This window comes from Hemiscyllium ocellatum, chromosome 10 (genome assembly GCF_020745735.1).
Source record: "Hemiscyllium ocellatum isolate sHemOce1 chromosome 10, sHemOce1.pat.X.cur, whole genome shotgun sequence".
Taxonomy (NCBI): Eukaryota; Metazoa; Chordata; class Chondrichthyes; order Orectolobiformes; family Hemiscylliidae; genus Hemiscyllium; species Hemiscyllium ocellatum.
The window spans coordinates 331,712-620,069 of NC_083410.1; the positions used below are offsets into that span (position 1 = coordinate 331,712).

A 288,358-nucleotide genomic window follows, 5' to 3' on the forward strand; every position below is an offset into this window, starting at 1 on the left:
ACAAGGGCAGTACTGAGTTGGAGGGTTGGATCTTGGATGGGGTGAGGCGAGATGAGGAAATTGGTGAAATCAATATCGATTTGGAAATGATTTATCTTTGAGCAGTTTCCTGACATTATGCATATTACATAGAGTATTGCATTGCAACTGTGTCCAGGCACCTCAGAGTGAGCCGTTTTGAAAGGAGACGTGGTGAATTTTATTGCAATTTCTAATGTTTTGTAACACTCTCTCAGTTTCCAATGAGAAACGAATTGAAAAGTGGAGGTGTGAGACTAGCATTGGGTTTGTTCATCTGCTTCTGCTCATATGTCAGGGGCAACATCGGGACTGGCAAAAACTACTTTGTGTCTTCAAAGATATTGCTTGAAGACGGAAACAGTTGTGCAATCCGAGAGATTCACAGCCTTTGCTGCTTACTCCAAGAAAAGAAAATCTGTCACTTGTGTAGTGACGTGGGGAGGCCACCAGAGGCTTTAACAGAAGAGGGAGCGAGACTCTGACTCCGGGACAAAAAAACTGCAGATGCTGGAATCCAAAGTAAACATGCAGGAGGCTGATGTTGCCTGGCTTGCTATGTTCATCACTTTTTAATTCATTCATTGAAACTTCCCTCCAGTTGAGTCCCAGAGCAGCCAGAGATAAACCCACAGATACAAACACATATAGAAAAAGGGGGTTAAACCCGTCTCAATGGATTCACCACTAATAGAACAGAGACCCCAGGAAAGACACACAAACATAGAAACACACACTAGTGCATACACTTGTAGACATTAGCACACAGACACAGCTACAAACACATAGTGATGGTTCTACAGAGATAGATACATTCACAGAAACAGAGACAGAAACACACACAAATACAGAGGAACACATATATGCAGACACACACACACAAATACAAACATATGGTCACAGAGGCACGCACTGAGACACAGACACTTGCTTACAGAGAAACATAGAAACATATAATCACAGACATACACACACATAGGGATAGACACACTGACGGAAACAAAGAGAAACACATACAGAAACAGAGACAAATACAGGAACACAGAGGCACTCACACAGAAACATACAGACACAGAGAGACATGGAGAGAGAGAGAGAAAGTTTCTGGGTCTCTCTCCCAAATGCTGCCGTCTGTGTTTACATTGATGCAATGCCACCCTCTGCTGGCCTCCACACGCCATTGCAAAGGAGCAAGTGAGGCTGAAAATCATTAACCAGAGACAGAGAGAAGCTCTGAGCAGTGTTGATGGAGACAGATACACTGTACACACACACTGCGGATGTAGAGAGGATTGCCATTATACTGAGCCTCCTCAGAGTGAAACATGTCCAAGTTCAGAAATTCATGTGTTCCCTCTACAGTGTGGAAATGATTTGTCTTTGGGTAATTTTCCTGACATTATGCACATTAAATAGTGTATTCCCATCGCAAATGTGTACAGGCACTTCTGATTATGAAAGGAGACACGATGAATTTTTTTGCACTCGCTTTTTTGTACATATTGCTCTACCAGGTCCCCCTCAACCTTTCACGGAATCTTAGAATCCCTACAGTGTGAAAACAGGCCATTCGGCCCATCGAGTCCAGACCGACTCTCCAAAGAGCATCCCACTTACAGCCACCATTCCATCCTATCCTTATAACCCGACATTTCCCATGGCTAATCCACTGAGACACTTCAGCATAACCAATCCCTGCACATCTTTGGACTGTGGGGGAAAGCCAGGGCATACACAGGAAACCCCACACAGACAGATGCCTGGGTCCCTGGCACTGAGAGGCAGTGGTGCTAACCACTAAGCCACCGTGTTCCCCCAACCTTTGTTGGGTATTTTCTTGAAAGGTCGTTTATTTAATAGTTTATTTAATAGTTAAAAATTTAAAGTTTTCTTTCAAAAAAAGCGGTAGCAGACCCAGAAGGCGCGCTAGGTTACTTGGGTAAGGTTTTTTTTTCTCCCCTTATTTAAACGTAGAAACATATAATCACAGACATACACACACATAGGGATAGACACACTGACGGAAACAAAGAGAAACACATACAGAAACAGAGACAAATACAGGAACACAGAGGCACTCACACAGAAACATACAGACACAGAGAGACATGGAGAGAGAGAGAGAAAGTTTCTGGGTCTCTCTCCCAAATGCTGCCGTCTGTGTTTACATTGATGCAATGCCACCCTCTGCTGGCCTCCACACGCCATTGCAAAGGAGCAAGTGAGGCTGAAAATCATTAACCAGAGACAGAGAGAAGCTCTGAGCAGTGTTGATGGAGACAGATACACTGTACACACACACTGCGGATGTAGAGAGGATTGCCATTATACTGAGCCTCCTCAGAGTGAAACATGTCCAAGTTCAGAAATTCATGTGTTCCCTCTACAGTGTGGAAATGATTTGTCTTTGGGTAATTTTCCTGACATTATGCACATTAAATAGTGTATTCCCATCGCAAATGTGTACAGGCACTTCTGATTATGAAAGGAGACACGATGAATTTTTTTGCACTCGCTTTTTTGTACATATTGCTCTACCAGGTCCCCCTCAACCTTTCACGGAATCTTAGAATCCCTACAGTGTGAAAACAGGCCATTCGGCCCATCGAGTCCAGACCGACTCTCCAAAGAGCATCCCACTTACAGCCACCATTCCATCCTATCCTTATAACCCGACATTTCCCATGGCTAATCCACTGAGACACTTCAGCATAACCAATCCCTGCACATCTTTGGACTGTGGGGGAAAGCCAGGGCATACACAGGAAACCCCACACAGACAGATGCCTGGGTCCCTGGCACTGAGAGGCAGTGGTGCTAACCACTAAGCCACCGTGTTCCCCCAACCTTTGTTGGGTATTTTCTTGAAAGGTCGTTTATTTAATAGTTTATTTAATAGTTAAAAATTTAAAGTTTTCTTTCAAAAAAAGCGGTAGCAGACCCAGAAGGCGCGCTAGGTTACTTGGGTAAGGTTTTTTTTTCTCCCCTTATTTAAACGTAGAAACATATAATCACAGACATACACACACATAGGGATAGACACACTGACGGAAACAAAGAGAAACACATACAGAAACAGAGACAAATACAGGAACACAGAGGCACTCACACAGAAACATACAGACACAGAGAGACATGGAGAGAGAGAGAGAAAGTTTCTGGGTCTCTCTCCCAAATGCTGCCGTCTGTGTTTACATTGATGCAATGCCACCCTCTGCTGGCCTCCACACGCCATTGCAAAGGAGCAAGTGAGGCTGAAAATCATTAACCAGAGACAGAGAGAAGCTCTGAGCAGTGTTGATGGAGACAGATACACTGTACACACACACTGCGGATGTAGAGAGGATTGCCATTATACTGAGCCTCCTCAGAGTGAAACATGTCCAAGTTCAGAAATTCATGTGTTCCCTCTACAGTGTGGAAATGATTTGTCTTTGGGTAATTTTCCTGACATTATGCACATTAAATAGTGTATTCCCATCGCAAATGTGTACAGGCACTTCTGATTATGAAAGGAGACACGATGAATTTTTTTGCACTCGCTTTTTTGTACATATTGCTCTACCAGGTCCCCCTCAACCTTTCACGGAATCTTAGAATCCCTACAGTGTGAAAACAGGCCATTCGGCCCATCGAGTCCAGACCGACTCTCCAAAGAGCATCCCACTTACAGCCACCATTCCATCCTATCCTTATAACCCGACATTTCCCATGGCTAATCCACTGAGACACTTCAGCATAACCAATCCCTGCACATCTTTGGACTGTGGGGGAAAGCCAGGGCATACACAGGAAACCCCACACAGACAGATGCCTGGGTCCCTGGCACTGAGAGGCAGTGGTGCTAACCACTAAGCCACCGTGTTCCCCCAACCTTTGTTGGGTATTTTCTTGAAAGGTCGTTTATTTAATAGTTTATTTAATAGTTAAAAATTTAAAGTTTTCTTTCAAAAAAAGCGGTAGCAGACCCAGAAGGCGCGCTAGGTTACTTGGGTAAGGTTTTTTTTTCTCCCCTTATTTAAACGTAGAAACATATAATCACAGACATACACACACATAGGGATAGACACACTGACGGAAACAAAGAGAAACACATACAGAAACAGAGACAAATACAGGAACACAGAGGCACTCACACAGAAACATACAGACACAGAGAGACATGGAGAGAGAGAGAGAAAGTTTCTGGGTCTCTCTCCCAAATGCTGCCGTCTGTGTTTACATTGATGCAATGCCACCCTCTGCTGGCCTCCACACGCCATTGCAAAGGAGCAAGTGAGGCTGAAAATCATTAACCAGAGACAGAGAGAAGCTCTGAGCAGTGTTGATGGAGACAGATACACTGTACACACACACTGCGGATGTAGAGAGGATTGCCATTATACTGAGCCTCCTCAGAGTGAAACATGTCCAAGTTCAGAAATTCATGTGTTCCCTCTACAGTGTGGAAATGATTTGTCTTTGGGTAATTTTCCTGACATTATGCACATTAAATAGTGTATTCCCATCGCAAATGTGTACAGGCACTTCTGATTATGAAAGGAGACACGATGAATTTTTTTGCACTCGCTTTTTTGTACATATTGCTCTACCAGGTCCCCCTCAACCTTTCACGGAATCTTAGAATCCCTACAGTGTGAAAACAGGCCATTCGGCCCATCGAGTCCAGACCGACTCTCCAAAGAGCATCCCACTTACAGCCACCATTCCATCCTATCCTTATAACCCGACATTTCCCATGGCTAATCCACTGAGACACTTCAGCATAACCAATCCCTGCACATCTTTGGACTGTGGGGGAAAGCCAGGGCATACACAGGAAACCCCACACAGACAGATGCCTGGGTCCCTGGCACTGAGAGGCAGTGGTGCTAACCACTAAGCCACCGTGTTCCCCCAACCTTTGTTGGGTATTTTCTTGAAAGGTCGTTTATTTAATAGTTTATTTAATAGTTAAAAATTTAAAGTTTTCTTTCAAAAAAAGCGGTAGCAGACCCAGAAGGCGCGCTAGGTTACTTGGGTAAGGTTTTTTTTTCTCCCCTTATTTAAACGTAGAAACATATAATCACAGACATACACACACATAGGGATAGACACACTGACGGAAACAAAGAGAAACACATACAGAAACAGAGACAAATACAGGAACACAGAGGCACTCACACAGAAACATACAGACACAGAGAGACATGGAGAGAGAGAGAGAAAGTTTCTGGGTCTCTCTCCCAAATGCTGCCGTCTGTGTTTACATTGATGCAATGCCACCCTCTGCTGGCCTCCACACGCCATTGCAAAGGAGCAAGTGAGGCTGAAAATCATTAACCAGAGACAGAGAGAAGCTCTGAGCAGTGTTGATGGAGACAGATACACTGTACACACACACTGCGGATGTAGAGAGGATTGCCATTATACTGAGCCTCCTCAGAGTGAAACATGTCCAAGTTCAGAAATTCATGTGTTCCCTCTACAGTGTGGAAATGATTTGTCTTTGGGTAATTTTCCTGACATTATGCACATTAAATAGTGTATTCCCATCGCAAATGTGTACAGGCACTTCTGATTATGAAAGGAGACACGATGAATTTTTTTGCACTCGCTTTTTTGTACATATTGCTCTACCAGGTCCCCCTCAACCTTTCACGGAATCTTAGAATCCCTACAGTGTGAAAACAGGCCATTCGGCCCATCGAGTCCAGACCGACTCTCCAAAGAGCATCCCACTTACAGCCACCATTCCATCCTATCCTTATAACCCGACATTTCCCATGGCTAATCCACTGAGACACTTCAGCATAACCAATCCCTGCACATCTTTGGACTGTGGGGGAAAGCCAGGGCATACACAGGAAACCCCACACAGACAGATGCCTGGGTCCCTGGCACTGAGAGGCAGTGGTGCTAACCACTAAGCCACCGTGTTCCCCCAACCTTTGTTGGGTATTTTCTTGAAAGGTCGTTTATTTAATAGTTTATTTAATAGTTAAAAATTTAAAGTTTTCTTTCAAAAAAAGCGGTAGCAGACCCAGAAGGCGCGCTAGGTTACTTGGGTAAGGTTTTTTTTTCTCCCCTTATTTAAACGTAGAAACATATAATCACAGACATACACACACATAGGGATAGACACACTGACGGAAACAAAGAGAAACACATACAGAAACAGAGACAAATACAGGAACACAGAGGCACTCACACAGAAACATACAGACACAGAGAGACATGGAGAGAGAGAGAGAAAGTTTCTGGGTCTCTCTCCCAAATGCTGCCGTCTGTGTTTACATTGATGCAATGCCACCCTCTGCTGGCCTCCACACGCCATTGCAAAGGAGCAAGTGAGGCTGAAAATCATTAACCAGAGACAGAGAGAAGCTCTGAGCAGTGTTGATGGAGACAGATACACTGTACACACACACTGCGGATGTAGAGAGGATTGCCATTATACTGAGCCTCCTCAGAGTGAAACATGTCCAAGTTCAGAAATTCATGTGTTCCCTCTACAGTGTGGAAATGATTTGTCTTTGGGTAATTTTCCTGACATTATGCACATTAAATAGTGTATTCCCATCGCAAATGTGTACAGGCACTTCTGATTATGAAAGGAGACACGATGAATTTTTTTGCACTCGCTTTTTTGTACATATTGCTCTACCAGGTCCCCCTCAACCTTTCACGGAATCTTAGAATCCCTACAGTGTGAAAACAGGCCATTCGGCCCATCGAGTCCAGACCGACTCTCCAAAGAGCATCCCACTTACAGCCACCATTCCATCCTATCCTTATAACCCGACATTTCCCATGGCTAATCCACTGAGACACTTCAGCATAACCAATCCCTGCACATCTTTGGACTGTGGGGGAAAGCCAGGGCATACACAGGAAACCCCACACAGACAGATGCCTGGGTCCCTGGCACTGAGAGGCAGTGGTGCTAACCACTAAGCCACCGTGTTCCCCCAACCTTTGTTGGGTATTTTCTTGAAAGGTCGTTTATTTAATAGTTTATTTAATAGTTAAAAATTTAAAGTTTTCTTTCAAAAAAAGCGGTAGCAGACCCAGAAGGCGCGCTAGGTTACTTGGGTAAGGTTTTTTTTTCTCCCCTTATTTAAACGTAGAAACATATAATCACAGACATACACACACATAGGGATAGACACACTGACGGAAACAAAGAGAAACACATACAGAAACAGAGACAAATACAGGAACACAGAGGCACTCACACAGAAACATACAGACACAGAGAGACATGGAGAGAGAGAGAGAAAGTTTCTGGGTCTCTCTCCCAAATGCTGCCATCTGTGTTTACATTGATGCAATGCCACCCTCTGCTGGCCTCCACACGCCATTGCAAAGGAGCAAGTGAGGCTGAAAATCATTAACCAGAGACAGAGAGAAGCTCTGAGCAGTGTTGATGGAGACAGATACACTGTACACACACACTGCGGATGTAGAGAGGATTGCCATTATACTGAGCCTCCTCAGAGTGAAACATGTCCAAGTTCAGAAATTCATGTGTTCCCTCTACAGTGTGGAAATGATTTGTCTTTGGGTAATTTTCCTGACATTATGCACATTAAATAGTGTATTCCCATCGCAAATGTGTACAGGCACTTCTGATTATGAAAGGAGACACGATGAATTTTTTTGCACTCGCTTTTTTGTACATATTGCTCTACCAGGTCCCCCTCAACCTTTCACGGAATCTTAGAATCCCTACAGTGTGAAAACAGGCCATTCGGCCCATCGAGTCCAGACCGACTCTCCAAAGAGCATCCCACTTACAGCCACCATTCCATCCTATCCTTATAACCCGACATTTCCCATGGCTAATCCACTGAGACACTTCAGCATAACCAATCCCTGCACATCTTTGGACTGTGGGGGAAAGCCAGGGCATACACAGGAAACCCCACACAGACAGATGCCTGGGTCCCTGGCACTGAGAGGCAGTGGTGCTAACCACTAAGCCACCGTGTTCCCCCAACCTTTGTTGGGTATTTTCTTGAAAGGTCGTTTATTTAATAGTTTATTTAATAGTTAAAAATTTAAAGTTTTCTTTCAAAAAAAGCGGTAGCAGACCCAGAAGGCGCGCTAGGTTACTTGGGTAAGGTTTTTTTTTCTCCCCTTATTTAAACGTAGAAACATATAATCACAGACATACACACACATAGGGATAGACACACTGACGGAAACAAAGAGAAACACATACAGAAACAGAGACAAATACAGGAACACAGAGGCACTCACACAGAAACATACAGACACAGAGAGACATGGAGAGAGAGAGAGAAAGTTTCTGGGTCTCTCTCCCAAATGCTGCCGTCTGTGTTTACATTGATGCAATGCCACCCTCTGCTGGCCTCCACACGCCATTGCAAAGGAGCAAGTGAGGCTGAAAATCATTAACCAGAGACAGAGAGAAGCTCTGAGCAGTGTTGATGGAGACAGATACACTGTACACACACACTGCGGATGTAGAGAGGATTGCCATTATACTGAGCCTCCTCAGAGTGAAACATGTCCAAGTTCAGAAATTCATGTGTTCCCTCTACAGTGTGGAAATGATTTGTCTTTGGGTAATTTTCCTGACATTATGCACATTAAATAGTGTATTCCCATCGCAAATGTGTACAGGCACTTCTGATTATGAAAGGAGACACGATGAATTTTTTTGCACTCGCTTTTTTGTACATATTGCTCTACCAGGTCCCCCTCAACCTTTCACGGAATCTTAGAATCCCTACAGTGTGAAAACAGGCCATTCGGCCCATCGAGTCCAGACCGACTCTCCAAAGAGCATCCCACTTACAGCCACCATTCCATCCTATCCTTATAACCCGACATTTCCCATGGCTAATCCACTGAGACACTTCAGCATAACCAATCCCTGCACATCTTTGGACTGTGGGGGAAAGCCAGGGCATACACAGGAAACCCCACACAGACAGATGCCTGGGTCCCTGGCACTGAGAGGCAGTGGTGCTAACCACTAAGCCACCGTGTTCCCCCAACCTTTGTTGGGTATTTTCTTGAAAGGTCGTTTATTTAATAGTTAAAAATTTAAAGTTTTCTTTCAAAAAAAGCGGTAGCAGACCCAGAAGGTGCGCTAGGTTACTTGGGTAAGGTTTTTTTTTCTCCCCTTATTTAAACGTAGAAACATATAATCACAGACATACACACACATAGGGATAGACACACTGACGGAAACAAAGAGAAACACATACAGAAACAGAGACAAATACAGGAACACAGAGGCACTCACACAGAAACATACAGACACAGAGAGACATGGAGAGAGAGAGAGAAAGTTTCTGGGTCTCTCTCCCAAATGCTGCCGTCTGTGTTTACATTGATGCAATGCCACCCTCTGCTGGCCTCCACACGCCATTGCAAAGGAGCAAGTGAGGCTGAAAATCATTAACCAGAGACAGAGAGAAGCTCTGAGCAGTGTTGATGGAGACAGATACACTGTACACACACACTGCGGATGTAGAGAGGATTGCCATTATACTGAGCCTCCTCAGAGTGAAACATGTCCAAGTTCAGAAATTCATGTGTTCCCTCTACAGTGTGGAAATGATTTGTCTTTGGGTAATTTTCCTGACATTATGCACATTAAATAGTGTATTCCCATCGCAAATGTGTACAGGCACTTCTGATTATGAAAGGAGACACGATGAATTTTTTTGCACTCGCTTTTTTGTACATATTGCTCTACCAGGTCCCCCTCAACCTTTCACGGAATCTTAGAATCCCTACAGTGTGAAAACAGGCCATTCGGCCCATCGAGTCCAGACCGACTCTCCAAAGAGCATCCCACTTACAGCCACCATTCCATCCTATCCTTATAACCCGACATTTCCCATGGCTAATCCACTGAGACACTTCAGCATAACCAATCCCTGCACATCTTTGGACTGTGGGGGAAAGCCAGGGCATACACAGGAAACCCCACACAGACAGATGCCTGGGTCCCTGGCACTGAGAGGCAGTGGTGCTAACCACTAAGCCACCGTGTTCCCCCAACCTTTGTTGGGTATTTTCTTGAAAGGTCGTTTATTTAATAGTTTATTTAATAGTTAAAAATTTAAAGTTTTCTTTCAAAAAAAGCGGTAGCAGACCCAGAAGGCGCGCTAGGTTACTTGGGTAAGGTTTTTTTTTCTCCCCTTATTTAAACGTAGAAACATATAATCACAGACATACACACACATAGGGATAGACACACTGACGGAAACAAAGAGAAACACATACAGAAACAGAGACAAATACAGGAACACAGAGGCACTCACACAGAAACATACAGACACAGAGAGACATGGAGAGAGAGAGAGAAAGTTTCTGGGTCTCTCTCCCAAATGCTGCCGTCTGTGTTTACATTGATGCAATGCCACCCTCTGCTGGCCTCCACACGCCATTGCAAAGGAGCAAGTGAGGCTGAAAATCATTAACCAGAGACAGAGAGAAGCTCTGAGCAGTGTTGATGGAGACAGATACACTGTACACACACACTGCGGATGTAGAGAGGATTGCCATTATACTGAGCCTCCTCAGAGTGAAACATGTCCAAGTTCAGAAATTCATGTGTTCCCTCTACAGTGTGGAAATGATTTGTCTTTGGGTAATTTTCCTGACATTATGCACATTAAATAGTGTATTCCCATCGCAAATGTGTACAGGCACTTCTGATTATGAAAGGAGACACGATGAATTTTTTTGCACTCGCTTTTTTGTACATATTGCTCTACCAGGTCCCCCTCAACCTTTCACGGAATCTTAGAATCCCTACAGTGTGAAAACAGGCCATTCGGCCCATCGAGTCCAGACCGACTCTCCAAAGAGCATCCCACTTACAGCCACCATTCCATCCTATCCTTATAACCCGACATTTCCCATGGCTAATCCACTGAGACACTTCAGCATAACCAATCCCTGCACATCTTTGGACTGTGGGGGAAAGCCAGGGCATACACAGGAAACCCCACACAGACAGATGCCTGGGTCCCTGGCACTGAGAGGCAGTGGTGCTAACCACTAAGCCACCGTGTTCCCCCAACCTTTGTTGGGTATTTTCTTGAAAGGTCGTTTATTTAATAGTTTATTTAATAGTTAAAAATTTAAAGTTTTCTTTCAAAAAAAGCGGTAGCAGACCCAGAAGGCGCGCTAGGTTACTTGGGTAAGGTTTTTTTTTCTCCCCTTATTTAAACGTAGAAACATATAATCACAGACATACACACACATAGGGATAGACACACTGACGGAAACAAAGAGAAACACATACAGAAACAGAGACAAATACAGGAACACAGAGGCACTCACACAGAAACATACAGACACAGAGAGACATGGAGAGAGAGAGAGAAAGTTTCTGGGTCTCTCTCCCAAATGCTGCCGTCTGTGTTTACATTGATGCAATGCCACCCTCTGCTGGCCTCCACACGCCATTGCAAAGGAGCAAGTGAGGCTGAAAATCATTAACCAGAGACAGAGAGAAGCTCTGAGCAGTGTTGATGGAGACAGATACACTGTACACACACACTGCGGATGTAGAGAGGATTGCCATTATACTGAGCCTCCTCAGAGTGAAACATGTCCAAGTTCAGAAATTCATGTGTTCCCTCTACAGTGTGGAAATGATTTGTCTTTGGGTAATTTTCCTGACATTATGCACATTAAATAGTGTATTCCCATCGCAAATGTGTACAGGCACTTCTGATTATGAAAGGAGACACGATGAATTTTTTTGCACTCGCTTTTTTGTACATATTGCTCTACCAGGTCCCCCTCAACCTTTCACGGAATCTTAGAATCCCTACAGTGTGAAAACAGGCCATTCGGCCCATCGAGTCCAGACCGACTCTCCAAAGAGCATCCCACTTACAGCCACCATTCCATCCTATCCTTATAACCCGACATTTCCCATGGCTAATCCACTGAGACACTTCAGCATAACCAATCCCTGCACATCTTTGGACTGTGGGGGAAAGCCAGGGCATACACAGGAAACCCCACACAGACAGATGCCTGGGTCCCTGGCACTGAGAGGCAGTGGTGCTAACCACTAAGCCACCGTGTTCCCCCAACCTTTGTTGGGTATTTTCTTGAAAGGTCGTTTATTTAATAGTTTATTTAATAGTTAAAAATTTAAAGTTTTCTTTCAAAAAAAGCGGTAGCAGACCCAGAAGGCGCGCTAGGTTACTTGGGTAAGGTTTTTTTTTCTCCCCTTATTTAAACGTAGAAACATATAATCACAGACATACACACACATAGGGATAGACACACTGACGGAAACAAAGAGAAACACATACAGAAACAGAGACAAATACAGGAACACAGAGGCACTCACACAGAAACATACAGACACAGAGAGACATGGAGAGAGAGAGAGAAAGTTTCTGGGTCTCTCTCCCAAATGCTGCCGTCTGTGTTTACATTGATGCAATGCCACCCTCTGCTGGCCTCCACACGCCATTGCAAAGGAGCAAGTGAGGCTGAAAATCATTAACCAGAGACAGAGAGAAGCTCTGAGCAGTGTTGATGGAGACAGATACACTGTACACACACACTGCGGATGTAGAGAGGATTGCCATTATACTGAGCCTCCTCAGAGTGAAACATGTCCAAGTTCAGAAATTCATGTGTTCCCTCTACAGTGTGGAAATGATTTGTCTTTGGGTAATTTTCCTGACATTATGCACATTAAATAGTGTATTCCCATCGCAAATGTGTACAGGCACTTCTGATTATGAAAGGAGACACGATGAATTTTTTTGCACTCGCTTTTTTGTACATATTGCTCTACCAGGTCCCCCTCAACCTTTCACGGAATCTTAGAATCCCTACAGTGTGAAAACAGGCCATTCGGCCCATCGAGTCCAGACCGACTCTCCAAAGAGCATCCCACTTACAGCCACCATTCCATCCTATCCTTATAACCCGACATTTCCCATGGCTAATCCACTGAGACACTTCAGCATAACCAATCCCTGCACATCTTTGGACTGTGGGGGAAAGCCAGGGCATACACAGGAAACCCCACACAGACAGATGCCTGGGTCCCTGGCACTGAGAGGCAGTGGTGCTAACCACTAAGCCACCGTGTTCCCCCAACCTTTGTTGGGTATTTTCTTGAAAGGTCGTTTATTTAATAGTTTATTTAATAGTTAAAAATTTAAAGTTTTCTTTCAAAAAAAGCGGTAGCAGACCCAGAAGGCGCGCTAGGTTACTTGGGTAAGGTTTTTTTTTCTCCCCTTATTTAAACGTAGAAACATATAATCACAGACATACACACACATAGGGATAGACACACTGACGGAAACAAAGAGAAACACATACAGAAACAGAGACAAATACAGGAACACAGAGGCACTCACACAGAAACATACAGACACAGAGAGACATGGAGAGAGAGAGAGAAAGTTTCTGGGTCTCTCTCCCAAATGCTGCCGTCTGTGTTTACATTGATGCAATGCCACCCTCTGCTGGCCTCCACACGCCATTGCAAAGGAGCAAGTGAGGCTGAAAATCATTAACCAGAGACAGAGAGAAGCTCTGAGCAGTGTTGATGGAGACAGATACACTGTACACACACACTGCGGATGTAGAGAGGATTGCCATTATACTGAGCCTCCTCAGAGTGAAACATGTCCAAGTTCAGAAATTCATGTGTTCCCTCTACAGTGTGGAAATGATTTGTCTTTGGGTAATTTTCCTGACATTATGCACATTAAATAGTGTATTCCCATCGCAAATGTGTACAGGCACTTCTGATTATGAAAGGAGACACGATGAATTTTTTTGCACTCGCTTTTTTGTACATATTGCTCTACCAGGTCCCCCTCAACCTTTCACGGAATCTTAGAATCCCTACAGTGTGAAAACAGGCCATTCGGCCCATCGAGTCCAGACCGACTCTCCAAAGAGCATCCCACTTACAGCCACCATTCCATCCTATCCTTATAACCCGACATTTCCCATGGCTAATCCACTGAGACACTTCAGCATAACCAATCCCTGCACATCTTTGGACTGTGGGGGAAAGCCAGGGCATACACAGGAAACCCCACACAGACAGATGCCTGGGTCCCTGGCACTGAGAGGCAGTGGTGCTAACCACTAAGCCACCGTGTTCCCCCAACCTTTGTTGGGTATTTTCTTGAAAGGTCGTTTATTTAATAGTTTATTTAATAGTTAAAAATTTAAAGTTTTCTTTCAAAAAAAGCGGTAGCAGACCCAGAAGGCGCGCTAGGTTACTTGGGTAAGGTTTTTTTTTCTCCCCTTATTTAAACGTAGAAACATATAATCACAGACATACACACACCTAGGGATAGACACACTGACGGAAACAAAGAGAAACACATACAGAAACAGAGACAAATACAGGAACACAGAGGCACTCACACAGAAACATACAGACACAGAGAGACATGGAGAGAGAGAGAGAAAGTTTCTGGGTCTCTCTCCCAAATGCTGCCGTCTGTGTTTACATTGATGCAATGCCACCCTCTGCTGGCCTCCACACGCCATTGCAAAGGAGCAAGTGAGGCTGAAAATCATTAACCAGAGACAGAGAGAAGCTCTGAGCAGTGTTGATGGAGACAGATACACTGTACACACACACTGCGGATGTAGAGAGGATTGCCATTATACTGAGCCTCCTCAGAGTGAAACATGTCCAAGTTCAGAAATTCATGTGTTCCCTCTACAGTGTGGAAATGATTTGTCTTTGGGTAATTTTCCTGACATTATGCACATTAAATAGTGTATTCCCATCGCAAATGTGTACAGGCACTTCTGATTATGAAAGGAGACACGATGAATTTTTTTGCACTCGCTTTTTTGTACATATTGCTCTACCAGGTCCCCCTCAACCTTTCACGGAATCTTAGAATCCCTACAGTGTGAAAACAGGCCATTCGGCCCATCGAGTCCAGACCGACTCTCCAAAGAGCATCCCACTTACAGCCACCATTCCATCCTATCCTTATAACCCGACATTTCCCATGGCTAATCCACTGAGACACTTCAGCATAACCAATCCCTGCACATCTTTGGACTGTGGGGGAAAGCCAGGGCATACACAGGAAACCCCACACAGACAGATGCCTGGGTCCCTGGCACTGAGAGGCAGTGGTGCTAACCACTAAGCCACCGTGTTCCCCCAACCTTTGTTGGGTATTTTCTTGAAAGGTCGTTTATTTAATAGTTTATTTAATAGTTAAAAATTTAAAGTTTTCTTTCAAAAAAAGCGGTAGCAGACCCAGAAGGCGCGCTAGGTTACTTGGGTAAGGTTTTTTTTTCTCCCCTTATTTAAACGTAGAAACATATAATCACAGACATACACACACATAGGGATAGACACACTGACGGAAACAAAGAGAAACACATACAGAAACAGAGACAAATACAGGAACACAGAGGCACTCACACAGAAACATACAGACACAGAGAGACATGGAGAGAGAGAGAGAAAGTTTCTGGGTCTCTCTCCCAAATGCTGCCGTCTGTGTTTACATTGATGCAATGCCACCCTCTGCTGGCCTCCACACGCCATTGCAAAGGAGCAAGTGAGGCTGAAAATCATTAACCAGAGACAGAGAGAAGCTCTGAGCAGTGTTGATGGAGACAGATACACTGTACACACACACTGCGGATGTAGAGAGGATTGCCATTATACTGAGCCTCCTCAGAGTGAAACATGTCCAAGTTCAGAAATTCATGTGTTCCCTCTACAGTGTGGAAATGATTTGTCTTTGGGTAATTTTCCTGACATTATGCACATTAAATAGTGTATTCCCATCGCAAATGTGTACAGGCACTTCTGATTATGAAAGGAGACACGATGAATTTTTTTGCACTCGCTTTTTTGTACATATTGCTCTACCAGGTCCCCCTCAACCTTTCACGGAATCTTAGAATCCCTACAGTGTGAAAACAGGCCATTCGGCCCATCGAGTCCAGACCGACTCTCCAAAGAGCATCCCACTTACAGCCACCATTCCATCCTATCCTTATAACCCGACATTTCCCATGGCTAATCCACTGAGACACTTCAGCATAACCAATCCCTGCACATCTTTGGACTGTGGGGGAAAGCCAGGGCATACACAGGAAACCCCACACAGACAGATGCCTGGGTCCCTGGCACTGAAAGGCAGTGGTGCTAACCACTAAGCCACCGTGTTCCCCCAACCTTTGTTGGGTATTTTCTTGAAAGGTCGTTTATTTAATAGTTTATTTAATAGTTAAAAATTTAAAGTTTTCTTTCAAAAAAAGCGGTAGCAGACCCAGAAGGCGCGCTAGGTTACTTGGGTAAGGTTTTTTTTTCTCCCCTTATTTAAACGTAGAAACATATAATCACAGACATACACACACATAGGGATAGACACACTGACGGAAACAAAGAGAAACACATACAGAAACAGAGACAAATACAGGAACACAGAGGCACTCACACAGAAACATACAGACACAGAGAGACATGGAGAGAGAGAGAGAAAGTTTCTGGGTCTCTCTCCCAAATGCTGCCGTCTGTGTTTACATTGATGCAATGCCACCCTCTGCTGGCCTCCACACGCCATTGCAAAGGAGCAAGTGAGGCTGAAAATCATTAACCAGAGACAGAGAGAAGCTCTGAGCAGTGTTGATGGAGACAGATACACTGTACACACACACTGCGGATGTAGAGAGGATTGCCATTATACTGAGCCTCCTCAGAGTGAAACATGTCCAAGTTCAGAAATTCATGTGTTCCCTCTACAGTGTGGAAATGATTTGTCTTTGGGTAATTTTCCTGACATTATGCACATTAAATAGTGTATTCCCATCGCAAATGTGTACAGGCACTTCTGATTATGAAAGGAGACACGATGAATTTTTTTGCACTCGCTTTTTTGTACATATTGCTCTACCAGGTCCCCCTCAACCTTTCACGGAATCTTAGAATCCCTACAGTGTGAAAACAGGCCATTCGGCCCATCGAGTCCAGACCGACTCTCCAAAGAGCATCCCACTTACAGCCACCATTCCATCCTATCCTTATAACCCGACATTTCCCATGGCTAATCCACTGAGACACTTCAGCATAACCAATCCCTGCACATCTTTGGACTGTGGGGGAAAGCCAGGGCATACACAGGAAACCCCACACAGACAGATGCCTGGGTCCCTGGCACTGAGAGGCAGTGGTGCTAACCACTAAGCCACCGTGTTCCCCCAACCTTTGTTGGGTATTTTCTTGAAAGGTCGTTTATTTAATAGTTAAAAATTTAAAGTTTTCTTTCAAAAAAAGCGGTAGCAGACCCAGAAGGCGCGCTAGGTTACTTGGGTAAGGTTTTTTTTTCTCCCCTTATTTAAACGCGTAGGCGAGTCACCCGAGGCACTACACGAGTAGTGCCTCCCACCCTTCCACCTCCTCTAACCTAATAATAAGACCAATTGTGACTAGCGGGTAAGTGCTGCATTTTCCTTGTTTGTTTCTTTAGATTTAGTTGGTTTTGTTGTTGTTTTTTTTTAAGGAAAGCTTACTTTTAGAGGGATGGCAGTGCAGAGAGGGCAATGTTCCTCTTGCAACATGTATGAGGTGAGGGAAGCCATTAGCGTCCCTGCTGAGTACACTTGCAAGAAGTGCACCCATCTCCAGCTCCTCCAAACCCGTGTTAGGGAACTGGAGCTGGAGTTGGATGAACTGCGGATCATTCAGGAGGCAGAGGAGGTCATAGATCGGAGCTTTAGGCAAGTAGTTACTCCGAAAGTTCAAGATAGATGGGTGACAGTGAGGGGGAGTGGGAGGAAGCAGCCAGTGCAGGGACCCCCTGCGGTCATTCCCCTCAAGAACAAGTATACCGTTTTGGATACTTGTGGGGGGGATGACTTACCAGGGGCAAGCAACGAGGTTCAGGCCTCTGGCACGGAGCCTGGCCCCGTTGCTCAGAAGGGTAGGGTGGAGAAAGATAGAGCAATAGTTCTTGGGGACTCGATAGTGAGGGGTACAGACAGACGGTTTTGTGGGGCGACAGGGACTCACGTTTGGTATGTTGCCTCCCAGGTGCAAGGGTACGTGATGTCGCTGATCGTGTTTTCCGGGTCCTTAAGGGGGAGGGGGAGCAGCCCCAGATCGTGGTCCACGTTGGCACCAACGATATAGGTAGGAAGAAGGGTGAGGATGTCAGACAGGCTTTCAGGGAGCTAGGTTGGAAGCTCAGAGTTAGAACAAACAGAGTTGTAGTCTCTGGTTTGTTACCCGTGCCACGTGATAGAGAGTCGAGGAATAGGGAGAGAGAGCAGTTAAATGCGTGGCTACAGGGATGGTGCAGGAGGGAGGGATTCCGGTTTCTGGACAACTGGGGTCCTTTTTGGGGAAGGTGGGACCTCTATAAAAAGGATGGGCTACACCTGAACCTGAGGGGCACCAGTATCCTTGGGGGGAGGTTTGCTAGTGCTCTTTGGGAGGGTTTAAACTAACTCCGCGGGGGCATGGGAACCAGGACTGTAGCTTTAGGGTACAGGACCTTGAGTGTAGGGAGGTTAGGAATAATGCAGCGATCTCTAAGGAGGGTGCCTGTAACCAGAAGAGTGGATTGAAGTGTGTATACTTCAATGCCAGAAGTATGAGGAATAAGGTAGGTGAACTTGCAGCGTGGGTTGGTACCTGGGACTTCGATGTTGTGGCCATTACAGAGACGTGGGTAGAACAGGGACAAGAATGGCTGTTGCACGTTCCAGGGTTCAAATGTTTTAGTAGGATCAGACATGGGGGTAAAAAAGGGGGAGGCGTGGCATTACTTGTCAAAGATAGTATCACAGCAGTGGAATGGACGATGGAAGTGGACTTGCCATCTGAGGTAGTTTGGGCTGAGGTTAGAAATAGGAAAGGTGAGGTCACCCTGTTAGGTGTTTTCTACAGGCCTCCTAATAGTCCTAGAGAAGTAGAGGATAATATTGCGAGGATGATTCAGGAAAAGAGTGAAGGTAGCAGGGTGGTTGTTATGGGGGACTTTAACTTCCCAGATATTGACTGGGAGAGCTATAGCTCGAGTTCATTAGATGGGTCGGTGTTTGTACAATGTGTGCAGGAGGGTTTCCTGACACAATATGTCGACAGGCCAACAAGAGGGGAGGCTATATTGGATTTGGTTCTAGGTAATGAACCAGGCCAGGTGTTCGACTTGGAGGTAGGTGAGCACTTCGGGGACAGTGACCACAACTCGGTGACTTTTACTTTAGTGATGGAGAGGGATAATCGTGCGCCGCAGGGCAAGAGCTATAGCTGGGGGCAGGGAAATTATGATGCAGTGAGGCATGACTTAGGATGTGTGGATTGGAAAAACAGGCTTCAAGAGAAGAACACTAATGAGATGTGGGGATTGTTCAAGGAGCAGCTACTGCGTGTCCTCGATAGGTATGTACCAGTCAGGCATGGTGTAAAGGGCCTTGTGAGGCAGCCGTGGTTTAGTAAGGAATTGGAGTCCCTTGTGAAAGGGAAGAAGGCGGCATATGTAAAGATGAGGCGTGAAGGTTCAGTAGGGGCGATTGAGAGTTATAAGGTAGCCAGGAAGGAGCTAAAGAGGGAGCTAAGAGAAGCGAGATGGGGACATGAAAAGTCTTTAGCTGGTAGGATTAGGGAAAACCCAAAGGCTTTCTATAGGTATGTCAAGAATAAAAGGATGACTAGGGTAGGTATCGGTCCAGTCAAGGATAGTAGTGGGAAGTTGTGTGTGGAGGCGGAGGAGATTGGAGAGACATTAAATCAGTACTTTTCATCAGTATTCACTCAGGAACAGGACACTGTTGCTGATGTGAATATGGAATCACAAATAATTAGAATGGATGCCCTGGAAATATGCAGGGAAGAGGTTTTGGGAATATTGGAAAGGATGAATATAGATAAGTCTCCTGGGCCTGATGGCATTTACCCCAGGATCCTATGGGAAGCTAGGGAGGAGATAGCAGAGCCATTGGCCTGGATTTTTATGTCGTCATTGTCAACGGGAATAGTACCAGAGGACTGGAGGATAGCGAATGTGGTCCCATTGTTCAAGAAAGGGAGTAGGGATAGCCCTAGTAACTATAGGCCAGTGAGTCTGACTTCAGTGGTGGGCAAAGTCTTAGAGAGAATGGTAAGGGATAAGATTTATGAACATCTGGGTAGGAATAACGTGATCAGGGATAGCCAGCATGGTTTTGTGAAGGGCAGGTCGTGCCTCACAAACCTTATTGAGTTCTTCGAGAAGGTGACTAAGGAAGTGGACGAGGGTAAAGCAGTAGATGTTGTGTATATGGATTTTAGTAAGGCGTTCGATAAGGTTCCCCATGGTAGGCTAATGCTAAAACTACGGAGGTATGGCATTGAGGATACATTAGAGGTTTGGATTAGGAATTGGCTGGCTGGAAGGAGACAGAGGGTAGTAGTTGATGGATTATGTTCATCTTGGAGCGCAGTTACTAGCGGTGTACCACAAGGATCTGTTTTGGGACCATTGCTTTTTGTTATCTTTATAAATGATCTAGAGGAAGGACTTGAAAGCTGGGTAAGCAAGTTTGCGGATGACACAAAAGTCGGTGGAGTTGTGGATAGTGAGGAAGGAAGTGGTAGGTTACAGCGGGATATAGATAAGTTGCAGAGCTGGGCAGAAATGTGGCAAATGGAATTCAATGTAGCTAAGTGCGAAGTCGTTCACTTTGGTAGGAATAACAAGATGATGGATTACTGGGCTAATGGTAGGCTACTTGGTAGTGTGGATGAGCAGAGGGATCTTGGTGTCCATGTACACAGATCTCTGAAAGTTGCCACCCAGGTAAATAGTGCTGTGAGGAAGGCATATGGTGTACTGGGCTTTATTGGCAGAGGAATTGAGTTCCGGAGTCCTGAGGTCATGTTGCAGTTGTATAAGACTCTGGTGAGGCCTCATCTGGAGTATTGTGTGCAGTTTTGGTCGCCATACTATAGGAAGGATGTGGAAGCTTTAGAACGAGTGCAGAGGAGGTTTACCAGGATGTTGCCTGGAATGGTAGGAAAATCTTATGAGGAAAGGCTGAGGCACTTGGGGCTGTTCTCATTGGAGAAGAGAAGGTTTAGGGGAGATCTGATAGAAGTGTATAAGATGATTAGGGGTTTAGATAGGGTAGATACTAAGAACCTTTTACCGCTAATGGAGTCAGGTGTTACTAGGGGACATAGCTTTAAATTAAGGGGTGGTAGGTATAGGACAGATGTTAGGGGTAGATTCTTCACACAGCGGGTTGTGAGTTCATGGAATGCCCTGCCCGTATCAGTGGTGAACTCTCCTTCTTTATGGTCATTTAAGCGGGCATTGGATAGGCATTTGGAAGTTATTGGGCTAGTATAGGTTAGGTAGGATTCGGTCGGCGCAACATCGAGGGCCGAAGGGCCTGTACTGCGCTGTATCCTTCTATGTTCTATGTTCTATGTTCTAAAATAAATAATGAAGATAAAACCAAGATATTAGAGATCTGAAACAAAATACAAATTGCTGGAGAAACTCAGCAAGTCTGACAGCATCTGTGACACCCCTAGAAATTTAAGGTTCTGTTAGATCCAAATAACCTAAAGATCGATGATGTCAGGAGAAGGCTGAAAGGAAATCTGATGGAGGGTTTTAAAATCCTGAGTGGGGCTGGATGGAGTAGATAGGAATAAGAACAAGATGGGTTCTGGTCTGAAGAGTCGTACAGGACTCAAAACGTTAGCTGTTTTTCTCCACAGGTGCTGTCAGACCTGCTGAGTTTTTCCAGCAATATCTGCTTCTTCTGTTTCAGATTTCCAGTATCTTTGTTTGATCAGCGTTATTTCAGATTTCCAGCATGGGTGGGGGGCATTATTTCACCCTTACAGGAGAGAGAGGGTGGTGAATAAAGGTAGTGTGTGAAAGGAGAGAGGAATAACTCTTTCACTGAACGGGCGGTTAGAGTCTGGAACCTCATTGCCTGGAAAAGGGGTAGGAGGCATTCAAGAGGGCAGTGGGTAATTATTTGGATAGAAATGGTAAGTGAGGAAAACATGGGGAAAAGGCAGGAGATTGACACAAGGTGAGAAAGGTTGTTTGAAGAACTAATTCAGGTAAAGGGGCCTCCCTCTGCACTGTAACCATTCTGTCACATTGTTTAAGACATTCCATTGTCTTTTTCACGGGGGTGTAGATGTGAGGCCCATTATGATTGCCCCAGAACAGAGGTACTTGCTGGGCTTCTTCACAGGGCAACGCAGAGTCACTGCATTGCTGGCAGTCACATGCAGGTCAGACCAGAGGTAAAATCTACCACTTTATAACTTCTCTATTTCTCACTGTTTAAAAACCAAGGCCCTAGGGAGTAAATGCTGCATTTTTGGTGGATACTAAAGACAAGTAACTGGACCCCATTGTAATCTGTGTTTATACAGCTGCAGTAGAGAGAGAGAGATAGATAGAGAGAGAGAGACACACACACGAAACCGGTTGGTGTGTGTGTGTGCAAGCATACAGTGGGATCATCCAGCACTGGCTGCTCATTGATTTGCTGATTTGTGGATTCCAGCGATCACCCGCCTGATGCCACCTCTGATTGGTTCCTGGGCAGTTGAACAGATCTCCTGGGTGGAATCTCTCTGCGGTTGAAGACCCCAGCCTGGAGACAGTCTATTCCACCATTTGTCTAACTGAAACTAAAAATATGAAAGTGTAAAGGGGCTGTGTCTTTGGCAAAGGACTGAATAATCCTGGAAGGACACAGAAGATCTTGGGATGACCAACAAATAAACCCACTTGTGAACTGGTGCTATTAAATGGTGGTTCCCCAGTCTGGTCTCTCTCCCTAAAACCAACAGCAGCTGGTGGAATTTAATCAAGCAGCAACAAAGCTAGTCTCAGTGATGATGACCATGAAACAATCATCAATTACTACACACATTCCTCAGGTTAATGTCCTAGGCCCCAACTATCTCCAGCTGCTTCATCTAGGACCTTCCTCCATCATAAGGTCAGGAGTGGGGATGTTCACTGATCATTTCACAACACTCCGCTCCATTTGCTGGTCCTGAAGCAGTCCATGTTCAAATGTGACAAGATCTCGACAATATCCAGGTGTAGGCTGACAAGGGGCAAGGAATGTTCATGCCACACAAATGTCAAGCTATGCCCATCAATAAGAGAATCTAACCATCACCCCCAATGGTGTTACTGTCACTGAATCCTACCACCACCTCTCCCATTCCCCACACCCCCACTATCAACCTCCTGAGAGTTACCACAGAGAGAGAATTGAACCATCGCCACCTTCACATTCAATGGTGTTATCATCACTGATACTCCCCTACGCACAGTCAACGTCCTGGGGTTTGATGGGGGGGTGGGGGAAGCTTGTTGGGGGTTACCATTGAGCAGAAAGTGAACTGGACTTCATATCAGTACAGCAGCTACAAGAGCAAGTAAGAGGCTTGGAACCTTGCAACAAGTAACTCCCCTCCTGACTCTCTCCCAAAGCCTGTCCACCATCTACAAGGCACAAGTCAGGAGTGTGAAGGAATATTCCCAACTTGCCTGGATGTGGGTGACTCTGCAACTCACTCCTTCCAGCACCCAGACACAGCAACAGCAGTACGTACCATCTACAAAACACACTACAGTGACTTGCCAAGGCTCCTCTGTCTGATATCACCTGACAAACCCATCACCTCTGACCCTCACCCAGTCAGTCTGTCTCTCTCTCTCTCTCTCTCCCTCTCCCCACCTCCACCTCCACCTCCATCTCCACCTCAGCCTGTGCGCCTGTTTTTGTGTCTGTCTCTCTGTCTCCCTCCCTCCGCTCCCCCTGTTCCTGATACCTGTCGGCTGGTTGCAGTATCCTCAGGTTTCTTGTCATCTCAGATATAGAGGAACTGAGGGAACTGCAGCAAGATTCCCCTCTCGTTGTCCACCTGAGAGTGAGGATCAGCAGCGAGACCATCAGCTTAGCGATGGCGGTGTGTGAGAGAGAGCACGAGACAGATAGAGAGATATTAATAGAACATAGAACACAAAAATACACCACAGATCAGGCCTTTCAGCCCACGATGTTGTGCTGAGGATTAATCCTAATCTAGAATAAGATAACCTAACCTATGCATCCCTCAACTCACTGCTATCCATGTGTATGTCCAGCAGTCACTTAATTGTCCCCAATGACTCTGCTTCCACCACCATAGCTGGTAACGCATTCCATGCATTCACAACTCTCTGTGTAAAGAACCTACCTCTGATGGCTCCTTTATACCTTCAAACTATGACCCCACGTACCAGTCAATCCTGCCCTGGGGAAAAGTCTCTGGCTATTGACTCTATCCATGCCTCTCATTATCTTAGACACCTCGATCAAGTCACCTCTCTTCCTCCTTCTCTCCAGAGAGAAAAGTCCGAGCTTAGTCAACCTCTCTTCATAAGGCAAGCCCTCCAGTGCAGGCAGCATCCTGGTAAACCTTCTTTGCACCCTCTCCAAAGCCTCTGTATCTTTCCTACAGTAGGGTGACCAGAACTGGACACAATATTCCAAGTGTGGTCTCACCAGGGACTTGTAGAGCTGCAGCAAAACCTTGTGGCTCTTAAAGTCAATCCCCTTGTTAATGAAAGCCAAAACACTACATGTTTAGTTTACAACCCTACCAATTTGGGTGGCAACTTTGAGGGATCTATGCACTTGAACACCAAGATCCCTCAGTTCCTCCACACTGCCAAGAATCCTGTCTTTAATCCTATATTCAGCATTCAGGTTCAACCTTCCAAAGTGCACCACTTCACATTTATCCAGGTTAAACTCCATCTACCATTTCTCAGCCATGAGTAACTGTGCCTTAGTGTCCAGGGATGTGCAGGTTAGGGTGGATTGACTATGCTAAATTACCCATAGTGCTTAGTAATTTTTTTTGTGTGGATTGATCATGCTAAATTGTTCCAAAGTGCCCAAGGAAGTGCAGGTTAAGGTGGATTGGTTATGCTAAAGTGTCAATTGTGTCCAGAGATGTGCAAGTTAGTGTGGATTGGCTGTGCTGAATTATCCATAGTGCCCAGGATGTTCAGTTTAGGGTGGTTTGGCCATGCTAAATTGTCCCATAGTCTTATATCAGTTATAGTGGATGGGCCATGTTAAATTGTCCCATAGTCTTATATCAGTTAGAGTGGATGGGCCATGTCAAATTGTCCCATAGTCTTATATCAGTTAGAGTGGATGGGCCATGTCAAATTGTCCCATAGTCTTATATCAGTTAGAGTGGATGGGCCATGTTAAATTACCCATTGTGCTCAGGAATGTGGAGGTTAGGGTGGATTGGCCAGGCTAAATTGCCCCGTAGCACCCAGGGATTTGCAAGTTAGGGCGGATTGGCTATATTAAATGATCCAGGTAAAACAAGGGCTGCAGAAGCTGGAAACCAGATTCTAGATTAGTGTGGTGCTGGAAAAGTACAGCAGTTCAAGCTTCCTGATGAAGGGCTTTTGCCCGAAACGTCGATTTTCCTGCTCCTCGGATGCTGCCTGAACTGCTGTGCTTTTCCAGCACCACTCTAATCTATATTGAATTATCCATAATGCCCAGGGATATGCAGGTTAGGATAGATTTGTTGTGCTAAGTTGTCCCATAGTGCCCAGGGATGAGCAGGTTAGGGTGGATTGACCATGCTAAATTACCCCATGGTGTTCAGGGATATGTAGGTTAGGGTGGATTGGCTGCACTAAATTATTCATACTACCTAAGGATATGCAGGTTTGGCTGGATTAGCCATTACAAAATATCCATCGTGTCCAGGAATGTGAGGTTTGGCTGGATTGGCAATGCAAGAATCTCAGGGAGTCCTCTCCCACTGCAACTCCCAGGTCATTTCCTCTGCCCTGAAGCTCTTCCTACCTGCCTAGCTCCTTTTCCACCTATCCACTCCACCCTCCTCCCTGACCTATCACCTTCATCCCCTCCCACTCACCCATTGTACTCTATGCTACTTTCTCCCCACCCCCACCCTCCTCTAGCTTATCTCTCCACGCTTCAGGCTCACTGCCTTTATTCCTGATGAAGGGCCTTTGCCCGAAACATCGATTTTACTGCTCCTCGGATGCTGCCTGAACTGCTGTGCTCTTCCAGCACCACTGATCCAGAATCTGGTTTCCAGCATCTGCAGTCATTGTTTTTACCATGCTAAATTAACCCCTGGTGTTCAGGGATGTGTAGGTTAGGGTAGATTAGCCATGTTAAATTATCATAGTGCCCAGGGATGTGCAGGTTAGAGTGGATTGACCATGCTAAATGACCCATAGAGTCCGTGGAAGTGCAGATTAGGGTGGATCGGTTATGCTAAATAACACATAGTGCCCAGGATTGTGCACATTTGGGTGGGTTGGCCATGCTAAATTGTCCCGTAATGTTCGGGGATATGTAGGTTAGGGTAGATTGACCATGCTAAATTACCCCATGGTGTTCAGCCATGTGTAGGTTTGGATAGCTTGGCCATGCTAAAATGTCCCGTGGTGCCCAGGGTTGAGTAGTTTAGGAAGGATTGGCCATGCTAAATTGTCCCACAGCTTTCAGAGATATGTAGGTTAGGCTGTAAACAAATTACCCAATGGTCATGCTAAACTACCCCATGGTGTTCAGGCATGTGTAGGTTAGGGTGGATCAGCTATTCTAAATTATCCATAGTGCCCAGGGATGTGCAGATTAGGGTGGATTGGCCATGCTAAATTATTCATAGTGACTAGGGATGTGTAGGTTTGGGTGGATTAGCCATGCTAAATTGTCCTGTAGTATCCAGGGATATGCAGTTTAGACTGTGTACAGTTCTGGACACCACATTACCAAAAGGATGTGGACACTTTGGAGAGGGTGCAGAGAAGGTTTACCAGGATGTTGTCTGATATGAAAGGTTCCAGCTATGAAGAGAGGTTAAGTAGGTTAGGATTGTTTTCATTAGAAAAAAGGAGATTGAGGAGGGACCTGATTGAGGTTTACAAAATTATGAAGAATATAGACAGGGTGGGTAGAGATAAGCTTTTACCCAGGGTGAAGGATTCAATAACGAGAGGTCATGCTTTCAAGGTGAGAGGTAGAAAGTTTAAGGGGGATACACACGGCAAGTACTTCACACAGAGGGTGGTGGGCGTCTGGAACGTGTTGCCAGCAGAGGTGGTAGAGGCAGGCACGGTAGATTCGTTTAAGATGTGTTTGGACAGATACATGAGTAGGTGGGGAGCAGAGGGATACAGATGCTTAGGAATTGACTGACAGGTTAGACAGTACATTTGGATCAGATCAGGCTTGGAGGGCCGAAGGGCCTATTCCTGGGCTGTAAAGTTTCTTTTTTCTTTGGATTGACCACATTAAATTAACCCATGGTGTTCAGGGATGCGCAGGTTAGGGTGGATTAGCCATGCTATATTACCCATAGTGCACAGGATTTGCAGGTTAGAGTGGATTGACCATGCTAAATTACCCATAGTACCCAGGAATGTGCAGGTTAGGGTGAATTGACCTTGCTGAATTACCCATAGAGTCCAGGGAAGTGCAGGTTAGGGTGGATTGGTATGCTGAATAATCCATAGTACCCAGGAATGTGCGAGTTCGTGTGGGTTGGCCATGCTAAATTGTTCCATTGTGTCAAGGGATATATAGGTTTAGCTGCATTGGCTATTCTAAGTTACCCATAGTGCCCGGGTATGTGAAGGCTAGGGTGGAATGTTCATGCTGAGTTGTCCCATAGTGCCCATGGATGTGCAGGTTAGGGTGGATTGACCATGCTAAATTACCGAGAGTCCAGGGAAGTGCAGATTATGGTGTTTGATTCTGCTAAATAATCCATAGTGCCCAAGATTGTGCATGTTCAGGTGGGTTAGTCATGCTAAATTGTCTTATAATGTTTGGGGATACATAGGTTAGGGTAGATTGACCATGCTAAATTCCCCCATGGTGTTCAGGCATGTGTAGGTTAGGGTGGATACTAAATTATCCATAGTGCCCAGGGATGGGCAGGTTAGGCTGGATTGGCCTTGCTATCTTACCCCATTGTGTTCAGGGATGTGTAGGTTTGGGTAGACTGGCCACGCTAAATTGTCCCGTGGTGCCAAGGGATGTGTAGCTTAGGAAGGATTGGCTGTGCTAAGTTGTCCTGTAGCTTTCAGGGATACGTAGGTTAGGATAAATTGACCATGCCAAATTACCCCATGTGTTCAGGCATGTATAGGTTGGGGTGGATTGGCAATACTAAATTACCCATAGTGCCCAGGGATGTGCAGGTTAGGCTGGATTGGCCACGATAACTTAACCCATGGTTTTCAGGGATGTGTTGGTTAGGGTGGATTAGCCATGCTAAATTAGCAATGGTACCCAGGGAAGTGCAGCTTATGGTGGGTTGGCCGTGCTCAATTGTCAAAATATATCAAGGAATTATTTTATTTAAAGACAAGAGTAAGACAGATGTAATTCAATTCGTCCGTGACTATGCTTTAAGCAGAACACACTTTATTCTTACAACACAATTAAAATACAAACGAAACAAGAATTGGCATAACTTTAACTCTCTAGAAATACTTAACAAAATAATATATAAGTTAAACTACTAATAAGCAACTGTTCCAATATATTAGCATCCCATAAACACACCTATGGCAAAGGTAAATTCAGCAAAGCAGATTTTCCTCATGTGCTGTCTCCTTCCCAATACAGGGGGAAGAAACATCAAAAGAAACAATCCAGCAGCTGAGAGAGGACACTCGAGCTTTTTGGGAGGGATCTATCAGCTTCAACAGCCAGCTCCAAACCATCACTGAAAGCAAAACAAAAACCCTGGGTCTGTGTGAGCCTGGCTCCGCCCACTCGCACTTCTTTTGTCTAATTCTAAAAACTCAGAGAGATTAAAGCTGTTTCCACACTGCCCCTGGCACCAGGATACCAACGCCTCTCTGCAACAGAAACAGCACTGAACAAATCTCTTATACACACAGTACCATCACATGATCTACTCCTCTTGACACTGTCACATCCCTACCCTGATCACATCCATGAGATATTAATTAGTTACATTGATTCATTCCTGATGAAGGGTTTTTGCCTGAAACGTCAATCTCCTACCCTCGGATACTGCCTGACCTGCTGTGCTTTTCTAGCACCACTCACCCGACTACAGAGTCAGAAACATTTGCCGTACAGAAGCCATAAGACTGTAATGGGCTCACAGTGGAGCTATCTAGTCTGTCCCTTCCCCATGTCTTTTCTTACAGCCCTGACAGTTTATTTTCAGGTCCTCATCACATAATCTTGTAAACATCTAACAAACCTCCTCTCAATCTCATTTACGCCATGGAAAATGAATCCAATTTCACCAAACCTATATCTTCAATAAAATTTCAATCCTTGAGAATCACTCTGATAAATCTCCAGTGACAGGCTCAATGAACTCACCTTTCAGAAAGTGTGTTGCATATTGCGATCCCCTAAAAACGGAAATTTCTTAGTAGTGTGCTGTGTAGTATGAGATTTCATTTAACAGCTGCTATAACAGTAATTAACTTTCCAAAACACAGAGGTCACAATGCCCACTAAACTAATGCCAACAGTTTATCGGGTGCCAAGTGCACCCTCACAGGGCATTGTTTTTGAAATGTTTTGTTCTTGGAAGGAATGAAAGCCACGCCTCAGATGGTGTTGGGCAAGGGAACAACAATCACCTAACATCATGAATGGCTGTCCCATGGCCACTGACCAAGAGGATTCAGATAATTGATGGACACAGTGGAAGTTACCTGCCCAAGAAATAAGTGCCCAGGGCAGAGGGGAGTTCTTTTCCGGGTAGCTCTCATCAAGCAGACCTTGAAAGCAGCAGTTCTCATTGGGTGGTCTCCAGGCAACAGTTTTTATTGAGCAGTCCCCACGAGGCAGATGAAAGATGGACCAGAGGGGAAGAGGAAAACCAAGGGAAGGGCTCACTGACTCCTTGGCCAGAGAGCAGGATGCTGCCCCCATCACTTGTACAAGACCAAGACATTCCATGTCGGTAGTCTGTGTATCCTCTGGTATCATTGCACCATGCCCAATCATCATAGTTGTATATTTTCTTTATCTAATTAAGTAATGGATCAAATCTAAACTGCTACTTCTTAACAAGCTCAATAAACTCTGAAAATTACTTACAGCTTACACCTATATTAGATAGCTTACATCACAGACACTCTAAAATCAACAGCTGGGCTTTTATCATTACTTCAGCCATCTTCCAAGATCAAAGCACATGCTCTCCAAGCCCCTCTTTCACAGCTCACTTGTTAGAATAATGCCATTAAATTTATATTGTCCCTCTACAGTCATTTTGCCAAAATATATCATTTTGCAGTTTCCTGTATTAAAGTCCATCTGACACCTATCAACTCATTTTATTAGTCTATGACTTGCTGCAGTTGTTTGGCACCCGAATTCTGGGTAGATTCTTTACCCAGCGAGTCGTGAGGTCATGGAATGCCCTGCCAGTAACAGTGGTGGACTCTCCCTCTTTATGGTCATTTAAACGGGCATTGGATAGGCATATGGAGGATAGTGGGCTAGTGTAGGTTAGGTGGGCTTGGATCGGCGCAACATCGAGGGCCGAAGGGCCTGTACTGCGCTGTATTGTTCTATGTTCTATGTTCTATGTCCCTCCTCCAAATTTGCAATCATTGTCAAATTTCGAAATTTCATCTGTATTCCAATATCCAAGAATAAATGCATTTGTACATTATTGTAGCACTGATTCTGGAAATATCCAGCACCACTCTAATCTAGAATCTGGTTTCCAGCATCTGCACTCCTTGTTTTTAACTCCCTGAAAAACTGCAAGTCAATGATTGCTGTCCGAAAGCCAAATTCTATTCAAGCTGGTGATGATCCTTCTAACCCATGAACCACAATCTTATGAACCAATCTTTTTGTATGTTACCTTGTCAAATGCTTCCTTAAAATCTACTTGAATCACATCGATTGCTCTCTCGTTATCAAAATCCTAGATTTCAAAAAGATTCAAAATAAGTACTCAAATGAACTTTGCCTTTTATAATCTATGCTAACTCTCTTTAATTAACTCAAACTTCTCTAAGTTGTCTTAATTCTTCATCTCGTTAATATTTCAAAAACCTAACCCACCACTGATCTTAAACCAAAATAGAAACAGAAATTGCTGAAGAAACTCAGCAGGTCTAGCAATGTCCACAGAGAAAGAAAGTTAATATTTTAAATTCAATATGCCTTCAGCAGACCACATTTTATTTCAGATTTCCAGCATCACAGTATTGTGCTTTCAACCGATATCAAACTAATTGGCCTTATGCCACCAAACTGGGCTCACACCATTTCTTGAATAAGTGTGTCATACCTGCAACTCTCCAATCCTTTGGTAACTCCACAATACTCATTACCGTTGGTAACTGTATCTCTCCAAAAGATCATGCATCCTAACAGTTGTGTTGCTGATGTGAGTCACACATGTGCTTGATCTACGTCCTTACTTTGTTAATCTATCTCCTCCTCATTCCCTAATATCCATCTTATGTAATAGATCAGCTACAAAGCAAAGTTGAACAGAATTGCTGACAACAATGTATTCCTTCCTGATGAGCTCAATGATACTCTGCTCGTTTTGAACAGAAGGTCAGTGAAATAATGCCCCTGCAGCCCCAGGTGCACGTGCACCCACAGACATCAGACCAGCCTTCTTGAGTATAAACCCATGGAAAGCATCTGTCCCAGATGGAGTTGTCAGCTGTGCCCTCAGATTTTGTGTGGATCAGCTGGTGGGAGTATTCACAGTTACCTCTCAGGAACCTCTCCTTACTACAATACAAAGTCCCTACCTGCTTCATGAAGACCACCATCATCCTGGTGCCAAAGTAAAATCAGGCAATGTGCATTAATGACTCCAGTCCAGTGGCTCTGACATACATCATTATGAAGTGCTTCAAGAGGTACATATCAAAGTCAGGCTCCCAGATTACCTTGACCCACTACAATTTTCCTACCATAACAACAGGTCCGTGGTAGACGCCACTTCCCTGGCCTACACTCATCCCTAGAACATCTGGATAACAAGGACATCTATGTCAGACTCTTACTGACTATCTCCACCTTCAACACTATAATTCCAATAAAACCTATCTCAAAACCCAAAGACCTAGGAGTCTGCTCCATCCTCTGTAACTTGATCCTTGACTTCCTGACCCACAGCCTGTAACCAATAAGGATGGCGACAATACCTCCTCTGCAATTATCCTCAATACTGGTTACCTGCAAGGCTGTGTATTCAGCTGTGTACTATACATCTTATATTATACAACGTATACTATACACCTTATATTGTACACCTTATACTGTATACCTTATGCTTATACACCTTATACTTATACACCTTACACTTTCATGACTGTGTGGTCAAATTTAGCTCAAATTCCATTTACAAATTTGCTAATGACACCTCTGTAGTGGGTCAGAACTCAAACGACGACGAGACAGAGTAGAAGAAGGGGACAGACAGCTTAGTGGCATGGCGTAAACACAACACGCTCTCCCTCAATGTCAGGAAGCAGAGAGAACACGCTCCTGCCTGTATAGACTGTGCTGAGGTGGAGTTGGTCAAAAGCTTTAAGCTCCAAGGAGTAAACATCACCAATGATCTACTTCCTCATTAGGCCAAGGGAATTTGGCATGTCCACAAGGACTCTTACTAATTTTACAGATGTACTATAGAAAGGAACCTATCCAGATGCATCACAACTTGTTATGCCAACAGCTCTGCCCAGGACCACAGGAAATTACAGAATGTTAAGATCACAACCCAGTCCATTTCAAAAACCAGGCTTCGTTCCATTGACCGCACCTACACATCCCACTGCCTCAGGAAAACAGCCAACATCATCAATCAGGCAGGGAGGAAATGGTTGAGCGCGGGAGCTATGGTCTACTAAGGAAGTTGAATCTCTTGTCAAGAGGAAGAAGAAGGCTTATTGTTAAGATGAGATGTGAAGGCTCAGTTCAGGTGCTTGACAATTACAAGTTTGCCAGGAAGGATCTAAAGAGAGAACTAAGACAAGTCGGGAGGAGACATGAGACATCGTTGGCACGTTGGATCAAGGAAACCCCTAAAGCTTTCTACAGGGTTATCAGGAATAACAGAGTGGCGAGAGAAAGATTAGGGTCAATCAAGGGGAGTGATGGGAAGTTGTGCATGGAATCTGAGGAGAAGCACGAAATGAATAGTTTTTGTCAGTGATCACACTGGAAAAAACAGTGTTATCGAGGAGAATACAGAGATACAGGCTGCTAGACTAGCTGGGATTGAGGTTCATAAGGTGGAGGGGTTAGCGATTCTCAAAGGTGTAAAATTAGAAAAGCCGTTGGGCCGGATGGGATTTATCCTGGGATTCTCTGGGAAGCCAGGAAGGAATTGCAGAGCCTTTGATCTTTATATTGTCATTGTCTATACGAATAGTACCAGAAGTCTGGAGGTTAGCAAATGTGGTTCCCCTGTTCAAGAAGGGGAGTAAAAAGTGAGGTCTGCAGATGCTGGAGATCAGAGCTGAAAATGTGTTGCTGGTTAAAGCACAGCAGGTCAGGCAGCATCCAAGGAACAGGAAATTCGACGTTTCGGGCCAGAGCCCTTCATCAGGAATGGGCTCTGGCCCGAAACGTCGAATTTCCTGTTCCTTGGATGCTGCCTAACCTGCTGTGCTTTAACCAGCAACACATTTTCAGCAAGAAGGTGAGTAGACACACCCTGGTAATTATAGACCAGTGAGCCTTACTTCAGTTGTGGGTAAAGTGTTGGAAAAGGTGATAAGTGATAGGAGTTATAATTATCTAGAGAGGAATAAGCTAATTAGGGATAGTCAACACAGTTTTGTGAAGGGTAGGTCGTGCCTCACTAACTTTATTGAGTTCTTTGAGAAGGTGACTAAACAGGTGGATGAGGGTAAAGTGGTTGATGTGGTGTACATGGATTTCAGTAAGGGGTTTGATAAGGTTCCCCACGGTAGGCTATTGTACAAAATGTGGAGGAATGGGATTGAGGGTGATTTAGTGATTTGGATCAGTAATTGGCTCGCTGAAAGAAGACAGAGGGTGGTGGTTGATGGGAAATTTCCTCCTGGAGTTCCGTACTAATGGTGTACTGCAAGGATCTGTTTTAGGTCCACTGCTGTTTGTCATTTTTATTAATGACCTGGATGAGGGCGTAGAAGGGTGGGTTAGTAAATTTGCAGAGGACACTAAAGTCAGTGGAGTTGTGTATAGTGACAAAGGATGTTGTAGGTTACAGAGAGACATAGATAAGCTGTAGAGCTGGGCTGAGAGGTGGCAAATGGAGTTTAATGTCAAAAAATGTGAGATGATTCATTTTGGAAAGAGCAACAGGAATAGAAAGTACTGGACTAATGGTAAGATTCTTGGTAGTATGGATGAGCTGGAGAGATCTCAGTGCCCAGGTACGTAGATCCCTGAAAGTTACCACCCAGATTGACAGGGTTGTTAAGAAGGCATATGGTGTGTTAGCTTTTATTGGTCAAGGGATTGAGTTTCAGAGCCACGAGGTCATGCTGCAGCTGTACAAAACTCTGGTGCGGCTGCACTTGGAGTATTGTGTACAGTTCTGGTCACCGCATTATAGGAAGGATGTGGAAGCTTTGGAAAGGGTGCAGAGGAGATTTACCAGGATATTGCCTGGTATGGAGGGAAGGTCTTACGAGGAAAGGCTGAGGGACTTGAGGCTGTTTTCATTAGAAGAAGGTTAAGAGATGACTTAATACAGACATACAAGATGATCGGAGGATTAGATAGGGTGGACAGAGAGAGCCTTTTTCCTTGGATGGCGATGACTAGCACGAGAGGCATAGCTTTAAATTGCGGGCTGATAAATATAGGACAGATGTCAGAGGTAGTTTTTTTACTCAGAGAGTAGTAGGGGTGTGGAACACACTGCTTGCAACAGCAGTAGACTCGCCAACTTTAAGGGTGTTTAAATGGTCATTGGATAGACATATGGACGAGAATGGAACAATGTAGGATGGATAGGTTTCAGGTTGGTTCCACAGGTTGGCTGAAGGGCCTGTACTGCGCTGTAATGCTCTATGTTCTATGTTCTACCTCACTCACCCTGATTATACCCTCCTCCATCAGCTTACATCGGGCAGAAGATACAAATGTTTGAAAGCACAAACCAACAGATTTAAGAACAGCTTTTTCCCTGCTGCTATCAGACTTATGAATGGACCTCTGATATATTAGAGTTGATCTTTCTCTGCACCTTCTCTGTAGCTGTAACACTGCGGGGGCCGTTCCGTTATAACAGATGCTTCATTACTGTGAATTTGTTGTAACATGATTGACAAATTGGGGATGTCTCCTTAGTTTAGATGGTGCTGCTATTACTCAATTTTCTTATAACACAGGATTGTATGAGAGCAGACCTACTGTGTTATAGCAGCACCAACTGTATTCTGAATTCTGTCCTGTTACCCTGATGTATTCATATAAGGTATGATTTATCTGGTCAGCATGCAGTACAATACTTTTCACTGTATCTCTACGTGTGACAATAATAAGTCGTCAAAATCAGCTCCCTCTTTGAAATTGCTGTTCTTCTTCCTCTCGAATGCCAGTTAAAAACTCCTCCCCTCACCCAAACTGTTTTTAGCAGCTCTTCATCGTCAATGATTTCAATTTTCATTTTGATTCCTCTCTTGCTCTCTTTGATATCTGTACACTCTTATCTTTAATCAGCATTACCTTCCACAAAATATGTCCCAACTGTGCTCTGATTTACTTAAGGACAAGATCTGGTCAGTTCCAGATTCCTGCCTTCAACAATTAGAACATAGAACATAGAACAATACAGCGCAGAACAGGCCCTTCGGCCCTCGATGATGCCCCGTCCTGTGAACTATTCTCAGCCCATCCCCCTACACTATCCCATCATCATCCATGTGCTCATCTAAGGATTGTTTAAATCTCCCTAATGTGGCTGAGTTAACTACATTATCAGGTAAAGCATTCCACGCCCTTACCACTCTCTGTATAAAGAACCTGCCTCTGACATCTGTCTTAAATCTATCACCCCTCAATTTGTAGCTATGCCCCCTTGTACAAGCTGACATCACCATCCTAAGAAAAAGACTTTCACTTTCTACCCTATCTAATCCTCTGATCATCTCGTATGTCTCTATCAAATCCCCTCTTAGCCGCTTCTTTCCAATGAGAACAGACCCAAGTCTCTCAGCCTTTCCTCATAAGACCTTCCCTCCAGACCAGGCAACAACCTGGTAAATCTCCTCTGCACCTTTTACAATGCTTCCACATCTTTCCTGAAACATGGGGGCCAGAACTGTACACAATATTCCAAGTGTGGCCACACTAGCGTTTTGTATAGTTGCAAAATGATATTGCAGCTCCGGAACTCAATCCCTCGACGAACGAAATCTATAACACCATATGCCTTCTTAACAGCACTATCCACCTGGGTGGCAACTTTCAGGGATCTATGTACATGGACTCCAAGATCCCTCTGCATATCCACACTACCAAGAATTAAGTTAATTTCTACAGACCAATTCACATTCTCCAACATTGCTTCCCTGTGTCTGACTGAAAGCATTTCATTAAAAAAAATCATAAAAATTCTCTGCCCCATGTAAAGAATTTTGAATTCCTTGGCATGACCTTTACTAATATCCATGCGGCAGGTTTTTCTTCTCTGGTCTTTCCCCATCTTGACAATTCTGCGATAATTATGGTACATTTGTTATTTCTGGGCGAAATATTTGGACAGGAACTTGCAAAACTACTTGCAAATTTCAATTTCTCAAACAGGAATATCACTAAAGATTAATCTTTTGATTGAACCAACAAATCAAATAATACAGTTGAAAAAAAGATACAGCTTTGAACAAAGTCTCTAAAACATTAAGAACATGTGCTTGTTTATAAATCATTGGTCCAAGAATAATTTCACTACTAATCACTGCATTATCCCAATAAACATTTAGAAATTCATGTTTAAGCAATCAATATTCACAACATACATTGCAGTATTAACCAGCTCTGGATCAAAACTATTGCTTTTGCGTTTTATATCAAGTTATTGAAGGTATAGTCAATTGAAAGAATTAATGATCTGATAAAAGGAATCATTAGAGTTTCTTGAAGTATTTTCTGTTTAAAGTTCTGATCTACAACATTTTTTGTACATTTTGCTCATTGGATGTGGGTGTCACTGGTTGGTGTGGATTTATTACCCATCACTGCAGAAGGTGGGTACGGAGTTAACGCAGTCCTCAGCCCTACCCCCAATCCTTGAAGAGAGTTCCAGGATTTTGATTCAGTGACAGTTTTGGAACAGCTCCAAGCTAATCAACTGTTCAAAGATACAATTGCACATCTCTGGAGCAGGTAGAATGGACTTAAATACGCTTTGTGGTTGGATGGGAATGTACAGGTGGCAGGACTCCCAGGCATCTACTGCCCATGGCCTTGTTATTAAATCATTTATGTGGTCTATAGACATCAGTAGCTTGTCCAGCATTTATTGCCTGTTCCTACTTGTTCTTGAGAAGGTGGCAAGAGCTGGCTTCTTGAGCTGCTGTAGTTCATTTGTTGTAAGTGTACCCATAATGCTGTTAGGGAGGGAGTTCCAAGATTTTGGACTCAGTGACAGTGAAGGAACAAGTCAGGATGATAACTGGCTTGGAAGAGAACTTGCACAGGGTCATGTTCCCATGTACTTTCTGCCTTTGTCCATCTCGAGGGAAGTCGTTGCGAGTTTGGAAGATACTAAAGAACCTTGGGGAATGTCTGCAATGCATCTTGTAGTTGGTGCACATGCTGTCACAGTGTGAAGTGAATGAATCTTTGTGGATGTGGTGCCAATAAAGGGTTTGTTTTGACCTGGACGGTGTCAAGTTTCCTGAGTCTTATTGGAGCTGCACCAATCCAGACAAGTGGGGAGTATTCCATCCCACTCCTGACCTGTGCCTTGTAGATGGTGGAGATGCTTTGGGGAAATCAGGAAGTGAATTACTTGCTGCAGGGCTCCTAGCCTCAGTCACTCTATTTATGTGGTGAGTCCAATTGAGATTCTGGTCACAGGATATTGATAGTGGGGGATTCTCTCTTGTTTGAGATGGTCACTGCGTGGCACTTCTGTGGAATGAACATTTCTTGTCCCTTGTCATGCCAAACCTGGACATTCTCTGGGTTTTGCTACTTTGGGAAATGGACTGTGTCTGTATGAGGAGACGTAAATGTTGCTGAATATTGTGTAGTCAGAGAATCATAGAATGCCTACAGTGTGGAAACAGGCCATTCAGCCCATTGAGTTAACGCTGTCCTTCCAAAGAGCATCCCACCCAGATCCATCCCCCCCTTCCCTATCCCGTAACCCTGCATTTCCCATAGCCAATTCACTGAACCTGCACTACTTTGGACTGTGGGAGGAAACTGGAGCACCCGAAGGAAATCCATGTAGGCACTGGGAGAATGTGCAACCTCCAGACAGACAGTGACACAAGGAATCCAATCTGGGTCCCTGGTGCCATGAGGCAGCACTGCGGACCACTGAGGCAAATCCTTATGCAGGTCCATCTATAGCATCCAGCCCGTAAAATAATCATCAGAGAACATCATTATCTCTGCTCTGATGATGAAGTAGCTAAAGATGGTTGGGCCAAGGACACTCTCCGGAGGAGTTAATGCAAAGTGCTCTGGAGTTAAGATGACAGACTTCTAACAACCACAACTATTTTCCTTTGAACCAAGTGTGACTCCAACCAATGGAGAGAGTTTTTTCCCGATTCCCATTTCACCCAGTTTTGCTGAAGGTCCTTGATGCCGCACTTGGTTAAATGGGGCCTTAATCAGGGCAATTTCTCTCCCCTCCCCTTCCCTCTGGAGTTCAGCTCCTTTTGTCCATGTTTGACCCAAGGCTGTAATGAGGTCAGGAGCTGAGTGACCCTGGGGGAACCCAAACTGGGCGTCACTGAGCAGGTTATTGCTGAGCAGGTGCTGCTTGGTAGCACTGTTACTGACACCGTCCATCACTTTACTGATGACCGAGAGTAGACTGATGGGGTGGGAATTGATTGGTTTGGATATGTTCTGTTTTTTGTGCACAGGATTTATCTGGGCAATTTTCCACATTGTCAGGTAAATGTCAGTGTTGTATCTGTACTGGAACAGCTGGACTAGGGGCAGGGCAAATTCTGTAAAAATTAATTTTGTGTAAATTAAGGAACAGAGCGTGGAGTTCAAAGGGGAAAATAATTTTCATTAATTTGTTGCATGCTGTCCGTGGACTTGCATTAGGAATCTGGTTCAGTGCCACACAACAGATTTGTTACAGGTCTTCATATCAAAGAGACAGGAGCAACAAAACTGGCTGAGTGATAGGAAACAGAGAGGAATAGTCAACGGATATTTTTCAGCTATTTAGGAAAGTTCTGCAGGGGTCAGTGTTGGGACATTTGTTTTTGCTGGATATATCAACGAGTTGGATCTTGGCGTACAGAGAACAACTGTAGAGATTGCAGATGATACAAAACGTGGAAAGATTTTGAGGAGGACAGTGCAGAACTCCAAAAGACATTGACAAACCATTGGGGTGGACATATAGATGGTGGATAAAGTTCAATACAAAGAAACTGAGTGATGTATTGTGGTGTAAAGCACAGACAGCAGCAGCAAAATCTGTACAACAAGCCCCTATCAAAGCAGCCTCAGTACCTGAGGCACTCACAGTCCTGTGTGTCCCATCGAAAGACCAATTAATGGACATATCACCTTAAACTCAGCAAATGAAATGACTGCTTGGTTTTGGAGTTATAGAAGTCTACTACAGAGGAAAAAGGCCCATCAGCCTATCAACTCTGCACCAGGAAAGAACCACTACAAAACTACATTAAAAACAGAGACTGCTGGAGTGCTGGTCACTGGAATCAAAATGTTAACTCTGTTTTCTCTTTACACATGCTGCCAGATGGCCTGAGCTTCTTCAGCAATTTCTGTTTTTGTTTGTTTCAAATCCAGTACCTGCAGTTGTTTTCTCTTATTAATTTAACTATTCGAATCCCACTTTCCATCACTTGGCCCATAGCCCTGTGTGCCCTGGCATTGCAACTGCACATCTAAATACGTTGTAAATGTCATCCTTACAGGAAGTGAGTTCCAGATTCTCAACATCCTCTGTGTTAAAAAAAACTTCACTCACATCCCCCTAAATCTCCTGTCCCCTAACTTAAATCTATGCTTCAAGTCATTTACTCCCCCCTCCCCCCACCAAGGGGAAAAGTTTCTTGTGCCTACCCTATCTGTGCCTCCCATAATGTTATGCCTTTCAGTCCTGGCCCCCAATTAGTACTATCTGCTCCAAGGAAAACAAAAGATGTGCAGGTTTGGTGGATTGGCCATGCTCAATTTCCCAAAAGTATCCAACGATGTTCAGGCTAGGTGGATTAACAATTGGAAATGCAGAGTGACAGGGATGGGGAGGGGCAGGTCTGGGTGGGATGTTCTTCAGGGAGTCTGTGCAGACTCGATGGGTCAAACAGCCTGCTTCCACATCATAGGGATTCTATGATTTCATTCACCCCAGTTTATTCGATGTCCCTTCATGATTAAAATCATTATAGCACCTTCTTCAGTGCTATCACATCCGTCTTATAATATGGAGTATAGAACCACATAAAACACTGCAGCTGTGGTCTAACCAATGTTAGTTACAGCACCATCTCCTTTCTCTTAGACTCTGTGCCTCAGCTAATTAAGGCAACTATCCCATACACCTTTTTAATCACTTTATCTACCTGTCGCAGTACCTCTTTATTGTGTGCAGTTTTGGTTGCCATACTATAGGAAGGATGTGGAAGCACTGGAACGGGTGCAGAGGAGGTTTACCAAGATGTTGCCTGGCATGGTAGGAAGATCGTATGAGGAAAGGCTGAGGTACTTGGGGCTGTTTTCATTGGAGAAAAGAAGGTTTAGGGGAGATTTGATAGAGGTGTACAAGATGATTAGGGGTTTAGATAGGGTTGACCATGAGAACCTTTTTCCATGTATGGAGTCAGCTATTACGAGGGGGCATAGCTTTAAATTAAGGGGTGGTAGGTATAGGACAGATGCTAGGGGTAGATTCTTTACTCAGCAAGTCGTGAGTTCATGGAATGCCCTGCCAGTAGCAGTGGTGAACTCTCCCTCTTTATGGGCATTTAAACGGGCATTGGATAGGTATATGGAGGATAGTGGGCTAGTGTAGGTTAGGTGGGCTTGGATCGGCACAACATCGAGGGCCAAAGGGCCTGTACTGCGCTGTATTTTTCTATGTTCTATGTTCTATGTTCTCTCAAAGGACCAGTGGTCATGCACACCAAGGTCCACCAGATTGTCAAAGCATCCCAGGGCCATACCGGTCATCATATTTTGGGGATTTGTATTTGCTAAATAAATAACAAAATGGAAAACTTGCTCTTCTGGACAGTCCCAATTCCCTGTGACAGGAACAGGAATCACTGGTGAAACTCAGCAGATTGGCAGCATCTGATACACAGTCACCAGATTTGAAACGTTAACTCTACTTTCTTCCCATTGACGCTGCCAGACCTGCTGATTTCTGTTTTATTTCAGATCTCCAACATCTGTAGTTCTTTGTTTTATTTTAGTGACCGGTTACCTGTGTGTCGTTGTCGGCTGCTCCTGGGTGTTACTTCTGTCGACACATTGACCATCAGGGAGCCCGAAGCCAACTTGAAGTTGAAAGGGAAGAGCTGACTTCTCTTGAATTTCTGAGGTGGAAAGATCATTGAAATCCTGCAAATTCTAACATATTAGAAGCATCTCATTGGCTTTTCTACGTTTCGTTTATTTAACATAAAATTCAGACATTACTTGTTAATCAAATGATCTTGGATCAAACTGGGCTTAGTGGTTCAATTTGTTGCAAACTGTTTCTCACTAAATGGTAAGATTTATTATTACTGAATGAGCTCAGTGTTTTATCATTACACTTTGTTATATGCAGTAATTTCACAGAAATGTTACATGCCAGGTCTTCTTAAACAGTACCGTTTGGCCTAATCTTAATTTTGCAAGCTGCATCAATTTCTTTTGGAGGGTTTTCTACTGTGAGCCCTAGCGAGAATTTTTGTTATCTCATACCAAACACATCTCATTATCTACTTGCCTGACCTCGTGGTGTCCCACACATTCAATGCTAGAGCTTCTTACCATGCACCATCCCCAAAACAACCTACCACTCACCAGGTATCCACCAACAGGCCAGCATCCCTGACACCCAGACAAGCATCCGCATTCCAGACCTGCCCTTCTTGTTCATGGGAGAAGAGGAAGATGGTGCCGCAATTCTCTGACAGGGACCTGGAGATCCTGGGGATGGGATGCTGCAAATGAGGGGCACCCTCTTCCCGGAGGACTGGCAGAGGAAGCCATGACACTAGATCCTGGTCTAGTCTGAGTTCACCACTCAGACCCGTGCCACCTCAATTGTGCCAAGGAATGGCCAGCAGAGGCACAAGGTCAATGAACTTTTCCGTCAGGGTAACTGCCATATTTCCACTGAGCAGATGAACTGCACCCAGAGTTCTGAAGGAGATAGCAGAGGGGGTTTACAAAGGCATTGGTGGTGGTCATTCAGGTAGGGTCAAAGAGGATTTTAGAATTACTAATGTAACACCTGGTGTTTAAGAAAGGAAGGAGGCAGAATACAGGAAATTATATGGCGGTTGGCCTGATTGCGGCCATTGTTAAGATTTTAGAGTAATTTTTTAAAGGGTAAGATTGCAGAGGACTTGGAAGTGTGATGTAAAATAGGGCTGAAACAGCACAGCTTCAATAGGAGATCATGCTTGACAAATGTGAAGAGGTAATGAGCAAGTTAGACAAAGGAGAACCAGAGGACATGATCTAATTGGATATCGAGAAGGTCTCTGAAAGGTGCCACACAGGAAGCTGCAAAATAAGGTAAGAGCACATGGTGTTAGGGGCAAGGTCCTGGTATAAATAGAGGATGGGGTGATTGGCAAAAAGCAGAGAGTGGACATCTTTTTCAAGGTGGCAACAGGTAACTAGTTGAGTTCCGCAGAAGTCAGTGTTGGGACACAACTATTCATGTTATACATTAACAATCTCGAAGAAGAAGAAATTGGGGGGCTTGTTGCTAAGATTTCAGGTGACACAGAGATTGGTAGAAGGACAGGTGGTGTTGAAGAAGGAGGGAATACTATAATGAACTTGGACAGGAAGTGACAGGAAGTGATGGAATAAAGTGTTGGAAAGTGGCCATTCGAGGTCCAGAGTACCTTATCAATTCTGCTCTATTTTTGTCAAAGCAAAATAGGTCAACAAGGAAATGGTCCCTGTACATGGGTACTGACTTAGTGGTTTCACCTAAAATGATGCTTTGTCTGACGTGGGGTGTCACTGTTATTCTGATAAAACCTGATATTATCTTGGGGCAGGGATTTATATATTAATGCACCTCCATTCTAACTGATTAAAGACTTAATAGCTATCTAGGTTCGTTGAATACATTTGCATAAGTTCTATGACGCTTTGATCTTTCACTATAACTTCTGTGTGTGATGTATTCTCTCTCAGTGGCTGCATGGGGAAGGAGAGGGAGAGGGAGAGGGAGAGGGGGCTCCCTATTGCAATCTCACCGTTCCACATTAACCTGGTGTGGCACTTGGTCCAGTCTAACACCTCCACAGCATATCCAGTAGAGGGCAGAGCTGAGGCAGAGCTTGTTGTAATCACACACCTGTCCAGGCGGGGGCAGCAGCGGGGCAACACTGTGATATGCGCCATCTTGTCGCTCGTGAGATTGTTGTTCACGCATGCGTGTGATCGGGGGAGCAGGACCGTGATGGCGCATGCCTGTGAGCAGGGGGAGAACGGTGATGGCGCATGCGTGTGAGCGGGAGGAGGACCGTGATGGCGCATGTATGTGAGCGAAGGGGAGGACCGTGATGGCGCATGCGTATGGGCGGTGGGGACCGTGATAGCGCATGCGTGTAAGCGAGGGGAGAGGACCGTGATAACGCATGCGTGTGAGCGAGGGGAGAGGACCGTGATAACGCATGCGTGTGAGCGAGGGGAGAGGACCGTGATAACGCATGCGTGTGAGCGAGGGGAGAGGACCGTGATAACGCATGCGTGTGAGCGAGGGGAGAGGACCGTGATAGCGCATGCGTGTGAGCGGGGGGGAAGAAGAGGACCGTGATAGCGCATGCGTATGAGTTGGGGGAAAGAAGAAGAGGACCGTGATAGCGCATGCGTGTGAGTTGGGGGGGGGGTGAAGGAGAGGACTGTGATGGCGGAAAGCGGGTGAGTGAGGAACGGGTTGGAGTGATTACAATCCGCCGCCATCCGCAGCTGGGACAGGCCACGTGTCCGGGCAGGTGGCGGCAACTGAAGATACAAAACCAGTTATTAGCATTAATCCGAAAATAAATAATGTTGAAGTCTCGGGCGGTTAGATTCCTGGATATTAGAGAACTGTCAGCGCTGAGGGAGCGCCGCACTGTCGGAGGGTCAGTGCTGAGGGAGTGGGCACTGTCGGAGGGTCAGTGCTGAGGGAGTGCCGCACTGTCGGAGGGTCAGTGCTGAGGGGGCGCCGCACTGTCGGAGGGTCAGCGCTGAGGGAGCGCCGCACTGTCGGAGGGTCAGCGCTGAGGGGGCGCCGCACTGTCGGAGGGTCAGCGCTGAGTGGCTGTTAGCCCGTGATCTCTGTTTGCTCTCCATTACTTTAAAGCAATTTAATGAGGCTTGACTGACAGTGAAAATCTCTGAATTCTATGTACGTGTTGATTATTCTCAAGTCTCTCTGTCTTTGCTCCTCTTTGATCTTTTTATGTCTTTCAGCTCGTTATGGCGCTGTCTTTCTGTGACTCAGACCAGACACTTTGGAAACCTGTCTCATAATATTCCACAGTTACTGTCCACCTCCTTAACCAAACTTTTCATCACACAATGTTACCTCCTTTGATTTGATTGGACTTAGTATTGTTGTGTGTACCTAAGTACAGTACAGCAGATTATAACATAGCAAAAGCATAGGGTTATTGAGCAGTCTAAAGAATACCAAGTTATATGCTGCAAAGAAAGTGTACAAAATATTAGATCAACATTAGAATTGAAATTTGAAGTCCATTCAGAAGTCTAATAAAGGGGAAGGACCTGTTGGTGTTTTGCTGGTCCTTTGGCTCAACATCGTCTATTTTCCCATTACATTACCTTTTAAGTGGCTTGCACTTCTTTAAATAATTAAACAGGCTGTTTTAGTGGAAATTATTGATAAGAGCAAGCATAGTTTTTGTTAGAGTATCAGTTCTGATGGTCACGCTGCTTTCTCTAAGAGAAAGTGAGGACTGCAGATGCAGGAATTCTTGATGAAGGGCTTATGCCCAAAAGGTCGACTCTCCTGGTCCTCGGATGCTGCCTGACCTGCTGTACTTTTCCAGCACCACACTACCAACACTGTTTTCTCTCCCATTATCTAATTGTCTATACATTCAACAACTCATCGCTTAGTGAGTTCCAGGCAGGGTGGAGGTCAAATAAAAGTTGGGAAGCTTACAATGTGTGCAGTGTTGGGGAAACTGAAACTACACAACCATTTGCAGAAAGAGAAACCGTATCCTAGATACCCTTGTGGATCCCAAAGTGTAAAGGACCAATGCAGCCCCTCAAACTTTGAGTGCATCCTTTGCGTTTTCTTTGTTTTGAATGTGCTTTAATCTGAAGTCTGCAGATTTGATAATAAACTTGCTGTGTGTAATATAAGCATGTTTATTTTGTCAGGGAGAGGAGGAAGCTTCCACTTGTTCCAGAGAACCTACTGAAGAGGAGGAAGGTTTACCAGGCGATTAAAGCCACCCAGGCCAAGCAAGCTTTGCAGCAAAAGAGAAAGGTCAGAATTGCTTTCAGGGCACAGCTCATCTTGCTTTACTTTGCCCACTCTCCCTGACTGGGTTGTTCTGTCTATCTCTCGCTCACATTCTGACACACAGAAACACACGCTTTCTCCTCTTCAAGTTGTATTTGGACACTTACACAGCTGGAAACAAGTCCTTTTGTCCCCAAGTTGTTTCTTATCTGACCCTGGAATGCTGCGCGTGATCCACCTGGACCAATCCTCCAGCCTAAGATATATGTTCCATAAATTTTATTTTCCTCTAATGTTAGATTTTCATGCAATTCTGTAATTTCAGATGAGAGGACTGTTCAGTGCATCATCTGGAATTCTCTCTTATTAAAGAAAATCTCTTCATTTTCCCATTGCTGTTCAGTTTCTGCTCTTACAGGACTCTAGATGTATTCACTCAACACACTTCATTTTCCAGAACTGAATCATGCAATGCGTCTTACCTCCTTTGACGAGAAACAGACTGATGTGAAATTGTTGTCCATCTTCCTGTCCAATACGATTTTCCCCAACAACTCTATTAAATACTTCAACATGATTTCCTTTTAACAAAACCATATTGGCTCTGCCTGATTATCTTAAACTTATCCAAGTGCCCTATTATAATGTGTTTAATCACAGCTTCTAACATTTTCCTATGACTGGATTACTGTGTGCAGTTGTGGTCATCACACTGTTGGAAGGACTGGAGTGCAGAGGAGATTAACCGTAGTGTTGCCTGGGATGGAAAGCCTCAGTTATGAGGAGAGACTGGATAGACTGAGTTGTTCTCCCTGAAGCAGAGGAGGCTGATGGGGGAGTCTGATTAAGCTATGCAAAACCATGAGAGGTATGGATAGACTAGATCGTGAGAATCTTTTCCCAATAGTATATTGTCAAAGATCACAGTAATCTGTAAACATTGGAGTGGCTAAGAACTATTTAAACTAAAAATTAACAACTTTATTTCTTAAAGTGTTACAAAGAATAATTAACTAGCCACTATTTACAATTCCTTCCTCTAACCTATCTTTTACCTTCCCTTCGATAATACTAGTCCGATTAAAACTCCCAATTAAGATTTAAAAAACAACATTTCTTATCTCAAAGCCAGACAGCTGTAGGTCCTTGTCTTTGGATCTTCCTGTGTGTTTTTTTTTCCTCGTTAGGAATTTCTGCATCAAGGGTTACTGATCGAAAAGCACTTGTAAGGGAGAGCTATTTTCAGGCAGTCTGTTTACATGTTGAGCCATGGCAGTTCTCCCCTCAATTGTTTAATTTTCCTTAGTCTTATACTTCAGAGCATCGAACTGTGTCACTGGCTTTGAAGATTGTCAATATACTTAATTCAATCTTGATGGGAGTTTGATATGTTTTGGGTATAGTTTAAACCGATTAGCCAAATTTGAATTTGTTGTCTCCAAGCAGTTTGACACAGTGTTTACATTGTTACCATTTCTGAGTACACTTGGTGCTGGTAATTCTTCTGATTTTTAACTCTTAAAGGTATACCCCTCTTAAAGGTATACCCACATCTTCATAACATAAGCCAGTACTCTGTCTTCACTTTGGAAAAGAAGGGTGTAGGTACAGAATTTGGGAAGATGTGCTGTGAGGTTCTTCTTGGTGACATTGACAGTGAGGAGATATCGGTGGTTTTGGCAGGCTTGAAAGTGGTCAGGTCCCGAGGTCGGGATCAGCTGTCAGGGGTGTAGAAGGAAATGACAGGGATTCTGATTCAAATTTTTAATTCCTCTTTGGCTACAGAGGGGGTGCCAGAAGACTCGAGGACAGCTAATGTAGTTCTACTTTTCAAGTAGGATGGTAGGGGATTACAGGTGGGGAAACGAATTCATTTTTGCAATAGTCTCTACTTGGTGAGGCAAAGCTGGACCAAAGATAGTCAGCAGTGTTTTGTCAGAGGGAGGCCATACCAAACACATTTGATTGTATTTTTTGAGGAGGGTGTTATAGTTGGTGTAGTTAATGTGGAGTTCATCCAAGCCTTTGGCCAGTCCCATTTGGGAGCCACATAAAGAAGGTAAAAGCATATGAGATCCAGGGAATGTCAAGATGAATGCATCGTTGGTTTATGGTAGGAGATGGAGTTTGGGGGTGGGGGAAAACATGAGTTTGGCCAAATGGTTAATTGAACAAAGAAGAACAAAAGAACAATACGACACAGGAACAGGCCCTTCGGCCCTTCAATTATGTGCCTACACATTCTCCCCTTCCATACCAAAACTGTCTTCACTTACAGGATCTGTCCACCTTGATTCCCTTCCTATCCATGTATTTGTTCAGGTGCTTCTTGAAGGCTGCTATTGTGTCTGGTTTTACCACCTCCTCTGGCAACATCTTCCAGAAACTTTCCCTTTGTGTGAAAAACTTGTCTCATAAATCTGTTTTAAACCTCTGCCATCCGCACCTTGAACCTGTATTCCTGAGTAATTGACCCCTCTAACTGGGAGAAAGCCTTCTACCGTTTCTTCCTCTTCCACCAATCCAACCAGTACCCTTCCACTGACACACTCATTCCATTGGCTGTTCTGCTCCTTATCCTCAACAGTTTCTCCTTTGAATCCTCCCACTTCCTGCAGACCACAGATGTGGCCGTGGGCCCCAGCTATGCCTGCTTCTTCATCAGCACCATTTCTTCCCCCCCCCCCCCCCCCCCCTTCCTCCGCTACATCAATGTCTGTGTAGGCTCCCACAAGGACGTTGAATAGTTCATCAACTTCACAAACACCTTCCACCCTGACCACAGCTTCACCTGGACTATCTCAGACACTTCCTTTCCTGGACCTCTCTATCTCTATCTCTATCTCCATCTCCATTTCTGGCGACTGATTCAACATGGACGTCTACTTCAATCCCACCGACTCCCATAGCTACCGGACTACAGCACCTCCCACCCTGCCTCCGGTAAAAAAGCTATCTCTTATTCCTAATTCCTCTGCCTCTGTCGCATCTGCTCCCAGGAGGACCATTTCCACTCGAGAACATCCCAAATGGCTTCCTACTTCAAGGACTGCAATTTCCCCTCCCATGTGGTCAACAGTGCCCTCCAGTGCATCTCCACTTCCCCCATCTCCACCATTAAGACCGTAAGACATAGGAGTGGAAGTAAGGTCATTTGGCCCATCGAGTCCACTCTGCCATTCAATCATGGCTGATGGGCATTTCAACTCCACTTACCAGCATTCTCCCCGTAGCCCTTAATTCATTGTGACATCAGTAATTTATCAATCTAGGCCTTGAAGCCATTTAGCGTCCTGGCCTCCTCTGCACCCCGCGGCAATTTAGAAACCTCATCCTTAATGATGGATTCTAGAATTTTACCAACAACCGAGGTTAGGCAAATTGGGCTATAATTTTCCATCTTTTGTCTTGATCCTTTCTTGAACAAGGGGATTACAACAGCAATCTTCCAGTCATCCAGGACTTTCCCTGACTCCAGATCTCAACCAACGCCTCTGCTATTTCCTCAGCCACCTCCCTCAGAATTCTAAGACGTAGCCCATCAAGGCCAGGAGATTTGTCAATTTTAAGACCTTTTAGCTCTTCTAGCACTATTTCTTTTGTAATGGCAACCATACTCAACTCAGCCCCCTGACTCCCTTTAATTGTTGGGATGTTACTCATGTCTTCCACTGTGAAGACCGACGCAAAGTACTTGTTAAGTTCGCCAGCCATTTCCTTATCTCACATCACTAGCCTTCCAGCATCAGTTTGAAGTTCAAAGTTTGTGAGAAGATTCGTAGCTCGGGTGCTCGTTGTTGTGGTTCTGTTCGCCGAGCTGGGAATTTGTGTTGCAGACGTTTCGTCCCCTGTCTAGGTGACATCTTCAGTGCTCGGGAGCCTCCTGTGAAGCGCTTCTGTGATCTTTCCTCCGGCATTTATAGTGATTTGTCTCTGCCGCTTCCGGTTGTCAGTTCCAGCTGTCCATTGCAGTGGTCGGTATGTTGGGTCCAGGTCGATGTGCTTATTGATTGAATCTGTGGATGAGTGCCATGCCTCTAGGAATTCCCTGGCTGTTCTGTTTGGCTTGTCCTATAATAGTAGTGTTGTCCCAGTCGAATTCATGTTGCTTGTCATCTGCGTGTGTGGCTACTAAGGATAGCTGGTCGTGTCGTTTCGTGGCTAGTTGGTGTTCATGGATGCGGGTCGTTAGCTGTCTTCCTGTTTGAAGTAGCCCAATGTCTATTTTTGCCTGTTGTTTGTTTCTTATGTATTGAAAGAAACTTTTACTATCGTTTCTAATATTACTGGCTAGCCTACCTTCATATTTGATCCTCTCCTTCCTTATTTCTCTCTTTGTTATCCTCGGTTTGTGTTTGTAGCCTTCCCAATCTTCTGATTTCCCACTGCTGTTGGCCACTTTATAGGATCTCTCTTTTTCTTTAATACATTTCCTGATTTTCTTTGTCAGTCATGGCTGTCTAATCTCCCCCCCCGCCCCGGATAATCTTTCTTTTCTTGGGGATGAACCTCTGTACAGTGTCCTCAATTATACCCACAAACTCCGGCCATTTTTGCTCTACTGTCTTCCCCGCTAGGCTCTGCTTCCAGTCTATTTTCGTCCGTTCCCCTCTCATGCCCTCATAATTACCTTTCTTTAAGTGGAACACCATTACATCCGATTTTGCCTTCTCTCTTTCAAACTGCAGACTGAACTCTACCATATTATGATCGCTACTTCCTAAGCGTTCCCTTACTTTTAGATTTTTTTATAAAGTCTGGTTCATTACATAGCACTAGGTCCAGAATAGCCTGCTCCCTTGTGGGCTCCATGACAAGCTGTTCCAAAAAGTCATCCTGTAAGCATTCCATGAATTCCTTTTCTTTGGATCCACTGGCTACTTTATTTACCCAGTCCACCTGCATATTGAAGTCCCCCATGCTCACCGTGACCTTGCCTTTCTGACATGCCTTCTCTATTTCCCGGTACATGTTGCGCCCCTGGTCCTGACCACTGTTAGGAGGTCTGTACATAACTCCCATTATGGCTTTTTTGCCTTTGTGGTTCCTCAATTCCACCCACACAGACTCCACATCATCCAACCCTATGTCATTCAGTGCCATAGATTTAATTTTGTTCTTAACTAACAAGACCACCCCACCCCCTCTGCCCACCTCCCTGTCTTTTCGATAAGTTGTAAATCCTTGGATGTTTAACTGCCAGTCCTGACCCCTCTGCAACCACGTCTCTGTGATGCCTACCACATCATCATCATTCACTATGATCTGTGCCGTTAGTTCATCTGCTTTGTTACGAATGCTACGAGCATTCAGGTAAAGAGCCTTAATTCTAACTTTCTTATCATTAGCGATATTGGAAGTCATAAGATGTCCTAAGTTAGCCTTCCTTTTTGCATTCCTAGTCTGCATCAAGCTTAAACCCACCTGCATACATGCTATCCTGCTGCTTATCTTTCCATTTAACTCCATACTCCCTGTCGTTTTCACTTTCCCTTCCTCCCAACTCAGAAGTTTAAAGTCCTACTGACCACCCTATTTATCCTCTTCGCTAGAACATTGGAACCTGATCGGCTCAGGTGGAGACCGTCCCAATGGTACAGATCCCCCCCGTTCCAAAACTGATGCCAATGCCCCGTGAAGTGGAATTCCTCTTTCTCACACTAATCCCTTAGCCACGTGTTTACTTCCCTAATTTTCTTATCCCTATGCCAATTGGCATGTGGCTCGGGCAGTAATCCGGAGATTATGACCCTTGAGGACCTGTGCTTCAATTTCCTTCCTATTGCTTGATAGTCTCCAAACAGGTCCTCCACCCTAGTCTTGCCGATGTGGTCCACGTTGGGACTAACAACAACAACTGGATCCTCCCCCTCCCGCTCCAATATCCTTTCAAGCCGGTCGGAGATGTCCCGCACCCTGGCACCGGGCAGGCAACACACCATGCGAGAGTCCCGACCCGGTTTGCGTAGGATACTATCTGTCCCCCTAATTATAGAATCCCCTGTAACAACTACTTGTCTTTTTGCTCCCCCCTCATGGCCTTCTGCACCATGGTGCCGTGGTCAGCTGGCTCATCCTGTCCAGAGCCCTTTTCCTCATCTGTACAGGGAGCAAGAATCTCATTCCTGTTGGACAAGGTCAAGGGCTGAGGCTCCTGAACTCAGGTTCCCCCTACCTGCCTCTGAGCCGGAGTTCTTCCAGCAACCAACACTTGCTGCAGATGTGGTCACTGCCGTTCACAATGGAAACAGCCATCTCCCACATCATACAGCTACAGCACATCACCTCCCCAGCTATTTCTGCTCAATTAATTACTTTATTACTTTGTATAAATTTCAGTTAAAATACTTTGATACCTCTCTGCTATAGTCTTTTTCTAAAAAAGAATTAATACATAAACCATAAAAAGTTAATTTTAACCAGTCCCTGTCACTTCCTCCGCTGCTCCCGCTCCTTCTGTGAAAGAGAAAAGCACCACTGCCCGCTACCGGTAAGTAATTTTAATAAAAACTGCCTTAACTTATCTGCGATCTTCTGAGTTTGTCCTACCTCTGCTGCTGCTCGCAATTAAAATGCTTGTCAAAGACTCCTGAGTTAAAGCCTCACTCTTCACTCCACGGGAACCTCCTTGGACCCTCTTTTTGGGAAAGTCTGTGGACTTTTAATTTAGGGTAGAGGAGGAGGGTGGGAGGGAGGCCCTACTTTGTAGGATCTGGGGTCTAGAACACACCCACTCAAATAACAATCACTTACCTTCCTGACTGGCTTTGTGCTCCAACATCGCTTCCGCCCAGCTCCCACCGCTCTCTGCTGCAAAAGGCAGAAGCCCACCCCTCCAATCACAACAAGGGCAGAACTCCCCCAGTCCTTACATTCCACCCCACCAACCTCCAGATACAATGCATCATCCTCCGCCATTTCCGACACCTACAATCAGACCCCATCACCAGAGAGATATTTCCCTCCCCACCCATATCTGCAGAGACCATTCCCTCCAAGGCTCCCTCATTATGTACACACACACACACACACACACACACACACACCCCCAATCTTATCTCAGATCCAACCCTCCAACTCAGCACTGTCCTACCTGTCCATCTTCCTTCCCACCTAGGTTGGTGTGGAGCGAATATCACCATCTCACCCCGCCTTCATCTACCCACGGCATTGCCAACTACCCCGCCCCCCCCCCCCCCCCCCCCACATTTTTCCCACATTGGTCCCAACCCCCACATTCCTGATGAAGAGCTTATGCTGGAAACATTCACTCTCCTGTTCCTCAGATGCTGGATTAGAATGGTGCTGGAAAAGCACAACAGTTCAGACCGGCTGTGCTTTTCCAGCACCACACTTTTTGACCACGCCATTCACAATCTTATAAACTTCTATCAGGTTACCCCTCAACCTCCTGTGTTCCAGTGGAAACTAACCCAATCCATCCAAACTTTCTTCATAGCTAAAATTCCCCTATTACAGGCAACAAGCTGATAAACCTTTTCTGTACCTTCTCCCAAGCATCCACATCCTTCGGCTAGTATGGTGACCAGATCTGTGTGCAATATTCCAAATGTGGCCTAACTAAAGTTCTGAAAAGCTGCAGCAGAACCAGTCTACTCTTATACTCAATGTCCCTTCTAATGAAGGCAGGTGTGCCATAGGCCTTTTTTACTGCCTTATCTACCTGTGCTGCCACCTTTAGTGATCTGTGCACCTGCATACCCAGATCCCTCTGAATATCAATACTCCTAAGTCATTCTTCTGTCATTCACTGTATAATTTCCACCTCTTCCCAAGGTTTGAGAAGATTTTTAGCTCAGGTTGAGATTCTGGATGTAAGTTTGCTCAATGAACTGGAAGGTTCATTTTCAGACATTTCATTACCATACGAGGTAACATCATCAGTGAGTTTCTGGTGAAGTGCTGGTGTTATGTCCCGCTTTCTATTTATGTATTTAGGTTTCCTTGGGCTGGTGTGTCATTTCTTGTGTTGGTAATGTCATTTCTTTTTCTCAGAAGGTGGGAGATGGGGTTCAAATCAATGTGTTTGTTGATAAGAGTTTCAGTTGGAATGCCATGCTTCTGGGAACTCTCATGCGTGTCTCTGTTTGGCTTGTCCTAGGATGGATGTGTTGTCCCAGTCGAAGTGGTGTCCTTCCTTACCTGTATGTAAGGATACTAGTGGGGGTGGGTCATGTCTTTTTGTGGCTAGTTGATGTTCATGTATCCTGGTGGTTAGTTTCCTGCCTGTTTGTCCAATGTACTGTTTGTTACAGTCCTTGCTCGGTATTTTGTAGATTACATTAGTTTTGCTTGTTGTTTGTATGGGGTCTTTTAAGTCCATTAGCTGTTGTTTAGTGTGTTGTTCGGTTTGTAGGCTACCGTGATGCCAAGAAGTCTGATTTAGTCTGGCAATCATTTCCGAAATATCTTTGATGTAGTTGCTAGGGTTCCTGGGCACATTTTGTCTCCTTGTTTGGGTTTGTTACTGAGAAATCGGCAGACTATATTCATTGGGTACCCGTTCTTTTTGAATTTGCTATATAGGTATTTCCTGTATTGTTATATTTCCTAAATTTCCACCTGTACTTGACCTTCCAAAATGCATCACCTCACTTTTTTGTCTGGATTAAATTTCAACTGCCACTTTTCTGCCTAATCTCCCACTAAGTTATATCCAACTGTATCCTCTGACAATCCTCTTCACTATCCAAAACTCTACAATACTAAGGAAGAAAGTTTTAGGTTACCAGAAAGAAATAAACTGGTTGGTTAGATGGGCAGATCAGTGGCAGATGGAATTTAACCCTGATAAATGTGAAGTAGTGCACTTTAGAAGAAGTAACAAGACAAGGAAGTACTCCATGAATAGCAAGACGCTGGGAAGCTTGGAGGAATAATGGAATCTTGGGGTACTTGTCCATATATCCCTTGTCAGCAGAACAGATCAATTATGATGATTAAGATTGCGTACAGGATGCTTGCCTTTATCAGTCCTAGCATTGATTGTAAGAGCAGGAAGGTCATATTGGAGCTGTACAGAACTTTGGTTAGGCCACAGTTGGACTAGTGAGTACATTTTTGGTTAGCCCACTATGGAAACGATGTGATTGCACTGAACAGGGTAAACTGGAGATTCACCAAGCTGTTGCCTGGGTTGAGGATTTTAGCTCTGAAAGGAAGCTGGGTGGAATTGGGTTGTTTTCATTGCAGAGAAAGCTGAGGGGGGCCAATTATGGTATATCAGATTGAGGTGCATGGATCAGACACAGCTGTTCCCTTGTTTAAAGGGTCAGTAATGAGAAGCTTAATTTTAAGATGAAGGGCAAAAGGTTTAGAGGGATTTGAGGAAAGAATATTTTCACTGACTTTGGGGATCTAGGGTGCACTGCCTGGGAGAGCAGTTGAGACAGGAAATCTCACAGCCTTTAAAATGTACAAGTGTTTGAAATGTCATAAAATTCAATTGTCAGCAAGTAGACAGAGTAAATTGAACTATGGTGGGGGCGGGGGTGGGGTTGAAGTCAGGAGTGGAGGAGGAGGAGGAGGAGGAGAAGAAGAAGAAGAGAGGCGAGCAGATAAGTAGAGCCCACTGAAAGATCTGAAAAGGATGAGTAAACAAGGAAAAAATGGATAACAGGCCAGGATAGAGGAAAAGCTGAATGAATATGACATAATAAGAGGAACAATCACCAAGAGATTGAGGAATGAATTTGTAGGCAGATTATGGAAAACAAATGGCAAGTCAAAGAGGTTGACTTGAACTTTCCCAACATTGTCTAGGACCCTCTTAGAGCAAGAGGCTGAGACAGGACAGAAATTAAGTGCATCCAAGAGGGTTTCTTGAAACAGTATGTGGACAGTCCAAGTAGAGGAAAGGCCATACTGGACTTTGTACTGGCTAATGAGCCTGGCCAGGTGACTGACCTTTTAGTGGGAGAGCATTTTGGAAAAATGATCACAACTCCTTAAGTTTTAAGATAGCTATAAATAAGAATAAGTTAGTACCTTGTGCAAGGTACTAAATTAGTGGAGGGCAGATTACACAGGAGCTAGGGAATGTTAATTGGGAGGAGCTGTTCTCAGGCAAGTCCACATTTGGCATGTGGGACCTGTTTCAAGACCTGCCCATCAGAGTCCAGGACCGACATCTTCCAGTAAGGAAGAAGGGCAAGACAAGGTAATGAACCCTTGGATAATGAGGTTATGAATTTAGTCAAAAGGAAAAAAGTGTTTGTAAAGTTAGCATGCTCCACACTAATCTCAGTATCCTCTATGTCCTTCTCCTGAGTGAGTACTAGTGCAAATACTCATTTAGGATCTCACGTCAGTGTGTATTGGTGGCCAGCCTATTCCCAGAAATGAAAACAGATGTCAAAGAGAGGAAAAGAGGAGTCCAAGATGGGGGCAGGGTGGAAATTGGAAGCGAAATAGATAAAATTTTTCCAATTTCAAACAAGAGGGAAGCAGCACTAAGCATGTATCGGAGAAAGAATTGTGGAACCAAATTAATCTGGAACAAGGAATGTTCCACGTACCCCTCAAATAGATAGGTATAACCCGGGCCGATATGGGTAGCCAGGGTCACAATTATCTCTGCTGCCTTGCTCCAGCAAGCAATTCCATATCTAATAATTTGCCAATACAATCAGCTTGACATTTGTTAGATCTTGTGAAGCTGTCAGGAGTACCTATTCCAACTGTTCAATGATTTTGTTTGATACTAATACCAGTTTATTTTAGTTTGAAAACCCGGTGTCTGTCCTGTTATTCTTTACCAATTAATCTTAGTCTGAGTACAATCTCACATCTTCATTCGAAAATCCTGCTGTAAGCCCAATACTTTGGAGGGACACAATTGAGAACCACCTGTATAATGAAGTTTAATATGCCAGAAGCCTCAAAATATGAAAATACTCATTAAACCATTGTAATAATCAATTTGTCTATCTGACTGCTATTCAGGACATCAGGTTTTGTCATTAACAGGAGAAAAACAATTTATTTTAAGCATTTTGATAAATGGCAAACAAAATAGATCACTAATTGCTGCTATGCAACTTAAACCATAACCCTTTAAAACATCAAACAGAACTTTCATCTGTGGAAAAAAAGACAAAAACAGATGGTTTAACACAAATATTATGTGTTTTTAAAAAAGACAAGGAAAAGCAATTTCTGTAGATCATGAGACCAGACGTCAACGGTGAGCTATGTCATTTCTGTCAGTTGATTTTTAAGTAATGGTGACACAGTGTTGTCTACAGAGTGATGGTCAATCTTTGATTCAGTAACTGGACTAGGGCTTGTCTGGTATTAGAATTCTTTCTTGTCAGGGTGTTCAAGTTCTGTCTTTTACACTTTGAGAAAAATGATGAGAGGTGATTCCTGATTGCAGTATATTGGATGTCTCTGGGTACATTATACTCAGGTTTGTACTGTGCTACAGCTGGATCAATCTGAAGTCTGACATTAGCTTTGGTGCCAGTCTGACTCTCTGCCTCTGAAAAACAGCTAAAGCGTACACGTCATCTCACCTGATCTTCAAGTTTCGAAAACTTTCCTTGTACTTGTAGTTATATGACCTTGTTCAATTTTCATTTTCCAACTCGAAAGAAAGCGATGTGGTACGTTACACATTGAATTTAAATTGAAGTTCAAGGTTTGATATTTAATATTTTCTTCTTAAGTCGATCACTGAATTGGCTGCTGTTTGCACATTGTGACCAACTTAAATGAGTTATACCTTTTCATTTCAGCTTCAGAAGGGGAAGCAGATTCAGTTTAAGAGAATAGAGAATTTTCTCAGAGACTCCAGGCAAAAGTACCGTGATGAAGTGCGTTTTGCTCGAATGGCAAAGAAGCCGAGTGAGGCCAAAATGCCGCCTGAACAGAAGTTGGGTTTTGCAGTGAGGCTCAGACCGTGAGTAACTTACAGGGATAAGAAATTTCTACCATTTATTTGCTAACTTTCTGACATTACTATCTTGGTAATCACTAATATGCAACGTAAATGTAAATATTATAAAACTATGTTCCAACCAACCGGATAGTTCAAGGTACCTATCAGATCAGCCACAATCTTGCTGACTGGCCTACTTTTCTCCTACGCCTTATGATCTTGTGCGTCTTGTTTTAAAGAAAAAGGCCATAACTGTGCTAGCTGTCACTAAGACTGACTTCACAGTTATAATTGTAAGAGCAGGAGGGAGGGAACCTGTGATTGTAGTTCAAGAAGCAGCTATTCTGGATGGTCAGTTAAATGCTTTAATCTAGATTTCTCTAAAAACCAGTCTCAAATCATTTTCCTGATAGATTTATTCACTTACCAATCAATCCAGTGTCTGAGCAGTTGTTTTTTAAATGATCCTGACACTAATGTCACATTGTGACACTCCTCTGTGGCAAATGGGACTGAAGTAGGGACACTACTACTGTTGCACCACAAGACTTAGCAGTCTCTTTTAAACTTTCTATTGGTGCATTGAGGAATTAACAAATGAATACTTCATTAACTTTTAAAAATTAGCCTTTAAGGAAGTACTGCAACCAAATTTAAATCTTGAAAGAAAACTTTGAAAATTAATATGTCTTTTCCAGGAGATATGATGTACTCCAGCCCCATGGTGCCCAATGCTCACAGATGGTTATCAGTGTGTCAGTGTGCGCTCTCACTGCAGAAGAGGCGCTGACTGTCAGATTGAATAATATTCTCCAATGGAACAAGGCCTAACTATATTAATGGCTTTTTAGTCAAGCCCAGGAACAAATCCTTTCTTAACAACCCCTTATACTTACCTCTTCCTTCCTTTTGCTGACCCCCTTTATTCTGCCCTCTTGCTTCACACCATCTTGCTCTGCCCACCTATTGCTCTACCCCCTCGCTTATACTGTTTGGATCTGCCTCTGACTCTTCACCTTTCTCCACTCTTCTGTCTGCTGATCACTTTGGGTGACACCATGTCTTTTTCTGACTATCTCTTCTTACTAACCCAACCTGCTACTCCTCTATAACATGTGCGTAATTCTACTTCTTAAATTTTCAGACCTCTGCATCTTACTGTTAATTTTTGGATATTTATCTTTGACTGTTTTTATCTCTGATTGCTGCCATGTGTCCATTTGACCGTTCATGTCTGTGCTGCTGTCCTCTTTTTACATAAAGGACAATTTAACTTGTGATCTCTCCCAGTCTTCTCCCCTTCTCACTTTATCCAAATCTCAATCCAATTTCCTAATCTCCTAATCGAACCCACCTCCAGCAGACATTTAATTATCACATCCTCGCCCCTAATCACAACTTCATCGCGAATACACTTTCCTACAGGATGCCATGTTTCTTTATTAATTTTTTTTCAAAAAATCTTTCCTCACTAGTTCTTGCATGTTCCGTCAATAAGGAACAATGTTTTCCCCATATATGCTAGCCAGACATCTCATGGTTTTGAGTGCTTTTATCAAATCTCCTTTCAGTGTTCTTCGAGGAAAACCATCTGAATCCCTCCAGCCTATTTACATAATGAAGTCCTTTGTCCCTGGGACCCTTTTTGTGAATCTTTTCTGCACCACGTCCAGAGTAACAATTCAGTGATTCTAAGCTTGAATATTGGATGCAAAGCTGTTAATGAAAACGATTGATCTTCAATTTAGTGAGCTAACTTTGTTTATATTCACCAGGATTAAAGGGGTCAGTCCAAAGGTAACGAAAATTATTCAAATATTGCGACTCCGCCAACTCTACAATGGCTCCTTTGTCAAACTGAACGAGAAATCATTGAGAATGCTGAAGATGGTGGAGCCTTATGTTGCCTGGGGGTAAGGATTGTCAATCAACAGATTCAAAAAAGAAATACAATTGTTTCTGATGAAAAGCAGGATAAAGGGCTGTGAAGAACATGCAGGAGAGTGGAGTTGAGACCTTAGCAAGATCACCCATGATGATGTTAAATGGTGGAGCCGGCTGAATGGACTGAATTGCCTGCTCCCACTCCTAATTCCTGTGTTCACTGTCAATCTGACCCTTTGTGTTACATGTCATAGACTCCATGACAAAGGATCTCTTAGTCAATGAATGGTATGTTTGGCTCAGTGTAAGATTGTCTGACAGATTGGAAGGCAAATTTGAGTCGGAAAATAGTTGACTGTTAGCTGTCCTCTCCATGGCCTACCAAGCCATCCAGTTGTATGGAATTGCTACAAAGTCCTATGAAGGAATGAAACCATTTGTTCCGCCTGGCATCAACTTTGATGCAAGGGCACATCAGGCCTTGTTGACTCTGCAAAGTCCTCTTCATGACTATCTGGGCACTTGTGCCAAACTTGGAAGAAATGTTCCACAGACTAGTTCAGCATCAGCTTGATATTGTCTCAAAGGCATGATTTTGTGAGTATAATTATTAGAGATCACTATCCCCCCAGAGAAAGGAGCTGCCCTGAGAGTCTTCCACATTGACTCTAGGCCCAGTGAAGTTTCATAGCATCAGTTAAATGTGAACAAGGTAACTTCTGGCTGATTACTATGCACTCGCTCCTCAGTTAATGAATCAGTGCTCCTCAACCATCCTAAATGGGATAGATTTTGAATCTCCTGGCTGAGGCTGCCATACAGGTCTGGCCTTTTCAACCTTGCCCCTGGCCTGAACATGGTGACTCTCAGGTTAAACTCACCACTAGATCTCTCTTTGAATGAGCAGCTATGGTTTGCTGGAATTAAAGCTACATTAGACTTCATCAGGTCAAAACTGTGCACCTACAAGGTGCTGTGGACTTCTTCCACAGGATGCAAGTACTGAATTGAAAGAGGTGAGCTGTGAAATTCCTGAGTTGATTGGCATAAGAAGTGAGGAGGGATTGGAGTTTTGGTGGGTTTAAAAGTAGACATACCCCTAGGTCCAGATGAATTGTTTCCCAGGTTGTTGTGAGAGACAAGGGAGGAAATAACAAGGTCCCTAATTACCAGAGCAGGTACCAGAGGAATCGAGGACAGCTGATGTGATCCTACTTTACAAAAAAGGTGGTAGAGGTAGACCAGGGAATTATGGCACTGTGAATTTCTTACCAGTGGCAGGGAAGCTATTGGAGAAAATAATTAATCCCCATTTTAGAAGGCGAGTTTGGTTGAGGGTAGACTCGTGGTTTTGTCAGAATGGAGGTCATGCCTAACGTATTTGACTGAATCTTTCAAGAAGGTGACTGTGTGTGTGTAGATGAGGGTAGGGCAGTTGATACAGTTTATATGGATTTCAGCAAAGCCTTTGACAAAGTCTCAAATGGAAAACTGATAAAGAAGGCAAAAGCACGTGGGATCCAAAGTAACTTGGCAGGGTGGATCCAAAATTAGCTTAATGGCAAGAAACAATGTGGCGGTGAAAGGTCGTTGTGTGACTGGAGGCTGGTGTCCAGTAACATTCCATGTGGATCAATGCTGGGCCTGTTATTGTTTGTGATATTCATGATTGAGAGACATGACAATGTGGCAGGGCGATGGTAAGTTTGTGGATGAAATCTACAATAGTCTGTAGAGTGGGCTTTTTTTTGGTTCTGTTTTATTGAGATCTGTCTCTTGATTAAAATTTTAAAGTATGTTGTGGTTCTGTTTGCCGAGCTGGAAGTTTTTGTTGCAAACGTTTCGTCCCCTGGCTGGGCGACATCATCAGTGCTTTGGAGCCTCCTGCGAAGCGCTTCTTTGATGTTTCTTCCGGTATTTATAGTGGTCTGTCCTTGCCGCTTCCGGGTGTCAGTTTCAGCTGTCCGCTGTAGTGGTTGGTATATTGGGTCCAGGTCGATGTGTTTGTTGATGGAGTTTGTGGATGAATGCCATGCCTCTAGGAATTCCCTGGCTGTTCTCTGTCTGGCTTGCCCTATGATAGTAGTGTTTTCCCAGTCGAATTCATGTTGCTTGTTGTCTGCGTGTGTGGCTACTAGGGATAGCTGGTCGTGTCGTTTCGGGGCTAGTTGATGTTCATGAATGCGGATTGTTAGCTGTCTTCCTGTTTGTCCTATATAGTGTTTTGTGCAGTCCTTGCATGGTATTTTGTAAACTACATTAGTTTTGCTCATGTTGGGTATCAGGTCCTTTGTTCTAGTGAGTTGTTGTCTGAGTGTGGCTGGTGGTTTGTGTGCCGTTATGAGTCCTAAGGGTCGCAGTAGTCTGACTGTCAGTTCTGAAACGCTCCTGATGTATGAGTCCTTAGGACTCATACCGGCACACAAACCAACAGCCACTTTCAGACAACAACTCACTAGAACAAAGGACCTGATACCCAACATGAGCAAAACTAATGTAGTTTACAAAATACCATGCAAGGACTGCACAAAACACTATATAGGACAAACAGGAAGACAGCTAACAATCCGCATACATGAACATCAACTAGCCCCAAAACGACACGACCAGCTATCCCTAGTAGCCACACACGCAGACAACAAGCAACATGAATTCGACTGGGAAAACACTACTATCATAGGGCAAGCCAGACAGAGAACAGCCAGGGAATTCCTAGAGGCATGGCATTCATCCACAAACTCCATCAACAAACACATCGACCTGGACCCAATATACCAACCACTACAGCGGACAGCTGAAACTGACACCCGGAAGCAGCAAGGACAGACCACTATAAATACCGGAAGAAACATCAAAGAAGCGCTTCGCAGGAGGCTCCAAAGCACTGATGATGTCGCCTAGCCAGGGACGAAACGTTTGCAACAAAAACTTCCAGCTCGGCGAACAGAACTTCCAGTTCACCGAGCTGGAAGTTTTTGTTGCAAACGAGCACCCGAGCTACAAATCTTCGCACAAACATTTAAAAATATAAAACATAGGTACTAAGTTAGTCTAGAGCAGGGTTTTTTAGAACAATAAGATTGTGCTATTTTCTGGATCTATAGATTGCCAAGGTGGAAAGATGGCCTTTGATAGAGTGATGTGCTCTTTCTGTCAGATGTAGTAGATTAGGGAGAGTTTCTAGGTGACTGATGATTATGTTTGCAAAGAGTATGTTTGTTGTAAATCCTATCAGATTGCGTGGATCAGTTGGAGCTGTAGTTAGAGGCAATGAGGAACTTGTATGAGCTCAGAGGTGTGATGGATGGCAGTTGGTGGAAGAGAGAAAACCTGCAGATACAGTCAGGTAAAAGGGTTATCTCTAGGATAGGTAGGAGAAGGAGGCAGGTAGTGAATGAGTCTCCTGCAGCTATTCCCAAGTCATCTAGGTTTGCCCGCTGAGCTGGAAGGTTCATTTCTAGATGTTTCATCACCCTACTAGGTAACATCTTCAGTGGGCCTCAGGCAAAGTACTGCTGATAAATTCCTGTTTTCTATTTATATGTTTGGGTTTCTTTGGGTTGATGATGACATTTCCTGTGGTGATGTCACTTCCTGTTCTTTTTCTCAGGGGATGGTCGATGGGGCCCAAGCTGATGTGTTTGTTGATAGAGTTCCGGTTGGAATGCCGTGCTACTAGGAATTCTCGTGTGTGTCTCTGTTTGGCTTGTCCTAGGATGGATGTGTTGTCCCAGTCGAAGTGAGGGTAGGAATGGGAGGACGGAGCAGCTGAATATGTGGCTAAGAAGCTGGTGCAAGGCAGAATTCACATTTTTGGACCTTTGGAATCTCTCCTGGGATAAAAGTGACTTGTATAAGAAGGATAAATTGTACCTGGATATACTGGCAGGGAGGTTTGCTAGAACTGCTTGGGAGGATTTAACCTAGTACAGTTGGGAGGGGTGGGATCCAAGGAGATAGTGAGGAAAAAGACTGGTACAGTTGGGAAAAGGAGCAAGTCAAACAGTCAGGGCAGGCAGTGAACGATGCAGAGAATGAGGTAAGATTGATAAATTAAATTGCACTTATTCAATGCAAGAGGCCTAACAGATGAACTCAGGGCATGGTTAGGTACATGGGACTGGGATATCACAGAAATTACTGAAACATGATTCAAGGATGGGCAGGACTGGCAGCTGAATGTTCCAGGATACAAATGAACAATAGAACAGGGTGCAAGAGAGGAGGGGAAGTGGCATTTTTGATAAGGGAAAGCATTACAGCTGTACTTTGGGAGGATATTCCTGGGAATACGTACAGGCAAGTTATTTGGGTGGAACTGACAAATAAGAAAGGGTTCGAAGTCCAGGGTGAGTTCCAGTTCTTGGTTTTTCTTATTTTGTTTTAAAAAAACTAAAAATTTAAGTTATAAGTTCCAGTACTTAACTTTTTTTTTAACTTTTTTAAACTAAAAATTTAAAAAGTTTTTTTTAAAAACACGCCGGGTAGACCCAGAGGCTTGTGTTGCTAGGTTACCTGGGTAGGGTTTTTTCTCTATTTAAACGCGCAGGCGAGTAACCCGAGGCACTTCGGCAGAAGAGCCTCCCACCCGCCCTCCTCCTCTAACCTAAATAATAAGACCCGTTGCGACAAGCAGGTAAGTGCTGCGTTTTGCTTGTTTGGTTTCTTTACATTTAGTTTTTTTTTAAAGAAAGCTAGCTTTTTAGAGGGATGGCAGTGCAGGCAGTGCAATGTTCCTCTTGCAACATGTATGAGGTGAGGGAAGCCATTAGCGTCCCTGCTGAGTACACTTGCAAGAAGTGCACCCATCTCCAGCTCCTCCAAGCCCGTGTTAGGGAACTGGAGCTGGATTTGGATGAACTGCAGATCATTCGGGAGGCAGAGAGGGTCATAGATCAGAGCTTTAGGGAAGTAGTTACTCCGAAAGTTCAAGATAGATGGGTGACAGTGAGGGAGAGTGGGAGGAGGAAGCCAGTGCAGGGACCCTCTGCGGTCATTCCCCTCAAGAACAAGTATACCGTTTTGGATACTTGTGGGGGGGATGACTTACCAGGGGCAAGCAACGAGGTTCAGGCCTCTGGCACGGAACCTGGCCCCGTTGCTCAGAAGGGAAGGGTGGAGAAAGGTAGAGCGATAGTTCTTGGGGACTCGATAGTGAGGGGTACAGACAGACGGTTTTGTGGGGGCGACAGTGACTCACGTTTGGTATGTTGCCTCCCAGGTGCAAGGGTACGTGATGTCGCTGATCGTGTTTTCCGGGTCCTTAAGGGGGAGGGGGAGCAGCCCCAGATCGTGGTCCACGTTGGCACCAACGATATAGGTAGGAAGAGTGGTGAGGATGTCAGACAGGCTTTCAGGGAGCTAGGTTGGAAGCTCAGAGTTAGAACAAACAGAGTTGTAGTCTCTGGTTTGTTACCCGTGCCACGTGATAGAGAGTCGAGGAATAGGGAGAGAGAGCAATTAAATGCGTGGCTACAGGGATGGTGCAGGAGGGAGGGATTCCGGTTTCTGGACAACTGGGGTTCTTTCTGGGGAAGGTGGGACCTCTATAACCAGGATGGTCTGCACCTGAACCTGAGGGGCACCAGTATCCTTGGGGGAGGTTTGCTAGTGCTCTTTGGGAGGGTTTAAACTAACTCCGCCGGGGCATGGGAACCTGGACTGTAGCGTTAGGGTACAGGACCTTGAGTGTAGGGAGGTTATGAATAATGCAGCGATCTCGAAGGAGGGTGCCTGTAAACAGAAGGGTGGATTGAAGTGTGTATACTTCAATGCCAGAAGTATAAGAAATAAGGTAGGTGAACTTGCAGCGTGGGTTGGTACCTGGGACTTCGATGTTGTGGCCATTACAGAGACATGGTTAGAACAGGGACAAGAATGGCTGTTGCAGGTTCCAGGGTTTAAATGTTTTAGTAGGATCAGACATGGGGGTAAAAAAGGGGGAGGTGTGGCATTACTTGTCAAAGATAGTATTACAGCAGTGGAATGGACGATGGAAGAGGACTTGCCATCTGAGGTAGTTTGGGCTGAGGTTAGAAATAGGAAAGGTGAGGTCACCCTGTTAGGTGTTTTCTACAGGCCTCCTAATAGTCCTAGAGAAGTAGAGGATAATATTGCGAGGATGATTCAGGAAAAGAGTGAAGGTAGCAGGGTGGTTGTTATGGGGGACTTTAACTTCCCAGATATTGACTGGGAGAGCTATAGCTCGAGTTCATTAGATGGGTCGGTGTTTGTCCAATGTGTGCAGGAGGGTTTCCTGACACAATATGTAGACAGGCCAACAAGAGGTGAGGCTATACTGGATTTGGTTCTAGGTAATGAACCAGGCCAGGTGTTCGACTTGGAGGTAGGTGAGCACTTCGGGGACAGTGACCACAACTCGGTGACTTTTACTTTAGTGATGGAGAGGGATAATCGTGCGCCGCAGGGCAAGAGCTATAGCTGGGGGCAGGGAAATTATGATGCAGTGAGGCATGACTTAGGATGTGTGGATTGGAAAAACAGGCTTCAAGAGAAGAACACTAATGAGATGTGGGGATTGTTCAAGGAGCAGCTACTGCGTGTCCTCGATAGGTATGTACCAGTCAGGCATGGTGTAAAGGGCCTTGTGAGGCAGCCGTGGTTTAGTAAGGAATTGGAATCCCTTGTGAAAGGGAAGAAGGCGGCATATGTAAAGATGAGGCGTGAAGGTTCAGTTGGCACGATAGAGAGTTATAAGGTAGCCAGGAAGGAGCTAAAGAGAGAGCTAAGAGAAGCGAGAAGGGGACATGAAAAGTCTTTAGCTGGTAGGATTAGGGAAAACCCAAAGGCTTTCTATAGGTATGTCTAGGGTAGGTATTGGTCCAGTCAAGGATAGTAGTGGGAAGTTGTGTGTGGAGGCGGAGGAGATTGGAGAGACACTAAATCAATACTTTTCATCAGTATTCACTCAGGAACAGGACACTGTTGCTGATGTGAATATGGAGTCACAAATGATTAGAATGGATGGCCTGGAAATATGCAGGGAAGAGGTTCTGGGAATATTGGAGAGGATGAAAATAGATAAGTCTCCTGGGCCTGATGGCATTTACCCTAGGATCTTATGGGAAGCTAGGGAGGAGATAGCAGAGCCATTGGCCTGGATTTTTATGTCGTCATTGTCAACGGGAATAGTACCAGAGGACTGGAGGATAGCGAATGTGGTCCCCTTGTTCAAGAAAGGGAGTAGGGATAGCCCTAGTAACTATAGGCCAGTGAGTCTGACTTCAGTGGTGGGCAAAGTCTTAGAGAGAATGGTAAGGGATAAGATTTATGAACATCTGGATAGGAATAACGTGATCAAGGATAGCCAGCATGGTTTTGTGAAGGGCAGGTCGTGCCTCACAAACCTTATTGAGTTCTTTGAGAAGGTGACTAAGGAAGTGGACGAGGGTAAAGCAGTAGATGTTGTGTATATGGATTTTAGTAAGGCGTTCGATAAGGTTCCCCATGGTAGGCTAATGCTAAAACTACGGAGGTATGGCATTGAGGATACATTAGAGGTTTGGATTAGGAATTGGCTAGCTGGAAGGAGACAGAGGGTAGTAGTTGATGGACTATGTTCATCTTGGAGTGCAGTTACTAGCGGTGTACCACAAGGATCTGTTTTGGGACCATTGCTTTTTGTTATCTTTATAAATGATCTAGAGGAAGGGCTTGAAAGCTGGGTAAGCAAGTTTGCGGATGACACAAAAGTCGGTGGAGTTGTGGATAGTGAGGAAGGAAGTGGTAGGTTACAGCGGGATATAGATAAGTTGCAGAGCTGGGCAGAAATGTGGCAAATGGAATTCAATGTAGCTAAGTGTGAAGTCATTCACTTTGGTAGGAGTAACAAGAAGATGGATTACTGGGCTAATGGTAGGCTACTTGGTAGTGTGGATGAGCAGAGGGATCTTGGTGTCCATGTACACAGATCTCTGAAAGTTGCCACCCAGGTAAATAGTGCTGTGAGGAAGGCATATGGTGTACTGGGCTTTATTGGTAGAGGAATTGAGTTCCGGAGTCCTGAGGTCATGTTGCAACTGTATAACACTCTGGTGCGGCCTCATCTGGAGTATTGTGTGCAGTTTTGGTCGCCATACTATAGGAAGGATGTGGAGGCATTGGAACGAGTGCAGAGGAGGTTTACCAGGATGTTGCCTGGAATGGTAGGAAAATCTTATGAGGAAAGGCTGAGGCACTTGGGGCTGTTCTCATTGGAGAAGAGAAGGTTTAGGGGAGATTTGATAGAGGTGTATAAGATGATTAGGGGTTTAGATAGGGTCGACACTGAGAACCTTTTACCGCTAATGGAGTCAGGTGTTACTAGGGGACATAGCTTTAAATTAAGGGGTGGTAGGTATAGGACAGATGTTAGGGGTAGATTCTTTACACAGCGGGTTGTGAGTTCATGGAATGCCCTGCCAGTAGCAGTGGTGAACTCTCCTTCTTTATGGTCATTTAAGCGGGCATTGGATAGGCATTTGGAAGTTATTGGGCTAGTGTAGGTTAGGTAGAATTCGGTCGGCGCAACATCGAGGGCCGAAGGGCCTGTACTGCGCTGTATCTTTCTATGATCACCTTATTGGGATTGTATTATCGACCACCTCAATAGCCAGTGAGAAATTAAGAAAGAAATTTGTAAGGAGATCTCAGTTATCAGTAAGAATAATAGGGTGATTATGGTAGGCGATTTTAACTTTCCAAACATGGATTGGGACTGCCATGGTGTTAAGAGTTTAGATTGGGAGGAATTTGTGTACAAGAGAAATGTTTGATTCAGCATGTGGATGTACCAATTAGAGAAGGTGCAAAACCTGACCTATTCTTGGGAAATAAGGCAGGGCAGTTACAGAGCCCCTTGGGCCAGTGACCATAATTCTGAGTTTTTAAATAGTGATGGAAAAGGATATACTGGATCTAACTGTTGAAGTATAAACTGGAGCAAGGCCAGTTTTGATGGTAATAGGCAAGAGCTTTCAAAATTTGATTGGAGGCAGATGTTTGCTGGTAAAGGGACGGCTGGAAAATGGGAGGTATTCAAACATTAAATAATGACAAAAATGAGATAAAGAACAGGAAATTACATCACCAACCCAAGGAAACCTAAACACATAAATAGAAAGTGTGTCACTAACACCAGTGCTTCACCAGAGTCTCAATGAAACGTCTGAAAATAAACCTTCCAGCTCAGTGAGCAAACCAACATCCAGAACCCCAACCTGAGCTACAAATCTTCTCAGAACACACTCAGGTATTTGTTTCACAGCCAAAGGTTACATACTTTCAATTTTCCAGTACATGCCGAGACTGCGGTCAGTCACATGACAGGTGCCTGCATTCACTCACCTTCAACTTCATAACAAATCACTAGAAGTTGATTACCTGCTGCACCTGCAAATCAGTATGATGGCTTTCATTGCTAGAGTGATTAAATTTAAAAGCAGGGAGGTTTTGTTGCAATTGTACAAAGTATTGAGGCCACACTTGGAGTATTGTGCTCACTCCTGGTCTCCTTGTTTGAGGAAGGATATCCTGGCTCTGGAGACGGTGCAAAGGAGGTTCCCCAGGTTGATTCCAGAGATGAGGGGGTTATCCTACGAGGACAGGTTAAGCCACCTGGAACTATAATCACTAGAATTTAGAAGAATGAGAGGGGATCTTGTAGAAACATAATTTTATGAAAGGGATAGATAAGGTAGAGGCAGGTTGTTTCTGCTGGTGGGTGAGATTCAGACTGGCCTAGGGGACATGGCCTCAAGAGTAGGGGGAGTAGATTGAGGACAGAGGTGAGGAGGAACTGCTTTTCCCAGAGTGTAGTGAATCAATGGACTTCTCTGCCCAAGGAAGCAGTAGAGGCAGCTTCATTAAGTATATTCCAGACACTGTTGAATGGATTTTTGCATGGTTGAGGAATTAAGGGTTAGAGGGATAATGCAGGTGGGAAGAGCTGAGATGAGCGATAGCTCAGTCATGATCTTAATGAATGGTGGAGCCGGCTCGATGGGCCAAATGGCTGCTCCTGCTCCTATTACTATGAAACTATAACTGTAGAGATGGGCAATACAGAAATCTACTTTAACCTGTGCCAATGCAATAATGAAGAGAAAGAGGGTCAAACTTCAAGAGGGGACATTGGGAAACAATTTCTAAATGGTAGATAAATGAACTGGTGAGAAAGTTTAGGATCTTGTATCATGCTGGTTTGAGTAGTATGGAATGGAAAATGCTTCGTACTTCAGTACAGTCACGTAATGTTACTAATATGTACGTACCATGTCTGCTGCATTTTGTTTTCTCTTTGTAGGTTTCCCAACTTGAAATCTATCCGTGAACTGATTCTGAAACGGGGCCAAGCAAAAGTCAACAAGAAGCGTGTAGCTTTAACCGACAATGCAGTCATTGAGCAGCACCTGGGTAGGTATCCATTTTGTTACCGTAATCTCATCACCAAGAAAGAATCGTGATAATGGACATCGTGCATAGATTTACAGCACAGGAGGCAGCTGTTTGGGTCACAAGGTAAAAATAGGAAGAGTGCACTAAATAGGTTGACACCATTCAAAGTTAACAATCACCTATTCCAGATGACATCCATCCCATGTTGCTGATGCAAACTAGGGTAGAGTTGGAAGAAATGCTTTTAACAATCTTTCAATCCTTAGTGATTTCAGAGAAGTGAAGGATCCCTACAGTGTGGAAACAGGCCATTCGGCCCAACAGTCCACACTGGCCCACTGGAGAGTATTCCACCCAAACCCATTCCCCATTATTCTACATTTACTCCTGACTAATGCACCTAACCTATATAGCCCTGAACACTATGGAATTTAGCATGGCCAATTCACATAACCTGCACATCTTCGGATTGTGGGAGGAAACTGGATCACCCGGAGGAAACCCACACAGACACGGAGAATGTGCAAACTCCACACAGGCAGTCACCCAAGTCTGGCATCGAGCCTAGGCCCCTGGCACAGTGAGGCAGCAGTAAGACACCATGCCGCCCTTGATTGATTATATTCCATCCCTCTTCAAAAAACAAGAGGAATAATCTTGTCAACTTCAGGTTATTCAATCTTATGAGGGAAAACGACTTGAGACCATTGTCAACAACAGGATTTGTTTTCACTTACGGAGAGGTTGTATAGGTCAATGGTGAGGCCTCTTCTGGAATACTGTGTCCACTTCTTTTGCCCAGTTATACAAATGATATTACTAAACTAGAGAGGGTTCAGAAGAGATTAACCAGGATGTTGCCAGGTATGGAAGGTTTGAATTAAAAAGAAGAGCTGGATAGACTGGCACTTATTTCACTGGAGCACAAGAGGTTGAGAGGCGACCTTATAGAAGTTTATAAAATAATGAGAGGTATGTATAGGGTTAATAGTAGTTGTATTTTCCCTAGGATGGTGGAATTTCAGGACTCGGGGGCACAGTTTTAAGGAGAGAGATTAAAGAAGTATTGAGGTGCAAGCGTTTACAGAGGGCACTTTGTGTGTGGAATGAACTTTGTGGGGAAGTGGTGGATGTGGATACAATTTGTGTTTAAAAGACATTTGTGTAGCTATATGAATGGGAACGGTTTGGAGGGATATGTGTCAGGAGCAGACAGGTGAGACTAGTTAGGTTTGGGATTATGTTCAGCATGGATTGGTTGAACCAAAGGGTCTATTTCTGTGCTGTATGACTCTATAAATTAAGAAGGGACGGCCAGCACAGAAGGCGAATGATGTCTGACTAATCTAATTAGTATTTTGTAGTAGTAGAAAGGGTTAGTGATCTTAAGTACAGTAGATACAAAGCATTTGGAAAGAAAATACAGAATTATTCAGAAAATAAGAACAACGGTAATTTCAGTGTGAAAAGATAAATTTGGTGAAAGGATATTTATTGTCCAACAGAAGTTCTTCTTGTGACCTATAAACCCTTGATGTCCAGTTGTATTACCATCACTGAATCTATCGCTTTCATCCCTGGGGGTTACTATTGACCAGAAATTGAACTTGATCAATTGTATAAGAATGTCTTGCTGCAATATACAGGTTATTGGTGAGGCCACACCATGAATATTGTGTTCAGGTTTGGTCTGCTTATCTCAGAAAGAGTGCTCTTCGTGAGTGGGAGTGCAGTGAAAGTAAGCCAAATTGATTCCTTGGATGGCAGGACTGACTTATGAGGAGCAATTGAGTTGATTAGGATTGTATTCACCTGAGTTCAGAAGAATGAAAGAGATCTCAGAAACCTATAAGGAAGGATATTCCTGATGGCGGAGGAGTGCAGAACCATGGGTCATTGCTTAAGGATAAGGATCAAATTGTTTAGTACAAAAATGTGCAATTTCTTCACCCAGAGAGTGGTGAGCCTGTGGAAATTACTACCACAGAAAGTGTTTGAGGCCAAAACATCATTTTCAAGAAGGAGGTAGGTACAGTTTGTGTGGCTAAAGGGTTCAAGAGAAATGGGGGAAGGCAGGTTTGGTGTATTGAGCTCAATGATCAGCCATGATCTTATTGAAAGGCAGAGCAGGCTTGAAAGGCCTCCTCCTCCTCTTATTTTATTTGTTGATATGTACAATTACTGTGACTGCAAAAGCAGGTCAGAGCTGGGAATATAAGAAATAGGAGCAGGAGTGGCCATTCAGCCCTCAATTCCTCTTTCATGTGGCTCCTCATAGTCCGCAACATCTCAGAATTTCAAAATGTACCATTTCCTCTTTAAATACTTTGTGATTTAGCCTCCACATCTCTCTGAAAGAGAATTGCAAGCATTCATTTGCTTCTGGACTCCCCTAAGCCTGCCCATCATCTACAAGACACAAGACAGGAATATTATGAGTGCAACCATTTTTTGGATGATTGCACCTTTAATAACACTCCAGAAACACCATTAGGACAAAGCAGCCTATTTGATTGACACCCCATTCATTGCCTTCAACGCTCACTCCCTTCAACACTGACACACAGTAGCATCAGTGTGTACCATTGTAAAATACAATGCAAAGTATCCATATTCCTTCTAAGCCCTGCCTGAAGGGGTGGTGCAAACAAATTAAACAGGAACTTCCCAATGTAACTATACGTAAGTGGCAATATCACTGGTATAGGAGTTGAGAACCACATGGTGTTGGCCTGTGGATGTAGGTTTGAATCCCACCATGGCAGATAGTGAAATCTGAATTTATTACAAATCTGGGATGCATAAATAAGCTGATGGCAACCATGTATCCGCTGTTGATTATCATAAAACCCGTATGGTTCACTAATATCCTTTCCTAAAGGAAATCTATTCCTCTTACCTGGTGTTGCCTGCATGTGACTCCAGACCCAGAGCAATGTGATTGACTCTTAATTACTGCTGGTCTAACCAGGGCCACCCACATCCCATGAATTTATGAAAAGAAAATTGGAAGGAACGAAAATTATAGGGATATGGGAACGAGAAGGAATGTGGATCAAATTAGATATTCAGTATAGAATCGGCGTAGGCATAATGGATCGAGAGTGTGGTGCTGGAAAAGCACAGCAGGTCAGGCAGCATCCAAAGAGAAGGAAAATTGATATTTTAGGCAAAAGCCCTTCATCAGAAAGCCTTCCTGATGAAGGGCTTTTGCCCAAAACATCAACTCTCCTGCTCCTCGGATGCTGCTTGACCTGCTGTACTTTTCCAGCAACACACATTCAGCTCTAATCTCCAGCATCTGCAGTCCTCACTTTCACGTAGGCATAATGGACCCAGTGGCCTCTTTCTGAGCTCTGACAATTCTGTGCACTACCTTAGATAAATAACTCTTCATGGAGAGTGAGAATGAAAATGAGAAAAATGACAATGTAAATAAGTTGAAAGAATTTGAGGGTTATAACATTATGGCAACAAGGTAATGTTGTCATTGTCCCAGAGGATCATAGGCTGTTCTCCATTGGAGCCAACTGGAACTGATTTAGTCTAAGGGTCATCATACCTCAGGTGAGGAGAAGGTAGGATCTTTATGGTAACCTCAGCTGGTGCAGGAATTGAACCTATGATGTTGGCATCGCGTTCTATTGCAAACTAGCCATCCAAACAATTGAGCTAGGGATGGGCAATAAATGCTGGTTCAGCCAGAGATACCCTCATATTGTGAAATACAGGTACTTCCATTTGCTTTATTATAGTATTATATAAGCTAGTACAGTTTATATTCACTTTATTATTTTATTTTGTCTATAGGAAAATGGGGAATGATTTGTCTCGAGGACTTGATACATGAAATCTATAGTGTGGGAAAATCATTCAAGGAGGCTGTGAACTTTCTTTGGCCCTTCAGATTGTCTGTAGCTCGACATGCAGCAAGAAACAAAGTGGGATTTCTCCATGATTTTGGAAAGACGGGGAATCGTGGAGAAGAAATCAATAAACTGATTCGGCAGCTCAATTAAAGGTAAAGGGATAGATTTGAATTGCCCTCCATGCAGATTAAAGTCAGAGGTTGAAGTGCATTGATTGCCTAGATATGAAATTGGTTAAAATGACTTGTAAAAACCTGCTATATACTTAATAAAAAAAATACTGGTTTAAACAGAGGACTCTGGAGCGTGATATTACAGATTTAGTAGAACTCATTAAGAGTTGTACTAAATGTTGCCTTATTTTCACAATGAGGGATGATGCTAGACATTTCATTGCCATGTGATTGTGTTCAGAACAGTCTTGCCCAGAAAACGATTTTTTTTTCTCCATTAGAATCAACTGTGTGCTGAGGAATGCGCAACATCATAACTTCCTGATAGAAAACAAAAACAGAAATTGTTGGAAAAACTCCGTAGCTCTGCAGCATCAATGGAAAGTGATGTTCAAAAGAAAGTTCACTGGACCTGGTTTCTGTCCACAGGTATTGCCAAACCCGCAGAGTTTTTCAACAATTTCTGTTTAGTTTTTGGTTTCCAGCATCCACAGTTCTTTTGTTGTCTTGTTTAGTGTTTAACTTCTTGTTAGGTTCTTGGGCAAGTAGCTGAAGCCTTGTTAGTAGATGTGAAGCTGGAAAAGCACAACAGGTCATACAGTATCCGAGGAGCAAGAAAGTCAACAATTCAGGCCAAAACCTGAACTAGCCTTTAGGAGGCTAAAGCCTTGTGTTTGAACAACAGAGGGGCTTGTAACCTGCAAACAGAAAGCACCAATGCTTGTAGAATCCCTACAGTGCGAAAGCAGGCCATTGGGTACACCCCTACTGTCAAAGAGCATCCCACCAGACCCACGCCCTACATTTACGATGGCTCGTCTCCACATCCACCTAAACTACACATCCTTGGACATTGGGAAGAAACCAGAGTACTCAGAGGAAACCACACAGACACGGGAGAATATGCACATTCCACACAGTCACCCGAGAGTGGAATTGAACCAGGTCCTTTTTATGAACCAACACCTTTGGGACCATGAATGTAGTGATGATCAAATATTCCTTTTGATCAAAGGATTCACATAATCAATGTAAAACACATACTAAATAATACAAATGTAAGGTGTACACATTGCTGTAATACTTACAGCAGAAATCATTTAAATTATAACAACTTAACAGCAAAGAGTTTTATCTCTTGCAATCACATCCTCCATTGTCTTTGTGACATTGTGAAGATCATGATAATATGGTGAACTTACGGTATTTCAGGTATGTAATTTTTGCTGGTTTATCAAGAGTGTCGGTTCATAAGGTGCTGGTTAAAACAAAGTTTGCTGTACCTAAATCTCGCTCTCGCTCTCCCTCCCTCTTTTCCCCCCCCCCCCCCCCAACTGTCTTTCTGCACTGCATGGAGAAGTAACAAAATCTGGTAGCTGTTCTCACTTATTAAACTTCTCTCTGTGTACATTCCCTTACTGGAAGGGAAAAGCAAAAACACATCTGCAGTTACACTGATAGGGTGAACCCTCAACAAGTTGGAATCAACATTCCCACGACTTCTGTCTTCATTAAAGAATTGAATGGAACTGAAAGAAAGCAATTGTTGAATGTTTGTAATCCAGACTGGTGCCAAATTCTGCTCCTTTGACTTTTTTTGTTTCCCTGCCCGTAGTACCTGTGTTTTGTTGTCTTATTATTCGTCTATGAATTTTAAGAAAGGGATTAGAGTTTAGATCATACAGTTTGAAGTTACCAATTCATGCATCTTTTTGCTATTAATTAAAAACAATTTGATTATAACAAATAGTTATTCTTTTGTTAATGAAAAGTCATGAATGAGACAGGTTATTTTAACAATTTGATCATTTAATCACATTTTCACGTTTGCGATGGCTCAAGGAATAGATGGGCTTGTTTGCAGCACACTATGCCAGTGAGTCATGACAGACTTAAAGCAGAGAGCTGTGATCAACGTCTGTTTATCACCCTGGTAGAGAAGGTATTATGATACTTCTCAGGAAATGTACTTGGGACTGCTCTTTATGATATTTATTAATGACCTGAGTTGGTTATTCGGTCTTTCTTTCAAGGTTTACAGATGTATAAATGTAGTAAACAGGAGGCTAGAACAAACTTGTGCTAATTTAGTTTCTTGTTGAAGTGACAGAAAAGATTGACAGAAGGATTCCAGAGGGTGGTGGGGTCTGAGATTTGCTGTCTGAGTTGGTGGTGAAGCCAGAGGCACAAATCTTCTACCAAGTATCTGGATCTGCAGCTTAAGCGTGTAAGCTGCAGGACTTTTGGCTGTGTGCAGGAAGATGGGATTAGAAAGGGCATTCCTATGTCTTTAGATCAGCATGCACAAGATAGGCTGAATGGCCTCTTCTGTGCTGTAACATTTCAATGGTTCTGTGGCTTCCAGTGGATGTTGTTCCAATGGATTTTGTGTTTATCAAAGTACGAAAAGACTCCGTGAGGGGGTCAGTGTCAGCTTGGATAGAGAAATTGGCTTAAAGATTAAAAGGAGTTCTGGTAAATTTTTATTTTTAGTCAAGATAATGGTAGACATTGTTTGACAGGGTCAACAGAAGTGGTGCTGGAAAGCACAGCAAGTCAGGCAGCATCCAAGGAGAAGGAGAGTCAACCTTTCAGGCATTTGTTTGACGAGGGCCAGTGCTCGGACCACATCTTTTTGAGAAATATAACTGAGTTCAAAGTTTGCTGTGATACCAAATAGCAATTGACTGCAACAGAACATCAATTGGACAATATCATGGGTAAACAAGTGGGAGGTAGGATTTAATAGGACGAAGAGGGAGATAATGCATTTAGGCGTTATGAGCTTACTGGCACAATTCTAAAGAATGTGCAGTGATGGAGGAGCCTGGAAACTCTCATGACTCTGAAGAGTCATCTAGACTCTTAGTTTGCTTTCTCTCTGTGGATGCTGTCTGACCCACTGTGATCTCCAGCATTTACAGTAATTTGCTCCTGACTATCCTTTATTTACCCCTGCCTTTCTACAGGACAGTTTAAGCTGTCTCAGAATTGACTCCAGTAATTTTCCCACTACAAAGGTTAGACTGCTGTGGCCCGGAATTGTTTGGTCAATTCTTAACTCTCCTTTAAAACGATGGTGCAACATTAAAAGGACAGAGCAACTAAGAGGACGCAGTTTCACCCTAATGAATCTCTCCCACTTAAGACTCAGATGAGGAGGAATTTATTTTTTGAGTGTTGATAACCAGTTTTCTTCGCCAGAGAGCGAGAGAGGCTGGATCATTAAATGTATAGAGCACTGAGTTAAACAGATTTGTGATCTAAAAGGGAGTTGCGGATTACAAAGACAGATAAAAGAGTGGAACTAGGTTGAAATCAGATCAGCCACGACCCGGCTGATTGGTGGAGCAGGCTCAAGGAGCCATTTAGGTAAAAACAATGACTGCAGATGCTGGAAACCAGATTCTGGATCAGTGGTGCTGGAAGAGCACAGCAGTCAGGCAGCATCCGAGGAGCAGCAAAATCGACGTTTTGGGCAAAAGCCCTTCATCAGCAATAAAGCTTTATTCCTGCTGAAGGGCTTTTGCCCGAAACATCGATTTTGCTGCTGCTCGGATGCTGCCTGAACTGCTGTGCTTTTCCAGCACCACTAATCCAGAATCAAGGAGCCATTTGGCATATTTCCTTTGAGCTTTGAAGTGGCAGCTCAAATATATGAAACTCTCAGAATGCATGAAGGACAGAGGATCCAGGCAAACAGCCACCCATTCAGGTCAACCCTAGGTGGCCAAGGAATGGCTCTTGGCATGATGCACATATCCGGAGGACAATTGTTTTTATACTAAGTCCTCTTTTATTTTCTAGGCTCCATTTTAACCAGTTGATGTATATTCTGGTATGCCGTGTGTGTAACCAGCCTTGCTTCTGATGTTTTTTTTGTTGTTTTTGTTTTGCAGATCCTGTGAGGATAAATATGTTGGGATCAAATTTGTTTTTCTATACTATGTATAGTAAACTCTACAGATTGATATTCGGCTTTAAAGCATTTCCCCCTCAGTACAGCGGGACCGATCATTGGACAGCATGCTACCATTCACTGACTACCTCAAGACCTTGTTCTGGGTGGATTGGGGTGGTGTCATAGAGCCATACAGCATAGAAGCTGTGGGTAGTGATTGGTGCGATCTGTATCTTGGGGAGTTTTGTCTGGCAACCAATTGGAAGTGAAAGAGTTTACAATCTGTGAAACTTGGAAGTAAATTTGGATTATCTGGAATTTTAAAGCTGTCAATAGACTTGGATGTCAGTCAAATATCAGTTTGGTGTTGCATAAAATTTCATATTCATTCTCAATTGAGTCTAGATTGGTAATTTCTCAGTTATTACGTAACTAAATTTGATTCAGGTTTGGATTCTTAACTATAATTTTGGATTCTTGGTTGACTCTAGGACATGGCTGGTCTTGCACAGATTTGAACTATAGTATAATATCCTGTCTCAGCAGAAGTAAAAATCTCACAACACCAGGTTATAGTCCAACAGGTTTATTTGGAAGCATTAGCTTTCGGAGCACTGCTCCTTCATTAGATGGTCGTGGAATACAAGATCATAAGACATAGAATTTATAGCAAAGGTTTATAGTTTGATGTAACTGAAATTATATGTTGAAAAAGACCTGAATTGTTTAAGTCTCTCATCTTTTAAAATGAACATATTGGTTTCAGTTCTATCATGTGTAAATCCCAGAACTTTTTTAAAATTACATTCTCAAGTGAACTTTAATAATAGGTGCCATGTTGGCCCAGATAATGCATTGAAGGTGTGAGGCTGTCTGTGCCCCAATGTTCAGACTAATTCTACTTCTAAAAAAGAGATTTACAGAATTTTACATGGATTCATGCAGGTTTTGAACAAAAAAAAATCACGTGTGAAATGCAGGCATTGTTGGTTGGTGAAACACCTGGTAAACCGTTTCAGTCCATGTGCTGCAGATAGATGGTGATGCCATGGAATGTCAAGGGGTGATAGTTAGTTAGATTCTCTCTTGTCAGAGATGATCATTTTCTGATATTTGTGTGGATTGAGTTTTACGTACCATTGATAACTAATTACCACTCCACAGACTGATTAGATACTTGTTAAAAAAAATTACAAAATGTGATGCACAAATGACAAAACACAAACCTGCACCATTCATCCCCCCCACCCCCCACCCCCCCCAACTTGTACAAAGCCACCATTCAATAGGATCGTGGTTGATCTGACATTCCTCGTGTCTGTTTTCCTGCCATGTTGCCCTAATGCTTGATTCCCCTGCTGACTGAGAATCTATCCATCATGGCTGTAAATATGCACAAAGACATGGCTACCACAGCTCTCGTGGCAAGGAGTTTCAAAGACACACAACCCTCTGAGAGAAGTTCCTCCTCTTCTCCTCAGTCTTAAATTGTCACCCTTTATCTGAGACTGTCCTTTGGTCCTCAACTCTCCCATGAGGGAAAACATCTGAGCATTTACCTTGTCAAGACCCATAAGAATCATATATGTTTCAGTGAAATCTCATTCTTCTTAATCCAATGAATAAAGTCCCAACCTGTTTAGCCTTTGTTCTTAAGTCAATCCCTGTATACCAGGATCGTCCTAGTGAACTTTCTCTGCTTCCAATGAAAAGATATCTTCAATAAGGGAGCCAAAACTGCTTAAAGTACTTTATAAGTGTTGTTCACTAGCACCTTGTATGGTTGCAGTAAAACCTCCCTTCTCATACTGCAACCCCCTTGAAATACGGGCCAGCATTCCAGTAGCGTTTCTGATTACCTGTTGCCCCTGTGTGCTAACTTTGTTTCATGGTCAAGTACAGCCAAGTACCTTTGTGTTGCAGCTTTCTGAAGCTTTTGGCAATTGAAGTGACACTCTTCTTTTGTTCTCCCTTCCAACTATTTTCCCACATTTATACTCCTTTGCTCACTCTAAACCTACAATTATCTCTGTAAACTATATTCTGCTCACAACGTGCCTTTCTGCAAATTTGACTGAAGCATATTTACTTTCTTCCTCAAAGTTCAGACAAGGTTTACGAGGATGTTGCCAGCATCGGATGGGCCTGAGGTTAGAGGGAGAGGCTGGCCAAGGTAGGACTTTATTCCTTGGAATGTAGAATGAGGGGTGACTTTGTTGAGGGGCATAGATAGGATGGATGCATATCGTCTTTTTCCCCAGGGATGGGGAATTGAAAACTGGAGGGCATAGGTTTAAGGTGAGAGGGAGAGATTTAAGAAGGACCTGAGGGGCAACTTCTTCATGCAGAGAGTGGTGCGGATATGGAATGGGCTGCCAGAGGAAGTTGTTGAGGCAGATACAACAGCAACAATTAAAAAAATATTTGGATAGGTACATGGATGGGGAGGGTTTAGAAGAATATCGCCAAAATGCAGACATTTGAAACTAGCTGAGTGGGCAGCATGGACCAGTTTGGGCTAAAGGGTCTGTTTCCATGCTATATTACTCTATGACTGTATTCAAAGTCATTAATATATACAGAGGAACCACGATTATCTGAAGGACATGGGTGGAGAGTATTCCGTTCAGTTAATTGAATGCCGGATAACATAGTTTAGAAGAGTATCGGGACATTTCAATCTTCCCAGATAATCCAATACTTGGATAATCAAATACCAGATCATCAAGATTCCTCTCTCTATTGTGAGCATTTGCAGTCTCAATACTGATCTTAGTGGAACCCTACTGGTCACAAGTCACCAATCTGAAAAAGAACCCTGAACCCCTCTGACTGTAATAGCTAATCAGCAGGAAACACTAGCCGCGTCAATATCGTACCTCCAATGCCTGGGCTCTAATGACTTAATGTTTTTTTTAAAGAAACCTTGTCAAATGCCTTCTATAAATCCAAATACAACCTATCAACTAGTTCACCTCCAAATTTTAGTCAGACACGATTTCCTTTTCGTGCGACTATGCTGACTCTGCCTGATTAAATTATGGTTTTCCAAACGTGCTGCCATTACTTCCTTAATAATTGTTTGCAATATTTTTCCAACAGAATATGTAGGGCTAATCAGTCTATAGTTACAAGCTTTTTGCCTCCCTTTTTTAATAGGGGTACATATTGGCAATCTTCCAGTGCTACTCCAGAATCCAAGGATGTTGAGAGTGTTACAGCCAACGCATTCACTATCTCTGTAGCTACTTCTTTTAGGATGCAAGCCCTCAGGGCCAGTGGATTTATCTGCCTTTAGTCCCATCAGTTTGTCTAACACTGCTACTTGTGTGATGGTGATAGTATTTAGAGAAGCCGAAACACACTTCCAGGTGAAGCAGTGCTTTACCTGCATTTCACATAATCTAGGTCAAGAGTGTGTTGCTGGAAAAGCACAGCAGGTCAGGAAGTATCCGAGGAGCAGGAAAATCGACATTTCAATTTGTTGATTCTCCTGCTCCTCTGATGCTGCCTGACCTACTGTGTTTTTCCAGCATCACACTCTCGATTCTGATCTTCAGCATCTGCAGTCCTCACTTTCTCCTACTTTACATAATCTAGTCTACTGCATTCACTGCTCACAATGTGGTCTCCTGTACGTTGAGGAAACTAAGCGCAGACTGGTGTTATGCAAATTGATCACCCAACATTCTGTTTGCAAAATAGATGCTGAGCTTCCAGTTGCCTACAACTTCACACCCCACCCTATTCCCTGGCCAGCATCTCTGTCTGTCAGGCTTACTGCAGTGGCAAAAGTGAGGACTGCAGATGCTGGAAACCAGAGTTTAATTCAGAGTGGTGCTGGAAAAGCACAGCAGGTCAGGGAGCATCCGAGGAGCAGGAAAATCGATGTTCCAGGCAAAAGCCCTTCATCTGGACAAGGTAGGCATTCTTGTTAAAATCAACTAGGCAAAAGTGAGGACTGCAGATGCTGGAAACCAGAGTTTAGATCAGAGTGGTACTGGAAAAGCACCTGCAGTGTTCTAATGAAGCATGAGCTGGAAGAACTGCACCTCATTTTCCACTAGGGAAGCCTGCAGGTTTCTAGGACTGTATCAAATTCAGCAACTTCAGGGCTTGAGCTTTCCCATGTCCTTACCCCAACTCCACACACTAGTCCTTACTATCACATACTCTGCTATTTCACACAACCCATTGTTAGCCACACACAAGTCCACATTAGTACCTGTTCACTCTCCTAGCCAGATCATTATCCACTCCTTTATCTGTCCAGCTGTTCTCTCTTTTTGGGCTCTATCCCCACCTATCATTGGGCAGAAACTGGGGCATCTACATTGGGAACAGATATTCTGTGGGAAATACATGACAGAACTGTGGAGGTTGTTTAAGAAACACTTGCTGATAGTGCTGGGCAGGTTTGTCCCACTGAGGCAGGGAAGGGATGGTAGATTGAAAGAACCTTGGGTGACAAAGAATGTGGAACATGTAATCAGGAGGAAGAAGCAGCTTAAAGTTGAGGAGACAAGGATCAGACAGAGCTGTAGAGGGTTACAAGATAACCTGGAAGGAACTGAAAAATGGATTTAGGAGAGTTGGAAGGGGGCATGAAAAATCTTTGTCGGATGAAGGAAAATCCAAAGGTATTCTACGTATATGTGAGGAACAAGAGGATGACCAGAGTGAGGGTCGGGCCGATTAGGGATAGTGAAGGCTTTCATTAGCAAGGGGATTGAGTTAGAGCTGCAAGGTTATGCTGCAACTCTGTTGAGCCCTGATTAAACCATACTTGAAATATTGTGTTCAGTTCTGGTCACCTCCTTATAGGAAAGATGTGCAAGTTTTAGGGTGCAGAGGAGATTTACCAGGATGCTGCCTGGACTGGAGGGCATGTCTTAGGAAGAAAGGTTGAGGGAGTGAGGATTTTTCTCATTGAAGCAAAGAACGCTGAGAGGTGGCTCGATAGAGGTATACAAGATGTTGAAAGGCATAGATAGAGTGGATAGCCAGAGACTTTTTCCCTTAATGGAAATGTCTACCATGAGACATTTTAAGGAAATTGGAGGAAGGGTTAGGGGAGATGTCTGAGGTAGGTTCTTTACACAGAGTGTGGTGGATGTGTGGAATGGACTGCCAGCAGTTGTAGTAGAGTCAGATACATTAGGGACATGTAAGTGACTCTTGGATGGGCACATGAAAGATTGTACAATGAACGGTATGTAGGTTAGTCTGATCTTAAGAGTAGGATAGAAGGCTAACAAAACATCAAGGACCGAAGGGCCTGGCCCATGCTGTTCTGTTCTATGTTCTTTTTAACTTTTACCCCTTCAACCCCCGCACTCACCCTACCTTTGCATATAAAGATACATTTTCCTAGCCACCATCAGTTCTGAGCAACTGTCACTTGACCTGAAATGTTAACTGACCTCTCTCCACAGATGTTGCCAGACTTGCTGAGATTTTCCAGCAATTTCTGTTTTGGTTAAGGGTGATGTGGAAGTGCTGGTGTTGGACTGGGGTGGGCAAAGTTTAAAAATTACATGACATCAGGTTATAGTCCAGCAGGTTTATTTGGAAGTACAAGCTTTTGGAGCACTGCTCCTTCAGCTACCTGATGAAGAAGCAGTGCTCTGAAAGATTGTACTTCCAAATAAACCTGCTGGACTATAACCCAGTGTTCTGTGATTTTTAGCTTTTATTAAGGAAACAGCCGACAGCTTCAGTTAGATACCAAACTCTCCTGGTTCTTGTTTGATTACACAACCAAATTACAGGACAGCTCGAACAGAATTCCTGTTAGGGAGAAGACTCCATCCAGGTTATACCTGGACCGGGGTGGGGAAGCAGGATGAAGCACCATCAGAACGCCACTGCCGGATACGGATACAAGACTCATAAGTGAGAGAGGCAGTTTACATCAGGGGATGAAGTTTGGTGTTGAAACCACAGGAGTGGTCCTACATGGGTAAGAGGCATGGTCGACACGAGGTGGGGTCCCGTGATGTACAAAACTTGGGTAGAAGAGGCATGTTAGTAATGTCAAAGCTGCAGACTCTCACATGGAGCAAGAGCAAAACATGCCCAGCCTTTCAGAACATCCGGCAAGGTTGTCAGAACCTGTGGCTTCGCCCCCTCCGTCTAGCGTTGAAGATATGTGAGGACAAGATGGACATGGCACATGTCACAACTTTGATTCCATGAAGAAGAACTTCGGCTGTGAATATGGTAGGTTACAGTCTGGTACACCCGCCCAGTATTCAAGGCAGAGTTGAAGGAGCCAGTGCGAAAATTTCCGAGAAGACTTTATAGGAAAAAGAATGGGCCTACATCCCAGGACTGAGAGAGGCTGTGATGTAGTGCTTGGAACGAGGTCAGCCAGGTGGATCTAGTGAGTTCCCTGTTTGGAGCTGTTAACTGGGTCCATTCGGGGATTCCTGACTCTCCGATATCACAGCATGGAAACAGACCCTTGAGTTCAACTCATCCGACCAGGAATTCTCAATTAATCTTGTCCAATTTGCCAGCATTTAGTCCATATCCCTCTAAATCCTTCCTATTAATGTACCCATCCAGATGCCTTTGAGATGTTGTAATTGTACTCCATTCCTCCACTTCCTCTGACAGCTCATTCCATTCACACACCACCCTTGGTGTGAAAATGCTGCCCCTCAGGTCCCTTTTAGGCCTTTCACTTCCAACCTTAAACCTATGCCCTCTAGCTTTGCATTCCCCAACCCTGGAGAAAAGACCTTGTCTATCCGACTTATCAATGCCCCTCATGATTTTATAAACCTTCTTGAAGGTCACCCCTCAGCCTCCAACGTTCCTGGGAAAATAGCCCCAGCCTCTCCCTATAGCTCCAACCCTGGCAACATCCTTGAAAATCTTTTCAGAACTCTTTGATTTCCTGTATTCTTTAGTATTAATGGAATGGTTGCAGTATCATCCATCCTAAAGATTAATTCAAAGTATCTGTTAACTCCTCCCCCATTTCTATCTTTTCAATAACAGTCTCCTGAGATTCGTTTTCTCAGGAGCTTAGGTTCACTTTGACCTATCTCCTCCTTTTGTATATTTTAAAAAAAGCTCATTGTCAGTTGTTACATTCCTTCATAGCTCACCTTCCCTTTATTGTCTTTATAGTTGATTTTGCTGGATTCTGAATTTGTCCTAATCTTTGGGGCTATCTCTAACTTTTGCCGGTTTATATATGCTTTTTCTTTCAACTTAACCTATTTCTCTAATCAGCTGTTCAGAGATGTTATTACATGCCTGGGTGTCCAGGTCAAGGGGTGGGCACACTATGACTGCACCACAAGAAGGCCCCGACTATGTTTAATGTGCTTAATTAGCCATGGTTAGTTTATGCATTTAGAATCTTTCCTGCTTGGGGGAGATTTTTTTTTACTGACAGTCATGAACTACTTCCTTAAATGCCTGTCACTGTTTGCTTCCTGTTTTCCTGTTAGTCTATCTGCCCAATCCACTTTTGCTAACTCCATCCTAATTTCATTGTGATTCATTTTATTTAAATTAAACAGTTGTTTCCGACCCAAGTTACTCACACCCATACCCTAATCTTCAACTTTTGCAATAATCTTTGATGTGGCATTTTATCAAATGCCTTCTGGAAATCTAAAAACTAAGACCTCCAAGAACTCGAACAGACTGACCAAACATAACTACTGCTTTCACAAGCTGTTAACTCTGCCTGATTACCTTGCACTGATCCAAGACTCTTGTTATAACTTATTAAATAGCACCTGTCTTTAATTAGCTAATTTAGCAACCATACCTTCATCTAAGTATTGAATAGAGGACAGTTGCTGCATTATATCATACCGAAAATAAGCTATTTGTGCCTTGCTTCTGGTTTGCTAAATTATCCTTGTCAAAGGATTTCTCTTTCACAAAACCATGTCCATTCTTCCTGATTGTGTGAAGATTTTCGATGTGTCCTGTTGTAACTACCCTTTTTTCACATTTTCCCTGATAACTATAGTAATTTCCTGTCTCCTCTTAGATTCTTTATTGAAGAGAGGTCTCTCACTATTTTCCAATTTGAATCCACTATCTCAGCAGACTCTGTGATGAGGTTGGTCAGCTCCTTCGTTTTAATACTTTTCTCAATGCCTTCAGCAGGCATATGCTAAATGGCAGTTACAGGATTTTACAGCCACCTGCTGTGCTTTCTCTGGATTCTCGGGGATTTTGGCTCCTGGAATCTGTGCTCAGCCTGAGAAGCAGCCTATGACTTTTGTCACCACCACCTTGACCTGGAGCAAGCTTTCTATATTGAGGTGCTGCTGATGTTTTCAACTGGACCCTCCCTCACCCCATCACATCACCCCACCATAAGATATATAAGCAGAAATACGCCATTCGGTCCATTGAGTCTGCTTTACCATTCAAAGAAATTACTGATCAGATAATCCATCTTCTTTCTTTTCCCCACAATATTTGATGTCCTTAAAAAGTGAATATACTTTACACGTGGCTGTCAAGGCTAGGTTGTTATGAAGAATTTCATAGATTCTCTCCCCTATCAGAGAAGAAATTCCTTCTATCCCATGGGTGAGGTCCCAGAAGCTTGGAGAGTAGTGCCAATCGTTGTGCCCTAAGGGCTACAAAGAAAAACCTGGATGCTATAGAGCAGTAAGCCTAACATCTGTAGTAGGTTAAATACTTGAGAAGATTCTGACTTAAGATATTCATGCATTTAGGTAGACAGGTTTGATTAGGAATATTCCCAATTACTTCGCCTCCGCAGCATCTGCTCCCAGGAGGACCAGTTCCAATACCGAACAACCCAGATGGCCTCCTTCTTCAAAGACCGCAATTTCCCCCCAGACGTGATCGATGATGCCCTCCAGCGCATCTCCTCCACTTCCTGCTCCTCCGCCCTTGAGCTCTGCCCCTCCAATCGCCACCAGGACAGAACCCCACTGGTCCTCCCCTACCACCCCATCAACCTCCATATACATCATATCATCCATCGTTATTTCCGCCACCGCCAAACGGACCCCACCACCAGGGAGATATTTCCCTCCCCTTCCCTATCAGCGTTCCGAAAAGACCACTCCATCCGTGACTCCATTGTCAGGTTCACATCCCCCACCAACCCAACCTCCACTCCTGGTACCTTCCCCTGCAACTGCAAGAAATGCAAAACTTGCGCCCACACCTCCCCCCTCACTTCCCTCCAAGGCCCCAAGGGATCCTTCCATATCCACCACAAATTCACCTGCACCTCCACACACACACCATTTACTGCATCCGCTGCACCCGATGTGGCCTCCTCTATATTGGGGAGACAGGTCGCCTACTTGCGGAACGTTTCAGAGAACACCTCTGGGACACCCGGACCAACCAACCCAACCACCCCGTGGCTCAACACTTCAACTCCCCCTCCCACTCCACCAAGGACATGCAGGTCCTTGGACTCCTCCATCGCCAGACCATAGCAGCACGACAACTGGAGGAAGAGCACCTCATCTTCCGCCTAGGAACCCTCCAACCACAAGGGATGAACTCAGATTTCTCCAGTTTCATTTCCCCTCCTCCCACCTTGTCTCCCAAACCTCGAACTCAGCACCGCCTTCCTAACCTGCAATCTTCTTCCTGAACTCTCCGCCCCCACCCCCACTCCGGCCTATCACCCTCACCTTAACCTCCTTCCACCTATTGCATTTCCAACAGCCCCCCCCCCCCAAGTCCCTCCTCCCTACCTTTTATCTTAGCCTGCTTGGCACACTGTCCTCATTCCTGAAGAAGGGCTCATGCCCGAAACGTCGATTCTCCTGCTCCTTGGATGCTGCCTGACTTGCTGTGCTTTTCCAGCAACACATTTTCAGCTTTGATTAGGATTAGCCAGCATAGCTTTGTGTGTGGGAGATTATGCCTCACAAATTTGTTAGAGTTCTTTGATGAAGTGACCAGGAAGGTTGATGAGAGCAGATTCAGTCTGTATGGGTTTCAGTAAGACCTTTGATAAAGTTCCACATGGTAGGCTACTCTGGAAGGTTAGATCACATGGAATCCAGAGGGAGCTGGCAAATTGGATAAACAATTGCCTTGATGGTAAGAAGCAGAGAGTAAGTGAAAGGATGGTTTTCAGACTAGAAGCCTGTGACTACTTTGCGATTTTTAAGATTTGTAGCTCAGGTTGAGGTTTGGCTTTTAGAGTCATAGTCATGGAGATGTACAGCATGGAAACAGACCCTCCAGTTCAACCTGTTCATGCAGACCAGATATCTCAGCCCAATCTAGTCCCACCTGGCAGCACCCGGACCATATCCCTCCAAACCCTTCCTATTCATATATCCATCCAAATGCCTCTTAAATGTTGCAATTGTACCAGCCTCCACCACCACCTCTGGCAGCTCAGTCCATACACATACCACCCTCTGCGTGAAAACGTTGCCCATGAGGTCTCTTTTATATCTTTCCCCTCTCAACCTAAAACTATGCCCTGTAGTCCTGTACTCCCCCATCCCAGGGTAAAGACTTTGTCTACTTATCCTATCCATGCCCCTCCTGATTTTATAAACCTCTATAAGGTCACCCCTCAGCCTCCGACGCTCCAGTGAAAACAGCCTTAGCCTATTCAACCTCTCCCTATTGCTCAAATCCTCCAATCCTGGTAAAGCTTTTCTGAACCCTTTCAAGTTTCACATCTTTCCGATAGGTTGTAAGTTTGCCTGCTGAGCTGGAAGGTTGTTTTCAGATGTTTCATCATCATGCTAGGTAACATCATCAGTGAGCCTCTGGTGAAGTGGTGTGTTATGTCCTGCTTTCTGTTTGTGTGTCTTGCTCTGTTAAGGTGGATGATATCTTTCTCAACTCTTTTCCTCAGAGGTTTATAAATGGGGTCCACATCAGTGTGCTTATTGATGGAGTTCCTGTTTGAATGCCAGGCCTCTAGGAATTCCCATGAACATTTCTGTTTAGCCCATCCTAGGATGGATATGTGGTCCCAGTCGAAGTGATGTCCTTCTTCGTCTGTATGTAAGGCTACTGGTGATAGTCATGGCTTTTAGTGGCGAGTTAGTGTTTGTGTATCCTGGTGGCTATTTTTCTGCCCGTCTGTCTGATGTAGTGTTTGTTTCAAACCTTGCATGGTATTTTGTAGATGCTGGTTGTTTGTATAGGGTCCTTTAGGTTCATCAGCCACTGTTTGTGTGCTACCATGATGCCAAGAGGTCGGAGTAGTCTGGTAATCATTTCAGAGATGTTTGACCTATGGTAATGTCGCTAGAATTTCGGCAGACTATGTGCATTAGGTATCCATTCTTCTTGTATACGATGTATAGGTATTTTACCTCTGCTGCTCATAGTTCCTGGGTGCTGCAGTGTGTTGTGGCCATATAAATAATGTCCTGATGCTACACCGTTTGTAGGTTGGGATGATAAGTATCTGGTGTGTGTGTGTGTGTGTTGCTTTTCTGCACATGCTGGTCTTCAGAACACAGCAAGCCAGGCAGCATCAAGTGGTGGAGAAGTCACCTATTTACACTCATCACCTCTGTGCATAGTCGAAGTTTATTTGCCTTCCCTCTTATGCATGAAACATGGTTACAATCTTTTTGTGATTCGTGAAAGGTAATTCCAAAATCGGTCTTCTGTAGCATTCTGCAGTATTTTCCCAATTAAGTAATATGCTGAACTATAGAATCTCACATTTTCCCACGAACTTCATCTGCTGAGTTCTTGCCCACACAAACCTGTCAAAATCCCTCTGCAGACTCTGGTGCTCCCACTCCTTGCCTTGCCACCTATTTTTTTTGTGATATGCATGCAGTACATTCATTTTCCTCATCCAAGTCATTGATATATCTTATAAATGTTGTGGTTCTGTTCGCCGAGCTGGGAGTTTTTGTTGCAAATCTTCTCCCAAACTTTGAATATCTTATAAATAATTGCACCCTCAGCACCATTCCCTGTGACAGTCCACTAGTTGCAGTTTGCGATCCTGAAAGTGCTTGTGTTATCCCAGCACTGCCTTCTGTTAGATGCTAATCCTCTATCATGATGAATACACACTGTGGAGGTACTGGGGTGGGCAATGTCAACAATCCCCCAACATTGGGTTAGAGTCCAACTGGGTGGATCTGGCTGGCATGTGATCTTTGACCTTACTGAATATACTTTTTCCAACACTATGACTCTAAATACATCAAATCCTTTTATTAATAACTTCTTACCCCCTCAAACAACTGGAATAAACTTGTCTGAACTAATTCCCGATATCCCCAGGAGTTGCCACAAGTTGGTGCTGACTATCTGCCCCTCACAAAGATGGCGTCGCCCCGCAGCGGAGAGCTGCTTCAGGAAGTGTCATTGACGTCACACATCGAATTAATGCCCCAAACAAACATGGTGTCCCGCTAGCCCCGCCCATCGGATGTTCACGTGACCGCTGATGTGTTAGCGATCAGCCCGGCCCCCGGCGGAGACCCGGAAGCACAGCCCGGGGTCAGGGGTCAGGGTTGCGGGTATCGGCGGAGTGCGGGGAGATGGGTCGTCGCGGGGCCCGGGAGTTGTACCGCGCCCCGTTCCCGCTCTACACCGTGAGGGCCCCGAGGGCGGACCTGGTGGTGACCGCGGGCGGAGGGGGCGCCTCCAAGACCGGCATCACCAACGGACTGGTGAGAGAGGGAGGGGACCGGGTCATACACCCCCCCACACACACACACCACCCCCCACACACACACACACCCCCCACACACACACACCCCTCCCCCCCACACCCTTCCCCCCCCACACCCTTCCCCCCACCTCCCCCCACACACACACACACACCCCACACACACACACCCCTCCCCCCCACACCCTTCCCCCCCCACACCCTTCCCCCCACCTCCCCCCACACACACACACACACCCCACACACCCCCCACACACACACCCCCCCCCACACACACACCCCACACCCCCCACACACCCCAACCCCCCCACACACACCACACACGCCCCCCACCCCCCCACACACCCCCCACCCCCCACACACCCCAACCCCCCCACACACACCCCCCACCACCCCAACCCCCCCACACACACCCTCACACACACACCCCTCCCTCCCACACATACACCCCACCCCACTCCCACACACACCCCCCCCACACACACACACACCACCCCCCACACACACCCCCACCCACATACACCCCTCCCCACACACACACACCCCTCCCCACACACACACACCCCTCCCCACACACACACACCTCTCCCCCCCCACACCCTTCCCCCCCACCTCCCCCCACACACACCCCCCACCCCCCACACACACACCACCCCCCCCACACACACACCCCACCCCCCACACACACCCCCACCCCCCACACACACACCCCCACACACGCTCCCCCCACACACTCCCCCCACCCACACACACCCCCCACACACCCCACACCCCCCACACACCCCAACCCCCCCACACACACCCCCCACACCCCACACACCCCCCACACACCCCCCACCCCCCCACACACCCCCCACCCCCCACACACCCCAACCCCCCACACACACCCCCCACCACCCCAACCCCCCCACACACACCCTCACACACACACCCCTCCCTCCCACACATACACCCCACCCCACTCCCACACACACCCCACCCCCCCACACACACACACCACCCCCCACACACACACCACAGACACACACACACATCTGTGGCTATCAATGAGACAAATGGTGTTTGAAGCAAGGTACTAGCATGGATAGACAATTGGTTGTCTGGCAGAAGGCAGAATGGGAATAAAACGGTCCTTCTCAGGATGGAAGCCACTGACTAATGATGTTCCACAAGTGTCAGTGTTGGGACCACAATTTTTCACTTTAATGATCTGGAGGAAGGAACTGTGGCAAGTAACACTTTCTGACTCCCCAAATCCTGTCTACCATCTCCAAGGCACAAGTCAGGAGAGTGATGGAATACTCCCCACTTGCCTGAATGGGTGCAGCCCCAACAACACTCAAGAAGCTTGACACCATCCAAGACAAAGCAACCCACTTAACTGGTACCACATCCGCAAGAAATTCACCAAAAATGCTCAAACGGCATTTCCAAACCCACTTGCTCCAAGAAGGACAGGGCAGTAGGTATATGGGAACGGCACCATGTTCAAGTTCCACTCCAAGGCACTCACCATCCTGACTTGGAAATATATCTCTGTCCCTTCACTGTCATTGGGTCAAAATCCTGGAATTCTCTTCCAAAAAGCATTTGGGTCAACCCACAACAGGTGGACTGCATTGGTTCAAGAAGGCAGCTCACTATCATTTTCTCAAGGGCAGCTAGGGACAAACACTGAATGTTAGCCAGCCAGCAACACCCGCATCCCCAAAAGAAAAGGGGGAAAAATCTCCAGGATGCAGTATTGCCTCCTTCCTTGCAGGATCCGGAAACACTTTTTTAACACGCAGTTCTGGAACTCTTTCCACCTATTTCTTTACATTGTTCTTGTTCCAGTCTTTGAGTGTTACAACACACAACTACCTCGCAAATGATAATTTGTAGTTTATTCGTGTTTTTACTGCCTGTCTGATTTTGTTCTTTCCTTTGCTATCAGCATTTCCTGCGTTTGGAATGTGTAACAGGAAATTTTTCAGCAACACTTGTTCATTCCCATGACACGGAAACCCGAGCCACAATGAACATGGCAGTAGCAGGAGGTATTCTAGCAGTTGGACAAGATGCGACTTGTCACATCCTGCGATTCCAGGAAGGGAAAGAGAAATCAGCAGCAAATAAACCTGGTAAAAAAGAGAACAAGAGTGAGGCTGAAATTGCTCTGCATTCTGGAAATTCTTCAGGTATAGCAGAATTAATTTGGGCAGATCTTTGAGTCTGAAAGCCAAAGTTCTTAAAAATCCATCAATGTTTTTACAACAAAGATTGTATATATAGTTCACTTTTTTTACAATGGCTAATAGCAAATCCCCACATGGGCCCCAATTGTGTCTGCCTCTTCATAGGTATCATGGAGCATTCCTTGTTTCAGTCCTCCACAGATCCCTCCCCACAACTCTTTCTCCGCTACATCAGTGATACCGTCGGTGCTGCTTCCCTTATGCTACCTTCTGCAGGGGACCTCAGTAATATCCACCTTTCTCCTCAACTGAGGATTCCCCACCACCATGGTGAACAGAGCCTTCAGCCATGTTTGATCTATTTCCCACACTTCTGCCCTCACCCTTCTCTTCCCTACCATAACATTAATCGTCACTCTTCACCCCACCAGCACCCAATCCAGTGTATCATAAGCTGGCATTTCTGCCACTTCCAGCAGGGCACCACCATTAGGTTCCATTCCCTCCCCTTCCTTGTCAGCACGCGGCAGGGACACCATGGGCCACTCCCCCTCCACTCCAACACCGTCCCATGCAATTGCAGAAGATATAACATCTACCTGTTTAATTCCTTCCCCTCACTATCCAAGAGTCCAGATGCACCTTCCAGGTGAGGCAACATGCTACCTGGAACTCAATCCAGTCTACTGCATTTGCTGCTCAAAATGTAGTCTTACCTACATTGGGAGATGAAACACACAGTTTGGGTGATGACTTTGCAGGGCACTGGAGTTCTGTCCCGAGATTCCAGTTGCCTGCCAGTTTGCACAGCATTATGTTGCCAGGCCATCGTTTCTGCCCTTGGCCTGCTGCAGTGATTCAGCAAACCTTAGTGCACACTGGAAGAATAGTATCTCATTTTCCATTTGGGAACCCCAAAGCCTTCAGGACTCAATATTGAGTTCAATAATTTTAGGGCCCGATAACCTTCCATATCCTTTGCTCACCCCCTCACCCCAGACCTTGTCATCACGTGTGCTGCTTTCAGCGCAACCAAACACTTTCACCTATTTATGGTCCCCATTAGCATCTTTTCTTTCTCCCTGGCTTACCAAATTACATCCCTTTGTCCGCCTCACTGTCTTCTCACCCCTGGACTTTGTCTCCACCTATTGCTTATTCCCTTACCTCCTTCCTCAAAACTTCACCATATGTGCCACCTTTTCCTTGCTACTGCTACTTCTGATGAAGGGTCACTGGATCTGAAACGTTGACTCTGCTTTCTCTCCGCAGATGCTGCCAGACCTGCTGAGTTTGTCAAGTTTCTGTTTTTGTTTCAGGCTCTCTCTGTCTGATCATTTGAAACTTCCAAGAGTCTAGTCATTCTACCTTTTAATGAGAGATTCTAACAATTTCCCAACTTTGAAGTAGGTCTGTAATTCCCTGACTTTTCTTTTGCCTTTTTTATGAAAAGCGTGCATAATTTCCCAATGTAAAGGAACAGTTCCTGAATCAAGTAAACCTTTGTAGGATTCTGGTTAGGGTATCTGTAACCGTAACTCTGCATCTGTACAGGGTGAGATCACATCTGGTGTAGTGAACAGTTTTGGTCCCCTTATTTCAGGAAAGATATTATTTTGTTGGAGGCAGATCAGAAAAGGTGCATAGAGTCCTACAGCACAAAGTCAGGACCTTCGGCCCAAACTGGTCCATGCTGATGAAAATGTACATCCACTCTAAACCTATTTCCCTGCACTTGGCCTTTATCCTTCTAAACCTTTCCTAGCCATGTACTTGTCAAAATGCCTGAGAGATGTTGTTAATATACCCGCCTCAACCACTTCACTGCAGCACATTCCACATGTGGATACCCTCATGTAAACAACATTGCCCCTCAGGTTCCCTTTTATTCTTTCCCATCTAACCTTAATCTGATGCCCTCTAGTCCTCAATTCCCCAACCCTGAGAAAAAAACCGAGTGCATTCACTGTTTTCATGCCTCTCACGATCTTATACACTTCTACAAGATCCCCCCTCCGTCTCCTACGTTCTAAAGAAAACAGTCCTGGCTTGGCCAACCTCTCCCTGTAACTCCGCCCTTTGGGTCCTGGCAACATTCTTGTAAAATTTGTTCTGCACTCTTGGTGGGCGGCACGGTGGCACAGTGGTTAGCACTGCTGCCTCACAGCGCCTGAGACCCGGGTTCAATTCCCGACTCAGGCGACTGACTGTGTGGAGTTTGCACGTTCTCCCCGTGTCTGCGTGGGTTTCCTCCCACAGTCCAAAGATGTGCGGGTCAGGTGAATTGGCCATGCTAAATTGCCCGTAGTGTTAGGTAAGGGGTAAATGTAGGGGTATGGGTGGGTTGCGCTTCGACGGGTCGGTGTGGACTTGTTGGGCCGAAGGGCCTGTTTCCACACTGTAAGTCTAATCTAATCTTTCCAGTTTAATAAAATCCTTCGTATAGCAAGGTGACCAAAACTGAAACAATACTCCAACTGCATCCTCACCAACGTCCTGACAACTGCAACGTAACTTCCCAACTTCTATTCTCCGTGCCCTGACTGATGATGGCCAACAGGCCGAAAACCTCCTTCACTGCCCTGGCTATCCATGACTGCGCTTTCAGAGAACCGTGCACCTGAACTCCAAGGTCGCTCTGTTCCACTACACGCCGAATGGCCCTACCATTCACCATGAAACTCCTACCTTGATTTGACTTTCCAAAATGCAAGACCTCGCACTGATCTATATTAAACTCCATTTGCCATTTTTCAGCCTATTTACCCAGATGATGAGGGCCCTGCTGCAATTTCTGATAATCTTCCTTACTGTCCACAATACTGCCTATTTTAGTGTCATCGATAAGCTTATAAATCATACCTTCGACATTCTCAACCAAATCATTGATATAGATAATAACCAACTCTGGGCCCAGCACCAACCCCTGAGGCACTCCGCTAGTTACAGGCCTCCAGTCCGACAGTCTTTCCACTATTACTCTCAACTTCTTACCACCAAGCCAATTGTGTATCCATTTGCCAGCGTACCTACAATGTGGAACTTTATCGAAGGCTTTACTGAAATTCATGTAGACTGTGTCCACCACCCTGACCTCATCAACCTTCCTGGTCACTTCATCAAAAGACTCTAACAACTTTGTGAGGCATAATCTCCCACAGACAAAGCCATGCTGACTAATCCTAATCAAACCCTATCTTTCCAAATGCATTTATATTTTATTCCTCAGAATTTTCTCAAGTAATTTACCTACACAGAAGTTTGGCTTGGTGGTCTATTTTTCCCAGGCTTTTCTTTGCAGCTCTTCTTGAATAAGGCACAACATTCACGACCCTCCAGTTTTCCAGCACTTCACCCATGGCCAACCATGATGCAAAAATACTTGGGATTATCCCCAATACAGAGGGATTGTCTTATGAGTAAAGCTGAAACAGGTTGAGACTCATAGAATTTAGAAGAATTTGAAGTGATCTCATTGAAACATATGGGATTCTTAACAGGGTAAATGCTGAGAGGATGTTTCCCCTCTTGGGAAAGTCTAGGATCCGAGGGGCATAGTCTCAGAATGAAGGCACGCCAGTTTAAAACTGAGATGAGGAGGAATTTATTTTCCAAGGGTGAGTGTCTTTGGAACTCCTTGCTCAAGAGAGGTGTGGGGGTAGAGTCCTTGTGTAAACTTAAGACTGAGATAGATTCTTGATCAGTGGGAGAATCAAACCCGAGTTACAGGGAAGGGGCAGAAAAGGAACATGAGATCATTCATGATCCTATTAACTGGCAGAGCAGCCTAACTATTCCTGTTTCTTAAGGTCTAGTTGTATTATTCACTTTTTTAAATTGGAGTGGAAATCATCTAGTTGTAAGGTGTTTGTGCTCATTGCTTTTATGTTGTTTATGTAAACCTAGGTGCATCTGTTCCTGATTGAATATTATTTTCTTTGGAATGTCTGGGATGGTGATTTCTCTCTACTCCAATACTGACAAGGCAATTGCATAGCATGTGTGCCATTTCCTTATTTTCAACAACAGGAGCACCACGCTACTCCTGGCCTCGCTCTTGTTCTTCCCTAAAATAACCAAAACAATTTCTGATGATTTTGTTATCCCTCATAAATTGATCTTAATCCTTGCATTTTTAGTTTATTCTATTTTGTCATCTTTCCTGCTTTTAGTATTTTCCCCAGTTAACGGATTAGTGCTACGATAAGCATTTATGTTTACTTTGTCATGTCGTTCCATGTTTTCTATTGAATTACCTATTACTGGCAAGTAGAATTCTTTCTCCTTTAGGGATGAACTGATTCTCTGACACGTCAAATTCCCATTTGAAGTGTCACTTTTTGTTTACTCAGTCTCTGTGCTCCTACTTGTTTCTCTCTCTCTCTGCAGTCAAGAAGACAGAAGCCAGGAAACGAAAGACTGGGAATAAGATGGCCGGTGATGCGAGTGGGTGCTTGCAAAACGAGACACCAGAAATGGTGGTAGAGTCACTTCATGTCGTTCGCACTGACTTCAGCACAGATGCACTTCAGAAAGCTGTCCGCTTCAACATGAACAACTCCTTTCTTGTCACTGGGGGCGTGGATGGCTTCATTAGGATTTGGGAGGTACAAAAAAAAAACAATCCCAGTAAAGCCTCAAATTAGATATTTCTAATCAACCTGTTCAGAGAGATTACCACAGTTGGAGCAGGTGGGACTTGAACCTGGGCCTCTGGTCCAGAGGTAGGGACACAGCCACTGCGCCACAAAATCTCTAAAGCTTCAGGGTAGTTATCCTAGGCCCAATCATCTTCAGCTGCTTCAACAATGACCTTTCCTCCGTCAAAATGTCAGAGTAATGGGAGTATTTGCTGCTGATTGCACGATTTCCAACTTCTCAGATACTGAAGCAGTGCATGTCCATACCTAGACTGTGTCCAGTCTTGGGCTAATAAGTGACAAGCAATATTTGAGCCACACACTTTACAGATAATGACCATCTTCAATAAGAGCTAACTTAACCAGCATCCTTTGACATTCAATGCTTATTATTGGTGGATCCCCTACAGTCAATTGGGGAGTTCACCAGCCATGTAAATACTGTGGCTGCAAGAGCAGTTCAGAGATAATAAGTCCTGCAATGATTAACTCAACCTCCTATCTCCCCACTACCTGCCCACTGTCTACAAGGCACATATCATCAGTGTGATTGAAATATTCCTGATGTGCTTGGATGGGTGCAGCTCGAACAACAGTCAAGAGGCTTGAAACCATCCAGGTCGAAGCAGCCTGCTTGATTGGCACCACATCCATAAACATCCACTCTTCTCATCATCAATGCGCAGTAGTGACAAGATATACTGCAGAAATCCACCAAGACTCGTGTAGAACACATTCCAAACCCAGGACCACTTCCTTCAATAAGGGCAAGGGCAGCAGATACATAGGAAGGCCACCACCTGCAAGTTCCTCACCAAGCCACTCATCATCCTGATTAGAAAATATTTAGTTGTTCTTTCACTGTCACTGGGTCAAAAGCATGTAACTTCCTTTGTGATGGTGGATCCCCTGGATTGCAGCGTTTCAAGAAGATAGCCCACCCCCAGCTTCTCACAGAAAGTAGAGATGATGAAAGCAGATCAGTCCCCTGGCCCTGATGGCTTTCATCCTCAGACCCTTAAAGAGGGACCTACAGAGATGGTGGATGCAGTGTTGTATTTTTCCAAAAATCCGTGGATTCTGGAGTAGTACAGGAAGGTTGCAGATCTGCCAATTCAAAAAGGGAGGGAGACAAAAAAGACTGGTAACTAGAGATCAATGAGACTAGCACCTATTGTTGGAAAAAGGTTGGAATCAACTATTAAGGATGTAGTAGCAGCAGATTTGGAAAATCATAATCTAATGAAGCAGAGTCAACATGGCTTCACGAAAGTGAAACTGTGTCTGACTAATTTATTAGAGCTTTTGAGGAAATTTCAACCACAATGGATTGAGGAGGAACAGTGGATGTGTTGTATCTTCCAGAAGATACTTCACAAAATATAAAGTCATACAAAGCTGCGTTTGTGGCATTAGTATGGCATGGGTACAGAATTGGCTAATGGGTTGGACACAACAAGAGAGGAATACGGGTTATTTTCCAGGTTGAGGACCTGTAGCTAGTGGGATTGAACAGGGATCAGTGTTGGGACTGCAGCTATTTACAATATATATTAATGATTTGGAGGAAGGATGCAAATGTTCAGTAGGAAGATTTGCAGATGTCACAAAATTAGGTGGAGAGGCAAGTTGTAAAAGGAATTCTAGATAATTTGCAGAGAGCTGTTGATGGATTAAGGGAATGACGAATGGAGTATAATGTGGGAAATTGTTCACTTTGGAAGGGAAAACAGAATATTATTTAAATGGAGAAAAAGTGCAGTGCAAGGAACTTCGGAGTACTGTGCACAAAACAGAAAGTTAGCACACGGGAAGATTAATGGAATGTTGTGCTAACTTAAAAGAAGGTTATTTCAAGAAGGTTGGAGTATAAAAGTAAACAAGTCTCACTACAGCTATACACTGATGTGGAGGTGCCAGTGTTGGACTGGGGTGTACAAAGTTAAAAATCACACAACATCAGTTTATAGTTCAACAGGTTTATTTGAAAGCACTAGCTTTGGGAGCGACGCTCCTTCATCAGATGGTTGTGGAGTATAAGATCATAAGACACAGAATTTATAGCAAAAGATTACAGTGTCATGCAACTGAAATGATATATTGTACAAACCTGGATTGTTACTAAGTTCATCATCTTTTAGAATGGGATGCATCTTCAGTTCATTAATATGTAAATCCCAGAACTACTTTTAAGTCACCTTCTCGAGATAATTTAAGGTTTTATAACAAAAGGTGCCATCTCAGCTCAGGCAGTGCATTAAAGGTGTGAGGTTAGTCTGTCTGTATCCCAAACTGGAGTCAGACTAGTTCTATTTACAAAGTGGAACTTACAAAGTATTATATGTATTGACTGCCTGCAGATTGTGCATTTTTGAGCAAAATAGAATGTATTTGCAAATATAATTCTGTAAATACAAATTCACCCCATAGTCTTATGTGTGCATGTGTATGAGAGAAAGTGTGTGTGTGTGTGTGAGTGTGAGCATACGTAAGTGTGTGTGTTTGTCTGTGAAAGCTTGGTAAAGTGTGTATGTGGGTGCGATAGAGTATAAGCCTGTGAGAGGGTGAGAGCACGGGGGCTGTATGTGAGAGAGCATGTGTATGAGAAAGGGTCTACATGAGTGTGTGTGAGAGAGAGAGAGAGAGAGTGTGAATAGTGTCGTGGGGTCACCTGCAGTGTGAATGTTGCTTTGTCAGTCTTAAAAGTACTTGGGGTTGAAGGACTCTAAACTACGTTTCTATTCAGGGTATTCTTTCACACTGAGGCAGCAGAACACATGCCCTTGTGATTCCGCTTCACTGAGGGGGGAGAAACATTTGATCCCTCGTGTATTGAGCGTGCAGGCTTGATCTGAGCAAAGGCTCAACAGGTTTGGACTCTGCTGAGTTGAGTAGAGAAGAATGACAGATGATCTAATTGAAACATATAGGATTCTTAAAGATAATTGCTGAGAGTATTTATATTCATAGGAGAATATAGGATGATAGTCTCAGAATAAAGAGGCATCAATTTAAGACTGAAATAAAGAGGAATTTCTTCTGAGGATTGTGGATCTTTGGAACTCCTTACCACAGAGAGCTGAGCAGGCAATCGTTGTGTATATTTAAGGCTGAGCGATTCTTGATCATGAGTGGACAAGTATTATGGGAAAACACAGGAAAGTGGATGTGAGGAATGTTGAATCAGCCATGATCGTATTAAAGAACAGAGCCGTCTTGAGGAGCCATACAGCTGACTCTTGTTCCTATATTTTTTGGTCTGTGGCCTTTTGACCAATAAATTCTGGCCTAACCAGCGATAACTTCATCCCACAAAAGTGTAAAAAGCAGTGGTTGTTACTTTTATTTTTCTTTTATAAAATGAGAGAGATCAAACTGAGACTGTTGATGCAATGTGTCATTTGGAACTTTGCCTCTGCCATCTTTCTTTCCAGCCCCTCCAATCTTTGATGAAACCCTTCACTCACCCAGTCAGTATTCTACACACAGGTTAATGGGGAACCCTGGAGACCACTGTTACCATGGAACAAAGATCAACATATTGGTGTTGATTGTACCTGGAGATGAGAGTCAAAGAGATTATACTCAAATATGAATGTAATTAATGGGGATAACATCAAATATGAATTTAAGCAATGGATATTTTTCCAACTGCAGTTCCCAAGTATGAAGAAACGTTTTGATTTCCGAGCTCATGATGGAGAAGTTGAAGATGTGGACATCAGTCCTGACAACAAGGTTTGATTTACAATAACTTCTCAGCATATATCTGTGTATTTTTGGGAGTATTGATGCTAGTGGAATGTTATTCAGTTAGTGAACGTTGATTTGTCAGTCTTAAAGGTACTAGAGTTGAAGGACTCTAAATGACATTTCTGTTCAAAGTATTCTTTCACACTGAGGCAGCAGATCACGTGCCCTTGTGATTCCCCTGCACTGAGGGAAGAGAAGCATTTGCTCCCTCACGCATTGGGTGTGCAGGCTTGATCTGTTATTATATTCATCTTCGTGAATTGACGACAGACAGTTTAATTAGTAGATGTAATCAACAAAGTGGGAATATGAAGTAAAGCCACCAAATGTTAATAAAAACAGCATTAATGGCTTTTAACTATTAACTACAAGAAAAACATTGACTAAAAGTATTGTGGGCTCTTTAAAGACAGACAGACATACACATACCATCAATGCTACTATATCAGGGAAAAAAACAGCTTAGCAGCTACTTTTCATCAAAGTACAGTTTAAGAAAACATTGTGAAAGATATGTGGGCAGCATGAAAAATTAAACTCCGAATTAGTTAATGTACGGTAATGGAGGAACTGGGAGATTTATGACAGTGAAATCCCAATAATCCATTGGTTTCCTGCACTAGGGACTGGGGAATGAAGAGGTGCTGCAGTGTGATTTGGGCAAGTTGAGTGAATGGGTAAATGCATCACAGATGGAGTGTAATGTGGATAAATAAGAGGTTTCCCCTTTGGTAGCAAAAACAGGAAGACAGGTGATCATCTGTGGAAGTGCAAGAAGGCCTGGGTGTCTTTGTATGCCAATCACTGAAAGTAAGAATGCAGTTAGTGAAGAAAGTGATATTAAGTTGGCCTTTGCTGCTAGAGGATTGAATTAAATAACAGGAGCGGGATGTCTTGCTGCAATCCTACAGTGCCTTGGTGAGGTCGCATATGGAGTAGTGTAAGGAGTTTTGGTCTCCTTAGCTGCGGAAAGATTTAGATTTAGTTTTTAGATTTAGATTTTATTGTCATGTATACTGAAGTACAAAAGTGCAGGAGTACAGTGAAATGTTTTCAATGTCATCACACGTGGTGCTATCTTAGGTAAAAGTACTTAGGTAAGACAAGGTAGAAGAAATAAGGAACAAAGTTACAAGTAAAACATTATAACCCTTCTCAGTATTAAGTGAATAAATAAATAAAACTAAAAGTTCATCATTTCAGACTTTCTTACGTGCTTAGCCATGTTAAGACCATACTTCCTACAAGGGCTTGATCTGCGCTACTTTGGCACGGTTTCCATAGGCTGACTCAACCTCCCTCGCTCTTGCTATGGCTGTAGATGTTGGAGGAACCTCCATCAATATCTTGGGCTTGCTCCTGGGATCTCAAACCAGATGTTCTGGCTATTGAGGGAGTGCAGCAAGGGTTAACAGATTAATTCTTGGGATGGCCAGATTGACCTATGAAGAGAGACTGGACTGGTTAGGATTACATTTGTTGTTTAGAATACTGGGGAGGGATATCGTAGAAAGCATTAAAATTCTAACGGCTAGATACGTTAACTGAAGAACCAATGTTTCCATTGACTAGGGAGTCCAGAACCAGGGTTCACAACCTTAAGAATGCAGGGTAGGCCATTTAAGACTGAGAGGAGTAAAAATTGCTTCACACAGAAAATGGTGTGCTGTGGAATTCATTGTCACAATGTAGCTGAGGCCAAAATATTGAATGTTTCCAAGAAGGAATTAGATATAGCTCTTGGGGTTAAAGAGATCAAAGTATAAGGGAGAAAGCAGAAACAGGGTATTAAGTTGGATGATCAGGCATGATCATATTGAATGGAAAAGCAGACTGAAGAGCCTATTCCTCCACCTCCTTTCCATGTTTCGACCCAAAGTAATTAAAACACATCTAAGGTGATTCACTTTGAAAGGGGTAATAAGAATACAGAGTACTGGGCTAATGGTAAGATTCTTGGTAGTATGGATAAGCAGAGAAATCTGTGTCCATGTACACAGATCCCTGAAAGTTACCACCCAGGTTGATAGGGTTGTTAAGAAGGTGTACGGTGTGTTAACTTTTTCATTGGTAAAGGGATTGCGTTTCGGAGCCATGAGGTCATGTTGCAATGTACAAAACTCTGGTGCGGCCGCATGTGGAAACATTGGAAAGGGTGCAGAGGAGATTTAGCAGGATGTTGCCTGGTATGGAGGGAAGGTCTTATGAGGAAAGGCTGAGAGACTTGAGGCTGTTTTCATTAGAAGAATGTTAAGAGGTGACTTAATACAGACATACAAGATGGTCAGAAGATTAGATAGGGTGGACTATGAGAGCTTTTTTCCTCAGATGGTGATGGCTAGCACGAGGGGCATAGTTTTAAATTGAGAGGTGATAGATATAGGAAGATGTCAGGGATAGATTCTTTACTTAGAGAGTAGTAAGGAGATGGAATGTCCTGCCTGCAACAGTAGTAGACTCACCAACTTAAAGGGCATTTAAATGGTCATTGGATAAATTTATGGAGGATAATGGAATAGTGTAGATTAGGTGGGCTTCAGATTGGTTTCACAGGTTGATGCAACATCAAGGACCGAAGGGCCTGTACTGTGCTGTAATGTTTTCTGTAATCACATAATTGTTACAGTGCAGATAGAAGCCATTCAGCTCATCGTTTCTCCACCAGCTCTGTTACCTAATGTCAGTCTCCTCCCTTTTTCCCTATTATTCCTGCACACTAATTCTCTCAGAATAATCATCCAGTACCTTCTTAAATGCCTCAATTGAACCTGTCTCCATCTCATTCCCAGGCAGTGATTTCCATACCCTGACTACTTGCTGTGTGGAGAATTTTTTTTTCTTCTATCACCCTTGCTTTGTTGCATGTTGCTTTAAATCTATGCCTTCTCATTGCTTTTTCTTTTGAGTAGGAGCAGCTTCTCCCTATTTACTCTTTCCAGAGAACTCATTTTGAAAATGTGTGTCAAAACTCACCTTGGCCACCTTCTTGAGGTCCAGACTTATCACAACTGAAGTTTTTCATTCCTGGCACCAATTTTATAAATCACTTTACAAATTTCAATGTACTTATACCTTTATCATGTGGTGTCCACAAATGTACACTGTACTTCAACTGAGGTCTTTTATCCAAGTTCAACAAGACCTTCCTGCTTGTGCTCTATGCCCCAATTAGTAAAGCTGAGAACACTGCTTTATTAACTGCTCTGTCTTCCTGTCCTGCCACCTTCAATGATCTAAACAAATAGGGAAGGAAAGTTTTGATATTTTAGACATGCTCTTCCGAAACACACTCTTCAGGAACATATCCTTTGAATTTAATATTTGTCAGTGTCACTAAGGGTCTGTAGTCACTTATTCATGAAATAGTGAGAATGCCTGGAATGAAGAATAGGTCGTACGAGGATAGGTTGAGAGTTCTCGACCTTTTCTCGTTGGAACGGCGAAGGATGAGGGGTGACTTGATAGAGGTTTATAAGATGATCAGAGGAATAGATAGAGTAGACAGTCAGAAACTTTTTCCCCAGGTACAACAGAGTGTTACAAGGGGACATAAATTTAAGGTGAAGGGTGGAAGGTATAAGGGAGATGTCAGGGGTGGGTTCTTTACCCAGAGAGTGGTGGGGGCATGGAATGTGCTGCCCGTGGGAGTGGTAGAGTCAGAATCATTGGCGACCTTTAAGCAGCATTTGGATAGGTACATGGATGGGTGCTTAATCTAGGATAGAAGTTCGGCACAACATCGTGGGCCGAAGGGCCTGTTCTGTGCTGTATTGTTCTATGTTCTATGTTCTAAGTGTAGCACAAACTGTATATTCATTAGTCTAATATCAGTTGTGTGAAAGTTACTAGAATCTGTGAGGGACAACATTGCTAAACATGTGGACAATGAGAAGTTTAGAGAGCACCGTTTTCTGAAGATTGAGACATATTGACCAAAACTAATTCCCCACTGAAAAATTCAAGTGTTCAAGATAAGATGCCTATACAGTTATTATAAATGAATTGTATAGAAGGCATTCAACAACAAACTCTCTCCACAAGTAAGAATGCATGCAATTAGAGACAAATAAGTTGTCTTGAAAAGGGAAAAAATTCACCGTTCTGAAGAAGGATCACTGGACTGGAAATGTTAATTTGCTTTCTGTCCACAGATGCTGCCAGACCTGCTGAGTCTTCCAAACAATTTCTGTTTTTGTGTCTTGAAAAAGGAATTTGTTATGGAATAAGAGGTAGAAAAGGAGATAATAGATATGTATACTTAGGTTTGCAAATGGTGTTCACCAGAAATGTGTTCTTGAGTGTTTACTAAAGTTCTGTTTGATGAAAGATGTTCAGGGGAGGATGGAACGAGTTCAGAGATGTGATGGCCTAGAGATATTATCGCTAGACTGTTAATCCACAGACTCAGGCTTGAATTCCACTGCAGCAGATTGTTAAATTTGAATCCAATTTTTAAAAATCTGTATAAAGAGGCCAATGATGGCTGTTGTGGATTGTTGGAAAAGCCTACCTGGGGTTCACTAAGGTCCTTTAGGGAAGGAATTCTGCCAAACTTACTTGGTCTGATTGATGTGACTACAGACCCTTTTAATTCCCTTTTTCCTTTAACTCCTCCCATTTCCTCCAAATCAAAGAGGTGGCCATGGGTATCCAGATGGGCCCCAGCTATGCATGCCTCTTTGTTGGCTATATTGAACAGTTCCTCTTCCGTACCCCAACTCTTCCACTCTTACATCGATGACTGCATTGATGCAGTGTCCTACATCCAGACTGAAGTGGAGCAGTTCATGGACTTCGCCCACAGCTTACGCTTGGTCTTTCTCAGACACCTCCCTCCCCTCTCTTGACCTCACCATTTCCATCTTCGGTGACAGTCTCCAGATGGACATTTACTCTAAACCCACAGACTCCCATTACTACCTTGACTACATCTCCATCCACCCCATGTCTTGCAAGAACTCTATCCCATTCTCCCAATTCCTCTGCCTCCACTGCATCTGCTTGGAGGAGGAGATATTCCATTCGTGAGTATCCAAATGTCCATCTATTTCAAACAATGTGCTTTTCCTCCCTCTGTCATCCAGATAGCTCTCTGCGCACCACTTCCATTCTCTGTTCTAGTGCTCTAAACCCGCCCAGGAATGCAATAAAGACAGAGTCCACTCGTTCTCACCTACCAACCCACCAATCTCCACATCCAACTCATCATCCTTAAACAATTTCACCAACTCCAACTAGACCTTACCACCAAGAACACCCCCCCCCCCCCCCCCCCCCCCCCCCCCCCCCCCCCCCCCACACCCCTCTCTGCCTCCACAAAGACCGTTCCCTTTGACAGTCCTTGGTTTGTGCACTCTATATTATGCGCAGATATTTCAAAATCCATGTACAGAAATGTCAAAAACTCATAGTCATCAATTAAAAGTAATATCAGAAAGAACAAAGAAATGGTGAGCTTTATCTTAATTAAATGGCAGAATACCAAAGAGTGAAATTGTTTAACCCAATCTAAGCTCTGGCAGGGGAAACAACCCTTTACCTCAACAAATGGCCACCCTCAGCCTTCGCAGCCCAGCTGAGAGTCTCAGCAACAATCATTTTTGGAAGGGCCGTATGGAGGCCAATGCAGCTGAGGGACATGAAGAATGGGTCGAGCACAATGACTACATAACCCAACCACTGCTTACATTTGGCAATCGGGCATCTTTCAGCAGTTCAGTGAAGACACCAATCACTGGGTATCAGACAGCGAAGCCAAAACTAAAATGGAACTTAATGGACAAGGCTTGGTAAGAACCAAGTATGAATTCAACATGTATTGGGCACAATCCCAAGATAATTTAAGGAGACTCCATCTACAAGAGCCATCCAGGACCTGTCAGCAGTTGCAAGATTCAAGAGTTTGACATTGATCATGGTGAAGCCGCCTAGAGTCATGACCAAAACCAGTTGTACGAGGATTCACTGGAATGCCTCACGAATGAGTTAAAGCCAGCTGAACAAAGTGTTTGAGATTCTGAGGACTCTCTAGCTATGTCCGACATCACAGACACCAAACGCTTGAACATCAAAATTAATGAATGTTTATTATTTTAGAAAACAAATTTATGTATCAATTGTAAGAATTATGGTCACTTAACTACAAATATCTCAGAAGAAACATTTCTAAACTTTAGTAATTAAGTAATTGAACTAAATTTAGATTGTTTTCATATTGGTTCCACATATTAGCATAATATCGAGAGCTGAATGGCCTGTACTGCACTGTAATGTTCTATGTTCTAACTGTGTTCAGGACCCTGCATTTCAGAGAAAATGCTGGAAATGCTAGCATCTGTGGAGTGAGAAACAGATTTCTGTCAGGAAGGTTAAATTGGCTATTTCATGGAAACAGTACTGATTCTTTCTCCAGAGGATCTCTTTTTTTTTATTAAAATATTAATTAACACTGATTAGATTAGATTACTTACAGTGTGGAAACAGGCCCTTCGGCCCAACAAGTCCACACCGACCCGCCACCCACCCATACCCCTACATTTACCCCTTACCTAACACTACGGGCAATTTAGCATGGCCAATTCACCTAACCTGCACATCTTTGGACTGTGGGAGGAAACCGGAGCACCCGGAGGAAACCCACGCAGACACGGGGAGAACGTGCAAACTCCACACAGTCAGTCGCCTGAGGCGGGAATTGAACCCGGGTCTCTGGCGCTGTGAGGCAGCAGTGCTAACCACTGTGCCACCGTGCTGCTTCATGGCAAAGTTTAGATCCAGAATACCATTGTGCCTGATCGAGTCCATGCACACATTCCAAGGGAACTATCATGAAAACATTCTACAAACCAAGTTTAACTTTTTTACATGGAAAAATATGGGTTGATAAGGAAGAGTCAGCATAGATTTTTAAAGGGTCAATCGTGTTTACCAAACTTGGAGGTTTATGCAATGGGTTAATGAGGGTAATGTTATTGACATGGATTTGATACAGTGCCTCACATCAGACTTGTGTAGAAAATTGGAGGTCATGGTATAAGAGGACCAGTGGCCACATGGATTCAGAATTTGCTAAGTGATAGAAAACACAGCAGCCTTGGTCAATGGATAGTTTTCAGGCCGGAGGAAGATTTTGTTTTTAGCAGTTTGTGATCACAGTTACTAATACTGGTGGCTGATGATTTGTAAGTAATTTTCTGATAATTTGAGTTTAATAATCAGTTTAGCTATGATGCAGTGTTTAATCAGATAAAATATACAACGTGACAATTGGAAATAGTTCACTAACACCAGAAAACAAAAAGGTTGTCATAGCAGAAGCTTTTGGTCTCATTAAAATGATGGGGGCAGCATTCTACTCTCTAGCCAAGGTGTTTGGGAACTCTTCTTTCAGTCTTCTTTCTCTCTTGATCTGTTTTCTATCTGTCTGATAATGACTGCTCGATGAAGCCTGGGCACTCTGCAAACAGCTGCCTCTCAGGTCTGTTTGATGCGAACTGCTCTGTGAGAAAATGCCCCTCTGCCCCAGGCGGTTATTGCTATTGTATTTCTCAGGGTAGGTAACTTAAACCGTGTCAATTAGTTATCTGAACCCTTTTGGCTAATGCTGCAAATGCAGCTGTGATCTCCAGCATCTGCAGACCTCATTTTTTACCTTTTAGGCTAATGGCCATAGAACAGCTACTTATGATGTCAGATGATCGTCATCCCATTGCCTGCCCTAATCTGACTGTGGGCTTACCGTTCTCTGAATGTAAGTTTGCTCGCTGAGCTAGAAGGTTCATTTTCAGACATTTCATCACCATGCTAGGTAATATCATCAGTGAGCCTCTGGTGAAACGCTGGTGGTATGGCCCACTTTTTATTTATATGTTTAGGTTTCTTTGGGTTGGTGATATCATTTCCTGTGGTGATGTCATTTCCTGTTCTGTTTCTCAGGGGGTGGTAAATGGGATCCAAGTCAATGTGTTTGTTGATACAGTTCCAGCTGGAATGCCATGTTTCTAGGAATTCTCGTGCGTGTCTCTGGCTTGTTCGAGGATGGATGTGTTGTCCAGTCAAAGTGGTGTCCTTCCTCATCTGTATGTAGAGATACTAACAAGAATGGGTCATGTTTTGTGGCTAATTGATGTTCATGTATCCTGGTGGCTAGTTTTCTGCCTGTTCAATGTAGTGTTTGTTACAGTTCTTGCACGGTATTTTATAAGTGACATTAGTTTTGCTTGTTGTCTGTTTAGGGTCTTTCAAGCTGCTGTTTGAGTGTGTTGGTGAGTTTGTGGCTTACCATGATGCCAAGGGGTCTGAGTAGTCTGACAGTCATTTCAGAAATGTCTTTGATGTAGGGGAGAGTGGCTCGGGTTTCTGGACGTGTTTTGTCTGCTTGTTTGGGTTTGTTGCTGAGAAATATGTGGACTGTGTTCATTGGGTACACATTTGTTTTGAATACACTATAGATGATTTTCTTCTGCTCTTCATAGTTCCTCTGTGCTGCAGTGTGTGGTGGCTCATTGAAATAATGTTCTAATGCAGCTTTGTTTGTGGGTGTTGGTTTGAAGTTCCCCATTAGCTGTTTGCTCTACTGCGACATCTAGGAATGACAGGTTGTTGTTGCTTTCCTCCTCTTTAGTGAATTTTATGCCAGTAAGGGAATTATTGATGGTCTTGAAGGGTTCCTCTCATTTGTTTCATATAGTGATGACAAAGGTATCATCCATGTAGCGGACCCAGAGTTTGGGTTGGATGGTTGGCAGAGCTGTTTGTTCGAGTCTCTGCATTACTGTCTCTGCTAAGAACCCTGATATCAGAGATCCCATGGGTGTTCCATTGGTTTGTCTGTAGGTTTTGTTGTTGAAAGTGAAGTGTGTGGTGAGGCATTGGACCACTAACTTGACGATACTGTTGATGAGGTTGGCGGTGTTTGGAGTATGTGTCTTTGGTTCTTCTAATAGTGTAGTCAGTGTTTCCTTGGCCACTTTGATGTTGATGGATGTGAACAGGGCTGCTACGTCAAAGCAGATCATTATTTCAACCTCTTCTATCTTGGTGTCTTAATTCTTCAGGAATTCTTGGGTGGAATGGCGTGAGTCTTCTACTAAGTGTTTTAGTCTTTGGTGTAACTCCTTGGCCAGTCTGTAAGTTGGTGTTCCAGGTAGTGAGACTGTGGATCTGAGTGGGGATCTTGGTTTGTGAGTTTTGGGTAATCTGTAAAAGCGTGGTGTGTTGGATCCATCTGGTGTCATTTTTTGGAAGTTGATCTTATTTATTTCTCCAGATTTCTGAAGTTTTTTGAGTATGGCTGTGGTTCAGTTCGCTAGTTGTGGGGTCGGGTCTGTCACCACCTGTTGGTAAGTGTTAGTATCTGCGAGCAGTGTGTTCACTTTCTCAATGTAGTCTCTTTGATTTAAAATGATTGTCAAGTGTCCTTTGTCTGCAGGTAGGATCACAATATTTTTTATCTTTCTTGAGTCCTTCTAGTGCTTTGCTTTCTTGTGTATTGAGTGTTTTTCCTTACTTTTTCCTGCTTAATGTTGGTGTAATTGTCTGATGGTTTGCTGTTTCTTCTGTGAGCTTGTTGTCTTTCAGTGTTATTTCTAATGCCACTAAGAAATCTTTCTTGTCTGCATCCTGGAAGTAATTTAATCCTCTTACTAAGACAGCTTTTTCAGTGTCTGTTTAAGGGTTGGTCAGATAAGTCTTTTTTAATCCATGCTTCTGTGTTGTTATTTTGTGTAAGTTTGTGTAGTTTTTTTTCTGCAGGTCTAGTTTTTTTCATTTTCTGTGTTTGTGGCAGTCTAACGTCTGTGGCTTGTTGTACTTTGTCTGTCCATTCATGATCTGTTGCGTTAGTGAGTAAAGTTTTTTGGTGCGAAAGCTAAACACAGAAATAAAAAGCGGGCTATATCACCAGTGTTTCACCAAAGGCCCACTGAAGATGTTATCTAGTATGGTGATGAAACATCTGAAAATTAACCTTCCAGCTCAGTGAGCAAACTTCGATTCAGAACCTCAACCTGAGCTACAAATCTTCTCAAAATTCACTAGTTTACCATTCTTTTTAAGAAAAGATGCTTATTATTAAAAACAACACACTGATAATAGGGTGCATTTGGCACCAGATAAATTGATGATGCAAGTTCAATGGACACATTCTTTCTTTGTTTTCATATGCTAGATTTTTGGAAAGTTAATTACTGCTCCCTTATCTGTTAAATGAAATCTAATGCTTCACAGTAAATAGTAGAAAAATTTAGTTTTTAAGGGATCCCAGTATTTAGTAGTTCATAGTGGAGTTCTCCAGGGATCAGTATTGTGACCCTTGCTTTTCCTGATGTGTTAATGATCTGGATATTGGTGTGCAGAGGATGTTTTCCAAGTTTTCTGGTGATACTAAACTGGGAAGAATTGTAAACTGAGAGCAGACAGTGCAGAACTTCAAAAATATGTGGACAAGTTAGTTGTGTGAGCAGATAGGCAGCAGATGAGGTTCAGTGCACTGAAGTGTGTGGTGATGCACTCTGAGTGGAAGAATGCTGAAAAATGGTGAAGGGGTACTTCAAAGGGGGTACAAGAACTGAGGGTCCTGGGTGTATATGTCTATCTATGTACAGATCTGACAAATATTCCAAGGAGATATTCCAGAAAACACAAAATTCTAAGGACTGACTGGCCAATAGACCAAAAGAAAATACATATAACTAATTCTGCAAAGGTAGGTCAGAAGATTGGGCATAATTTTAAAAAAACAGAAGAATTACTGAGATTAAGGAGGGGAGAAATAGAGTACAAGAGAAAGTTAGCCAACAATATAAAAATAGAAATGAAAAGTTTCATCGGACATTTAAAAAAGAGTTTGAGAAGAGTAGGTGTTTATCCTACTAAAAAACAATGGGGAATTAGTCATCGAAGATAAAGGGATAACAAATGAATTTCACTGCTATCGTAGAATCCCCACAGTGTGGAAGGAGGCTATTCAGCCCATCAAATCTACACCAACCCTCAAGAGTATCTCACCCAGACCCAGACCCAGACCCCCATTGTATCCTGTAATCCTACATTTACCATGGCTAATCCACCAAGCTACACATCCTTGAGCTCTATGGACAATTTCAGCATGGCCATTTTGCCTATCCTGCACATCTTTACACTAGGGAGGATACAATTAGTATTCTGGAAATAGCTATGAATCAAGAATTGAAAGGGAGGGAGGAATTTGAGAAAATTTCAGTTACCAAAGAAATACTACTGATGTTCTGTTCGCCGAGCTGGGAGTTTGTGTTGCAGACGTTTTGTCCCCTTTCTAGGTGACATCCTCAGTGCTTGGGAGCCTCCTGCGAAGCGCTTCTGTGATGTTTCCTCCGGCATTTATAGTGGCTTATCTCTGCCGCGTCCGGTTGTCAGTTCTTGCTGTCCGCTGCAGTGGCCGGTATATTGGGTCCAGGTCGATGTGTTTGTTGAATGAATCTGTGGATGAGTGCCATGCCTCTAGGAATTCCCTGGCTGTTCTCTGTTTGGCTTGTCCTATAATAGTAGTGTTGTCCCAGTCGAATTCATGTTGCTTGTCATCTGCGTGTGTGGCTACTAAGGATAGCTGGTCGTGTCGTTTCATGGCTAGTTGGTGTTCATGGATGCGGGTCGTTAGCTGTCTTCCTGTTTGACCTATGTAGTGTTTTGTGCAGTCCTTGCATGGGATTTTGTACACTACATTGGTTTTGCTCATGCTGGGTATCGGGTCCTTCGTTCTGGTGAGTTGTTGTCTGAGAGTGGCTGTTGGCTTGTGTGCTGTTATGAGTCCTAGTGGTCGCAGCAGTCTGGCTGTCAGTTCAGAAATGTTATTGATGTATGGTAGTGTGGCTAGTTCTTTGGGTTGTGGCATGTCCTCATTCCGTTGTCTTTCCCTTAGGCATCTGTTGATGAAATTGCGCGGGTATCCGTTTTTGGTGAATACCTTGTACAGGTGTTCTTCTTCCTCTTTTTGTAGTTCTGGTGTACTGCAGTGTGTTGTGGCCCTTTTGAATAATGTCCTGATGCAACTTTGTTTGTGTGTGTTGGGTGGTTGCTTTCATAGTTCAGGACTTGGTCTGTGTGTGTGGCTTTCCTGTGTACCTTTGTGCTGAAAACGTTTGCAACACAAACTCCCAGCTTGGTGAACAGAACCACAACAACGAGCACCCGAGCTACAAATCTTCTCCCAAACTTTGAAATGCTACTGAGTTAATAGTTGAAACTACAAATTGACAAGTCCTCACATCCTGATGAATTTCATCCTAGAGTTTTCAAACAAATAACCACTAAAATAGTTGATGCGTTGTTCCAAAACTCATTAGATTTAGGGAATGTTTCTTTTATTAGACAAAAGCTAATGTAGCTCCTTTATTCAGAAAGGGATCAAGACAGATAGTGGAAAATTACAAGCCAGTTATATTGAGATCTATCATGGGGAAGATTTTAGAAGCTATAAAGATATAAATGCATTGGAGAGATTGCAGAAGCAATTTGCGAAAATGGTTCCAGATATAAGAAACTTGTGCAGTGAGAATAGATTGAAGAAATTGGGGCTATTCCCCCGGAGAGAACAAAGATAAAAAGGAGGTCTGATTGAAGTTGATGTGGTATACATGAACTTCAGTAAAGCCTTTGAGAACGCTCCACGTGGTCAGCTTTTGGAGAAAATGAGAGGCATGGAATTGAGGGTGAGTTAGCACTTTGCATTAGAAATCTGGCTTTCTTTAAGAAAGCAGCGAGTGGTGGTTGATGGAAAATATTCAGCCTGGAGTCCGGTTGCTAGTGGTGTGCCACACGGATCTGTTTTGGGACGACTGCTGTTAGTAATTTTTATAAGTGACTTGGGCGCAGGCATAGGTGGATGGATTATTAAGATTGCAGATGACACTAAAGTTGGTGGAGTAGTGGACAGTGTGGAAGAATGTTACAGGGGGACTTGGATAAACTGCAGAAATGGGCTGAGGGGTGGCAAATGGAGTTCAATGCAGCTAAATGTGAGGTGATGCACTTTGGGAAGAATAATAGGAAAGCAAAATACTGAGTCAATGGAAATATTCTTAGTAGTGTGGATGTGCAGAGGGATCTTGGAGTCTATGTATATTGATCCCTGAAAGTTGCCATCAAGGTGGATAGTGCTGTTAAGAAGGCAGACGGTGTGTTAGGTTTCGTTCATAGAGGGATTGAGCTCCGGAGCTGTAATATCATGCTACAACTATACAAAACCCTGGTGCGGCCGCACTTGGAATATTGTGTACAGTCCTGGTCCCCATATTTCGGGAACGATATGGAAGCATTGTAAAAGGTGCAGAGGAGACTTACCAGGATGTTGCCTGGTCTGGAGGGAAGGTCTTATGAGGAAAGGCTGAGAGACTTGGGTCTGTTCTCATTGGAAAGAAGTGGCTAAGAGGGGATTTGATGGAGACATACAAGATGATCAGAGGATTAGATAGGGTGGACTGAGAGAGTCTTTTTCCTAGGATGATGACATCAGCTTGTACAAGAGGGCATAGTTACAAATTGAGGAGTGGTAGATTTAAGACAGATGTCAGAGGCAGGTTACTTAGAGAGTGGTTAAGGATGTGGAATATCCTGCCTGTCAATGTAGTTAACTCAGCCACATTAGGGGCATTTAAACAGTCTTTGGATAAGCACATGGATGATGATGGGATAGTGTAGGGGGATGGGCTTAGATTAGTTCACAGGTCGGTGCAACATCGAGGGCAGAAGGACCTGTTCCGTGCTGTATTGTTCTATGCTCTTGGTTTTCAAAATCATGAGTAGGGTGAACGCAGTAGATAGGGTGAAGCTATGTCCATTTGTAAAAATAAATAAAAATGAGAGGGCGTAGCTTTAAAGTAATGTGAAAAAAAGGCAAGTCTGAGTTGTTAGAGTATGGAATGTGGTGCCTGGAAATGTGCTGGAGGCAGGTTCATTTGAAACACTCGAGGACGTTGGGTGTTTTTTTTTCTGGATAGTAATGGTGTGCAGGGATACAGGGAAAATGTAGGAGATTGAACTAGATAATAGAGCTGGACTTTAATATTAGAAACAGTGCAGGCAGGATGGGCTGAATGGCTGCTTTATGCACCACAATAATTCTGTGATTTTATTTTGCAGCCAGTCTTTACCCATTTAATTTGTTATGTGTATGTAAAATGATTAAAGATGAATGTTATTTATTATATCCTAGTAAAGGCAATCTCAAATTATTTCCCATCTCATGCTATATTCACTATTGTTGGGCTGTTTGGTTGTTGTTTGGTGTTGTCACCTTCCCAGAAGTTTGATTGTCATGGATCCTTTCCCTGTGTCTGACCTTACACATTCCACACAGGTTAGTTTAATCCAGACCATTATTAACAAGGATTCATTTCCTTTTCTGCTTTCCTATTCTATATTTTCCATCCTTCTTCCCCTCTAATAATGGTCCCCTTTAATGATGTTACCATAGTTTTCTATCTTTCTCTTTTTATCGCTATAATTTCCTCTCCTCTTCAGCCATTCATCCTCTGGCTGTGTTGGATATGTGAAATATCCTGTATGCCCACAGCTCAGATACATTCTGCCTATCACCCTGCACCCTCACCTCCAACAATTACAATTTATCACACTGTTTGACCCAGAGTTGAGCTTCCAACTACATATTTCCTCTTCATCAAGACTTCTTTTGCATCTGCTCTAAGTGTGCCTTCCCTGTGGCATTTGTTAACATTTGGAATATTAAATGAGTTGTGCTTTATTCCTCTGAGTAACAGATAGTAACTGTGGGACGAGACTTCAAGTGCTGTGTATGGAAGAATGATCAGTTGGTGACAGATTTACGCTGGAATGAGAATATGCCTCACATTTCAGACAAGACGTACCGATACCAAGCATGCAGGTGAGTACTGCACTCTATTCATGACCCTAGTATAAAATGCTATATTAGTATGCAGGATGATTAAAGCGTATGGGATCTTTGCCTTTAAAAATGGACATATAAAGTACAAAAGAGAGAATTATACTAAAGCTGACATCGATGGTTGAAGGTGATTCTGAAAGATAGGATTTACATGCATTTGGAGAAGCAAAGAATGATTGGGGATAGTCAGCGTGGCTTTGTGCAAGGAAAATCACAAACGTGATTGAGTTTTCTGAGGGAGTAACCAAAAAGATCGATGAGGGCACAACTGTAGATGTTGTTTAAATGGACTTTAGTAAAGTCCTCGATAAGGTTCTGCCTGTAGACTAATTAGTAAAGTTCGATCACATGAGATTCAGGATGAGCTTGTTAATTGGATGCACAGTGAGTTGTATGGTAGCAGACCAAGGGTGGTGATAGAAGATTGCTTTTCAGATTGGAGATCTGTGACCAGTGACATTTGACAGGAATCAGTACTGGGTCACTTTGTAATTTTATATAAATGATTTGGATGAGCTTATAGGAGGCATGCTTAGTAAATTTGTGGATGACACCAAAGTTGGTGGTATTGTGGACAGTGAAGAAAGTTACCTAAGATCACAAAGAGATCTTGATCAATTGGGTCAGTGGGCTGAGGAGTGTGAGACGGAGTTTAATTTGGATAAATGCAAAGTGTTGCATTTCGGTAAAACAAACTCCCTGATTAGTGTTTATAACCGAGAAATCCAGGATTTCAAGTATCTAATTCTTTAAAATGCAGCGCAGATAGACAGGGTGGCTAAGAAGGCATTTAGCAGTCTTGCCTTCATTGCTCAGATCTTTAATCGGGGTGTCATGTTGTGGGCTCATCTGGCGTCCTGTGTGTAGCTCTGGTTGCCCTGCTATAGGAAGGATATTATTAAGTTGGAAAGGGTTCAGAAAAGAACCCTCTTTTCTGAAGGTTGTTGCCAGGTAGAGAGGATTTGATTTATGAGAGTGGGCTGGGACTTTTTTTTGCTGGAGCACAGGAGTTTGAGGGGTGACCTTACAGATGTTTATAAAATCAGGAGAGACGTAAATAAGATCATAGAATCCCTTAAATGTAGAAATAGGCCATGCAGCCCATTGAGTCCACAACAACTCTCCAAAGAGTATCCATCCCCTGTAACCACTTAAACCATCTAGCCTGAACATCCCTGGATAATGTGGGCAGTTTAGCATGACAAATCCACCTAACCTGCACATCTTTGGACTGTGGGAGGAAACCAGAGCATGCATAGGAACCTTACGCAGACAAGGAACGAATGTGCAAACTCCACATGGACAGTCCCCCAAGTGTGGGATGGAACCCAGGTCCCTGGCACTGTCAGGTAGTAGTGCTAATCACTGAGCCACCATGCCACTCTAGATCAATAGCAAGGGTTTTCTTCTTTGGGTGGGGAGTTCAAAACCAGGGGGCCTAGTTTTAAAGTGAGAAGAGAAAGATTTGAAGGGCAACTTTTTTATAACAGAGTGTAGTTACTGTGTGAAGTAAACTGCCAGAGGGAGTGGTGGATGCAGGTACAGTTTTTTTAAACATTTAAAAAACATTTGGATAAGTACATATGAAACAGAATTTTGGAATGATGTGGGCCAAACGCAGGCAGGTGGGACTAGTTAGTTTGGGAACACGGTTGACGTGGACTCATTGGATCAAAGTATCTGTTTTCATGCTGTATGACTGTGACTCTAAACAGCAAAGCAGAACAGAAGAGAGAAGCCAATTTTCTGAGCTGTCTTCCTAAAACACTGGAATCTGTCTGCTATAGGTAGACCCACAATGCAGAATTTTGACCAGTGACAGTGGAGGAACGGTGATGTATTTCCAAGTCAGGTTGGGCTCTGGCCCGAAATGTCGAATTTCCTGTTCCTTGGATGCTGCCTAACCTGCTGCGCTTTAACCAGCAACACATTTTCAGCTCTGATCTCCAGCATCTGCAGACCTCACTTTTTACACAAGTCAGGTTGGTGACTGCCTTGGAAGAGAACTTGGAACTGTACCTGCTAACCTTGTCCTCTGAATGGTAATGGTCGTGGGCTTGGAAGGAGCTGTCGAAGGATCAACTGTACATTATAGTTGGTCCACACTGCTGCTACTGAGCAACAGTGTGGAGTGATTGAATGTTTTTGGATAAGGTGTCAATCAAGTGGTGTGCTTTGTCCTGGATGGTTTCAAGCTTCTTCAGTGTTGCCTGGACAAGTGCAGCTCCATTATCTTTCTGACTTGTGCTTTGTACATGTTGGACAAACTTTCACAAGTCAGGAGGTGAGTTCCTGGTCTGATATTCCTAGCCTCTGACTTCCTCTTGTAGCCACTCTATTTAATGCCGAGTCCAGTTCAGTCTTTGGTCAATGGTAATCCCCAGGATGTTGATTGTAGCAGATTCAGTGACAGTAACACCACTGATTGTCTAGGAGCAGTGATTACACTGTCTCTTATAGAACATTACAGTGCAGTACAGGCCCTTCGGCCCTCGATGTTGCACAGACCTGTGGAACCAATCCGAATCCCATCTAACCTACGCTATTCCATTCTCGCCCAAATGCCTATCCAATGACCATTTAAATGCCCTTAAAGTTGGTGAATCTACTACTGTTGCATCCTATGCCCCTGCTGCTCTCTGAGTAAAGAGACTACCTCTGACATCTGACCTATATCTATCATCCCTCAATTTAAAGCTATGTCCCCTCGTGCTAGCCATCGCCATCTGAGGAAAAAGGTTCTCACTGTCCAACTGATCTAACCATCTGACGATCTTACATGTCTCAATTAGGTTGCCTCTCAACCTTCTTCTCTCTAAAGAAAACAGCCTCAAGTCCCTCAATCTTTCCTTGTAAGACCTTCCCTCCATACCAGGCAACACCCTAGTAAATCTCCTCTGCACCCTTTCCAAAACTTCCACAACTTTCCTATAATGCGGTGACCAGAATTGTACGCGGCCGCACCAGATTTTGTACAGCTGCAGCATGACCTCATGGTTCCAAAACTCAGTCACTCTCCCAATAAAGGCTAACACACCAAATGCCTTCTTAACAACCCAATCAAACCTGGGTGGCAACTTTCAAGGATCTACGTACCTGGACACTGAGATCTCTCTGTTCCTCTGCACTTCCAAGAATCTTACCATTACTCCAGTACTCTGCATTTCTGTTACTCCTTCCAAAGTGAATCACCTCGCACCTTTCCGCATTAAACTCCATTTGCCACCTCTCAGCCCAGCTCTGCAGCTTATCGATGTCCCTCTGTAACCTACAACATCCTTCATCACTATCCACAACCCCACCGACCTTATTCCGCAAATGTACTAACCCATCCTCCTGTGCCCTCATCCAGGTTAATTATATAAATGACAAGCAGTAGCCCGAAAACAGATCCTTGCGGTACCCCACTAGTAACTGAACTCCAGGATGAACATTTCCCATCAAACACCACCCTCTGTCTTCTTTCAGCTAGCCAATTTCTGATTCAAAGTGTGAAATCCCCCTCAATCCCATGCCTCTGTATTTTGTGCAATAGCCTAACATGGGGAACCTTATCAAACACCTTCCTGAAATCCATATACACCACATCAACCGCTTTAGCCTCATTTACCTGAGCTAATAAAGTTTGTGAGGCACGACCTTCCCTTCACAAAACTGCGTTGACTATTCCTAATCAACTTATTCCTTTCTTGATGATTATAAATTCTGTCTCTTCTAACCCTTTTCCAAAACTTCACCTACAACCAAAGTAAGGCTCACTGGTCTATAATTTCCAGGGTTGTGTCTACTCCCTTTCTTGAACAAGGGAACAACATTTGCTATCCTCCAGTCTTCTGACACTATTCCTGTAGGCAATGACGACATAAAGGTCAAAGCCAAAGGTTCAGCAATCTCCTCCCTGGCTTCCCAGAGAATCCCAGGGTAAATCCCATCCGGCCCAGGGGACTGAGCTATTTTTATACTTTGCAGAATTGCTAACACCACCTCCTTATGCACCTCAATCCCATCTAGTCTAGTTGCCTGTATATCAGTATTCTCCTTGACCACATTATCTCTTTCTGGTGTGAATACTGACGAAGAGTATTTATTTAGCACTTTCCCTATCATCTCTGACTCCGCGCACAGCTTCCCCCTACTATGCCTGATTGGCCCTAATCTTAGCTGAAAATGTGTTGCTGGAAATGCGCAGCAGGTCAGGCAGCATCCGAGGAACAGGAGAATCAACGTTTCGGGCATAAGCTCTTCTTCAGGAATGCCCGAAACGTCGATTCTCCTGTTCCTTGGATGCTGCTTGACCTGCTGCGCATTTCCAGCAACACATTTTCAGCTCTGATCTCCAGCATCTGCAGTCCTCACTTTCTCCTGGCCCTAATCTTACTCTAGTCCTTCTTTTATTGCTGATATAGCTATAGAAGGCCTGAGGGCTTTTCTTGATTTGATGCGCCAATGCCTTCTTATGTCCCCTCCTGGCTCTTCTTATTTCTCTCTTTAGGTCTTTCCTGGCTAAACTTGTACCTCTCAAGTGCCCGAACTGAACCATCACACCTCATCCTAACATAAGCCTCCTTCTTCCTCTTGACGAGATTCAACTAATATGTCCCCAGTGACAAATGCTCTGCTCCCTTTTCCCCTTCCCTTCTGAGCAACAGGGACAGTCCCTGTGCCAGAGACCTGTGTCCCGTCTCTTATTGGAGATGGTTATTGCTTGCCCCTTCTGTAGTGCAAATTTCACTTGCCACTTGTCAGTCCAAGCCTGGATATTGTCCTGATCTTGTTCCATTTGGGCATGGACTGCTTCAGTATCTGAGAGGTCACGAAAGGTGCTGAACACTGCAGTCATCGGTAAATATCCCCAGTTCTGATCTTGTGATGGAGGGAAGATCATAGATGAAGCAGTTCAAAATGTTTGGTCTTAAGGCATTACCCTGAGGAGTTCCTGCAGAGATACCCTGGAGCTGACATGACTGAGCTATGACCATTTTCTTATGTGCCAGGGCTGACTCCAATTGTCAGAGCGCTTTCCCCTAATTCCCACTGACTGCAGTTTTGCTCGGGTTCCTTGATGCCACATTTATATCAAAGGCTGTCAGTCTGTCCTCACCTCGGGAATTCAGCTCATTTGTCCATGTTTGACCCAAAGCTGTAATGAGGTTAGAGTTAGGATTAAAAGGTGGGCATGTGTGAGAGTTGGTGAGAGATATTTTGACCTCACCTGCTTTCTGTGATAGCATATTCTGCAACTCCCCACTCTTGGGTGAAGAAACTTCTCAGTTCCAGATCACCCTCTAATCTTAGACCTGACCTTCTAGTTGCCCTTCCTGCCTCTTTTAACGGCATAAACTCCATCATATGTCCAGCACTTGTCAGTTCAGAATAAGAGTCAAATTGGACTCAAAATATTGATACTTTCTCTCTCCATAGATTCTGCTAACTCTTTCTCCAGCACTTTCTGATTTTATTTCAGATTCCCAGCATTTTGCTTTTATGATTAGACACGAGATACTATAGTAGGGAGCACAGTTTGAATGACACCTTTCTGTATGAGACACAGGCTGGAATTTAGTCAAGTGGGAATTCTGGGACCAAAATTGCAGCGTTCAAAGTGTGGCCTCGCCAAGGCACTGTGTAGCTGTAATAAGACATCCTTACTCCAGTACTCAAATCCTCTCGCTATGAAGGCCAGCATGCCATTAGCTTTCCTCCCTGCCTGCTGCACCCTGCACGCCAACCTTCAGTAACTATTCCACCATGACACCCAGGTCTTGTTGCACCTCACATTTTCCTAAATTGCCATCATTCAGGAATAAATCTGCTTTGCCACCAAAATGGATACCCTCACCTTTGTCCACATTATATTGCATTTGCCAAGTATTTGCCCATTCAGCCAGCCTGTCCAAGCCATTCTGCAGCCTTTTAGCATCCGCCTAACAGTGGACACTGCCACCCAACTTAGTGTCGTCTGCAAATTTGGAGATATTGTTTTCAATTCCTTTGTTCAAATCATTAATGTATATTGTGAATAGCTGAGGTCCCAGCACTGAATCCTGCAATACCACACTTGTCACTGCCTACCACTCTGAAAAGGATCCATTTTATTCAGCTTTCTGCTCCCAATCTGCCAACACTTTTCCATCCACATCAATACATGGCCTCCAATACTTGAACTATACTGACTAATCTCTTGCCAAAAGCCTTTTGTAAGTCCAGATACACAACATCCACTGATTCAACCTCGTCCACTCTCCTTTTCACCTCCTGAAAGAATTCCAGAAGATTTGTAAAGCATGATTTCTCTTTAGTGAATCCGTGGTGAGTTAGACTGACACTGTCACTGCTTTCCAAATGCTCAGTTATTACATCCTTAATAATTGACTCCATTTTTAAAGTAGGGTGACATTAGCTACCCTCCAGTCCATTGGAATGCTTCCAGAGTCTATGGGAAATGGTTGCCAATGCATCCAGTATTTCTGGAGCCACTTCCTTAAATACTCTGGGATGCAGAGTATTAGGCTCTGGGGCTTATTAGCTTTTAATCCTGTCAATTTTCCCAATACTGTTTCCTGACACAGAAGGAATTCCTTCAGTTCCTCCTTCATGCTTGACCCTCTGTCCCCACGCATTTCCGGAAGGTTACGGTAAGCTGCCTTTTTGAATCGATGTAGTCTAAACGATGTCATCAGGGAGGGAATTTCAGAATTTTGATCCAGCACTGGTGAAGGAACGGCAGTATGTTTCTCAGTCAGAATGGTGAGTGGCTTAAAAGGGAGCTAGCAGGGGATGGTGTTTATACATGAACTGTTCACTTTTGCACGAAGGAAAATAAATATAGCATTACGTAAACAGAACAGTTGCAGAATTCATAGGTGTAGAGGAGTCTGGATGTTCTAGTGGTTGAGTCACAAAATAGTAATATGCAAGTCCAACAAGTAATCAAGGCGGCTAATGGAATATTATGGTAACTAGGAGGTAACTGCAGATGTTGGAGATCAGAGTTGAAAAGTGTGGCGCTGGTCAGCATCCGAGGAGCAGGGGAATTAATATTTCGGACATAAGCCCTTCATCAGGAATGTTGAGGTTGGGTGAAGGGGTGAAAGAGGGTGGGGGTAGGGCTAATGTAGCTGGGAAGGCAATAGGTAGATGTAGATAGGGGTTTAATGGTGGCAGGCTAGAGAGGAGAGTGGAGCAGAAACGTGGGAAGAAAGATGGACAGGTAGGACAGTTCAAGAGGGTGGTGCCCAACTGGAACATTGGATCTGGGACGAGGCAGGGGAGGGGAAATTAGGAAACTGGTGAGGTGAATATTGATGCTGTGTGGGTAGAGGGTCCCAAGGTGGGAGATGAGGCGTTCTTCCTCTGGGCAGCTTGGATTTGGTGGTGGATGAGGCCCAGAGCTTGCAGGTCCTTGGTGGAGTGGGAGGGGGAATGTTATCTTTATTACAAATGGAATTAGAGATGGAAATTAAAGATGTTATGCTTCAGTTTGACAGGAAACCAGTTAGACTGCATCTTAAATGGTCTCCTTATTTAAGGAAAGATGTCAATGCGCTGAAGGTTCGGAGGAATTTTAGTCAGTTGATACCTGGAATAAGCAGGTTGTCTTATGAGGTAAGATTGGAGAGACTGGGTTTGTTTCCACGGGAGTTGAGAAGAATGAGGGTGCTCTGACTGAAATCACTGAGATCCGAACCATATTAAAGTAAACATGGAAAGGATGTTCATTCTTGTTGGTAAATACAGAGTTAGGGGAAACGGTTTTAAAACAAAGGGTTGCCCTTTTAGGAAAAAGATGAGGGGGATATTTTTCTCTCTAGGTTGTTAAATTATGAAATTCTCTGCCTAGATGGAGCTAGTGAAGCCAGGGCATTACTTTTCTTTATTTGTATGCTGTTATGAAAATTCAAATCAATTAAAATTCTCATCTTTTACATATGCCCAAAATGATTGCACCATATGTGTTGGGTGGGGCATGATATATGCCATTGAATATTTTTGAAGTGGAAGTAAATCCTGTTGGGCAAGGAGATGAAAGGTTATTGGTTGATAGATTGGAATATGGAATTCGGAGAACAGAACGAGCAGCCGTGAGCTTATTGAAAGGCAGAGTAGGCTTGAGCAGCCGAAAGGCCTCTTTCTGCTTCTCCTTCATATATTTGTACATGGGCATTCCTCAGAATCGCTTCAGTGTGGAAACAGGCCATTTAGCCCACCTAGACCCATCCTGCCCCTGTAACCCTGCATTTCCCATGGTTAATCCACCTAGCCTGCACATCCCTGGACACTTTGAGCAATTTAGCATGGCCAATCCACCCTGACCTGCACATCTTTGGATCTGTGGGAGGAAACCGGAGCATCCGGAGGAAACCCACGCAGACATGGGGAGAAGGTGCAAACTCCACACGGACAGTTACCCAAGGCTAGAATCGAACCCGGGTCCCTGGCGCTGTGAAGCAGCAGTGCTAACCACTGAGCCACTGTGACGCATCGGTGAGCCTTATCTCAAATACTGGGTGTGTCATGAATAAATCAAAACATCGCTCTCTGGTCATGTTTCAGTTGTTACTCACAAATTTCCTGTTTGCAGGTTTGGCAAAGTTGAGGATGATAAGGACACTTTCCGTCTCTACACAGTGCAGATTCCACACAAACGAGAACGTAAACCTCTCCTGTGTTATATCAGCAAATGGGATGGGAAGAATTTCTTGCCACTACTCACCAGTGATTGTGGGAATGAAGTGATCTCTGCAATGTCAATCAGGTACACTATTTTTAATTATTCATTCATGAGATGGAGACCTTGCTGGCAGACACACTAAATCAAGGTTTCCCTCCGTTTTCGTAGCAGTGGACATTAGTTCAACCAAATAATAATAGATCGTGTAGATGTTATGGAAAGAAAATACTAAGCAAGCTATTGTGATTACCTGATGGCCTACATCCTCGAGTCAGAAAGGAAATGACAATAGAGATAGTGGATCAATTGGTTATAATATTCCAAAATTTGTTGGATTCTGGAGAGGTTCAGTGGATTGTAATCCCCTTATTTAGAAAGGGAAGCAAGCAGAAAATATGAAACTATAGTTAGTTTAATGTCACATTGGGAAATTGTTTAAATCCATTATTAAGGAAATAATAATAGAACATTTGGAAATCCATCAAAGTATGCATGGATTTACGAAGCACAAATCATGTTTAACTGATTTGCTAGAATTCTTTGATGAGGTAACAAGTAAAATCGATAATGGCATATCCTGCAGATGTAGTTTATCTGGACTTCAGGAATGCATTTGATAAGGAAGCACACACAATGTTAATACACAGAGTAAGATCACATGGGGTCGGGGTAATTTATTAGCTTGGATAGACAATTGGCTAACCAACAGAAAGTAGAGAATTTGGATAAATGTGCCTTTATGGCAAGCTGTAACTAGTGGAGATTGGTCCTTGGGTCCCCAACTATTTATAATCTATATTAATGACTGGAATGCAGGGATAACAATTATGATGTGACATTTGCAGATACTAAAATAGGTGGGAAAATAAGTCTTGATGAAGAAAAAAAGAAATCTACAAATGAATATGGATTGGTTCGGTGACCAGGCCAAAATTTGGTTGATGGAGTTTGATGTGGATAAGTTTGTGGCTATCCATTTTGGTTGGAATAATAGAAATTCCTGAAGAAGGGCTCATGCCCAAAACGTCGATTCACCTGCTCCTTGGCTGCTGCCTGACCTGCTGCACTTTTCCAGCAACACGTTTTCAGCTCTGATCTCCAGTGTCTGCAGTTCTCACTTTCTCCTGGAATAATAGAAAGGCAACTTGTTACCTAAATGGAGAGAAACTGCAAAGCTTCGGTGCAGACAGATGTGGGTGTGGTTATGCTTGATTCACAGAAAACTAGTACTCAGGTAGAGCAAGTAATAAGGAAGGCCAATGGAATTTTGGCATTTATTGCTAAAGGAATAGAGTATAAAGGTAAGGCAGTGTTGCTGAAACTACAAACTTCTGCTATACATATTTCCCTCCCGCTTCTTGTTCGCCTTTCACAGGGACCGTTCACTCTGGGACACCTTGGTCCATTCATCCTTCACAGTCAACATACTCCCAGTAACCCTACAGCACTTACCCCTACATCCACAAAAGCTGTAACATCTTCCCATATACTTCCTCTCTGCTCAGTATCTAAAGGCTCCGACATACCTTTCAGGTGAAGCAATGCTTTACCTGCGTTTCACTGAATCTAGACGACTACATTCACTGTTCACAATGTGGACTCCTCTACATTGGGGAAACAAAGTATAGACTGGGTGATCACTTCACTGAACACCTACGTTTTGTCGCAAAAGAAACCATGAATTTCTAGTTGCCTGCCAGTTAACACTACCTCATTCCCTGGCCAACATCTCTGACTCAGGATTGCTGCTGTGCTCAACGAAGCTCATTTTTCACTCAGAAACTCTACAGGCTTCCAAGTGATCTACAGGATCTGTTTTGGGGCCTTCAAAATACATCAATGGAGTAAGGGATTGAAGATTTGGTCAGTAAATTTACTGACGACACGGTGATAGATTGGTGAGTAAACTGACAGAACATGTAAATAATCTATAAAGGGATTTCAGTAGGTTAGCTGAAAGGGCAAAGGTTTAGCAGGTGAATTTTGAAAAATGTATGCTTGCCCACTTTGGCAGGAGGAATAGAAAATCAGAATATTATTGACATAGAACATAAAACAGTACAGACCCTTCGGCCCTTAAGGTTGTGCTGAACTTTTATCCTACATTGGGATCAGACTTACCGATCTTCCACATGCCTATCCAAGAGTCGTTTAAATATCCTGAATGTATCTGACTCTACTGCCACTGTTGGCAGTGCATTCCACAGACCCACCACTCCCTCTGACATCTCCCCTAAACCTTAAAATTATGTCCCATCGTGGTAGCCATTTCTGTCTTGGGAATCAGGGCCATCCACTCTATCTGTGCCTCATCATCTTGTACGCCTCTGTCAGTCATCCTTTTTCGCTCCAATGAAAAAAGCCCTGGCTCCCTTAACCTTTCTTCATAAGACATGCCCTCCAGTCCAGGCAGCATCCTGGTAAATCTCCTCTGCACTCTGTCTAAAGCTTTCACATCCTTTCTATAATGAGGTGACCAGAACTGAACACAATATTCCAAGTGTGGCCTAACCAGGGCTGTACAGAGCTGCAGCGTAACCTAATGAAAGGCAACACATCATTCGCCTTCTTGATAACCCTATCAACTCGTGTGGAAACTTTGAGGGATCTATGTTCATGGACCCCAAGATCCCTTTGTTCCTCTGCACTGGCAAGAATCCTGCCTTCAACTCTGTATTCTGCATTCTAACTGAAATAAGGCTGACTAGTCTATAATTACCAGGGTTGTCTCTCCTCCCTTCTTGAACAAGGGAACAACATTTGCTATTCTCCAGTCTTCTGGCACTATTCATGTAGACAATGACAACATAAAGATCAAAGCCAAAGATTTGGCAGTCTCCTCCCTGGCTTCCCAGAAAATCCCATGATAAATCCCATCTGGCCCAGGGGACTTAGCTATTTTCACACCTTCCAGAATGGCTGCCACCTCCTTATGAACCTCAATCCTGTCTAGTCTCGTCGCCTTTATCTCAGAATTCTCAACATTGTCTTTTTCCAGTGTGAATACTGATGAAAAACATTCATTTAGCACATTCCCTATTTCCTCTGACTCCATGCACAACTTCCCACAACTATGCCTGATTGGCCCTAATCTTAGTCTAGTCATTCTTTTATTGCTAAGATAGCTTTAGAAGGCCTGAGGGTTTTCCTTGATCCAATCACCAATGACTTCTTGTGTCCCCTCCTGGCTCTTCTTAGCTCCCTCTTTAGGTCTTTCCTGGCTAACTTGTAACTCTCAAGTGCCCTTACTGATCCTTCATGTCTCATCTTATTATAAGCCACCACCTTCCTCTTGGCAAGAATTCAACTTCTTTAGTAAACCATGGCTCCCTCACTCAACCACTTCCTCCCTGCCTGACAGGTACATATTTATCAAGGACCCACAGTAGTTGGTCCTTGAATAAGCTCCACATTTCAACTGTGCCCATCTCCTGCAGTTTCCTTTCCCATTCTATGAATCCTACATCTTGCCTAATCGCACTATAATTGCCTTTCCCCCAACAATAACTCTTGCCCTGCAGTATATATCTATCCCTTTCCATCGCCCAAGTAAACATAACCAAATTGTGGTCACTATCACCAAAGTGCTCACCTACCTCCAATCCTAACACCTGGCTGGGTTCATTACCCAGTACCAAATCTAATGTGGCCTCGCCCCTTGTTGCCCTGTCTACACACTGCGTTAGGAAACCCTCTTGCACATACTGGACAAAAACTGACCATCTAAAGTACTTGAACGATAGTATTCCCAGTCAATATTTGGAAAGATAAAGCCCTCATAACAACTACCCTGTTACTCTTGCTCCTATCCTGAACCATCTTGGCGATCATTTCCTCTACATCTCTGGAATTATTCAGACGCCTATAGTAAATTCCCAACAGGGTGACCTCTCCTTTCCTGTTTCTAATCTCAGCCCATACTACCTCAGGAGGTGAGTCCTCAAACGTGCTTTCTGCTACAGTAATGCTGTCCTTGACTAACAATGCCACACCTCCCTCTCTTTTCCCATCTTCCCTGATCTTACTGAAATATTTAAATCCCATAACCTGCAACAACCAATTCCTGTCCCTGCTCTACCAATGTCTCTGAAATGGCCACAACATCGAAGTCCCAGGTACCACCCCATGCTGCAGGTTCACCCACCTGATTCCGGATGTCCCAGGTACCACCCCATGCTGCAGGTTCACCCACCTGATTCCGGATGCTCCTGGCACTGAAGTAGCCACACTTCAAACCACCATCTTGCTTGTCGGGACGCTCTTGCGACCTTGAAACCTTATTTCTGACCTCACTGCTCTCAACTTCCTGTACACTGGAACTACAAATCAGGTTCCTATCCCCTGCTGAATTAGTTTAAACCCACCTGAAGAGCATTAGCAAACGTCCCCCCAGGATATTGGTATCTGTCTGGTTCAGGTGTCGACCATCCTGTTTGTAGAGGTCCCACCTACCCCAGAATGAGCCCCAATTATCCAGGAATCCAAAACCCTCCCTCGTGCACCATCCCTATAGCCACATGTTCAACTCCTCTCTCTCCATATTCCCCGTCTCACTAGCACGTGGCACATGCAACAAACCAGAGATAACAACTCTATTTGTTCTGGCTCTAAACTTCCACCCTAGCTCCCTGAATTTCTGCCTCAAGTCCCCATCCCTTTTCCTACTTATGTGTTTTGTGCCGATGTGGACCACACCGGCTCCGCCTCCCCCTCAAGGATCCCGAAAACATGATCCAAGACATCACCTGGGAGGCAACACACCAACTGTGAGTCTCTCTCGTTCCTCCAGAACCTCCTATCTGTCCCCTAACAATGGAGACCCCAATGTCTAATGCTCTGCTCCTCTATCCTGTTCCCTTCTGAGCAACAGGGACAGACTCTGCGCCAGAGACTTGCACAAGAGAAAGTGAGGACTGCAGATCAGAGTCGATAGTGTGGCGCTGGAAAAGCGCAGCAGGTCAGGCAGCATCTGAGGAGCAGGAGAATCGACATTTCTAGCATAACGATTCCTGGTGAAGGGCTTATGTCTGAAATGTTGACATAAGGGGCGGCACGGTGGCACAGTGGTTAGCACTGCTGCCTCACAGGGCCAGGGACCTGGGTTCAATTCCCGCCTCAGGCGACTGACTGTGTGGAGTTTGCACATTCTCCCCGTGTCTGCGTGGGTTTCCTCCGGGTGCTCCGGTTTCCTCCCACAGTCCAAAGATGTGCGGGGTCAGGTGAATTGGCCATGCTAAATTGCCCCTAGTGTTAGGTAAGGGGTATATGTAGGGGTATGGGTGGGTTGCGCTTCGGCGGGTCGGTGTGGACTTGTTGGGCCGAACGGCCTGTTTCCACGCTGTAAGTAATCTAATCTAAAAAAAAAATTCTTCTGCTCCTTGGATGCTGCCTGACCTGCTGTGCTTTTCCAGCACTACAGTCTTTGCCCAGAGACCTGTACCCCATGGCTTACCCCAGTAAGTCCCCTTCTCTCTCTCACACACACACACGCACGCGCGCACACACACACACACACACACACACACACACACACACACACACACACACACACACGCGCACACGCACATACCTTGTCTGCTGGTTTGATGGTGAAATTTGGGTTGGAGTGGAGGGCTCCGCATTGCGAGGGTGAGAGGTTGGAGTTGGAGAGGAGGGTGGACAGGTTGAGGTGGCAGTTGGAGATGAAGAGGTCGAGGATGGTTAACAGACCAGCACGCAATGTCCACGTGGATGGAGTGTGTTGGAGGCAGGAGATGAGGTCCTCGGAGGGTGGGTGGGAATCCTCATGGATAAAGTAAGTGCGGAGGCGGAGGAAGAGAAGTTCAATGTCACGACCTGTGTTGAATTCATTGATCTGGGAGCATAATGGAATAAAGGTGAGGCCTTTGCTGAGGACTGACCATTCATCCTCAGTGAGGGGTGGTCTGGGGGAATGGTAAAAACACAGCTGGGCTGGGGGCTAGGAGCTGAGAGTGGGGGCGGAGACTGTAACTGGGGTGGGTGTGGTCATAATATCATGGGTGAAGTCACTGAAGGAAGTGATGTCGTCATGGGGGTCAGGGGGTGGAAGTGGTGCATTCAATAAGTTGCAATATCAAACTTTTCTTCCACTGCCTCCACCTCCATGTTTACTTTTGTTTGTACCCGGTCTGTATCCCTCGACTCGCTGCCTGTTCATGCATCTGTTCAGATGCCTCTTAAATGTTGCTGCTTCCACCTGCACTTCTAGCAGCATGTTCCAGGCACTTACCACCCACATACACATTGTTGTAAAATGGATGGGTGGGTAGGTACTGGAAGGTTTCTCTTCATATAATCATTTTAAATGGGGCTTTGTGTTATTGTTTTCTACTAAATATTTTAATTGTCCTCCACTTTATGTTGCTGACTGCAAATTTGGGGAGGTAATGGTCTAGTGGCATTATCACTGTTTGCTAATTCAGAGAGCCAGGTAATGTTCTGGGGACATGGGTTCAAATCCCACCATGGCAGACGGTGGAATTGAATTTAATAAAAATTTGGAATAAAGAATTTAATGACGACCAAAATCCATTGTTGGAAAAGCCCCATTTGGTTCATTAATGTCCTCAGGGAACTGCCATCCTTACTTGGTCTGACCTACACATGACTGCAGGCACACAGCAATGTTGCCGACTCTTAACTGTCCTCTGGGCACTTAGGAATGGACAATAAGCTCTAGGCCAGCCAGCAACGCCCAGATCTCATCAATGAATGAAAAATGTCTGTTGCATTTACATTTGTTGTCCTTTCCTCTTCATAGTGATTTGGGGACCTTTATTGGGCTTGGTACTGTGACAGGATCCGTAGCTATCTACATTGCATTTTCACTCCAGGTAACGTCACATATTTTGTTTTCCTTTTTGCGGTATATTACTCTATTTTATTCAATGTCTTTGTCCTGTGATTATCGGTATCTCCGTTTTTAGTGTTTCATGAAATCTGGTTGTGATTCACTGTTGCCCAGGAGAGATTGCTGCCTTGAACCGATGCAGTCACAACAGTGTAAGGACGCCACAGTACTGTTGAGAAAGTCGTTCCAAAGTTTTGATTCAGTAATCGTGAAGGAACGGTGATGTAGTTCCGAGTTAGATGGTGTTGGGGTTTGGCTCCTCCACAATCTGTCACCGTTCTCTAGACCAATCAGCCACTGTTGCTAACTGAATCTTCATTAAGACAAGCCACATGGCTGCAGCTCCTCTGCTATCAGGCTCGTGTACTCTCCCCCCCACCCCCCACCTGTGTTTGAATGAAAACCAATATAAACAGCACTTATCATGATGTCAGAAAATTTGCTTTTAAACACTGCAGGAACCTTTTCCATAAATTTTGGTTTTTAAAACTGACCTTTTCCCATTTCAATCCACCATTAAAGCCAAAGCAAAGTAAAAATATGTAGTCTACTACGTAGCTCCGCCCTTCAAGAAAACAGCCAGTGGGTATTAGCAAGGCCAATGAATGTGGGTCTTTATTTCGTGCGGAATACTGTATAATGCTGAAACTATACAAGGCACCAGTCAGACCACAGCTGGAATACTGGGACCAGGTTGTGGCCCCTTATCCAAAGAAAGTTCACTAGGTTGATCCCAAATATGGAGAGACTGTCTTGATGTGAATCTTGTATAGGCTGGCTCTGTATTCACTGGAATTTAGAATAAGAGAAGCAACCTTCTTGAACAAACAACGAAGTGATGTCATACAGGTCAACAGCACTGAAAAAAACATTTAGCATCGGTTGAGGCATTGAGTGTGGGAGTTGGAGCGTTATGTTACACTTGTATAAGTCATTGCTGAGGCCACACCTGGAATATTGTGTACAGTTTTGGTCACCCTGTTATCGGAAAAAACATTGTTGAACTGAAAAGAGTTCAAAGAAGAATTACAAGGATGTTGCAAGGACTTGTAGGCCTGAGTGACAGGAGGAGGTTGGCTAAGATAGGACTTCATACCTTGGAACCTACCTTCATACCTTCATCACTAACCCCTGTGAGATCCCACTGGCTACAGATCCTCCAACACTAACCCGTGTGAGATCCCACTGGATACAGACCCTCCAACACTAACCCCTGTGCGATCCCATGAACACAGACCCTCCAATACTAACCCCTGTGTGATCCCATGGACACAGACCCTCCAACACTAACCTCTGTGAGATCCCACCGGGCACAGACCCTCCAATACTAACCCCTGTGAGATCCCACTGGGCACAGACCCTCCAACACTAACCCCTGTGAGATCCCACCGGACACAGACCCTCCAACACTAATCCCTGTGAGATCCCACTGGGTACAGACCCTCCAACATAACCCCTGTGAGATCCCACTGGGTACAGACCCTCCAGTCCATAAGATGTGGGAGTAGAATGAAGCCGTTCAGTGAATCGAGTCTGCTCCGTTATTTGATCATGGCTGATATGTTTCTCAACCTCATCCTCCTGCCCTATCCCTCTAACCTTTCATCCCATACCAATCACGAACCTATCCATCTCTGTCTTAAATACACTCAATGACTTGGCTTCCACAGCTGTGTGTGGCACTGAGTTGCATAGATTCAGCACCTCTGGCTGAAGAAATTCCTCCTTATCTCAGTTCTGAAGGATCATCCCTTCACCCTGACGATGTGCCCTTGGACCAGGCAAAAGTGAGGACTGCCGATGCTGGAAATCAGAGTTTCGATTAGAGTGGTGCTGGAAAGGCACAGCCGGTCAGGCAACACCCGACGAGCAGGAAAATCAATGTTTCAGGCAAAAGCCCTTCAGTCCTGATGAAGGGCTTTCGCCCGAAACATTGATTTTCCTGCTCCTCCGATGCTGCCTAACTGGCTGTGCTTTTCCAGCACCACTCTAATCTAAGATGCGCCCTTGGATCCCAGTCTGTTTTGCTACTGGAAACATATTCTCCATGTCCACTCTATCCTGGCCTGTCAATATTGTATAAGCTTCAATGAGATCCCAGCATTATCGTTCTAAACTCCATGAAGCACAGACCCAGGGTCCTCAGTTGCACCTCATATCCCCGGGATCATTCTTGTAAACCTCCTGTGGACCCCTTCCAAGGCCAGCACATCCTTCCACAGATTCAGGGCCCAAAATGCTCACAATATTCCAAGTGCAATTGACCAGAGCCTTATACAGCCCTAGCAGTATGTACCTGCTCTTGTATTCTAGCCCACTTGAAATGAGTGCTAGCATTGTATCTGCCTTTCTAACTTCAGGAACTAGAACTAAGAGGCACAGTTTAAAATAAGGGGTCTCCCATTTTGGAACAAAATGAGAATTATTTTCTTTGGTGGCTGTTATTTTATGAAATTTGTCATGATTCATTGGGGTAGTTCACTGGAAATCACAATCAGTCATGATTGTAATGAACGTCAGAGCAGCCTCGACAAGCTGAAAGCCTTACTCCTCCTGCACCAGGTTTTTGATTCTGTTACCAGTGTTGAAATGTGCAAAGATACAAAATGCTCAGTTTACCTGAACAACAAAATCAGGCTTAAAGAAAAAATAATTTTGACAGAACTTAAGAACTAGGAGCAGGAGTAGGTCATCCGGCCCTTCGAACCTGCTCTGCCACTCACTAAGATCATGGCTAATCTCTTCATGGACTCAGCTCCACTCACCCGCGCTCTCACCGTATCCCTTAATTCCTTTACTTTTCGAAAAGGTATCTACCTTAGCTTTAAAAGCTATTACTGAAGTAGCATCAACTACTTCCCTGGGCAAGGAATTCCCTAGATTAACAACCCTCTGGGTGAAGAAGTTCCTTCTCCGTTCAGTTCTAAACCTGCTCCCTCTAACCTTGAGGCCAGGCCCTCTTGTCCTAGTCTCACCCACCACTGGAAACATCCAATCTGTAAGAAGCAAACTCAATAAAATTTTAGACAAGACCAACAAATCTGGAAACAAGACAATTTATTCTAAAATCTTGCAAGAAAGGGCATCAAATGCAGAAGCAAATGAGTGAATTAGACTTGGGTTAGTTTACAATTATACCTTTGAGTTGAGTGAGGTCACCTCTCCAGACTCCTAATTACCCAATCTCTCTCATCAGGCTATACAACTGCCCATCTTCGCTCCACCCTTGTTACTCCCCCTTCCCCATGTTGGCTACCTTCCTCCCTGTTAGTGAACATTTTGTCTCAATACTGCTGGTACATTCCATTCTCCGTACATTTGTATCATTTTTGTACAGCTCAGGCATTTTAGTTATCTCAGTTTTTTTGCTGAAAACTTATTTTAAAAGAGTTAACTTGCTTATATTATACTTCAGAATTAGTATTTAATTAACTATATTTAAAAGTAAAGGTACACTTCCCTAAGTACCTGCAGAGTTAATAATCTTTCTGCTGGATCCCTTTTCTTCATGTTTTTACACACCTGCACAAACAACACTTTTTATTTCTAAGTCTATCTATTTCTATTTTATCAATTCCCTTCATAATTTTATATGTTTCCATAAGATCCCTCCTCATTCTTCTGAATGACAATGAATATAATCTCAGTTTACTCAGTCTCTCCTCATTAGCCAACCCCCTCAATTCCGAAACCAACCTCATGAACCTCCTCTGCACCCCCTCTGGTGCCAGTCCATCCTTTCTCCAGTAAGGAGACCAGAACTGCACACAGGTGACGGCCTCACCAGCACCTTGTACAGATGTAACATGACCTCCCTGCTTTTAAACTCAATCCCTTCAGCAATGAAGGACAACATTCCATTTGCCTTCCTAATTACCTGTTGTAGCTGCAGATCAACCCTCTGTGATTCATGCACAAGGACACCCAGGTCCCTCTGCAAATCACCATTCAAGTACTAATCTATTTTGCTGTTACTCCTACCAAAATGGATGACCCAGACCTTTGCCATTCCCTCAATGTAGTGAAGTCCCTCTGCAAACTTTCACAGCCCTCTGCACCCGTTGCTCTGCCATTCACTTTAATATCATCGGCAAATTTTGACGCTGTACATATGACCCCCAACTCCAAATCATCTATATAAATTGTGAATAACTGATTCCTGAGGCACACCACTAGTCACTGATTGCCAGCCAAAATAGCACTCATTTATCCCCACTGTTTCCTTCCTGTTAGTCAACCAATCCTCTAACCATTCTAATACTCTACCCCTAACACCATGCATCCTTATCTCATGCAGCAGCCTCATGTGTGGCACATTGTCAAAGGCCTTTTGGAAATCTAGGTGAACCACATCCACTGAGTCTCCGTTGACCACTTTGCTTGAAATGCCTTCAGAGAATTCCAAAAGATTTGTGAAGCATGACCTGCCCTTCATGAAGCCATGCTGCATCTGTACAATGGGACAGTTTCCATCAAGATGCTCTGCTATTTCTTTCTTGATAATAGACTCCTGCATTTTCCCCACTACAGAGGTTAAGCTCTCTGGTCTATAATTCCCCATCTTTTGTCTATTTCTCTTTTTAAATAGTGGCGTCAGATTTGCTGTCTTCCAATCTGCCAGGACTGCCCTAGAATCCAGCGAATTTTGGGAACTTACAGCCAGTCCATCTCCTATTTTTCCCGCCATCTCTTTTAGTACCCTAGAAAGCATTCCATCAGGGCCAGGAGACTTATCTATCCTGAGCTCCATTAGCTTACCCAACACTAACTCTTTCACATTAATAATCGTTTCCAGGTCCTCACCTACCTTCATCTCTGTCACTTACTGGCGTTTATGATGAACAAATTGTCTTTATCAAGGGCAGTTAAGAAATGTGAATTGGGTAACTTAGAAACTGTATGACCCAAACTCGATCTCTCCTTAAATTTTCCCTTCTCAAACAGACAGACAGACACATAAAGAAAACCTAGATATTAAGGGTGAAACACAGAGGTAAAGATGAGGGAAATACAGTTTAATAGCACCAGTCTGGACCACAGGATTCAATGAGTTACTTTCTTTCTCTTTGTTTCAATTCCTTTTGTGTTTCTTTTTCCCAGTGAGATGAGTTTGTTTGTGCACTGTTGCTGTCTGTCTCGCTGGTTGAGAATTCATCTTTTCACTGTTTCTGGGGGTCTTTTACTCCTTCTCCAGTAGGGGATTTGCAGAGAAACACGAGTTGGAGATACTGTAGATTTTCTAGTAACTCCAAACCCAACATAAAGAATTTTTGATGTTTTCTCTTTGCAGGTTTAGTGGTTATCTGATGGACTAACATTACACGAGCCTTTATAACTGAATCGGGCACCAATCGGTGTGTGTTATTAAACAGTTTTCCTTTAGTTAAAAATCACACAACACCAGGTTATAGTCTAACAGGTTTAATTGGAAACACACTAGCTTTCGGAGTGACGCTCCTTCATCAGGTGATTGTGACTTTTCCTTTTGATTGTCTCTGTGGTGTCTGCCCTTTCCTCACTGTTCCAGGAGAGGGCACTGTTGTGTACAACTCAGTGTGCTCCAGTCAGGAGATGTGTTTAAAACCTCTGCACAGTCTCATTGGCTCAAAGCAGTATCTTCCTCCTTGAGTCCACATTCTAAAAGTAAACAACGTGGAAAAAAAAATACATGTGTCATTGAAAAATTTTAAAGTTGAATAAGGTAGATTCTTAACTACTGAAGGATTCAATGAGTATAGGAAACAACCATGGAGATAGTGACTATAATCAGATCAGCATCTCATTGTGTGGCAAAGCAAACTGAAGCGACTGAATAGCCTGTTTGAGAAATTTTTGATATTGTACTTCAAGTAAATTAATCCCCTGGGCTTGATGACCTCCATTCCACTGTTTTAAAAGAGCTGATTGTAAAGAAAAATTCATGGTCATCTATCAAGGTTCTGTCAACTCTGGAATGGTTCCTACAGATTGGAACTAGGCAAATGTAACCCCACTAGTTATGAAAGAAGGGAGAGAGAAAACTAGTAATACAAACCTGTTAGTTTAACATCAGTCACAAGAAAAAATGTTGTAATATGTCCTCAAAAGCAAGACCACGTGTAGGCCATTCAGCCCTTAGAGCTTGTACGGTTATTAGATTAGATTAGATTTCCTACAGTGTGGAAATAGGCCCAACAAGTCCACACCGACCCTCCAAAGAGCAACATACCCACGCCCACCCCATCCCACCCCCATTTACCCCTGACTACTGCATGTAACACTATGGGCAATTTAGCATGGCCAATTCACCTAACCTGCACATTTTTGACTGTGGGAGGAAACCGGAGCACCGGGAGGGAACCCACACAGACACGGGGAGAATGTGCAAACTCCACACAGTCAGTTGCCAGAGACGGGAATTGAACCCGGATCCCAGGTACTGAGACAGCAGTGCTAACCACTGAGCCACTGTGCCACCCTTGGATATGGTGATTGCTGGTCATCCTACTGTGTACCCCATACCCTTTGATCCCTATATCTCCTCCTTGAAAGCATTTGATGTTTTGGTTTCAGTTGCTTTCTGTGGCAGAAAACGCCACAAGGTCACCACTTGTGAAGAAATCTCTCCTCATTTCAGTCCCTAAATGGCCTATCCTGTATCTTTTGATATGCTTCTGGATTCCCCGATCATTGGGTGCATCCTTCTAGCTTTGCTCTGTGTAGTCCTGATAGAGAGATAAAGGATTACCATAAAGATATAATAATAGAACACTTAGAAACATTGGTAGGATTGAGCAAAATCAATATGAAAGGGAAATTATTTTTCCCAAATTACACTGGTGTTTTGAGAATGTACCCAATAGAATAGATTAGGAGGAACCAGTTCATACTTTGATTTTGAGAAAACTTGAAATAAGGTTTTGCACAAGAGACAAGTAAATATTAGAGCACATGAGATTTAGAGAAATGTGCTGATGTGTATCAAAAACTGTTAATGGACAGAAAGTAGTAGGAATAAAAAGAATCCAGTCTGTGATATGACTAGTCTAGTAGTAACAGCAGTTGGATTATCCCACAGCACTAGCTATGTTGACATTTCAATGAATTAATAAAAGTTGATCAGCCGTATAAATACAAGAGTAAGTCAGTGGCTGGAAATTCTGCAATGAGTAACTCACCACCTAACTCCCTAAAGTCAACCTTCCATCTACAAGGCCTGAGTCAAGAATGAGATGGAATACTCTCCACTTTTCTGAATGAGGGCAGCTCCAACAGCACGCAAAGCTTGACATCATCCAGGACAAAGCAACCTATTTGGTACGCCATCCAGCAGCTCCAACTTTTCCTTCCTCCGCCAGCGATGCTCAGTTGCAGCAGTATATATATCATGTACTTGGTGCACTGCAGAAGTACACCAAGGCTCTACATACAGCACCTTTCAAGCCCACTCTCTCTACCATCTAGAAGAAGGGCAGCATATATATCTGTTAGTTCCCATCCAAACCACTCAGTATCCTGACTTGGAAATGTATCTCCAATGTCACTGAGTCAAAATCCTAGAATTCCCTTTTACCCTGAAGTTGTCGGAGAAGGCAGCTAATCTCCACCTTCCCCAGGGCAATTAAAGTTGGTTCATAAATGCTGGCCTAGCCAGTGATGCCCATATGCAATGAATGAATAAAAGATAAGAAAATAGTGTTGTCAAACCTTTGTAAATTTGCTGAAGTATTTTGTCTTTAATTCTGGCCACAGTCAGGTAGGAAGAATGTCAAAACTTTGGAGAGGGTTACTAAAGCACTTTATCTCCTGCCACTCGCTGAAAAGGTATCAGTTGTACGTACATATTCTGCCTGTGTGAAAGCAGTATCAAGTGCAAAGTACTCCTGTCTATTGTGGAGGATTGAACAGTTTTGAGGACACTTCAGATGTCCATGGAGTGAATAAGGATTGGTAACCAGAGGGTACAGGTTTACATTGGCAAGAAAAACCGAATGGAGATGGAGCAGTAAAAAAAAAATCAGATTTACAGTAAATCTTTTAACTTCTTCAACAGCAAGTTTACTACGTGAAGGAGACACATGGGATTGTGGTGACCGACTTGGCTTTTCTGCCCGATGTGGGTCCAGTGAAGGAGGTGACTAGAAAAAATGAGGCAGCATTGCTGAGTGTAGCCGTGGACAGTCGGTGTAAACTACATCTGTTACCACGCAGGCGTAAGTCAAAAGCTGTTTTTCTCTGTCTAGTTATCTTGATTCCTCTCCCAGGTACAAATGTTGACTCCTATCTTCAGTTGATCAGCCTTTGCTTTCTTACTTAAGTTAGAAATTGTTACCTGATTTCAGAAAGCTTGTGTTGACCCAGTATTGAACCATTGAGGAAGATGAGGTATCTGCTCATTGCCCACACTATCCCACTGGATGTTGATAGAAATGAGATGCTTGCTGATGATCTGACTGGTTTCAGTCTGATTATTCTATAAGACTTTAAGATATAGGAGCAGAATTTGGCTGTTCAGCCCATCGAGTGTTTTGTTCTTCAATCATGGCTGATATGTTTCTCAACAACATTCTCTTGCTCTATTCCCCTTAACCATTCATCTCCTTACAAAGCAAGAACCGATCCATCTCTGCCTTAAATATACTCAATTACTTGGCCTCCTGAGTCATGTGCTACAATGAGTTCCACAGATTCATCACCTTCTGGGTAAAATAATTCCTCCTCGTGTCAGCTCTTCGCCCCTTGGGTCCTAATCTCTCCTACTGGTGGAAACATCTTCTCCACATCCACTGTATCCAGACCTCTCAGTGTTCTTGAAGGGATCCACTTTCATCCTTTTAAACTTCATCAATTGCTCCTCATATGACAAGCCCTTCGATCCTAGGAACGTTCTTGTAAACCTTCTCTGGAACCCCTGTAATCTTCTCAAAACTCGCCAAAACCCCTCTAAGGCCAGCACATTCTTCCTTAGATACGCGGCCAAAACTGATCGTGGTATTCCACGTGAGGTCTGACCAGAGCCTTGTACAGCCTCTGTAGTACATCTTTGTCATGTATTACAGCCCTCTAGAAATAAATGCGAACATTGCATTTGCTTTCCAAACTGCCACCTGAACCTACATGTTAACCTTCAGAGAATCCTGAACTCAGACTCCCAAGTGCCTTTGTGCTTCAGATGTATGCAGCCTTTCTCATTTAGAAAGCAGGTGATGCCCCTAATCTTCTTACCAAAGTGCATAACCTCACTCTTTCCCCATTGTATTCTATCTGCCAATTCCTGGCCCACTCTCCTAGCCTGTTCAAGTCCTTCTGCAGCCTTCTCACTTCCTCAACACCATCTGACATCCACATACAGTTGTGTCATCTGCAAATTTAGCAACAGTGCCCTCCATTCTTTTGTCCAGAAGGTTAATGTACAGCATGAATACTTGTGATCCCAACAAGGACCCCTGTGGTACTCCGCTAGTCACCAGCTGCCATCCTGAAGACGATTGCTTTATCTCTACGCTCAGTTTTAGTACCTTGTCCCTAACACAATGAGTTCTTACCTTATTAACAGCCTCCTGTCTGGCACCTTGTTTAAGGCGTCTACATTTTGGAGACAGGACACTTACCCACACAGCGCTTCAGAGAACATTTCCAGGACACCCGCACCAACCAATCCCACTGCCCCGTGGCCGAACACTTCAACTCCCCCGCCCACTCTGCCGAGGGTATGCAGATCCTGGGCCTCTTCTGTTGCCACTCCCTAACCAGCAGATGCCTGGAGGAAGAACACCTCATCTTCCACCTCGGGACCCTCCAACCCCATGGCATCAATGTGGATTTCACCTGTTTCCGACCTATCACCTTTACCCCCACCCTCATCCACCTATTGCACTCTCAGCTGCCTATCCCCCCTCCCATTTATCTCTCCACCCCCGAGGTTCCCAGCCTCATTCCTGATGAAGGGCTTTTGCCTGAAAAGTTGATTTTCCTGCTCCTCGGATGCTGTCTGACCTGCTGTGCTTTTCCAGCACCACACTCTTAACTCTAATCAGCAGCTGCAGTCCTCACTTTTGCCATCCAAATTAATAACCTAAACCTGCTTTCTCCCTATGACCTTTGATCCCATTTGTCTCCCGGTGCTATATCTAGCTGCCTCTTGAATACATTCAATGTTTTAGCATCAACTCCTTCCTGTGGTAATGAATCCCACCGGCTCACCGCGCTTTGGATAAAGAAATGTCTCCTCAGCTCCACCCTAAATGACCCATCCGAATCCCCAGACTGTGACCCCTGGTTCTGGACACACCCACCAAAGGGAACATCCTCCCTGCATGTACCCTGTCTAATCCTGTTAGAATTATAGAAGTTTCTATGAGATCTTCCTCCTCCCCCCCCGCCCCCCGCCCCCCTTTACTCGTCTGAACTCCAATGAAGACAATCCTAACCTACTCACTCTCTCCTCATATGTCAGTCCCACCATTCCCGGAGTCAGCGTGGGAAACCTTCACGGTACTCCCTCAAGAGTAAGAGCATCCTTCCTCAGAAAAGGAGGCCCAAAGCACCAGCGACTGGTGCACAAGGACACCTAGCTCCCACTGCACACTCCCCTCTCCCCATTCAAGTAGTAACCTGCCGCCTTGTTTTTGCTTTCAAAGTGAATAGCCTCACATTTATCCAAGTAATACTGCATCTGCCATTGATTGGCCCACTCACCCAACCTGTCCAGATTATGCCAAAGGATCTCTATCCTCGTCTGTTTACCCTCCCACCCAAACCCATGATCTATAATTCCCTTTGCCAGCATTTAGCCCACATCCCTCCAAGACCTAATTATTCACATACCCATCCAGATGCCTTTTAAATCTGTAACTCTACCTGCCTTCATCAATTCCTCTGGCAGCTCATTCCATACACACATCATTTTCTGCTTGAAAACATTGCCCCTTAGGTCCCTTTTAAATTTTTCCTTCTCATCTTAAACCTATTTCCTCTAGTTTTGGACTCAGCTACCCTGGGGAAAACGATTTACTGTATCGATGCCCTCCATGATTTTATAAACCTCCATAAGATCACCTTTCAGCCTCTGACGCTCCAGCGAAAACAGCCCCAGCCTGTTCAGCCTCTCCTGTAGCTCAAATCCTCCAACCCTCTCAACATCCTTGTAAATCTTTTCTGAACCCTTTCAAGTTTCACAACATCTTTCCTGTAGCAGTGAGACCAGAATTGCACACAATATTCCAACAGTGGCCTAACCAATGTCCTGTACTGCCATGACATGACCTCCCAACTCCTGTACTCAATGCTCTAATAAAAGAAAGCGTACGAAATGCTGCCTTCACTATCCTATCTACCTGCGACTCCACTTTGAAGGAGCATGAACTTACACTCCAATGTCTCTTTGTTAGATTAGATTTGATTCCCTACGGTATGGAAACAGGCCCTTCGGCCTAACAAGTCCACACCGACCCGCCGAAGAGAAACCCACTCAGACCCATTTCCTTCCCCTATATTTACCCCTGACTAATGCACCTACAATATGGGCAATTTAGCATAGCCAATTCACCTGGCCTGACATCTTTGGATTGTGGGAGGAAACCGGAGCACCCAGAGGAAACCCACACAGACACGGGGAGAACGTGCACACACCATACAGACAGTCACCCAAGGCGGGAATCGAACCCGGGTCCCTGGCACTGTGAGCCACCATGCTGCCCCAATACTCTACAGGACCTTACAATTAAATGTATTAACCCTGCCCTGATTTGTTTTTTCAGAATGCAGTACCTCACATTTATCTAGATTAAACTTCATCTATCACTCCTTGGCCCATCACTCCATCTGATAAAGGTCCCATTATACTTTGAGGGAAACTTCTTCGCTGTCTGCTACACCACCAATTTTGGTGTCCTCTGCAAATTTACTGGCCATAATTCCCATATTTGCATCCAAATCATTTATATAAATAACAAAATAACTGACCCAGCACCAATCCCTGAAGCACACCACTGGTCGCAGGCCTCCAGTTCAAAAAGCAACCCTCCACCACCTTCAAACCTTCTGTGTCCTACCTTCTAACCAATCTTGTATCCAAAAGGCTAGTTCTCCCTGTATTCCATGTGATCCAACCTTGTTAACCAGTCATTCGTGCTTGTCAAATGTCTTACTGAAGTCAGTATAGACAATGTCAACCACTCTGCTTTCATGGATCCTCTTTGTCACTTCTTCAAAAAGAGACACAGCTCCCCCTCACAAAGCCATGTTGACTTTCCCTAATCAGACCTTGCCTTTCCAAATACGTGTACATCCTGGCCCTCAGGATTCCCTCCAACAACGCTGGCAGTACAGTGGCTCAGTGATTAGCACTGCCTCACAGCACCAGGTTCAATTCTAGCCTCGGGCAATTGTCGGTGTCGAGTTTGCATGTTCTCCCCGTGTCTGTGTGGATTTCCTCAGGATGTTCCAGCTTCCTTCCACAGCCCAAAGATGTGCAGGTTAGGTTGATTGGCCATTCTAAATTACAGCAACAAGACATCCCAACCCCCAGCCTCCTATCCTCCCTCAACCTCTTCACTCAAACTGCCACCGCAACATTAATCTTTTGGATCTCTCCACCCTTCTCACTCACTCCAATCACTCCACTTCCTTCATTCCACCCCAACCTCACTATTAAACCCTCCAATAAACAGGGCTCAGTAGTAGTCTGGCAAACTGACCTCTACATCACTGAGGCCAGACACCACCTCTCTGAAACCTCCACCAATCATGACTATGATTCCACCTCTGATCACCAAGCCATCAACAATCTCATCACTTTGGGAGACCTCCCAACTGCAGCCTCCAACCTGACAGTTCCCCAACCACCATACTACCTGTTTCTGCCATAGTTGACCCAGTGTCTCTGTCTGTTTCTGCCCCACCGAGCTCACCACCTCCTCATACCGCAACTCTGATCTTTCCCCGTTGGTTCAGAAACTCCCAGCCAGTACCGTCCACCTCTTCGCCAGCCCTGGACACCTCACCTTCACCATGGACTTACAGGACCTTTACACCTGTAATCCCCACACGGACAGATTAAAAGCCTTCCGCTTCTCCCTCTCCTGTCAGCCCAAGCAGTCCCCCTCTGCTGACACCCTTATTCGCTGGCAGAACTGCTGCTCACCCTCAACCGTTTTTCATTTGATTCGTCCCACTTCCTACAAGGGATAGCCGTGGGCACCCACATGGGCCCGTGCCAAGACTGCCTCTTTGTAGGATTCGCGGAACAGTCCCTGCTACGTGCAGGACTGCCATGTCCCTGTGAAAATGAGGGATAGAAATGGCAAGATTAGGAAACCTTGGATGGCAGGTGAAATTGTGAGACTAGCTAAGAGGAAAAAGGAAGCGTACAGAAGGTCTTAGTGACTGAAGACCGATGAAACTTTGGGAGAGTATCAGGAAAGTAGGACCAATCTGAAACGAGTGATGAGGGCAAAAGGGGTCATGAAATATCTTTAGCAAACAGGGTTAAGGAAAATCCCAAAGCCTTTTATTCACATATAAGCAGAAAGTGGGTAACTAGAGAAAAGTTTGGCCCACTCAAGGATAAAGGAAGTTATGTGTGGAGTCAAAAAATTGGGTGAGATTCTTAATGAGTACTTTGCATCGGTATTCACTGAGGAGAGGGACATGATGGATGTTGAGGTTAGAGATAGATGTTTGATTACTCTCGGGCAAGTTGGCATAAGGAGGGAGGAAGTGTTGGGTATTCTAAAAGGCATTAATGTGGACATGTCCCCAGATCCATCCCAGGTTACTGAGGGGAAGCGATAGAGGAAATAGCTGGGGCCTTAACAGATATCTTTGTAGCATCTTTGAACATGGGTGAGGTTCCCGGAGGACTGGAGAATTGCTAATGTTGTCCCCTTGTTAAGGAAGGGTAGCAGGGATAATCCAGGTAATTATAAATGGGTGAGCCTAACGTCAGTGGTAGGAAAGCCGCTGGAGAAGATACTGAGGGATAGGATCTATTCCCATTTGAAAGAGAATAGGCAGCATGGTTTGTGCGGGGAAGGTCTGTCTTACCAACTTAATAGAATTCGTTGAGGAAGTGACAAAGTTGATTGATGAGGGAAGGGCTATAGATATAATTTATATGGACTTCAGTAAGGCATTTGATAAGGTTCTCCATGGAAGGCTGATGGAGAAAGTGAAGTCACATGGGGTCCAGGGTGTACGAGCTGGATGGATAAAGAACTGGCTGGGCAACAGGAGACAGAGTAGCAGTGGAAGGGAGTTTCTCAAAGTGTCGAACTGTGTTCAGTGATGTTCCACAGGGATCCATGCTGGGACCACTGCTGTTTGTGATATACATACATGATCTGGAGGCAGGTACAGGCGGTCTGATGAGCAAGTTTTCAGATAGTGAAGGGGACTGTCAGAGAATACAGCAGAATAGAGATAGATTGGAGAGGTGGGCAGAGAAATGGCAGATGGAGTTCAATCCAGGCAATTGCAAGGTGATGCATTTTGGAAGATCTAATTCAGGAGTGAACTATACAGTAAATGGAAAAGCCCTCGGGAAAATTGATATACAGAGAGATCCGGGTGTTCAGATCCATTCTACCCCGAAGGTGACAATGCAGGTCAGTAAACTGGTCAAGAAGGCATACGGCATGCTTTCCTTCATTGGACAGAGTATTGAGTACAAGAGTTGGCAGGTCATGCTACAGTTGTAGAAGACTTTGGTTAGGCCACATTTGGAATACTGTGTACAGTTCTGGTCACCACATTACCAAAAGGATGTGGATGCTTTGGAGAGGGTACACAGGAGGTTCACCAGGGTGTTGCCTGGTATGGAGGGTGCTAGCTATGAAGAGAGGTTGACTCGATTAGGATTATTTTTATTAGAAAGACGGAGATTAAGAGGGGACCTGACTGAGGTCTACAAAATCATGAGAGATATTGACAGGGTGGATTGCAAGAAGCTTTTTTCCCCCAGAGTGGGGACTCAATTAATTGGGATCATGAGTTCAAGGTGAGAGGGGAAAAGTTTAAGGGAGATATGCTTGGAAAGTTCTTTACACAGAGGGTGGTGGGCACCTGGAACACGTTGCCAGCGGAGGTGGTAGAGGCGAGCACGATAGCGCCATTTAAGATGTATTTTGACAGAGGTATATGTGGATGGGCAGGGGGCAGTGGGATACAGTCCCTTAGAAAATGGGTGACAGGTTTAGATAGAGGGTCTGGATGGTCGCAGGCCTGCAGGGCCGAAGGGCCTGTTCCTGTGCTGCAATGTTCTTTGTTCTTCATACTCACTTCTCCCTCTGCTATATTGATGACTGCATCTGTGCTGCGTCATGCTCCCATGAGGAGCTCGAACAGTTCATCAACTTCACCAGCATCTTCCATCCTTCCCTCATTCACCTGGACCATTTCTGACACCTCCCACCCCTTCCTGGGCACTTCCATCGCCATCTCCAGAAACCCACTGACTCCCCACAACTACCTCGATTACATATTCTGTCTCCCACGCTCCTGTAGAAATGCTATCCCATACTCCCAATTACTCTGTCTCCACTGCATCTGCTCCCAGGATGAGGCTTTCCACCTGGGATGTCTCATTTATCTTTCTACTTTACAGACCGGAGTTTTCCCCCCTCAATAAATTAAGAATGCCCTCAACCGTATCTCCTTTATCTCCCAAACCTCTGCCCCCAAACTTCCCTCCAATAACAATAAGAATAGAGACCCCTTAGCCTTCACATACCACCCCACCAACCTTCAAAACCAATGTATCGGCCTTCAACCTTTCCACAGGGACAGCTCACTCCACAACTCCATCGTCAACTCTACACATCCCACCAACTTCTCAACCACACCCAATACCTTTCCCTGCCCTGAAAGAGGTGCAACATTTCCCCTCTCACCTCTGTCCAAGACTCTAAACAATCCTTTCAGATCCACCAGAGATTCAGCTGCACATCATCCAACCTCATTTATTGCATCCATCGTTCCAGATGTGATCTCTTCTATATCGGCAAGACCAAATGCAGAGTTGGGGACCAGTTTGTGGAGTATCTACACTCTGGACATACTGACCAACCTGACCTTTTGGTTGCCATCCATACTAATTCCCCCTCCCACGGCCCCAGAGACATGTCCATCCTTGGCCTCCTCCACTGTCAGAGTGAGGTCAAATGGAAACTGGGAAGCTTACAGCCCAATGGCCTCGACATCGACTTCACCAGTTTTAAAGTCCCTCCTCCCCCAGCCTTATCCCATGTCTAGCCCCACTCCTCCTCACTTTCCCGACCTGTTCTAACCTGTCTGTCTTCCTACTCACCTATCCGCTCCACCCTTCCCACTGACTAATCACCATAACCCCTTACCTGCATCCATCTATCACCATCCCATCTATCCTTTCCCCAGCCTCAGCCCCCATCCTCTCTATAATTCTGGGCTCCCTCCCCATTCCCAATCCTGATGTTGCATTGAGGTTGTTCAGGACATTGGTGAGGCTTGTTCTGGGATATTGTGCCCAGCTCTGGTCTCCCAGTTATAGCAATGATATCATCAATCAGGAGAGTTCAGAGATTTCCCAGGATGTTGCCGGGTGTGGAAGGTTTGAGTTATAAAGAAAGGCTGGATAGGCGGAGTCTGTTTTTGCTGGAGTGTTGGTGAGAGCTGACCTGATAGAAGTTTATGAAATATTGAGAGGTATACATAGAGTTGATGCTAGTTGTCTTTTGCCTAGGATGGGGAATTTCAAGACAAGGGTGCACATTTTTAACGTGAGAGAAAAAAAATTTTAAAAAGACACGTGGTGAATTTTTTACACAGAGAATGGTTCCCATTGGAATAAACCTCTTGGGAAGTGGTGCATGTAGGTACAATTACAATGTTTAAAAGACACTTAGATGGATACATGAAGAGGAAAGGTTTGGAGGGATATGGGCCAGGAGCAGGCAGGTGGGACTGGTCTAGTTTGGGATTATGTTTGGCATGGACTGGTTGGGCTGAAGGGTCTGTTCTCTATGCTGCATGGCGATAAATGGAGGAGTGCTTCAATGATGGGGGTGTAGACTTTAGTTGAATATGTTGTAACTTTGCTCTGTTTTTTTCTGGAATGGGTGAATAACTGCCTTTGTGTGATTTTCAGAGATGTTCCCAATCTGGGTAGCCTTGCTTCTGTGTGGATTGATCATCGTGCTTACAATCATCCTTTTGCAGCATCTATTTCCAGGGCTGTTGTAAGCTCCTTTCTCGGGATGATGCTGCTACGGTTTACATCTGATCTGAGCAACACTGGGCAGAAAGACATTCTCAAGTAACCAGCATCTCTTGTGAGCTTCAACATAAAGTGTCTGTGAAATTGGATCATACACTGTATGACACCACTATTCATAGCTCTGCACGGCCTGGAGTTGCAAATCACTCTGTACAGACCCCTTCAGACTATGCTCTGGACAGACAGTAAATCTGAATTGACATTAATTAGATATCTGATGGATTGCCTCTGACTTCATTGATCCTTACATCACAAGCTCCCCCTCTGTCCTCCTAACTATTCCTCACGTTTTTCCTATGGCCCAATGCTGTCCCCTCCCCCAATCACCTTGCCCTAACTTACGATTTTTTTTTTGTTCTGTTGAGGATTTTCTAAAATGAATGCTGTTGTCTGTGGTACAGGTGGATCTCCAGTAGTGTCCATGGAATTTGTTCTGTGATATTGTGGTTTGGCAGCTGACAGAATTTCACAAGAATATTCAGTGAACTCCCTCCCCATTTACTCAAAATTAATCATGCTCAGCGATGGTGTTTAAGAGGCTTAAAAATATTGATGTTCAAAAAAATTCACAGCATTTGCGACTTGAGAATGTTACCATGGCATCTTTTCTCTTGCCCTGCTGTCTCCCCAACATCCTCACACTGATCCTTTTCCCTTTCTCCCTCACCATCCAAACTGCTAGAAGGGTATAATTGTGAGTGAGATTATGAGGCCTGTGGCATTAGATGTAAGGAACCTGGGTCTTGGTGCTGACATTGAAGAGGGTGAAGTTGTTACATGATTTGTGCTCCTTGTTATCAGTGACTAATTTGCTCTCACATCACCGTAAATCCCAGAAAATATTTGTTGAACTAATGTTCTTTATCAACTCTCTAACCAACATGATATTTTAATAAGGCAACATTGTCTGTTTCAGCCTGCCTCAGACTGAAGGCTCTATCACGGGATTACAGCAGCTTCATATTGTTGGTAAATATGCAGATTAGATCATCCTTAACATACAGAACCCACCTTCAAACTGAATCTGGACCCCTATCATGAGGGAATTCCTAACTTGATGACAATGTGCACTCTCCTGTGGAAGGGCAGGGTCTGAGCAGTACGGCGGCAGCTGTAAAACCAGAGCAAGGTACTGTGGATGCTGGAATTCTTAAATCTGCTGGAGAGTCACAGATCCGATTCCATCTCTGGAGAGAGAAACCGTTAACATTTCGAGTCTAATATGACTCTTTTTCATATGACACTGGAATGGTTTGTTCAGTTTCTCTGTCCATAGATGCTGTCAGACCTGCTGAATTTCTTCAGCACTTCCTGTTTTTATTAATGATTTAGAGGGAGTTTTACTCTATCTAACCTTGTGCCCTACTTGTCTTGGGAGATTTTAATGGGAACAGCATGGAGGGAGCCTCAGTCTGCAGCTAACTTAGTACTGAACCTGCTCTGGGTGTCCAGATTCAGTTTGAGGTGGGTTCTGTAGGTTAAGGATGATCTAATCTCCATATTCACCAGTATAGAGGGAAGAAAAACAAAGTGCTGGAGAAATTGATAGGTCTGTCAGTATTTGCAGGCAGAAAATACCCAGTTAATCTTTCACATCTGGTGACTCTCTGTCAGAACTGAGTAGTATATAACCCTGTATCTAACCCTGTGCTGTATCTGTCCTGGGAGTGTTGATGGACACACTGTGGAGGGAAGGAGTCTACTTTGTACCTGTTCTGGGAGTGTTTGATCAGAACAACGTAGAGGCAGGTTTACTCTGTATCTAACCCTGTGCTGGACCTGCCCTGAGAGGAATTAATGGGGAAAGTGTACGGAGCTTTACTCTGTGTCTAACCTTGTGCTGGCCCTGTCCAGTGTTTGATGGGGCGGTGTTAAAAGGAGTTTTATCTAACCCGTATTGTGTGTGCCTTGGGAAATGGAGTAAAGTCAGCTGTAGGGGGAGTTTCAAATGATACTGTCCTACTGTGAGGAAATGCCTGATGCTGCCCATGGATAACTGACTAGAAATGTCTCTTTCTCCAGCACTTGTAACCCCATCCTGATTATAACTTCTTCAAAAAAATGCATCAGAATGTTTGTTTTAATGTCCTGGTATTTGAGGTGGGTTTTTTTTACAGAACAAAATGATGTAAATTAAAGCAGAACAGATGAGTTGTCTTGTCTGATTGCTTGATTCATGGAATTATTGCTGACAGAATCTCAGAGTTCGCGTTCCCATGTCCACCACAGAGCCCCTTCATCCCAGATTGTCACCACATTCCACCACATTCCTTATCCATGTGAATGTCTCTTTCCTCATGGGCCTTTCTCATTCTTTTTGAAATGCTATGAAACTGCTGAAAGTCCTGTCGGCATTTCGAGAGGAGCTAAGCAAGATGTAGAGTAAAAGAACAAAACATGCAAAAATGCACTCCATGTCCAGCAGCATCTGTAGTGAGAAAGAGTTAACCTTTCAACTCCAGTGGTCTTGCATCAGTTACAGGCATGAAATATGACCTCTGTTTCTCTCTCCCTCTCTGCCAGTGTTTTCTGTTCTTATTTGAGTTTCAGCATTTCCAGAATGAGATGCAAGTTCATTTAAAGACATTCACAGATGATACTAGTACATGAGGAAACGGTCAATTTTATAAATAAATACTTTCTACTGTGACAGAAAGCAAAGTACAAGGAATAGAGAATTAAAAACATATGAGATGGGAACTAACTATCATTTGATAAAATTATACTGGAGAAAATATCAGGGTTTGTGGGTGGATAAATTTCCAGGACATGATGCTTTGTACCTGAAGGTTATTGAAAGAATTTGAGAAAATTCCAGAAGCATTAATTACAATCAGGACATGATAGAATTTAATATACAGTTCGCAACTGAGAAATTTGGGTCTCAAACAACTCTGTAATTCCTGTTATTTAAGTTAAACAATGAAATTAGGACAGAGTTAGTTGAAATGAACTGGGCAGTTGATCAACAGGAATGACAGTAAGTAATCTGGGCAGATGTTTAAGGAGGTGGTATGTGATTATCAATGAAAGTACATCCCAAAAAGGAGAGAAGATCCGAGGAGAGGATAAACCAACTATGATTTATCAAGGAAGTTGAGGAGTGATTGAACTTAAAGAAAAAGCATAAAATAGGCAAAAGTTGGTGATAGACCCAAAGACTGGAATGAATTCAGAATCTAGTATAGGACAGATAAAATATTATAAAGACCAAGAAATAAACTATGAGGGCAAACTATTGAGGAATATTTTTTTTAAAAAACTGACAGCTCCTTTAAATATATATAAAGGAAGAGAAGGGTTACAGTGAATATAAGACCCTCCAAAATTCAAAAGTAATGGCTGAGGAATTAAATGATTATTCTCCATTAGTCTTTACAGTTGAAGATACCTCAAAGATCCTATTAATAATAAAGTATTTGGGGGAGGAGTTAAGTCCAATCACCATCACTAGAGAATTAGTATTTGACAAGCTCATGGCACTGATGACAGATAAATCCTGATGGCTTGCATGCTATAATCTTAAAAGGTAGCTCCAGAAATATTTCTGGAGAAGTACCAGAGAAGTGGAAAATTGCCAATGTAACCCTATTCAAGATGGGAGGAAGACTAAAACCAAGTAACCAGGCCGGTTAGCGTGTATATTGTCAGAGAAACAGTGGAATTCATGATTGTGAAAGTAATGGCAGCACAATTGGAAAATTATAATCTAATCAAGTGTCAGCACAGCTTCATGAAAGATAACTCCTGTCTGAGTAATTTATTCAAAGACACAATCACATTGGGTAGATGGTGTGTTGGATTTGGACTTGCAGAAGGCATTTGACAAGATACTTCTCAAAATGGTAAGTTGTAAGGTAAGAGCCCACGGTGACGGGAGCTAAAGTATTAGCATGGAAAGAGAGTTGGCTAATGGGCTAAAAAAAACAAATGGGACGAAGAGGTTCTTTTGGTCAGTTTGATAACCTGTGACTAATGGAATTGCATAGGGATCAGTATTGGGACCAAATCGGTTTACAATTTATAGTGACAACTTGGAGGAAGCAAGTGAAAGTACTACAGCCAGATTTGCAGACAACCTAAAAATAGGTAGAAAGGCAAGTAGCGAAGGGGATGGAAACAGTTTACTGAGAGATATTGATATGTTACAGGGCAAGACGTTGGCAAATGGATGATATTATGACAAAATATGAACTTGTTCATTTTGGAAGAACAAAAACAATATAATTTAAATCAAGAAAAATTGCAGAAAGCTGCAACATAAAGAGGCTTGGTGGCAGTTGAGCATGAAACACAAAGTTGAGCATGAAACACACAGGTACAGCAGGTAATTGGAGTAAGTTAGCACACAGGTACAGCAGGTAATTGCAGTAAGTTAGCACACAGGTACAGCAGGTAATTGGAGTAAGTTAGCACACAGGTACAGCAGGTAATTGCAGTAAGCACACAGGTACAGCAGGTAATTGCAGTAAGTTAGCACACAGGTACAGCAGGTAATTGCAGTAAGCACACAGGTACAGCAGGTAATTGCAGTAAGTTAGCACACAGGTACAGCAGGTAATTGGAGTAAGTTAGCACACAGGTACAGCAGGTAATTGCAGTAAGCACACAGGTACAGCAGGTAATTGCAGTAAGTTAGCACACAGGTACAGCAGGTAATTGGAGTAAGTTAGCACACAGGTACAGCAGGTAATTGCAGTAAGTTAGCACACAGGTACAGTAGGTTAGCACACAGGTGTATCAGTTAATCGCAGTAAGTTAGCACACAGATACAGCAGGTAATCGCAGTAAGCGCACAAGTGCAGTAAGTTAACACACAGGTACAACAAGTTAGCGCACAGGTACGAACTGAAAATGTGTTGCTGCAAAAGCGCAGCAGGTCAGGCAGCATCCAAGGAACAGGAGATTCGACGTTTCGGGCATAAGCCCTTCTTCAGCAAAGAAGGGCTTATGCCCGAAACGTCGAATCTCCTGTTCCTTGGATGCTGCCTGACTTGCTGCGCTTTTCCAGCAACACATTTTCAGCTCTGATCTCCAGCATCTGCAGACCTCACTTTTTCCTAGCACACAGGTACAGCAGGTAATCAAAGAGACTAATGAAATGCTGGTCCTTATTTCAGTGAGGTTGCAGTGTAAGAATAGAGAAGTCTTACTACAATTGTTCACGGTACTGGGGAGACCCCATCTGGATTACCACAAGCACTTTTCATCTCCTTATTTAACATTTCGTTGGAGGCAGTTCAGAGAAGTTTATCTAGGATTTCCCCAGTTTGGGGAATTGTCTTATGAGCAAAGGATAAACAGATTGGAGCTGTACTCACTGGAGGTTAGAAAAATGAGTGTTGATTTCATTGAAACATATAAGATTCTGAAGAGGTTTGTCAGGGTAAAAGCTGATGGAAGCTTTCCTTATGGGAGAGTCTAGACCAGAGGTCAGTCTCAAACGGATGCCACCTTCAACTGAGGTGAGGAGGAATTTCTTCTGACGGTTGTGAGACTTTGGAAGTCTTTGCCACAGAGCTGTGGGGGCAGAGTTCTTGTGTACATTAAAGGCTGAGATAGAGTCTTGATCAGTAGGAAAACCAAGAGTTATGGTAAAAACCCGGGAAAGTGACTGTGTGTAATGTCGAATCAGCTGTAGTCCTGTTGAATGGCTTGAGTGGCCAAATGGCCTAGTCTTGTTCCTAATATTTTGTGGTGTTATGGCTGAGGCATATGGGGTGGGTCAAAAGACTTGATCCTGTATTGTGCTGTTCTGTGTTCTATGTATCTCACTTTAAGGGCACTATCTTACACCTCTTCTGTATCCCTTGATGTTATTAGTTTCAAAAACCTAATGATGTCTGTCTTGAACCTACTCAACGATTGAGCATCCACCACCTTTCAAGTCAAGAATTTTTTTAAATTCAGTTTTTAATGTCCTCCAGCTCATCCTGAAATTATGTCCATGGTTTTAGACTCACCAGAGGGGGAGCTATCTACATCCAGCTTTACAAGTCTGCATTAAGAATCCCCTCAAATCTTCAAACTCTAAATTATATAAACATAATCTGTCCTCATAAGGCAATCCTGTCATCCCAGAGTATCTGGTGAATCTCAGTTGCACTCCCTTGATGGTAACTGTACCTCTTTAGATTTTCCTAATGTGTCATTCTGCCATTCCCAGGAATCAGTCTGATGAATCTTCACTGGACTCCCTCAATAGCAAGAATGTCCTTTCACAGACTCTGAGACCAAGACTGAACACAATAGTCAAGGGGTGTCTTCATCAAGGTCCTGCATAACTGCAGCAAGACATCCTTACTCTGATACTCCAACCCTCTCACTATGAAGGCCAGTGAGCCATTAACTTTCCTCACTGCCTGCTGCACCTTCATGCCAACCTTCAGCGACTGTAAAAGGTGGATTAATCCCTGAGATCTGATCAGATGTACCCTAGAACTTTGTGAGAAGCCAGGGCAGTGATTTCTGGGCCCTTTGCTGAAATATTTGTTTCACTGGTTAGCTAACATGGTGGAACGGTGTAAGAAAACCCAGGAGCTATAGACCAGCAAGCCTGACATCAGCAGTGGACAAGTTGTTGGAGGGAATTATCGGAACAGATGTGACAGAGGAACTGGAAGATTGGAATAGTGTCTTTACAGGAAGCAGGTTTGAGGATGTATGGTCAAGACAACTGAGAGAGTCGGTGGCTTTGTAGTGGAAACTATTGTTTCTTTAAGTCTGCCTTCAAAGTTTGGAGTACTATTTTTGCCAGACTGGTATGCAGCTGTCCTTACAAGCCAACTTTAGGAAATATTCAAATTCGCTGCCAGTAAATGATGGGTTGTTGTATATGACCAATCTCCAGAGTCTGTGTATTGTAAAAAGATTCTTGCAATTTTTCAATCATCGTCCCTGTATTTGACGAATGAACCCTATGCCTGTCCGACCACTTTGAATGGGTGTCCACAATGACTAACAACATTACGGGTGGCATGGTGGCACAGTGGTTAGCACTGCTGCCTCACAGCGCCTGAGACCCGGGTTCAATTCCCAACTCAGGCGACTGACTGTGTGGAGTTTGCACGTTCTCCTCGTGTCTGCGTGGGTTTCCTCCAGGTGCTGGCATTAATTTCTCTTCTTTCTGGCACTCATGGTACTGCCCCACCAACATGGCTATATGGGCATAACGTCTTGCCAATATCTTTGGAGACACCTGGATGACCCTGGTATCTGGCAGTGACCTTTGCTCAGGACAATCACTCTTGCACCCAATAATAATACACTGTCCTGTACGGTGATCCGGTCTCTCTGGGTCCAGAAAGGTTTCCCTTCTGGTTTTGGCATCCCTTTGGTTTTCCCATCACCACCAGCTGGTTCAGTTTTGCCAGGGTGGGGTCCTTCTGCGTCCAAAGTCTGATGTTGTCAGGGGGTGACCTGAAGATTGTGCAGAAAGTTTAAAACCATTTCAGAGTTTCCAGAGTTGGTGTCACTGATGGTGTACCCACCAGTGGGAGCTGGCTCCCACCATCCGTATTTGTCACTTGGCCTCCTCAATGGTGTTTGAGCTGTAATTGTACGCTCTCTGATTAAGAGCCCACTGCTGCATTTGACTCGAAGCTTTGGGTGGCTCTACCCTGTCCCCTTTACGTAGCCCTAAGCATCTGTATCCTTCTGCTCCCCACCTACTCATGCATCTGTCCAGATGCATCTTAAATGAATCTACCGTGCCTGCCTCTACCACCTCTGCTGGCAACACGTTCCAGACACCCACCACCCTCTGTGTGTGAAGTACTTGCCACCTGTATCCCCCTTAAACTTTTCACCTCTCACCTCGAAAGCGTGACCTCTCATTATTGAATCCTTCACCCTGGGAAAAAGCTTGTCTCTATCCACCCTGTCTGTACCCTTCATGATTCTATTGGAAATAACCCTAACCTACTCAACCTCTCTTCATAACGAGCACCTTCCATACCAGGCAACATCCTCGTAAACCTTCTCTGCACCCTCTCCAAAGTGTCCACATCCTTTTGGTAATGTGACGACCAGAATTGTACACAATATTCTAAAAGGAAAGGACTAAGCTGTGGTGCAGACGTGAGAGCCGGAGCACCTTTGATCACTCTGACTTTAGAACATAGAACAATACAGCACAGAACAGGCCCTTCGGCCCACGATGTTGTGCCGAACATGTATCCTAGATTAAGCACCCATCCATGTACCTATCCAATTGCCGCTTAAAGGTCGCCAATGATTCTGACTCTACCACTCCCACGGGCAACGCATTCCATGCCCCCACCACTCTCTGGGTAAAGAACCCACCCCTGACATCTCCCCTATACCTTCCACCCTTCACCTTAAATTTATGTCCCCTTGTAACACTCTGTTGTACCCGGGGAAAAAGTTTCTGACTGTCTACTCTATCTATTCCTCTGATCATCTTATAAACCTCTATCAAGTCACCCCTCATCCTTCGCCGTTCCAACGAGAAAAGGCCGAGAACTCTCAACCTATCCTCGTACGACCTATTCTCCATTCCAGGCAACATCCATGGGATGGAACTGGGTCTTGGTGACTTTGTAGCTTTGGTAAATCACTTGGTGTGCCTGAAACATCCATCTTTCCCTCCAAAGGCGCACACTCACCCTTGAGAAGCATTTTAAGCACTATGTCCAAATTCTCTAAATGCTCTTTATTGGTCTTCCCTGTTATTAAGGTAAAAGCAATGACTGCAGATGCTGGAAACCAGAGTTTAGATTAGAGTGGTGCTGGAAGAGCACAGCAGTTCAGGCAGCATCCAAGGAGCAGGAAAATCGACGTTTCGGGCAAAAGCCCTTCATCAGGAATAAAGGCAGAGAGCCTGAAGGGTGGAGAGATAAATGAGAGGAGGGTGGGGGCAGGGAGAAATAGCATAAAGTATAATAGGTGAGTGGGGGAGGGGATGAAGGTGATAGGTTGGGGGGGAGGGTGGAGTGGATAGGTGGAAAAGAAAATAGGCAGGTAGGACAAGTCATGGGGACAGTGCTGAGCTGGAAGTTTGGAACTGGGGTGAGGTGGGGGAAGGGAAAATGAGGAAACTGTTGAAGTCCACATTGATGCCCTGGGGTTGAAGTGTTCCGAGGTGGAAGATGAGGCGTTCTTCCTCCAGGCGTCTGGTGGTGAGGGAGCGGCGGTGAAGGAGGCCCAGGACCTCCATGTCCTCGGCAGAGTGGGAGGGGGAGTTGAAATATTGGGCCACGGGGTGATGTGTTGATTGGTGCGGGTGTCCCAGAGATGTTCCCTAAACCACTTTGCGAGTAGTCTCCCCAATGTAGAGGAGACCGCATCGGGAGCAACAGATACAATCAATGATATTAGTGGATGTGCAGGTAAAACTTTGGATGTGGAAGGCTCCTTTAGGGCCTTGGATAGAGGTGAGGGAGGAGGTACGGGCACAGGTTTTACAGTTCCTGCGGTGGCAGGGGAACGTGCCAGGATGGGAGGGTGGGTTGTAGGGGGGCATGGACCTGACCAGGTAGTCCAGGTTCCCTGTCATTAGCACATCACCTAGATAACTGGCCACGTGGAGTAGACCCTATACAATGTTTTACATTGTCTGCTGGAAAATGGCACAGGCTGATGATCGCCCAAAAGCCAGTCTTATACAGCGAGACAATCCTTTATCCAAAATCCTCAGGGCCAGCTGTCTTAGATTTTGCACTTTTTGAGATAAAGAATTAAATGACATTTTCGTAGTAAAATAAGAAAAATTACTGAACGGCGGACCCACTCAGCACCGAGACAGAGATGACACTTGCCTGTGCTGGGCCACGCCGCTGCATCACACCTGAGTGACGTGGGTGTGGAGTTGCGTTAACTGCTTGCCCAACAACCCTGTTAATGAGAAAAAACTTCAGGAAAAACATCTTCAGATTTTGGAGCTTTTTGGATTTCAGAATTTCGGATAAAGGATTGTCTACCTGTAAATTGGTAAAACTTATGGATATTAATTGTAGCATACCTCTGGGAATCCTCATCTAATCACATTTGCAGATATGCCTGGCTCATGTTCAGCTTCATGAAGGATTACCCCCTCCCCTATGCCAGATTTGTATCTATGAGAGGGATTGGGTATTTATTCAGCCGCTACAAGTGGTTTACTGTTTGTTTGAAAGGCCAGTTAACCCATCAGGCTTCGCGCTTGGTGATTGGCGCTCCCCATTCGAGAAGCTGATGATTTCTTCGTTTTCCAGCCTCCTGGTTGCTGCCTCTATGTTTACCCAAATGGCACCGGGCAGGCCTTGCAGACTCATGGAATTCCCTCCTGGTCGACACACAAGGTGGTCTTGGCTCCTTTGATAGTCTCCAGACCCTCCTGAAGAATGTCTGGGTTCTTGATTAGGACTTCACTGAAACAGGCAAAAGTGAGGACTGCAGATGCTGGAGATCAGAGTCAAGATTAGAATGGTACTGGAAAAGCGCAACAGTTCAGGCAGCATCCGAGGAGCAGGAAAATCGACGTTTCGGGCAAAAGCCTTTCATCAGAAATGAGGGGATTTTCCTGCTCCTCAGATGCTGCCTGATCTGCTGTGCTTTTCCAGCACCACTCTAATCTAGACACTTCACTAAGGTAGTCATTTTCTAAGAGAAAAATGTTGAGCCAATCAAGGTGAATCTTTCTCAACCAATTTCACTCCATCAGGCTCGTGCCTTTCACCATGGTCAGTGGGAACTGAACCAGCTGCTTCTCATATCAGACCAGAACTGAAGTTGTCGCCTGAATCTGTAGGGGGTTCCCCAGTATACGTTCTCAGCCTGGCTAAGGTCTTACACAAACTTAAAGATTGGAGTCCAGAGCGAATTTTGGTATTCTGGTTCCACAGCCGCGCTGGTATCAACCTCCATCAGAACCGGGTGACCATTTAAAAGACATTTACTTTTATTGGTTCCAGTTTCGCTGTTGCTAAGCGATGTAATTGTTCCAAACCAGATGTAGCTGGGTTTTCAGGGTGTGCACTCTCTCCTGGATAACGGCCTATATGTTCTCTTACTCAATTCAGGCCCAGTCAGATGTCTCATTTCTGCTTCAAATCTGCTTTCCAGCAGCAGCAACAACGGTTTGCTGGTGTGGATCGTGAATGAAGGCAACAGACAGACTCTCACCAAATAGTAAGTGGAAAGGCATGATGTGAGAGAAATACAAAGAGTTTACAGAGATATCGATAGGAGAAAGTGAGGACTGAAGATGCTGGAGATCAGAGCTGAAAATGTGTTGCTGGAAAAGCGCAACAGGTCAGGCAGCATCCAAGGAGCAGGAGAATCGACGTTTCGGGCATGAGCCCTTCTTTAAGAATGAGGAGGGTGTGCCAAGCAGGCTAAGATAAAATATAGGGAGGAGGGACTTGGGGGGAGGGGGGATTGGAAATACGATAGGTGGAAGGAGGTCAAGGTGAGGGTGATAGGCCGGAGTGGGGTGAGGGCGGAGAGGTCAGGAAGAAGATTGTAGGTTAGGAGAGTGGTGCTGAGTTCGAGGATTGGGACTGAGACAAGGTGGGGGGAGGGGAAATGAGGAAACTGGAGAAATCTGAGTTCATATCTTGTGGTCAGAGGGTTCCTAGGCGGAAGATGAGGCGCTCTTCCTCCAGCCGTCGTGTTGCTATGGTCTGGCGATGGAGGAGTCCAAGGATCTGCATGTCCTTGGTGGAGTGGGAGGGGGAGTTGAAGTGTTGAGCCACGGGGTGGTTGGGTTGGTTGGTCCGGGTGTTCCAGAGGTGTTCTCTGAAACATTCCGCAAGTAGGCGGTCTGTCTCCCCAATATAGAGGAGGCCACATCGGGTGCAGCGGATGCAATAGATGATGTGTGTGGAGGTGCAGGTGAATTTGTGGCGGATATGGAAGGATCCCTTGGGGCCTTGGAGGGAAGTAAGGGAGGAGGTGTGGGCACAAGTTTTGCATTTCCTGCGGTTGCAGGGGAAGGTGCCGGGAGTGGAGGTTGGGTTGGTGGGGGGTGTGGACCTGACGAGGGAGTCACGGAGGAAGTGGTCTTTCCGGAACGCTGATAGGGGAGGGGAGGGAAATATATCCCTGGTGGTGGGGTCCGTTTGGAGTTGGCGGAAATGACGGCAGATAATACGCTGTATATGGAGGTTGGTGGGGTGGTAGGTGAGAACCAGTGGGGTTCTGTCCTGGTGGTGATTGGAGGGGCGGGGCTCAAGGGCGGAGGAGCGGGAAGTGGAGGAGATGCGGTGGAGGGCATCGTCGATCACATCTGGGGGGAATCTGCGGTCCTTGAAGAAGGAGGCCATCTGGGCTGTACGGTATTGGAACAAGATGATTAGGGGTTTAGATAGGGTTGACCATGAGAACCTTTTTCCACATATGGAGTCAGCTATTACGAGGGGTCATAGCTTTAAATTAAGGGGTGGTAGGTATAGGACAGATGTTAGGGGTGGATTCTTTACTCAGCGAGTCGTGAGTTCATGGAATGCCCTACCAGTAACAGTGGTGGACTCTCCCTCTTTATGGGCATTTAAACGGGCATTGGATAGGCATATGGAGGATAGTGGGCTAGTGTAGGTTAGGTGGGTTTGGATCAACACAACATCGAGGGCCGAAGGGCGGAGACGAAGGAATTGGGAATATGGGATGGCATTTTTACAGGGGGCAGGGTGGGAGGAGGTGTAAACCAGGTAGCTTTGGGAGTCAGTCGGTTTATAATAAATGTCCGTGTCGATTCGGTCGCGCGAGATAGAAATGGAGAGGTCTAGGAAGGGGAGGGAGGAGTCTGAGACGGTCCAGGTAAATTTAAAGTCGGGGTGGAAGGTGTAAGTAAAGTGGATGAACTCACGGGAGCACGAGGTAGCGCCGATATAGTCATCGATGTAGCAGAGGAAACGGTGGGGGGTGGTGCCAGTATAGCTGTGGAAGATGGACTGTCCCACATATCCTACGAAGTGGCAGGCAAAGCTGGGGCCCATGCGGGTGCCCATGGCTACTCCTTTGGTTTGGAGGAAGTGGGAGGATTGGAAAGAGAAGTTGTTTTCAGAGTGAGGACCAGTTCAGTCAGTCGAAGGAGGGTGTCAGTGGAAGGGTACTGGTTGGTACGGCGGGAAAGGAAGAAGCGGAGGGCTTTGAGTCCTTCGTGATGGGGGATGGAGGTGTACAGGGACTGGATGTCCATCGTGAAAATAAGGCGTTGGGGACCGGGGAAGCGAAAATCATGGAGGAGGTGGAGGGCATGGGTGGTGTCCTGAACGTAGGTGGGGAGTTCTTGGACTAAGGGAGACAGGACCGCGTCGAGGTATGCAGAGATGAGTTCGGTGGGGCAGGAGCAGGCTGAGACAATGGGTTGGCCGGGGCAGTCAGGTTTGTGGGTTTTGGGCAGGAGGTAGAAACGGGCGGTGTGGGGTTGTGGGACTATGAGGTTGGAGGTGGTGGATGGGAGATCCCCTGAGGTGATGAGGTTATGGATGGTCTGGGAGATGATGGTTTGGTGGTGGGAGGTGGGGTCATGGTCAAGGGGGCAGTAGGAGGAGGTGTCTGCGAGCTGGCATTTAGCCTCAGTGTTTAGCCTCATCTTCCACCTAGGAACCCTCCAACCACAAGGGATGAACTCAGATTTCTCCAGTTTCCTCATTTCTCCTCCCCCTACCTTGTCTCAGTCCCAACCCTCGAACTCAGCACCACCTTCCTAACCTGCAATCTTCTTCCTGACCTCTCCGTCCCTACCCCCACTCCAGCCTATCACCCTCACCTTAACCTCCTTCCACCTATCGCATTCCCAACACCCCTCCCCAAGTCCCTCCTCCCTACCTTTTATCTTAGCCTGCTGGACACACTCTCCTCATTCCTGAAGAAGGGCTTATGCCCGAAATGTCGAACCTCCTGTTCCTTGGATGCTGCCTGACCTGCTGCGCTTTTCCAGCAACACATTTTCAGCAGAGATATCGATAGGTCAAGCAGGCAAAAAAATATGGACTATCATGTGGAAAAATGTGAAGTTCATTTTGGAACAGAAAACAAAATATATTTTGCGCGGCACGGTGGCACAGTGGTTAGCACTGCTGCCTCTCAGCGCCTGAGACCCGGGTTCAATTCCTGCCTCAGGTGACTGTCTGTGTGGAGTTTGCACATTCTCCCCGTGTCTGTGTGGGTTTCCTCCGGGTGCTCCGGTTTCCTCCCACAGTCCAAAAATATGCAGGTTAGGTGAATTGGCCATGCTAAATTGCCCGCAGTGTTAGGTGAGGGGATAAATGTAGGGGAATGGGTCTGGGTGGGTTGCTCTTTGGAGGGCCGGTGTGGACTTGTTGGGCCGAAGGGCCTGTGTCCACATTGTAAGTAATCTAATCTAATCATATTTTAAATGGAGAAAGAAAGCAGCAGCACAATGGGACTTGGGGATAGTGTGCCTGTTGCCTCTGTGTTTAGTGCCATCAGGAAGGCTAATGGATTGTTAAAGCTCATTTCAAGGGGGTTAGATAATGAGTAGGGAAGTCTTACAGTAACTGTACAAGGTGCTATAAGACTATATTTGATTTGATTTATTGTTGTTATGTACTGAGGAACAGTGAAAGGACAGCAAGCAGTTTTCATCCTCTTATATATCATTTAATTGGATCCAATTCAGAGAAGTTTATGAGGATGATCCAATGTGGAGGGATTGTCTTCTGAGCAAATGTTAAACAGGCTGGAACGCTACTGACTGGGCTTTTGAAGAATGAGAGGTAATCTCATTGAGACCTACAGGATTCTGAAGGGGCCTGAAAGGGTCAATGCTGAGAGGATGGTTCCCTTCTTGGGAGGGTCTCAGACCAGAGGGCACAGTCTCAGAATAAAAAGGTACCACCTTAAGGCTGAGAAGAAGAGGAATTTCTTCTCTGTGTTGTGAGCCTTTGCAATTCCTAGTTGTAGGGACAGAGCTCTTCTGTATATTTAAGGCAGAGATAAATAGATAGATTCTTGATCAGGAGATGACAGGGTTGTCATCATCAGCCATGATCCTCCTGAATGGTAGAGCAGGTGTAGGGTTTGAAAGACTTATTTCTGTTCCTGTTTATTACAGTCTTATTTGCCATCCAACAATCAAACCCTCTGGCACCCCACTAATTACAGGCTGTCAACCAGAAAAAGACCCATTATCTCGAGTCTCGGTTTTGTGTTGGTTAGCTAATCCTCTATCCAAGTTAACATATCACTTCCAACCCCATGTGTTTATCAATGCCGTCTAAAGTCCAAATCTACCAAATCTACATCAGCCCTATTGTCCATTTTGCTTGTTAAGTCTTCATAGCTCTTGCAAATTAGTCAAACATGATTTACTCTTCTTCACAAAACCAAACTGACTCTGACAGACTATATTTTGATTTTCCAATGTCACATTAATATTTCCTTAATAAAATATTCCAACAATTTCCAAATGAAAGGCATTAAACTAACAAGCCTACAGTGTCTGACTTGCCTACTCTCTCCCCTTTTGTCTAAGGATGTTATATTCGCATTTTCCAGTCTCCTGGAACCTTTCCAGAATACGTAGAATCTTGGAGTATTATAACCAATGGATGAACTGTCCCTGCTGCCACTTCTTTTCTGACCCTTGGTTATAGACCAGTAGATTCTGGATCAGTGGTGCTGGAAGAGCACAGCAGTTCAGGCAGCATCCGAGGAGCAGGAAAATCGGCGTTTCGGGCAAAAGCCCTTCATCAGGAAACGCCTCATGGGTACTCAGCATTCTGATGAAGGGCTTTTGCCTGAAACATCAATTTTCCTGCTCCTCGGATGCTGCCTGACCTGCTTTGCTCTTCCAGTACCAATAATCCAGAACCTGGTTTCCAGCATCTGCAATCATTGTTTTTACTTCTAGACCATTAGGGCCTGGGGACTTGTCTGCCTTCAATCCCACAGTTTGCTCAGTATTTTCTTTCATAGTTGTGGTGATTGATTTTAAGCTCCTCCTTTTCTTTAACTGTGGGGTGGATTCAGTGTCTCTCATCATGAAAACTGAGGCAAAATATTGGTTTAGTGTCTCTGCCTTTCCATGTACCTCATGACCAATTCCCCAAGTCTCATCCTCGAAGGGACCAACATACACTTTAGTACATTGTTCCTTTTTACACACTTTAAAAGCTTATAAACTTTTGTGTGAGAATTGTTCTGGAATGTGAATCCGCATTACCCTTACAAGCAACGAATAAACAAAAGCGGAGATAGGAAGAAAGTTGGAAATGTTCGTGTGTGTGTGTGTGTGTGTGTGAGAGAGAGAGAGAGAGACAGAGAGACTGACTTAGTGCTGATTCCCTTCACCTTGCAGAAAGGTTAACTCTTTGTGGTCTGGTTTGAATGCACATTTGCTTGTTGGTGATTAAATGTGTTGCATTCCCTAGAGCTCGAAATCTAGGACTGTTTTTAATTTAATTTGCATTTTGGGAATTTAAGATGATTTATTTTAAGGTTAAGGAACCATGAGTGATGATGAAAGAGATATGAACCCACCCATTCTTCTTACAGGCCGTGTCTGCCTAATGTTTATTTCTAACTGGTCACATTTTATGCTTCCATGAAAGCCAATCTTATTTAAATTTGAATCTATTTAATATGGAGGAAGACAACATTACAATTTGACATCAGTATAAACCTGTTGTCAAATTCCCCATAATTTCATACTACTACCTAAGATCAGATTCAGCCCCATGTGTTGGCCCTAATGAAATCAGTGACAAAAGGAAATGAAAGCGGTAACGCTGTAAATCCTGGCCCCTGGCGCAAGATCATTCTGTTCCAGGATGAGAGCAGGTGGCTGCTGAATTTTTTTAAATAATAATCTAAACCTAACATTGAGGAAAATTGAGGGACTAGATCCAGGTACAGGTCATTATAATGGATTTCAGATCGGAAACTGTATACGTTTTACATTTTAAAATTGGATTTGGATAAATGAATTTTCAGCTTATATTGATGACTTTTAAAATGTCTTGTTCAGTTCTCACTTCTCAGTTATAGATAATGATTATATTAGTTATTTTTTAACACCAATTGTTTTAGCCCTGAGTCACAAAATCAGAATTAACTGGCAGGGTTTTATAGCTTTACACATGGTCAGTGACCTGTTTCATTGCTCCTGGTTAATCTGAAACATTCATTATTCATTAAAGAACAGACAGATAAAGCCGATAGGAAATAGGAAGGATATCGTACTGGCCAGTTGGAGGGATTCTGCATGTGCTGGGCGGATAGAGGTATGTACACCAGGTGGAATTCCCAGAAGCTGGGAGATGTTCATAGCTGAGTGTGAATGGGCAGATGAAAGGGAACAGGAGAAATAGTGTAAGGCCGCTACGACTGAAGAATATAACAAAAAAGGATTAAAACAACAACACTGTAAAAAAGAACTTACATTCTGCTCGGAATCCCGAGCCTAAGTCTAGCATACTGACCCTGTCTGAGGAGGGAGGGTGACACTAACAGGGATGAGGGATGGAGATTTTATTCCAGGCTAATGACTGAGCCCCTAACATCTTCCGATTATAAACCTTCCCTTACTCTAAAGATGAAAAGGTCCAGCATGGGAGTGAGTGGCCTGGACCATCCTATACTAGGTGGCCATCCCGGGAATCGAGAAATGTTAATGACCCAAGCCCCTGACCGCAAGGAGAAACCGGTCCCATTTGCTCAATGTGTGGCCATCTGATGGAGCTGGTCACCTTGTCTCTCCCCGTGAGCTCACCAATAAACCAGCCAATACTCAAGGGTTGGACCGTGACAAGCGAGTCACCCACTGCACAAATTACTTCCTTCCCCAACAACTTTACAAGTCGTCTTATGTCTCTATGCTACGCATTCATACATCCAACTCATCCAGATTATTTTACTAATTGCAATAAATCTCACTTAAAGTACATCTTTCTCTCACACTGAATTCCCACTTGCACTTTAACCACCACTTTCCAGGTTTCAATCTCAGGACAATTTCTGTGTCTCTGTGACTCCCACCTGTACCCCTCACTGAGGAGGGAGAATGAAGGAAGTGTTTGAAATTAGTAAAGACTCCACATTACTTCAGTCGAAAACAAGGAGACAATACCTTTGTTAAAAAAGTGAACTTTTTTTATTAATAAACAGTCACCTGTCAACTGACAGTTTTTATAAGAAACTCAATAATTTGGATTCTTTTCCATATCCCAGACACCAAACCTGCCCAGCCATCTGCTGGATCCTGGACATTGGGTCTGGCCTTCGGTTAAATGTGAATCTTTTTTAAAAAGATAAAATAGGGGTGTGAGGTCTGAACTTGAATGCCACAGCGATTGCGTTCCCTCCTGCAACAGCAGTTGGTGGAAGAGATTGCTACATACCTTGTTTTACCTTAAATACCTCTCCGACCCTGGGAAGCAAAACCAGAAATTACTGAAGAGACTGAGCAGGTCTCGCAGTATCTGTGGAGGGAAAGCAGAGTTAACGTTTCAGGTCCAGTGAGCCTTCTTCAGCAGTGTGGAGATCAGTCTCTCGATCTTGTAGTTGTATGAAAAAGCTCTGAATATATTTCTGTTTAAATATTGCCCCTGAGACAGGGTAAGCCAATCAAATGTCCTCATCTTCATATAAAAGAACCCCATTAAAAACAGTCAGTGGTTCATCTGAATGGGCCAGTCTGCCTGTGACCAGATCAATGCAGACGGTGTCACCTTGGCGGAGTGGTAAGATGATGTTGAAGATGCCCAGGGATGCTGAGATAGGTTGAGCCCCCAGCACAGGCCTGTTCTCCAATCCTTCAGGTTGGAAACCCCCTGAGTCAATCCTTGCCAGCCCAGCGTTGGACTTTGCGAGGACTGCTTCAATCCGCTGGTTACGATGTCCAGTTAGAATGGCACTGATGAAATAGCGGCCATCATATGGGACGGTGAAGATACCTGAAAGTAACAGGAGAGAGGGCTTTCAAGGTTAAGAAGGAGGGTCAAAAGATTTCAGAATGGTTAAGGCAGGGAGTGCATGTCTCACCTGTGTTTGGATTGTAATGGTTTCCTTCATTTACCAAGACCTTATCAAACAGGATTGTCCCAGGACTGAGTTGAGGACTGGTGAGGGCTGCAGAGAATGAAATCCGTTCAATGAAGGCATCTTCACCTGCAGGACCTGAGAGAATTAGAATGCATCAGAAATCAAAATATCATGAGTAAAGCCAATTACTCTGAAAAGGAAGGCTAGGACACTGGGTGACACAGAATCAGAGGCACTAACACTACATCTGAAGGAGTAGGTTTCTGGTGAGTAAGGCTCACCAATGGTTTTGACTAGAATGCAAAGATATTTTTAAATCAATCTATTCAGGTATATTATTTCACACCTTTGGGTTTGATTCAAATCAGGCCTCCTGGCTCAGAAATAGGGACATTACCACAGGACCAATAAGAGCTTTGAGCAAGGACATTTTCTGTCACTTTGCTTTCAATTGGACCAGAAGCAGGAAAATTGGTTATGATGCCAGCCCTGGGATGATGAGATAGAGCTAGGGATGGAGATGCAGGAGTATAGACGCTGACACTGTGGGAAGGTACAGAGAGCTAGGGATGGAGATGCAGGAGTATAGACGCTGATCCCGTGGGAAGGTACAGAGAGCTGGGATGGAGATGCAGGAGTATAGACACTGATCCTGTGGGAAGGTACAGAGAGCTGGGATGGAGATGCAGGAGTATAGACGCTGACACTGTGGGACGGCACAGAGAACCGGTTACACAGTGGACATGTCTTACCTTGTGGTCCAGGTGGTCCTGGGGGTCCTTCAATACCTAGGAAAGACAAACAATGAAGATCCAGATTTAGACTATTCTCAATTCTTTCATCAATAAGACAAGATAAACTAACCACTCTCCCAAACATCACTCTGAGACCAACCTGACACTTTCCCATGAATAGCCATTGTTAGGTGCCCCCTTGAGAAAGTCAAGCTACCATCTCTTCTGGTTTCCCTAACTATTATCCAGTCCCCCTCCCCCACAATCATAATAACGTCCTTTCTCTCTCCCACCATCACCATCACCTTCCATGGTCATCTATCCCTTCCAGCGCTGACATCATCAGTCTACCTCCCTCTGCATGGCTGACACAGCTTCTTCCACACTTGCAAGATTTATCACTTGTCTGGAAGATGCAGTCATGACAGCACTTGATGGAGGAACAGGAAGATATCATTTAGGCCCTTCAGCCTGTTCTGCCATTGAATGAATTCATGCTTCAGCTGTGAACTGCTCCATGTATTCTTAACAATTATCTTTAAGTTGGAGATGATGGATTCTCGTTAGGCAGGGAATCAAAGGTTATCTGAGGGTGTGTGTGATGGAGTCGGACATAATCAGATCACAATTCTCAATGCAATCACAATCATGGTATGTTTGAATTTCAAAATCAGTTGGAGGGAGAGAAACTGGAGTCCTACACTATTGTTCTGGAGTTAAATAAAGGTAGATACAGACGCATAAAGACAAATCTGGCTCCAATGGACAGGGCAGGGAAAATAGGACCTAGTAGGAACAATGGCAGATGTTTAATGAGGTATTTAATTGCTCCCAAATAATGTATATTCCAGAAGGGAGAAACCACAAGAGATTACTAAAAACGTAATAAAAAGAGCAAAGATAAATTATGATAAAAGACTAGAGCAAAATATAAAATCTGACAGCAAAAGCTTCTGTATATAAAAGGAAAGAGAGTAGCTAAAGTGAATGCTGGTCAGTTGGAAGATGAGACTGGGGAACATAAATTTCTTTTTTAAAAATTAGTTATTTATTCCTATCACAAAGCCAGTATTTATTGCCTGGAGGGCAGTTAGGTTTCATCCGCGTTGCTGTGGGTCTGGAGTCACATGTAGGTAAGAAAAGGATGACAGATTGTTTTTCCCCGAAGGGTATTAGTGAACCGGATTGATTTTTCCCAACAATCAGAATGGTTTCACTGTATCAATAAACTCTTAATTCCAAACTTGTAAAAAAATTATTTAATTCAAATTGCATCACCTGCAATGGCAGGAATTCAAACCATGGGATGTTACCTGGTCTCTGAATTAATAGAGTTATAGTCATAGAGATGGACAGCACAGAAACAGACATTCGGTCCAACCCGTCCATGCCGACCAGATGATAATACCAAGATGCTATTTTATCCCGTATAAATGACAGACACACTAAATGGATTTTTAGCTTCAGTTTTCATGATACAGAACATGATTATCATCTCAATAGTAACAGGTAATACAGAGGTTATAGAAAGGGAAGAATTTAGAATAATCACCATCACGAGGGAAAACGTACTGAGCAAACTCCGGGATTGATGGCAGACAAGTGCCCGGTACCTGACAGCTTACATCACGGGTCTTAAAGAAAGTGGCAGCAGTGCATCCATTGTTATAATATTCCAAAAGGGTCGTTTTCAGAATGGCAGCTGGAGATTGTTGCTGTTTACAGGGGTCCATGTTGGGACCACAACTGTTTACATGATGCATAAATGACCTGGACAAGAGAACTGAGGGTATTGCTTTAAACTTTACAAATGATACAAAGATAAATGGCTAGGTAGTGTTGAGGAAGTGGGGAGGCTATAGGGATAGGCTGGGAGAGTGTGGCAGATGGAACACAGTGTGGAGAGTGTGGCAGATGGAACACAGTGTGGAAAACGTGAAGTTGTGAACTTTGGTTGGAAGCAGAAGGGCAGAGACTATTTTCTAAACAGGGAAAGGCTTCAGAAATCTGAAATGCCAAACTGACTTGGCAGGTCCTAGTTCAGGATTCTCTGAAAGTTAAGTTGCAGGTTCAGTCGGCAACTGGAAAATCCAATGCAACATAAGTATTGATTTCACAAGGAGGTAAACAGCAGACCCTAAAAGATTGCCAGCATTTAGTCCATATCCCTCTAAACCCTTCATATTCATGTACCCATCAAGATGCCTTCTAAATGGTGTAATTGTACCAGCCTTCACCACTTCCTCTGGCAGCTCATTCCACATTCATACCGCCCTCTGCGTGAGCCTACATTTGTTGCAATAACTGCAGGGAATCAGTTAGCAGACTTGGCAGGCTTAGCTAGTCTGTGATGCAGAACACGTGCTCAGTTTCCACATTAGCCAACAATGCCATAAAGTTCTCTCCTTTCTTAACCCCACCCTTCACCTGGTGTGGAAACCCCCCAGGTTAAACCACTACCAGTCAGCTGCTGGGACTTTGTTGACTCTACTTTTTATTATAAATAATGCAGTGTTTTTCTGTTAATCAATTACTTTCAGTGCTAGTATGTGTCCTGGGAGAGTTTGGTGGGGAAACAGTGTAGAGGGAGATTTGCTGTGTGTTTAACCCTGTGCTGTCCCTGTTCCTGGGAGTTTGTGATGGGCGACAGTGTAGAGAAAGCTTCACTCTGTGTTTAATCCCATGCTGTCCCTCTCCTGGGAGAGTTTGATGAGGGACAGTGTAGAGGATGCTGAGTAAACTGTTGTTTAATTATTGAGTGCTACTCACCGATGAAATCCTGAATTGTGAAATTGTGTACTGTCGTGTGTATCTCAGCCATGGATTGGTTCAGCATTCTGATTTTCTGATTCACGATTCCCAGCTGAGTGTCCTGGATATTTTGCAACATCCCGGAGTGGATCTGCAATGTTGTATTCAATTCTCTTTGACAGTTCCACAGGCTGGAGACATGTCTATTTAAGCCCTCTTTGATTTTTTCCAGACTTTGTGACACAGAATCCAACTTGACACAGATGTTCTCCAGTTTGGATACTCGATGGTCAAGTCCTTCCCGGGATTCCCTGCATTCTGCAATTTCCACTACCATGTGGCCGCTGAACTTGCCCAACTCATTCTGAAAATTTATGAACTTATTGTTACTGTCTTCAATGTGATCAGTCAGCTCTTCCTGAATCCTGCTGATGTCTGTAATCAGTCTGTCTGTACTTTCAGAGAAAGTTGTGTTCAACATATTTGTGTTATGGCTCTGCTGGTGAACATTATCCTGAAGGCTCTTTAAGGTGCTATTGATGGAATTGAAGGTCACAATGACATCTTTCAGTTCTCCCTGCATCGAGCCAAGGTCAACACCCAAATTGCCACCAAACATTCCAAACCTATTGAGAGTCTTGTTGAAGGTTTCCATTTTAAACAGCAGGTCTTTATAATTGTTGGCAGGCTCCCTGAGCTCCTCTTTTAACCGGTTTAATTCTTTCTGAAATGTTGAGCACATTGAGCTGCAGTTATACTCTGAACGGCCAGCTTTCTCCTTCAGTTTCTCCAATTCCTCGGTCAATTGGTTAACTCGCATGTTAATTTCATTCTGTTGCAGAAGGATTTCATCTTTTATGGTATTGCATTCTGTAACACTGGTTTTAATCGCACTTTGGATCCTGCTGTCCAAGTCCCGGAGACTGGAGCTAATGAAGTCCATTTGTTCCACATTCGAATGCATCCTTCTCTTTATTTGTTCGACGTCCTGCCCAAACTGATAAAGCATGTTCTTGAATGAATTACCTCCTACAGTAAGATTATGAATGTTTGACCCAATGTTTTGAATATTAGCCTCATTCTTCATAATATTGGTCTGAAGTTTGGTTAAAATATCCAGCATCTCAGAGGGATTTTGGTCGTCATCTATGACCGTGACTTGGGGAGGGCTACACATCTGTGCACAGCCACTGACAGCTATTTGCAGCTTGGATTCCAGATCATGCACACTTGACGTCACTGTCACTAGGTTTTCTCCATCTGCTCCTACAATATTCTTTAACTTTGCAATGTCTTCACCTAAACCAGTGACTTTGTCTCTCACCCAATCATCAAAAATTGTACCATTGCCTACAACAGACACTATTGTGTTAACTCTCTCCTCATTCCCATGGATTCTACCCCCAAATTCATGCCTCAGATTTTTCAGATGGGACATGATGCGTTTTTCAAGATTTTTCTCAGTTTGGTTCAGTCTTCGTTCAATGTGTTGGAATCGTTTGTGGAACTGATCATTCCCTGGAGAGCTGCCTGAAGATAAGCCAGGAAGCTGATGGTCCAGTCTCTGATTCAAAACCCCCACCTCATCCGATAGAGAAGTGAGTTTCTGTTCCACATCCTCTAACTTTGCTTTGTTGCTGTCTATATCCACACAGCAAAGGTTTGGCCCAGGTTCTGGCATTTCACTGATGTGCTTATGAATGCTTTCTATTAGATGCCTATTGTGTTGCTCAGTGGCATTGAATATTCTGCTCAGTTCCCGAAGCCTCTGCCTGTCTTCCTCCTGAAGTTGTCGGAGGAGCTCAATGTCAGCTCGACAGGAGAAGCAGGAGTTTTGTATCCGGCGTTCCACCTCCCTGACCAGCTCTTCCTTCAGATCCGACCATTTCTGGCCAGTCTCAGACTGACTGACCCCAGCACCTCCAGCTGGTTTGATTGTGTTTAAAAGGTTAATCTCACCATCATGCTCCTTTACTCGGTTATCAATCTGGTGGAGTTTTCTCTGAATCTCATTGATCGTCTCCTTCATGTCAGGGTGGGATGCAGCGTCAGCTGGCTGCCTCCCGTTCATTGCAATTTCAATCGCTTTCTGGATTTCATCCTGGAATTTCTCATTCATCCCTCGGATAGTGGACTGAAGATTGTGGATTTCCTGATTCAACTTCTGGATCTTTTCTTCCATCTCATGAGATTTATCAGAATCTATTCCACCTGTAAAAATATGAAATATCAAGACACCTGAAACACGAGAGGGGAATCTCGAGTCAGAGGCACAGACGGATGTTTCTGTAGCCGACAGTGAGAAATCAGATTGGTGTGTTGCCTCCCTGGTGCCAGGATCAAGGACTTCTCTGAGGTGATGTAGAATGTTCTCAAAGGGGAGAGGGACCAGGTCATTGTACACATTGGAACAAATAAAATAGGAAGGGAAAGGGATGAGATTGTAAAGTGAGAATATAGAAAGTTAGGCAGGAATTTTAAAAGGAGGTCATTGAGAGTAGTAATTTCTGGATTACTCCTGGTGCTATGAGCTAGTGAGGGCAGGAATAGGAGGATAGAGCAGATGAACGCATGGCTGAGGAGCTGGTGTATGGGGGAAGGATTCATATTTTTGAATCATTGAAATCTCTTTTGGGGTAGAAGTGACTTGTACAAGAAAGACGGATTGCACCTAAATTGGAAGGGGACTAATATACTGGTAGGGACATTTGCGAGAGCTGCTCAGGATGATGGGACCCAGGGAGACAGTGAGGAAAGAGATCAATCTGCGAGGGGTACAGTTGAGAACAGAAGCGAGTCAAACAGTCAGGGCAGGCAGGGACAAGGTAGGAATAATAAATTAAACTGCATTTATTTCAATGCAAGGGCCTAACAGCGAAGGCAGATGAACTCAGGGCATGGTTAGGAACATGGGACTGGCATATCATAGCAATTACAGAAACATGGCTCAGGGATGGGCAGGACTGGCAGCTTAATGTTCCAGGATACAAATGCTACAGAAAGGATAGAAAGGGAGGCAAGACAGGAGGGGGAGTGGCACTTTTGATAAGGGGTAGCATTATAGCTGTGCTGAGGGAGGATATTCCCAGAAATACATCCAGGGAAGTTATTTGTGTGGAACTGAGAAATAAGAAAGGGATGATAACCGTATTGGGATTGTATTATAGATCCCCAAAATAGTCAGAGGGGGGTCTCTAAGAATAATAGGGTAGTTATGGTAGGGGATTTTAACTTTCCAAACATAGACCGGGACTGCCATCGTGTTAAGGGCTTAGATGGAGAGAAATTTGTTAAGTGTGTGCAAAAAAGTTTTCTGATTCAGCATGTGGATGTACCTACTAGAGAAGGTGCGAAACATGACCTACTCTTGAGAAATAAGGCAAAGCAGGTGACTGAGGTGTCAGTGGGGGAGCACTTTGGGGCCAGCAACCATAATTCGATTAGTTTTAAATAGTGATGGAAAAGGATAGACCAGATCTAAAAGTTAAAATTCTAAATTGGAGAAAGGCAAGAACTTTCGAAAGCTGATTGGAGGCAGATGTTCGCAGGTAAAGGGACGGCTGGAAAATGGGAAGCCTTCAGAAATGAGATAACGAGATTCCAGAGAAAGTATATTCCTGTCAGGGTGAAAGGGAAGGCTGGTAGATATAGGGAATGCTGGATGACTAAAGAAATTGAGGGTTTGGTTAAGAAAAAGAAGGAAGCATATGTAAAGTATAGACAGGATAGATCGAGTGAATCCTTAGAAGAGTATAAAGGAAGTAGGAGTATACTTAAGAGGGAAATCAGGAGGGCAAAAAGGGGACATGAGATAGCTTTGGCAAATAGAATTAAGGAGAATCCAAAAAGTTTTTGCAAATGCATTAAAAAAAGGGTAACTAGGGAAAGAATAGGGCCCCTCAAAGATCAGCAAGGCAGCCTTTGTGTGGAACCACTGAAGATGGGGGAAATCGCTAAACAAGTACGTTGCATCAGTATTTACTGTGGAAAAGGATATGGAAGATATAGACTGTAGGGAAATGGATGGTGACATCTTGAAAAATGTCCATGTTACAGAGAAGGAAGTGCTGGATGTCTTGAAACGCAATAAAAGTGAATAAATGCCCAGGACCTGATCAGGTGTACCCTACAACTCTGTGGGAAGCTAGAGAAGTGATTGCTGGGCCTCTTGCTGAGATATTTGTATCATCGATAGTCACAGGTGAGGTGCCGGAAGACTGGAGGTTGGCAAATGTGGTGCCACTATTTAAGAAGGGCGGTAAAGACAAGCCAGGGAACTATAGACCAGTGAGCCTGACCTCGGTGGTGGGCAAGTTGTTGGAGTGAATCCTGAGGGACAGGACGTAAATATATTTGGAAAGACAAGGACTGATTAGGGATAGTCAACATGGCTTTGTGCATGGGAAATCATGTCTCACAAACTTGATTGAGTTTTTTGAAGAAGAAACAAAGAAGATTGATGAGGGCAGAGCAATAGATGTGATCTATGTGGACTTCAATAAGGCGTTTGACAAGGCTCCCCATGGGAGACTGATTAGCAAGGTTAGATCTCATGGAATACAGGGAGAATTAGCCATTTAGATACAGAACTGGCTCAAAGATAGAAGACAGAGGGTGGTGGTGGAGGGTTGTTTTTCAGACTGGAGGCCTGTGACCAGTGGAGTGCCACAAGGATCGGTGCTGGGTCCTCTACTTTTTGTCATTTACATAAATGATTTAGATGCAAGCATAAGAGGTACAGATAGTAGGTTTGCAGATGACACCAAAATTGAAGGACAGCGAAGAGGGTTACCTCAGATTACATCAGGATCTTGACCAGATGGGCCAAATGGGCTGAGAAGTGGCAGATGGAGTTTAATTCAGATAAATGCGAGGTGCTGCATTTTGGGAAAGCAAATCTTAGCAGGACTTATACACTTAATGGTAAGGTCCTAGGGAGTGTTGCTGAACAAAGAGGCCTTGGAGTGCAGGTTCATAGCTCCTTAAAAGTGGAGTCGCAGGAGATAGGATAGTGAAGGAGGTGTTTGGTATGCTTTCCTTTATTGGTCAGAATATTGAGTACAGGTGTTGGGAAATCATGTTGAGGCTGTACAGGACATTGGTTAGGCCACTGTTGGAATATTGCATGCAATTCTGGTCTCCTTCCTATCGGAAAGATGTTGTGAAACTTGAAAGGGTTCAGAAAAGATTTACAAGGATGTTGCCAGGGTTGGAGGATTTGAGCTACAGGGAGAGGCTGAACAGGCTGGGGCTGTTTTCCCTGGAGCGTCGGAGGCTGAGGGGTGACCTTACAAAGTTTTACAAAATCATGAGGTGCATGGATAAACAGACAAGGTGTTTTCCCTGGGGTGATGGAGTGCAAAATTAGAGAAGGGAAAATTTTTAAAGGGACCTAAGGGGCAACGTTTTCATACAGAAGGTGATATGTGTATGGAATGAATTGCCAGAGGAAGTGGTGGAGGCTGGTACAATTACAACATTTAAAAGGCACCTGGATGGGTATATAAATAGGAAAGGTGTGAAGGGTTATGGGCCAAGTGCTTGCAAATGGGACTAGATTAGTTTAGGATATCTGTTTGGCATGGACGAGTTGGACCGAAGGGTCTGTTCTCGTGCTGTACATCTCTATCACTCTATTTAAATGAACAGAAAGTCTCCAGGGATTGGTTGAATTGAGCTTGCCATGTTTTGGGGACAAGGCTAAGAATGATGCACTGAAGGGTCAGTATAGGCCAATCCTGAACTCTCACCAACAGGTTCACCCACCTTCAACTGAGGATCCTGCTGATGGCCTTGTACCAGATGGATTGGGCTGATATGGTCTCGGAGATACAATGTCAGTCTGTCCTGGTGGACCCACTAAACAGTCATCTCCTGAGTAACCGTGGCAACATCTCCATTCCATTTCTGTCACCATTTTGTATGCAATCTTGTATCGCGGCTTCATGAAGGAACGATAACTGTGAGATACAAATGGACAGGAAACTTTCAGCACACACGTCCAGTTCTGGCTGCCCAGTTATAGGAATGATATTATTAAGTTGGAGAGCGTTCAAAGGAGATTTGCCAGGATGTTGTCGGGTAAACAAAGAAAGGCTGGAGAGGCTGGAACATTTTTGACTGGAACGTAGGAGGTTGAAAGGCAGTCTTACAATTTTATAAACTAACGAGGGGTATAGATAGGGTTAATGGTGGCTGTCTTTTGCCTAGGATGGAGCATTTCAAGACTGGAGGGCACACTTTTAAGGTGAGAGGAGAGAGATTTAAAAAAGACATGAGGCAAAGTTTTTACACAAAGGGTGGTTCCCACTGGAATGAATTTCCTGAGGAAATGGTAGATTTGGATGCAATTACAATCTTTAAAAGACATTTGGATAGATATATGAATAGGAAAGATTTGAAAGGATATGGGTCAGGAGCAGGCAGGTGGGAACTAGTTTAAGTTGAGATTATGTTTGGCATGGAGTAGTTGGTCCCACTCTATATGACCCTGTTACTCTATGTTGGCATAAAAAAGGAGTACAGTTCTGTCATGTTGTTCCATTGAGTTCAAGTTTATGACCATTGCATTCCTTAAGGATCAGGAGCATGGGGAATTGGTAACATATTTGTGCAGATATTGAAGGTGACAGCGCAGGATAAGAAAGCGTTAATAAGGCAAGTGGCACCCTGGTCTTTATAAATAGAGAAATAAAGAACAAAATCAAGGAAGCAATGAGGAACCTTTATAAAACAGAGGTTCAGCTTCAATGAGAGGACTGTGACATAAAGTCATAGTCAGTGTCCTACAGCACAGAGACGGGCCCTTTAGCCCAAACTGGTCCATGCCAACCAAAATGTCCATCTACGCTAACCCCATTTCCCTGGCCCATATCCTTTTCTATCCATGTATTTGTTCAAATGCCTTTTAAATGTTATTAATGTACCCATCTCAACAACTTCCGCTGGAAGCTCATTCCATATGCGTACCCCCCTCTGTGTAAAGGGTTGCTCCTCAGATAACCTTTGATTCTTTCCCCTCTAACCTTAAACTGATGTCCTCGAGTCCTGGCTGAGTGCATTCACCCTACCCAAGCCTCTCATGATATTACACATTTCTGTAAGATCCCCCCCTCAGTCTCCTACGCTCTAAAGAAAAAAGGTCCTAGCTTGTCCAACCGCTCCTTATTATTCAGTTTGATAACATCCTTCCTATGGCAAGGTGACCAAAACTAAACACAATGCTCTAACTGTATTCTCACCAACATCATGTATAACTGCAACATAACTTCCCAACTCCTATACTCAGTTGCCTGACTGATGAAGGCCAGTGTGCCAAAAGCCTTCTTCACTGCCCTGTCTACCTGGGACTCCACTTTCAGAGAACCACGTACCTGAAATCCAAGGTCGCTCTGTTCCACTACACTCCTGAAGGCCCTACCATTCAACATGTAACTCAGATCTAGATTTGATTTTCCAAAATGCAAGAGCTAACACTTATCTATATTAAACTCCATTTGCCATTTCTTGGCCCACTTCCCCAGCTGATCAAGGTCCTGCTGCAATTTCTGATAACCTTCCTCACTGTCTACAATACCAGCTATTTTAGTGTCATCGAGAAACTTATTAATCATTGATATAGACAACAATCAGCTCTGGGCCCAGCACCAACCCCTGAGGCACTCCACTAATCACAGGCCTCCAGTCCGACAAGCATCCTTCCACTATTAGTATCTGCTTCCTACCATCAAGCCAATTGTGTATCCCATTTGCCAGCTGCCCCTAACCTTTCAGAGTAGCCTACCATGTGGACTTTTATCAAAGGCCTTACAGAAATCCATACAGACTATGTCTATCGTCTTGCTCTCCTCAATTTTCCTGGTCATTTCATCAAATAATTCTAATAAACTTCTGAGGCATGATACCCCATGCACAAAGTCATGCTGACTGCTAATCAAACCCTATCTTTCCAAATTCATGTTGTATCTTATCCCTCAGAATTTTCCCAAGTAACCTACTGACCACAGAAGTGTTAGGTTTATGGTTTATAGTTCCCAGGTTTTTCTTTACAGCTCTTGTTGACTAATGGCATATTCACTATCCTCCAGTCTTCCGGGACCTCACCTGTGGCTAACAATGATATAAAGATATCAGCCAGGGCCACTGTAATTTCTTCTGTAGCCTCTTGCAGTGTCCTTGGATATATCTGGTCAGGACCAGGAGATTTATCCACCTTCATACATTCTAACACATCCTCTCCTATGATATGGACTGTCCCCAAGATATGACCACTAACTCCACCTAGGTCTTCATGTCTTTCTCCACAGTAAACACAGAGGAGAAATATTCATTGAGGACATCACCCATCTCTTGCAGTTCTACACATACATGTCCACTCTGGTCCTTGAGGGGGTCCTATTCTTTTTCCTTTAATATATTTAATGAACCTCTTTCAATTCGCCCTAACCTTCTCAGCCAAGGCTACCTCGTGCCCCTTTTTCACCCCCCTGATTTCCTTCTTCAGTAACCTCCTCTATTGCCCAGCCCTAATTTCCCTTGTGAAAGTAGTGGTGAACTGTCTCCTTGAGCTACTGCAGTCCACATGCTTTGGGTGTTGTTAGGGAGGGAATCCTAGGATTTTGACCCAGTGACAGTGAAGGGACGGGTGATGTATTTCCAAGTCAGGATGGCGAGTGGCTTGGAGAGGAACTTGCAGCTGTTAGTATTCTCACATTTCTGCTACCCTAGATGTGGTGCCAATCAAGTGGCTACTTTGTCCGGGATGGTGTCGAGCTCCTTGAGTGTTGTTGGAGCTGCCCCCATCCAGGCAAGCGGGGAGTATTCCATCACCCTCCTGACTTGTGCCCTGTTGATGGCTTTGGGGAGTCAGGAGGTGAGTTTTCCTGTATAAGATTCCTAGCTTCCGACCTGCTGTTGTAGTTACAGTAGTTAGGGTTATATGACTAGTCCAGTCCAGTTTTGGTCAATGCTACCCCCCCACCCCACATCTGGATGTTGATAGTGTAGGGTGCAGTGATGGTCAAGGGATGATGGTCAGATTCTTTCTTGTTGGCGATGGTCATTGCCTAGCATCTGTGTGATAACAATGTTACTCACCAATTATCAACATTTCGACATGGACTGCATCAGTATCTGAGAGTTGTGAACGGTGCTGACCATTGTGTAATCATTAGCAAATATGTCCATTTCTGACCTTACAATGGAGGGAAGGTCATTGATGAAGCAGCTAAAGATGGTTGGGCTTAGGACAGTACCCGAGGAATTGCTGTAGGTTTATGCCAGGACTGTACATGGGCACTAGGACCATAAATACTCACATCACTGTCCGTGGGCATTGTAGTGGGCCCCATCCACAGGGCTGATACTCAGGCTTGACGAATGTTGCTACACCATCTTCAATGATGCAGGATACCACCCGTGTGACTACATAGGCACACCAGTTCCTGTTAAATACAAGGAGAGAGATAAGCCCAGTACACCAGTATCTGGATCCATTCTCAATGTTCATCCATTTTTAAAACAAGTTAGGTAGTATTTACTGAGAAGGTGAGGCAGGTTTGGTGGAGGTTATGATGGGAACCTAAGTCTATTGTCTGACCTGTTCATTATTTGTAATTAAAGTGTTAATTGTGAACACTCAGCTTGGAATTTTTAGACAGCAGAGTGGACCTCTGCTGTGGCTAGGTCCAAAAGGTGAGAAGCAGCTGGGTGAACCCTGTAAAACAGCTCCCAATTAATCTACTTGAAATGCTCCTTCTGTGGAGAGGGTCCCCCTCTTTTAGTGATCTCCTGGCAGCAGTTGACACCATTAGTGGACTGCTCAATTCCTCAGTGGATATCTCCATGTTAAAACTTCACCGAGCGCTTCAAACCACCCTCAGTACTTCCATTGGAGGAGCACTGAGAACCCCCTAGATTCGTGGAATTGGACACTGACTTCAGGAACAGTCAATCAGGAGTCTGCCTGAAACGTGCAGAACCTGTCTCACGGCATTGGGACTCCGAGTTTATCCCAAAGGCAGGACCCTGGAATCCATGGGAAAATCCATCTCGTTCCATTGATCAGTTGAGGAAATGTTCTGAAATATCTATCTTGCTGGAGAAACTCGGATATGATAACTTTCACTGGTAAATAAACTCACAAATTCAATGTTAGCATATTCCATCTTAGAAATATGATGGACATGCAGCAAACATTCTCAACAACTTCTCCTTCCAATCCTTCCACTTCCTTCAGACCAAAGAGGTAGCCATGGGCACCCCATGGGCCCTAGCTGTGCCTGCCTCCTCATCGGGTACATGGAACAGTACGTTTTCCACAGTTACACTGACACCAGCCCCCACCAGTTCCTCCGCTACATCGATGACTGTATCAGTGCCACCTCGTGCTCCCACGAGGAGGTGAAACAGTTTATCAACTTTACCAACACCTTCCACCCTAACCTCAAGTTCACCTGGACCATTTCGGACACCTCCCTCCCCTCCGTGGACCTTTCCATCTCCATCTCTGGCGACAGACTAACCACAAACATCTACGACAAACCCAATGATTCCCACAGCTACCTAGACTACACCTCCTCCCACCCTTCCTCCTGTAAAAACGCCATCCCTTATTCCCAAACCCTCTGCCTCAGCCGCATCTATTCCCAGGATGACCAATTCCATCTTAGAAAATCCAAGATGGCCTCCTTCTTTCAAGATCACAATTTCTTTTCCCACGTGGTCAACGATGCCCTCCAGCACATCTCCTACACTTCATGCACAACTGCCCTTGAATCCCACCCCTCCGAACGCAACAAGGATCAAACCCCACACCCGTCCTCGCCTTCCACCCCACCATCCTTCACATATATCTCATCATTCTCCAACATTTCCGCTATCTCCAAACAGACCCCACAGGGATGTATTTCCCTCCCCAGCCCAATCAGTTTTCCAGAAAGACTATTCCCTCCATGACTCCCCCATCAGATCCACGCCTACCCCCAAACTCCTGGTACCTTCCCCTGCCACATCAGGAATTGCAAAACCTGCACCCACACCTCCCTCCTCACCTCCGCCCAAGGCCCCAAAGGATCCTTCCACATTTGACAGAAATTTTCCTGTATCTCTACCAAAGTCACCTACTGCATCCATTGCACCCGATGTGGTCTCCTCTACATCTGGGAGACAGACGCCTTCTTGTGGATTGTTTCAGAGAACATCTCTGGGACACCCGCACTCACCGATCCCACTGCCCTGTGGCTGAACATTTCAACTCCCCCTCCCACTTCGTCAAAGACATGCAGGTCCTAGGCCTCATCCACCACCAAACCATTATCACCCGACGCCTGGAGGAAGAACGCCTCACATTCCACCTTGGGACTCTGCAACCATATGGGATAAATGTGGATTTCAACAGCTTCCTCATTCCCCCTCCCCCCACATTATCTCAGTCCCAAGCCTCCAACTTGACACCACTCTCCTGACCTGTCCATCGTCTTTCCCAGCTATCCACTCCACTCCCCCCTCCTCTGACCTGTCACCTTCTCCCTCACCTTCATCCACCTAACACTTTCTCAGCTCCCTTCCACCAACTTCACCCCCCCTCCTATTTATCTCTCAGCCCCCGGCCCACAAGCCTCATTCCTAATGAAGGGTTTATGCCCAAAACATCGATTCTCCTGCTCCTCGGATGCTGCCTGACCTGCTGTGCTTTTCCAGCAACACGCACTCAACAGCCAACATTCCATTTCAGGCGGGGTTCCTTCAGGCAGCAGTAATCACCGGTTAGGGCCTTCACGTCACACTTGCAAACATCTGTGAAATGGGGCCTTTAGTCACCCAGAACCTCACTTCACCGTACAGAAACTACTGGGTCTCCCATCCTACAATCATATCCAAGCTGCAGACACTTCCGGTGATGAGCCAGTCATTTGGGACCTCGCTCTTTGATGGATTGACACTTTTGTCATTTTGTCTTGCTTGTTTATACCCATAATGCACAACAGACAGCAAAGAAGGACACTGTATCATTTCATGGCCATATACCCTGACAACACAGGGGCACTGTCAAAAATCTACTTGGTATTCAGAACTGGCTCCACATTATCTGGTGGTATTTTGTGAGTCAAAGTTTACTAAAACTAAACAAAAGATACCTCATGGCATTAGGGGTAACACATTAGGATGGATTGAAGATTTGCTGGCTTACAGGAAATAGAGGAGAGGCAAAAATGGGACATATTCCTGATTGGCACAAAGAGATGATTGATGTGATACAGGGATCAGTTCAGGTGCTACAATTCCTTATAATTTATACAAATGACTCAGATGAAGGAATGATGTGCAAAGTCACTAAATTTCAGGATAGCACCAAGATTACCGAAAAGTATCTTGTTATAGTGTCGTGCAGCACAGAAACAGACTCTTTGGGCTATCAGTCCATCCTGAACATAATCCCAAACTAAACTAACCATACCTGCCTGCTCCTGGCCCATATCCCTCCAACCCTTATTCCTGTATTTATCAGAATGGCTTTTAAATGTTGTAATTGTGCCCACATCCACCACTCCCTCAGGAAGTTCATTCCACACACAAACCCCCACTCTGTGTCTAAACAATTTACACCTATTTATCTCTTTCTTAAATACACTCAATGACTTGGCTTCTACATAGTGTCGGATGATGTGGAGTCTGTGTGGGTGGAATTCAGGAACCACAAAGGCAAAAAAAACCATAATGGGAGTTATGTACAGACCTCCTAACAGTGGTCAGGACCAGGGGCGCAAGATGTACCGGGAAATAGAGAAGGCTTGTCAGAAAGGCAAGGTCACAGTGATCATGGGAGACTTCAATATGCAGGTGGACTGGGTAAATAAAGTAGCCAGTGGATCCAAAGAAAAGGAATTCATGGAATGCTTACAGGATGACTTTTTGGAACAGCTTGTCATGGAGCCCCCAAGGGAGCAGGCTATTCTGGACCTAGTGCTTTGTAATGAACCAGACTTTATAAAAAATCTAAAAGTAAGGGAACACTTAGGAAGTAGCGATCATAATATGGTAGAATTCAGACTGCAGTTTGAAAGAGAGAAGGCAAAATTGGATGTAATAGTGTTACAGTTAAATAAATGTAATTATGAGGGCATGAGAGAGGAACGGACGAAAATCGACTGGAAGCAGAGCCTAGCGGGAAAGACAGTAGAGCAAAAATGGCAGGAGTTTGTGGGTATATTTGAGGACACTGTACAGAGGTTCATCCCCAAGAAAAGAAAGATTATCCGGGGAGGGATTAGACAGCTATGGCTGACAAAAGATGTCAGGAAATGTATTAAAGAAAAAGAGAGATCCTATAAAGTGGCCAAGAGCAGTGGGAAATCAGAAGATTGGGAAGGCTACAAAAACAAACCGAGGATAACAAAGAGAGTAATAAGGAAAGAGAGGATCAAATATGAAGGTTGGCTAGCCAGTAATATTAGAAATGATAGTAAAAGCTTCTTTCAATACATAAGAAACAAACCACAGGCAAAAGTAGACATTGGGCCACTTCAAACTGATGCTGGAAGCCTAGTGATGGGTGATAAAGAAATAGCAGGAGAACTTAACAAGTACTTTGCGTCAGTCTTCACAGTGGAAGACATGAGTAATATCCCAACAATTAAAGGGAGTCAGGGGGCTGAGTTGAATATGGTTGCCATTACAAAAGAGAAAGTGCTAGAAAAGCTAAAAGGTCTTAAAATTGATTAATCTCCTGGCCCCGATGGGCTACATCCTAGAGTTCTGAGAGAGGTGGCTGAGGAAATAGCGGAGGCATTGGTTGAGATCTTTCAAAAGTCACTGGAGTCAGGGAAAGTCCCGGATGATTGTAAGATCGCTGTTGTTCAAGAAAGGATCAAGACAAAAGATGGAAAATTATAGGCCAATTAGTCTAACCTCGGTTGTTGGTAAAATTCTAGAATCCATCATTAAGGATGAGGTTTCTAAATTCTTGGAAGAGCAGAGTCTGATTAGAACAAGTCAACATGGTTTTAGTAAAGGGAGGTCATGCCTGACAAACCTGTTGGAATTCTTTGAAGAGGTGACAAGTAGGTTAGACCAGGGAAACCCAGTGGATGTGGTCTATCTAGACTTTCAAAAGGCCTTTGATAAGGTGCCACACGGGAGGCTGCTGAGCAAGGTGAGGGCCCATGGTGTTCGAGGTGAGCTACTGGTATGGATTGAGGATTGGCTGTCTGACAGAAGGCAGAGAGTTGGGATAAAAGGTTCTTTTTCGGAATGGCAGCCGGTTACAAGCGGTGTCCCGCAGGGTTCAGTGTTGGGACCACAGCTGTTCATGTTATATATTAATGATTTGGATGAAGGGACTGGGGGCATTCTAGCAAAGTTTGCCGATGATACGAAGTTAGGTGGACAGGCAGGTAGTACTGAGGAAGTGGGGAGGCGACAGAAGGATCTAGACAGTTTGGGAGAGTGGTCCAGGAAATGGCTGATGGAATTCAATGTGTGCAAATGCGAGGTCTTGTACTTTGGAAAAAAGAATACAAGCATGGACCACTTTCTAAATGGTGAGAAAATTCATAAAGCCAAAGTACAAAGGGATCTGGGAGTGCTAGTTGAGGATTCTCTAAAGGTAAACATGCAGGTTGAGTCCGTGATTAAGAAAGTGAATGCAATGTTGTCATTTATCTCAAGAGGGTTGGAATATAAAAGCACCGTTGTGCTACTGAGACTTTGTAAAGCTCTGGTTAGGCCCCATTTAGAGTACTGTGTCCAGTTTTGGTCTCCACACCTCAGGAAGGACATACTGGCACTGGAACGTGTCCAGCGGAGATTCACACGGATGATCCCTGGAATGGTTGGTCTAACATACGAGGAACGGCTGAGGATCCTGGGATTGTATTCATTGGAGTTTAGAAGATTAAGGGGAGACTTAATAGAAACTTACAAGATAACATATGGCTTGGAAAGGGTGGACGCTAGGAAATAGTTTCCGTTAGGCGAGGAGACTAGGACCTGTGGACACAGCCTTAGAATTAGAGGGGGTCAATTCAGAACAGAAATGCAGAGACATTTCTTCAGCCAGAGGGTGGTGGGCCTGTGGAATTCATTGCCGCAGAGTGCAGTGGAGGCCGGGACGCTAAATGTCTTCAAGGCAGAGATTGATAAATTCTTGATGTCACGAGGAATTAAGGGCTACGGGGAGAATGCGGGTAAGTGGAGTTGAAATGCCCATCAGCCATGATTGAATGGCGGAGTGGAATCGATGGGCCGAATGGCCTTACTTCCACTCCTATGTCTTATGGTCTTACATACTTCTGTGGCAGTGAGTTCCACTGCCAACCCCCCTCCGAACCTGCTCGCTAATGTACAGAGAATCCTGGCCCTCAAGTCCCTTTGTGCTTCAGATTTCCAAAACCTTTCCCCATTTAGAAAACAGTAAACATCAGTATTCTGGTAAAAAATGAGGTCTGCAGATGCTGGAGATCACAGCTGAAAATGTGTTGCTGGTTAAAGCACAGCAGGTCAGGCAGCATCCAAGGAATAGGAAATTCGACGTTTCGGGCACAAGCCCTTCATCGGGAATCTGCGCACCAACCTTTATACCGCTGAGGCCAAACGCCAGCTCGCGGACGCCTCCTCTTATCGCCCCCTTGACCACGACCCCACCTCCCACCACCAAACCATCATCTCCCAGACCATCCAGGACCTCATCACCTCAGGGGATCTCCCATCCACCGCCTCCAACCTCATAGTCCCACAACCCCGCACCGCCCGTTTCTACCTCCTGCCCAAAATCCACAAACCTGACTGCCCCGGCCGACCCATTGTCTCAGCCTGCTCCTGCCCCACCGAACTCATCTCCGCGTACCTCGACACGGTTCTGTCCCCTTTAGTCCAAGAACTCCCCACCTACGTTCGGGACACCACCCACGCCCTCCACCTCCTCCAGGATTTTCGCTTCCCCGGTCCCCAACGCCTTATTTTCACGATGAACATCCAGTCCCTGTACACCTCCATCCCCCATCACGAAGGACTCAAAGCCCTCCGCTTCTTCCTTTCCCGCCGCACCAACCAGTACCCTTCCACTGACACCCTCCTTCGACTGACTGAACTGGTCCTCACCCCGAATAACTTCTCTTTTCAATCCTCCCACTAACACCAAACTAAAGGAGTTGCCATGGGCACCCGCATGGGCCCCAGCTATGCCTGCCTCTTCGTAGGATATGTGGAACAGTCCATCTTCCGCAACTACACTGGCACCACCCCCCACCTTTTCTTCCGCTACATCGATGACTGTATCGGCGCTGCCTCATGCTCCCACGAGGAGGTTGAACAGTTCATCAACTTTACCAACACCTTCCATCCCGACCTCAAATTCACCTGGACTCTCTCAGACTCCTCCCTCCCCTTCCTAGACCTTTCCATTTCTATCTCGGGCGACCGACTCAACACAGACATCTACTATAAACTGACTGACTCCCACAGCTACCTGGACTACACCTCCTCCCACCCTGCCCCCTGTAAAAACGCCATCCCATATTCCCAATTCCTTCGTCTCCGCCGCATCTGCTCCCAGGAGGACCAGTTCCAACACCGCACAGCCCAGATGGCCTCCTTCTTCAAGGACCACAGATTCCCCCCAGACGTGATCGACGATGCCCTCCACCGCATCTCCTCCACTTCCCGCTCCTCCGCCCTTGAGCCCCGCTCCTCCAACCGTCACCAAGACAGAACCCCACAGGTTCTCACCTAGCACTCCACCAACCTCCATATACAACGTATCATCCGCCGTCATTTCCGCCACCTCCAAACGGACCCCACCACCAGGGATATATTTCCCTCCCCTCCCCTATCTGCGTTCCGCAAAGACCACTTCCTTCGTGACTCCCTCGTCAGGTCCACACCCCCCACCAACCCAACCTCCACTCCCGGCACCTTCCCCTGCAACCGCAGGAAATGTAAAACTCGCGCCCACACCTCCTCCCTCACTTCCCTCCAAGGCCCCAAGGGATCATTCCATATCCGCCACAAGTTCACCTGTACCTCCACACACATGATCTATTGCATCCGCTGCACCCGATGTGGCCTCCTCTATATTGGGGAGACGGGCCGCTTACTTGCGGAACGCTTCAGAGAACACCTCTGGGACACCCGGACCAACCAACCCAACCATCCCGTGGCTCAACACTTTAACTCTCCCTCCCACTCCACCGAGGACATGCAGGTCCTTGGACTCCTCCACCGGCAGAACATAACAACACGACGGCTGGAGGAGGAGCGCCTCATCTTCCGCCTGGGAACCCTCCAACCACAAGGAATGAACTCAGATTTCTCCAGTTTCCTCATTTCCCCTCCCCCCACCTTGTCTCAGTCGGTTCCCTCAACTCAGCACCGCCCTCCTAACCTGCAATCTTCTTCCTGACCTCTCCGCCCCCACCCCACTCCGGCCTATCACCCTCACCTTGACTTCCTTCCACCTATCACATCTCCATCGCCCCTCCCCCAAGTCCCTCCTCCCTACCTTTTATCTTAACCTGCGTACATCAGTATTCTTCCTACCAAAATTCCTACCATGACTTAACACTATCCCACATTTTGAAGCCTGAACACACGCATCAGCTGGTTTCATGATGATTTCTACCCCACTGTTGTTGAGATTCCTATCGTACTTTTAGTTTGTAACGTGTAAATATTTCCCCTATTCACCTTCAATTTGAAAGTAACCTTACACAGATTGTCAAATTAGTAGCTGTTCCCAATCACTGAACACTGTTTTCCTGTGATGTCACTCTTTCGTTTGTGCTGGGCCCCCGATCCTGAACTACAATTTATCTTGTAAAAAGTCCTCACAAACTACAAAAAAACCTATTCCCCTCTGTATTGAGTTTCCATACTGCTGCCAAATTCCCCAAACTATATACTGCCTTGAACACGGGTGAGGTCCCGGAGGACTGGAGAATTGCTAATGTTGTCCCCTTGTTTAAGAAAGGTAGCGAGGATAATCCATATAATTATCGACTGGAGAGCCTGACGCCAGTGGTAGGAAAGCCACTGGAGAAGATACTGAGGGAAAGGATCTATTTACATTTGGAAGAAAATCGTCTAATCAGTGATACGCAGCATGGTCTTGTACAGGGAAGGTCATGTCTTACCAACTTTATAGAATTCTTTGAGGAAGTGGCAAAGTGATTGATGAGGGAAGGGCTGTAGATGTCATTTACATGGACTTCAGTAAGATGTTTGATAAGATTCTCCATGGTAGGCTTATGGAGAAAGTGAAGTCACATGGGGTCCATGTTGTACTGGCGAGATGGATAAAGAACTGACTGGGCAACAGGAGACAGAGTAGTAGTGGAAGGGAGTTTCTCAAAATAGAACATAGAACGTAGAAAGGTACAGCACAGAACAGGCCCTTCAGTCCACGATGTTGTGCTGAGGATTAATCCTAATATAAAATAAAATAACCAAACCTACGCACCCCTCAACTCACTGCTATCCATGTGCATATCCAGCAGTCGCTTAAATGTCCCCAATGACTCTGCTTCCACCACCACAGCTGGCAACACATTCCATGCATTCACAACTCTCTGCGTAAAGAACCTATCTCTGATGTCTCCTCTATATCTTTCTCCTAATATCTTAAAACTATGACTCCTCATGCCAGTCAATCCTGCCCTGGGGAAAAGTCTCTGGCTATTGACTCTATCCATGTCTCTCATTACCTTGTACACCTTGATCAGGTCACCTCTCTTCCTCCTTCTCTCTAGAGAGAAACGTCCGAGCTTATTCAGCCTTTCTTCATAAGGCAAGCCCTCCAGTCCAGGCAGCATCCTGGTAAACCTTCTTTGCACCCTCTCCAAAGCCTCTGTATCTTTCCTATAGTAGGGTGATCAGAACTGGACACAATATTCCAAGTGTGGTCTCACCAGGGACTTGTAGAGCTGCAGCAAAACCTCACGGCTCTTAAACTCAATCCCCCTGTTAATGAAAACCAAAACACCGCATGTTTTCTTAACAACTCTATCCACTTGGGTAGCAACTTTGAGGGATCTATGTACTTGCACACCCAGATCCCTCTGTCCCTCCACACTACCAAGAACCCTGTCTTTAATCCTATATTCAGCATTCCAGTTCAACCTCCCAAAATGCATCACTTCACATTTATCCAGGTTAAACTCTATCTGCCATTTCTCAGCCCAGCTCTGCATCCTGTCTACGTCGCATTGCAGCCTGCAGTGGCCCTCTATACTATCAACACACCTCCAACCTTTGTGTCATTTGCAAATTTACTAACCCACCCCTCAACCTCCTCATCCAACTTTGTAGTTATGGAAACTACAAAGAGCAGAGGCCCAAGAACAGAGCCCTGCGGGACCCCACTCAACACTGACCTCCAGGCAGAATACTTTCCATCTACAACCACTCTCTGCCTTCTGTCAGCCAGCCAATTCTGAATCCAGGTAGCCAAATCTCCCTGTATTCCATACCTCCTGACTTTATGAATGAGCCTACCATGGGGAACCCTATCAAATTCCTGAAGAAGGGCTTATGCCCGAAACATTGATTCTCCTGCTCCTCGGATGCTGCCTGGCCTGCTGCGTTTTTCCAGCACCACTCTCCTGTCTCTGGTCTCCAGCATCTGCAGTCCTCACCTTCTCCTAGGAACCCTATCAAATGCCTTGCTGAAGTCAACATACACCACAGCCACTGTTCGACCTTTAACCTGTCTTGTCACCTCCTCAAAGACCTCAATAAGATTTGTGAGGCATGACCGGCCCCTCACAAAGCCATGCTGACTGCCTTTAATCACACTATGCTTTTCCAAATAGTCATCAATCCTATCCCTCAGAATTCTTTTCAAACCTTGCTGACCACAGATGTAAGACTGACGGGTCTGTAATTGCCAGGGATTTCCCTATTACCCTTCTTGTAAAGAGGAATAACATTCACCTCCCTCCAATCCTCCGGTACGACTCCCGTGGAGAGTGAGGAAGCAAAGATCTTCGCCAGCAGCTTAGCAACCTCCTTTCTCACTTCCCGGAGCAGCCTAGGATAAATCTGGTCAGGCCCTAGGGACTTATCAATCTTAATGTTTGCCAAAGTTTCCAGCACATCAACTTCATCAATCTTGATCTGGTCAAGCCTGTATCCCAACTCCTCAAAGTTTTCATTTACAACAAGGTCCCTTTCCTTGGTGAAAACTGAAGCAAAAAACTCATTTAGGGCTTCCCCTATCTGCTCAGACTCCACGCACAAGTTCCCTACACTATCCCTGACCAGCCCTACCTTCTCCCTGATCATTCTCTTATTCCTCACTTATGAGTAAAATGCATTTGGGTTCTCCCTAATCCTTCCTGCCAAGCCTTTTTTGTGCCCCCTCCTGGCTCTCCTCAGTCCATTTCTGAGCTCCTTTCTAGGAAGCTTGTAATCCTCTAAACCTGTGCTAGATCCTTGCTTCCTCCATCTTTTATAAGCTGCCTATTTCTTTTGACGAGAAGCTCCTCTGTTCTCGTCATCCAAGGCTCCTTAATCTTACCCCTTGCCTGTTTCAGAGGAACATATTTACGCATCACTCACAATGCTCCTTAAACAGTCTCCACGTGTCTGCTGTGCCCTTTCTGTGGAACAATTGCTCCCAATCTGTACTTCCCTACTCCTGTCTGACAGCGTCATAATTTGTTTTTCCCCAATTAAATATCTTCCCTTGGTAACTGCTCCTTTCCCTCTCCATGGCTATGATAAATGTGAGGCAGTTGTGATCACTGTCACCAAAGTGTTCTCCCGCCGTGCGATCTGACACTTGTCCTGGCTCATTGCCGAGCACCAAATCCAAAATGGCCTCTCCCCTTGTCGGCCTGTCTACATACTAAATAAGGAAACCCTCTTGAACACACCTGACAAAAATGGCTCCATCCAAACCATCTGCACTAACGATGTTCCAGTCGATATTGGGAAAGTTGAAATCACCCATAAGAACAACCCTGCTACATCTGCATTTTTCCAAAATCTGCTGGTCTACGAGTTCTTCAATCTCCCTACTGCTATTGGTCTGTAGAAAACCCCCAATGAGGTGGCTGTTCCTTTACTGTACCTAACTTCCACCCATACTTCCTCAACAACCTTCGTTTCTGTAGCTGTGATGCACTCCATTTTTTCCATCCTCCCTGTTCTTTTTAAATGTTCTAAACTCTGGACCATCTAGTGACCATTTCTGCCCCTGTAAAACCCACATCTCCATTATGGCCATAAAATCCTAGTCCCAAAATGTTGAACTGCGATGAGTGATGTCCCACAGGGATCCGTGCTGAGACCACTGTTGTTTGTGATATACATACATGATTTAGAGGAAAGTTAGGTTGCCCTTTTAGCAAGTTTGCAAATGACACTCAGATTGGTAGAGGAGCAGATAGTGAAGGGGACTGTAGAGAATACAGCAGAATATAGACAGATTGGAGATTGGGTGGAGAAATGGAAGATGGAGTTCAATCCAGGCAAATACGAGGTGATGCATTTTGAAAGATCCAATTCAAGAATGAACCATACAGTAAATGGAAAAATCCTGAGGAAAACTAATGTACAGAGAGATCTGGGTGTTCAGATCCATTGTACCCTGAAGGTGGTCAAGAAGGCATACGGCATGCTGTCCTTCATCGGACAGAGTATTGAGTACAAGAGTTGACAGATCATGCTACAGTTGTAGAAGACTTTGGTTAGGCCACATTTGGGATACTGTGTACAGTTCTGGTCACCACATTACCAAAAGGATGTGGATGCTTTGGAGAGGGTACAGAGGAGGTTCATCAGGATGTTGCCTGGTATGGAATGTGCTAGCTATGAAGAGAGGTTGAGTAGATTAGGATTAGTTTCATTAGAAAGATGGAGGTTGAGGGGGACCTGATTGAGGTCAACAAAATCATGAGAGATATAGACAGGATGGATAGCAAGAAGCTTTTTCCCCAGAGTGGGGGCCTCAGTTACTAGGGGTCACAAGCTCAAAGTGAGAGGGGAGAAGTTTAAGGGAGATATGCTTGGAAGGGAGTGATGGGGGCCTGGAATGAGTTGCCAGTGGAGGTGGTAGATGTGGGCATGATAACGTCATTTAAGATGTATCTAGACAGATACACGAATGGGCAGGGAGCAGAGGATTACAGACCCTTAGAAAATAGGAGACAGGTTTAGACAGAGGGTCTGGATCAGCACAGGCTTGGAGAGCCGAAGGGCCTATTCCTGTGCTGCAATGTTCTCTGTTTACTCTGGAAAAGACATCTTTCTTTAGATCACCCTGCATTTTCTATATCCAAAAGAACCTTTGTCAATTTGCTCTCTTTCTCCTGCTAAAAGCCTCTGTTTCCTGATCCATTCCTGAACATCCCTAGATATTCAGTGATCTCTAGGCCTGTTTCTCCTACAGGTTACCATAAAGATAACATGCTGAGCTCAGACTCTCCCCATTCCCTTTTTGACAGTCACCCCACTGCCCCATTCTGTTGCAGATTTACTAGAGATCACTGTTCCAAGTCTACTTTGGCTGGATTCTGCCTTATTTCAGTAAAATCTGTCTACCCCCCATTCCAAAACCCCTTTTTGCTGATCATCTTTTCCGTCACAAGACTTAAATGATACGAGTGTACAGACCCAGGTTCAGAAGTGGGAGTGACAGACCCTGGGTTTAGTGCTGTCAATGATGGACCCCAGGGTCAGAGTTGAGAGTGGGAAATTCTCGGAGATTTCTGTCTGGTATCTTTCTCCCACTTTCCACCCACCTATATCCTAATTCTGTCTTCTCTCTTTACCCCATCCTCAGCATCTCCCAATCTTCCTTTCTGCATCTTATGTTACTTCCTCTCCAAGTCATCTCACTCTAGAATAAGGAACAAAGAAAATTTACAGCCCAGGAACAGGCCCTTCGGCCCTCCAAGCCTGAGCTGATCCAAATGTACTGTCTAAACCTGTTGGTCAATTCCTAAGCATCTGTATCCCTCTGCTCCCCACCTACTCATGCATTTGTCTAGAAGCATCTTAAATGAATCTACCATGCCTGCCTCTGCTACCTCTGTTGGCAACGTGTTCCAGATGACCACCACCCTCTGTGTGAAGTACTTGCTGCGTGTACCTCCCTTAAAGCTTTCCACCTCTCACCTTGAAAGCATGACCTCTCGTTATTGAATCCTTCACCCTGGGAAAATGTTTGTCTCTATCCACCCTGTTTATACCCTTCATGATTTTGTAAACCTCAATCAAGTCTCCCCATTGATCTCATTTTTTCTAATGAAATCAAATCTAACCTGCTCAACCTCTCTTCATAGCTAGCACCTTCCATACCAGGCAACATCCTCGTAAACCTTCTCTGCACCCTCTCCAAAGCATCCACATCCTTTTGGTAATGTGGCGACCAGAACTGTACACAGTATTCTAAATGCGGCTGAACCAATGTCTTGTACAATTTTAACATGACTTGCCAGCTCTTATACTCAATACCCCGTCCAATGAAGGCAAGCATACCGTATGCCTTCTTGACCACTCTATCCACCTGTGCAGCCACCTTCAGGGTGCAATGGACCTGCACTCCCAGACCTCTCTACTCATCAACTTTTCCCAAGGCTCTTCTGTTCATTGTATAATTCGCTCTAGAATTAACCTTGCCTAAATGCATCACCTCACATTTGTCTGAATTGAACGCCATCTGCCACTTCTCTGCCCAACTCTCCAGTCTATCTATATCCTCCTGTATTCACTGACAGTACCCTATGCTTTCTGCTACTCCACCAATCTTCGTGTCATTTGCTAACTTGCTAATCATACCAACAGTGCCCTCTTCCAGATCATTTATGTATATCACAAACAACAGTGGCCCCAACACTGACCCCTGTGGAACACCACTGGTCACCTTTCTCCATTTCGAGAAACTCCCTTCAACTACTACTCTCTGTCTCCTGTTGCTCAACCAGTTCTTTATCCACCTCGTTAGAACACCCTGCACACCATGTGACTTCACTTTCTCCATTAGTCTACAGTGGGGAACCTTATCAAACGCCTTACTAAACTTCATGTATATGATATCAACAGCCCTTCCTTCATCTATCAACCTGGTCACTTCCTCGAAGGACTCTATTAACTTGGTAAGGCACGATCTCCCCCGCACAAAACCATGTTGCCTATCACTGATAAGCCCATTCTTTTCTAAATATAAATAGATTCTATCCCTCAGTACCTCCTCCAGCAACTTTCCCACCACCAATGTCACTGGTCTGTAGTTACTCAGAATATCCCTACTACCCTTCTTCTACAGGGGGACAACATGAGCAGCCCTCCAGTTCTCCGGCACCTCACCTGTGTTTAAGGATGCCACAAAGATATCTGTCAGGGCCCCAGCTGCTTCCTCTCTCACCTCCCTCAGCAACCTGGGATAGATCCCATCCGGATCTAGGGATTTGTCCACCTTAACAACCTCTAGCCTATCCAACACATCTTCCCTACTTATGCCAACATGAACCAGACTAATCATACTTCTCTCTATAATCTCAATCTCTAATCTCTACCTCTCCTTGCCCTCCCCGCCCCTCCCCCACCCCTTGTCACTTTGTGGCAAAGTGTCATTTTGATCCAACATTGTGGGGATTTTCTCTCAGGGAGGCTGAGTGAATTCCTTCATGACCAACACCACAAAGTTGCTTCATTAACAGCCTGCCCTGCCCTATTGCCCCTCATTTTATGTAAGCCCAATTCCACCACTGCTGTAGTTGGAAGTACTCGCCACTTCGGAGATATCCTGAGATGGTTCCATCATCCCTGGCACTGCACCATCTCTAAAAGGCTGTGGGGCATCCGGAACTCAGAGTTGCCCCAGACCTAGCAGAGAGGGGGAAGTTGATGCCTCACTATGGGGTGAATCAGTGGCTGGTAATGGAGACACTGCTAGCCCGGATTCTGGTTTCCACCCAGTCAGTGCACTCTCAGGCTTTGCAGGAAATGCAACGGTGTAAGAAGGTCAATGACCTTCTCCACCCCAACAATTTAAGTGCCACCATCTTGTCTCCAATACTGCAAGGCATTTAATAAGGTGCCTCATAAAACATTGGAACACTAGATCACACAGGATTAGTGGTAATATATTAACCTGGATAGAAGATTGGTTAACCAACAGAAAGCAAGGTCAGAAGTCACACGACACCATATTATAGTCCACCAGATTTATTGGAAATCACAAACATTCGAAGTGCAGTCCCTGCATTAGGTGAAGTGAGAAAGCAGAAAGCAGACAGGATAAATGGGTCTTTGTCTGGTTGCTAAGATTTAATTAGTGGTATGCCACAGGGTTCAATCCTTGAGCTCCAACAGTTTACAATTGAGATTAACATCTTGGACACAGAGACAGAAGGCACTCTCGCTAAATTTGCAGATGACACTAAAGAAGGTAGAAACATAGGTTGAAAAGAAGAAATTCTGTAAATCTATTAAAGACAGTAGGGTGAGGGTTCTTTCATGTGTTACTGAGATCTGTCTCTTGATTAACTTTTTAAATGTACAAAACAAAGGTATTAAGTTATCCTAGAGCAGTGTCTTTAGGGAAGTAAGACTGTGCTACTTTCTGGGTCTGTAGATTAAGGTGCAGAAATGACCTTCAGTAGAGTGATGTGCTCTTTCTGTCAGATGTGAGACATTAGGGAGAATTTCAATGTTCCTGATGATTATAGATTAGATTCGATTAGATTACTTACAGTGTGGAAACAGGCCCTTCGGCCCAACAAGTCCACATCAACCCTCCGAAGAGCAACCCACCCAGACCCATTCCCCTACATTTACCCCTTCACCTAACACTACGGGCAATTTAGCATGGCAAATTCACCTAACCTGCACATTTTTGGATTGTGGGAGGAAACCGGAGCACCCGGAGGAAACCCACGCAGACATGGGGAGAATGTGCAAACTCCACACAGAGAGTCGCCTGAGGCGGGAATTGAACCCGGGTCTCTGGCGCTGAGAGGCAGCAGTGCTAACCACTGTGCCACCGTGCCGCCCAAAATATATTTTGTTTTCTGTTCCAAAATGAACTTCACATTTTTCCACATCCTATCAAATTGCATGGATCAGTAGGAACAGCAGGTAGAGACAATAAGGAATTTACAGGAACGAGGGAGTGTGATGGATGGTAGTTATAGAAAGAGAGAAAAGACACAGATACAGTTAGGTAGATGGGTTAACTCCAGGAAGGGTATGAGAGGCAGACAGGTAATGCAGGAGTCTCCTGTGGCTATCCCCATTTCTAACAAGTATGCTGTTTTGGAAATGGAGGGAGTGATGGAGTCTCAGGGGAATATAGCACGAACTGCCAAGTTTCTGGTAACGAGAGTGGCTGTAATGTAACAAGGAGTCCGTCAGGTTCCAAGCGATCGATTATGCAGGAGACTCTCGAGTCAGAGGCACAGACGGATGTTTCTGTAGCCGACAGTGAGAAATCAGATTGGTGTGTTGCCTCCCTGGTGCCAGGATCAAGGATTTCTCTGAGAAGGTGCAGAATATTATCAAAGGAGTGTGGAATCTGCAGGGGGTCATTGGGCACATTAGTCCAACAACAAAAGAAGAGATGGGGATGAGGTTCTGAAACATGAATTTAGGAAATTAAGCAGGAGGTTAAAATGTAGGTTCTCAAGGATAGTAAAATCTGGATTGCTCCATGATGCTATGGGCGAATGAGGGTAGGAATAGGAGGATAGAGCAGATGAATGCATGGCCGAAGAGCTGGTGCTAGGGGCAAGAATTTGCATTTTTGGATCATTGGAAATTCTTCTGGGGTAGAAGTGGCCTACACAAGAAGGATGGGTTGCATATGAATGAGAAAGGGAGGAATACTCTGGCATGGAGATTTGTTAGTGCTACTGGAGAGGCTTTAAACTTGTAAAGGGGGCGAGGTCGCCAAGAGATAGTGAGAAAAGAGATCAGTCTGAGGCTGCTACAGTTCAGAAGAGGTGCAAGACAATTAGTCAATGGAATCAAGAACAAGGCAGAGAATGAAGTAAAACTGGTAAATTAGGCTGCATTTATTTCCATGAAAGATGCCTGAGAGGCCAGGCACCTGAACTTGGGACATGGTGTGAACATGGGACTGGGATATCACAGCAATTACAGCGTCATGGCTCAGGGGTGGGCAGGACTGGCAGCTTAATGTTTCAGAGAAGGAGGGATTGGCACTTTTGATTAAAGATAACATTACAGCTGTACTTTGGGAAGATATTCCTGGGAGTACATCCAGCGAAGTTGTTCAGGTGGAACTGAGAAATAAGAAAGGGATGATCACCTGATTGGGATTGGATTATAGACCGCCCCCAGCACCCCCACCCTCCCACCCCCCCCCCCCCCCACATACCCAGCGGGAAATTGAGAAGCTCCACCGGCTCCTCCACATCTTGGGAAATAAGGCAGGGCAGGTGACTGAGGTGTCAGTGGGGGAGCACTTTCAGGCCAGCGACCATAATTTCATTAGTTTTAAAGTAGTTATGGAAAGGATAAACCTGAGCTAAACACTGAAGCTCCAAACTGGAGTAAAGACAATTTTGACAGTATTGGGCAAGAACATTCAAAAGTTGATTGAGAAAGGCTACTGGCAGGTAAAGGGGCAGTTGGAAAGTGGTAGGCCTTGACAAAGGAGGCAGTATGTTCCTGTTAGTGTGAAGGACACGGCCAGTGGGTTTAGGGGGATGCTGGCTGATGAGAGAAATGGAGGCTCTGGTGAAGAAAAACAAGGAGACAAATGGCAAGTTACAGACAACAGAGATCGAGTGAAAGTCAGTCGCCGTGTAATTGAGGGAAATCGGGAGGGCAGCCCACCACGCGCAACCTTATCAAAGGCCTTACTGAAATCCATACCAGACCACATCTACCACCCTGACTTTCCTCATTCCTGATGAAGGGCTTATGCCCGAAACGTCGAATTTCCTGTTCCTTGGATACTGCCTGACCTGCTGCGCTTTCCCAGCAACACATTTTCAGCTCTGATCTCCAGCATCTGCAGACCTCACTTTCTCCTCACATCTACCACCCTGCCCTCGTCAGCCTTCCTGGTCACTTTGTCAAAGATGACATTGAAAATGGTGGTGTAGTGGACAGCAAAGAAGGTAATCACAGAGTTCAACGGGATCCTGATTCAACAGGCCAGGGAATGGCAGATGGGGTTTAATTTCAAATGAGATGTTGCATTTTGACAAGGCAAATCAGGGCAGGACTTATACACTTAACATTACGATCCTGGGGAGCTAGAATGTTGCCTGGATTGGAGGGTCTGAGCTTAATAGAGAGACTGAATAGGCTGGGACATATTTCCCTGGATTGTCAGAAGTTGAGGGGTGACCTTACAGATGGTTATAAAATCATGAGGGGCACGGATAGGGTGAAATAGTCAAGATCTTTTTCCCGTGTGTGGGGGAGTCCAAAACCAAACAGCATAGGTTTGAGGTGAGAGAGGAAAGATTTAAAGGAACCTGAGGGGTATAATTTTCATACAGAGGGTGGTGAGTGTATGGAATGAGCTGTCAGAGGAAGTAGTGAAGGTGGATACAATTACAGCATTTAAAAGACATCTAGATGGGTATGTGAATAGCAAGCGTTTTGGGGAACATGGCTGAATGGTGCCAAATGGGACGAGGTCAGTTTCGGATATCTGACCGGTTTGGGAAAGTTGCACTGAAAGGTCTGTTTCTGTGCTCTATGCTTCTATGACTTTATGGCAAGGCAAGGCAAGGCAGGGAAGGGCAGGGAAGGGTAGAGCAGAAACAAAAACAAAAATAGCTGGAAAATGCAGCAGGTCTGGCAATCTCTGTGGAGAGAAATAAGAGTTAACATTTCAGGTCTACACCTCCTTCCTTAGAACTGATGGTAGCCAGGAAATTTTTTTTTATGCAGAAGCTACAGTGAGAGGAGTAAGGAGAAAATGATGGAGCCCTAAAAAATTTCAGGTAGCCACGGCAGTAAAAAAGGCCTATGGCATGGCTGTCTTCGTTAGAAGGGACATGGATTATAAGGATAGGCAAGTTATGCTGCAGCTTTACAGAACTTTAGTTAGACCACACTTGGAACATTGTGTACAGTTCTGGTCACCACACTCCCAGAAACATGTGGATGCTTTGGAGAGGGTACAGAAAAGGTTTACCGGGATGCCATCTAGTCCGGGGGAGTTTAGTTTTGAAATAAAGTTGGATAGACTGGGTTTGTTTTCACTGGAACACACGAGGTTGAGGGGTGACCTGATAGAAATTTGTACGATTGTGAATGGTGTGGATAGAATGGGAAGTATGAGGTTTTTTCCCAGGATGTGGGGGTCAGTTACCAGGGGACACAGGTTCAAGGTGCTGGGGGAAGTTTTGAAGAGTTGTGTGAGGCAGGTTTTTCACACAAAGGGTGGAGAGAGCCTGGAACACGCTGCCAGGGTGGTGGGGGTGGGGTGGGGGGGGAGGTGGGAGCAGACACAGGAGCAGCATTCAAGAAGCACCTGGACAGACACACGGATAGGAAGGGAACAGAGGGATACGGATCCTGGAAGGGAAGGCAGTTTCAGGACAGCAGGGCAAAATGTGACAGCACACACTTGGAGGGCAGAAGGGCCTGTTCCTGCTCTGTATTGATCTCTGTTCCATTACTGGCTAATAATAGCAGACAAAGGCCTGGTGTAAGGGAATAGGGGAAAGCATGGGGAAAGTTATTGAACTCAATCTGAGAACAGACAGCCTCTCGAAGGCTGCTGAGTCCCCAAGCCGAAGATGAGGTGCTGTTCTCCCAGCTTGCACTGAGCTTCACTGGAGCCTGCCCGGGACAGGGGTGTTGGCCGGGGAACAGGGTGGGGTTCTGGAAGCTCAGGGTCTCTGAGCAGAGAGAGCACGGGGCAGAGTACGGCAGAGATGCTGTGTACATCAATGTTGACACAAAGTAAGTGAGCACTCAGAGAACAGCTCTGAGATGTGGCCTGGTCCAATCCATGAGCTGATTCCTGTCCCTGTGACAGTGTCACTACAGCAGCTGTTCATTGAGAGGAGCTAGGACAGCATTTACAGAACCACATTGCATATGGATCAGAGATATGGCATGACTATAGCCAGTGTGTGTGGGCACAGTGTGTATGTGACAGCTGCCTTGAGATATCAAGGCTGGTGGATAGCCAGAGGAGTACAGAGGGCACTCACACTTCCATGTCAGGAATTCTCGACATCTAGTGTCTCCCTGCCACATGGTGGCAAAGGCTGGTCCGTATTAATGAGGTAAGATCTGGTGTTAATGGGAGTGATACCTGATAACAGGCATCTCACCATTTGCCAGTGAGAATCTCATCTCAATGTCCAGAACCAATCAGGAGTTGCTCTGACATTAAGAAAGGCCTTGCTCTGCTTTTCCCCACAGCCCACATCATTCCGGAAATTCCGTATTCTACTCACCCTTGATCCCGTCTCCCCTCCCTCCCAATTCTCTCTCCCACCCTTTCCCCTGTCTCTCCTACTTCCTCACTCTCAAACCCCTCCTTCTCTCCCCACTCCTCCTCCCTCACTCCCTGCCTCTCCCCCTCTGTCTCTCTCCTCCTCACTCTCCATCCTGCCCCTACTCCTCCTTCTTCCACTCTTTTCTTCTCCCTCTCCCTCTCTTCCTTTCTCTCCCCTTGCCCCATTTCTCCTATAACTTCTCCTCCCCCTTACTCACCTCTCTCCTTCACCTCTCACCCCCTCTCTCTCTCCTCCTACACTCAAACTCCCTCTCCCCCCTCCATCTCTACCCTCCTTCATTCCTTTCCCTTTCTACATCCCTCTTATTTTCCCTCTCCCTTCAGACTGTCCTGATCCTCTCCCTCAACCTCCATCTTGATTCCCTCGTTCTCATTCCCATCTGTTCCCCATTCCTCTCCCCTACCTCTTCCTCCATTTCTTCCCTTCCCATCCCTTTCACTCCCTATCTCCCAATTTCCTCTCCTTTTCATCCCTCCCTCTCTGTTTGTCCCTCTCTCCCCCTTTCTCCAACCCTGGGTTGCCTTACCTGTGCCCACACTCTCTCCTCCCCTTCTCCCTCCATCCTATCTCCATCCACTTCTCCCTCTCCCAACCCTCATGCCTGCTGGTTTCCCCCTTCTCCATTATGTCTGCCTGCTGGTTCCCCCCTGCCCCGCGTCTGCTGGTCTCTCCCCTCCCTTACCAGTGCCTGCTGGTTCCCCCCATGCTTACTGGTTTTCTCCTCCCTTACCTGTTCCTGCTGGTTTTCCCCTCCCTTACCTGTTTCCGTTGGTTCCCCCTGTTCCTGCTGGTTTTCCCCCCGTGCTTGCTGGTTTTCCAGCTGTGCCTGCTGGTTTCCCCCATTCCTGCTGGTTTCCCCCCTTACCTGTTCCAGCTAGTTTCCCCCCGTTCCTGCTGGTTTTCCCCTCCCTTACCTGTGCCTGCTGGTTTCCCCCCGTTCCTGCTGGTTTTCCCCTCCCTTACCTGTGCCTGCTGGTTTCCCCCCGTTCCTGCTGGTTTTCCCCTCCCTTACCTGTTCCTGCTGGTTTTCCCCCTTCCTGCTGGTTTTTCCCTCCCTTACCTGTTCCTGTTGGTTTTCCCCTGTTCCTGCTGGTTCCCCCCATTCCTGCTGGTTCCCCCCATTCCTGCTGGTTTTCCCCTGTTCCTGCTGGTTCCCCCCATTCCTGCTGGTTTCCCCCCATTCCTGCTGGTTCCCCCCATTCCTGCTGGTTTCCCCCCATTCCTGCTGGTTCCCCCCATTCCTGCTGGTTTTCCCCTCCCTTACCTGTGCCTGCTGGTTGCCCTCACTCCGGGCGCCGCCTGGCTGCTGGGTTCTGCGGGGACAGCCGCGTACAGGGGGTACCTTTGGGGATAAGAGATAGCCGCCGCTCCCACGGGGATCGACAGGAGGCAGAGAAACTGCCAGAGAGCCCGGGCCATCTCAGACTGAGCCCGACAGGGATTCCCGAGCAAGCTCGCTCCCTCCCGGGACTGCTCCAACTTCCAGAGAAACTCCCCCAAACTGGGAAAAAACTTTCCTCCAGATCCCGCGTCGATGTTCTCATTCAACTGAGCTCTGAAACTTCTCTCCTTCCCTGTTTCTCACACTCTGCTTCTCTCTCTCTCTCTCTTTTCTGGATTTTCTCTTTCTCTCTCTCCCTCTATCTTCCCGAAGATTTCCTTCCCTGTTTTTCACTCTCCGCTCTCTCTCTCTCTCGGGGATTCACATCTGGAGTTAGTTAATCTCAGCCTCCGGAATGTTAAATATTGTTTCGCTGCCAAAAGCCCTTTTTATTCTGGGAAAAACCTGAACTCCTCCCAGAGCACAGAGGATAGGCTGCCCCAGTCCACAGAAAGTGCCCCCTCCCATTGCCCTTATCCCCCGCCCCTTCCCCACATTATCCCCTCCCCTGCTCCTATCTCTCTCCCTCTCTCTCCCTCCCAATCCTCCTCTTCTGTCCTGTCCTGACCTCTTGCCTTCTGCTCTGCCTGGTCACATTTCACTGCTCCCCATTTGCTAACATTATCCAGTGCCCCCACCCCGACACCAGCAGGCAGAGCTGGGGTTTACAATGTGCTAAAGTTAAGGTTTTATTTAATGCCTGAAGGGACAGGATTCAGGGAAATAATTTCAGAGTTTTGGGTTAAACAGCATTGATGAAACCTGCTGTCCACCAGTCAAGGTCAGAGCCCTATCACAGGGAGGGGTGGATTAACTCAGACAGCAGAAGAGGGCAGGAATGGGAGAGTGCAGAGACCCCCAGGAGTGGGAGAACAAGAGGAAGTTACAGAATAGGCAAGGCCATGGAGGAATTTGAGACAGGATGAGAATTTTAAAATGGAGGCACAGTTCGAATCTGCTTTTTCGGCAGGTTCTGTGACCTTTGTCTGATTTTTATTTAAAGGATGACAAACTCCTTCTGTGTTCTCATGTTTGTTTTGAAATCTCTACGTGGTACGTTTACCAGAAGCTGATTAGATCTTCGGGGTGAGTTTAAGAAAGCCTAGCCTCAATTCCCAGCACCACACTCCAGTCTTGGCCAGCACTTTCATGATGAAGAGGGCCCCAGGGAAAGTTTGTGGAGCTTTAATCTGTGACCAAGAGGAAGAACACATTCAGTATTGTCAGCACAAATGTCTGAGCCAGACAGACAGACATCCTGAAAAGAACATCAGTATTGACCCACATGAAAGTACCATTGAGGATCAGAGCCAAGACTCACTGTTGGCACAATTCCACCTTCATTCTCTCTGTTATACTTACTCTTTTTTTGTGAATCCATTTCTCCTGTCATCACCTTTTTTTTCATTCATTCATTGATTGGGTATTTTTTGTCGATTCCTAATTCCCGAGTTGCCAGTTGGATTGATTGGTTTGCTAGGGGCCATTACGGAGAACATAGCAGCACGGAAACAGACCCTTCGATCCAACTCATCCACACTGACCAAGTTACCTAAACGGAACAAATCCTATTTATTTGCATTTGGCCCATATCCTTCTAAACCTTCCATGTTGGATATAGGTTTGCTCACTGAGCTGGAAGGTTCATTTCCAGACGTTTCGTCACCCTACTAGATAACATCTTCAGTGAGCCTCAGGCGAAGCACTGCTGATAATTCCTGCTTTCTATGTATATGTTTGGGTTTCTTTGGGTTGGTGATGTCATTTTCTGTGGTGATGTTATCCCAGTCGAAGTGGTGTCCTTCCTCATCTGTATGTGAGGATACTAGTGAGAGAGGGTCATGTCTTTTTGTGGCTAGTTGGTGTTCATGTACCCTGCGGCTAGTTTTCTGCCTGTTTGTCCAATGTAGTGTTTGTTATAGTCCTTGCACGGTATTTTGTAAATGTGCAACAACCAAAACTAACATCATTACTACTGTCACAAGTATCCTTACATAGGTCTGAGGAAGGACACCACTTCAACTAGGACAACACATCCATCCTAGGATGAACCAAACAGAGACATGCACGAGAATTCCTAGAAGCATGGCATTTCAACCAGAACTCTATCAACAAACACATTGACTTGGATCCCATTTACCCCACGTCTGAGAAAAGGAACAGGAAGTGACTTCACCACAGGAAATAATGTCACCACAGGAAATGACATCACCAACCCAAAGAAACCCAAACTTATAAACAGAAAGCAGGAAATTTCAGCAATGCTTTGCCTGAGGCCCACTGAAGATGTTACCTAGTATGGTGACGAAACGTCTGAAAATGAACCATCCAGCTCAGTGAGCAAACCTACATCCAGAACCTCAACCTGAGCTACAAATCTTCTCAAAACTTGCTAAGAACTTCCATGTCCATGTACTTGTCCAAATGTCTTTTAAATGTTGTAATTGTATCCATCTCTACTATTTCCTCTGCAGTCCGTGGTCTTTCACACTGTTGTTGGTCGGGAGTCACATGTCGGGCAGACAGGGTGGCACACTCCTTTCCCGAAAGGACATTAGTGAAACAGATGGGTTTCTAAGAACAAAAAATGGCAGTTACATGATTATCGTCAGGCTACGTTTTATTGAATTCCCCGCAGTTTTAGTTTGGGGTTCTGCATTACTAATTTAGTGACATTAGCACGCATCACTGCCTCCCGAGAGCTCCTTACCTCTGCACATCTCGAGGTCACTTCCTGTACCATCTTCCATTGTGTTTGATGGCCCCTGTCCACTTCCTCCCAGAACCTCAGCTATTCACAAACGTGTTAATGATTTAGATGAGAGAACTAAAAATATCTCAAAATTTGCCGATGATACAAAGCTGGGTGGGAGGGAGAGCTGTGAGGAGGATGCAAAGATATTGCAGTGGGATTTGAACAGGCTGGGGAAGTGGGCTAATGCATGGCATAATGTAAATGAATGTGAGGTTATCCATTCGTAGGATGGGAAGGCAGACTGTTATGTGAATGGCTGTAAAGTGAGACAGGGAGAACGTTCAACAAAACAGCCGGATGTCCTTGTACACCAGTCGCTGAAAGTAAGTGCATACATGCAGCAGACAGTGAGGAAGGCTTTCAGTGCAGGAGGATTTGAATACAGGAACAAGGATGTCTTTGGAATCCCTGTCACATTAAAGGTATTCACCCTGTTCCTGATCCCCACATAAACCAGGTCTTCCAATGGCTATGTTTAGAACATAGAACAGTACAGCACAGAACAGGCCCTTCAGCCCACGATGTTGTGCCGACCACTGATCCTCATGAATGCACCCTCAAATTTCTGTGACCATATGCACGTCCAGTAGTCTCTTAAATTTCCCCAATGATCTTTGTTAGTGTTATGCAGATTCCATTCTCCTCCCTTACTATCCTGGTCGTTACACTATACTCAGGACCATAGCATTATAGAAAAGGAAGCCAGAATAGGCCATTTGGCCCATCCACTCTGCTCCACAATTCAATACAGACCATGGTTGATTTGATTATGGCCTGAATGCCACAAGGTACTTTTGCCTTCCCCATAATCATTCATCAATTATCTGTTTAACTCAGTTTTGAATGTGCAGTCAAAAACCACACGATACCGTGTTAGAATCCACGAGGTTTATTTGAAACCGCATGCTTTCGGAGTCCCCACTTCTTTCTCAGACTGGTTGTCCAACATTGTTACCTTCACCTCATGAATATACTCACCAGTGTAGCGAATGCTGCTTTCTGGGGAAGAGAATTCCAGATGCTGACAAATCCTCTGGGAAATCCTCTAAATCATCTCTCTCTTAAATGGGAACACTCTCATTTTTAAAGTGTACTTTGTAGTCCTAGATACCCCTGTGAGGGGAAAGATTCTCTTGATCACCATCTCCATTCTGTCAAGCCCCCTCAGAACCTAATTTATTTTAAGAAGATCACCTCTCAATCTTTTGAATTCGAATGAGTTTAGTCCCAAAACAGCCAAATAAAGATTATCTGAGTTCCCTCAAATGCAAGAATAGTCCTCCTTAAATAAGCAGACTGAATCTGCACACTGCACAGTTTGGTCGGTCTCACCAATGCCCTGTATGCTTATGGGAAGACTTCCTTACTTCCATCCTCCATTCCTCCCCACAATAAAGAGTTACGTTCTGTTTGTTGTGCTATATCCACAGGCTAATTGTTTTTTTATAATTCATATACAAGGACACCCATATTCCTCTGTACTGCAGCATTCTGCACTCTTACTTAAATTATATTCTGCTTTTCTGTTGCAACTCCAAATGTGAACAACCTCGCATTTTCCAACAATGTATTCCAAGTGCAAAACTTTTGCCTATGCTTATATCCATTTACATCCCCATGCAGTCGCTACGTTATGCATTCATGTGGTGTAGGCATCACTAGTATTTGTTACCCATTCTAACTGCTTGTGAGAAAGTGGGGGCGGGCTGTGACAATACAATTTGTCTATCATTACTACAGATTCTAATTACAATAGGCAGCTACAATAGGCAGCTACAAACTGATGAAGCCCTCGAGGGGTATAGAGAAATTAGGAAGGAACTTCAACATGGAATTAGGAAGGCTAAAAGGGGCAATGAAATATCTTCAGCAAACAGGATCAAGGAGATTCCCGGGGCTTTTTGTGAAGATATTAGAACAGAGAGGGAAGTTATGCATGGAGCCACAAGAAGTGGGAGAGATCCTTGATGAGTACTTATCTGACGTTGAGGTTAGGGATGAGTGTGTAATCCAGGGAATGTCAACATATTGAAGGAGGAAGTTTCGGGTATTCTAAACTGCATTAAGGTAGGTAGGTCCCCAGGGCCAGATGGGATCTATCCCAGGTCCCTGCAGGAGACAAAGGAAGAAGTAGCTGGGACATTAACAGATGATATCTTCACATCCTCTTTGACCACACACAAGGTTCCAGAAGACTGGAGATTAGCCAATGATATTCCTTTGTTTAAGAAAGGAATCAGGGATCATCCAGGAGATTATCAGCTGGTGAGCCCGACACCAGTGGTGAGGATGCTCTTGGAGAAGGTTCTGAGGGACAAGGTATGTGCACATTTGGAAGGAAATGGACTAGTTAGTGACAGGCAGCATTGTTTTGCACAGGGAAGCTCATGTCCCAATAACCCGATTGAATTTTTTGAAGAGGTGAAAAAGATCATTGAAGAGGGAAGGGCTGTGGATGTAGTTTATATAGACTTTAGCAAGGCATGTGATTAGGTTCCATGTGGCAGATTGGTACAAAAATTAAAATCACACGGGATTCAGGGTAGGCTGGCCAGATGGATACAAAACTGGCTTGGTCAGAGAAGACAGATGGTAGTGGTGGAGAGGGGTTTTTAGAATGGTGACTGGCAACTAGTGGTATTCTACAGGGATCCATCTTCGGTCCTTTGTTGTTTGTAGCACATAAAAATGAACTGGAGGAAAATGCAGATGGTCTGATTGGAGGATTACAGATGACACAAAGATTGGTGGACTTGCTGATAGTGCCAATGACTGTGAAAGGATACAACAGGATATAGATAGTTTGGAGATTTGGGCACAGAAATGGCAGATGGAGCTTAACCCAGACAAATGCAATGTGATGCATTTTGGAGAATCAAATTTAAGTGGGAATAGTCCTGTAAATGGCAGAACCCTTTGGAACATTAACATACCGAGGGATCTGGGTGTGCAGGTCCACAGTTCCCGAAAAGTAGCCACACAGGTGGCCAAGGTGATTAGGAAGGCATATGGCAGGCTTGGGCCTTCATCAGTGGGACATGGAGTACAAGAGTTGGCAAGCAGTGTTGTAGCGATATAAAACCTTTGTTAGGCTCCATTTGGAACATTGTGTGCAGTTTTGGTCACCATACTCCCAGACATACGTGGAAGCTTTGGAGAGAGAGTGCAGAGAAGCTTCACCAGGACGTTGCCTGGTCTCAAGGGCATTGGCCTATGGGGAAAGGTTAAAAAGACTAGGATTGTTTTCACTGGAAAGATGGTGGATGAGAGGAGAACTGATAGAGGTCTACACAATTATGACAGGCACTGATAGGGTGGAAAATCAGCGGCTTTTACCAAGTGTTGAAGTTTCAACTACAAGGGGACATAGGTTCAAGGTGAGGGGGGGAAGTTTAAGGGAGATGTGCGAGGGAAGTTTTTCATGCAGAGAGTGGGAGGAGCCTGGAACATACTGCCAGAAGCGATGGTGGAAGCAGGCACATGGGGGACATTTAAGAGGCTGCTGGACTGTTACATGAACAGGGAGGGAGTAGAGGGATATGGACTGAATAAGGACAGGTCCGTTTTCTGGTTTAGTTTGGGCAAGATGATCAGCACAGGCTGGGAGGGCCGAAGTACCTGATCCATTCTGTACTTCGCTACTGTTCCTCTGTCCATCTCTCCCTGTCTAACTCCTGAAACATAGGCCCAGTCTTTTCTTGTTGCTTCTCCTGGTGCATGTTCACAGGTCACGCAGTATCCGAGGAACATCAGAGTCAACGTTTCAGGGAAAAGCCCTTCATCAGGAGTTCAACAAAGTCTGGATAATATCCAGGAGCTTGACTGAAAAGTGGCAAGTGACAAATATTGGCAGCACACAAACGTGAGGCAATGACTATCTCCAACAAGAGAGAATCTAAACATTCCACCACTGACACCATCCAGGACAAAGCAGCCCAAATGATTGGTAACATATCCACAAACATCCACTCCCTCCACCGCCGATGCTCAGTACCCAGCAATGTGTATTATCTACAAGGTACACTGCAGAAATTCACCAAAGATCCTCAGACAGCACCTTCCAAATCCACGAACACTTCCATCTAGAAGAACAAGGGCAGCTGATTCATGGGAACACCATCCCCACGAGTTCTCCTCCAAGCCATCCTGACTTGGAAATATATCGCCATTCCTTCACTGTCGCTGGGTCAAATTCCTGACCAATTACCATCAGTCTATTCTCAATCATCAGTAAAGTGCTATCAAGCAGCACCTGCTCAGTAATAACCTACTCAGTGATGTACAGTTTGGAGTTCGCTAGGGCATTCCTGATGAATGGATTGCAACTCTAACAACACTCAAGAAGCTTGACACCATCCAGGTCAAAGCAGCCGCATGATTGACACCACACCCACAAACATTTATTCCCTACACTGCTGACAATCAATAGCAGCACTGTGTACTATCTACAAGATGCACTTCAGAAAATCAATTAAGATTCTTATACAACACTGTCCATACCCATGACCACTATTATCTAGAAGGACAAGGATAGCTGATCCATGGGAATACTACCCCCTCAAGCCACTCCCCATCCTGACTTGGAAATACATCACCGATCCTTCACTGTCGCTGGGTCAACCTCCTGCAATTCTCTCCCTTAGGGCATTGTGGGTCAACCTACAGCATGTGGACTGCAACGGCTCAAGAAGGCAGTTGATCACCACCTTGTCAGGGGCAACTAGGGATGGGCAATAGATGTGAGAGGCAATAAATGTGAGGGATATTAGATGTGAGAGGCAATAAATGTGAATAATAAAAAGTAGTTTTTACTGTAGTTTTGTTTTTTGCTCATTTTCTCTCATTCTATAATTTTCTTTATTAGTAATTTGTTTCAGATATTTTAAAGTTTCTAGATGTTCTTGACTACTAGTAATTTTTACAGTTCCATATATCCTTCTCGTTGTCTTTGTTTTCCAATGGAATACGAGTGTTGCTGTGAAATTCGGAAATGTCACCTTTGGCGCCTGATACTTCCTCCTCAGTAATCTCGCTTTTAACCTCTCCTCCCATTCCAAGTCATCCAAATCTATCTTTATTCCTTTTAATTGCATGTACTTCAGTTTAACTCTCACCGTTACATAGAACATGAAATTCAATTGTTACAATAACTCTTCCAAAAGAGTCCTGTGCCTTGATATCATTAATTAATCATTAAATAATCAAACAGATTACTAAACACAAAGGAGCCCATTCCCCGATTGTTTCCAGAATGTATTGTTCTAAGAAACTATCCTCATTCTCCAAGAAGTCAAGAAACCACTCTCGTCAGTTGTGAAGAAGAGTCATATTGAACTCAAATTCTCTCCCTCTCTGCACAGATGTTGCCAGATCCTTCAATTTTTCTTCGATTTTTATGCCACCAATAACTTTCTTCCTTTGCAATTGTTTAGGTCTACCCAAACAGATCCCCCATTACAAACCTCTGATCCAAGATAATTTCTCACCACTGAAGTGATATCAATGTTAATTCAGAGAATGATTTCACCTCTTTTCCCTCCCCTCTTATCATTCCAAAATGTCATATGGCATTATATCATTTCTTCCTTTTTGTGCTATCAATTCATCCACCTTATTTTATGAATGCAGACAATATTCAAAGAGCTTTTAATTCTGTCTTTTTGACATTTTTCTTTACTCTGACTTTATTTGACTTGCAAATTGATAAATTTTTACAGCACAGAAGGAGGCCATTTGGTCCATCATGTCCATGGTCAATAAAATCAGATTACACTTACTCCACTTTCCAGCTCTTGGTCCACAGTACTAGATGTTATAGCAACACAAGTGAGTATCTAAGTACTACTTAAATGTTATGGGGGTCGGGGAGCCCATGGTGGAAGCTCACCACCATCCTGTCAAAGGTACCGAGGAAAGGGGAAGAAATGCTAGCCCAGCCAGAGGCACCTACATCCCATGAATACATTTTTAAAAATTGACTTTTCACCCTGTTATTTTCAGGTGAACATGCACACACAGAAGTTACTCCAACCTCCAGTACTTTCAAGTGTCCCATCATTCAATGTGTAATCATTGCCCTTGTAAATCCTCCCAAATTGCATTATCTCATAATTTTCATGGTGGAATTTGCTACTGCCCTGTCCAGTTGACCAGTCCGTTGCTATTCTATACCGTGTATTCAAAAAGAATGGATACCCAATGAACACAGTCCGCCAATTTCTCAGCAACAAACCCAAAAAAGCAGACAAAACACTAGCCAGAAACCCTAGCCATTCTCTCCTACATCAAAGACATCTTGGAAATGCCCGACTACTCAGACCCCTTGGTATCATGGTAGCCCACAAACCCACCAACACACTAAAACAGCAGCTAATGAACTTGAAAGATCCTATACAGACAACAAGCAAAACAAATGTCATTTACAAAATACCGTGCAAGAACTATAACAAACACTACATTGGACAAACAGCCACCAGGATACATGAACATCAACTAGCCACAAAACGACATGACCCTCTCTCACTAGTATCCTTACACACAGATGAGGAAGGACACCACTTCGACTGGGACAACACATCCATCCTAGGACAAGCCAAACAAAGTCACACATGAGAATTCCTAATAGCATGGCATTCCAACCGGAACTCTATCAACTAACACATCGAATTAGACTCCATCTACCACCCCCTGAGAAAGGGAATACGAAGTGACTTCACCACAGGAAATGACATCACAAACCCAAAGAAACCCAAACATATAAATAGAAAGCAGGAATTTATCAGCAGTACTTTGCCTGAGGCCCACTAAAGATGTTACCTAGTAGGGTAATGGAACATCTAGAAATGAACCTTCCAGCTCAGCGAGCAAACTTACATCCAAAATTCTTTTTCAATTTAATGACTATTCCACTCATTAGGTGCAATTTTTTGGGACATCTACAAACTTCTCAATCATATCTCCTACATTTAAGTCAATTTCATTAATGAATACCGTAAACAGCAAAAGCCTCAGCACTGAAACCTATGGAACTCCACTGAAAACTGACGTCCAGTTCCTTCTGTTCACCTGCCAATACTTTCTGATCACCCATTTTGACCAAAGGACCGTGCGATATTGGAGCAGAATTCGGCCAATTGGGCCGTTGAATATGTTCCATTATTCAATCATGGCTGAAAGGTTTCTCAACTCCATTCTCTTGCCTTGTCCCCTGAACCTTTGATTCCCTTACTGATAGAATTATATAAAAATATAAGTGCATGGATAGGGTGGGTAGTTGGAATCATTCGCAGGTGGAAATGTCAAACACCTGAGGCATGAGACATAAGACTTAGGAGCAGAAATGAGGCCATTCGTCATGCTCCGTCTGCTCTGTCATTCAGTCATGGCTAATAGGGCTTTCAACCCCATTTTCACGCTTTGTCCCTATAACCTTTGATCCCCTAAACAATCAAGATATAACTTATCTATCTTAGTCTTAAATGATCTGGCCTCCACAGCCTTCTGAGGCAATGAGTTCCACAGATTCCCCACTCTCTGGTTAAAGACATTTCCTCTTATCTCCATTCTAAAATGTCTTCCCTTTACTTGAAAGATATACCCTCATCTCTTCTGCCAATGGGAACATCTTCCCAATTTCCACTGTATACAGGCTGTTCAGTATTCTGTCAGTTTCAATCAGATCCCCCCAATATCCTTCTAAATTCCATCAAGTACAGACACAGAGTCCACAATTGTTCCTCATATGACAAATCCTTCATCCCCAGAACAATTCTTGTAAACCTCCAATGCCAGCAGACTCTTCCTTAGATACAGGACCCAAAACTGCTCACAATATTCCAAATGCGGACTGACCAGAGCCTTACGCAGCCTCAGTAGTACATGCCTGCCCTTGTGGCCTGGTCATCTTAAAATGAATGCCCACATTGTATTTGCATTCCTAACTGTGAGCAGAACCTGCATGTTAATCTTGAGAGAATCCTGAACTAGGACTCCCAAGTCCCTTTGTGCTTTAGATTTCTGAAGCCCTTCCCATTTAGAAGACAGTCTACATCACTATTCTTCCAACTAAAGTGCATGATCTCACACTTTCCGACATTTTCCAATTCTTTGCCCACTTACCAAGCCCTGTCCAAGTCCTTCTGTAGCCTTCCTGCTCCCACAATGCCACCTGTTCCTTCACTTATCTTTATGTCATCTGCAAACTGAGCAGCAACACCCCATCATGTTCTTTTGTCCAGATCATCAATATATCACGGAACTTACTAATCACTGAATGCTGTCTCCACCCTCAGCCTTCTGCCAGTTAGCCAATCCTCTATCTATGCCAGGGCCTTGCCTCTAACACCATGGGCTCGTATCTTATTTAGCAATCTCCTATGTGGCATCTTGTCAAAGACTTTCTGGAAATCCAAATTGATCATGTGTCTCCTTTGACTAACTTGCTCGTTAGCTCATCAAAGAATTCCAGCAGATTTGCTTTCCTAATTTCCTTTATGTAATCCCTCTTGAATGTTTCATATTCTAATGGGGGATTACTTTGGGAATAGTGATCATGATTCTGTAAGTTTTTGAATACTCATGGACAAAGATGAGAGTAGTCCTAAAGGAAGAGTGCAAAATTAGGGGTAGGCCAACTATACCACTCTGATTACCACTAACACTGCACCGTGGCCTTGTTCTTTCTCTCTAACTTTCCAACTCTCTCCTCGCATGACCTCTCTCACCCACTACTTTGTTGAAACCTCTCTCTACAACTTTCAGCATCACAGATCATAGAAATGCTATATTGCAGAAGGAGGCCATTCGGCCAATCATTTTGCAAATCTGCCCCCCACCCCACCACCACCACTCCTGGATCACCATATGATAATCAGGACCCAATCTGGTTCCTATTCTCTTGCTCCTCACTCTGTGCATCGCTGCTTTGATAACGCCATCATTCATGTTTAGACGGTAACTTCCAGTTGAAACAGTTCGGACAACAAACATCTTCCCAACAAAAGGGCCTCCAAATCCAACAATTCGAAGCAGATATGAGTGGCGGACCTCCATCAGAATGGATTCAGTAAGTTAAAGAGAAAAAGCTGAAAATGAGCCAAATTCCAATACCAGTTAGACCCAGGCCAGGAATCAGGGCTACAATTGACTCAGGGTAGGACTGGGACTGAGTACAAACAAACCCTGAAAATCAGGACAGATACTGGGCAGAGATCAGATACATCTTTTACAATAGGGGCAGTTCCGGCCTTATTGACCACTCTAATCTCTTAGGTGTTAAAATGTGTGAGCAGGATTTGAGGTGAAAGACCTGAAGTTTGTGAGCTGGATCCAGGCCAGCTGTTGGCTGACATTGAAAGGTTTTCAGAGAAAGTAATGAAGATGGGGTTTCCAATCTTTGCAGCTGCCTCACAGCAGCATCTCAGAACCAAATGTTTAGGTAGGTCTCCTTTTGAAGAACCATTTGTTTCATTATGAAAATCTATCCTTATAAATCCTGCTCTTGTTTCCCTCACTGTTCCATCTGTTCTGAACCTCAAATCCAGCCTGGAACACCAATGCCTTTCTGAATCTGACACATTGTGATCTTTGCACAGTCACATCAATTCTGGAGAAGGTTACAGTGTGGTTACAGGGACACACCATGTGCCAATGATGAAGGGAGTAAATACTGAAGATAGAATGTCCTGATTTCATTGGGAAGAATGCTCTGACAATTAGGCTCCACTGATCTACAAACCTTTCCAAAATGTTCAAATGTATAAAATCTCAGCAAAATTAATGATTTGCCTGACTGAATGCTACTCAGGACAAAATCAATTCATGCCAGGTTTTTTCGATAGCAGTAAAAAAAACCTTTGGTTACTGTGAGAGACTTGATTCAAGAGCAGTGAACAGAAAGGATTTCTATTTTATACATCTTAAACTATATTCCTTCATGAATCCCAAATACATAACACCAAATCACAAGATGTATTTTTTCAGCAATACATAAATCAGCAATGTAGACCTCGAGCTGAGAGGGCTGAACAAAATGCACTCACTAACAAGTGAAAATGGGAACTGGACAAGCACTGGCTAGGATCTTCCAGTCTTCCGAGCACTCAAGGGAGGTGATAAATGATTGGAGAAATGCAAAAGTTACACCCTTGTTTTAAAAATAGTCTAAAGATAAGACCAGCAAGAATAGGCCAATCAGTTCACCTTTAGTGGTGTGGAAGCTTCTCGAAACAATACAGAACACAGGACATGACAGCGCAGTCCAGGCCCTTCGGCCCTCGATGTTGTGCTGACCTGTGAAACCAATCTGATGCCCATCTAACCGACACTATTCCATTGTCATCTATGTGTCTACTCAGTGACCATTTAAATGCCCTTAAAGTTCGTGAGTTCACTACTGTTGCACACCCTTACCACGCTCTGAGTATAGAAACTACCTCTGACATCTGTCCTATATCTATCACCCCTCAATTTATAGCTATATCCCCTCGTGCTAGCCATCATCATCTGAGGAAAAAGGCTCTCCCTGCCCACCCTATCTAACCCTCTGATTATCTTATATCTCACAATTAAGTCACCTCTCAACCTTCTTCTCTCTAACAAAAACAGCCTCAAGTCCCTCAGCCTTTCCTCATAAGACCTTCCCTCCATACCGGGCAACATCCTGGTACATCTCCTCTGCACCCTTTCCAAAGCTTCCACATCCTTCCTACAATGCGGTGACCAGAACTGTATGCAATACTCCAAGTGCAGCCGCACCAGAGTTTTGTACAGCTGCAGCATGACCTCATGGTTCCAGAACTCAGTCCCTCTACCAATAAAAGCTAACACACCATATGCCTTCTCAACAACCCTATCAATCTGGGTGGCAACTTTCAAGGGTCTATGTACCTGGACACAGAGATCTCTCTGCTCATCCACATTACCAAGAATTTTACCATGAGCCCAGTACTCCGCATTCCTGTTACTCCTTCCAAAGTAAATCATCTCATACTTTTCTGCATTAAACTCCATTTGCCACATCTCAGCCCAGCTCTGCAGCTTATCTATGTCTCTCTGTAACCTACAACATCCTTCGGCACTATCCACAACTCCACCGACCTTAGTGTCATCTGCAAACTTGCTAACCCATCCTCCTGCGCCTTCATTCAGGTCATTTATAAAAATGACAACAGCAGTGGCCTCAAAACAGATTGTTGTGGTACACAACTAGTAACTGAACTCCGGGATGAACATTTCCCATCAGCCACCACACTCTATCTTCTTTCAGCTAGCCAATTTCTGATCCAAACCACTAAATCACCCTCAATCCCATACCTCCATATTTTATGCAACAGCCTACCGTGAGGAACCTTATCAAACACCTTACTGAAATCCATGTACACCACATCAACTGCTTTACCCTCATCCACCTGTCAGGTCACCATCTCAAGGAACTCAATAAGGTTTGTGAGGCACGACCTATCCTTCACAAAACCTTGTTGACTATTCCTAATCAACTTATTCCTTTCTAGATGATTACAAATCCTATCACTTATAACCCTTCCCAACACTTTACCCACAACCGAAGTAAGTCTCACTGGTCTACAATTACCAGGGTTGTCTCCCCTGCTTGAACAAGGGAACAGCATTTGTTATCCTCCAGTCTTCTGGCACTATTCCTGTAGACTGTGATGACTTAAAGATCAAGGCCAAAGGCTCAGCGAACTCCTCCCTGGCCTCCCAGAGAATTCTAGGATAAATCCCATCCGGCCCAGGGGATTTATTTATGTTACTTCCCAGAATTGCTAACACCTCTTCCTTGTAAACCTCAATCCCATCCAGTCTAGTAGCCTGTATCTCAGTATTCTCCTCGACCACAATGTCTTTTTCTAGTGTGGATACTGATGAAAGATATTCATTTCGCACTTTTCCTATCTCCTCGGTTCCACTCACAACTTTCCACTACTGTCCTTAATTGGCCCTAATCTAACTCTAGTCATTCTTTTATTCCTGATATACCGATAGAAAGCCTTAGGATTTTCCTTGATCCTACCTGTCAATGACTTCTTATGTCTCCTCCTGGCTCCTCTGAGCTCTCTCTTTAGGTCTTTCCTGGCTAACTTGTAACTCTCAAGCGCCCAAACTGATCCCTCATGTCTCACCCTAACATAAGTCTTCTTTTAACTCTTGACAAGAGATTCAACTTCTTTAGTAAACCACAGCTCCCTCACTCGACCACTTCCTCCCTGCCTGACAGGTACAAACTTATCAAGGACACGCAGTAGCTGTTCTTGGATAAGCTCCGAATTTCAATTGTGCCCATCCCCTGCAGTTTCCTTCCCCATCCTATGCATCCTACATCTTGCCTAATTGCATTATAATTACCTTTCCCCCAGCTATAACTCTTGCCCTGCGGTATGTATCTCTCCCTTTCCATCGCTCAAGTAAACATAACCGAATTGTGGTCACTATCGCCAAAGTGCTCACCTACCTCCAAATCGAACACCTGGCCGGGTTCATTCCCCAGTACCAAACCTAATGTGGTCACGCCCCTTGTTAGCCTGTCTACACACTGTGTTAGGAAACCCTCCTGCACACACTGGACAAAAACTGACCCATCTAAAGTACTTGAATTATAGTACTCCCAGTCAATATTTAGAAAGCTAAAGGCCCCCATAACAACTACCCTGTTACTCTCACTCCCATAGAGAATCATCTTGGCTAACCTTTCCTCTATATCCCTGGAACAATTCGGAGGCCGATAGAAAACTCCCAACATGGTGACCTCTCCTTTCCTGTTTCTAACCTCAGCCCAAACTACCTCAGTAGAAGAATTCCCAAACATCCTTTCTGCCACCATAATGCTGTCCTTGACTAACAGTGCCACACCTCCTCCTCTTTTAACATTTTCTCTGTTCTTACTGAAACATCTAAATCCTGGAACCTGTAACAACCGTTCCTGTCCCTGCTCTATCCATGTCTCAGTAATGGCCACAACATTGATGTCCCAGTACCAACCCATGCTGCAAATTCTCCCACCTTATTCCAGATGCTCCTGGAGTTGAAGTGGTCACATTTCAAACCAATTTCTTGCTTGCCGGTGCTTTCTTGCGATCTTAAAATGTTAGGTCTGACTTCACTACTCTCAACCTCCCGCGTACATGAACTACAATTCAGGTTCCCATCCCCCTGCTGAATTAGTTTAAACCCTCCCAAAGGGCATTAGCAAATTCTCCCCCCAGGATATTGGAATCCGTCTGGTTCAGGTGAAGATCATCCTGTTTGTAGAGGTCCCACCTCTTGCTGAAAAAGCCCCAATTATCCAGGAATCCAAGCCACCCCACCCCTGCATCATCCCTGTAGCCATATGTTCGACTCCTCTCTCTCCCTATTCCACACCTCGCTAGCACGTGGCACAGGCAACCAACCAAAAATAACAACTCTGTTTGTTCTAGCTCTATGCTTCCACCCTAACTCCCTGAATTTCTGCCTTAAATCCCCATCTCTCTTCCTACCGATGTTGTTGGTGCCTATGTGGACCATGACTTGGGGCTGCTCCGCCTCCCCCTTAAGGATCTCGAAAACCCAATCAGAGACACCATGATCACTGGCACCTGGGAGGTAACACACCAACCGTGAGTCTCTCTCGTCACCACAAACCTCCTAACTGTGGAGTCCCCAATGACTACTGCTCTGCTCCTCTTCCCCCTTCCCTTCTGAGCAGCAGGGACAGACTCTGTGCCAGAGCCCTGTGCCCCACTGCTTTCCCCTGGTAAGCCATCTCCCACAACAGTATCCAAACACTGTACTTGCTATTGAGGGAAACGGCCACATGGGATCCCTGCACTGCCTGCCAGTTCCTTTTCCGTCCCCTGACAGTAACCCATTTACCTTTTTCTTGTACCTTAGGAGTGACTACCTCCCTGTAGCTCCTCCCAATAACCCCCTCCGCCTCCCGAATGATTCAAAGTTAATCCAGGTCCAGCTCCAGTTCCCTAACACGGTTTTTGAGGAGCTGGAGTTGGGTGCACTTCCCGCAGAGGAAGTCAGCAGAGACTAGTGGTGACCCTTACCTCCCACATTCTGCAGGAGGAACATTCAACTGCCCTAACCTCCATTCCTACTATTCTAAATTCCCAACGAGACTATTGAAAAATTGAAAATAAACTAGTCACCTTACCAATCCAGTGCACAGAACCTTTTTTTTGGTTAGAGGCAGAGGACGGATGGGTTATACTGCCCAAGTGGTGTTTCGGGTAACACAACCACCCAAATATAAAGCCTCATTTAGCCAGCAGTCCTGCTCCGACTGCTGCCGGGAAAATGGGGAATGTTGAACTCCCAAGGACAGCTTTTCTATCTTTTAAAATGTATCTTCCCGTCAGGCCTCTGGTCTTCGCTATCACTCCTCCCAATAATTCAGGACCAAAGTAACGGTCACTTGGACAAGTGTGGACTTTAATTAAGGAAAATTAAATTAGATTTTTAAAGGACTTAGTTAACTTGCTGGAGTTGTTTGAAGAAATAACAGAGAGAGTTGATGAGGTTCATGCTGTTTATGTGGTGCAGATGGACTTCATAAAGGTATTTGATACAGTGACACACAACAGTCTTGAAGGCTCAGTTGGCACTTGAAACATTAACTTTGTTTTTCTCTTCTCAGATGTAAACTTCCTGGGTTTCTCTAGCATTTTGTGTTTTTATTTCAAATCTCAATCATCTGTCAGACTTTATGTTCAGTGCAGTATGAGTGCCCTTGAAATCAGGGCAGCATTATACTGGAATCAGAACCAGGGAGGAGCCCTCTGCTGGCTGGAGTTATACCCGACACAAACCTTATTGTTGTTGGAGGTCAGTCATCTCAGTTCCAGGATATTCCTGCAAGAGTCCCTCAGGGTAGCATCCCAGGCCCAATCACCTTCAGCTGCTACATCAATGACCTTCCATCCATCATAAGTCAAGGGTGAGAATGTTCATTGATCACTGGCGCATTGTTCAGCATAATTTACGACTTCTCAGATATAGAAACAATCTGGGACCAAATGTAACAAGATCTGAACAATATCCAGGTTTGGCCTGAGAAGTAGCAAGTAATTTCCATGCCACACAAATGTTAGAAAAGCCATCTCCAAAAAGAGACAACCTAACCATCACCCTTTGACATTCAATGGCATGACTGTTATTGAATCTTCAACAGTCGAATCCTGGGTTACCAGGGACCAGAAATTGAACTGGACAAGCCATCTCAGTACAGTGACAACAACAGCAGGTCGGAGGCTAGGAACCTTGTAGTGAGCAATTCACTTCCTGACTGTCCAAAGCCTGTCCACCATCTCTCAGGCACAACTCAGGAGGGTGACTTACCTGGAGGGGTGCACTTCCAACAACTATACAAAAAGCTTGACACCTTCCAGATAAAGACCCCAGTTGATTGCTCCCTCCACCACCACGCTCAGCAGTAGCAGTGTGTGCAATATAAGATGCACTGCAGAAATTCACCAAAGCATCTTAGACAGCGAGTTGGTGAGTTTACTACTGTTGCAGGCAGGGCATTCCACGCCCTACTACTCTCTGAGTGAAGGAACCACCTCTGACATCTGTCCTATATCTATCAGCCCTTAATTTAAAGCTATGTCCCCTCGTGCTAGCCAACACCATCCAAGGAAAAAGGCTCTCGCTGTCCACCCTAACTAACCCGCTGATCATTTTGTATGTCTCTATTAAGTCACCCCTTAACATTGTTCTCTCTAACAAAAACAGCCTCAAGTTCCTGACTTTTTCCTCATAAGACCTTCTCTCTATACCAGGCAGCATTCTGGTGAGTCTCCTCTGCACCCTTTCCAATACCATACACCTCCTTTACCACTTCATCTACTTGCATGCCACTTTCAGGGAGCTACAGATTTAAATCCCAAGATCTCTGTACATTAATGCTGTTCCGGGTCCTGCCCTACTCTGTACTTTTCCTTGACATTTGATCTCCCAAAGTGTAGCACCTTACTCTTAGCGGATTAAACTTCATCTGCCTTTCTCCACCCATATCTGCAACTGATCCATATCCCGTTGTATCCGTTGACAACCTTCTATACTATCCACAACTCCACTGGTCTTTGCAAAGTTACTCACCCAGCCATCTATGTTTTCATCCAAGTCATTTTTATATTTACCACAAACAGTCAAGGTCCCAGCATGGATCCCTGCAGAACACCACTACTCACACTATTCTGTGTCCCCGTGCTATTCCCAGTGCTTCCTCCAAGTGTTGTTCAATATAGAGGGAGGACAGTACATGGTAACCATCAAGAGGTTCCTTGCCTATATTTAACCTGAAGTCACAAGACTTCAAGACGTCTGGAGTGAATGTTGAGGACTCCGAGTGCAACTCCCTCCTGTCTGTGCCACCAGCACTGCTGGGTCTGTCCTGTGGTGAGACAGAATATATCCAGGGAGAGTGATGGTGGTGTCTGGGACATTGTCTGTATGGTATGGTTCCGTGCGTATGACTATGTCAGGCTGCTGCTATGAGACAGCTCTCCCAATTTCGGCACTAGCCCCCAGACATTAGTGAGGAGGAAATTGCAAGGCTTATTTCTGCTGTTGTCGAGGGTTGATGCCAGGTGATCTGTCTGATTTCATTTCTTTGAGGCTTTATAACAACTGGTGCAATTGAACACCTTGTTAAGTCATTTCAGAGAGCAACTGAGAGTCATCCACATTGCTGTGGGTCTGGAGTCACATGTAGGCCAGACCAGGTGAGGATGGCAGATTTGCTTCCCTGAAGGACATTGGTGAACTAGATGGGTTTTTGTGACAATCGACAATAGTTTCATAGTCATAGATTCTTAATTACAGTTTTTTTTATTGAATTCAAATTTCACTATCTATAGAGTCATAGAGTCATAGAGATGTACAGCATGAAAACAGACCCTTCAGTCCAACCCGTCCACGCCAACCAGATATCCCAACCCAATCTAGTCCCACCTGCCAGCACCCGGCCCATATCCCTCCAAACCCTTCCTATTCATATACTCATCCAAATGCCTTTAAAGTGCTGTAATTATACTAGCCTCCACCACTTCCTCTGGCAGCTCATTCCATACACATACCACCCTCTGCGTGAAAAAGTTGTCCCTTTCCCCTCTCACCCTAAACCTATGCCCTCTAGTTCTAGACTCCCCCAACGCAGGGAAAAAACTTTATTTCTCTATACTATCATGCTCCTCATAATTTTGTAAACCTCAATCAGGTCACCCCTCAGCCTCAGACGCTTCAGGGAAAACAGCCCCAGCCTGTTCAGCCTCTCCCTATAGCTCAAATCCTCCAACCCTGGCAACATCCTTGTAAATCCTTTCTGAACCCTTTCAAGTTTCACAACATCCTTCCAATAGGAAGGAGACCAGAATTGCACGCAGTATTCCAACAGTGGCCTGACCAATGTCCTGTACAGCTGCAACATGACCTCCCAACTCCTGTACCCAATACTCTATCTGGCTCCCTAGAATATTAGCTGAGTTTCTGAATTAATAGTCTAGCGATATTACCAGGGGACAATCACCCAGCAATAAATTCCAACTCACATTTCATGAACAATTACAACAAAAAATTAGTAAGAATGCTTTAGAAGGTGTGGAAATCCAGTTGTGTTAATAAATGGGAGAACTGAGACCATTTTCCTTGAAGCATTTTGGGAGGAGATTCAATTAAATGATCTGAGGTGTCAATAGTAGTCATGATGTGGAGATGCTGGACTCGGGTGGACAAGGTCAGAAGTCTCACGACCCCAGCTTATCGTCCAACAGGTCGTTTGAAATCACAAGCTTTCAGAGCAACACTCCTTTGTCAGGTGAAGGCATTCGGAGGAGTGAGGAGGGGGCAGCGCTCCAAAAGCTTGTGATTTCAAATAAACCTGTTGGACTGTAACCTGGAGTCATGAGACTTCTGACAAAATAATTTGGGTATGGGTGGAGTTGATAGACAGAAATTGTTCCCTCTGGTGTATAGAAGTTGGGAAGTTATGTTGCAGTTGTACAGGACGTTGGTGAGGCCACACTTGAAGTATTGTGTTCAATTTTGGTCACCTTGCCATAGGAAGGATGTTATCAAACTGGAAACAGTGCAGAAGAAATTTACAAGGGTGTTGCCAGGACCCAAGGGTCTGAATAATAAGGAGCGGTTGGACAAGCGAGGACCTTTTTTCTTTAGAGTGTAGGAGACTGAGGGGGGATCTTACAGAAATGTGTAATATCATGAGAGGCTTGGGTTGGATGAATGCACTCAGCCTTTTTCCCAGGATTGGGACATCGAGGACTCGAGGACATCAGTTTAAGGTTAGAGGGGAAAGAATCAAAGGTTATCTGAGGAGCAACCCTTTACACAGAGGGTGGTACGCATATGGAATGAGCTGCCAGTAGAAGTGGTTGAGGTGGGTCAATTTAGACAAATACATGGATATGAAAGGGTTAGAAGGATATGGGCCAAGTGCAGGGAGATGGGGTTAGCGTGGATGGACATTTTGGTCAGCATGGGCCAGTTCGGGCCAAAGGGCCTGTCTCTGTACTGTCGGCCTCTCTGATTCTATCATGGAAGAATGAAGAACCACGGGCTACAGTTTTAACGTAATAAGATCATAAGGTGTAGGAACAGAATTGGGTCATTCAGCTCATTGAGTCTGCTCCACCATTCATAAAACATAAAACATAAAACATAGAACATAACAGCGCAGTACAGGCCCTTCGGCCCTCAAAGTTAGGCTGATCTGTGGAACTAGTCTGAAGCCCATCTCACCTACATATGCATATCCAATGATCATTTAAATGCCATTAAAGTTGGCAAGTCTACACCGTTGCAGGTAGGTGGTTCCACACCCCTACTACTCTCTGAGTAAAGAAACTACCTCTGACATCTGTCCTATATCTATCACCCCTCAATTTAAAGCCATGTCCCGTTGTGCTCACTGTCACCATACTTGGAAAAAGGCTCTCCCTGCCCACCCTATCTAACCCTCTGATTATCTCATATGTCTCTATTAAGTCACCTCTCAACCTTCTTCTCTCTAATGAAAACAGCCTCAAGTCCCTCAGCCTTTCCCCGTAAGACCTTCCCTCCATACCAGGCAACATCCTAGTAAATCTCCTCTGCACCCTTTCCAAAGCTTCCACATCCTTCCTATGTTGTGGTTCTGTTCGCCGAGCCGGGAATTTGTGTTGCAGACGTTTTGTCCCCTGTCTAGGTGACATCCTCAGTGCTTGGGAGCCTCCTGTGAAGCGCTTCTGTGATCTTTCCTCCAGCATTTATAGTGGTTTGTCTCAGCCGCTTCCGGTTGTCAGTTCCCGCTGTCCGCTGCAGTGGTCGGTATATTGGGTCCAGGTCGATGTGCTGATTGATTGAATCAGTGGATGAGCACAAATTCCCAGCTCGGTGAACAGAACCACAACAAGATGAAGAGCTGTGAAATGGGAATTGGGTAGCTGTGAAGTGGGGCAATGGGGTGGAGGGGATGGAGGAGGAGGAGCTGGCTCTCAGGGGCATGAATCCCCAATTCCATCCCTTTCATGTCTACAGTCAGTGGTTTTGTAAATTCAGGAAACTCCCACATCAGGCACAGAGACTTCTCCTTTTTTGGTTTCATTTAGAGAGATTTCTGAAGATTGGAATGAGATTCTGGGAGCTGCACTGACATCATCGAGTCACACTGACCAGGCTCCAAACTGAGACCCAACCCCCAGCAGCAGATCAGGCCTGGGGCTGAATACATTCAGCAGGAGGGGGTTGTCAGGGAGAAAGTTACCAGGCTATAAACAGCTGTCAGGCAGGAAGTGAAGCCACAAGTTTCTGGCTTGAGTGGAATTTAACCCTCCAGCTGCTGGTATTGGATCCGATTAGAAATTTATAGCATTCGTGTCAGACACATTTAACATCTGGTACATGATGTGAAATGAATGGCAACTTGTCACCTCTTCCCTTCAAACTCCTCCATCAAACACTCTCACCAATCAACTCCCCATTCAACTCCCCCACCCATCAACTTGTGAGGAGCCTCCAGCCATCGTCAGGCATGGAATATAATGAGAAGCCTGTGCCTTTAGAAGGTGCTGAGTCCTTGGATAATGGCTGTTTTGGGCAGTAATGATTAATGAAAAGGCAGCAGAGGTCAGGCACTGAGCTGTTTAATGATTCTGCTAACCAATGACACACAAGTCCAGAAGGAATTGTTTATTGGTGTGGTAATGCAGCAGTGTGTTAAACAAGAGTGCAGACAGAAGACAGGCCCTCCTGCTGACTGCTCACTCCTGTCAAACTTTACTTAAACAGTTCTGGATATTTAATCAATGCCTGAATGCAATTCCATCACACACTTGGCTCCTGCAATTAATGGGTGCAGTTACCAAGCTTCCTGCGCTGCCCCACGGCCCTAGGGTTACAGGGTTAGCAATACACTCATGCATTTCATACACAGGCTGCTGAACGACAGCCAGCACACTGGACACAGTGCCAAGCCTTGGGTGTGGAGAACTGCTCTCTAAGAAGCTTGGGACAGAGAGACAGAGATAAAAACAATGACTGCAGATGCTGGAAACCAGAGTTTAGATTAGAGTGGTGCTGGAAGAGCACAGCAGTTCAGGCAGCATCCGAGGAGCAGTAACATTGACGTTTCGGGCAAAAGCCCTTCATCAGGAATAAAGGCAGAGAGCCTGAAGGGTGGAGAGATAAGCTAGAGGAGGGTGGGGGTGGGGAGAAAGTAGCATAGAGTACAATAGGTGAGTGGGGGAGGGGATGAAGGCGACAGGTCGGGGGGGGGGAGGGTGGAGTGGATAGGTGAAAAAGAAGATAGTCAGGTAGGATAAGTCATGGGGACAGTGCTGAGCTGGAAGTTTGGAACTAGGGTGAGGTGGGGGAAGGGGAAATGAGGAAACTGTTGAAGTCCACATTGATGCCCTGGGGTTGAAGTGTTCCGATGCAGAAGATGAGGCGTTCTTCCTCCAGGCGTCTGGTGGTGAGGGAGCGGCGGTGAAGGAGGCCCAGGACCTTCATATCCTCGGCAGAGTGGGAGGGGGAGTTGAAATGATGGGCCACAGGGCGGTGTGGTTGATTGGTGCGGGTATCTCGGAGATATTCCCTAAAGTGCTCTGCTAGGAGGAGTCCAGTCTCCCCAATGTAGAGGAGACAGCATTGAGACCAACGGATACAATAAATGATATTAGTGGATGTGCAGGTAAAACTTTGATGTATATGGAAGGCTCCTTTAGGGCCTTGGATGGAGGTGAGGGAGGAGGTGTGGGCACAGGTTTTACAGTTCCCGCGGTGGCAGGGGGAGGTGCCTGGATGGGAGGGTGGATTGAAGGGGGGGCGTGGACCTGACCAGGTAGTCACGGAGGGAACAGTCTTAAGAGAGACAGAGACTGAGGGAGATATACTGAGGAAAGGGAGTAAGACCACAGAAACTCATAAATGGGAGCAGGTGTAAACCATTCAGCTCTATTATTCACCATGAGCCATTTGTCTCTCTTGTCATGCAGTAGTAGCGTCCCTACTCCTGGTCCAAGATACCTGGGATTGAGTACTAACTGTTCCAGAGGCGTATAAGAACATCTCTGAACAGGTTGATTAGAAAAATAGGCCCTAAAGAAAATTAGCCTGAGAAATGGCTGATCTTCAATTCCACTTACCTGCCTGACTGCCATAACCTTGTATTCCCTTTGGAAAACTATTTCCTTTAAAGAAACCTGAGCCCAGATTTGAATTTAGGCAGTGACAGCCCAGCCACGGCTTGCTGAGTTAGAGAATGCCAACCATTTCTACTGCTCGGAGTGGAAACATTTCTCCTTATAAGTCCACAGTGATTGCCTCTGATACTGTACCCTGTTCCAGCCACAGAAAAGCCTCTGACAGTTCCTCTGTTAAGCTGCTTTACAATATTATGTGTTTCAAGGAAAATCTTCTCCACAGACAGTAGATTCATTTTACACCATCTCTGCCCATTGAACAATTCTTTAACAAAGGTGGTTCTTCTAATTATAGACTCGAACCTGAAACATTAACTTGTGTTTTTGCTGTGATAAATGTTGCCAGGCCTGCTGTGGTAGTCTTGTTGCTGTATGTGCCCTGAACGACAGCAACGTCAGGAAGGTGGGGGATCAGGACACTGATGGCAGAGGTGTGTTGAGGTAAGATGCGATCTCACATGGTGACCGGAGACCGACTGGAGGATAATAAAGGCTTTTTCAGCCCTTCATTTAAATTCCAGCTTCGGGGCATGATTGAGTCTCAGCCAAATAGCACAATCATTCAGTTACAAACATCCCACATCCTGCCTCTTGCTCACAGACACATCCCTCAGGACACATGAACAAACCCTGCATTTAGCATCAAGAGATTTCATCGGACTAAAATCCTGAATTCATGACCAGGAAATTGTTTAGGTTCCTCCCATCTCTGGGAGGTGCAAATTAAAAATTACGCATTCAGTGACTGCTCACTGTCACAGGGCAGACTGGGGCATAATCACACACTGCTCACTGTCACAGGGCAGACTGGGGTATAATCACACACACTGCTCACTGTCACAGGGCAGACTGGGGTATAATCACTCACACTGCTCACTGTCACAGGGCAGACTGGGGTATAATCACACACACTGCTCACTGTCACAGGGCAGACTAGGGTATAATCACACGCACTGCTCACTGTCACAGGGCGGACCGGGGTATAATCACACACACATTCCTACTGTCACAGGGCAGACTGGGGTATAATCACACACACTGCTCACTGTCACAGGGCGGATCGGGGTATAATCACACATTGCTCACTGTCACAGGGCAGACTGGGGTATAATCACACACACTGCTCGCAGTCACGGGGAGACTGGGGTATAATCACACACACTGCTCACTGTCACGGGGAGACTGGGGTATAATCACACACACTGCTCACTGTCACAGGGCAGACTGGGGGAAAATCACACACACTGCTCGCAGTCACGGGGAGACTGGGGTATAATCACACACACTGCTCACTGTCACAGGGCAGACTGGGGTATAATCACACACTGCTCACTGTCACAGAGCAGACTGGGGTATAATCACACACAGTGCTCACTGTCACAGTCAGACTGGGAAATAATCACACACACTGCTCACTGTAACAGGGCAGACTGGGGTATAATCACACACAGTGCTCACTGTCACAGTCAGACTGGGAAATAATCACACACACTGCTCACTGTCACAGGGCAGACTGGGGTATAATCACACACACTGCCAACTGTCACGGGGAGACTGGGGTATAATCACACACACTGCTCACTGTCACAGGGCAGACTGGGGTATAATCACACACACTGTTCACTGTCACAGGGCAGACTGGGGTATAATCACACACACTGCTCACTGTCACAGAGCAGACTGGGGTATAATCACACACAGTGCTCACTGTCACAGTCAGACTGGGAAATAATCACACACTGCTCATTGTAACAGGGCAGACTGGGGTATAATCACACACACTGCTCACTGTCACAGGGGAGACTAGGGTATAATCACACACACTGCTCACTGTCACAGGGGAGACTAGGGTATTATCACACACACTGCTCACTGTAACAGGGCAGACTGGTTATAGTCACACACACTGCTCACTGTCACAGGGGAGACTAGGGTATAATCACACACACTGCTCACTGTCACAGGGCAGACTGGAGCATAATCACACACACTGCTCACTGTCACATGGCAGACTGGGGTATAATCACACACTGCTCACTGTCCCAGTGCAGACTGGGGTATAATCAAACTCTGCTCACTGTCATAGGGCAGACTGGGGTATAATCACACACACTGCTCACTGTCACAGGGCAGACTGGGATATAATCACACTCACTGCCCACTCTCACAGTGCAGACTGGGGTATAATCACACACACTGCTCACTGTCACAGTGCAGACTGGGGTATAATCACACACACTGCTCACTGTCACAGGGCAGAATGGGGTATAATCACACACACTGCTCACTGTCACAGGGCAGGCTGGGGTATAATCACACACACTGCTCACTGTCACAGGGCAGAATGGGGTATAATCAGACACTGCTCACTGTCACAGGGCAGACTGGGGTATATCACACACACTGCTCACTGTCACAGGGCAGAATGGGGTATAATCACACACACTGCTCACTGTCACAGGGCAGACTGGTGTATAATCACACACACTGCTCACTGTCACAGGGCAGACTGGGGTATAATCACACACTGCTCACTGTCCCAGTGCAGACTGGGGTATAATCAAACTCTGCTCACTGTCATAGGGCAGACTGGGGTATAATCACACACACTGCTCACTGTCACAGGGCAGGCTGGGGTATAATCACACACACTGCTCACTGTCAAGGGGAGACTGGGGTATAATCACACACTGCTCACTGTCACAGGGCAGACTGGGGTATATTCACACACACTGCTCACTGTCACAGGGCAGACTGGGATATAATCACACTCACTGCCCACTCTCACAGTGCAGACTGGGGTATAATCACACACACTGCTCACTGTCACAGTGCAGACTGGGGTATAATCACACACACTGCTCACTGTCACAGGGCAGACTGTGGTATAATCACACACACTGCTCCCTGTCACAGGGTGGATCCAAAGAAAGGGAATTCATGGAATGCTTACAGGATGGCTTGTTGGAACAGCTTGTCATGGAGCCCACAAGGGAGCAGGCTATTCTGGACCTAGTGCTTTGCAATGAACCAGACTCTAAAAAGATCTTATAGTAAGGGAACCCTTAGGAAGTAGCGATCATAATATGGTAGAGTTCAGTCTGGAGTTTGAAAGAGAGAAGGCAAAATCGGATGTAATGGTGTTACAGTTAAATAAAGGTAATTATGAGGGCATGAGAGAGGAACTGACAAAAATAGACTGGAAGCAGAGGCTAACCGGGAAGACAGTAGAGCAAAAATGGCAGGAGTTTGTGGGTATAATTGAGGACATAATTGATGAACAGAGGTTCATCCCCAAGAAAAGAAAGATTATCTGGGGAGGGATTAGACAGCCATGGCTGAGAAAGGAAATCAGGAAATGTATTAAAGAAAAAGAGAGATCCTATAAAGTGGCCAAGAGCAGTGGGTAATCATAAGATTGGGAAGGATACAAAAACACACAGAGGATAACAAAGAGTGTAATAAGAAATGAGAAGATCAAAAATGAAGGTAGGCTAGCCAGTAATATTAGAAATGATAGTAAAAGTTTCTTTCAGTACATAAGAAACAAAGGACAGGCAAAAGTAGACATTGGGCCACTTCAAACTGATGCTGGAAGCCTAGTGATGGGAGATAAGGAAATAGCAGGAGAACTTAACAAGTACTTTGTGTTAGTTTTCACAGTGGAAGACATGAGTAATATCCCAAATATTAAAGGGAGTCACGAGGCTGAGTTGAGTATGGTTGCTGTTATGAAAGAGATAGTGCTAGAAAAGTTAAAAAGTCTTAAAATTGATAAATCTCCTGGCCCCGATGGGATACACCCTAGAGTTCTGAGAGAAGTGGCTGAGGAAATAGCAGAGGCATTGGTTGAGATCTTTCAAGAGTCACTGGAGTCAGGAAAGGTCCAGGATGATTGGAAGATGGCTGTTGTAACCCCCTTGTTCAAGAAAGGATCAAGACAAAAGATGAAAAATTATAGGCCAATTAGCCTAACCTTGGTTGTTGGTAAAATTCTAGAATCCATCATTAAGGATGAGGTTTCTAAATTCTTGGAAGAGCAGAGTCTGATTAGAACAAGTCAACATGGATTTGGTAAGGGGAGGTCATGCCTGACAAACCTGTTGGAATTTTTTGAAGAGGTGACAAGTAGGTGAGACCAGAGAAACCCAGTGGATATGGTCTATCTCGACTTCCAAAAGGCCTTTGATAAGGTGCCACACGGGAGGCTGCTGAGCAAGGTGAGGGCCCATGGTGTTCGAGGTGAGCTGCTTGGATGGATTGACGATTGGCTGTTTAACAGAAGGCAGAGAGTTGGGATAAAAGGTTCTTTTTCAGAATGGCAGCCGGTGACGAGCGGTGTCCCGCAGGGTTCAGTGTTGGGGCCATAGCTATTCGCATTATATATTAATGATCTGGATGAGGGGACTGGGGGCATTCTAGGGAAGTTTGCCGATGATACGAAGTTAGGTGGACAGAGTAGTACTGAGGAAGTGGGGAGGCTACAGAAGGATCTAGACAGGTTGGGAGAGTGGCCCAGGAAGTGGCTGATGGAATTTAACATGAGCAAGTGCGAGGTCTTGCACTTTGGCAAAAAGAATAAAAGCATGGACTACTTTCTGAATGGTGAGAAAATTAGTAAAGCCAAAGCACAAAGGGATCTGGGAGTGCTAGTCGAGGATTCTCTAAAGGTAAACGTGCAGGTTGAGTCCGTGATTAAGAAAGCGAATGCAATGTTGTCTCTTATCTCAAGAGGGTTGGAATATAAAAACAGAGATGTAAGGACTATGGGGAGAACCCTGGTAATTGGAGTTGAAATGCCCATCAGCCATGATTGAATGGCGGAGTGGACTCGATGGGCCGAATGGCCTTACTTCCACTCCTATGTCTTATGGTCTTATGGTCTTATGCTCACTGTCACAGGGCAGACTGGGATATAATCACACACTGCTCACTGTCACAGGGGAGACTGGGGTATAATCACACACTGCCCACTGTCACAGGGCAGACTGGGGTATAATCACACACACTGCTCACTGTCACAGGGCAGACTGGGGTATAATCACACACACTGCTCACTGTCACAGGGGAGACTAGGGTATAATCACACACACTGCTCACTGTAACAGGGCAGACTGGTTATAGTCACACACACTGCTCACTGTCACAGGGGAGACTAGGGTATAATCACACACACTGCTCACTGTCACAGGGCAGACTGGGGTATAATCACACACACTGCTCACTGTCACAGGGCAGACTGGGGTACAATCACACACTGCCCACTGTCACGGGGAGACTGGGGTATAATCACACACACTGCTCGCTGTCACGGGGAGACTGGGGTATAATCACACACTGCTCACTGTCACAGGGCAGACTGGGGTATAATCACACACTGCTCACTGTAACAGGGCAGACTGGGGTAATAATCACACACACTGCTCACTGTCACGGGGAGACTGGGGTATAATCAGACACTGCTAACTGTAACAGGGCAGACTGGGGTATAATCACACACTGCTCACTGTCACAGAGCAGACTGGGGTATAATCACACACACTGCTCACTGTCACGGGGAGACTGGGGTATAATCACACACTGCTCACTGTAACAGGGCAGACTGGGGTATAATCACACACACTGCTCACTGTCACGGGGAGACTGGGGTATAATCAGACACTGCTCACTGTAACAGGGCAGACTGGGGTATAATCACACACTGCTCACTGTCACAGAGCAGACTGGGGTATAATCACACACACTGCTCACTGTCACGGGGAGACTGGGGTATAATCACACACTGCTCACTGTCACGGGGAGACTGGGGTATAATCACACACACTGCTCACTGTCACGGGGAGACTGGGGAATAATCACACTCACTGCCCACTGTCCCAGTGCAGACTGGGGTATAATCACACACACTGCTCACTGTCACAGGGCACATGGGGGTATAATCACACACTGCTCACTGTCACAGGGCAGACTGGGGTATAATCACACACTGCTTACTGTCACTGGGCAGACTGGGGTATAATCACACACACTGCTCACTGTCACAGGGCAGACTGGGGTATAATCACACACACTGCTCACTGTCACAGGGCAGACTGGGGTATAATCACACTCACTGCCCACTGTCACAGGGCAGACTGGGGTATAATCACACACACTGCTCACTGTCACAGGGCAGATTGGGGTATAATCACACACTGCTCACTGTCACAGGGCAGACTGGGGTATAATCACACACTGCTTACTGTCACTGGGCAGACTGGGGTATAATCACACACACTGCTCACTGTCACAGGGCAGACTGGGGTATAATCACACATACTGCTCACTGTCACAGGTCAGACTGGGGTATAATCACACACTGCTCACTGTCACAGGGCAGACTGGGGTATAATCACACACACTGCTCACTGTCACAGGTCAGACTGGGGTATAATCACACACACTGCTCAATGTCATAGTGCAGACTGGGGTATAATCACACACTGCTCACTGTCACAGTGCAGGCTGGGGAATAATCACACACTGCTGAATGTCACAGTGCAGACTGGGGTATAATCACACACTGCCCACTGTCACAGTGCAGACTGGGGAATAATCAGACACTGCTCACTGTCACAGGGCAGACTGGGGAATAATCACACACTGCTCACTGTCACAGGGCAGACTGGGGTATAATCACACACTGCTCACTGTCATAGGGCAGACTGGGGTATAATCACACACACTGCTCACTGTCACAGGTCAGACTGGGGTATAATCACACACACTGCTCACTGTCACAGGGCAGACTGGGGAATAATCACACACACTGCTCACTGTCTCAGTGCAGACTGGGGTATAATCACACACACTGCTCACTGTCACAGGGCAGACTGGGGTATAATCACACACACTGCTCAATAGAACATAGAACATAGAACATAGAAGGATACAGCGCAGTACAGGCCCTTCGGCCCTCGATGTTGCGCCGACCGAATCCTACCTAACCTATACTAGCCCAATAACTTCCAAATGCCTATCCAATGCCCGCTTAAATGACCATAAAGAAGGAGAGTTCACCACTGATACAGGCAGGGCATTCCATGAACTCACAACCCGCTGTGTGAAGAATCTACCCCTAACATCTGTCCTATACCTACCACCCCTTAATTTAAAGCTATGTCCCCTAGTAACACCTGACTCCATTAGCGGTAAAAGGTTCTTAGTATCTAAAAAAGGTTCTTAGTATCTAAAAAGGTTCTTAGTATCTAAAATGTCACAGGTCAGACTGGGGTATAATCACACACACTGCTCACTGTCACAGGGCACACTGGGGTACAATCACACACAGCGCACACTGTCACAGGGCAGACTGGGGTACAATCACACATTGCCCACTGTCACAGTGCAGGCTGGGGAATAATCACACACTGCTCACTGTCACAGGGCAGACTGGGGTATAATCACACACACTGCTCACTGTCACAGGGCAGAATGGGGTATAATCAGACACTGCTCACTGTCACAGGGCAGACTGGGGTATATCACACACACTGCTCACTGTCACAGGGCAGAATGGGGTATAATCACACACACTGCTCACTGTCACAGGGCAGAATGGGGTATAATCACACACACTGCTCACTGTCACAGGGCAGAATGGGGTATAATCAGACACTGCTCACTGTCACAGGGCAGACTGGGGTATATCACACACACTGCTCACTGTCACAGGGCAGAATGGGGTATAATCACACACACTGCTCACTGTCACCGGGCAGACTGGGGTATAATCACACACTGCCCACTGTCACAGTGCAGGCTGGGGAATAATCACACACTGCTCAATGTCACAGTGCAGGCTGGGGAATAATCACACACTGCTCAATGTCACAGTGCAGACTGGGGTATAATCACACACTGCCCACTGTCACAGTGCAGACTGGGGAATAATCAGACACTGCTCACTGTCACAGGGCAGACTGGGGAATAATCACACACTGCTCACTGTCACTGGGCAGACTGGGGTATAATCACACACTGCTCACTGTCATAGGGCAGACTGGGGTATAATCACACACACTGCTCACTGTCACAGGTCAGACTGGGGTATAATCACACACACTGCTCACTGTCACAGGGCAGACTGGGGAATAATCACACACACTGCTCACTGTCTCAGTGCAGACTGGGGTATAATCACACACACTGCTCACTGTCACAGGGCAGACTGGGGTATAATCACACACACTGCTCAATGTCACAGGTCAGACTGGGGTATAATCACACACACTGCACTGTTACAGGGCACACTGGGGTACAATCACACACAGCGCACACTGTCACAGGGCAGACTGGGGTACAATCACACACTGCCCACTGTCACAGTGCAGGCTGGGGAATAATCACACACTGCTCACTGTCACAGGGCAGACTGGGGTATAATCACACACACTGCTCACTGTCACAGGGCAGAATGGGGTATAATCAGACACTGCTCACTGTCACAGGGCAGACTGGGGTATATCACACACACTGCTCACTGTCACAGGGCAGAATGGGGTATAATCACACACACTGCTCACTGTCACAGGGCAGAATGGGGTATAATCACACACACTGCTCACTGTCACAGGGCAGAATGGGGTATAATCAGACACTGCTCACTGTCACAGGGCAGAATGGGGTATATCACACACACTGCTCACTGTCACAGGGCAGAATGGGGTATAATCACACACACTGCTCACTGTCACAGGGCAGAATGGGGTATAATCACACACACTGCTCACTGTCACAGGGCAGACTGGTGTATAATCGCACACACTGCTCACTGTCACAGGGCAGACTGGGGTATAATCACACACTGCTCACTGTCCCAGTGCAGACTGGGGTATAATCAAACTCTGCTCACTGTCATAGGGCAGACTGGGGTATAATCACACACACTGCTCACTGTCACAGGGCAGGCTGGGGTATAATCACACACACTGCTCACTGTCAAGGGGAGACTGGGGTATAATCACACACTGCTCACTGTCACAGGGCAGACTGGGGTATATTCACACACACTGCTCACTGTCACAGGGCAGACTGGGATATAATCACACTCACTGCCCACTCTCACAGTGCAGACTGGGGTATAATCACACACACTGCTCACTGTCACAGTGCAGACTGGGGTATAATCACACACACTGCTCACTGTCACAGGGCAGACTGTGGTATAATCACACACACTGCTCCCTGTCACAGGGTGGATCCAAAGAAAGGGAATTCATGGAATGCTTACAGGATGGCTTTTTGGAACAGCTTGTCATGGAGCCCACAAGGGAGCAGGCTATTCTGGACCTAGTGCTTTGCAATGAACCAGACTCTTAAAAAGATCTTAAAGTAAGGGAACCCTTAGGAAGTAGCGATCATAATATGGTAGAGTTCAGTCTGGAGTTTGTAAGAGAGAAGGCAAAATCGGATGTAATGGTGTTACAGTTAAATAAAGGTAATTATGAGGGCATGAGAGAGGAACTGACAAAAATAGACTGGAAGCAGAGGCTAACCGGGAAGACAGTAGAGCAAAAATGGCAGGAGTTTGTGGGTATAATTGAGGACATAATTGATGAACAGAGGTTCATCCCCAAGAAAAGAAAGATTATCTGGGGAGGGATTAGACAGCCATGGCTGAGAAAGGAAATCAGGAAATGTATTAAAGAAAAAGAGAGATCCTATAAAGTGGCCAAGAGCAGTGGGTAATCATAAGATTGGGAAGGATACAAAAACAAACAGAGGATAACAAAGAGTGTAATAAGAAATGAGAAGATCAAAAATGAAGGTAGGCTAGCCAGTAATATTAGAAATGATAGTAAAAGTTTCTTTCAATACATAAGAAACAAAGGACAGGCAAAAGTAGACATTGGGCCACTTCAAACTGATGCTGGAAGCCTAGTGATGGGAGATAAGGAAATAGCAGGAGAACTTAACAAGTACTTTGTGTTAGTTTTCACAGTGGAAGACATGAGTAATATCCCAAATATTAAAGGGAGTCACGAGGCTGAGTTGAGTATGGTTGCTGTTATGAAAGAGATAGTGCTAGAAAAGTTAAAAAGTCTTAAAATTGATAAATCTCCTGGCCCCGATGGGACACACCCTAGAGTTCTGAGAGAAGTGGCTGAGGAAATAGCAGAGGCATTGGTTGAGATCTTTCAAGAGTCACTGGAGTCAGGAAAGGTCCAGGATGATTGGAAGATGGCTGTTGTAACCCCCTTGTTCAAGAAAGGATCAAGACAAAAGATGAAAAATTATAGGCCAATTAGCCTAACCTTGGTTGTTGGTAAAATTCTAGAATCCATCATTAAGGATGAGGTTTCTAAATTCTTGGAAGAGCAGAGTCTGATTAGAACAAGTCAACATGGATTTGGTAAGGGGAGGTCATGCCTGACAAACCTGTTGGAATTTTTTGAAGAGGTGACAAGTAGGTGAGACCAGGGAAACCCAGTGGATATGGTCTATCTCGACTTCCAAAAGGCCTTTGATAAGGTGCCACACGGGAGGCTGCTGAGCAAGGTGAGGGCCCATGGTGTTCGAGGTGAGCTGCTTGGATGGATTGACGATTGGCTGTTTAACAGAAGGCAGAGAGTTGGGATAAAAGGTTCTTTTTCAGAATGGCAGCCGGTGACGAGCGGTGTCCCGCAGGGTTCAGTGTTGGGGCCATAGCTATTCGCATTATATATTAATGATCTGGATGAGGGGACTGGGGGCATTCTAGGGAAGTTTGCCGATGATACGAAGTTAGGTGGACAGAGTAGTACTGAGGAAGTGGGGAGGCTACAGAAGGATCTAGACAGGTTGGGAGAGTGGTCCAGGAAGTGGCTGATGGAATTTAACATGAGCAAGTGCGAGGTCTTGCACTTTGGCAAAAAGAATAAAAGCATGGACTACTTTCTGAATGGTGAGAAAATTAGTAAAGCCAAAGCACAAAGGGATCTGGGAGTGCTAGTCGAGGATTCTCTAAAGGTAAACGTGCAGGTTGAGTCCGTGATTAAGAAAGCGAATGCAATGTTGTCTCTTATCTCAAGAGGGTTGGAATATAAAAACAGAGATGTAAGGACTATGGGGAGAACCCTGGTAATTGGAGTTGAAATGCCCATCAGCCATGATTGAATGGCGGAGTGGACTCGATGGGCCGAATGGCCTTACATCCACTCCTATGTCTTATGGTCTTATGGTCTTATGCTCACTGTCACAGGGCAGACTGGGATATAATCACACACTGCTCACTGTCACAGGGGAGACTGGGGTATAATCACACACTGCTCACTGTCACAGGGCAGACTGGGGTATAATCACACACACTGCTCACTGTCACAGGGCAGGCTGGGGTATAATCACACACACTGCTCACTGTCACAGGGCAGACTGGGGTATAATCACACACTGCTCACTGTCACAGGGCAGACTGGGGTATAATCACACACTGCTCACTGTAACAGGGCAGACTGGGGTATAATCACACACACTGCTCACTGTCACAGGGCAGACTGGGGTATAATCAGACACTGCTAACTGTAACAGGGCAGACTGGGGTATAATCACACACACTGCTCACTGTCACAGAGCAGACTGGGGTATAATCACACACACTGCTCACTGTCACGGGGAGACTGGGGTATAATCACACACTGCTCACTGTAACAGGGCAGACTGGGGTATAATCACACACACTGCTCACTGTCACGGGGAGACTGGGGTATAATCAGACACTGCTCACTGTAACAGGGCAGACTGGGGTATAATCACACACTGCTCACTGTCACAGAGCAGACTGGGGTATAATCACACACACTGCTCACTGTCACGGGGAGACTGGGGTATAATCACACACTGCTCACTGTCACGGGGAGACTGGGGTATAATCACGCACACTGCTCACTGTCACGGGGAGACTGGGGTATAATCACACTCACTGCCCACTGTCCCAGTGCAGACTGGGGTATAATCACACACACTGCTCACTGTCACAGGGCACACGGGGGTATAATCACACACTGCTCACTGTCACAGGGCAGACTGGGGTATAATCACACACTGCTTACTGTCACTGGGCAGACTGGGGTATAATCACACACACTGCTCACTGTCACAGGGCAGACTGGGGTATAAAAACACACACTGCTCACTGTCACAGGGCAGACTGGGGTATAATCACACTCACTGCCCACTGTCCCAGTGCAGACTGGGGTATAATCACACACACTGCTCACTGCCACAGGGCACACGGGGGTATAATCACACACTGCTCACTGTCACAGGGCAGACTGGGGTATAATCACACACTGCTTACTGTCACTGGGCAGACTGGGGTATAATCACACATACTGCTCACTGTCACAGGGCAGACTGGGGTATAATCACACACACTGCTCACTGTCACAGGTCAGACTGGGGTATAATCACACACACTGCTCAATGTCACAGGGCAGACTGGGGTATAATCACACACTGCTCACTGTCACAGGGCAGACTGGGGTATAATCACACACACTGCTCACTGTCACAGGTCAGACTGGGGTATAATCACACACACTGCTCAATGTCACAGTGCAGACTGGGGTATAATCACACACTGCCCACTGTCACAGTGCAGGCTGGGGAATAATCACACACTGCTGAATGTCACAGTGCAGACTGGGGTATAATCACACACTGCCCACTGTCACAGTGCAGACTGGGGAATAATCAGACACTGCTCACTGTCACAGGGCAGACTGGGGAATAATCACACACTGCTCACTGTCACAGGGCAGACTGGGGTATAATCACACACTGCTCACTGTCATAGGGCAGACTGGGGTATAATCACACACACTGCTCACTGTCACAGGGCAGACTGGGGAATAATCACACACACTGCTCACTGTCTCAGTGCAGACTGGGGTATAATCACACACACTGCTCACTGTCACAGGGCAGCCTGGGGTATAATCACACACACTGCTCAATGTCACAGGTCAGACTGGGGTATAATCACACACACTGCTCACTGTCACAGGGCACACTGGGGTACAATCACACACAGCGCACACTGTCACAGGGCAGACTGGGGTACAATCACACACTGCCCACTGTCACAGTGCAGGCTGGGGAATAATCACACACTGCTCACTGTCACAGGGCAGACTGGGGTATAATCACACACACTGCTCACTGTCACAGGGCAGAATGGGGTATAATCAGACACTGCTCACTGTCACAGGGCAGACTGGGGTATATCACACACACTGCTCACTGTCACAGGGCAGAATGGGGTATAATCACACACACTGCTCACTGTCACAGGGCAGAATGGGGTATAATCAGACACTGCTCACTGTCACAGGGCAGACTGGGGTATATCACACACACTGCTCACTGTCACAGGGCAGAATGGGGTATAATCATACACACTGCTCACTGTCACAGGGCAGACTGGGGTATAATCACACACTGCTCACTGTCACAGTGCAGACTGGGGTATAATCACACACACTGCCCACTGTCACAGTGCAGGCTGGGGAATAATCACACACTGCTCACTGTCACAGGGCAGACTGGGGTATAATCACACACACTGCTCACTGTCACAGGGCAGAATGGGGTATAATCAGACACTGCTCACTGTCACAGGGCAGACTGGGGTATATCACACACACTGCTCACTGTCACAGGGCAGAATGGGGTATAATCACACACACTGCTCACTGTCACAGGGCAGAATGGGGTATAATCACACACACTGCTCACTGTCACAGGGCAGAATGGGGTATAATCAGACACTGCTCACTGTCACAGGGCAGAATGGGGTATATCACACACACTGCTCACTGTCACAGGGCAGAATGGGGTATAATCACACACACTGCTCACTGTCACAGGGCAGAATGGGGTATAATCACACACACTGCTCACTGTCACAGGGCAGACTGGTGTATAATCGCACACACTGCTCACTGTCACAGGGCAGACTGGGGTATAATCACACACTGCTCACTGTCCCAGTGCAGACTGGGGTATAATCAAACTCTGCTCACTGTCATAGGGCAGACTGGGGTATAATCACACACACTGCTCACTGTCACAGGGCAGGCTGGGGTATAATCACACACACTGCTCACTGTCAAGGGGAGACTGGGGTATAATCACACACTGCTCACTGTCACAGGGCAGACTGGGGTATATTCACACACACTGCTCACTGTCACAGGGCAGACTGTGGTATAATCACACACACTGCTCCCTGTCACAGGGTGGATCCAAAGAAAGGGAATTCATGGAATGCTTACAGGATGGCTTTTTGGAACAGCTTGTCATGGAGCCCACAAGGGAGCAGGCTATTCTGGACCTAGTGCTTTGCAATGAACCAGACTCTTAAAAAGATCTTAAAGTAAGGGAACCCTTAGGAAGTAGCGATCATAATATGGTAGAGTTCAGTCTGGAGTTTGAAAGAGAGAAGGCAAAATCGGATGTAATGGTGTTACAGTTAAATAAAGGTAATTATGAGGGCATGAGAGAGGAACTGACAAAAATAGACTGGAAGCAGAGGCTAACCGGGAAGACAGTAGAGCAAAAATGGCAGGAGTTTGTGGGTATAATTGAGGACATAATTGATGAACAGAGGTTCATCCCCAAGAAAAGAAAGATTATCTGGGGAGGGATTAGACAGCCATGGCTGAGAATGGAAATCAGGAAATGTATTAAAGAAAAAGAGAGATCCTATAAAGTGGCCAAGAGCAGTGGGAAATCATAAGATTGGGAAGGCTACAAAAACAAACAGAGGATAACAAAGAGTGTAATAAGAAATGAGAAGATCAAAAATGAAGGTAGGCTAGCCAGTAATATTAGAAATGATAGTAAAAGTTTCTTTCAATACATAAGAAACAAAGGACAGGCAAAAGTAGACATTGGGCCACTTCAAACTGATGCTGGAAGCCTAGTGATGGGAGATAAGGAAATAGCAGGAGAACTTAACAAGTACTTTGTGTTAGTTTTCACAGTGGAAGACATGAGTAATATCCCAAATATTAAAGGGAGTCACGAGGCTGAGTTGAGTATGGTTGCTGTTATGAAAGAGATAGTGCTAGAAAAGTTAAAAAGTCTTAAAATTGATAAATCTCCTGGCCCCGATGGGACACACCCTAGAGTTCTGAGAGAAGTGGCTGAGGAAATAGCAGAGGCATTGGTTGAGATCTTTCAAGAGTCACTGGAGTCAGGAAAGGTCCAGGATGATTGGAAGATGGCTGTTGTAACCCCCTTGTTCAAGAAAGGATCAAGACAAAAGATGAAAAATTATAGGCCAATTAGCCTAACCTTGGTTGTTGGTAAAATTCTAGAATCCATCATTAAGGATGAGGTTTCTAAATTCTTGGAAGAGCAGAGTCTGATTAGAACAAGTCAACATGGATTTGGTAAGGGGAGGTCATGCCTGACAAACCTGTTGGAATTTTTTGAAGAGGTGACAAGTAGGTGAGACCAGGGAAACCCAGTGGATATGGTCTATCTCGACTTCCAAAAGGCCTTTGATAAGGTGCCACACGGGAGGCTGCTGAGCAAGGTGAGGGCCCATGGTGTTCGAGGTGAGCTGCTTGGATGGATTGACGATTGGCTGTTTAACAGAAGGCAGAGAGTTGGGATAAAAGGTTCTTTTTCAGAATGGCAGCCGGTGACGAGCGGTGTCCCGCAGGGTTCAGTGTTGGGGCCATAGCTATTCGCATTATATATTAATGATCTGGATGAGGGGACTGGGGGCATTCTAGGGAAGTTTGCCGATGATACGAAGTTAGGTGGACAGAGTAGTACTGAGGAAGTGGGGAGGCTACAGAAGGATCTAGACAGGTTGGGAGAGTGGTCCAGGAAGTGGCTGATGGAATTTAACATGAGCAAGTGCGAGGTCTTGCACTTTGGCAAAAAGAATAAAAGCATGGACTACTTTCTGAATGGTGAGAAAATTAGTAAAGCCAAAGCACAAAGGGATCTGGGAGTGCTAGTCGAGGATTCTCTAAAGGTAAACGTGCAGGTTGAGTCCGTGATTAAGAAAGCGAATGCAATGTTGTCTCTTATCTCAAGAGGGTTGGAATATAAAAACAGAGATGTAAGGACTATGGGGAGAACCCTGGTAATTGGAGTTGAAATGCCCATCAGCCATGATTGAATGGCGGAGTGGACTCGCTGGGCCGAATGGCCTTACATCCACTCCTATGTCTTATGGTCTTATGGTCTTATGCTCACTGTCACAGGGCAGACTGGGATATAATCACACACTGCTCACTGTCACAGGGGAGACTGGGGTATAATCACACACTGCTCACTGTCACAGGGCAGACTGGGGTATAATCACACACACTGCTCACTGTCACAGGGCAGGCTGGGGTATAATCACACACACTGCTCACTGTCACAGGGCAGACTGGGGTATAATCACACACTGCTCACTGTCACAGGGCAGACTGGGGTATAATCACACACTGCTCACTGTAACAGGGCAGACTGGGGTATAATCACACACACTGCTCACTGTCACAGGGCAGACTGGGGTATAATCAGACACTGCTAACTGTAACAGGGCAGACTGGGGTATAATCACACACACTGCTCACTGTCACAGAGCAGACTGGGGTATAATCACACACACTGCTCACTGTCACGGGGAGACTGGGGTATAATCACACACTGCTCACTGTAACAGGGCAGACTGGGGTATAATCACACACACTGCTCACTGTCACGGGGAGACTGGGGTATAATCAGACACTGCTCACTGTAACAGGGCAGACTGGGGTATAATCACACACTGCTCACTGTCACAGAGCAGACTGGGGTATAATCACACACACTGCTCACTGTCACGGGGAGACTGGGGTATAATCACACACTGCTCACTGTCACGGGGAGACTGGGGTATAATCACGCACACTGCTCACTGTCACGGGGAGACTGGGGTATAATCACACTCACTGCCCACTGTCCCAGTGCAGACTGGGGTATAATCACACACACTGCTCACTGTCACAGGGCACACGGGGGTATAATCACACACTGCTCACTGTCACAGGGCAGACTGGGGTATAATCACACACTGCTTACTGTCACTGGGCAGACTGGGGTATAATCACACACACTGCTCACTGTCACAGGGCAGACTGGGGTATAAAAACACACACTGCTCACTGTCACAGGGCAGACTGGGGTATAATCACACTCACTGCCCACTGTCCCAGTGCAGACTGGGGTATAATCACACACACTGCTCACTGCCACAGGGCACACGGGGGTATAATCACACACTGCTCACTGTCACAGGGCAGACTGGGGTATAATCACACACTGCTTACTGTCACTGGGCAGACTGGGGTATAATCACACACACTGCTCACTGTCACAGGGCAAACTGGGGTATAATCACACACACTGCTCACTGTCACAGGTCAGACTGGGGTATAATCACACACACTGCTCAATGTCACAGGGCAGACTGGGGTATAATCACACACTGCTCACTGTCACAGGGCAGACTGGGGTATAATCACACACACTGCTCACTGTCACAGGTCAGACTGGGGTATAATCACACACACTGCTCAATGTCACAGTGCAGACTGGGGTATAATCACACACTGCCCACTGTCACAGTGCAGGCTGGGGAATAATCACACACTGCTGAATGTCACAGTGCAGACTGGGGTATAATCACACACTGCCCACTGTCACAGTGCAGACTGGGGAATAATCAGACACTGCTCACTGTCACAGGGCAGACTGGGGAATAATCACACACTGCTCACTGTCACAGGGCAGACTGGGGTATAATCACACACTGCTCACTGTCATAGGGCAGACTGGGGTATAATCACACACACTGCTCACTGTCACAGGTCAGACTGGGGTATAATCACACACACTGCTCACTGTCACAGGGCAGACTGGGGAATAATCACACACACTGCTCACTGTCTCAGTGCAGACTGGGGTATAATCACACACACTGCTCACTGTCACAGGGCAGACTGGGGTATAATCACACACACTGCTCAATGTCACAGGTCAGACTGGGGTATAATCACACACACTGCTCACTGTCACAGGGCACACTGGGGTACAATCACACACAGCGCACACTGTCACAGGGCAGACTGGGGTACAATCACACACTGCCCACTGTCACAGTGCAGGCTGGGGAATAATCACACACTGCTCACTGTCACAGGGCAGACTGGGGTATAATCACACACACTGCTCACTGTCACAGGGCAGAATGGGGTATAATCAGACACTGCTCACTGTCACAGGGCAGACTGGGGTATATCACACACACTGCTCACTGTCACAGGGCAGAATGGGGTATAATCACACACACTGCTCACTGTCACAGGGCAGAATGGGGTATAATCAGACACTGCTCACTGTCACAGGGCAGACTGGGGTATATCACACACACTGCTCACTGTCACAGGGCAGAATGGGGTAAAATCATACACACTGCTCACTGTCACAGGGCAGACTGGGGTATAATCACACACTGCCCACTGTCACAGTGCAGGCTGGGGAATAATCACACACTGCTCAATGTCACAGTGCAGGCTGGGGAATAATCACACACTGCTCAATGTCACAGTGCAGACTGGGGTATAATCACACACTGCCCACTGTCACAGTGCAGACTGGGGAATAATCAGACACTGCTCACTGTCACAGGGCAGACTGGGGAATAATCACACACTGCTCACTGTCACTGGGCAGACTGGGGTATAATCACACACTGCTCACTGTCATAGGGCAGACTGGGGTATAATCACACACACTGCACACTGTCACAGGTCAGACTGGGGTATAATCACACACACTGCTCACTGTCACAGGGCAGACTGGGGAATAATCACACACACTGCTCACTGTCTCAGTGCAGACTGGGGTATAATCACACACACTGCTCACTGTCACAGGGCAGACTGGGGTATAATCACACACACTGCTCAATGTCACAGGTCAGACTGGGGTATAATCACACACACTGCTCACTGTCACAGGGCACACTGGGGTACAATCACACACAGCGCACACTGTCACAGGGCAGACTGGGGTACAATCACACACTGCCCACTGTCACAGTGCAGGCTGGGGAATAATCACACACTGCTCACTGTCACAGGGCAGACTGGGGTATAATCACACACACTGCTCACTGTCACAGGGCAGAATGGGGTATAATCAGACACTGCTCACTGTCACAGGGCAGACTGGGGTATATCACACACACTGCTCACTGTCACAGGGCAGAATGGGGTATAATCACACACACTGCTCACTGTCACAGGGCAGGCTGGGGTATAATCACACACACTGCTCACTGTCACAGGGCAGAATGGGGTATAATCAGACACTGCTCACTGTCACAGGGCAGACTGGGGTATATCACACACACTGCTCACTGTCACAGGGCAGAATGGGGTATAATCACACACACTGCTCACTGTCACAGGGCAGACTGGTGTATAATCACACACACTGCTCACTGTCACAGGGCAGACTGGGGTATAATCACACACTGCTCACTGTCCCAGTGCAGACTGGGGTATAATCAAACTCTGCTCACTGTCATAGGGCAGACTGGGGTATAATCACACACACTGCTCACTGTCACAGGGCAGGCTGGGGTATAATCACACACACTGCTCACTGTCAAGGGGAGACTGGGGTATAATCACACACTGCTCACTGTCACAGGGCAGACTGGGGTATATTCACACACACTGCTCACTGTCACAGGGCAGACTGGGATATAATCACACTCACTGCCCACTCTCACAGTGCAGACTGGGGTATAATCACACACACTGCTCACTGTCACAGTGCAGACTGGGGTATAATCACACACACTGCTCACTGTCACAGGGCAGACTGTGGTATAATCACACACACTGCTCCCTGTCACAGGGTGGATCCAAAGAAAGGGAATTCATGGAATGCTTACAGGATGGCTTGTTGGAACAGCTTGTCATGGAGCCCACAAGGGAGCAGGCTATTCTGGACCTAGTGCTTTGCAATGAACCAGACTCTAAAAAGATCTTATAGTAAGGGAACCCTTAGGAAGTAGCGATCATAATATGGTAGAGTTCAGTCTGGAGTTTGAAAGAGAGAAGGCAAAATCGGATGTAATGGTGTTACAGTTAAATAAAGGTAATTATGAGGGCATGAGAGAGGAACTGACAAAAATAGACTGGAAGCAGAGGCTAACCGGGAAGACAGTAGAGCAAAAATGGCAGGAGTTTGTGGGTATAATTGAGGACATAATTGATGAACAGAGGTTCATCCCCAAGAAAAGAAAGATTATCCGGGGAGGGATTAGACAGCCATGGCTGAGAAAGGAAGTCAGGAAATGTATTAAAGAAAAAGAGAGATCCTATAAAGTGGCCAAGAGCAGTGGGAAATCATAAGATTGGGAAGGATACAAAAACAAACAGAGGATAACAAAGAGTGTAATAAGAAATGAGAAGATCAAATATGAAGTTAGGCTAGCCAGTAATATTAGAAATGATAGTAAAAGTTTCTTTCAGTACATAAGAAACAAAGGACAGGCAAAAGTAGACATTGGGCCACTTCAAACTGATGCTGGAAGCCTCGTGATGGGAGATAAGGAAATAGCAGGAGAACTTAACAAGTACTTTGTGTTAGTTTTCACAGTGGAAGACATGAGTAATATCCCAAATATTAAAGGGAGTCACGAGGCTGAGTTGAGTATGGTTGCTGTTATGAAAGAGATAGTGCTAGAAAAGTTAAAAAGTCTTAAAATTGATAAATCTCCTGGCCCCGATGGGATACACCCTAGAGTTCTGAGAGAAGTGGCTTAGGAAATAGCAGAGGCATTGGTTGAGATCTTTCAAGAGTCACTGGAGTCAGGAAAGGTCCAGGATGATTGGAAGATGGCTGTTGTAACCCCCTTGTTCAAGAAAGGATCAAGACAAAAGATGAAAAATTATAGGCCAATTAGCCTAACCTTGGTTGTTGGTAAAATTCTAGAATCCATCATTAAGGATGAGGTTTCTAAATTCTTGGAAGAGCAGAGTCTGATTAGAACAAGTCAACATGGATTTGGTAAGGGGAGGTCATGCCTGACAAACCTGTTGGAATTTTTTGAAGAGGTGACAAGTAGGTGAGACCAGGGAAACCCAGTGGATATGGTCTATCTCGACTTCCAAAAGGCCTTTGATAAGGTGCCACACGGGAGGCTGCTGAGCAAGGTGAGGGCCCATGGTGTTCGAGGTGAGCTGCTTGGATGGATTGACGATTGGCTGTTTAACAGAAGGCAGAGAGTTGGGATAAAAGGTTCTTTTTCAGAATGGCAGCCGGTGACGAGCGGTGTCCCGCAGGGTTCAGTGTTGGGGCCATAGCTATTCGCATTATATATTAATGATCTGGATGAGGGGACTGGGGGCATTCTAGGGAAGTTTGCCGATGATACGAAGTTAGGTGGACAGGCAGGTAGTACTGAGGAAGTGGGGAGGCTACAGAAGGATCTAGACAGGTTGGGAGAGTGGTCCAGGAAGTGGCTGATGGAATTTAACATGAGCAAGTGCGAGGTCTTGCACTTTGGCAAAAAGAATAAAAGCATGGACTACTTTCTGAATGGTGAGAAAATTAGTAAAGCCAAAGCACAAAGGGATCTGGGAGTGCTAGTCGAGGATTCTCTAAAGGTAAACGTGCAGGTTGAGTCCGTGATTAAGAAAGCGAATGCAATGTTGTCTCTTATCTCAAGAGGGTTGGAATATAAAAACAGAGATGTAAGGACTATGGGGAGAACCCTGGTAATTGGAGTTGAAATGCCCATCAGCCATGATTGAATGGCGGAGTGGACTCGATGGGCCGAATGGCCTTACTTCCACTCCTATGTCTTATGGTCTTATGGTCTTATGCTCACTGTCACAGGGCAGACTGGGATATAATCACACACTGCTCACTGTCACAGGGGAGACTGGGGTATAATCACACACTGCCCACTGTCACAGGGCAGATTGGGGTATAATCACACACACTGCTCCCTGTCACAGGGCAGACTGGGGTATAATCACATACACTGCTCACTGTCACGGGGAGACTGAGGTATAATCACACACTGCTCCCTGTCACAGGGTAGAGCGGGGTATTACACATTGATCCCAATGACTCCTGATGAAATTTAATATCAATGAAAGAAAATTGCATGTACCAGTGTTGGGAATGATGAAAACAATCTTGATCGTCATAAAAGCCAGTCCGGTTTACACAGTATCTTTACTGTCCTGCCTGGCCGGGCCTCCATTTGACCCCGACCTGCAGCAGTGTGGTTAACTCTTTTCTGCGGTTTGAAATGGCTGTGCACCACGCAGTTCAAAGTTAATTAGAGTCCAGTAAGAAATGCTGGTGGAAGAATCAATCAAGTACAATATGGATAAGTGTGAAACTATTCACTTTGATCAGCAAACAGTAAAGCATAACATTTCTTAAATGGTGAGAAACTGTCAATGGCAGATGGCCAAAAAGATCTGGATGTTGGAAATAAAAGATGAACAGCTGCAGTTGGATCGAGCCTTGTAAGGTCTCACCTACTTGCCACAGAATGGAGGTTGAGAATGGAGGTTAATCCCTGGGGTTATCGACATGTCTTTGAGGTCAAATGGAGGAAACTGGACCTGAATTGTGTAGAGTCTTGAAGAATGAAGGGCTAATCTCATTAAAATTTACAACAATTTTACTAGGTGTAAAGAGGTAGATTTAGATACTTTGTTTCCATTGACTGGTGATTCTAAAACATGGGGACATCATTTTAAAATGAAGTCAGTCGGAATTTCTTCACCCAGATGTTAGCAAATCTTTATAAGACTGAGATAGGTCATTTCTTGATCAACAAGGGGATCAAAGGTTACCAGAAGAAGTGAGTTTTGAGAAGGTTTGTAGGTCAGGTTGTGGTTCTGGATGTAAGTTTGATCACTGAGGTGGAAGGTTCATTTTCAGATGTTGCGTCACCATAGTAGGTAACATAATCAGTGAGCTTCTGGTGAGGCACTGGTGTTATGTCCAGCTTTTTATTGTATTGCTTAGGTTTCTTTGGGTTGGTGACGTTATTTCCTGGTTTTTTTCTCAGACGGGAGTAGATGGGTCCAAGCTGATGTGTTTGTTGATAGAGTTCCGGTTGGAATGCCATGCTTCTAGGAATTCTCGTGTGTGTCTCTGTTTGGCTTGTCCTAGGATGGATGTGTTGTCCCAGTCGAAGTGGTGTCCTTCCTCATCTGTGTGTAAGGATACGAGTGAGAGTGGGTTGTATCTTTTTGTGGTTAGTTGATGTTCATGTATCCTGGTGGCTGTTTGTCCAATGTAGTGTTTGTTATAGTTCTTGCACGGTATTTTGTAAATGACATTGTGGCACCTACCACCCTCTGTGTAAATACCTTGCCTTACATATCTCCTTATCACCTTAAATCTATGCTTCCTAGTATTTGGTATTTCCACCCTTGGAAAAAGACTCTGACTATCACACGATCCATGCTTTTTATAATTTTATAGACTTCGATCAGGCCACTTTTCAGTCTCCAACACTCTCGCAGAAATATTCCAAGTTTGTCCAACCTCTCCTTAAAGCTCATACCCTCTAATCCAGGTAACATCCTGGTGAACCTCTGTCGTACTCTCTCCAAAGCCTTCACATCCTTCCTATCTGATGCCTACAGCTTGGTAGAACAACTGCTCTGTGCATGACCGTAAGAAATTACAGAGACTCATGAAGGCAGCCCAGTCCATCACACAAATAACTTCCCATCTATTGACTCTGTCTGTACTTCCCACTGCCTCAGGAAAGCAGCCAATGTCATCAAAGACCCCTCCCAACCTGTTATACTCTCTTCCATTGGCTAGAAGGTATAAAAGTTTGAAAACACATACCAACAAACTCAAGATCAACTTCTTCCCTTTTGTTACCAGACTTATGAACAGACCTCTCATGTATGAGAATTGATCTTTCTCTGAACCTTCTCTGTAGCTGTAACACTATATTCTGCATTCGGTTCTATTACCCTGATGTACTTATGTAAGGGATGATTTGGTTGGATAGCACACAATACAATACTTTTCACTGTATCTCAGTAAATGTGACAGTAATAAATCAAGTCAAATCACCTTTGGTGTGGTGACTAGAACTGCACAAAAGATTTCAAATGTGGTCTTCCTAAAGTTTCATTCAGTTGTCAATTCTTATATTCGGTGTTCTGACTGATGAAGACAGGAATAGCATCTGGGAATTTGCAGTGTAAGTTCTCCCCTTTGTCCTTGAGTGGACCTATCCTTTCCCGAGCTATCCTCTTGTTCCTAATTTACATATAAATGCTCTTATACAAGGTCTAGTATGGCTCCTTTCCTGCTTGGACTATGTACATATTGTTTCAAGAGTTCCTTTTTGATACACTTCACAAATTCCGCCTCATCTAAGCCCGTGGCTTTAACAGAGTACGAGATTAAAATCACCACTACAACAACTCTACCTGTTATTGCATTAAACAGGTAGTTCAGAGCACCAGTCCAACTGCGTTCAGTGACCTGATCCGACCTGTTCTTCCTGTTAGACTTCTCCCTAATCTTTACCTTCTCAATCACTCCATATGCTGACCGGCTGCTCTGGTTCCCATCCCATGACACACTCATTTTAGTCTCTCCTGAGTGGCACTCACGTACTTCCGTGTAAGGTGCCCCTCAGTGTCAGAGCAACCTATTTCTATGGTCATGATGTGGATGTGTGGGTGTTCTGCGGGAAACTTATACACCAACAGGTTTACTTGGAAGCACTAGCTTTCGGAGCACTGCATATACTCCACAACCACCTGATGAAGGAGCATCGCTCAGAAAGCTAGCGCTTCCAATTAAACCTGTTAGTCTATAACCTGATGTTGTGTGATTTTTAATTTTGTCCACCCCAGTCCAACACCGGCCTCTCCACATCCTGTTGGATTATAACCTGGGGTTGTGTTATTTCTGGCTTGGTTTCTGTCATTCATTACATCTTCGCTACCACTTGCAGGTTGTAAGGATTTGGGTTGGAAGGGCTGGACAGCTGGTTTGTGACACAGAGTAACACTAATAAGTTCAATTCCTACATGAAAATGAAAATCATGCTTTTTCTGTGATCCTCATGTTAAACTCAGCTGTTTCTCTGTATCTAATGAGAGAGTGGACCTCTGGGACAGTGGTATCTTTAATGACAATATTATAAGGCTTTTGGGAGGGCCTAGTCTCAGCTCTGTCTCCCCCAAGGTCTGACTTTCTTCTCCCACCAAGTCTTTATGATGTCATCACATTGGGTGGTGTTTCCTGGATCCACTCAGGTTTTCACACTTTCACACCCTAAAACAATACAATGCCCTGTAGCAGGGTATTCATAGTAGCGGAGAAACTGAGGACTGCAGATGCTGGAGATCAGAGCTGAAAATGTGTTGCTGGAAAAGCGCAGCAGGTCAGGCAGCATCCAAGGAACAAGAGAGTCGACGTTTCAGGCATGAGCCCTTCTTCAGGAATGAGAAGAGTGTGCCAAGCACCTGCACCTCCACACACATCATTTACTGCATCCGCTGCACCCGATGTGGCCTCCTCTACATTGGGGAGACAGGCCGCCTACTTGCGGAACGTTTCAGAGAACATCTCTGGGACGCCCGGACCAACCAACCCAACCACCCCGTGGTTCAATATTTCAACTCCCCCTCCCACTCCACCAAGGACATGCAGGTCCTTGGACTCCTCCATCGCCAGACCATAGCAACATGATGGCTGGAGGAAGAGCGCCTTATCTTCCGCCTAGGAACCCTCCAACCACAAAGGATGAACTCAGATTTCTCCAGTTTCCTCATTTCCCCTCCCCCCAACTTGTCTCAAGCCCAATCCTCGAACTCAGCACCACCTTCCTAACCTGCAATCTTCTTCCTGACCTCTCCGCCCCCACCCCCTCTCTGGCCTATCACCATCACCTTGATCTCCTTCCACCTATCGCATTTCCAATGCCCCTCCCCCAAGTCCCTCCTCCCTACCTTTTATCTTAGCCTGCTTGGCACACTCTCCTCATTCCTGAAGAAGGGCTCATGCCCGAAACATTGACTCTCCTGCTCCTTGGATGCTGCCTAACCTGCTGCGCTTTTTCAGCAACACATTTTCAGTGCTATTCATAGTAGCACTGGGTATTGGAATGTACCCACCTAATTTGCAGTTTCACAGTGGGTACAAGATATCATGATTCCACAAAGTGACAACACTCCCAGGAGCTGATTTGTAGAACTTTTAGAAGGTCCCACTGAATAGAGTGAAGAGGAAGTAAATCATTCATAATTTTCTAACTCAGTTTCTGGGATGTTTTGTGTTCCGATCACTGTTATCTGAGGGACAATGAACTTCCAGAAAGAATGCAAGAGATTTCGGAGGCAGGAAATGTTTCAAAGGGCTTTCAACTCAGTCCCATCAAGAATAGTGCAGTGACTTCAATATCTAACCAGAGATAAACATAGTAATTGAAAAATACTCACCCAAATGTTAACCCCTTGTACTCACAGAAACTGATGCTTTGTGAGGGGCAGGCCATGTCACACAAACCTCATCGAATTCCTTGAGGATGTGACAAAACACATTGATGAAGATAGAGCAGTGGATGTGGTGTACATGGATTTTAGCAAGGCGTTTGATACACTCTCCCATGGTAAAGTCATTTAGAAAGTAAGGAGGCATGGATTCAGGGAACTTTGGCCGTCTGGATACAGAATTGGCTGGCCCATAGAAGTCAGAGGGTGGTGGTAGATAGAAAGTAATCAGTCTGGAGCTTAGTGACCAGTGATGTTCCACAGGGATCTGTTCTGGGATCTCTGCTCTTTGTGATTTTTATAAATGACTTGGATGAGGAAGTGGAAAGGTGGGTTAGTAAGTTTGCCAATGACACCAAGGTTGGTGTTGTGGATAGTGTGGTGAGCTGTTAAAGGTTGCAACAGGACATTGACAGGATGTAGAGCTGGGCCAAGAAGTGGCAGATGGAGTTCAACCTGGAAAAGTGTGAAGTGATTCATTTTGGAAGGGTTAAAGGCAGGATTCTTGGCAGTATGGTGGAACAGAGGAATCTTTGGGTCCATGTTAATGCATCCCTCAAAGTTGTTACCAAGTTGATAGGGTTGTTAAGAAGGTGTATGGGGTGTTGGCTTTCATTATCGGGGGACTGAGTTTAGGAGACATGAGGTTATGCTACAGCTCTATAAAACCTTGGCTAGATGACACTTGGAATATTGTGTTCAGTTCGGGTTGCCTCTTTATAGGAAGGATGTGGAAGCTTTAGAGAGGGTGCAGAGGACATCTTTTCCTACCGCCCCCTCGACCATGACCCCAGCCCCCATCACCAAGCCATCATTCTCCCAGACCATACAGAACCTCATCACCTCAGGAGATCTCCCATCCACAGCTTCCAATCTCATAGTCCGGGAACCCCGCACTGCCCGGTTCTATCTCCTTCCCAAGATCCACAAGCCTGACCACCCTGGACGACCCATTGTCTCAGCATGCTCCTACCCCACTGAACTCATCTCTACTTACCTTGACACTGTCCTATCCCCCCTAGTCCAGGAACTCCCCACATACGTTCGAGACACCACCCACGCACTCGACCTCCTCCAAGACTTCCATTTCCCCGGCCTCCAATGCCTCATCTTCACCATGGATATCCAATCCCTCTACACCTCCATCCACTATGACCAGGGCTTCCAAGCCCTCCGTTTTTTCCTCTCCAGCGTCCCCAACAGTACCCTTCCACCGACACTCTCATTCGTTTGGCCGAACTAGTCCTCACTCAACAATTTCTCCTTCGAATCCTCCCACTTCCTCCAGACCAAAGGGGTAGCCATGGGCACATGTATGGGCCCCAGCTATGCCTGTCTCTTTGTTGGCTATATAGAACAGTTGATCTTCCGTAATTACACTGGCACCACTCCCCACCTCTTCCTCCGCTACATTGATGACTGCATTGGCGCCACCTCGTGCTCCCTCGAGGAGATTGAGCAATTCATTAATTTCACCAACACATTCCACCTTGACCTTAAATTTACCTAGACCACCTCCGACACTTCCCTCTCCTTCCTGGACCTCTCCATCTCCATTAATGACAACCGACTTGACACTGACATTTTTTACAAACCCACCGACTCCCACAGCTACCTGGATTACACCTCTTCCCACCCTATCTCTTGCAAAAATGCCATCCCGTATTCCCAATTCCTCCGCCTCTGCCGTATCTGCTCCCAGGAGGACCAGTTCCACCATAGAACACACCAGATAGCCTCCTTCTTTAGAGACCGCAATTTCCCTTCCCACGTGGTTAAAGATGCCCTCCAATGCATCTCGTCCACATCACGCACCTCCGCCCTCAGACCCCACCCCTCCAACCGTAACAAGGACAGAACGCCCCTGGTGCTCACCTTCCACCCTACAAACTTTCGCATAAACTAAATCATCCACCAACATTTCCGCCACCTCCAAAAAGACCCCACCACCAGGGATATATTTCCCTCCCCACCCCTTTCCACCTTCTGCAAAGAACGTTCCCTCCGTGACCACCTGGTCAGGTCCACGCCCCCCTACGACCCACTCTCCCATCCTGGCGCCTTCCCCTGCCACCACAGGAACTGTAAAACCTGCGCCCACACCTCCTCCCTCACCTCCATCCAAGGCCCTAAAGGAGCCTTCCACAACCATCAAAGTTTTACCTGTACATCCACTAATATCATTTATTGTATCCGTTGCTCCCGATGCGGTCTCCTCTACATTGGGGAGACTGGGCACCTCCTAGCAGAGTGCTTTAGGGAACATCTCCGAGACACCTGCACCAATCAACCACACCGGCCCGTGGCCCAACATTTCAACTCCCCCTCCCACTCTGCCGAGGACATGGATGTCCTGGGCCTCCTTCACCACCGCTCCCTCACCACCAGACGCCTGGAGGAAGAACGCCTCATCTTCCGCCTTGGAACTCTTCAACCCCAGGGCATCAATGTGGACTTCAACAGTTTCCTCATTTCCCCTTCCCCCACCTCACCCTAGTTCCAAACTTCCAGCTCAGCACTGTCCCCATTACTTGTCCGGACTTGTCCGACCTGCCTAGCTCCTTTTCCACCTATCCACTCCACCCTCTCCTCCCTGACCTATCACCTTCATCCCCTCCCCTACTCACCCACTGTACTCTATGCTACTTTCTCCCCACCCCCACCCTCCTCTAGCTTATCTCTCCACCCTTCAGGCTCACTGCCTTTATTCCTGATGAAGGGCTTTTGCCCGAAACGTCGATTTTACTGCTCCTCGGATGCTGCCTGAACTGCAGCACCACTAATCCAAAAGCAGAAGAGATTTACCAGGATGCTGCCTGGAGCTGGGGAGCGTGTGTGTGTGTGTGTGTGTGTGTGGGCGCGAGGGGAGGTGGTTTGTTGGGTATGTCTTATGAAGAAGTGTTGAGGGAGCTCGGGCTTTTCACATTGGAGCGAGGAAGGATGAGAGGTAGCTTGATTGAAGTGTACAAGATGGTGAGAGGCATCGATAGAGTGGATAGCCAGATACTGTTTCCCAGCAGTTATCACAAGGGGCATAATTTTAAGGAAATTGGAGGACAGTATCGGAGAGATGTTAGAGGTAAGTTCTTTCCACAGAGAATGGTGGGTGCATGGAATGGACTGCTGGCAGTGGGAGTCGAGTCAGATACATTAGGGACATTGAAGCAACTGTTGGATAGGCCCATGGATGATAGTAAAATGAAGGGTATGTAGATTAGTTTGATCTTAGAGCAGGATAGAAGGCTAGCACAACATTGTGGGCCGAAGGGCTTGTACTGTGCTGTACTGTTCTATGTTTTATGTTGAAGTGGATAAAATGACTGCAGCACTACTCAGTGCAGTGTGATGTTAAACACTTGCCTAATATTTGTTTAAACCCAACCTTTTAGCCCGTGTTCTCGATCTGACTCTCTGCAAATTGGCGTTCCAGGCTTGGTAACTTTACTGGTATGACTGCTGTTGCTCAGATACATAACTCTGGGAAACAAGATCAGAAACAAACCACCCAATGAACCTGACTCACCATTCAATAAGATCACAGCTGGTCTCTTTGTGATTCTCATTCTGTTTTCCAATATCCCCCATCATCTTTGATTCTCTTACCGAATAAGAATCTATCCAGTAGAAATGTTCCTGAATAAATGCCATTGATCTTGAAATTCTCTCCCAAAGGGATGTTTGTCTGCAACACATGGACTGTAGCAGCTCACCGGAATCTTCTCAAGGACAACTAGGGATGAGCAATAAAGACTGGCCAAACCAGTGACGCGCACAAGTCAATCAAACAAAAGTTAGGTTTTCCAGCATTTTCTGTTTTTATGTAAGAATCAATTCGCCTCAGCCTTTAAAATATTTAGTGACCCATTGCCAGTGCCTTGTGAGTGTTATGTTCACTGGGGGGGTGTGGTACACTGGAAATCAGGCCCAGCTATTCCCAGGGACACAAAAATCAAAACATTTATGTGTTATGCAAAGTTCCTCAATTTATCTGACTTTCAGACCCAGGTTAACAGAAAGCACAGACCACAATTCTATACTGAACAAGAATCACTATTTATTACAATAGACTCTAGCTACAGGTAAAATGTTAGAAACATTGGCAAATAGCACTATTAGAGTCTAATGTGGAAAAATGTGAAGTTGTTAATTTTGGAAGGGAAAATAAAAGAACAGTGTATTTCTCAAATTGCAAAAGTTGCAACAAAAAGGGACATGGAGGTACTGTGCATGGAATACATAAAACTAGCACTCAGGAGCAGCAGGTAAACAGGAAGGGTCATGGGACTGTGACAATACAAGGTGCTGGTGAGACCACATCCTGTCCTCTTACTTAAGAAAAGATATTGTTTCATTGAAGGCAGCTCAAAGAAGGATCACTCGGATGATCCCTGGTATGGAAAGGTTGTCTTCGGAGTAAATGCTAAACAGGCTGGGTCTCTGCTCAGTGGAGCTTAGAAGAAAGAGAGGTGGTCTCATTGGAACATATCGGATTCTGAAGGGACTTGACAGGGTCAATGCTGAGGGGATGGTTTCCCTCATGGGAGAGTCTGGGACCAGAGGGTACAATCTCAGAGTAATGGGGCACCAATTTAAGGCTGAGCTGAGGAGGAATTTCTTCTGTCAGAGGGTTGAGAGTCTTTGGAACTCCTTGTCAGAGAGAGAGAGAGAGAGCTATGGGGGCAGAGTCCATGTGTATATTTAAGGCTGAGAGAGATTGATTCTTGATCAGTCAGGGATTCAAGGGTTACTGGGAAAGGGCAGGAAGGTGGATGCGAGGTATTTTGTATCAGCCTTGATCCTATTGGATAGTGGAGCAGGCTCAACGGACTGAATGGCCTCCTGCTGTTCCTATTTCTTATGGCCTTGCTGTTTACTAAAACTCTCATTACAAACTCTCTTATAAACTCTGTTACACCCACAAACCAGGCAGCAAGCAGGAACAACAAGATTATTAAGCAGAAAGGAAAAATGGGAAAGACAGTTTAACAATCTTTGTTCCCTGGTTCAGTTGCTGAAATGATCCTCTGATTGTCTTTCTCTGTGTGTTTTTTGACTGATTGGTAAGATATATCTGGTGTCTAGTTCACTTGCAAGAAGTCACTGATTTTTCAGTTAAAAATCTCACCTTATAACAACAGCTTTCGGAATGATACACTGCTTTTCCGTTGGCTGACAGTGAATGTTGATGTCTCTGTGAGAGATACAGTCTCTGAACTGGGGAAGACCTAAGTGCCTCTATCTCTCTGTAACTTGTTTTCAGCTTCAGTTACCTCAGAACCAATCACACAGCTGTTGGCAGGCAAAAAGGTGTCTCTCCTTGATAACTGGTCACTAGTCCCATACGCCAATGAACTTCTTATAACCAGTTTATAACCAGCTTATAACCAGCTTATAGCCAGTTTATAACCAGCTTATAGTTAGTTTATAACCAGCAAATAACCAGCTTATAACCAGCTTATAACCAGCATACGCTGTACTTGTACAGCCCCTTGCCCCTAAATCGTCTCCAACTCAACATGCAATTCCTGCTTGCTGGAGCAATTGTTTGCATGATGCCTCAAAAGCGGATCAACTTACTTGCTTCCAAATCCAGGTTTTAAAAAGGGCTGGTTCCTCATTTCAGTCCCTGACTTTTAAAATAAAAAGTCACTGTCCTTACAGGAGCAGACAGTTTCAAAGCCACACAACCCTCTGAGAGCAAGTAATATCCCTCATTCTTATCATCTAATAGGAGCTGAGCAAATGCGTGAAACCTAATGGAAGGAGGGAACAGCACACGGCTATATTAATGAAGGGCTAATTAGACTGAACTTTTTAAAAAGTTATGGGGATCTGATAATTACCAGGGTATGAGTTTCATGGACTGCGACTGACTGAAATAAAGCTCTCTCATAAAAATCTAAACTTGAATTCTGTTTAAATACAGCTTTCATGTGGATTATGTCACTTATCTTTGTCCTTAAAGAGAACTTGAGGATGGTGATAGCCAGTACAAGGGGACACATCTTTAAACTGAGGGCTGATAGATATTGGACAGATGTCAGAGGTAGTTTCTTTACTCAGAGAGTATTAAGGGTGTGGAACACCCTGCCTGCAAAAGTAGTAGACTCACCACATTTAAGCACATTTAAATGATCATTGGATAGAGATATGGATGATAATGGAATAGTGTAGGTTAGATGGGCTTCAGATTGGTTTCACAGGTTGGAGCAATGGCCTGTACCACGCTGCATTGTTCTGTGAGCTCTGACCTGCCAGAGGTCAAAGCATTTTCAGCAATGTGCAGAGGTCCTTGCTTTTACAAAAACAATACAATCTGGTCAACTTTTGTAAAACACTGATTAGACCTCAGCTAGGTTCAATTCAGAGCATGTCCACTTTCCAAAAAATCCAAGCATGTATTGCTGGAAAAGCACAGCAGGTCAGGCGGCATCCAAGGAGCAGGAAAATTGACATTTCGGGCAAAAGCCCTTCATCGGAATCAAAAGATGTTTAGGCTTTGGAAGGTGGAGAATGACAGGGATATTTACTACAAATAAAACAGAGTTAAGAGGTTTTAAGGGTGTGGGGAGGCTGGAGATATTAGGATTGTTCCTTTCACAGTAGAGAAGGTTAAGATGAAATTGAAAAGATATGTTCAAAATGATGATGGATTTTCATCAAATAAACACAGAGAAATGATTTTGAGTGAGAAGACCTGTCAGTGCGAGATTTACTGAAGCACAGAGGCAGCTGAAAGGGATGCTGAAAGCAGCCTCAGTGTTAATGTGGAAAATTGGACACCCAGCTGAGGGGAAAGCAGCATCAGGCTATTAGAATCCCGACAGTGAAAACAGGCCATTTGGCCCATCAAGTCCACACTGACCCTCTGAAGGGCCCCCCTCCTCCCTTGCATTCCACATGGCCAATTCACCTAACCTTGGACTGTGGGAGGAAACCAGTGCACCGAGGGGAAACCCACACAGACACAGGGACAATGTGCAAACTCCACACAGTCACCTGAGGGTGGAAATGTACCCAGGACCTGGGCACTGTGAAGCAGCAGTGCTAACCACTGAGCCACATGTGACCCATTATTGAGTGGGATGATCATAGGGAATTGGCAAAGCAGGGTTAAAGGGCTGAATGGCCTAAAGCTTCTATTTTCTATGCTTTGTTTAGGCCGAAGCGAAAAGAGCAGTGCGATGTAGGACACAATGGATAATTCTTTCAGCCGTTCACCGCCTGATTCCTATTCCATATCATTCTCTAATTTGAAATCAGGGAAGCAGGAAGTTACTTTTGAATGTTCCCCGACATCTGTCACTTGCGAGTGACCGTAGGGAGCAGTATCTTAGTGAACTTGGTGTAATGTTTACATTAATTAAGCCTGTGATGTGTCAGTACAGATTCCCATCACTATGTCGTGAAACAGATTAGGAAGCTGAGAGTGGGAAAGGAAGCTGTGCACTCCAGATAACTGAGTGTCACAGTCAGCACAGGAAAGAAAGTACCAGGAGGAAGCTCAAGGACAGCTCAGGCTTGGCAAATAACTTTAACCAACCATTTTGTTGAATTAAAAACAGAGCTGACCTAAATGAAATATCTCCTGGTCAGCCTCCTGGAGCAGTTATTAACGTTAAAGTCTTTAAAGTCCACAAAAATCAGGAGGCTGGAGATGAAATCTAACTAGTATGGACTTTGCCAAATGAGGCAGCTCCAGTAAACTGTTAGAGCTAATGTGGCAAGGGAATGGTATCCTGGATGAAACATTAAAGAGGAAACACAAAAAATGTTCAGAAAAAACAGATGAAAGAATACTTCAGAAATAGGAGCAGTCAGATGGGAAATGGAAGACAGAATAAGAGACAGATGTGGGAGCATAATTGTCAATACACAAAGTGCAACAAAGAAATCTGACTCAAAGGATGGATAATATATTTCCAGCTCCAAGGAATTCAGGCAAGAAAGGAAAAGAAAGGAAAGGCCATTGGCAGCAATAGTCATCAAAAAAAGGACAATTTTATTGAAGATCCAAAGGCTGAGGGTAGAATCTTGAGAAAGCCACATAGATCTTGGCCACAGACTAAAGAGTCATTGAGACTCTACTATTGCCTCTTTATAGAAAGGTCAGCACATCTTCTTCCAATCAGGCGCTCGACAGGTCAAGGACCCTGGGGACAGAAGTCATGTGGCCAAGAGCTCTTCCCATGGTGACCCCTCAACTTCCTGTTGGGTTAATACCAACAATAACAGGTTGAGGCCCTTAGCTAAGAACTAAGTTGCAGACAAAACAGGATTCCACCCATGGGCCTTACCAATAAGACTGGACTGAATTGGTTGAACAGCCATGATCGTACTAACTGGCAGAGCAGGCCTGGTAAGCTAACTCATCTAGTTTTGTTCTAAATGGATGGAGGCAGGAAGGCATCAGTGATCAGTGTCCTTTCATCTGATTTAAATGCTTCCATAACGGTAGGAATCTACTGATGACCATGAATCCATTGTTGGTTGTCAGAAAAATCCATCTTCAAGGAAGGAAATCTGCCGTCCTCACATGGACTGTGGGAATTTTTGACTCCATAGCCTCAGCAATGGGGTTGTTTTTAACTGCCCTCTGAAATTCCACTCAGTTATCTCAATAAGTACAAAGTCTCAACAAAAATAGGTGGACAATCTGGCATCGAGCTAAGCACTGAAAAAAAATGTAGCAGAAATAGCCGGGGGCTAGTGCCAAAACTGGGAAGCTCTCTCACAGACTAGTCCTGTAACCTCATGGCCCAGGATATCACCAACTCAACCATTACCATCTGCCAGGGGGGACCGATCCTGGTTCAATGGAGAGTGCAGGAGGGCACGCCAGGAGCAGCACCAGGCAGACCTGAAACAGAGTGTTCACCTTGTGAAGCTACCAAACAGGACTACTCACATTCCAAACAGCGTAAGCAACAAGTGATAGACAGAACTAAGTGATCCACAAACAACGGATCAGATTTACGCTCTGCAGCCCTGCCATGTCCAGTGGAATGGTGATGGAAAATTAAACAACTCTCTGGAGAAGGAGGAGGTTCCACAGATATCCCTATCCTCAGTGATGAAAGAGCCCTGTATACCAGTGCAAAAGATAAGGCTGAGTAGATAAGCAGGAGGCTGGAGCAACACAGCAAGCCAGGCAGCACCAGGACATAGAGAAGTCCAATGTTTCAGGTATAACCCTTCTTTGGGAATAGGGGTAGGGGCTGTTGCACCTAAAGGGGGAGTGGGTGAAAGGTTAAGGGTGGGGATGGAGTGGAGTGGTGAAGTAGTGATAACTGAATAAAAGTAGTAAGTTTGACCTGGTAGATCGACAAAAGGAATGAATCTGATGGGTAGATGGAAGGAGGGATTGGTCAGAGGGATGGAAAGGAAGAGGTGAAGCTGAAAAGGGAGTCGGGGTGGGGGGGAGAGTTGGGGAGGTTATTTGTAATTGGAGAACTCAATGTTAAGTCCTCCAGGCTGTAGGCTGCCCAGGTGAGATAAGGTGTTGTCCAAAGAACTAACGAAGATAAGGCTAAAGCATTCACAGTAATCTTCAGCCAGAAGGATAAAGGGATTGATCCATCTCAGCTCCTCCAGTGGTCCCCAGCATCACAGAGACCAGTCTCCAGCCAATTCCATTCACTCGACGTGATAGCGAGAAACGTTCGTAGACAGGGCCAGACCTGATTTATCCCTGGCTGCTGCGGGAAGCGAGAAAGGAAGTTGCTAAGCTACTGGCGAGGATATTTGCCTCTTCACTTTCCACGGGAGTCGTACCGGAGGATTGGAAGGAGGCGAATGTTATTTCACTTTTCAGGAAGGGGAATAGGGAAATCCCTGACAATTACAGACCAGTCAGTCTCACGTCTGTGGTCAGCAAGGTTTGAAAAGAATTCTGAGGGATAGGATTTACGACTATTTGGCAAAGCATAGTGTGATTAAAGGCAGTCAGCATGGCTTTGTGAGGGGCTGGTCATGTCTCACAAATCTTATTGAGTTCTTTGAGGAGGTGATGAGACAGGTCGACGATGGTCGAGCAGTGGATGTGGTGTATATGGACTTCAGCAAGGCATTTGATAGGGTTCCCCATGGTAGGCTCATTCATAAAGTCAGGAAGTATGGGATACAGGGAGATTTGGCTATCTGGATTCAGAATTGGCTGGCTGACAGAAGGCAGAGAGTGGTTGTAGATGGAAAGTATTCTGCCTGGAGGTCAGTGTTGAGTGGGGTCCCACAGGGCTCTGTACTTGGGCTCTTTGTAGTTTTTATAAATGATTTGGATGAGGAGGTTGAAGGGTGGGTTAGTAAATCTGCCAATGACACAAAGGTTGGAAGTGTTGTTGATAGTATAGAGGGCTATTGCAGGCTGCAGTGCAACATAGACAGGATGCAGAGCTGGGCTGAAAAATGGCAGATGGAGTTCAACCTGGATAAATGTGAAGTGATGCATTTTGGAAGGTCAAACTCGAATGCTGAATATAGGATTAAAGACTGGATTCTTGGCAGTGTGGAGGGACAGAGGGATCTGGGTGTGCAAGTACATAGATCCCTCAAAGTTGCCACCCAAGTGGATAGGGTTGTTAAGAAAGCATATGGTGTTTTGGCTTTCATTAACAGGGGGATCGAGTTTAAGAGCCGCGAGGTTTTGCTGCAGCTCTACAAGTCCCTGGTGAGATCATACTTGGAATATTGTGTCCAGTTCTGGTCGCCCTATTATAGGAAAGATACAGAAGCTTTGGAGAGGGTGCAAAGAAGGTTTACCAGGATGCTGTCTGGACTGGAGGGATGGCCTTATGAAGAAAGGTTGAATAAGCTCAGACTTTTCTCTCTAGAGAGAAGGAGGAAGAGAGGAGACTTGAACAAGGTTCAAGGTTTGTGCGAAGATTTGTAGCTCGGGCGCTCATTGTTGTGGTTCTGTTCGCCGAGCTGGAAGTTTTTGTTGCAAACGTTTCGTCCCCTGGCTAGGAGACATCGTCAGTGCTCTGGAGCCTCCTGCGAAGCGCTTCTTTGATGTTTCTTCCGGTATTTATAGTGGTCTGTCCTTGCCGCTTCCGGGTGTCAGTTTCAGCTGTACGCTGTAGTGGTTGGTATATTGGGTCCAGGTCGATGTGTTTGTTGATGGAGTTTGTGGATGAATGCCATGCCTCTAGGAATTCCCTGGCTGTTCTCTGTCTGGCTTGCCCTATGATAGTAGTGTTTTCCCAGTCGAATTCATATTGCTTGTTGTCTGAGTGTGTGGCTACTAGGGATAGCTGGTCGTGTCGTTTCGTGGCTAGTTGATGTTCATGTATGCGGATTGTTAGCTGTCTTCCTGTTTGACCTATATAGTGTTTTGTGCAGTCCTTGCATGGTATTTTGTAAACTACATTAGTTTTGCTCATGTTGGGTATTGGCTCCTTTGTTCTCGTAAGTTGTTGTCTGAGCGTGGCTGTTGGTTTGTGTGCCGTTATGAGTCCTAGCGGTCGCAGTAGTCTGGCTGTCAGTTCTGAAACGCTCCTGATGTATGGTAGTGTGGCTAGTCCTTTTGGTTGTGGCATGTCCTCGTTCCGTGGTCTATCTCTTAGGCATCTGTTGATAAAGTTGCGCAGGTATCCGTTTTTGGCGAATACCTTGTATAGGTGTTCCTCTTCCTCTTTTCGCAGTTCTGGTGTACTGCAGTGTGTTGTAGCTCTTTTGAATAGTGTCCTGATGCAGCTTCGTTTGTGTGTGTTGGGGTGGTTACTTTCATTGTTTAGGACTTGGTCTGTGTGTGTTGTTTTCCTGTGTACCCTTGTGGTGAATTCTCCGTTCGGTGTTCCCTGTACTATCACCTCTAGGAATGGGAGTTGGCTATCCTTTTCTACTTCTCTCGTGAATCGGATGCCTGTGAGTGTGGCGTTGATGATCCGGTGTGTTTTTTCTATTTCCGTGTTTTTGATGATTACAAACGTGTCATCGACATATCTGACCCAGAGTTTGGGTTGAATTTGTGGTAGGGCTATATGTTCTAACCTTTGCATAACTGCCTCTGCTATGAGTCCCGAGATTGGTGATCCCATGGGTGTTCGGTTGATTTGTTCGTATATCTGATTGTTGAATGTTAAGTGTGTAGTGAGGCACAAGTCCAGTAGTTTAAGTATGCCGTCTTTGTTGATAGGTTCGGCCTCCTGTTTTCTGTTCTGTATGTCCAGTAGGTTGGCTATTGTTTCTCTGGCTAGGGTTTTGTCAATTGAAGTGAACAGAGCCGTCACGTCGAATGAGATCATGGTTTCTTCTTTGTCTATGTGTGTATTCCTGATGGCGTCCAAGAATTCCTGTGTTGATTGTATGGAGTGTTTGGATCCGCTGACCAGGTGTTTCAGTTTCTGTTGTAGTTCTTTGGCCAGTTTGTATGCTGGTGTCCTGGTAGTGATACTATGGGTCTGAGTGGGATGTCTGATTTGTGTACTTTGGGTAGTCCATAGAATCTGGGGGTGTTGTTGCTTTCCGGTTTCATTCTTCGTAGGTCAGCTTTGGTTATCTGTCTGTTTTTTTGTAGATTCCTTAGTGTGTTATTTATTCTATTGGTGAGTTGTGGTGTGAGGTCAGAATCCTTTATTTGGTAGGTGTTGGTGTCTGCTAGTAGTTGTTGTGCTTTTTTGATGTAATCTGATTTATCTAGGGTGACCGTCATTCTGCCTTTATCTGCTGGTAGTATGATTATGTTCTTATCATTTCTTAGTGCTTTCAGTGCTTCCCTCTCCTTGGTGTTGAGGTTATGTGTTTGTTTTTTTCTTATCATCATGGGTACGACCGTTTGTCTCACTGTTTGTTATTGTGGTTCTGTTCACCTGGTCAGCGGATCCAAACACTCCATACAATCAACACAGGAATTCTTGGACGCCATCAGGACTACACACATAGACAAAGAAGAAACCATGATCTCTTTCGATGTGACGGCACTGTTCACTTCGATTGACAAAACCCTAGCCAGAGAAACAATAGCCAACCTACTGGACATACAGAACAGAAAACAGGAGGCCGAACCTATCAACAAAGACGGCATACTTAAACTACTGGACTTGTGCCTCACTACACACTTAACATTCAACAATCAGATATACGAACAAATCAACCGAACACCCATGGGATCACCAATCTCGGGACTCATAGCAGAGGCAGTTATGCAAAGGTTAGAACATATAGCCCTACCACAAATTCAACCCAAACTCTGGGTCAGATATGTCGATGACACGTTTGTAATCATCAAAAACACGGAAATAGAAAAAACACACCGGATCATCAACGCCACACTCACAGGCATCCGATTCACGAGAGAAGTAGAAAAGGATAGCCAACTCCCATTCCTAGAGGTGATAGTACAGGGAACACCGAACGGAGAATTCACCACAAGGGTACACAGGAAAACAACACACACAGACCAAGTCCTAAACAATGAAAGTAACCACCCCAACACACACAAACGAAGCTGCATCAGGACACTATTCAAAAGAGCTACAACACACTGCAGTACACCAGAACTGCGAAAAGAGGAAGAGGAACACCTATACAAGGTATTCGCCAAAAACGGATACCTGCGCAACTTTATCAACAGATGCCTAAGAGATAGACCACGGAACGAGGACATGCCACAACCAAAAGGACTAGCCACACTACCATACATCAGGAGCGTTTCAGAACTGACAGCCAGACTACTGCGACCGCTAGGACTCATAACGGCACACAAACCAACAGCCACGCTCAGACAACAACTTACGAGAACAAAGGAGCCAATACCCAACATGAGCAAAACTAATGTAGTTTACAAAATACCATGCAAGGACTGCACAAAACACTATATAGGACAAACAGGAAGACAGCTAACAATCCGCATACATGAACATCAACTAGCCACGAAACGACACGACCAGCTATCCCTAGTAGCCACACACTCAGACAACAAGCAACATGAATTCGACTGGGAAAACACTACTATCATAGGGCAAGCCAGACAGAGAACAGCCAGGGAATTCCTAGAGGCATGGCATTCATCCACAAACTCCATCAATAAACATATCGACCTGGACCCAATATACCAACCACTACAGCGGACAGCTGAAACTGACACCCGGAAGCGGCAAGGACAGACCACTATAAATACCGGAAGAAACATCAAAGAAGCGCTTCGCAGGAGGCTCCAGAGCACTGACGATGTCTCCTAGCCAGGGGACGAAACGTTTGCAACAAAAACTTCCAGCTCGGCGAACAGAACCACAACAACTTGAACAAGGTGTACAAAATAATGAGAGGAATAGATAGAGTCAATAGTCAGAGACTTTTCCCCAGGCAGGATTGACTGGTACGAGAAGTTATAGTTTGAAGATATTAGGAGGAAGGTATAAAGGAGACATCAGAGGTAGGTTCTTTACACAGAGAGTTGTGAATGTATGGAATGTGTTGCCAGCTGTGGTGGTGGAAGCAGAGTCATTGGGGACAGTTAAGCGACTGCTGGACATGCACATGGATAGCAGTGAGTTGAGGAGTGTGTAGGTTAAGTTACTATATTTTACATAAGGATTAAACCTCAGCACAACATCGTGGGCCTAAGGGCCTGTTCTGTGCTGTACTTTTCTATGTTCGATGACACTGGATACTGCAAAGGCTATGGGCCCTGATAACATTCCCACAATAGTACTGAAGACTTGTGCTCCAGAACTTGCTGCTCCCCCACCCAAGCTGTTCCAGTCCAGTTACAACACTGGCATCTACCTGACAATGTGGAAAGTTGTTCAGTTACGTCCTGCACATAAAATGTTGGACAAACCCAACCCAGCCAATTACCGCCCAATTAATCTGCTCTCAATCCTCAGTAGAGTGATGGAAGGGGTCATCAACAGAGTTATCAAGCAGCACCTGCTCAGCAATAACCTGGTCAGTGATGCCCAGTTTGGGTTCCCCCAGGGTCACTCAGCTCCTGGCCTCATTACAGCTTTGGGTCAAACATGGACAAAAGGAGCTGAATCCTGGAGGGCAGGGGAGTGACAGGCCTTGACATAGAGGCTGCACATCTTGCAGAACCTGCACCCACACCTTTCTGCCCTCACTTCCCCCCCTCACCTCCCCCTCATTGGACTGTAGGAGGAAACCAGAGCACCCAGAGGAAACCCACACAGATAGAGGGAGAATGTGCAACATTCACACAGACAGTCACCTGGTTCCCTGGTGATAACCACTGAGTCACCGTGCCACCCCTAAAAGATGGGATGCATCAGCAGCCTTAGTGGCAAACATGTATCAATCAAATGACCAGGACTCAAAGTCAAAGAGGGCTCGCCCTCTGTCAGGTGCAGGGAGGCTGCTGTCAGTCACAGTTCCCAGTTAGTCAGACAAGGGCTTGTACCAATGCCAGTCCACGGGCTTGACCACACTCAGTTGGCAAGTTGGGTGGTTATGGTCAGGATTCTCTCCTTGTAAAGGTTGAGGAGGTAAATGTCAGGCACCCCACAACTTGTCTTGGCTCCTTCTGCCATATAATGGGTGAGTCTCCCCTGGAACGAGACAAAGGGAGGGATCGAATGGCAGTAGGCACAGAGAAGATGCAGGGTCAGTAGTGTGTGGGGATTGGGTGGGTGAGGTGAACTGAGGGCAAACGTTGCCTGAGGACAGTTAGGGTGGCAGGCTTGCTGAAAGGTTGGTACTGTCACAGAAACAGACTGAGTTTGAGGTAGTAGAGAAAAAATGGTGGCCATTTAGCCTGGTAGCAGTGACCTTCTTGGGATATTGCGGTGTGTTCACCCAGATGGTTAAGACTGCCTGATTTCAGATGCCAGCAGGGTCTGAATATACTTTCAGGAACCTGGTGTGGTGGCTTCCATTCTTGCTGATGGAGTTGGCGCTATCAGATGTTTGTCTAGCAGTGAGGCCAAGTGTTTCTTTGGCTTGGCTGATGTTTATTGATGTGAATAGGGTTGTCATAGAGTCATAGAGATGTACAGCATGGAAACAGACCCTTCGGTCCAACCCGTCCATGCCAACCAGATATCCCAACCCAATCTAGTCCCACCTGCCACCACTTGGCCCATATCCCTCCAAACCCTTCCTATTTGTATACCCATCCAAATGCCTCTTAAATGTTGCAATTGTACCAGCCTCCACCACATCCTCTGGCATCTCATTCCATACACGTACCACCCTCTGTGTGAAAAATTTGCCCCTTAGGTCTCTTTTATATCTTTTCCCTCTCACCCTAAACCTATGCCCTCTAGTTCTGGACTCCCCAACCCCAAGGAAAATGCTTTGCCTATTTACCCTATCCATGCACCTCATAATTTTGTAAACCTCTATAAGATCACTCCTCAGCCTCCGACGCTCCAGGGAAACAGCCCCAGCCTGTTCAGCCCCTCCCTATAGCTCAAATCGTCCAACCCTGGCAACATCCTTGTAAATCTTTTCTGAACCCTTTCAAGTTTCACAACATCTTTCCGATAGGAAGGAGACCAGAATTGCACACAATATTCCAACAGTTGCCTAACCAATGTCCTGTACAGCCGCAATTTAACCTCCCAACTCCTGTACTCAATACTCTGACCAATAAAGGAAAGTATACCAAACACCTTCTTCACTATCCTATCTACCTGCGACTCCACTTTCAAGGAGCTATGAACCTGCACTCCAAGGTCTCTTTGTTCAGCAACATTCCATAGGACCTTCCCATTAAGTGTATAAGTCCTGCTAAGATTTGCTTTCCTAAAATGCAGCACCTCGCATTTATCTAAACTAAACTCCATCTACCACTTTTCAGCCCATTGGCCCATCTGGTCCAGATCCTGTTGTAATCTGAGGTAACCCTCTTCACTGTCCACTACATCTCCAATTTTGGTGTCATCTATAAACTTACTAACTATACCTCTTATACTCACATCCAAATCATTTATGTAAATGACAAAAAGTAGAGGACCCAGCACCGATCCTTGTGGCACTCCATTGGTCACAGGCCTCCAGTCTGAAAAACAACCCTCCACCACCACCCTCTGTCTTCTACCTTTAAGCCAGTTCTGTATCCAAATGGCTAGTTCTCCCTGTATTCCATGAAGTCTAACCTTGCTAATCAGTCTCCCATGGGGAACCTTGTCGAACACCTTACTGAAGTCCATAAAGGTCACATCTACTGCTCTGCTCTCATCAATCCTCTTTGTTGCTTCTTCAAAAAACCCAATCAAGTTTGTGAGACATGATTTCCCACGCACAAAGCCATGTTGACCTTCCCTAATCAGTCCTTGCCTTTCCAAATGCATATACATCCCGTCCCTCAGGATTCCCTCCAACAACTTACCCACCACTGAGGTCAGGCTCACTGGTCTATAGTTCCCTGGCTTGTCTTCACCACCCTTCTTAATCAGTGGCACCACGTTAGCCAACCTCCAGTCTTCCGGCACCTCACCTGTGACTATCGATGATACAAATATCTCAGCAAGAGGCCCAGCAATCACTTCTCCAGCTTCCCACAGAGTTGTAGGGTACACCTGATCAGGTCCTGGGGATTTATCCCTCTTTACCTGTTTCAAGACATCCAGCACTTCCTCCTCTGTAATATGGACATTTTGCAAGATGTCACCATCTATTTCCCTAAAGTCGATATCTTCCATATCTTTTTCCACAGTAAATACTGATGCAAATACTCATTTAGTATCTCCCCCATTTTCTGCGGCTCCACACAAAGGCCGCCTTGCTGATCTTTGAGGGGCCCTATTCGCTCCCTCGTTACCCTTTTGTCCTTTATGTATTTGTAAAAACCCTTTGGATTCTCCTCAACTCTATTTGTCAAAGCTATTTCATAACCTTGTCATCCTCTACCTTGATGTCATTGATGATGTTCAGGAATTCCTGGGTGGAATGGATTGAGCGACATGAGCCTTTTACTCAGTGTTTCAGTTTGCATTGCAGTTCCCTTGCTGGTCCGTATGTCAGTGTGCCGGGAAGTGAGGGGGTCTGAGGGGGGGGGCCTTGTTTATGTACCTTTGGTAATCCGTATGAATGTGGTGCGCTGGATCCTTCAGGGTTCATCTGTTGGAGGTCTGCCTTGTTAATGTCACCTATTCTGTGGAGTTTCCTCAGGGTTTGCTGTAATGTGGTTTTCTAGCTGTGGGGTCAGATCCATTGACACCAAGCCAGAATTCCATTTGCAAACGTATCGATTTGGACCCCATTTACCAACCTCTCAAAAACTGGAAATGATATCCCCCACCACAACAAACTAAGTAAGATAAATAACAAGCGAGACAGGACACCAGTGCATCACTGGAGGCTCACTGATGATGTTCCTGAGCATGGTTCTGAAACATCTGAGAACAAACCCACCAGCTCAGTGAGCAAACTTCCAACCTGATCCCCAACCTGATCCCCAACCTGATCTCCAACCTGATCCCCAACCTGATCTCCAACCTGATCCCTAACCTGATCCCCAACCTGATCCCCAACCTGATCTCCAACCTGATCCCCAACCTGATCTCCAACCTGATCCCTAACCTGATCCCTAACCTGATCCCCAACCTGATCCCCAACCTGATCCCCAACCTGAGCAACAAACCCTCTCCAAAATCTCCTGTTTGATGTGTTCATACGTTTGAAAGTTGGAACTCCTTAAATGACGAAAAATATAGAGGGAAGAATGAAACAATCAAAGATAACTTGTAATAAATATAATGCAAAGCTGAGCTGAATAGAAAAACAACAGGAGAGATTTTTGTTTAAAGAAAGAGATAAGAAGGGCCAAGACCGAGTGTCAGAACAGATTAGCAGGGAACTAAAAGAGAACCAAATGTTTTTTTATTAACTCAAATATTAAAACGATAGTCCAAGGTTATCATCTTATGGTCTAATGATAGTTCTGATCTCAAATGTGAACTCTGTTTCTGTCTGCTGTTATTCCTCACTGGGCTAGTGCACGGGGAATGATGGTTATTCCTCACTGGGCTAGTGGACTGGGAATGATGGTCATTCCTCACTGGGCTAGTGCACTGGGAATGCTGGTTATTCCTCACTGGGCTAGTGCACTGGGAATGATGGTTATTCCTCACTGGGCTAGTGCACTGGGAATAATGATTATTCCTCACTGGGCTAGTGCACTGGGAATGTTGGCTATTCCTCACTGGGCTAGTGCACTGGGAATGATGGTCATTCCTCTCTGGGCTAGTGCACTGGGAATGATGATTATTCCTCACTGAGCTAGTGGACTGGAAATGATGGTCATTCCTCACTAGGCTAGTGCACTGGGAATGCTGGTTATTCCTCACTGGGCTGGTGCACTGGGAATGATGGTCATTTCTCACTGGGCTAGTGCACTGGGAATGCTGGTTATTCCTCACTGGGCTGGTGCACTGGGAATGATGGTCATTTCTCACTGGGCTAGTACACTGGGAATGATGATTATTCCTCACTGGGCTAGTGCGCTGGGAATGATGGTCATTTCTCACTGGGTTAGTGCACTGGGAATGTTGGTTATTCCTCACTGGGCTAGTGCACTGGGAATGATGGTTATTCCTCACTGGGCTAGTGCACTGGGAATGATGGTCATTTCTCACTGGGCTAGTGCACTGAGAATGTTGGTTATTCCTCACTGGGCTAGTGCACTGGGAATGATGGTCATTTCTCACTGGGCTAGTGCACTGGGAATGCTGGTGATTCCACACTGGGCTAGTGCACTGGGAATGATGATTATTCCTCACTGGGCTAGTGCACTGGGAATGTTGGTTATTCCTCACTGGGCTAGTGCACTGGGAATGATGGTCATTCCTCATTGGGCTAGTGCACTGGGAATGCTGGTTATTCCTCACTGGGCTAGTGCACTGGGAATGATGGTCATTCCTCACTGGGCTAGTGCACTGGGAATGCTGGTTATTCCTCACTGGGCTAGTGCACTGGGAATGATGATTATTCCTCACTGGGCTAGTGCACTGGGAATGTTGGTTATTCCTCACTGGGCTAGTGCACTGGGAATGATGATTATTCCTCACTGGGCTAGTACACTGGTATGATGGTCATTTCTCACTGGGCTAGTGCACTGGGAATGATGGTTATTCCTCACTGGGCTAGTGGACTGGAAATGATGGTCATTCCTCACTAGGCTAGTGCACTGGGAATGCCGGTTATTCCTCACTGGGCTGGTGCACTGGGAATGATGATTATTCCTCACTGGGCTAATGCACTGGGAATGATGGTCATTTCTCACTGGGCTAGTGCACTGGGAATGCTGGTTATTCCTCACTGGGCTAGTGCACTGGGAATGATGATTATTCCTCACTGGGTTAGTGCACTGGGAATGTTGGTTATTCCTCACTGGGCTAGTGCACTGGGAATGATGATTATTCCTCACTGGGCTAGTGCACTGGGAATGCTGGTTATTCCTCACTGGGCTAGTGCACTGGGAATGATGGTCATTCCTCACTGGGCTAGTGGACTGGGAATGATGGTCATTTCTCACTGGGCTAGTGCACTGGGAATGCTGGTTATTCCTCACTGGGCTAGTGCACTGGGAATGATGATTATTCCTCACTGGGCTAGTGCACTGGGAATGATGGTCATTTCTCACTGGGCTAGTGCACTGGGAATGATGGTTATTCCTCACTGGGCTAGTGCACTGGAAATGATGGTCATTCCTCACTAGACTAGTGCACTGGGAATGCCGGTTATTCCTCACTGGGCTGGTGCACTGGGAATGATGATTATTCCTCACTGGGTTAGTGCACTGGGAATGTTGGTTATTCCTCACTGGGCTAGTGCACTGGGAATGATGATTATTCCTCACTGGGCTAGTGCACTGGGAATGCTGGTTATTCCTCACTGGGCTAGTGCACTGGGAATGATGGTCATTCCTCACTGGGCTAGTGGACTGGGAATGATGGTCATTTCTCACTGGGCTAGTGCACTGGGAATGCTGGTTATTCCTCACTGGGCTAGTGCACTGGGAATGATGATTATTCCTCACTGGGCTAGTGCACTGGGAATGATGGTCATTTCTCACTGGGCTAGTGCACTGGGAATGATGGTTATTCCTCACTGGGCTAGTGCACTGGAAATGATGGTCATTCCTCACTAGACTAGTGCACTGGGAATGCCGGTTATTCCTCACTGGGCTGGTGCACTGGGAATGATGGTCATTTCTCACTGGGCTAGTGCACTGGGAATGCTGGTTATTCCTCACTGGGCTAGTGCACTGGGAATGATGGTTATTCCTCACTGGGCTAGTGCACTGGAAATGATGGTCATTCCTCACTAGACTAGTGCACTGGGAATGCCGGTTATTCCTCACTGGGTTAGTGCACTGGGAGGTTGGTTATTCCTCACTGGGCTAGTGCACTGGGAATGCTGGTTATTCCTCACTGGGCTAGTGCACTGGGAATGATGATTATTCCTCACTGGGCTAGTGCACTGGGAATGATGGTAATTCCTCACTGGGCTAGTGGACTGGGAATGATGGTCAGTTCTCACTGGGCTAGTGCACTGGGAATGCTGGTTATTCCTCACTGGGCTAGTGCACTGGGAATGATGATTATTCCTCACTGGGCTAGTGCACTGGGAATGTTGGTTATTCCTCACTGGGCTAGTGCGCTGGGAATGATGATTATTTCTCACTGGGTTAGTGCACTGGGAATGTTGGTTATTCCTCACTGGGCTAGTGCACTGGGAATGATGATTATTCCTCACTGGGCTAGTGCACTGGGAATGATGGTCATTTCTCACTGGGCTAGTGCACTGGGAATGCTGGTTATTCCGCACTGGGCTAGTGCACTGGGAATGATGATTATTCCTCACTGGACTAGTGCACTGGGAATGTTGGTTATTCCTCACTGGGCTAGTGCACTGGGAATGATGATTATTCCTCACTGGGCTAGTGGACTGGGAATGCTGGTTATTCCTCACTGGGCTAGTGGACTGGGAATGATGGTCATTCCTCACTGGGCTAGTGCACTGGGAATGATCGTCAGTTCTCACTGGGCTAGTGCATTGGGAATGCTGGTTATTCCTCACTGGGCTAGTGCACTGGGAATGATGATTATTCCTCACTGGGCTAGTGCACTGGGAATGTTGGTTATTCCTCACTGGGCTAGTGCACTGGGAATGATGATTATTCCTCACTGGGCTAGTGTACTGAGAATGATGGTCATTTCTCACTGGGCTAGTGTACTGGGAATGATGGTTATTCCTCACTGGGCTAGTGCACTGGGAATGATGATTATTCCTCACTGGGCTAGTGGACTGGGAATGCTGGTTATTCCTCACTGGGCTAGTGGACTGGGAATGATGGTCATTCCTCACTGGGCTAGTGCACTGGGAATGATGGTCAGTTCTCACTGGGCTAGTGTACTGGGAATGCTGGTTATTCCTCACTGGGCTAGTGCACTGGGAATGATGATTATTCCTCACTGGGCTAGTGCACTGGGAATGATGATTATTCCTCACTGGGCTAGTGGACTGGGAATGCTGGTTATTCCTCACTGGGCTAGTGGACTGGGAATGATGGTCATTCCTCACTGGGCTAGTGGACTGGGAATGATGGTCAGTTCTCACTGGGCTAGTGCACTGAGAATGCTGGTTATTCCTCACTGGGCTAGTGCACTGGGAATGTTGGTTATTCCTCACTGGGCTAGTGCACTGGGAATGAAACCCCCACTATTCTCAGTGTCCTTACAAAAATTAAAGAATTTTAAAAGTACATAAACCTCCCCAATCAACCTGTCTTTCAGACCCAGATTAACAGCAAGCACAGACAACTTTACAAGAAATCCTGTTTATTACAAATAAATAAATTCTAACTGCAGATGAACAGTTATGAGCTGTCTATACTAGTTAAAGCTATAATAAGGAATAAAGCTAGTTAAGTAAAAGAAAAATGATATGGATTCAAAAAATCCATGGAGACAGAAACAGAATGACTGTTTTTGGTCTGGTTCAACTGAAAAGAGAGCGACCACTACCTTCTGAGAGAAGACATACCTTCCTATCTCCTTTTCAAATGAGTGTCCCCTTATTCTGTAACTATGGTCCTGAGTTCAACATTTGGAAACATCTTTCCAACATCTACCTTGTTAAGCTATCTGAGAATCAGAGGGTGGGTTGGTTGGGAGCGTGGACCTAACAAAGGACTGACAGAGGAAATGGTCTCTACGGAACACAGACAGGGATGGGGAGGGAAATATATCCCTTCTGGTAGGATCCATTTGTAGGGGGTGCATCACCTCCATTTTCCGCACTTCCATCCTTGAACCCCACCCCTCCAGTTGCAACAAGACACCCCACCAAACTCCGGATACATCACGACATCCTCCACCATTTCCACCATCTACAAACAGACCCCACAACTAGAGATATATTTTGCTCCCCACCGCTATCTCCATTCCACAAAGACCGTTCCCTCAGTGACTCCCTTTTCAGGTCCATGCACCCCTCCCCCACCCCACCCCCTCCCCCCACCAGCACCATGCCCTGTCACTGCAGGAATTGCAAACCCTGCGCCCATACCACTCCCCTCACCTCTGTCCAAAGCCCCAAAGGATCCTTCTACATCCGGCAGAAATTTTCCTGCACATCCACACATGTCATCTACTGTTTCCATTGCTCCCGTATGGCCTCCTCCACACTGGGGAGATAGGATGCCAACTTGCAGAACGTTTCAGAGAACATCCCAGGGACACCTGCAACAAGCAACCCCCCCACTCTGTGACAGAACACTTTAACTCCCCCTCCCACCCTGCCAAGAACATGCAAGTCCTGAGTCTCCTCCACTGAAAAAAACTCGAGACACCTGATGCCTGGAGGAAGATTACCTCACCTTTCGCCTCAGGACCTTCCAACCTCATGGCATCAACATGGATTTCATCAGTTTCCTCATTTCCACCCCCAACCCCATCCCCACCCCCACCTTATCCCAGATCCAACCTTCCAACTCAGTACTGTCCTCTTCAACTGTCTGACCTGTCCAGCTTCCCTCCATTCTATCTGCTCCACCCTCCTCTCTGACCTATCAGCGTTACCTCTACCTCTATCTACCTTTCACATTCCCAGCTACCCTTCCCCCAGCCCAATCCCCCTCCTATTTATCTCTCATCCCCCTTGACACCCCCCCCCCCCCCCCCATCTCCCACAATTCCTAATGAAGGGCTTGTGCTTGAAATGTCCATTCTCCTGCTCCTTGGATGCTGCCTGACTGACTGTGTTTTTCCAGCACCCGACTCTGACCTCCAGCATCTGCAGGTATCACCATCTCCAAACTGTCTCATGATGTTTCAGTTAAATCAGCCCTCTTTTTCATTCTTTCTGAAGGCTAGGGAATCGACAACAGGAGTTAAAAGTCTCAGGATGAATTACCAATCATTTAGGATAGAGAAAGAGAAATTTTTTCAGTCAAGGATAAATGAAGCATTGAAATTTTCTAACAAGAAATTTCTGGGTGATCAGCTGTTGAATACATTTTGCAGAGTCTGGCTAGACCCACATCAATGTAGTCAACTCTGAATTGCCCTCAGAAATAGCACTCAGTGATGCCCTCATATCATGAAGTAATAAAAGAAAGGACAGCTGTTTAAAAGAGCCAGGACAGACTGAATGGGCTGAATGGCCTCCTTCCACATTGAATCTTTCTCGGATTCTCCCATTTCGAGACATAGGCAGGACACAAACAAAAACTTTGATTCTTAATACAGAGATAATTATAACTGATCCGACAACGTGAAATGAGACCATTTAAAGCAAAGAGCATTGTACTGGAGACAAGGGCTCTTTATCCATACAGTGGTGCAGTCTGTTGGCCACAGTACACAGAGGCTCTCTATGGGATTATTATTCAGTTGGAACCTCTGTTATTATTGCACTCACTGTTGAGAATATTGCATCCGCCCCTCTCTCTCTCACACACAGAGGCCTTCACACAGCAAGCTCTGTGTTCCCATTCATGTGCTGCACACCCTCTCCCACAGGATTGGCTTTAACGTTCCCTATTTAGAGTGCAACAAATTGTGAACATTTGAAAATTGAAATTCCATGGAATGGACATTTTTATTTAAGATTATACTTGCATTAAGTTTCCGGTTACCTCAAACAGCGCATTCCGGTTTGGTACTCCCTGTATATACATCATTGAGCGAATAGAACAGAAGGCGGCTATTCAGCACTCCACTGACAGAGCACTCCAATCAGTGTCCAGGTTTGTCTCCACCTGAACAGATTCTAAATGAATCAATCGCACCCATAAGCTGACAAAGATTGAGACCACAACTCAAACCCAAGACCAAGGATTGATGAAGCACTTGAAAGCAAGTAACTAACACTCATTGTAAGTGTTATTTACACAGCTGTTTGTTCAAGCAGCAGCAGATGAGCTGAAACCCAAGGCTTGTACAAAATGGACATTTGATGAGTTTCAATAATAACAGCCTCCTGCCTGCCAACAATAATGTAATTGGCTCTCAGTTACTGAACAACTTACCCGGGTGTGTTACCATAAAACAAAGGACTACAGACACTGGCAATCTGAAGCAAAATTGAGTCTGTTCTGGACCTGAAACATTAACTCTGCTTTCTGTCTACAGATGCTGTCAGACCTGCTGAGTTTCTCCAGGAATTTCTGTTTTTGTTGTGGCGTGTGAGTTGGTGAAAAGCTGCAGTGTCCCACAGTGAGCACCTTACACAGATTGTCTGGTCAGTTATTTCATTGCTGTCTGTGAGAGGTTGTTACCAGATTTGTTGATGGAGTCTCCGATGTAACAAGGGTGTCTGTTCTTTAACAAGGACCATATTAACTGGAACTCGGAATTGTTATTTGACTGTACTGGACTGAGTCAGGTTGCTATTCTGCAGCAGTGTAATTATTTTTTAACGTGCTCTGTGTGAAATCTCGCCTTCACACTTGAGGCTGCTCCTGTGAATGGACCAAAGGGAATGTCAGAAAACCAGTCCATGGGCAAGTGAGGGAGAGACAGCTGCTTGCTCGGAAATGTCCCCCTTCACTGACTTACCAAGTACGTTCCTAACTGCAGCAGTTAAATCATGGAAGATTGTGTCTATAAAGTAATCATGAGCTCCATCCTAATGGGTATTTTTGATTGAGTTTTATTCCAAGTGGCCTGAATGGTTGCTTTACTTTAATTCAGCTGCTTGTGTCAGTTCTGCTGATGGATGATGTGCATGTACAGGCCTGATTACAGCAGCACTGTTGGCAACATCATCGACAAGTTAAAATGATTCCTGGCTCTGACCTTGGGGTCCCTGATCCAATTGTAAACATTCTTGACCTTGGCTGTGACCTTTCACATTGCCAGGGTCTGCACGTACTCGTTTGTGTGTCTGTAACTGACCGTGTGCAGTGTGAGCTTGTGGTTTCTCGGGTGGACACTCTCACTCATGGGTCTGCCCCTCACATTTGCACATGCCCTGTGTACACACTAGTGTGTACACACTGACAGCTGCACTACCAAGTCTAAGATCTTTTTGTTCATATTCAATCTTGGGAAATGGGCATTGCTGACAGGCCAGTGTCGATCACCCTGTCCCCAACTGCCTTTTAGAAAGTGGGGATGAGCTTCTTTCTTAAATCACTGCAGCCCATGTGCTGCCTGAAGGAAACACAATATATTTCCAAATCAGGACGGGGAGTGGCTCAGAGGGGAACCTGAAGGGGATCTACATGGAAATGGTGACGGGGTTGGGAAGTGCTGTTTAAGGAGCCTTGAATATTCCCTGCAGTGCATCTAATAGATGGTACACTGCTGCTATAAGGTGACACTGGGGGAGGGAGTGAATGCTTGTGGATGTGGTGTCAATCAAGCGGTAAGCTTTCTCCTGGATGGTGTCAAGCGTCCTGAGTGTTATTGGAACTGTGCCCATCCAGGTAAGTGGAAATATTCCATCGCATTCTTAAATTGTGCCATGTCGATGGTGGACAGGCATTGGGAATCAGGAAGGGAGTTACTAATTTCCCTATTCTGAGCCTCTGACCTGCTTTAATGGCCACTGTATTGAAATGGCTTGCCCAGTTCAGTTTCTGGTCAATGGCAAGCCCCAGGGAGTTCCATCAGGGCCATTCCATTGAAAGTCAAGGATCGATGGTTAGATGCTCTTTTGTTGGAGAACAATATCGTGTAAATGTTACTTCCCAAGCCTGGATATTATCCAAATCTTGCAACATTCTTCAGTATCTGAGGAATCACAAACAGTACTGACCATTATGTAATCATTAGTGAACTCCAGTTTTGCCAGGGCTCCGTGATGCCACACTCGGTCAGATATGACTTTGATGTCAAGGGCTGGCCCTCTCCCTTCCCCCTTCCCCTCTGGAATCCAGCTCCTTTTGTCCATGTTTGACCCAAAGCTGTAATGAGGTCAGGAGCTGAGTGACCCTGGGGGAACCCAAACTGGGCGTCACTGAGCAGGTTATTACTGAGCAGGTATTGCTTGATAGCATTAATAATAACATGCTCCACCACTTTCCTGATAATTGAGAGGAGACTGATGGGGTGGGAAATGGCCAGGTTGGAGTTATCCTGCTTTTTGTGTACTGGACATATCTGGGCAATCTTTCACTATGTCGGATAGATGCCAGTGTTGTACCTGTACTGGGAGAGCTTGGAGTGAATCGAATTGACTAAAGACTGGTATCGGTGATCCTGAGGACTGCTGGAGGAGGCTGAGATCCCCATCCAATCCACTTCTGGCTGAACACTGTTCCTGAAGTGTGTTGGGCTCCTCCTTCATTAATGATGGGGATGTTTCTGCAGCTTCTTTCTTCAGTGAGTTGTTGAGTTTACATCACCATTTGTGAATGGACGTGGCATGACTGCAGAGCCATTGATTGTGGGAGCGATTAGCTCTGTGACTTGCTGCTTATGCTGCAAGTAGTCCTGTTGTTTAAGCTTCATATAAATAAGCTGAGGAGTCAGGCAATTGTTGCTTTTGGACAAGGCAGACCTTGACATAAGAGTGGGGACAGTACAGTCAGAACCTGGGACACATAAAGATAAATCTTCAAATCCCAAACCTCCTGTCAGCTGAACTCACGTGGGCTGGTCAACTCAGGGTTATATCAGCAAAGAGAGATCAAACCAGTGCAGCTGAAGGACCTTACAGACAGAGAGCGACAGAGTCATAGAGTTGGGAGAGTACAGCCCAATGTGTCTGTATCTGAGTCCGTATGCTGCACAGAATGATCCAATTCTCTTTGAAAGCCCGATTGAATCTGACTTCACGAACACTCAGGCAAGTCATTCAAGATCTTAATGACTTGCTGTGTGAAATCATTTTCTTTCTCATTCTTCATTGTTTCTTCTGCCAATTACTGTAAATCTCTGCTGTTTGTATCTTGATCCTGTTGGGAATACATATCTAGATTTATTGACTCTTTGGACATTTTCTGGATTGTAAGGGTTTTTTTTCTAAGTGTTTGAAAGGAATCATGCAGTTTCTTGGAAATGAACTGAAAATGTAATGATGGCTGTGATCTATCGGCTGATTATGGAAACTCAAATGAATTCGGAAAAAGAGCCACTCTAGCTACTTTCGAGTCACCCTTTTTGTTTGTACAATCTCTCCATGTTCTATCAAAATGTATCACCTCACACTTTTCTGGTGTCCCTTTATTACATAGGGAGGTTAACTGAAGTATTTTGACTTAATTCTGTGATGAATCCTTTTATTAAGCAGTTCTTGGGCTCAGAATCCAGTGATCTGAATTCTAACACTTGAAGCAAGAAATGCCAGACGGCTACCTTCAATTGTGCTCAGCAGTGAGGAGGAGCTTATTTAAGATTTTTGATTTTCAGTTCAGGGGTCACCGAACAGGAGTTTAAAGGTTACAGGCATTGATCAAGGGTGGGCGGAGGGAGTCAGAGTAGACTCCATATTAGGAGGGCTGTGGAGGTAACCTGAACAATTGAGATTGCAGTGACTTAGTGAGGGGTCATGGGTTGTTGGAAGACTCTGCACTGTTAGAACTCAGCTGTGGAAGACACAAAGGTCAGTGAGGTTGTGGATAGTGACAAAGGATGTTGTAGGTTGCAGAGAGACATAGATAAGCTGCAGAGCTGGGCTGAGAGGTGGCAAATGGAGTTTAATGCGGACAAGTGTGAGGTGATTCACTTTGGTCGGAGTAACCGGAACGCAAAGTACTGGGCTAATGGTAAGATTCTTGGTAGCGTAGATGAGCAGAGAGATCTCGGTTTCCAGGTACACAGATCCTTGAAAGTTGCCACCCAGGTTGACAGGGTTGTTAAGAAGGCATACAGTGTTTTAGCATTTATTAATAGAGGGACTGAGTTCCGGAACCATGAGGTTATGCTACAGCTGTACAAAACTCTGGTGCGGCCGCACTTGGAGTATTGTGTACAGTTCTGGTCACCGCATTATAGGAAGGATGTGGAAGCTTTGGAAAGGGTGCAGAGGAGATTTACTAGGATGTTGCCTGGTTTGGAGGGAAGGTCTTACGGGGAAAGGCTGAGGGACTTGAGATTGTTTTTGTTAGAGAGAAGAAGGTTGAGAGGTGACTTAATAGAGACATATAAGATAATCAGAGGGTTAGATAGGGTGCGCAGGGAGAGCCTTTTTCCAAGTATTGGAACGGCAAACACGAGGGGGCACAACTTTAAAGTGAGGGGAGATAGGTATAAGACAGGTGTCAGAGGTAGTTTCTTTACTCAGAGAGTAGTAAGGGTATGGAATGCTTTGCCTACAACGGTAGTAGATTCGCCAAGTTTAAGTACATTTAAGTCGTCATTGGACAAGCAAATGGACGTACATGGAATAGTGTAGGTGGGATGGGCTTCAGATTGGTATGACAGGTCGGCACAACATTGAGGGCCGAAGGGCCTGTACTGCTGTAATGTTCTATGTTCTAAATGGCAGGAATTTGTAGGCAGACGTTGGACGTGGTCATGGAGAGCTGGAGTAGGGAGTGATGTGAGACTGGAGGAGATTAATGTGATTGGACGAGTTGTGGCACTGGAGATTATGTTTTGGAGAGAGAGTCTATAGACGTTCCATAAAACAAAGGAAGGAAGGTCCTGGCAAGAGGCCAACAGTGACAGGCAGTTCCAATCTAACTTTCAACCCCTTCCCTTGCCCTGATTCAGTATAAATCAATGAGGTCTGGAATGTCCCAACAGATAGTGGCCTTGGTCCACTCAACCTGTCTGGAAATAAATCAACTTCAGTTTCCAATGACTCCTGCCTCTTGTACAGTCACCCAGCCTCTTTGTGAGGTCCCACCTGTGGTGCCCTTGCATCGACTTTACTGATTGTGAAACTGAAATGTGTCTTTATAACACTGAGTTCATGAAGAGAAACAGAGAACATGAGAAGTGGGAAAGGAGCAGAAGGAGGGAGGGAGGAAAGGACAGGTAGAGGGGATTGGAGACAGAGACAGAGATAGAGAGAGAGAGAGAGAGGGAGGGAGGGAAGGCGACTCACAGAAAAGTTGAAGAGAATCACTTGCAATAGCTTCCCTGCCTGTTCCTGCAGTTTTTTTATATACCTTCCAAGGATCTATCCGTGACGTCTTCCTATTTCTGACCTACATCTTGCAACTTGGCCCAGCCATAGGTTTCATATGAAAAGACAAAACCTCGCGTGACCTCAACATCATCTCTGTCAATTCTTCCTCGATTGCTGAATTAACTGACTGACATTCAGTCCCAAATGAGCTGAAATTTCCTTCACCTAAACATTGGATCGACTGAAGCCATTCAAACATCTTCAGCCAGGGAAGAGAATGCCCACAACAATGTACAAAGTTAAAAATCACACAACACCAGGTTATAGTCCAACAGCTTTAATTGGAAGAACTAGCTTTCGGAACGTCGCTCCTTCATCTCCAAATCACAAGAATGTAAATCTTCATTATGTCACGGGATCCATTACTTCTTCATGAAAAGACTCGATTCCTCTGTGGAATTTTACCTGATTATACTATATTGTATAAGATTAAGCTTAACAACAATGATGCTATTAACTCGTTAGTGTCATGGGATCCGTCTACTTCTTCATGAAAAGACTCGATTCTTCTGTGGAATTTTACCTGATTATATTATATTGTAGCAACAATGATGCTATTAACTCTTTATTGTATTTTAGCCTAGCAACAATTAAGTATAACTATGACTACGTGGCAGCTGCTCTTTACCAGCTACTTATCAGCTACTTATTGTTTTCTCAGCTAATTAAGTGTTTAACGTGACCTTTAAACAATGCTGACCGAGGCACAGTTTGAGATTCCAGTTCTTTAAACAAATGATATAATTGCTTAACTTAGACTGTAAAGGATAAAAAGCAGAGCTAAAACAGACAGAACTCACTCTTGTCTTGAAACACAGACAATGAGTCACCCAACCATCTCGGCTTAACTGCAGATCCTCTGAACCACCAGGCTTGCAGAAAAGACACATTTGTGCAAAATACAGACCGATCGGATGAAACATACGGACGGCTAAGAGCTTGCTGAAATATGCCTGCCTAAAAGATTCTTGGTTGAGGCACTGCATTCTAGCCTGAAGAAGATACAATCTGAACCAACTAGCTGAAACACGCTAGTCTAAGAAGATCCCATTTGGGACACTCAGGTATTAAGCTCTGCTTTTATCCTAGGTATCTTTTAAGAACATTCAAAAAGGCGGTAACGATTGTGATTAACTGAAAACATCTGATTGTGAGTATTCAACTTATTATAGTGATAAATTTCGATTATATTTTACACCACACACTTCGTATTCGCCGAACCTTTATTTGATAAGATATGTTTACCTTTGTGTTGGTATGTTAAGTCTAGAACTTAGCTGAGAAGGCATTAGGATTGACTTAAAGTGAATTCCTCTCACTCCTAGGTGAAAGGATAAACTGAAGGGACCTAGAGACCTGCGATAAACCCAGCCGAGTTTGTAGCTATCAGGACCATACAGTCAATAGGGACCACTGGTAAACTTGACAGGTAACGGCCTCAGGTATTTCTTCACACAGCGGGTTGTGAGTTCATGGAATGCCCTGCCCGTATCAGTGGTGAACTCTCCTTCTTTATGGTCATTTAAGCGGGCATTGGATAGGCATTTGGAAGTTATTGGGCTAGTATAGGTTAGGTAGGATTCGGTCGGCGCAACATCGAGGGCCGAAGGGCCTGTACTGCGCTGTATCCTTCTATGTTCTATGTTCTATGTATATGCCCGAGGTACTGTAGTTTAATCCGGTAGTAACCCATACCTATTGAGGATATCCACCTGAATAACATACAATTAGAATTAGCATTCCAACAGAATTGGATTCCCTACAGTGTGGAAACAGGCCTCTCAGCCCAACAGGTCCATTCGAACCCTCCGAAGAGCAACCCACCCAGACCCATTCCTCTATTACTCTACATTTCCCTCTGACTAATGCGCTTAAACTCCACAACCCTGAACACCATGGGCAATTTAGCACAGCCAGTTCACCTAACCTGCACATGTTTGGGTTGTCAGAGGAAACCAGAGTACCCGAAGGAAACCCATGCAGACACGGGGAGAATGTGCATACTCCACACAGTCGCCTGATTCGGGAATTGAACCCGGGTCCCTGGTGCTGTGAGGCAGCAGTGCTAACCATGGTGCCACCATGCCGCCCCAATTATTTAATTATAGCAGGTTTTATCACCAGTAACAAATGTATATGCTTCTAGAGTAACCGGAATGGAATATCAAACACATGAGCAGAAACATTAGTATTATCTTTGTTCTTTTTCTGTCAAGATTGTGAACAATGCATGTGCATCAAATCCCCAAAGCACCCTCAGCACACGTACATGTTACAGCATACATACAAGTTACAGCACACGTACACATTACAGCACACGTACACGTTACAGCACATGTACACGTTACAGCACACGTACACAATACAGTGCAGGTAAACTCATCACTGATTCAGAGGACTATAGGACTGTTCCCTCATTGGAGAGGGATGACTTGTGCTGTTTAACCTGAGCCTCAGGAAAAGGGTGAGGTCAAAAGGGAAAAGAGAAGTGTACATCCAAGAGGAAAAGGGAAGTGTACATAAGGTCTAGACTAGACTAGACTAGACTTACAGTGTGGAAACAGGCCCTTCGGCCCAACAAGTCCACACCGACCCGCCGAAGCGCAACCCACCCATACCCCCACATTCACCCCTTACCTAACACTACGGGCAATTTAGCTTGGCCAATTCACCTGACCCGCACATCTTTGTGACTGTGGGAGGAAACCGGAGCACCCGGAGGAAACCCACGCAGACACGGGGAGAACGTGCAAACTCCACACAGTCAGTCGCCTGAGTCGGGAATTGAACCCGGGTCTACAGGCGCTGTGAGGCAGCAGTGCTAACCACTGTGCCACCGTGCCACCCACAGGTCCAGGCAGCTAAGAACAGAACAGGCCCTGGAGAAATATCGGGTGGGTAGGACCAGTCTCAAATGAGGAATCAAGTAGGTAAAAGGGGTCATAAAATACCTTTAGCGAGCAGAATTAAGGAGAATCTCAAAGCATTTTATTCTCATACAGGAAGCAAGCAGGTAACTAGAGAAAGGATTGGTCCAGTAAAGGATAATGAAGGAAGGCTGTGTGCCGAACCTGAGAGAATGGGTGAGATTCTGAATGATTACTTTGCATCAGTGTTCACTGAGGAGAGGGACATGATGAATGTTGAGATTAGAGATAGAAGTTTGACTACTCTGGATCACGTTGACATAAGTAGGGAAGATGTGTTGGGTAGGCTAGAGGCTATTAAGGTGGACAAATCCCCAGGACCAGATGGGATCTATCCCAGGTTGCTGAGGGAGGCGAGAGAGGAAATAGCTGGGGCCCTGACAGATATCTTTGAGGCATTCTTAAATACAGGTGAGGTGCCAGAGGACTGGAGGGTTACTCATGTTGTCCCCCTGTACAAGAAGGGTAGTAGGGATATTCCGGTAATGACAGACCAGTGAGCCTGACGTCAGTGGTGGGAAAGTTGCTGGAAAGAAATGAGGATTAAAAAGCTTCCAGTGAAGGAAATTGCTGGGGTAGAGCTGTTTCTACCTCAATGCAAGGAGTATTAGACACCAGGTAGATGAACTATGGGCATAGCTGGACACATGGCAGCATGATGTCATTGCTACAATGGAAACCTGGGTAATGGAGGGG

The 288,358-nt window shown here is 45.0% G+C and overlaps 3 protein-coding genes across 6 annotated transcripts; 2 read left to right on the forward strand and 1 right to left on the reverse strand.

The window, feature by feature from the left end:
• The first annotated feature begins 44,292 nt into the window (after positions 1-44,292).
• Positions 44,293-78,441, forward strand: rpl7l1 (ribosomal protein L7-like 1). 2 transcript variants are annotated; one of them, XM_060830710.1, is made up of 7 exons: positions 44,293-44,361; positions 45,838-45,946; positions 57,682-57,845; positions 59,600-59,737; positions 70,012-70,121; positions 73,914-74,124; positions 78,045-78,441. In XM_060830710.1, the coding sequence occupies exons 1-6, from the start codon at positions 44,348-44,350 to the stop codon at positions 74,120-74,122; spliced, it is 744 nt and encodes a 247-aa protein (XP_060686693.1). In that variant the 5' UTR covers positions 44,293-44,347; the 3' UTR covers positions 74,123-74,124; positions 78,045-78,441. The 2 variants fall into 2 exon arrangements, with proteins under 2 accessions (XP_060686693.1, XP_060686694.1); XM_060830711.1 differs by lacking the exon at positions 78,045-78,441 and having other exon boundaries at positions 73,914-74,262.
• Positions 78,442-90,505: 12,064 nt separating this feature from the next.
• preb (prolactin regulatory element binding) lies at positions 90,506-172,325 on the forward strand. 3 transcript variants are annotated; one of them, XR_009645102.1, is made up of 10 exons: positions 90,506-90,690; positions 92,626-92,869; positions 97,256-97,473; positions 101,164-101,244; positions 116,013-116,137; positions 124,740-124,913; positions 131,611-131,683; positions 139,733-139,892; positions 166,039-166,122; positions 171,599-172,325. XR_009645102.1 is itself a non-coding variant. In XM_060831178.1 (9 exons), the coding sequence occupies exons 1-9, from the start codon at positions 90,559-90,561 to the stop codon at positions 171,622-171,624; spliced, it is 1,233 nt and encodes a 410-aa protein (XP_060687161.1). In that variant the 5' UTR covers positions 90,506-90,558; the 3' UTR covers positions 171,625-172,325. The 3 variants fall into 3 exon arrangements, 2 of the variants coding, with proteins under 2 accessions (XP_060687161.1, XP_060687160.1); XM_060831178.1 differs by lacking the exon at positions 166,039-166,122; XM_060831177.1 differs by lacking the exons at positions 166,039-166,122; positions 171,599-172,325 and adding an exon at positions 148,802-151,081.
• emilin1a (elastin microfibril interfacer 1a) lies at positions 166,969-203,591 on the reverse strand. Its single transcript, XM_060831176.1, has 7 exons — positions 203,089-203,591; positions 180,684-180,809; positions 177,133-177,326; positions 171,385-173,577; positions 168,634-168,669; positions 167,882-168,016; positions 166,969-167,793 (listed from the first exon to the last, which is right to left on the reverse strand). Exons 1-7 carry the CDS (start codon positions 203,241-203,243, stop codon positions 167,465-167,467), a joined length of 3,168 nt encoding a protein of 1,055 aa, XP_060687159.1. The 5' UTR covers positions 203,244-203,591; the 3' UTR covers positions 166,969-167,464.
• Positions 203,592-288,358: the final 84,767 nt, after the last annotated feature.

Coding starts and splice junctions, on each gene's coding strand:
- preb (XM_060831177.1), top strand. CDS start 90,559: ATGGGTCGTCGCGGGGCCCGGGAGTTGTACCGCGCCCCGTTCCCGCTC. Junction 92,870..97,255: donor GCATTCTGGAAATTCTTCAG/GTATAGCAGAAT, acceptor CTCTCTCTGCAG/TCAAGAAGACAGAAGCCAGG. Junction 139,893..148,801: donor ACATCTGTTACCACGCAGGC/GTAAGTCAAAAG, acceptor TGTGATTTTCAG/AGATGTTCCCAATCTGGGTA.
- emilin1a (XM_060831176.1), bottom strand. CDS start 203,243: ATGGCCCGGGCTCTCTGGCAGTTTCTCTGCCTCCTGTCGATCCCCGTG. Junction 168,017..168,633: donor AGGACCACCTGGACCACAAG/GTAAGACATGTC, acceptor TAATTCTCTCAG/GTCCTGCAGGTGAAGATGCC. Junction 167,794..167,881: donor CCATTACAATCCAAACACAG/GTGAGACATGCA, acceptor TGTTACTTTCAG/GTATCTTCACCGTCCCATAT.
- rpl7l1 (XM_060830710.1), top strand. Junction 45,947..57,681: donor CTTTGCAGCAAAAGAGAAAG/GTCAGAATTGCT, acceptor TTTTCATTTCAG/CTTCAGAAGGGGAAGCAGAT. Junction 57,846..59,599: donor TTTGCAGTGAGGCTCAGACC/GTGAGTAACTTA, acceptor TATATTCACCAG/GATTAAAGGGGTCAGTCCAA.